This window comes from Oenanthe melanoleuca, chromosome 1, assembly GCF_029582105.1.
Source record: "Oenanthe melanoleuca isolate GR-GAL-2019-014 chromosome 1, OMel1.0, whole genome shotgun sequence".
Taxonomy (NCBI): Eukaryota; Metazoa; Chordata; class Aves; order Passeriformes; family Muscicapidae; genus Oenanthe; species Oenanthe melanoleuca.
The window spans coordinates 27,327,860-27,616,217 of NC_079333.1; the positions used below are offsets into that span (position 1 = coordinate 27,327,860).

Sequence of the window (288,358 nt, forward strand, 5' to 3'; positions counted from 1 at the left end):
GGTGGAGGTGCATTTCCTTCAATGAAGACATTCCTCAGTTGCCTTGATGAAGGTCAATATGATGACCATGGTACTTGGCCAAACACAATCTCCATGAAGGTCACTTGTGTTCAGGCTTCATCTGCAAATATACTTCTTCCCTGGGATTCTTGAGTCCCAGGTAATGTCTGTGACAGTGCTGGCTAAAGGTTGGGAGCAGCAAGTAGTGAAAGACGCCTAGAAACCAAGCCAGCAGAATCTCACCAAGTTGCTAATGAAAATAGGCTCAGGTTATGAGGAGAGCCCTACCAAACCATTTTCTGCAGAGTGACTGATGGTTGCAGAGACAGTGTTAGACTTGCAGCTGCCAAAGGAAATGAACAGGATGTTTACAAAGCTATTTCAGTGTTGCTTTTCCTGGGCTTCCCACCAACAGCTTTCTTTCCAACACCTTGGTACATGGTGTTCAATGCCATGAGGATTACTGAGTCCTACCAGCACTAATCCTTTTGCTTCCTGTTTATTTAGCCTTTGTGGCCATGCTTTCCATAAACTCTGTCCTCCCAAGGTGCTCATCATGCCTCTATCATTAAGAATACATATATATAAAAAAGAGATCTGGTAAAGAAGAGGGCTACTTTTGGTTTCAAAGTAAAAGAGAAAATATTGTGGATTTGTGTAAGAGTGTGTCAGATTTGAAACAGTGCAAGAGCCACACATTACATCCAGTCAGTGTACAGACAAGCACTGCAACCTCAGATATAACCCTGAAAGGGAAGGAGCTGCCTTAGTTCCACTTGTCACTTGCCTTGGACACATGGGACAGCCTGCATTTCTCCAATGCAGTACAACAGCTCCTATTTTCTCCTGATCCAAGTAAGAGGAAATCTGCAGAGAGGCCCAAATTTAAACGCACATATGGGATACTGTCTGTATCCACTCCCTCTGCAGTTTCAGAAGGAGGCATTCCACAGGGGCTAGACTACACAGTGAGTCTTCTTGAGGAAGGAGACTGGGAAAGGTAGAGGGTACAGTTCATCTGTGAAGAATATGATGAAGATCTGGTTCATTGACTCTAACTTCTTAGATGATATCACTGCAGACAAATATGAGCCCTTCGGTGCCAAAAGCCTAAATCCAACTTAATGACCTTAGCTTGCAGTCAGGATTAGAGGGACACTAAATTGTAGACTTTTTTACTCTTTAATGTTGCATATTCTCAGGCCCCTGGCTTGGTTTTGAGGCTGGAATGACTCCCTCATTAGATTCAGAATTCATTTTGTCTTTCAGTCTACACTGATGAGAAGCCTACAGTATGCTGCATACTGCTTTGCTGTCTTAGCAGATTATACCAGAGTCTCCACTTGTGTTTGCTTTTGACTCAGAAATTGTTGTTCTCCAAATCCCTGCACCTCCAAGCAAGGAATGGAATTTCAAGTTACATAGTTGGTGCCTGAAGAATTCCACTCTCCTAAACATAGCAATTATTTATGTGACTCCAGGGACCATGAGAGCAGAACTTTCCTCATCTACAACCATTTCAACTCTTTCTCCCAGCTAACAGTAAACCGAGGAAGAAGTGGTAAATATGAAAATATGATAAATATTATCCTACCCATTGTGGATTTAAACAAATTTTGGGGAGATAGAAAGGAAAAGCAGCCTTCTGTGAGAGCAGATAAAAGCTAAGAGACTTTTCCTTAGCCCAGTATTCATACCTAGCACCTGCACAGACTGTGGGTGAACAATAAACATTATTATTCCAAGATTTTCTAGTAGCCATCTCTTCAATTGCATTGGTGGATTTCTTCCAAGAATCAGTTATGATCCCAACAAGTCTGAGGATGGGGTGCTCTTTCCTGAGCTGCTTCTGATAGGTGATGCCTCCTAGCCAGAAGTGCCAGCAGGATGTCAAGTGTTGCTAGACAGTAAGAAGAAAAAGCAGACAGGCAGCCTCTTCTGAGACCCTGTTCCTCAAATTTCAGTGGGGACCACAGAAAGCAGCAAGGTCCAAATGTGCTTATCAAGGTGGTTGCCAGCAGGTAAAAACATTAGACCTCAGAAGACTTGTAAACAGATGGGAATGGAAAGGTCACCTCCAAATAAGCACAGAGGGAAGCATCCTGGATCCCACCATGTTCCTTATGGACTGCAGCACAGCAGAGCTGAGCAGGTAGATGTGTTCACATCTTCCAGAAACAGCAGCAGGCCTGACTTGATTCCAAAAATAGTTTGAGTCAATGTTGATTTGCCAGAGCCTACTCACAACAGCTGTGTGCTCTATGCTAGAGAGTAATTTCTGGAGATTTTTTTAAAATAGGAGGGCCATTCCGTCAGTGCATGAGTGAACACTTTAAGTCGGTATTTTGCTTCAGGATACATAATACTGTCATTATTCCAGACATTAAAATTTGGAAGTAAGGACAGAACCAGTAGCTTTTAAAATAAGAAGTACTTTTCTTTGTTCAGACTTGCTTTTAAGGTTTGGGGTATTTTTGTATGTTTTTATTAAGATCTCTAAAACTACAAAACCACACTGCAGAAAAAAACCCTTCCCACCTTATTTTTAAAACAGTTAGTATCCACAGTTTCTCTGAGCTTCTAGGCCCCCATCTCCAATATATCAAAGGGAGAGAGTGAGGAGATGACAACTGATATTTTGTAAGGCTAAAAATATTGTGCCTTTTTACATAACACTGGGAATTTAAAAAGCACATTAACTGCTTGCAGATTATTTTTAAAAATGCAGTTTGAGCAACACCACTAGTATAGATTCAACTGACATTTAGGAGAAGGAGCTGCTGTATGCTTCACTGCTGGGAAACGAGACATTCAGCAGAGGATGAAGTAAATGTTTAAAAAAAGGCAAAATAATTCAGACTGCACCAGAGATATTTTCACCCTAATATACAGCTCACATTTATATAACTGGGGATGTCTCTTTTTAAAATGCATATCAAGTAGCTTTTTTGACCTTCCAAAGCAATCTCCTCAGACCTCCCCTCTTGTCACTACCTACCTGATGATGAAGAACCTTCACATTCTCAGTTGTCACTGCCAGAGGTTCAACAAATTCCTTTTTTACACTCCTGGAACTTCTTTTCATTTATAACTCCTCACTCATTGGCATCTGCTGAGCCCTTCCCAGGAGGGAGGGAGTGGGAAAGTCCCTTATCTGAACTTACTGATCTTCCCATTTCACTTGCTGCTGAAAAAGCCCCAGGCCATGGCAGAAGAAACTGGAATTTCAGAGCATGGCCCAGCCTACCTCCAGGCTCAGACACAGGGTAAGGACACACGAGGATGCAGAATGGATTTATGAAAGATACTTGCCAGGAGGGTGTTGCTGAGTGGGTGAAGTTTGTGACAGAGGAGGCAGCCTAGACTTGCTAATTCTTTGGTGCTGAGCTGCACTTCCAGAGGGTGCTGGGTGTCCTGCTCAGGAGGCAGGTGATGCATGGTCACATGCAGTAGGTCACTGTGCTACAAAGGCATGGGGGAGATGCTACCAGAGCAAGCTGCACCACCACAGCTCCAGATGGCAGATTCCTTTCCTACGTCTTCTGTAAGGTCTTGAAATGGGAACGGTACAAAAATCAGATCTTAATATATCTAGAACTCAGCATGACACTTCTGCATGACTCTGGATAAAAACCAAACAGGGATGAAGATGCTGAGAGAATATTACACTTGCTAAAGTTCTGAAAAACCATGGAGCCATAAATTCTTAAGAAAAACTAAGGAAAGGCAAATATCAAGGTCAGATGAGAAAAGAATGGTGAACTCTTGACTGTTGAACATTTATTTCTGTACCAATACTTGCACTGGTGTCATACAGAAAGCTGATTGCATTTTAATAAAATACTGCCAAATCAAGCAAGGTCACACAACAGGGATCTTGCAGCAAAGCATGTGAGTCCTGTCTGTTGTTAAGTTACAGGTGACCCACTCCTTGCCAGGGCTTTATGTGTTGGGAAGACATACCTCCCCACTGTAGAAATTCTAATTTTTTTCAGAAAAAAAAAAAAAAATTAAAATTCATCTTGTGTTGAAATAAGTCTGTTTTTAAGGTATCTGGCAAACATTAAAGTATTTAATTCCTCTGAGTAAGATTGTCCTTAATTTGGGACACTCTTGCCAAATGTTCAGTTTCCAATAGATGATGCCAGGGTGTTCCAAGCATGTGTCTCTACTGTGGCAGCATAGGCCAATTTGAGAATTCACCATGAAGAGGTGAAAATATTTTGGTGCTTACCATCTTTTTAAAATTTTTTTATTGCTCTTCAGCAATATGGGACAAAATACCCTGGAGGAGTTTTTGACAAATGCACTACTGAGGGTGTGGATTGATTAGTTCTGTCTCAGTAATGAACTAATATGCTCCCCTAAAGTTTTTTTATGGTCTCTGGGTGCAGGAAGAACAAGATCAAGTTTGCTGAGGTGTGAGTGTAGGTAAGCATGAGCTTATATCATAATATGTAATGCAAACATATCCTACCTCTCTACACCTGTTGACCCTTCAATTGATTCACACCACCTCAAATATTTTCCCAGCTTGAAAGGACCCAGCCTTTCATTTTTGTGAGATAAGTTGCACCACTTTCAGGATCTGAACTACATTGGCACTGCTTTTTTTCATCCTTTAAGACATCATAAAAAACCCTTCTGTTTGTTTTCTGCAGCAAAGGAGCTCTGAAGAAAGAAGAACTGCATGAGTCATTTTGCTATCTCATTTCCTTTTTGGTCCACACGAAAATCCTATCAGTAGCTAATACAGCTTGATGTAGAATTAACTCTTATGGCATCTACTACATTACTTCTATGAAGCAATTACTGAGATCTCTGCCAGAAGTAGCTTTTACTGGGGAATCCAAACTGCCAGTGGCAGGAGGCCAGCAGTGGAGCAACCATCCCTGGAGGACAATTCCTGCCTCTATAGATCTGATACAGATACTATTTTTGTAAACATCTCCTACTCATGAACTTCATAGGCCTCTGCATATTTTCCACAGCTGAAGACACATCTTGCAAGAAGCATGTAGGAAGTTTCTCCATGTCTTCTGTGATACTAGCTGGTCACAAAATATTACATAGGGATTTTAAAAAGGATTGGAGAAGGTGGACATTCATTTTCCAGCCTTTCCTGGGACGATGGACATGGTTGCCAATGACACCTCTGAGGACAGAACAGACAAAAGGAAGATGATTTGCATTATTTGGTGCTTGGTGATGTTTATTTGAAAGTGGGACATTAGTTGGCAGGATTTATATTGTTTTTTCTTTTCATTTTAGCTGGTTTTAGTGGTAGCTAAGGAAGATGACAGGGGCACATTACCTACTGTGATATAATCTGCATCCATGATAATTAATTGATGAAAAGAATAAATTTACTCAGCAGGTAAGACAGTGACAATAGCTTTGTATTTTATAAGCAGTGTTTCGTTGGAAGATGCTGTTCCAGTATTTATAATTTATAAGATCTTTATATTTATATAGAGATACAGGGAACATATGGTAAAACAGGTTTAATAGATTCATCAATGGCTTATACAAAAGATGAACACTGTTGAACAGCTGTCTCTTAAAACACAAACAGTTAACAATTTACAGCATAAGCTGGTCTTTGGGGTTATGATGGAAGCCTCAGACTAGGTTTAGGACAAGTTGCTAAGGACTAGACTAGTTCTAAAACCACTTTACTCTGTGCTGTTATCAGCCCCTCTATCAGGCTCGTGACTCAGTCAGAAGGTGACTACCTTTAGATTTCCTGGAATTATGTTTTCCTCCCCCACCCGTCCCCGCCCAGACTTATAGTGACCACTCTGTGTGCAGGCCATGGGGGAAGAGACCATTTGAGGCATGAATCCTTGTCTGTTCCCAATTCACCTTGGCATACAACCCCAGAAATAGGTGGTGCTCACCTAGGAACACATGCTTATTGATTATGGTATCTCAGTTTCTCTGTTGCATTCATGGCAAAACTGCAGGAATGGAGGAAGAAGAAAATCAAGGGATCTTTATGCTGCACTTCCTCCAGCAGCATCCTTGACCTAGTTTGGGCAGCACTGAAGCTCTGCTTTGCAAACAGAAGTTACTAATGGCAGCGACCTACAGAACACAACAGGTCAAACATTCCTTCCCTTTTGCCAGCACACCCCTCACAACAGGGGCTGTGGAAAGGGAGGTTTTCAGATCTGCAATAAACAGAGGGGCACATCATTTCACCCATCATACAAATAAATTAGGAGGTTGCAAGGGGTTGCTTCCTACTGCTTCTTCCTTCTGAGATGTAAAAGATCTATCCATGTTTCTCTCTTGATATTTAAATACCTCCCTCTCCCAAACCTGCAGTACAACTGACATTTACAAAGATCTTTCAGACCAGCATTTAAATCAGTACTTATCAAACAAATTCTGTACACAATTTGTTACATGAAATTGTACTCTTGTTGTTTAAGAAACTACCTGCAATGCTCAGAGAAAATATCCAGATCCTGTCAGAAAGGACATGTTAAAGAAAACAAAACCATTTATATTCTGTCATTTACCTCAAGTAAATTACTCTCAGAAACTGGGGGACAGTTAGATTTATTCTGTTTCAGTCCCTTGTTCAGAGATGGAGTCCTGTCACATCCCTCCTACTAGATAATTCTTATGAAATCATATTCTTATTAAACCATTTATTTCTTCATAATGTAAAATACCTACTTTTCTTACGGTAATATATGATAAACATTTTAACTGATTTTAGAAAGTTTGTTATTGGCTTGATAAAAACTAGAAACTGTTCACTGAAGACGAATTCCCTATTGCATAGAACCTACTGTACAGAAGAGCTGAGCAACTGGGTGAAAGCTGTCTTAACAAAATCTTCTCAACTTCTAATAAGAATGAGATTGACTTTAAATATGGAGATTTATGTAAATATAAATAGCACATAATATTATGTAAACATAATAAATAAAGGTGTGATTAAGAACCAAGAGATGGTGAAGAGTCTATCCTTTCATTAAACTGACTATATTAGAAATGAGAGATGAAGCATAGCTTTAGGTGCCAAGACAGGTATTGCTTCCAGCAGCTAAGTGGTATTGATTTCAAATTAAAAAAATGAGGGAGCTGGTGGCATCAGGACATGTGAGACAGCCACAAGACAGACCAATAGTTCTATGGAGTGAATGAATGGACACTTGGGTATAATTCTTCTTCCCAGTTCTTTTTTTCTGCTGTGCATGTCTGGCAGCAGCATGGGTGCTTGCCAGATCCTGTGTAAATTACCACCTCACTAAAGCAGCTGCAGACAAAGCCATAAAGAACTGGAAAGCAGCTTTTCAGGCAGGGTAAGTGCTAGGACTTGCTCACCTGCCTGTGGAATCACACCCTGAGGCAGAAGTCAGAGCAGGTTGATGTAGATGATATTGTAGCTTAATGAAAGGGAAGCCAAATGTGCATTTGCTAGGACTTTGGATATGACTTTGAGCTTGAGATAAAGTGATAGACAAGCTCAGGGGAATAATGAAAGAAGAGTCAATGTGACTTGTCTGAAATCTTCACTGAAAAGGAAACCACAGCAGAGTTCACTCAGTGCAGAAGGAAGGTTCACAGAGGAACAGATTTAGATTTGGTGGGTGGGTAAGAGGGAGAAGGGGATTAAAATGTAACCAGACTCTCTGAACAGAGGAAAACACTGCCCACAGCTGTGTCAGTAATACATCTTCTCAGGCCAGGGTGAGGTGCAAATGTTGTTTGGTGGGGTTTGGTGAAACTGCTGAGGACAGCTGTCCTGATCGGTCACTCCACAGGACACTGTGGGTGACAACAGTTGGCTGGGCAGACACCAACTTACAAAACATTTACCCAAAACAGGACTTGTCTCTTAATATACCAATCTTCCCATTGCAAACTGCTTTTGTTTCCCTTTTCCTTGCATTTTTAGCCCTAGAGATCTGTTTTTTAGAGATGGTGAAACACCTCTGGTTAACATATTGCCAGACCTATTGTTTCCCAGTATTTTTACAACCTATGTTAGAAGAGCGCAGACATGGTGGGGAAAGTATCTTTAGTAAGTCATTCAGAAAAATGAGATGAAAACTGATAGGTTTGGAAATATCTGGGGGAGGTGGAAGGAGTGAAATAGGGGAAGAATTCTAAGTGTGGAAAAACTTAATCCTCAGCAGAGATCTAATGCCTTGTACCCAGTGATAAGCATTGGTAGCAGCAGAGCAGACTGGCCTCGGGCACCACAGGAGGGGACTGTGATCTCTCACACTTCAGCAGTGTTGTGTTCACCATACATAGTAATACCTTCAATATCATGAAGAAGGAAAAAGATAAAATAGCTGCATATATTCAGACAGTGTTTTGGGGATGTTTTCCTGCCTTTTTCTTTCCTATGTAGATTTCATTTTGTAAATTGACTTTATCTGAGTAGACTTCCTGCTTATTGTTTCAGAAGGTCAGGCAAAGTATATCCTGTCTGAAGTCCTTCTTTCCCTTCCTTTTTTCCTTAGGCTGACTGTAGGTTGCGAATGGAAAAATGAATGAACTTACCTATTCTTTGGTACTGCTGTCTTGATTGACTTCTCATTAATGCTGACAAAAACTGAATTTTCCAAGCACGAGGATGAGATCAAAATGGCTCATATGGGATCAGCAAAATTCAATTTGCCATTACTAGAGATGAGTGGAAGGATGCTGGCGAGATCAGAGAGACTTTTTGGGCGAAGGAGACACAGAGAGCCAGGGAGAAACTGTGAGCATTTCAGAGAGTGGAGGTGGAAGGACGAGACTCGAGAGAGTCCGCGGTGCTGGGGAAGCGGGCCAGGAGGACACTGCCTGTTGCTGGTGCCATCAGGTGAGAATTTGGGCTGTGACGGGAGCTGACCTAACCACACCTTCTCCATCTGCAGAGATCCCTCCTCACTGCCGTGTTAGCGGGGAGGACGTGGGAAAGGCGACCATCCTCAAGGCTGGACTCGCTTCCTCCACGGCTCTGCGGGGCAGGGGCCGCACGCCGGAGCCCCGCAGCCCCGGGGGCAGATCGCACCGCGGGGAAGCGCCGTCCCCCCGCCGGATGGCAGCTGGGGCGGCTCCGCCTGCCCCGGCAGCTCCGCAGTCCCCGCGGGCAGGGCTGCGGCGGGACCGCACGGGCACCGACACCGGCACCGCGCCGGTACCGCACCGCGCCGGTACCGCGCCGCGCCGGGCCGGCTCAGCCGCGCGGGAGCGCGCCGGGCGCGCCCCGGGGGAGGCGCGGCGCGGCCGCTGGGGGGCTGCCGGTAACTGAGTCGGTCCGCAAGTGTAGTTACCGGGAAACCGCGCCCGCCCCGCCTCCATCCATCCATCCATCCATCCATCCATCCATCCATCCATCCATCCATCCATCCATCCATCCATCCATCCATCCATCCATCCATCCATCCCCAGCGCCCCTCGCTGCTACTGCTTCTCCTCATGGAGGCGCGCCCGCCGCTCACCCACCTCCCCGTGTCCCCCCTCGCTTTACTCTCATGGGGACGCGCCCGCTGCCCACCGCCTCCCCCTCCGCTCCGGCCTGCGGCACCGCCCGCCGCTCACCTGTGTCCGCCCCGCCCCGCCCCGCTCCCCGGCGGCCGGAGGGGCCCCGCCGGTGCCGCCGCGCTCCGTGCGCACCCCGCACCTGTCCCGTCCCGCCCGCCGGGCTCCCTCGCCTCGCCCCGCCGCCGGCCCGTCCCGGCTCCCGCGGCCCGAGGGGCGGCCCGGCCCGCCCGGCGCTGCCTCCCCTCCCCGGGCCGCGGAGGGCGGCAGCCAATCGGCGCGGCGCTGCCGGGCCGAGCTGTTTACCCAATCTCAGCCCGCCCCCCGTCGGGGAGCCGGAGCGGGGGGCGGGCGGGCGGCGGGGGCTCGGCGGCGGCACCGGCGGGGACGCGGCGGCGGCCGGGAGCGGCGCGGGGCGCGGAAGAAGCGCGGGGCGCGGCGGGGGCAGATGCCAGCCTGGCCCGCGGGCTCCGCGCCCGCCCGCCCGCCTCGCCCCGGCGGGGGCACGCCGCGCTCCTACCTGGCCATGACCCCGCGCCGCTCCCCGCTGGGCCACCCCGGCGCTTCCCGCTGAAGGGACCGGCTCCTTGCCGACCTCCGCCGCTCCCTGCCTTCTCCGCCTACTCGCTGCTGAGGCTGCCGCCTCTCCCCGGAGCCCCGCCGGAGTGATGGGCTGCATCGGATCCCGCACCGTGGGTAAGGCGTTGGCGGGGACGGCGCCAGAGGATGCTCGGGCAGCCGCGGCCCCCGCCCGGGCACCGGCACGGCAGCCCCGGCACGGCAGCCCCGGTACGGCTGGTGGCGGGTCCCCCCCGCAGCCGCTCCCGCCGCCCGTGCAGCGCCATTAGCTGCGTGCGACCCCTGCCCGGCTCGGTCTCCCGGCGCCCGGGGCTCCGCGGAGCCGCTGGCCTAGGTGCTGGCGGCGGGGCGGCGGGGAGAGCCCGGGGCCGGGGGTCGTCTGCCCGTGTCACCCGTGACGAAAGGTCGCCGCACATGTGGGTCAGTGCGGCGCCTCCGGAGAAGGGGGTGGGTGCGGGGCGTGCCGTGCCGTGCCGTGCCGTGCCTCCCGAACCGGGATCGGGCGGCCGCTGCCTCCTTTGCTCGGGAAGGGTTTATTGTTATCCGAGGATGCATAACGTTGCGTGATCTGCACGTCTTCTTGCCTCCCCCTTCCCCCTGCGTAGACTTCAATGGAGAAGAGCAAAGAGAGCTGAATCCCTTCGCTCTCGCAGAGCCATTGCGAGGGGACACGGGGCGGGATCGCATCCTTCCACTGGGCCACGCCATGCACATTTTTAACCAAAAGATCCCAAGCCTTCGGACTGTGTAACCCATCTCTCCCCTCCTACACACATGCAGAGACCAAGAGGTCCCTTGATTTTTAAGCACAGGTGTCTACAGGTAAACACAGCATTCTGGGCACACTTTCTTCCCTTCAGGAATTTTTTTTTTTCTGTGCAAAGCACAGGTACAGCTCTGTCAGTTACATGGAGATATATAATTCAATATGCTAAAAGAATCTCTGACAGCAAAACAGAGTTCATTTGGCAGTACATCTGTCTCCCAAGCCGGGCCACTCTGTCCCTCCCAAGAGGGACATCTGTGGGAAAAGGAGACCTCTGAAGACATCAGAATTACACCACTGCCCCGGATGCTGGGGGACTGTGTCACCCCAGGGTAAATCTGAGGTACTGTGTCAAAGCCTGGTGCTGTGACACTTCTTGTCTCAGTGGGAAAGCCCCATGTGAGTACTAGCAGGGAACCATCTACTCCTGCAGCAGCAAACTTTAAACTACAGAATCCAGTTTCTGCCTTGGGAATTAATTCCCCTATCTAGCCTATGCCTCTTAGCAGTCTCGAATGTCCTTGTGACCTAGAGAAATCTACATGGCAAAGGTCACTGCAATATTTCCCTTGAGATTCCTCAAGCTCACCTGGATCACTGTCCCTACAGCAGGACATGTGTTGCCTCCATCTCCTGCCTTGCCCCTATCCTCTGCACACCCACACTGCCGAGGACATCATTATCCTGTTAGCTGGGGAATTATTGATACGCCTTTTATCGATGTGTGTCTGAACTGGCAGTGTTAATTCTTGGTCTCTCTTCCCACAGTGCTGTTGAAATAAAGAACAAACATGCATTTAGTAACATCCACTCTCCACTCCAAAATGTGGTTAAGCTGTAATACAAACTACAGGTGTTTCTTCCTGTGCATGGCAGCGTTTTTATGATCTGTGACTTGGAATTTGTGTTACAAAAAAACTCCCTGGTATAACTGAGTTGTTGCAAGTGTCATTCTCAGATAAGATTATATATATGTTCGTATATGTATATATATTTATAAATGTCATACAGTTGTGTGGGCATAGACAAACACAGAAAATAGTATCTATGCTATGTCAATGGGATAATGACAGCTGAAAATTCACTTTGCCTGCAAATTGCAGTCCTTCAACACAGACTCTAATGGTACAGATGTTTGGCTTCTCGTACAGTAGTGATTTTTGGTTGGTGTGATGTACGATCATTCTTGATGGTGATAGCTCAGTGGACTTTAGGGACCTATTTATACAGTTAACTGAGGAGTTTTTCTTGTGCTTTTCTTGCACAAAGGCTTGTGCTAAGGGGGATTGCACAGCTATGATTCTGGTCTCTGTGGGAGTCAGATATGGATGTAGTAATACTGCCTGATGCCTGCTTCTTGTGAAACTTTTACACTGCTTTGCTTTAGGAGGGGCCTATTCTCTTGTCAGTCCTAGAGGGTGGATTAAGTGAAGGTGGGGTCCTTGAGTTTTATTTGGACTACTCCACCTCAGGAATTCTGTTCAGAGCAATTCTTCCTTGGCAGCCTAGATTTTTGGCTTCAGCCTTCCTGGAGTTACTGAGAGGATTTTTCAGACATATTTTGGGAAATCAGTGCTTTGAAGTACTAGTCTGAGCTCTAGGATGTGGTTGGAAACTAACATCCCAGCATGAGCAGAGCTTTGTGTTCTCTCTTCCAAATGTATCTGGTTAGATTTTTGTAGAATTAGTTCAGTATGCATGCTCTGTGTTGCCTTTCCAAGACCAGGTAGGTCCTAGAGAAAGGAGTGCTATGCTTGTGTTGGTTTTACCTTGGAATTTGCATGGAGCAGATTTGGAACGCAGAATTCGAGAGGTTTCAATTAGTGATAGAAAGCTCATAATCAGTCACATTTAGTTTATTCACCACACAAGGGCCAGTGCAGGATTGTGCCCTGAGCTTGCTCCAGGCCTTTTTCCATTCCAATTTTAAGCAAGCCACATGATTTCTTCATCTCCCGCAGGGATGTTTTACTATGATCTAGTTAGATGTCATAGTTTGCACATGTTTAGTGATGTGCAACTTTTCATTTTCTTTCCTAAATATGAGTTTTCTGGTTATTTCTCCTTGGGGAAAAGTAATTGAGAGGATCATAACAGAACAGCTCCATATGTGATAATTTGAAATAGAGTCATAAAGCATCTTTAAATTTTACAGAGGCCACCAGAATGGCAATGATCACATTATGATTTCCTAAGGTATGAAAAAAGCTGAGAAGTGATCTTAAAAGGCTAATCTGATATCCAATCACCTTCTCCACAGTCACATCTCAATGTCATACATATGCTTTGTGTAACATGGCATATAGCAAGTTACACAATGAGAACTGGAGGTGGCTTCTTCCTCTGGTCATGGCTACAAGCCATGTCTGTGTGTTGGTGATACCCCATCAGTTCCTAGAGAGCTGCCTAGCAACTCTCATCATAGCTGGGTCTCAGATTCAGGGAATGTACAGGAGAATTTTCACTGAGGTTGCTGGACAGTTAAGGCTGTAAAATCCAGCTAGGAACTTGTAGATATTTGAGTGCCAACCAGCTAAATGCCAAAGATCAGCTGGATTGTTGACAGTAACAGAGTTAGCAAAGTTTAGGGTTTTAGGTCTGCATGGATGTCTGAATGCATTGCAAGTGTACCTTTGACTGCAGCTTAGACATCTCCTAACACTGGCTGTTCTGATTAGTGTGGCAAGGTTTCTCTTAGTTCCTTGAATGGATTTAAATTAGTAGAAAGCTCAAGCCTGTTAAGCTCAAGATTGCTGTCTCTTTTTTTTCCAGTGATTTTTCTGATTTCTGGCACGTCTTTGCACATAAGCCTGCAGCAAACATGTTTTGTAAATGTGATGTAAAATGGTGGGAAAATATTTCAAGGCATTACAAACTAATAGTACTTTTGGAGTGTGAGAGAAGAGAAACTAGAGTTGCTAACACTGAGTGTCAGGAAAACTTTTTGACTGTGAGAAGTGTCAAGCACTGTAAGGGATTTCCCAGAGAGGTTGTTCAGTGTAAATTCTTTGAGGTTTTCAGGACCAGACTGGATAAAGCCCTGAGTAATCTGGTCTAACCTCATAGCTGACTCTGCTTTGGACTGGAGTTTGCACCTCAGGAGGCACTTTCCAACCCAGTTATCCTGTGATCCTGTGCTTAGGATCTAAACCCTGCAGTGGTTGTCTCTCTGATCAGGTTAGACCCACTGCTTTAGGCTTGCTCTGCCAGAGGACCCCAGGTCTTCTACATGTCATTAGTACACTCCTATGTGTTTCCCACATCTCTACTGTCCTTTAACTGCTGAGAGTGCCATGTGTGAGAACTCACCATGATAACCCCAGCTGCCAGCTGAGTCCCCTCCATGTGGTTTTGGTCTGGCAGTTTTTTAGGAAACAGCCCGAGCGGCAGCTGGGCTGGTGCACCGAGCATCAGTCACTGGCCATGCAGACTGGGAAAGGCAGTGCTCTTCATTCTGCAGTCTCTGGGTCAGATGTGATCTGCCAAAGCCAGGTACCTGGCTTGCTGGGTTCCCCTTCACAGGGGATGGTTAGTGTCCTGCCAGAGGCAGGAGTATGTACTTCATATGTTGCGTTCCCCCTGGATGATCTATGCTAAGTGCAAATGCTCATTAGCACCCGCAGCAGGAGAGATGGAGCCAAAGACCACCCACTCCTAATCCAGCCACTTTAGATTCAGCAGAGTGGGAGCAGGGTAGGAGGCTGACAGGAGAGAGAGGGGTAAAGCAGCTGGAGCAAGCAGTGAACATCCTCTGCATTTTGCTCTTTACTTATCCCCCCCGCAGGGCTGGAGGTGTGTGAAGTGAGATCTGGAATGGCAAGTGTGGTCTACACACTTGGAGCCTGAAAAAAGTGAGACATCCACCCTCTCCATACCTCACACATATCAAGTATGTAGTAAGGTGTCCAGCTCCTCCCTCCTTCACCTTCAACATCTGAGTGAGTCGGTGAAAAGGAATAGAGAGGGGGAGAAGCCTCAGAAAGGAAATGGTAATGCAGAAGAAAACTGAGTCATCAAAGTGGGGATATTTTGATTCCACACAGGTGGAAGGGAAAGGAGCACAGAGCTCTGTGTAGAAGTTGTAAGTAAAAGAGTGGAAATACATGAAAGGGGGCATCTGGGTATCTTGTTCCTCACTGACTTGAGATAGAGACAAACAGGACAGAGGGACAAAGGGACACCTTCCAATCAGATTGCTTTGTGGTTGGTCTCACTTCACTGCTTGTATTTCTTTTCAGTCTGGCTTTTCCTCTTTCGAGCAGTTCTCAATCTGATCACTTTTAGAAACTCAAGTAAAGAGCTCAGGGATGAGAGCTTGTTTCTGCCAGTAGGATTCTGACAGAGACCATCTCCCAGACCTAGCAGCCAGCTGTCCTGAAGGGTGTACAAACAGGTGATCTCTGAGACCTCCCTCTCTCCTCAGGGTTTCTGAAATAAGGGGGTGGTTTCAAAGTTGTGGTGGGGAGAAGCTGGCAAAAAGCATGATTGCATAAGCCTGGCATTATAAGGAAACAATCCTTAAAAAATGTGCACAAGGTAAGTGTGTCAGTAACAGAAAACAGTCTTTGGCATGTTGCTGATGGACGTAAGACTTCTTGTGTGTGTACAATGCAACAGATGTGATTTGAGGAGTAGAACTGAGGAGGAGCATACTGACTTTGTGAACTCTTATGGACAGTATTATTGAAAGAATTAGGAGAGAAGTTACAAAGGAGTTGATGAAAAAATGGAAGTAATGAATTCATTGGCATGATAGAGCTGGGAGTCTTAATTCTATAGACTGATGTGTATTGAAGTAGAAGAAGTGAGCTAATCAATAAATGTTTTAGGCCTGTCTTCTTGAGGGAAAGTAGAAAAAGTAGTTTTTAGCTCATTTAATAAGGTTATGCTCTCCAGCAGCAAACAACCAAGATTTTAGACTGATACTTAAAACAACCAATTCAACATAATTCACACTCATGAGTTTTTAAGTGCTTGGATAAAAAGTCAAAGCTTTGTTTTATAAGGTCTTGAAATAGTGAAGAGGGTCTCAAGTGAAAAGCTGAGGTGTTAGCACAACTTGAAAGGTATTGTGAGATAACCTCTATATTTAATTTTATCAAATTGTTAAAATTTCCAATAAAATATTAGAAGGCCAGTATATTGGTAAGAATGGGCTTACACGAAGCAGAGCCTGTCAAGCTAACTTAATTTCATGACTTTATGAGACTCCCTGCAGCCAAGTACTTCTCTGATAGAAGTACATTTACCTACAATCGTGGTAATGGAAGAAAAATATGAGATTGGTAAAAGATACAACCTCTAATCAGCTAGCAATCAGCTTAGCACCACATGATTCTTAGTTAGTCAGTATATGACTACAGTACATTTTAAGTGCATCTAAATTCAATAGACAGCAAAATAGTAACAAGGAAAGAATCGTTGTTGAAAAACCTGTGGCTCTAATTTTGCCAAGTACTGTGTGATTTTAACCTACTGCTCAAAATCCTCAGGGAGATCTAAAATACTGATAAACTTGGTAATATCTGGAATGACTGGAAGAACTGCTGAAAATGAAAGTAACAAATGACAGGGATAAATCACTGATACAGAACAGTTTGATTGATTTTAAGGACTGACAGACAGTTTGTGCTTCAGTCTAACCAAATATGAATTCATATATCTGATAGTAGAATGTGAATCATATTTATGGGACCAGAACTCTATGTTAGAAAGCAGTCACGCTAAATAAGCTTGTAGATACTGGAACTGGTAATCAGTAGATCAACAGCTACTACTGAGATTATGCAGCCAAGGAAGCTGATGTGGTTCTTTGATCTTGAATATTGAATAGGAGGAGAGAAAAACAAAAATTTTATGTGCATTTGGCACTTGTGAAAAATTATTTTTCATCTACTTTGTCTAATTCTATTATTATCACTTTGAGAAATACTGCAGAACTGAAATATGACAAGAAAATAAACACAGAAGCGTGAATAAAAAACTTACAGAAGTGACTTGATGACAGTCTTTAAGTGTTTGACTGAAGAAAAAAACCACCTCAAAGTCATCTGACTCTTCAACCTAGTAGAAAACTGTTAAGATGTGATAGAAGGCTGGCAGATACATTCAGTTTGGAAATGAGATAAAAATCAAACAGTAAAAATACAGAACTATTGGGGTGATTTGCTGAGAGTTATACTGAGTCCTCTGTCACATGAACACAATGAAATCAAGATTTTAAAAAATGCTCTAGTTCAAGCACAGCAACAAAAAGTATAATTAACAAAGGGAGTACATTTAGCCTCTCTTATTTTAAGGAGGTCAGATTAGATGGTCAGGATGTTTCCCTGAGTTTAAGCTACATGTTCCCAAGTCTATGAGTATACCATACTTTTAAATGAAACATGATTTTTACATCCTGGAATGAGTGTGATTGCATTTGCAGATGCTGATCAGACATGGCTCATGGGGAAAGTTTCAGTTCAAAATTTCTAAAATGCACTGGAGAAAATAGTTTGGTGACCCAAGTGGTGAGCACATGGATTGACAATCCACATGGGAAAAAGAGTTTTAGGGTTTATAGTACTGTCCAGGATGGTGACAGAAAGCTGTGACAGCCAGAGGAAGATCAAAGGGGCTGTGAAGGCAGGCTGCAGATTAAATGTTTACTTCAGGAGTATTCAAAGAGCCTGTACAAGGCAAATAACTTGCCTTTTGCAATGATTAGGAGGACTTAGTGCATGGTGTTACTACTAAAGAGGCATCAGGTGACTCAGAGAGATTCAGACCGTAGCAGAAAATCACCACCCTCTGCCCCCAGCCTCAAGAGCCCAGCAATTTTGTATCTGTTCATTGTGGAAGAAGTTGTGCAATTTTATCCTGTGGAACTTTCCCTTCTTGGGGATGCATCAGATCAGCTTCAAATCAAAGCCTCAGTGAGGCTGTGGAGCAAGTAGACAAAAAAATGGTCAGCTGATATTCATGCAAGACTTCTGGAGAAGTTTGGGGCTGAAAGAGCTGAACTGCAGATTGTTATCTGTAATGCTTTCCAGTTGCTTTGGTACAAGATTGGAAGGTAGATGATGATGCCAGCTTTTAAAATGATTTTGAGATCTGGAAAACTACAGGCTGGTAAACAAGATATGCCTAGGAGGCAAGCTAATAAACATTACTCTGAAGAACAGAATTAGTGCATGCATGGACAGATAAGATGTACTGAGAAAGAGTTAACCCTACTGTTGTTAGTGGATATCACAATTTATAAGTCTTGGAAGGGATCAACAAGCAATACTGACAAAGGAGGTCCAGTGGCAATAGTCTGCTTGGATTTGCAAAGCACTTTTGTAAAGGTCACTCACCCCAGGCTGTTAAAAGACATTAATCTGCTGTTGAATCAGAGAAGTTCCTTAAGTGGCTGGGTAAAGATAGGAAAAAAGGATTAGCATGAAATGTCAGTTTTTCACAGGGATATTTTTTTCAGATTTGTGCATATCCATAAATGACATGAAGAAGTGGGAGGGGTACATAATGAGGTAACAAAGTATGATAATAAAGTAATTGTTTGGGGGAGCAGGCAAAAAACTGCATGGAGTGATTTGAAAAAGGATTTCACAATATTGAATTACTAGGTCATTTGATTTCACAATATCAAATGATGTAAATTATGGGTGAAATTTGATGTGGATAAAAGTAAAACGAAGCACACAGGCAAAGCAATTCTAGAGTTACATTTGCAATGATGGAGGTTCTGAGTTTACTATTACCATGCAGGAATGAGATCTTGCAGTTATAATGTGTGGCTTAATGTTTAGTACCACTAAAAATGCCAATGAAATGTTAGCAATTAGGAAAAGAATAAGAGAATAAAATGAGAAACAGCAGCATACTGTGCATCTGTCCAAATGGTTCCCTTATTTTGATATTTTATAGTATGTTGACCCTAATGGTCTATTCCCATTTCAGAAAGGCCATAATCAAACTGGAAAAGATTCAGAAAAGAGCAGCAAAGACAATCAAAGGTATCGTGTGGCTAATATGAAAGGAGCCATTTAAACAGGGATTTCTCAGGTATGGAAATTAGATGGTTAAGGATATGATAGATACCCATAAAATCATGAATTTTCTCTAGGATAGGAGCAGCATGGAGAAAATGAGGAGGGAAGACTGTTCCATTATCAATTTTAAAACAGAGTCTAAACATCAAATGAAACTAGCAAATGGCAAGTTTAAAGCAAATAAAAGTCAGCACTTCCTCATGTGACACAGAATTCAATTGTGGAAGTATTTGACATAGGATGCTACGGGTACTAAATTTTTTTTTTTAATTTTAGAAGTGAACAGATGAATCCTTTAAAGATGACTAAATACAGAGGCAATGCCTGTCTTGGGAACTTCTTGAGGTGTAAATTGTGACAGGTTAGAACAAATGTTCTGGGAAAATATTGCTGCTGTTTCCCCTGTTTGAATTGTTCCCTGTCTTTCTTACACATTTATTCCCACTTTAAGGACAAGCTGATACCCATCCCAAACAAATACTAAATACCTCCTTTCCCACCACTTCCCAAAAGAAGAAGAGGATGAAGAAACGAAACCAGAGAGGAAAAAAACCCCAACCACTGAGGAGTGGGGGGTGGGAAAAAGAAAGCAATAAGAAAAGAGAACAGGCTAACAGGCTAAAACCTGAGGGAAACCAAGAGGGAACCAAGGGGGAGCAGTGAGTAGAGCACCCCTGTATTTCCATGATATCCAGGAACTGGTAGATGCTGCCTAGTGATGCCCTGCCCAGAGCACAGGAATAGAAATAGCACTGTTAGTTGCTGGGATCTTGGGATTTCCTCCTCCTGGAGGTGGGCATATCCAGCTTGGTGAGAAACAGGATAGTTGATAAAGAGGACCCAGAATTTAGTGGATCTTGGGATAGAAACTGTACAAGTAAAGATATGGGAAGTGCAGCCAGAATCAAAGCAATAAGTTCAGGAGGAGACAGAAGGTTGGCATGTGTGGTGTGCCTTTTTCAGTCTCCCTGTGACTGCAGAAAAGGCATGACTTGGGGAGTCCTCTGAAGAAACTTGTGCCTTCTGCTTGAGGAAGGATTTTTCCAGCTGATGTTCCCAACGGTCCATTGAATTAGCTCAAAGTAGAAACTGGCCACCAGGGTTCTTCATTCTTTTCTGACAATGAGTGGTCCTACAACCATGTGTCATGGGTCTAAGGGGATGTTAATCCTGTGCTTGGGTTTGAGGTGGAGGCTGAACAAATGATGTGTATGCCTGGCAAAGAGTGATGACTGTTCCCTTGAGGTGGGGCAGCCCTTGGAGATCAGAGGGGCCTCTTGAACAGCAAGTACCCCCTGTGTAGGTGTGGATGCCCTCAGGGACAGAGGGGAAAACCGTGGGGTGGGGTTAGGGGTCGGTGTGATGGTGTTTGTGAAGGTGAGGTGTGGCCTTACCTGAGCAGGTGCAGGGCTGGGCATTCAGTGCCTGCAGCTCTGCCTGCTGAGCTCAGCCCCTGCAGTCTCTGCACCAGCAGCTCTTTGTCATTTTCCCCACTTGCTTAGGGAGCTGTGGAGCTCTGTCTGGTGAGGACACATGAAGCCCTGGTGGCTGCTTTTTTTCTTACCAGATATCTGCTGGAAATACAATACAGCAGAGAGGAAGCAGACCAGGATTTTCCTGGAGTGTGTGTGTAAGAATTTCCTGACACAGCTGGTAGGTGAGCCAGCCAGGGAAGGCACCTGCTGGACCTGTTGTTTGTGAACAGAGAAGGACTTGTGGGTGATGTGGTGGTTGGAGGCTGTCTTGGGCATGGCCATCACAAAACAAGAGAGTTTTTGATTCTCAGAGCATTACAAGGGGGGTCAGCAGAGCTGCCACCTTGGGCTTAGAGAGGTCAGACTTTGGGTTGTTCAGGGGACTGTTTCACAGAGTCCCTTGAGAGGCAGTCCTGAAGGGCAGAGGAGTCCAGGAGGGCTGGACATGCCTCCAGAGCTTATTCTGAAGGTGAAGAAGCAGGCACTCCCCATGTGCTGAAAGATGAGCTAGTGGGGAAAAAGACCAGCCTGGATGAACAGAGAGCTTAGTCTGAAACTCAGGGAATTAAGAGAGTGTTTCACCTTTGGAAGAAGGGGCAGCCATTCAGGAAGACTACAAGGATGTTGTGAGGTTGTGCAGAGAGAAAATTACAAAGGCCAAAGACCAACCAGAATTTAGCCTGGCCACTGCCATAAAAGGCAATAAAAATGTTTCTAAAAATGTTTCTATAAATGCATAAGCAGCCAAAGGAAGGCTAAGGAGAATCTTTATCCTTTGCTGGATGTGGAGGAAAATATAGTGACAAAGGATGAGGAGAAGACAGAGGTATGCATGTTGTTTCTTGGAGGGGAGTGGTGACAGGGAGTCAGCAGCCTCAGTGCCTCCTGTCTGGCTCTGGCCACTGCTGCTGTCCCCAAACCAGATGCTTTGTGACCAAATGTGTGATGGCTGTGGTGGAGAAGGTGCAGCCACTGGTTGTAAACCCTGGGGCTGCCAGGGTGATACCCCACAGCTGAGGCAGGGCAGGTGAGGAGAAATTGTGTGCTGGTGTTTGGAGCAGGCTCTTGTTTTGCCCATTCCACGGAGGGGACCAGGAGCATCCCCGAGGTGAGAAAGGTGCATTGTGATCTGCTGGTTGACCCTTGAGGAGCACTGGGGCTGGCTCTTCTTCCCCACTGCTAAGGGTGAAACCACAGCACGAGGGTGGCACATCCAGCAGCGTTGCTGTGCTCCAGGACAGCGCCCACGTGACGTGCTGGCTACGGAGGGATTAAAATTTAAACAGGTATGGAGAGCAGTGCATGAGATTGCCTGCTGGCATCACTTGATGATCTTTTACTTAAAGAGATGCAGTAGCCTTTAGTATTGGTTTGACAGTGTTTCCAGTCAAGAAGAAAAATGTAGGTGTTAGGGCTTTGTGCATTAATTCTATCTCCTAACCAGCTCTGAAAAGGGACCCACATGCAGGGAGAGGCCTGGAAAAGTACTCAAATTATCCAAATTCAAAGCAAGGATCCTGAGAACTGCCCGTCTGATTCCTAATCTTACAGACATGTCAGAGCTGTAGGTGTTTCCAATTTTGTCAGAAATTTGAAAGACATCTGTTTGTGGAGACTAAGACATTTCTGTGCCTTGATGAGCACCAAACTGTTCTGCTCTGTCTCCACAAAAAACAGAGGGTTTTTTTCTGTTTCTCTTCCACAATTGACCCTGTTGGTAGCTGCCATCAGCAGATAACTAATTTTTATGCCTCCTTATGCAGTACAAGCTGGAATTCTTACAGAGTTAGGTGAATAACTTGGGTTGATGGATTTCTCAGCTTCACTTGAGAGGATTTGAGTGCTTCCTTCAGGGGTTCACCTCAGGGACAGCTTGGTGACAGAGGTTTATTCCTTTCCTCGGTGACCTTTAGGATAGCTTTGATTGGCTTTGTGTAAAGCAGGCAGGGAGGGAGAAGGTTTCTATGGTTATTCTAGCCACCCATCTGTCAGTCCTTCCCAGCAGCTTTAGCTGCTTTAATTTCCACCACGTTTGACAAGACATGATGATGTTGTGTTTGACAAAGATACACACTCCCACGAGTATCATGAAAATTGGTATCAGGGAAAGAACAATTTGAAGACTGATCATAATTACTGCAATTACATTTGTTGTTTTCTTAGTTGTTCGGGGGAGAAAAAGGGAATGGAAAAGAATAATTGAACCATTTACTCTAAATATTAGTCTTTACCAACATTAACGTTGGCTACCAATATCAAATGACAAGGTTTCTACTCTCTGCTGGAAAGTAACATTTGAGAAACAGAAGAAAGTGTGCTGACAGGGGATAATAGCAGTGCTGGAAAGTCACTGCTTTATTAAAATGTTTCTTGTGTTAATTGGCGTGACACATCAGAAAGCAAATAACACAAATGCTTATTTGGTATATGGTGTGGATCTTCACCAGCATGATGTTTGGAAGGGAAAAACGAAATTTAAGACTCTCAAACTCTGTTCCTCTGTTTGGTGCAGCACAAAATAGAGAAGACAAATTGGAGATGATGTTTAACATCCAGCACAGAAGTTGCAAAACAATAGATTATTAAAGGCTGTAGATGCAGATTAAAGTCATAGATGCAGAAGCCTGATTCAAGCATGGACCTTGGTAAATGAACAAAATGCAGGCACAGGTACCAAATATGGAATCAATTAGTGCACAGTGGAAACAGCAATTGAGAAAATGTCAAGAAGAGACCCGAGGAGAAGGGTCTTGTTTAGATTAAGTTTTGAGTAATTCAAAACAAGGTGAATTTTTTATGGTAACAGAAATGCAAAGAAACTGAAAATATGTCCAACTAAAAAACTTAGTGTCTCTATGCTAAATCAAGGTATGTGGCAAAACAAGCTACAGAAACAGTAAAAAAGTAATAATAGGTCAGCAAGGTGAGGTGCAGTCATCCAGTTGTTGTTTTTTTATTTTTCCAGTGCATACATCAAAATGGTCATTTTGCTTGGGAATGCTTACTACACACATTCCCTAACTCCTGAGAGTCCAAAGTTATGATGCTCAAAGACCCAAAATAAAGCAAGAAGTGGGGAAAATTATATTTTCTTTCCCCCACATTTTTTCCTCTTTAAAAGTTTTTCTTATTTATTATTTAGAAAGGCTTGACTTAAAAATAAATCTTGACTTTTACCTTAGCAGTACTGTAAGAGAAGGAGGGATGATATTTTCCCCCAAAGGCTTAAATGACTTGAGTTGGAATGTTACATCAGTTGTAGTGGAGACATCGTTTTCTTGTGTTTTTGCAGACTTTGTTTTTATCTAATTTGTGTTAAAAAATACAAAGCAGCCATGATCTGAAATAATGTGGCTTAATGTATTTCGACAGCTTTCATTTTCCCTCACTGTTTCATGTAATCAGCTTCCTACTTTTTCTTCAGCCATCCACTGAATCTTCCAAAACAAGCATGAAATCTATGATGTTAAAAAGCCCCAAACCAAATAATAAATTTTTAAATAAAATGAAGATGCCTTTTAAAAGTTCAGTGAAAATGAATCCTTTATATATATATATATATATATGTATGTATATCCTTTCTATACACACCATACAGAAACAATGACAGGGAAATCAGAAACCCAGTGATCTTTTGACTTTCATCACCTCATTTCAGAACAGTGAAATGAGAAATTTGATGGCACGTTTGTAAAAATCCCACTTTGAAATTAGCTTTATGACCCACTCATTTAAAAATTCTTATCAGCTCTATATGGAGAAGAGCAAATGCTATTCTGTAAGAGGTGATTGATCATAGAATTACAAATGGAATAGTCATGATGATTAGCAGAAAGCTGTAATGGAAGATGGATAAGGGAAATTATATTGGAGAAGAAACATACCATTACAGAAGAAAAAAAACTCTGTACTCATTGCAGGGAGAAAGAGGTTGACAAGAGACTGGATAAAAAGAATACTAATTTACAAAGCACTGCTTTCAGTTTCTGTTTTCCCACTTCACTCTCCTTGCTTTTTTTTCTTCTGATTTTCCATGTTTCTTTCCTTCCATCTGTGAGAGCAGAACTTGTTTTTTTCATGTCTTGGTCTAACATGGGTTAATGTTGCTCTTGCTCTTTCTAGCAGGAGAGAAAAAAAGCCACTAACCTTTATCCAACTTTCAATAAGAGAAAGTAATGTTGCCCCAGGCCCAACATCAGTTAGAACACAGACATTTTCTTCTCATGCTTTTCAGTAGATATGACTGCATTTAAAACCGTTTAAGAGATGTTAGAGTTCTTTTCTCTCAATACATTTCTCTCTTAGTACCTGTGAAACTGTTCAGACCAAGAATTTATTTTCAAAAATCATTGTTTTTATAGAGCGTGCAATATCACATATTACTCATTCTTTTCCCCTGAACTAGGTAGATGAGCTGTTTCAACTGGAAAGAAACAGTAGTAAATAAATTCTGTAGGTCTTTAGTTCTGCTGTTACAGAACAGGTGTGGACTTTGAGACTAGTAATTGTTTGATGTTCTTTAACCATTTGATGCTACCATCTGCCAGAATAGTATTAATATTCAGTCTGGACAAGAGAAAGCTCCTGGGTGACCTTGTAGCACCTTCCAGTACTAAAATGGGGCCTGAAAGCTGGAGAGGGACATTTTCTGAGGGCATGGAGGGGTAGTGCCAGGGGAAGTGTCTTCAGAATGGAAGAGGGTTGGTTTAAATTCGATAATAAGAAGAAATTCTTTACTGTGAGGGTAATGAGGCACTGGCACAGGGTGCCCAGGGAAGCTGTGGGTGCCCCATCCCTGGCAGTGTTCAGGATCATCCCTGGTAGTGTTCAGGATCAGCCTGGATGAGCTCTGAGCAGCCTGCTCTAGTGGAAGGTGTCCTTGTCCATGGCAGGAAGGTGAAGCTAGATGATTTTTAAGGTCTCTTCCAACCCAAACCATTGTGTGGTTCTATGAATATTTTCCAGGCTCCTGCTCTGCTCTTTGCACCAGTTTCATCACTGACCTCTGCTGGACCCTCAGTTCACCCTGATCAGTCAACTCCTCCACTCCTTCCTCTCTAGATTTGCACTTCCTCATAGTGCTCCCTCCTTCTTCCCTGTTCTGGGGAACTGAGTACAAGTGTGTTTCATTCTAAGCCAGACCTTACAGCTGATGTGTCTGGGACTGTCAGCTGGGCTTTCACAGCTCCTGCTGGCACTTCCCTTTGCCAGAGGGACCTCTAGCCATAGAAGGTTTACTTGGACCCCAGATTTAAGAGGTACCCAGCCATGGTGGCAACAGGCAACTCACAAGTGGCCCATTAAGCCTTGCTCCTCTTGCTCAGTGAGACCCAATACATGCACGTGCTTGTCAGGAACAGCAGTTAAGAGGACCACAGCCCTGAAAGGTGATGTTTGTCATGCTCATCATAGCCATGTCCTGCCTCCTCCGGAGGTCTGGCTGTGTCTGACCTCTGTGCTCACCTTTGTGGCGTGCAGTACAGGAATCCTTTTTCTTTTCAGTTCCCTGAGTTGCAAGGAACTGCAACTCTGAGAACAGCAGCTTTACTCAGCCTAATTGGAAGCATATGGGGGATGCTATTAAAGCACTTGGTTCTAATGATCCTGAGGAACAGAAACGTACTTTGGATGTGAAAGAAAAAGTATCCCGTGGTTCTCTCAGAAATGGATCTTCCTGCACAGCAGAAATTTGAGATGTGAAGGTCTGGTGGACACCACAATATTCAAATAGCATTGTCTTTCTAATGTGTTTCATATTGCCATGTTTAGCCTTTTTAGGGGACAAAAATCAGTTTTTTTTGCATTTGGAATTCTAGCTGATGAATGCCTCAGGTTTCCCACCCTTAAGTGCCTCCATGGCTCCTACAGGCTTGTGTGGGGTGGGCTGCAGAGAGTGCAGCATCTCTCACCTGTCAGAAGATTTGTACTGGGGAAGTGCAGTGATGAGCACTCTACAAATGTGCCAGAGCTGCTAGAACGAGCAAGGGGATTTCTTTGCATATGTCTGTGGAGGAGAAATTTGCTATAAAGAGGAAAAAAAAAGGTAGAAGATCATGAAAGTAGAACCATTCACATTTAATCCAAACTGACTAGACCTTGCTGAATTGATCCCAGGAATAGATGATTATTTTGACAGCTATATTTCTTGACAGATTCTAGGAGGCTCAGGTTTAAGGACAGTACAATTGTTTCTCCATGACAAACTTTAACCAGAGTTTGAGGATGGCGCACAGGCTGAAGACACAGTAAATTGTTGACTGCACAGAGCAGTCCTGGTTACCTGGCTGACTACTTACATGTGCTTCTTAGCATTTAGTTTCACTTTTAAAATTTAATTATATTTATTTTTTTAATCTTAATAAAATTTTATCACTTGTATTTTATATTACTGGTATTTAAAATTTGAAAAGTAATGGCAGGTATTAAAAAGGTCTTTTTTCTTGCTGAGGATGGCAAAGCAAAGGCTCCAGCAGCTATAAGCTGATGTCCAACCAGTTCAAACCATAACGGTGGAATCCCTTTGTAAGGGATGATGGTTTAATACTGAAAGGGGATGTTAAAGGAATTGGCCCTTTCTCAGTCACACATCATGACTGGATGACTGAATGAATCTGTACTTTAGCCAAGCATACATCATGCTTGAGAAAAACACAAGTGACTAGTCTTCATATGGAGGTATGTGAGAAATACAGTAGTTGATGAGGTACAAGTGGTCTGATTAAAAATGGAATATCTGGTCTAAGTCTGTTGTGGCCTTAAACTCTGTGATTCTCCTGCTTGCTTAGCTGAGTTGGCTTAAGGCTGATAGAAGAAATTGTAGTGGCATTCAGAAGCCTGACCAGGTGTGTTCCCACAGGAAACGAGGTGATTGCAGTAGACTGGAAGGGACTGAAAGATGTGGACCAAATCAATATGGACAGCACGAGTTCACTGCATGGCAGCAGCTTCCATCGACCTTCCACTGAGGTGAGTGCCTGGCCCAGGGCTGCTTAGCCAAGGGGATGAGCAAGTTTGAATTCTGAGTTCAGAAATGGATGTTGTGAATCACTGAGACATCATCTGTGAGAGGACTGGAATGCCAGTGAGCTCCTGGGGATCATACCTGGGTGGTTTGGCTTGCTCTGAATAGAACTGAGTCACTCCCTTCACAAGATCCATAGTGAGTAAGAATTTACAGATGAAAGTGCTTTTTAACTAGTCATGGTGGGAGTGGAATGCAACATAAGGAAAACAGTGACAGTTCTGACAAGCCTGCATTCCTTGAAAAAGGGGTTCACATTGGAATGTCCAGCACTGTCTGTCACAGCTTCTGCAGCACAGCCATTAAATCTTTCAAAGAAACACGTTTGTCTGCATTTTGAATTTTAGAGATGCATTCACTAGTAACTCACAGACAATTGACTTACCATGCAGTATTTTAAGGGCTGGTTCATTGAATTATTGCAGCTTCTGCATTCTTAGATACCTGAATTTTCAGCTTTGTAAGGTTTTGAGTATGCAATAATGATTAATAGAAAGGTAAAATCTACTTTAAATGCATAACAGTTGAAGAAACACAAATAATGTTCACAAATAAGCTTAACAAATAACATACTGTCTGCAAAACCTTGAAAAATGTAAATAGGTCTATATATATAGGTATTTTTATTTTGTTTGTGTACCTTGCTGGCTTGGAAAGTAACTTCAAGACAATTAGAGTTTCGTGGAGTCCTGGCAGAAATTGTTAGGCCCAATCTTGTATGGAGAATTCAGTCAAATCAAAGCAGATCTAAAAGTCAGTGAGCATAAACCACACCTCAGGGGACATTTTGATTTATATGAATGGATACCATAGGTGTAATATGAGTCATCTAAATTTTCCTGAGAGTCTCCATCCCCAGACCCAAGATGTTGAGATGTGAGTCCTCCCAGCTGAAGGAAACACACTCTGAATTGGTTCTGTGATGGCTGATGTGGGAAATGTTTCTGGTGTGCAAGGGGTGAGTGAGTCAGAATGGACAAACCAAAACACTGAAGGAGAAAATAATTTCAGCAGAATTGAGTTGCTTGCTGTGGGACACTCAAAATACAAAGGTGGTGTAGCTCCTCCTGGTGTTAACCTCTAAGTGGTGCAACCCAAACTTAGGAGGAGAGCCTTGGGAAAAGCTGCTTTTCTCTTTGCTACTCCATCACCCCATTCCTATTTTACCTTCAAACACCATGACACCTACAGGCACCATACTCACCAGCAGGCACTGAAACCATCTCCAGAAAGACACAAGTTTTTTACAACATACTGGAGAAAGTAGTGCCTGTTGATTATGGCAACTACTGGAGTTGCATGGCTGCTTGCACTTTGTTACACTGATGTGGTGCCTTTCTTTGCTTTCTTTAGCAAACACGGACGGATTTCTCCTGGGATGGTATCAATGTGAGTATGCACTGCGTCACTTTTCAGATTTCTAGTCGTAGGAAGACCAGGATTTGTCTGACATTGGATGCAGTGGAGGCCAGAATGGGAGCATGACTGAAAATCCTTAGTGCTGCTGAAATTCAGGGAGTTGTGTACGATTCAGGGCATGGTGATAGATTTTTGTTTGCTTCTGAGTCTTTTGCTGTCTGGCAGGTGTTTTGATCTGTGGGTGGCTATTGAATTGCTTTCATCCTTTTGGGGATAAATGTGTTCCATTTCATATGTTCTGTTTCTGAGATTTCTGTGCACTGCTACATAAGAAAGGTGTCTGTCCAGCATATTTGATTAGAGCATCATTTGATCTTCTCCAGGAGTTTGGGAGAAAATTCCCTCTTTTTCAGTTGCACACAGAAGTAACAGAATTTTTTATGTATCCTAGGGTAGGTGGTGAGTACCAGTTAACTTCAGTTAAAAAGCAGATTAAAAAAAAGCAAACATTTTAATTACACATGCTTCTTTTGCTTTTAATACCTGTGCTGCGAAAAAAAATTCGTTTTCACTAATGCAGAAATAGCATCCTGAGAAAGGAATAATGCATATTTGTTCTACTGGACTTTTTTAAAGGGTATTTATAAAATATTTTCACATAAGTTAACATTATGGTTTTGTACATTTGGAAGGTGAGGATTAGCACCTCCATTTTGAGTATAAGTATTTTCAAATTCCAGATTATTTCAAAACTTTTAAAATACCTGTAGCTTTCTTCTTTACTGTGTTTTGAAAGCACCTGGCACATTGAATAAAATTTTTAACTAATTCTCACCATGTTGGTATGTCTTTCATTGTGGCACTTATGGCTTGGGATCTTTTGCCTAGGATCAATTGCAGAAACAAATTGTGTTGGAACATAATGGTGCATGAAGCCACTGTCTAGAAGAATTTTGTCATTTTTCTTTCCTCACTGCACCTATGTCTAGCTGAAAGCGAAGTACACAAGGTCATGTTTCCTTAAAGAAAGTAGAAGACAGTTTCCTTACTTGCAGTTTCCCATTTTCCAATCCATACAGAATCGAAGGAGCTCTTTCATGAGGCAGCTCTTACCCAGTGTAATTCCATAGATCTTCCTTGGTACCGAAGCTGGATCGCCAATTTCCTTCCCTTCCCATTCATTCCTGCCTTCATGTCACAGCTCTTCAACCTTGCAGTAGTAGGAGCCCTCTGCAATTTACTTTCTTTTTTGGATGGGTTCCATGAGGCAGCTCACAGCACAGCCCCCAGGCTGTCTTGGAATAAGTGGGTGGATACTGAACAGGAGCACCTAGGCAGGAATGACCAGTGGGGCATGGATGGACTTTCTCCAACAAGCATCATCACCAAAGGAAATGCATCATGGAACAAGGGCTGTGCTCTCACTTTTTGCTGTTCTTCCTCTGCTTTCTGATTTCTTCAGCTCATGTTACACATGGCACATTCCTGGCTCCACAGTTACAGCATGCCTTAGCTGCTGCATTTACCCTCAGTTTCCAGAAAAAGTCACCTCTCATATTTTGGCAACTGACTGGAATTATACACAGTGCAAGATCTTTACAGTGCCTTCCTTTGCCTCCAATAATTTCACTGCCCGGTTATTGTTCCACTCACTTTTTGTGAGGTTGATGCCTATGACAAAGTGTTTATTTTGTGTCAGGATTTAAAATTCCCAGTGTCATAGTCACTTCTTTTGAGTATCCTTGTGTTTGAAACATTCTGGCCCTGATTTTCAGAGAGGTTGAAATGAAGAGCAGAAGCAATGTTTATTTAGCCCTTGTGAAAAGTTAAACCTCATATGAAATGCCTGGCATCTCTGAAGAAGCCTGATGAATTCATCTTGAGAGATTATTTTTGTGATGGTGTTTGTGACGGCTGCCTGTCCCAATAGTGCCCTGTCCTTGTTATTCAGGGACTGAGGGTAAACATAGAAAAGACAGTAAAGAAAATTAAGCAGAGCTGTAGACCAAATTTCTTTACAGATGCAGGTGCTTGAAACACGACTCATCACTGATACAGTCATGATCATTTTATTAAGACCATATAAGAAGAAAAAAAAAAACCCCAAAGTGACAATAAAAAATTGGTAGTATGATGCATATATGATACATTACTATGGCTTGCCTATCACTGACAGCTCCCCACTGCAAGATCCCTGAATTGTCCATCAGCCACGTCTTGCATCTCTAACAGAGAGTTGGGAATGGTGCAGCATGTCTGTGGAGGACTGGCAGCTGCCAACAGGAGGCTTCTCACAGCCTCTCTCTGCCTCTCCCTCTGGCCTTGCCTCAGTCAGTCCCAGTGCTGTGCAATATCCAGTCCTGGTTAAATAGCCTCTAATTTTTCCTTTCCTTCTTTTGTTCTTACTGCTTGCTTCTGCTCCTCATCTTCCAACTCCTACTGTTTTCTCACTTCACTTCCTTTTCTCCTTCCTGTATATCATTTCTTCATATTCTCTCTCTTTTCAGCTCTCCATGGAAGATACGACCTCCATCCTCCCCAAGCTGAAACGCAACTCCAATGCTTATGGGATTGGGGCTTTGGCTAAGTCATCTTTCTCTGGTGAGGTCCTCAAAATTTGACTTTGTCCTTTGCAGCTTCTCTCCACAGGCCATTGTGCCTCTTCCCATATCTCTCTGTCGCTCGCACAACTGCTCCTTTCTGGCTTTTGCCTTTTCATGGCCTAAGAGGAGTATCTACCACTGTGGTTCTAAATAAAGAAATCTCACAGTTGTTGCCCTTTTAAAGAACAGATTTGTCTTACTCCTGTTGGCTTCTCACTGTGCACCCCTGCTCAGACATCTTCAATTGCTTCCCCTCAGTCTTGGGTTTAACCCCATTTTGTTCACTTCCAGGCTTCATCCTTCATGCCCAACTCTATCCTAAATGGATTCTAGGCAAGGAAGGAAATGGTCTTTCATATTTGGGGGTAAAAGGGGGTTCCCCCTTTTCCTCCTTCTGAGAGTTTGTCCAAGGAAAGTTGGAGAAACTCCCCTGGAGAGTGATGCAGTGAAGGGTGGGAGACACGCAGCCCTAGTCATGCATCCTGTCAGGAAAGGAGGGGAGAAGCTGCATTTCCCAGAGAGGTGAAAAGCGCGCTGAGAACGCTGGGGCTGTGTAATAGCCCTGCCTTGTTTCCCAATGTCTGGCCCCTTAGGGATATCCCGCAGCATGAAGGACCACGTGACGAAGCCGACGGCCATGGGGCAGGGCCGCGTGGCGCACATGATCGAGTGGCAGGGCTGGGGCAAGGCCCAGAGCCAGCAGCAGCAGCACACGCATGAGAGCGCGCGCAAGGACGCCGACGCCTACTCGGACCTCAGCGACGGCGAGAAGGAGGCGCGCTTCCTCGCAGGTGCCCTGCTTTGGCACCTGGGCTGGGCAGGGCAGGGTGCCCCAGGGCGGGATCCCCGAGAGACTGAAGAGCAGGGGCTGGAGAAGAGCACTCGGGAGAGGCTGTGTGTTTGGGTGGCTGAAGTAGAGGGAGACTTGATGGCTGGGATGTTGCCAGAGGAATGGGAGGTGGAGAGGGTGAGGGCCAGTTGTGGGTGATGGGTATTGCTGAGATAGGACCAGGGTGGGACAGTGTGACCAAAAGATAGGGTAAAGGATGATGGCGAGAAGTGGAGACTTGAACACATCTTTGCTTCCCTTCCCTGTCTCCTTCGGCACAGGGGTGATGGAGCAATTTGCTATTTCTGAAGCGACTCTCATGGCCTGGTCCTCCATGGATGGTGAGGATGTGAGTGTAAACTCAAATCAGGACAACCCAGCAGGCAACTACTCTGAGAACTATCAGGAGCTGATGGAGAGCCAAGGTGAGCTCCAGACAGCCCCTTTCTGCTCTGGTTGTCATGTTGGTCTCTTTTTGCTCTACCCTGTTTTATTCTGTAACCCCAGTCAGATCTGCTAGAGTCATCCCTGTTTGTGGAGCTGTCCAAAGAATCTAATCTTAACAGGGAGTCTCCAAAGCCCAGTTCCTTTTGCCTTTTTATAGAACAACTGTGGAAAGCTACCAGCTCTTAGAGTCAGTTGTGGGTATAATCAAGGTCACCTGCCGAGTGCCCAGAACTGTGTTTTCTCTTTGCCCTGCTTCCCTCTAAAGGATTCCCGCACCCTGTGCAGTACAGTTCCATGCCCAGGCACACAGGCTACCTGGCTGAGCCAGCTGGGTGTCTGACAGTGTGTTGTTTGCCTCCTTTGCCTGCAGAGCACATGGCCCAGACGCAGTACGATAGCTGGCCCCATTCCTACGTCTCGCAGGGCATGTACTGCTTGGGCTCGTCCGACGCCTGGGAGGCCAGCGACCAGTCCCTCATCGCCTCCCCAGCCACCGGCTCCTACCTGGGCCAGAATTTCGATGAGTCCCAGACAAACCTTCAGGAGAGCATTTTGCTTCAGAGCAGCTTTCTCCAGCAGCAGCAGCTGCAGCAGCAGCAGCGGCAGGAGCAGAACTTCATCCAGAGCACGGGGCTGGTCCACGTGTGGCCCCTGCAGACTGCTCAGGGTGGGGGTGGAGCTGAGTCCAGCACGTACATGGAGGACCACATTGAGGATGAAGGGAACCCACGGCTGGAGAAGGCTCCTCTCCTAAATAAGAAGCCCTCTCCAGAGGAGGATGATGCAGTGTGCCGGGACCTGGAATCTTTGTCTCCTCGAGAGGAGATGGAACATGCTGCACTGAGCCGCAAAGTCTCAGATGTCACCTCCTCTGGGGTGCAGTCCTTCGATGAGGAAGAGGGAGAAACAAACAACTGATGCTTTCTGTGAAGTTCTTATCACTGCTGAACAAAGAGAGGGGTGGCAAGGAATGCAATTACAGGGATTCTTCTCTCCAGTTCCCCATATTTCCAAGCAGACACACCTTCCATTCCTGACATTTAATTATTTTTTTAAACGAGGAAAATCTCAAAATGATTGACACATAAAAACCTCTTCTTCCCCTCCCCCACGGACATATATTTTGGATTTTCATTGCTCTGGGCAACATGTGGTGTGCTTGGAGAGATCTGGATTGGTAAATAATTTCTAAATCTTTTTAATACAAAGTCTTGGCTGTGGATACAAACTCTTCTGGTACTGGGGATGTGGCTGATGAGACAGGCTTGGTGTAGGGAGCAGCTTTGTGGCTATAATTCATCTTGGCAGAATGGATGTTGGTCTCTGGACTTGGGCCCCTTTGATAGAATACATGAGTATAAACTGGTTTAAAATGAAGGTGTGGCTTTGCAGATCTAGATTGCCCTAGTGTTGCAATTGTGGCTGATGCAGAGGATCAGGCTGTGTTCGATACAGACCATACTGAGATGAAATGGGCTGTGTGACCAGATCCTCCTCAGTAGCACCTTGATACAGAGCTGTAGGTTTGATGGATACAAACTGCACTCCATGGGCCCGGGCTGTGCTGCCAGTGTGGCTCTGTGGGCACAGCTCTGCTGTGGCTTGGGAGAATGGATACAGATACAAATCTAACCCTGCTCTCAGATATTCATGCTTTGGTCTCTTTCATTTATTTGTTTTTCTCTTTGACATTTCTGCCTTCCCAGGAGCTGGCAAGAGTGGTGTGTCCTCTTGGCAGTAGGCACTGGAAGCCAGTGGAGAGAACATTTTCAGCTACAGAGACAGTCACTAAAAGCTGACTCTTGCAGGGGGCTTGAGGACATGTCCATCTTGGTGCTTGCTGCTGTGTCCTTCTGTCTTTTCCTTGCCAGCAGAATGGGGAGACCCAGAGGGTAGGCAGCAGGTCCAGGAACAGTGTGTACAGATATGAGATCACTAGATACCTAGTTTACATCAGAGTTTTCAGGTTTTGTGCTTTTTTTTAGCCTTTTTTATATGCTGGATAAGTGTTCATAATGAAGCAGTTAGTAATGGGAAAGGCCTGTATTCCAGTCACGACTTAACAGAAATACCACACCTTTCCCATTTCTGCCACTACTGCAGTGCCAAATATAGCTGGAGGAAAAGGGGTGAGAGGAAATTTTCTCCTCCTATTTGTCTTCTTCCAGCATATGTTTTCTTCTCTTGATTTCCTACCCCCAAGCAGTGTAAATAATGCTCAGCACTTGATCTGTTTGTTTTTCCCTCCCATCTCTTTTTTAGGTATGGAGAAAGCTGATTTCAGGAGTTTTCCCTATTTGTACAGGTTATATATTTTTTGTTTAAAAAACATGATTCTCTGATTAGGGGGAATTTGGTCTCTTGCAGTTCCTTGACATTTTTTTACTGACCTTCTTTTGAGAGGGAGAGGTTTTGAAAGGAAATTGTTTCCTTTCAGCTCACCAGAAAAAAAACCAGGGACAAAAGCAAAAATTGTACAAGGTTATTGATTTTGCTGGAGGACTGAAGAGAACCAGCTGAGATTACCTAAGTGCTGAGTTTTAATTGCAGGACCTCTTGCAAGGAAGCATCAGCAGAGCATGGATGTAGATCAGATGCTCAATCTGATGAGCTAGTGAAAGGAATTTGCCTGGACACTGCCATACTGTTCCAGGAGCAACTCTTTCTCACTTACTCTGACTCATATTTGCTCTGTTTAATTCATGATACATTTGTCTCTTCTTTGCCTCCTCTTCAGGCTTGGTGTGTTTTTTGATGACAGGAGAGTGATACATGCTTCTTCCCTACTTGAGGTTTAGTTTCTGGAAATTTTCAGGGAAGAATGTAAGGTGAATAAAATGTGACTGAAGGAATATCACCGAGTCTCAGAGTTCAGACAGCTCCTGGCAAGCAAGACAAATGATGTCCAGGAATTGTGAAAAGTAGGAATGGGGCTCTCAGGAAGAACTTTACCCCACTCAGCTTTTTCCCACTGACACAGGCAGCTGCAGAAAGAGGGACTCCTTTTCCAAGACCCAGGTCTTTCCAGCCAAGTCTGCTTCAAGTAGATCTGTCTTCCCTCTCCACTGCACCTCTAAATGAAAGACCTCTGGGATATTTAAGTAAGACTGGTAATTTGGAATAGGCAAAAGAGAAAAGTTTTAGTGACCCATCTTTTTTTATGTGTATGTGTTTGCTTGGTCTTGCTTCTGTCTTTCTAAGGAGGTCACTCTTCTCCTGAATGATGACCTTTCAATATCTCTTCAAAGATGTTTACACATTCAGGTACTAACCTCCCCTGGACAGCAAGGCTTGATAAAAATCTGTATCTCCTATAGTTCTTGCAGGGCCAGTGGTAGTTCATTGTCCTGAACTGGCTTGGGCCAGTTGTGGAGCAGGGCCTGGGAAACCACACTAGCCAGAAAAGGGAGATGGGGCAAGTGCCAATAGCACCTCAGCAGATGAGTAAATAAGTTTCAAGCTATTTTTATTTCTATTTTAAGAGGTCTTAAGGGAAACAAAAATGGTTGAGTGCATATCTTTGTGGGGTATTTGGGTGGCTTGTTTCTTTCTCCAAACCATTTTGTTCCCGTGTGCCTCTCTAGGACCAATCTGGATGTTTATGGTAACTTTCAGAGTAGCTTCTAATGATCCCTCTCTGTTGTTTACAGGACTGGGACAAGTGGATCAACTTGCCCAGGGCTTCTTTAATATGGATATGTGGTACATGTACTAAGATGTCTGACTGATGTCTAAAAGGAATCTCCATGAAAGATAGTGACAGGGAGTTATCTACATAGGGAAAAGTATGAAAAAAATTACCTTACAGAAAATTCTGTGGAGTCTAATAGAAAGAGAAAATCTGAAGATTCTTCTAGCCTCTGAATTATATTCTGCTGTATAGTTCCATAACCTGCTAAAAACCTGTAGATAGCCTCATTCTTTGTGGATACAGACTGGTTTGAACACCACTCTCTGTAAAACCTTTCCAGCTTACTAAATTCTGTTTTGGTTTTTTTTTTTTTTCATAAATGTGTTAACATTCTGTGAATAATAAAATTTCAGCCTTTTCCTAAAAGAAAGAAAAAGGCTATTTTTCATACCTCTCCACAATCCAATAGAGCTAATTGCTAGGGGTTTGACTAGAGAGCAGGTCTTCCTGTCCACACTTGCCACCTGACTGAGCAGCCTGAGCTGAACTGGAAAGGCAGTTTGAATGTCTTTGAAAGTGGAAAATTGTTTGTATAATCTGGCCTTTTCTTATGTAACAGGCCTGCTGCCTGTGTATCCAATATCAGAGAGAGAGACCTGGAACCTACTGTACGTTTCCCAGAAAAGCTGTTATTATATAGATACACCTATTCAAGCATATGGGAGGCACAGGTGCTCTGTGAGTGGAATTTGGCCCGCAGTCTCCCTTTATCCTGGTGAAGAGGGATGAGTTGGAGAGAGTCCAGCCAAATAGTCAGAGCCCAATTTGTGTTTGTGAGGCTGTAAATAAGAAGGAAAGGTAATCTCAGTATCCCTGATCTGCAGTTACTGAGAAATTGAGCTCTGCTTCCACAAACCCATTATGAAGCAAAGCTACGCTACAGAAAATTTGGGATATTCTTGAAGTAGTGAAGGTGGAAGATTCCCATCTTTCCGCCAAGCCTGTCTACAGTAGGAACTTGTTGAAATTACTGTGCTAAACATGAAAGAAGGCTTAAACAGAAGTAACCCTAATTTTAAATCTTCTGCTGAAAGAAAATTCTGATTTGTTTCTTCTCCCATGATTGCTCATACCTGATTAGTTATACTATTTCATAGGTTTTTCTTTTATATAAATCTGAAGCTTTCTTTACAAGCCTTCTGTGTTCTGTTCAATTCCATTACCTCAGGCTCTGGGTCAGAGAAGTTAATCTGCTTCTTTCAGTTTTATGTGCCTCTAAATTATCATTTTCTTTTGGGAAGCTGCTGACAAGCCATCCGCTTGCTTTCCCCCTTAAAAAATGGCAACATCACATTTCAGGACAGGCCTGCTGCAGAGAACAGAGTTTAGCCACACTTCTAAACTCATCCAGTGGTGAGCTGCTTTGAAGGAGGAGGAACTCTGCTCACCTCCCCCAACCTGTGGGCAGCTGCTGATGCACAGCTGGCCCACACCAAGCCAGGGGCTTTCACCCTGCTATAAAAGTGAAGATGGAAGAGCTGTGAGCAGAGGGAGAGTGCTGTTCTCAGCAGCTGGCCTTCCTTTATATCAGGTTAGAAAAACTGGGAAAGTGCACTTAGAAATGGCATCTTTGTGATGAGTCTAAGCTGCTCAAAGGAGCTGTCCTGCCTCCTCTCTTCCATCACCACCAGCTCTGTACTTCTACTGCCTAAAAAACACCAGCACTAACACTCATTTGGCTGCTCAGGAACTGGCCCCATTGAAAACTAACCCAGTCCTCTACCTAAATAAAGGTTTCAGTGGGATGAACTCTTCATATTGCTTCTCTTGGTGAGACAGGCATCACTGAGGGCTGGTGAAACATGTAGATGGTCACGTGGAAGACTAGTTGCAGATGAAACTTAAATTGGCTTAAGCTGATTATTCCCCATTGTCTGCCTTAGTGTTTTCCTTGGAATTTTTAGTATGCTCTTATTCGATTTGGTCTTTGTTATTTATGCCCTGTTGTTTGCCTCACTGTTCCCTTCCACAGGCCCCTTTGAGTTAAACCCTGGAAACTGGGCAGGAGGACATGAGTAACTTGATATATGCATGAAATGAATAAAATTACCACGCACAAATCGTGTGTGCACTCAGTGATTACACTCTACGGCAGCTAAAGATACTGATAAGTCTTGTCCTGTAATTGCAAGAGGGGAGACTTGTTTAAGAGTGAAGCACAGCTGTTGGAAGGGATATTTTCCCCTATTTTCAGGCCAGTTCCAGTCTAGTGTGAGATGCAGAAGAGTACTTCACTCCTAGGCAGAACCTGCTGTACTGTGTACAGCAGCAATGAAAAATGTTAGTTTTAGCCTGAGAGAAGAGAACAGGAGAAGGAAAGTCATCTCTTTGTGTGACAGGCTTCTGCACCACTGTGTGTGGCAGAGGGGAAAAGACGTGGAGAGAAAGGCTTGGAAAAAGGTCAAGAAAAGCTTGATGTCCTTTGTTTACACAACACAGGTAAGAAGCTTCATGGCAGACTCCTGGTACAGAATTGCTATACAAGCTGTAGGTCCAGGATCATTCCAGCTTATGGTACTCCTTAGTCCAAGCCATGCCCTTTTTTTTTTTTTTTTTTTTTTTTTTTTTTTAAGGCAGTGATAGGAAAGTGACCTCCCTGAATCTGGGTACCTGCTAGCTTTCATTGTCTTAAAAACAGTTCACAGTGTGCTTAGTTCTTCAGGGAAATCGTATGAGAAATACACCAAATAAGAACTTATTCCTTGCCCAAATGAAGTTAGTGTGAGTTCTGATCTCACTGGAAACCCAAAATACCTAAATTCAGCTTAGTTTGCCTTAACTGTTGTATTGGAATTGCCTAGAAGGAGAAGCAAACTCAGATAACCTGCCTCTAAATGCTATAAAAAGCAGAGCAACATTGGCAAAGTCTAAGCTCTTCCTTCTAATTTCTCCCAGGTGGATTTAGCATTGTTCCTTGTTAAGACAACTCTGGCATATCTTTTTAACTAACTGTTTGACCTTTTCTGAAAGAAAAGTAGAAAAGAAAGGAAAGAAAAAAAATTAATTCATATACAGAGATTATCAGCAACTTACAACTGGAAAAATGTAGATAACGAATACTTTCATCTTTGATTTTCCTCCCCTGTAGCAATCTGACAGGGAAAGATTTCTATGCCATGGCTCAGGGAAAGGAAAAATAAACAGGGAAAATGTGAGTAAAATGGTGCCTATTAGAACTAAATGTATGTGTAGGACAGCCTACAGTCATTAAAGCACAGTTTCAAATATGATTGCAAGCTGTAAAGTCAATGTCAGGTGCCTCTTTTGTACCATGGGCTTTTCCCAGGCTAAGTAGTAGTGAACCTGTGCAGAAGCAGAAGAGCTGCACTGCTGTGCCAGATCAGTGTCTCTCTCTGTCTCAGACTATGCTCTCCCAGCAGCTCCATGGATTGACTGGGGTAAGGCATGAGGTTGTTATGTTAACAAATGGACATGGAGGATCTGCACTTGGAACATCAGGGTCTATATACATCCTTGCACTGACATTTTTCCCCAGCATAGGCAGATCGAAGTGTTATTTTTTCCTTGTAAATGAAGAGAAGCTCTATGATTGTCAGTGTTGGTCTGCACAAAATAAAAGAAATATGTGATATTTTCCGGTGCAGATACACATTGTTGGAAGAGGAAAAATTTAGTCAGGCTGTGATTCTGAGAAAGAGCATGTTTACTAAAACTGTAAAGACTTCTTTAAGAATGTTCTCAGTGCAGATACCACAGAATCACAGAATGATTAGAAGGGACCTTGAAGATCATCAAGCCCAACCCCTCTGACATGGGCAGGACTTACCTACTGATGTGTAGTAGCTGCCATTTTCTGGGAAGAGAGGGGTTGCAGTGTTCTGTGGAAAGAATGCTCCTATTAGGTTCTTCCTCATCTCCTTCAGCTGGGGACATTTTAAATGCCCTCTGAAATCTAGTATAGTTTTTGCTTTCCTGTAAGGGATCAAATGTCCATGCTTGCAAAAACATCTAAAATGGCTTTTCTCCATTATGGAAACAAGATTGTGCATCAAGATTTGCTTCTAATAAGATATAGGCATGTAGTCCAGATTCATTGGCCTTCTGGATTCATTTTCGTTAGGCATGGAAATCCAGTCATGATTGGATTGGAGGCCACAAGGTTAAGAACCCTCTTCCAGAGCTCTGCCATGTTCCCATGAGGCAAGTGTAGGTGGATTTTCCTTCTTTTTAGATACTGCATGCTTGAGCAACTTAGCAAGCAAAAAGCTCTTTTGCAGGTATATATTCTTGTTTGGCTTTAATTTTTCTCCTCTGATTTGTGGATGTTGTGCATGACTGGAGGTCTCTGGGAATCCCTACACTATAAAATTGGAACTCAAAAGTAATTTTACAGGGAACAAGATTTCTCCTGTTTCAGCTCTTTTCAGACGTGAGTGGGTACAGCAGAGGATTTGGGAGGTACGAGGGTGGTGGATGGGAGTCTCAGGGGTGGCATGCAGAATGGATTCCTGAAGCATGTGTAAAAATAACTAAAGGTTTACAACTAAATGTTGTATTCTCAGTATCTGAAACTACTTTGGCATAAGCGTATGGGACAATGGAGGTTGCTGCAAAGCAATTTTCAAGGGCTTCCCCCAAGCCTGTGCGTGTTTTCTGGAGCAGGGAGGCTGCGTGGTGACTATATGTATCCTTTCAAGCTAGTGTTTACAGAGGTGCATTGATGTTTGGGGAGAAAGTACTGAATGGAACTAAAACAAAAAGGGACCCACTACTGAAAGCTTTCCTCCTTACGTTGTCCCACAATGGCCCTTAATAACTAAAAAGAGTCTGATTCGCCTTTGGTCTTCCAGCTCCAAAACATGTTTGCCTGAAAAATTTTGTTGGATATACTTCGCATGTTTTGATAATGTGACTTACGAGATAAACACTTCTACAAAGCTATATATAAATACATCCATGTGCAACCACCTGCATACATGTGCACACATTACATATAGACTTAGAGAACTATATGGCACTGCACACCTCCATGCCTGTACGTGGCAGCAACCACAGTAGAGGAGGGGAGGTAGCTCAAAAATAGCATGTACAGTCCTTTATGGAGTTGTTATTAAACAGAATGTGGTCTTGCCCTCCTGGCTGGTGGAAGTGTTTTATTTCTGTGGGACTGGTACCAGGGGAGTTGCGTCTGAGGAAGGAGGATCCTGAGAAGAGGGGGTGGGTTTCAAGGAGATAGTCTCAGGGACCACATTTAAAAGGATCCATGGTGGCTTGGGGAAGCACCCCAGAGTGGGAAATACCTGATTTCTCATTAAGAAAGAACATCACATGTTTGTCTATACAGGGCTAAAATCTGATGTGTGTCTGTGACTACCAGGACATGAATCCTAGGCCAGATCTGAGGATAGAAAGCATCATATCAATAGAATCTTCTGATTTAGCACAGTGAGTTTTCCTGTTCTACTGAATAAGCATATTCCAGGTGATATTAAAAGTTTTGTCCCAATACTGGTGAGATGCAGACACATCTGACTCAGAGTTGGACAGAAATTCCACAACAGTCCATTAGGACAGGACACAGAAAGGTGTCTGATGCTTGGGTTGTAAAAGGAACTGACATTGGGTAGCATGACTCTGGGTTCACATTTCAGTTTTAAATGCTTCTTAGCTCACTGTCCTCATAGCAGATTGGGGAATTGGGTCGACCCAGAGGGAAAGAAACATCTCTGCACTTCCAACATTGTTGTGTCATTTGCTTCTGATACAGGACATTAGGCAGATCCAGTAGCTGTTTGTTTGCCATATAAGACTTCTAAATTCTAGCCACAAAAGGTATTCCCTTGTCAAGATACTTGTGCTTTTCAGACTCTGGTTCTTCCAGGAGCTAAGCAGTGTCTCTTGCCCTGCTGATCTTTGCTTTCTCTGTTCTGTTTGAATTTAATTTGCTTCTTTCCAGTTTACCTGCTTTTGCTACCGAATAGATTGCCACCCACCACTTGGTATGTATGTCTGCATAACTATGTCCATAGAATTAATTGTGACTTGCATAAGACACACTTACTTAACTGCTTTAGGTTTTTTTTCGTCTTTTTTTGAGGGTTTTAAAATAATTCTTTTTTTTGATCCTTGTAAGTCTTCCCTTACTCTCTCATGGTTTTGTGTGTGGTTTTTGTTTTTGGGTTCTTTGGTTGTCTGGTGTTTTTTGTTTATTTGGGCTTTTTTGGTGTGTGTGGGGTTTTTTGTTTTGTTTTTGGTTGGTTGGTTGGTTTTTGTTTGGGTTTTTTGTTTGTTTTGATTTTTTTTGTTGTTGATGTTGTGTTGTGGGGGTTTTATTTTTTTCCAAATGGCCTTTAAACTGCTTTCTTTTTGAAATGTAGCGTGTCAAATGAAATCAGTTATTCCATGTATGTTTAAGACTTGAGTCCCTGGGAAAACAAAATGTCTCTTGTCCTGGAAGTCATACCTCTGCATAGGAAAAATGTCTTTTTTACTTAATTTCACATTATGCTGCAAAGATGGTGTCCAGCTGCTGCAATGCTTCACCTAGAAGAACCCTTTTGTCATCATACTGGGTTAGACTTACCCCTGAGTTAAGTTCATCTTCTCTGGATTTAGCTGCTTAGTCCCAGCACAAACCTCATTCTGTGGGATCTGCCTGAGGCTCTCATCTCCACTTTCTGCTTATTTCTCTGTTTAGACTAGATGGCAAACCTGCCATATGTTTGTCTCATGTTGCTGTTTTACAACACCTCATATGTTACTTCTAAGTGACTAATGAAAAGGGTAACTAAAAAAGGCATACGAGCATTCTTGCTGTGCACCTCACCAGATCTCCACTTTGCCAGTTGCAAGGATACTTTCTACACGGTTCCTCAGAGAGATCCTATCTTCTGTGCCAGAGAAAATGCAAATTTGAGTTAGGCATAGGATTCTGTGGCATGCTTGGTCACAATCCAGCCATCTCAGTTCCCATTTCTTGTCACAGCCCATTTGCTTAAGTGCACTATAGAAGTTTGAGGGGGGAGAGAAAAGCAGATTTTTTTTCCTTTCAAATGTATTTCTCATAAACCTTCCATTACTGTCTTTTGCATTGTTTCTGTGGGAAAAACTGAAAAGCTTCTAGCTTGAGTTTATGTGACTTTAATTCTGAATATATCTCAGTATGCCTTGTAGCTTTACCTTCTGTTCTTCAAACTGAGTAGCCATTCAGTCACATGCTAGCAATACTTAGATTGTTGTTCCTCTAAAGCAGGCAATTCATATTTTCATTTCTCTGCATTCTGTTTTTTTTATGAATTTGCTCCTGGACTTTTCCTTAGCTGGACATTCTTCTCCATATCGGGTGCAATTCTTCAATTTGGCTAGAAATGTTCCTATGCCTGGTTTTACTACACAGCACAAGATGTTTGCACTAGCAGCACACTAAAAAGGCTGGGATGGGAGCAAATGCTCATTTGAAAGTCCAGTGCTTGAACTAGTAGTAGGTTTGGGTGAGACTCTACCTGCTTTAGCCATCTGGTCCCAGCAGTGTCCACAGCACTGCCTTGTTTGTCTTACAATGAGGCTGCACTGGGACTTGGTGACATCCAGCAGGCTGTGGGAAGGAGCTCAAGGCACGGGAAACTGATTTGGAGAGTTTTCTGTTACTGCACAGCTGTGATTTGACAGAGGTGATGTTTGTATGTGTGCCTGAGTGCAGGTGCACAGGGTTGTCTGTCCGGTGGCATGGGGGACACACAAGAACAGCCTGGGCTCACAGTCAGGACCAGTTTAAGCTTAGCTCCCACAAACACAGCATTAAAAAGTTTTGCTTCATGTCTTGAGACCCTAACCCTAATGCTCATGCATGGCTTTTATGTGTAAATTTTAATTACTGGTCTCCAGTGTTGATTAAGTTTTTATGAGAGCTGTGCCCACATATTTGCTTATGTGGCCATGAACATAAGTGAACATGAACATAGTGCTTGCTGTGGCTATATTTTTAATGGTTTGTTTTTAATTATGCCCTTTCTGGGTTTGGACTAATTTGGCAAAGAGGGATCTTCACTTGGTTTGCTGGTTATTGCTGGTCTTGTACTCTTTGGCCAAAAAACACACACTTCTATACAGTATTTGCATAACTGGGCAGAAGGGAGATGTTATTTGTATAGACTCTACCTGTCTCTCTGTTTCTGCCTGTACTAATTGTTTTTGTCCATAGGCTTAGAAAACTAGAATTGTTTTAGTCTCAAATAATTTGGCAACCAAGAATGTTACTTTGTTGAGGCAAATCTTTCTTATTGATCAGAAGTTTATCTCCATGTCTTTTCTCCTTTATTTGGCTCATGGCCAAGTCTTTTACGTAAAGTCCCACTTGTTGTCTTACCAACCTTAAGTTTTCCCTATTTTTTTCAATTCCTTATATTGAAGCATTTAAAAACAAGACTCTGCTTTCACCCTTAAGTGCCATGTGGAAGGAAGAGTTCAGTTTTTTGCTAGATGTGGATTTCTGTCTATATGGGGAGGCCTCACAGTTGATACAAATTCTGGGGATATTTTAGGTTGAGAAAAAAATTACTTTTCCCTGTAGCTAATCAAGTCTATGGTATTTGGATAGGATGGGAGATGCAGGTTTTAGAGTGATAGATCAGTGTGGCTTTGTTTGCTGGACAAAGGTTTCAAGTTTAAACTTTGAGGAGGTTTACTGGGATAGCTTAAAGTTCCCTTGACAAAGGTAGGCTTAGTATTATTTTACTGCACATTTTGCACCTATTAATGTACTTGGCATCAGGTCAGTGAAGATTTTACTGATAAGATGGAAGTGGAAACAACTTTAGCCTTTGCAAGCCATCTTGGCAGAGTGTTTTTTGTCCCCTCCTGGCTCCTTATGCATTTTGATGTATGAATCAAGGTGAGAAAATGGTGCAGATGAATGCTGCATCTGTTCCATGAGTGGAGGCAATACCTGGAATGGATCTTGAATAGTGTCTACAAAGAGCAGCAGTTACACCCACCTTTCACTCCCCCCCTTCCCAGAGAGCAATCCCTCCTCACAGTAACCCAGGGACAGCTAAAGGCAGCAGGAATGGAGAGGTACCTGTGTGTGCCTATGTGGGCACACAGGTGTTCTCTTGCAATCTCAAGTGATGAGCCTCAAGAAGCTTTCCAGGTTAGCCAGGGTTTCATTCCAAGCTCCCCAAGCCTCTCCATGTGCATCATTTTTGTTCCAGCTCACAATCTGTCTGTCATGACTCACACACTCACTGGCTTTGATTTAGACTCCCATCTGCTTTCTCAGCCAGTACATCCCAGTTCTTCTGTCACACACTGTAGGAGAAGTGTGGGACTGGAGCAGAGCATATATCTGTATTCAGGAGAGAGAAGGGGGAGGTGTACTGAAAAGTTTCTCCTTGTCTCATCTGTCTCAGTGGAAGCATGTGGTTAAGCTGTAAAATACAAGTCTGTGCAGTAAGGCTGGGGATGACTTGGAGAAACTCATCCTTCTGGAGTGTGCTTAGACCCTCAGAACAGGTTTGGTCTCAGTGTTGTCACTCACTCAATAGTTTTGCTTTCGTAAAAGGAGTGTCCTTTCTCCTCTGCTTATATAAGGGACTATCACAATTCCCTGAGAAAAAAAAAAAAAAAGAAGCAGTTGTTTTGCCTCTTCTCTGCAGGCAGTGGAAGGTGACACAAAGGTAGTGGGGAGGCTCTGCTGGTGCCTGGCAGACACAAACGTGCCCCTGTGGTGGATGCAAGCAGCTGCTGTGTGCAGGAGACTTGCCCTCAGATCACCACTGTCTCCTCACAAGGACAGGGTGGCTCCTGGAGGACAGATGATCATTAAGGCAGGGAAAGGCTGTCCCCAGTTAGCTTATAAAGAGTGATCTGGTGCCAAAAACAGAACAGATCTGGTGGGCTCTGAATTCCAGACGGCAAAAATTAATTTCTCTCTCTTCAAGAGACTAAATGGGGAAGATTTCCTTCTACTGTAAGCTTGTCACAGACTCTCCCACCATAAGCATCATCAGAGAGGAATTGGTGCAAGGTCAATCCTTGGAATTAAAGCCAGGAGGGAATTTTCCTTTGGTGACTGGGTTAGAGGTAATGATATTTTTGACTTGCTCCTGAGACAGCTTATGGAAAATCACGTGTTAAAGTAGAACTGGTCACTCTAAGTTAGATAATGCTTTACTAATATCAGTAAGGGGAATGAGAACACCCCTAAGAACGTATTTTCAGAGCCTCGATTTCTTCTCTGTTGCTAATAAGTGGAAACACATCTAATAGTCTGTTTGGGACTGCATCTAAGTGCTATGAGCCACCAAAAATATGGTAGAAAGAGATGTAGACTGTTAGAAGAAGCTGCAGAATACACAGAATTTGGTTTTGCCTGTTTACTGAGAAGACCTCACAAGAGCGGTGAATTAAAGCAGCATCTTACCTTTGGATGCCAAGGCTTTGCATGCATGACACGAACTGACAAGACGTGTTTTTGCAAGATGCAGATCTGCTCCAGATTTAGAACTGGAATCGAGAGGGATGCTGCAGACAAGGGTTGAGGTCTCTGCTGTTAGTCACAACAGAGACAAGCTGGCAAAAGTGAGAGCTGGAATTCTCAGATCTGAGGTATGCAGAAATATGTGGAAAGTAGGCAGGGTAGAATTACCAGGGAAGAGAACTGGAGTTTTCAGAAAGAAGCCTGTTTTCAAAGTGTAGAAAATGTAGCTTCCCTCTGCTGTATTTCTTGGCAGCCTGCTAACACTCCATTTTTTTTTTTTCTTGAGTTCTTATATTTTAAGACTGTAACTGTGGAAAATTGTGAACAGCGATTCAGAGAGACAAACACAATTATTTGAAATATAGGTACATATATGCTGTTTTACTCCTCTTCCCCCAGCACTGAGGATGCTCTTACTTAAGATTTTCCCATTCTGTTTTAAAATTCCAGAGATGATGGGAAAACAAAGAAGCTTTTCTCCCTTCCAGTGTTTTCTAAAGCCTTGGCTGAATTCAAGGCATGAGACATATACCAAATATTTTCCTCCCATCTGTTTCTAGAGCATGGCTCAGCTATAGGACAGAGGAGAAGCTCCTAACTGCATCCCCATCCAGGAAAATCCCAGAGTAATAATTGAGAAAGAATAAAAATGTTCTACATGGGAATGTTTGGCGGGGTGCAAGGTAAGAGCCAGTGAAAAGGAGCTGCAGTAACAAGGACAGGGTGGCAGTCAGAAGCAGCAGTATGCTTCCAGGCTGGAGGTCTGGCTGTGTTACTCTGCTGCGTGCAGGCCTGGTGTGACTGGAAGGATGGCACCCATGGTGAGTGAGAACTGATCCTCCACCTTCACATGGCAGATTGACCCAGAGCATCCTGACTGTGTCCAGCAGTATCCATGTCCTGTTAGAGTGTGCTCTGCCATGGCACAAGCCTGAGCACTGTAAGCCTGCAGTCAGGCACCTTGCAGTCCACATCTGTCGCCTGCACATGCCCGAATAGTGCAGCAGCCTAACAGTCTGCACGGAGGGAAGGCAGCAGAAGAAAGGGTCAGTCTGATGTCCCTCCTGCCAGCTGAATCATTCCTCTGTGGGGATTGCAAAGAACATCCAAAAGCTTCTCTTGGAGGAGCAAACACAAGAAGACTGGCTCACTGAAGAGTGTGATGGACTGCTACCCTCACACCAGCTATAAACGAACATCCTCATCCTCATCTTCATCTTCATCCAGGTCAGTGGTGCGTAGGTTTATGTCCTTGAGGATGTCTGAGATGTTTTCAGCAACTGGCCCTGACAGCTCCATCTCTTCCAGCTCAGTATCCGTGGCACAAGCGGAGCTGGGGGACTTCCCCCTCTTCCTGTGAGTGTGAGGGCTGGGGGGAGTGGGAGCAGGGGGGCAGAGGGCTCTCAGTGCCCGGGCTCTCGGCTGCTTGCTGTGCTGCCGCCGTGCCGTTGTCTTCCCGGCCCCACGCCTGAGCGCCCTGCCCCGCCTTAGCGCTGGCTGAAGCCCGGTTGATGTCACGGAAACTGGCCAGGGGCGGTCGGAGACGGACCCCAGAACGGGTGGAACCCTCTATTGCCTTCTGGAGCTAAAAAAAAAGAGAAAAATGTCAGGAAAAAAAACATGAAAGGGATGCTGGCGCAGGCCTACCCAGCGTAAAGGGATCACAAATAGAGTCACAGCTCTACCTCTGGGGCCTGTGGAGATAATCTTTCACACTGGTGATGTAATGAAAAATGTCATGGTAAACAACAAATTCCACACCTCTTTCAGAAACAGTGGTAGCCACTCAGTTAAGAGTGGCTATTAAGTCTCAGTTAAGAGCCCTACACTCATGAAAAAGATGAACCTTCTAACACCTCTGGAAGCAACATTTGCTGCCTCCTCTGAAATGCAGTCATCCATTCCTATACATACTTCCAAAGAGCTGACTCAGAATTCAACTCTGGACTGGAAATGTAGCATTTGCAGTTATATATATTCCCAGCTGGAGCTTGCAGCATCTGTGAGTTATTGCAGTGATCCACAGGACACTTGCAGTTATTTAAGAGGGTGGCAGAGGATTTGTACTCACCTCTTCCAAAGCCAACACTCCCCTCAGCTTTCCCATGCTGGTTACATAGGCATGGCTGAGGCCCAGCAGTGAGAACAACGTGTGTGTCTAGGAGAAAAACCACAAAACACCATTTCAGGAACTTTGGAAATGGGTAACACAGAAGTCGGTGCTAGAGCTGGGACTCAGGATTTAGAAATGGAAATCACAGAGACACAAAACTGTGCAGTTGTTCCAGTGAGAAATTGAATCTTCACTTCTTCCCCTTTTTTATCTGCCAAATACTACTCTGCTCCTTCTGCTGTGCAGCTGTAGTTGGGACTGTGCTGATGAAGGACAGCACATTCTCAAGGTCACTCTCATCCTGCATCTGGTGGAGATTCACACACAGCATCCTGGTTGTGCATTTGGGGACCTATGCAGGTCCTGTTTCATTTTGGTGCTGGAAACTGAACTACCATATAGTAATATGTAAAGTCAAAAACTGCTTAGGTTATTTATTCCAGTACTTTCCTTAACAATAGGGGATTTCTTTTTTCCTGTCCCAGAATATTTTCTGTGAAAGCTTAAGCTTGTTGCTTCTTATCCTGTGCAGTGAGAACAATGAGAACAAGTTATTCCCTTTCTCTTACAAAGTCTCCTTGAAAGGACAGATATCACACTGCTATCAGTCTTCTTTTCTTCAGCCTAAATATACCCCATTATTTTACTATTATTTGCAGATCTGGGTTTCTAAAACTTTCCACATTCTCAGTGCTCATCTCTGGTATATTTCCAGCCTCCAGGTTCTTGAAGCTGAATTCTAGCTGGACTTCACCTGTGGCCTTACATGAAATCATTCTGTCAGAGCTAGTGTTTGACCTTTTTTTTAGCATCATTTGAGATACTGAATGTTCAAGTATAAACTAGGAAAAGTCTGATTTCTCAAGAACAAGACATTTTACTCTTATGTAAAAGAAAACCATACTGGTTAAATACAATTTGGTCATGATAAACGGTGATATTCTTTTCATTGTCAACAGTCTCACATTTAGCTCTAGCTGTGCATACTTCATACAGTTTGATTATTTATTCCTGGGGTTTTTTGGGGGGATTTTTTTGCATCCAAGTTAAGTTGATTCATCTGTTATTTCAGAATTTCTCACTTGTTCTTTTGTATGACAGGTATGAAACTTTCCCCATGATCAGCCTTCAGGTATATTTGTAAGCCTATATTCTCAAAGATAAATGCTAGTGGTTTACTAGATTATTTCACCCACCCCTTCAGAAAACTCATCTGAACTATATGCTAGCCTATTCTTGTTTTGCTCAAGGCTGAGATCTTAACAGTAATTAATTAATTTAATACAAGACCTATGCTGACCATTCACATTAAATGAGTATTGATAAAAGCATGCACTGTGCACATTTGCTTCAGTAGACTGCTTTCCCTTTCCACTGAGTGAAAGCCCAGTCCTGTCTTCCTCCTGACATACAATGATTACTTTTATCCCCAGTCATCCTATGCTGGCTCTAGGTCTTGCATGATCCAGCTTCCTCTTTCCTTGTGCTTCAGTTCATTGAAGAACCTATGACACAGGCAGACTCTACACCCTGACAGAAACACCCTGAAAAATCCAGGAGTGCTGCACACTGGTGGATCGGAGTGTAAATCTCAGTGTAGTGCCCCAGCAGCAAGGCACACAATGCTCCTGTTAATGTAGCAGATTTTTTTTGTCAAAAGGTTTTTTAATAAATGGACTCAGACTTCTTATCACAAAGCTTTTTGTTTTGCAGGAGATTGGAGGTATATACAGAAGATTAGAGGAACAAGCTCACTTCTGTAGCTCAATGTGAAAGTGGCTGGTGATAGTAGTTGTAGGTGAAGACAAGGAGAAGAAATAACCCATAGACTGGACTTGGAATGAGTGGAGAAAAAGGACGCATGCCTCAGGGAGACATCTGCACTCACCTTGTGCAGGGAAGTTCTCTCCACCAGCTGGAAAGGGGAGGGATCTACGCGGCAGCTATCAAAGCACACGCTCTTGTCCAGCTCCTCCTGTTCCCAAGCATCTATCTGACACAGGAAAGAAGAGGAATCACTCTTTCAGCTACCTGCAGCATTGCTGTCTTGTGTACCCAAACTAGTCCCCTACTCCTGTTAATGCTTCTTCCTTCCTATGTTCATCTTGTCCATTATATCTCACCCCTCAGGTTTCCCATCCCTTTCTTGCCAGATGTCAAGTCTTGTGGAAGCAGGGCAATTGAAGATTTTCTGAGAATATGTTTTTTTTTATTCTTCCTTTTTAAAGAAGGAGTGAACATCTTTAGCTTTCCTTTCAGAGAGCATCCTCCCTTGTCATTGCAAGATAATTGATCCATTGTGTAAGAAATGAAGGAACAGCATGGGTCCACAGAAAGATTTAGATGAGGGAGCACCTTGGAGGCCTCTAGTCCAAATCCCTGATGCAGCAGGGCTGACTTCAAAGCTAGATCAGCTTAATTGGAGTCTTATCAGCACATCTAGCCAATCTCTTCTCTTATGGGCGAGACTTGCCCACTGTGCCACTCCAAGAAGAAAATTACTTTGACTATGGGTTTATGTGGCAATCACTGAGGTTCCTGGAGTATTGCATAGGAAATGGGTAAAAGAAGCACTCACATGACTTCACTCTGTTTTTGCACCTGGTCTTACCTCTTCTGGTGTCATTGTCTCAATGACTTCCCCTGGCTCCTGTAGGAGAAAACACTGTTCAGGACAGCCAAAGAACCCACAGTTTCACAGAGTACGGAAAGGGAAAATCTGCACAGCCTCCTCACCCCATGTGGTTCCCCTTTTTTGTTCCAAATAGTGCATTACCAAGTGCTTAGGTTTTCTTTATCCTCATCCATTATATGGAGTGCTCTGCCCTTGCTGTGCTTCTCTTGCCAATGACAATTCACCATGGAGTTCTGGTGGAGCAATTGAGGTGCCTAAACATGGCCATCTAATACTGATTTAGATGCTCTCAGGATATCCCACATGGGATCCAACCACTGCCCTGGAGTGGATGGGTCTCCCATAAGCTCTGTCTTTTATCCCCAAACTCTGTGCAGATGTGTCAGATAAACAAGGGCATTTGACATGGCAAGAGCCAAAAGCTCTTTTTTTTTTTTTTTTTTTTTTTCTCCATCTGTCCAAAACTGTTTGCCAAATGGAATAGAACTGCACTTTATTGCAGGTTAGCCAAAATATCATTAATTTTTTTTTCACTTAGAAAAGATGCCCAAACTCAATCATGATGGTAGCCTGACACCTGAGACTTTTCAGGAAGATGCACACTCCTTTACAGTAGTCACACCCTTTCTCCTTGGAGGGAGTTCCCCACTGATGCTGTCAGAGTTCAGGACAATAACTGTGTCCATGTTTTAGCCAAATGCTGAATGTCTTGAGTAATAGTTTCTAGTTCATTGCATTCCCTTCCTTCTTCAGGGTACTAGCAGGCTCTCTGTAGCCCTAACCTGGATGGTGCTCTCTGTTTCATGTGGACGGCTGCAATGGCACAAGAGCTGCTGGATCAGTTGCCTCAGACTCCTGAAACTGCCTGAAGAATGAAAACAAACACATGGATAAGAGAGAGTGAGAGACAAAACTACAAAGCCCCAGACCTATCACATCCTCTTACCCAAGGCAGGCTGGGAAATGCTATGAGGGACACAATACAGCTGAGCCAGGCACAATCTGGCATTCAGTTTGTGAGATGGTGTCTGGGACATTCCAGAATGAATATTCCAATACAACAAAACATATCAACAAACTGGATGTGACAGGTGCCAAGGGGTGAGAAGTCCATAGATTCTTCCAGCAGTGGAATGATGGGAATAGAAAAGACCAGAATTACACTTCCAGACAGGGAGTTAGCAAAGTGGAGGAGGCAGGGCCTGGTGCTCTTGTGAGCAAGGCTGTGGAGGAAGTTTGGTCAGAAACAATGATAGCTGTGAGCCAAACTATAAAAAGGAAAGGATGGTCTCATGAATTGATTCCTGTCCCACTTCCTCATGTCATTCCTGGGTCACTCAGTTCTAGCTTCACATAAAATGTTTCACACATGGTCCTTGTTTTCATTTGTGGTTTTTTTTTTCTGCTTTGGTAAGATAGGTGGATGGCTGCCCCACCACTCCACTGCTCTGGAAGCAGAAAGTGGATTTTTCTATGCCTTAGAGGTTTAGTCATATATGAGGGGTTCTAATGAACCAGAATGTGCTATATGCTCTATTACATGTGACGTTTGGGTGCCTAAAAGCACAAGCTAAAGCCCTCTGTACTCATTCCCAAGACTGAGCTACATCTCTGTGCTTACTCACTCTCTGCATATTTCAGGATGCATAGAGGATAAAAACAACCCACCATCCTGCATCAAATATACATGATAAATGAATCAGAAATGAGCTATGAGTACAGTCTTGAAAGCAAAGCTAATGCAGACTGGGGTGTGACACAAAAGAACACAATACATCTGTGTTTGTCCATCACATTAATGCAGCTGAATCAAAGAGATGTGTGCCCAAGGGAGGAGGCTTTCAGTTTTGGAGGTGGCTGAGCAACAGCTTAAACTAGCCAAAAACTTAGTGCAGATGTTTAGCTGTCAGGCTGCTTTACCCAGGGAGCTTCATCCACGTGGTGGAAGAGCCTAGAGACGGGACCATTCCATGCAGACTGTACTGAAAATGTCCAAGGAGTTGTTATTGCAAAGAATGAAGTGGGGAGACAGAGAGAGTCCATCCTTAGTGGGCCTACCTATGCTGTGCTCTCTGAGGGATCACAGCAGAAGGTATTTCCAGGTACATTACACTGATGTTGAGGTGCACTAACAAAGTGTCTTTCATTCAGGAACAGCAGAGAAAGCTCCTTCACTCAGTCTCTGGGAAATCAGCACCTCACACAGGCAGATACACACAGTTAGCATGAAAGCTTCCCCAAGCTGGCTAGGATGTGGTTGAGCCATGACAGAAGTTACCATACCTGAGTGTTGCTGGGGCTCCAAGGTTTCAGGCATTTGTTTAAGAGGACTTGTTGGGCCATTTGGCTCCTCTGGGTAACTGGGAGTGGGACTTGGAGGCCGAGGCAGCTGCTATGAAAAGGAGAGAAAATAAAATCCACCTTATGCCATTTACTTCTCAGCCTCCTCAAATGCCTAACTGCTTCTAAGCAGTCTCTATGATGCAGTCTGTCCGCTTCTCTCCCTCACCTCTCCCTTCTCCTCTGTATCCTCATCCTCATCGACATAAGCAAAAGATTCGTGCTTCAGCCTTGGCAGGTTTGCCCAGGGCCCATCATAGGGTGCCTCATTCAGCTTCTGCTGCCTTTCTCTGTTGAGGAGCCGTCGCCGCTCTGGGCTGATGTGTGTCTGCAGGAGAGCCTGCAGTTCCGACCGCTCCACAGAGCCCAGCAGGATCATGGTCTCTGCACAACACAGAGCAGGGAAACCATTAAGCCACCTCAGGGTTTTGTATGTTGCCTTGCACACATCAACCTTCCTCCTTCCAGCCTCTTCCAAGTGCTCAGGCTCGTCCTGTCTAGAGCTGTACAAGAGTCACTGATGAGCCCTGAGGTGGCTCCCAGGCTGTGGGCTGTGGAAAGGGACCTTGTCCTCCTGAACTGTGCCATACCTTGGCTCATGCAGGGTCCCAGGAGGGCCCTGTTGTCACAGTTCTACAAGGCTTCCCACACCTCCCTTGCATGCTAGATCTGCTCCACTGCCCACACTCCAGCTTACCTGTCTAGCCAGCTGAAACAGCTGCCTGCCATACGTCATGCACAGTGGGAGATTTTTAGGATTTTTTTTTTTATGTGGTAGGTCACACTGCTTGTTTCACAACATGTAATTTGAAAGCTAGTTTCTCCAAGCTGAGACAGTGTCCAGGAAGGACCAGTTTCTCCACATTGCTTACCTGAGGAGTCTACCAAAGGCAAAGATTTCACTGTGGTGCTTTGGAGTACCGCTTGCAAGTCTCGGTATTTACAGTTGGAGGAAACAAATTTCACATCTTGGACCATAATATCCTCAACAAAGATATTGTATTTGCTGTAAATTTGTGGATGGTAAGAGAAAGAGTTAGCATACTAAAAATGTCAAGCACATAAATTCCCTAAAGAAATACCTAAATGACCACTTTTTAAAGAGTGCTCAAAATAGCTGCCAAATGATCTTCTGTGAGTAACCAGAGGACTTTCCAAGAGGAAAAACACAGATTAACTGGATTTCCATTACAGTGGTATTCCACTCTGTTACCCCTGACCATAAGACACACATGTATACATATATGTATAGATGATTTTTATATACGTACCTATGTCTATGATATATACTAGAGAGAGAAAGATATTTATAGGAATAACTGAGTTTTGCTTTAAGCAAAATATCCAAATACAATATTTCAAACATTTGCTGGAGAAAAAATATCCAAACCCTACTGAATTTAGATAAATGAGACTCCTGATTTTTAGTTTTTTAAGCTGAGGCAATTTGGAAATATTAACACAAATTCAGTAACATTGCAGGTCATTTAAATTTGTGCTTTCAGTGAAAAAAAAGAAGGGGACTTTTCTCCATTTTTGTGTATGAAACCTAATTCTACTCCAACACTTGTTTTTTCTTACTGCAGGTCTATTCTGCCTTCTTAGTTCCTTTGCAGTACTGAACCCTTTTCATAACCTTTTATTCCCCTCTGGTCTTAACCCCCTCCTGCTTAATTTCTTTGCCATTCCCTGTTTCCACCTGTTTTGCTACTATACCTGATGTGATTCCAGCCCAGGTCTGGCAGGTAGGGCAACTTCTTCACCTGGATGATGCTGTCATAGAGGCTGGGCTGCAAACTCTGGGCCACCATGTTGGCAAGAATGACAGCCACCATCATGGGCAGGATGTGAGAGATCTGGCCCGTCAGTTCGAAGCAGATGACAGCAGTGGAGACAGTGTGGCTCACTGCTCCTGTCAAAGCTGCTGCACCTTTCCCAGGTAGGAAAGGAGTAGAGAGAGAGGACTGTCATATAGAAACACTATGTCATGCCAGCCAGGGAAATTACAGCAGTGGGACCAGGTGAGGAAAAAGGAAGACATGGAGGCTCACCAATGACAGCATACCCTCCAGGTAAGATTTGATAAAGAATGTCATCAAAGAGGATCCCGTTGGGAAAAAGCGATGCCATGATTTCCCCAATGAGACGTCCAAATGCAGCACCTGAAAAATATCACTGACAGTTATGGAATTAACATTCAAGGAACATGCAGTCTGTGCTTGCAGCTGTGCTGGGCAATCACTTGGGTGTTTTCTAACAGAAACGAAGCCAAAAGTTACATTAAAATGACACTGGGAATTAAAGAGTAGTTCTCAGTTACAAAATACAGAAGTTAGACTCCAAGTGGAAGAAAGGGTACTAAGACTGGTAAGTACCGTTGACTCCTCATTCATTCATTTGGGCACACCAGGCACAGCAGTAGCTGTGATTCCCAGGCTGCAGGACATATTTTCAGACTATACAGTGTCAGTCCAGATCACAGTTGAGGCCCTGTAGACGCTCGTTCTGTGAATGTCTGAACAGTACAATCACAGCTTACAGAAAAGTTTTTGTGGGATGGGACTTCTGGAGGTCTTGTTCTGACCTCTGCTCAGAAAAGGGGCTAATTTCAAAGTGAGATGGAGTCACCCGTGTCTTGTTCAGACAGGTTTTACAAGTCTGCAAGGATCTCTTGGATTGGTGGACACAAAATAGCACAGTGTTCCAGAATTGTATCCAAAATGCTGAATGCGTGGAAACACACAATTTCTTTGCATTGCTATCTAGGTCTTTTCCTAATACAGCCTTGATGTTGGTTAGCCTTCATCACTGCAAGGGCATGGTACTGCCTCATGTTCAGTTGCTGCCTGCCAGAACTCAGAGGTTCTTAGAGCATCCTATTTCATTTGAGAGTTGTGGGTACTTAATGCTGAATGTCATGAGCTCACATGCCTCTCTTTCTGAACATTAGCTTCTTTTTTTTTTTTTTTTTTTTTTTTTGTGATTGGAATTAAAACCAATTAAAAGTCAGTAAAGTTTTTATGTTATCACATTTTGGTCAGAAGAAAGGAATAAGTGGTAGATTACATTTCGGGTACTAGTTTTGAGGTTATCTCTTCTGGCTGGCTTCAAGGGGTGAAAGGAGCAACTACTATTAATTGCAGGATGGAAGTTTCTCTGTAAGTGAAGAGGCACAGAAATTAGAAGGCCATGGCTCAGCATGTCTCCCCAGGTGTGGCTTTCCTTATGTAAAAGGGATTAGCTACCTGGCATTTGGTTTTGGGGTTGAGGAAATGTCAAAAGCAGAGACCCAGAGGCTGGTCTATGGACTGCTAATCAGGTTGTCATAGACATCAAGTGATGACTCCACATACACCAGATGAACCCTGCTGGGTGTGTAGGCAGTGTCTCTCCTATTCTCTCCACCTGTCAGATGAATATGCTGCCAAATAAAATTGAAACTCACCTAATACGAAAACAGGCATGAAGCCTCCACAGGGGATTGGCATCGTGGTGGCAATAACAGCCATGCAGAACTAGAACAGAGGCAGAGGGTGCAGTTGTTACTGAGCAGCAGTAGCATTTTCTGCTGCCCCACTCTGTGCCCAGCTTGGCTACAGAGACCAGAAAGCTGCTGAGCTGTAGTACTGCTAACCAAGCTCTGTCTTTGCAGTGCCAAACACAGCTGAAAACTGACTATACTGCAGTGGAGAATCAGGCCAGGCCTTTTCCCAGAGTCAAAATAGCAGTTTCTTGTTTATGTGATCTACCCCAATGCTGAATATATCCAGAAGAAAACCAAGACCACTTTTCTAGAGAGTAGAGAAAGCCTTTAGTTAGTAGGATAATGCCAATGAATCTAGTGACTGAGAGTACAGCTCTTCCAAAGGCAAACGGATGGACTCGGGACAGACACACCCCTGTAGTCCCTCATCTTTTCTACTCCTCTTTTCTTCAACTAAGCAAGAACTCTTCTGCTTGGTACACTGTAATAAGAATTATCAGAGAAGGAGAACCCTTAACTGCCTGTCAGAAATTTGATAGTGTGTTTTACTTTAGATGGAAACAGTTGTGTCAATCAGTCATTGATCCTTGTTCTTGATCTACTGAAATTTTCAACTGACATTGCAAGGTGGCCTCAGGTCTTCTGCCCCTTTGCAATAAGTAAATAATAAAAGAATTAGCACCTATTTTATGACATTTTTATCCTTTCATATATACATACATACATACATACATTTATTTTTCATCTTAAGAAAACCTCCTTCTTGCTACTTTTATTTTGAGTACTGGAATATGATGCTTTCTTCTTTCAAATGTCCTTTTTTTTTTTTTTTTTTTTTTTTGGCTTTGTCCTGTGTCAATTACACAGGATCAGAGGCTGATCCTTTCAGAGGCTGAACAGTTGCAACTTCCACAGATCCTGTCGGCTCAGAATTTTTAATCTGCTGCTGCTTTCTGGGAAGGGAACAAAACAGTTTCCAGCTGCATTTCTCCATCAAGTTTTGATGGACTGCTAACAAATCCTTGAGCCTCACACAACTGTAGATTGTGCCTGCATATTCCTATTTGTCTCCTATCTGGTCAGGAATATCAAAGAGACTGTATGAGACTTCATTTAGATCAAACATTAATTATCTGAGAGCTTTTTAGTCAAGTATTTATTTTTGTGGAACTAGAGAAATCTTTCCTGATTTTGTCCTCTCTACAGCTACTATACAGTGGATACCAAAGATCATTCAGCAGGATGCATGAGGAGGATGGCCTAGGGACCAGAAAAAGGTCACTAAATTAAGGAGACTATTCCCTAATATTTTGGTCATTCAAGGTGGACAAATATCACATGCAAAGATGTAGGAATCCATTGCAGCTGTAGTGCTTCATTCAATACCCAGCAACTCCTCATTGGTACTTCTCAAACTGCTTTATAAAAGGGAAGAACATTCAGCCTGAGTGGAGAAGGGTGATGGTGAGCTGGGCTTCCTACCTTCACAAGGAAGAAGAGCAGGATGACGACGAAGACGCTGACTTTAGGATGGATCCAGGCAGCAGATTTCCCTAGGATCTGGGTGTCCCCAGAGTGTTTGATCCAGGTATAATTATCAAAGAGAGTGCTGATGGCTTCCCGTGGCATCAACTAAACAGCAAAAAACCAGGTATGAGTCATGAGATTAGATGGAATAAATATTCTATTTCTGTTACAAGGAAGTGGAGGAGATTTTTACTGTGGTGATTCATGACTATGAAACTTAATTCACATTTTTAATCTTCAGGAAGAGAGACAGAGCTTTACTCAAACAGATGAAAAGACCATTACTTTTACACATGGTAACATCTACCTTATTATTTGCTTAGAAAAGTGGGCCTTTTTCAAGTTTTCTATGAAGGAGGTAGCAGAGATGATATAGTGCTCCTCAGTCCAAACTCCTTTTTCCCTGACACAAGGTTATTGGGGCAGAGGATAAGGAGATAACGTTCCCAAGAACCACACAGAATTGGTAATACACTTTGCAGTCTCACCTCTCCTGCCATGAACTGCCCAAATCCATGAGGAAACGTCACAGATGCTATACAGAAGGTTATAACTGCAGGGTATATCAGTCGGCTGGAAAGAAAGGAAGTTATTACAACAGGACCTCACATTCTGCTCTTGTAGCACCATCACTTCAGGACTAGGAATGCTATTTCTGTGAAGCCTCTCTGTATTTGTATCCAAATTGCTTTGGAGTGCTGTTACCAGCAGTTTAATGCCCTGCTCCAACTGATCATCATAATTCATAGAGTTGATCTGTCAGCAAAACCCTTTTCCCCATCAAAATTAATATCATAGGAGGGATGGAGGAAGAGTGGGATGTACAACATGCACAAGCTTGAATATTTGGAGGAATGTGTGTTTGCAGTGATGTGTTGACCTGCTGTCAAAAGCCACTACTTTTGTCATTTGTCCTGATTATGACAGTCTTGCTTCTTCACCCCCGACAGTGTATCCTGTCCTAGTGGATTTAAATGTAGGGGTTTTTCATGCATCTCTGCAGGCACCCCCGGTGCATTAATTCTTGTGGGGAAACCTGCTTCTCTTTCCACTGAATTGCTGACTGTCCCAATTTTGGGGAAGGTGTCCTTGGCAGCCAGTGGGATCTAGCAGTGCCAGGCTGGTGGGACACAGTGGGACAGATGCCAAAGCCATCTGCGTTTTCCTACTGTGCAGTCCTGGAGTGGTGTCTGGGTAAACTGTGACACTTCACAAGCACTGAGACAACATCAGCCTAAACTGCTTCCACATGCTGGACTACTCCTGTCATGGGTCCCTTGGCTAGTTACTGTTTCCTACAGGAAGCATTGGCTGAGATTTAGGAAGACAAAATCTAACCTTTAATTTGTTTCAGTCTGAGGACTTAAAAAAATTCTGAGCAATCAGTGAAAAGTAGATTCCCACTTTTCTGGCTTTGCTCTACTTCTCTATTAACTTGATTTGATAGACCTGCTGCTGCTTGTGGGTAAGGCTACATTGATGAAGATAGACAATTTTTCTTCCACATAAGAAAGTAAGCTAATTTGAACTTCTGTTTATCTAGTGGTTTTCTTCTGGTCAGGCCTGCAACTTGATAAGAAATAAAGTCCTCCATGCCTCTCAACTTCAAAAATTCTCATAGTATCAGATCTTTTTCTGTAGAGAGACTGAAGATATTTACAGCTAGCCATAATTTCTTGTTCAAGTTATAAACTTTGGAGGTTAGGACTTTATTAGAGATGGGAAAACAGTATCTTCAAGTGTCCTGTAAAAACTTTATTGTCAAGACTTTTATTTTATTTTACATTTCTCTTCCATGCTGCATTTCACACCATTTGTTTACTATCAGTTTCAATTTTCAGTTCATAAGAATGAAGCACATTCCTTACATTTTTGCCAACAATTTGATTAAAAAACAAATATATATTTTAAAAATGTAGTTAGATTTCAGCCTTTTTTAATTTTCTTGAAGTATAAATAATGTTGAAAATTTCACTGATCCTAAAAAACCCAAACCAATCAGAAACAGCATGATTTTAAAAAGCATGATCATTGACTTTCTAATAAAATTTTTTTTCTGTCCAATGAATAGTTTGCTCCATCCTCTTAGCAAATATTATCCTCTTAACAAATATTGCAGAGTCTCCCTTCCAAATCAAGAAGCTATTTGAAACTATGGAGGCTGATCAAGAAGAAAATCCAGTGCAGGAAAAATTCTTTTGATGGTTGCAGAGATTTTACTCTCATATAGGAGCAGTTTCTCATATTTTCACTATCTTACACAAAAAACAGGTCTACTGTCTTCCAGAAAGCATTTGCTACTATCCAATACCAGTAGGGTGTAAGAATGTGGTCCCTAAAGAGAATATCTTCACAAACACTCACTATTTGGTGAGAAACTGGCTCAGAGCTTTATGGCGTCGGATGCCCAGGACCACTTGCCGGTTGAGATAAACAAAGAAGGCTCCAAGGAATCCAGAACATATGCTAAAATGGAGAAAAGAAAATCATGCCAAACAGCAGATAATACACATACCACCAACCAAGAAAATGAGTTTAAGTGGTTTAATCTTCAGCTGCTCGTGAAGTCTTTCGCTTGCCACTGAGAGGGTTACTCCTACAGCAGCTCATTTGAAGATATTGACTCTCTGATGAAAAGGGAGAAATTATTTTGGACCTCTTTGTCATCCACACTACCATTTTACCAATTTTCTCTTGCTGAGAGGGGAAAATCTAAAAAATAATCAATAAAAAGAGACTGACAGTTCTCAGTGGGGCCTTGTGAAAAGCAACTTGGCAAAGACCAGTATTATCAGAACTTAAACATCAGGCGGGAACAGAAAATAGTAAAAATGAAGGGAGTTTTAAGTCTGATTCAGTAAAATTATACGCCTACAACAGTTACTAACAGCAATAGGAACTCTTGTGCCTAAAGCAAAGTATATAATCTCTAAGATCCTAATCGCTTACGCTTATGCTCCTGATCTTAATAAAGAAAAAAAGTGTAGTTGTCTAAGAATTGGTGTGATCTTTAGGCTCTGTAGCTTAATGAAACTTGGATAATCAGGGCCTAATACTTGAACATGGGGAAAAAAAAAAGGAAGAGTGAAAAAAGACAGCATTTAGGATTGGCAAGGGGAAGCCTTATTTTATGTGGCAGGTAATTAACCCACATAATTCTGAGGATAAACACTTAATATTTTCATTCTATTAATTTCTAAAATCCATGAACTTTTGCTTTGTTATATATTATGCATGCTTTTGCAAAATCTCATTCAATGATTTAGTATACTTAAAACATTGCACATTGAAAATAATTCTACTTTATCATTTAAAAATTGCACAGAAACACATTTAAACTAAATATCGACCTTTTCACAGACAAACATGTTCCATTAATTACTCTTAAATATTTTAAGCCAGCACTGATTAGAACAGTGTTTAAAATAGACCAGTCCCCTAGGCAATATAAACCTAGACTGCACAGTCAACTGAATTTCTCTATAATACTTTATATTAAAATATAGATCTCTCCACTCATGTCTATTGATTTATCAATAAACTGGAAGTGCTCCTTCTGTATAGATTATGCAAATTAACATTTGCTGACACAGAAAAACAAGATCTACCCTTGATAGTGCTCGTCCTACCTGAAAGTGAAGAAATATGTTGGGTAGAAATAGAGTTCAATTTTGAGACTTAATGTTAAGAGAATTTGGAGCATTCCAAGTTGGTATCAGGATTTTATCCAAGACTATCCAAGGCTTTGGGGTTATTTTTTATTTTAAAGACACATTGAACACCCAGGCATTTGAAAGCATTTCACAGTTGTCATATATTTCTTTCTTAGCCTATGTGCAATGCTGAAAAAGCCAGCTCTGTCAACTCTGTCCAAAACATAGTGATAAGAAGTTTTGCATTTTAACAAACAGCTGTAAAATCACAAGGATTATGTTTTTCCTTGTCAATCTAAACCAGTAGATGCCCCTATTGGTTACTGCTCTGCAGTGAGCCTCCCTCAAGCTCTAACCAGAGATGTTTCCCACAGTAATTCCAAACTCATATTTTCTCTAGTATTTCCCTATTTTAATTTTTCTTAAGTTCATTCTTTCATTTCCTCCAAATTAACCAGAATTCTCACTGAATCCAATTACCATTGGTTACCCTTGTCACCATGTTGGGTATACCAACCTCTCTCAAAAAGGATAATCAATCTGAGCTTGTGAAAACAAAATTTCAGGTTAAACCTTTTGTTCTCTCTTTGTCATGTGAAAAGGCCATACTTGTTGGATCAGTTCATTTGGGGAAGATGTCAAAACAGATAAGGGTCATTCAGTAAATCTATTCCCAGAACTTTGACCAAGTTAGACTTACTTTTTTTTTTTTTTCTTTCCTCTGAGATAAATCTCTGAAAAAGATATATGGAAAGGAAATAACAAACACCTTAATAATAACCATATTTCTTTCCTTAGAAATTGTGATACATGGGCACCATTTCTGAAGTAAGAATTCCAACAAGTAGAAGCCTTATTTGTGTCAACCAAAGTGACTAAAAGTGATATATGTAACTTTTGGGCAGAATTCCTAACACAGATCATATTATAACCGTTATCAAGCAAGTTTCCTAGGGACTTACCCTATTATAGCAAATGCTGGCAGCTCTTGCAGATCAAAGGGGAAATCCATACGGAAGTTTGTTCTGAACAGGGCTGTGATGGTAACTGTGAGAGACGAAAGGTAGAGGAGGAAAGAGAATAATGAGGTGAGAAGCTAAATGCAATAAAAGCTAGGGGTAGGGACAAGGAAACTGTTTTATACATGCTCCTGTGTGATTCCCAAACATTATATACATTATTACAGTTTGGCAGACTGCTCTGATTTAGCAGGTTCTATTTCTGAGCACTTGCAACCCTAGCATTCTACAATCCCTGATTTCTTAAAGGGTTTCCTTTCTTTTCTTGTCTTCTACCATCCATTCACTATAAAAAAAAGCTCTTCCTGGTATCCTTACTGTCTGAGAGGTCTCTGCTGAGGCAGGCAGTGCCTGGATATCTGAAGAAGCTGTATCAGTTCTCACAGTTGTGATTGCCTTTCAGAAACAAGACTCAGGACTTCACTGAAGTTACAGCTTCAACATTTTTGACTGGTACCAAACCAATGAAAGGCTTAGAAATCAGAGTTGGAAAACATCAGCTAAGCCCCATCTTCAGCTCACCTCTCCTGGTAGTGCTGCTTTGCTACAATGAAATGTTGAAACCTGAGCTGCTTTTGTCTGGTGGTGCGTTTTTCTGTGGAAAACATCTGTATGCCAACAGGTGAAGGATAAATTAGCAATTTAATACAGAGTGAAAGTGTAGCTGAATGAGGATGGATATAAATCCCAACTTGACCTGGATGAAGGAATTATTTGTTCAATGAGGAAATAAAAGAAGCAGTGAAAATCTAGCATATGATAGTAACAGGAAGCATTAAGTACTTGTTATTTGGTCAGACAGAGCTAGGTTTAGAGTAGTAATTTAATGAGGTCTCAGTTGGTTACATTACCTAAGATAGCTAAGCCTAAAACTTCATTCTACTATCCAAATTGGGAAGATCTTGCTCCCTATCTCTTCCCCCTGCTCCTTCCCTCCTGGCTGTGCTATTGCTCTCCTCTCCCATTGGGCTCACTCTGACACATCACAGCCTTCTCTGAGCTCCTTTGCCTCGTTAAAACCTGCCAGAAAAGCTATCTGCTCTTTCCCTGGATTCCTGCTCTGCCAGGGAAGTGTGTTGAATTGAGGGTAACAACAAACACAGAGATGGCACCAGGGAGGGTTAGAATAACAGTCAGGGATGGAAGATGGTGAAAAGCAGGGTGTCCTCTTTTTTGTTAGATCAGCCCAAGAAAGGGATCATCCCGATTCAGTTTTAGGAAACAGTCTAAGAGCATTAAAAAGTATAGTGAACTCGTTTTCAAAGAGTTTTGCTACAGGGTGCAAAGATGACCAGAGGAAAGGAAAACAGTCACAGCATTTAGTCTGGGTCTCTCTTGGTTCTGTCTCTACTCCCACAGGACAGTAAGATTTCCACAGAGAGATTCACCCCACCTGTCTACAACCTCTTTCCTGAGTGACTAAGCCATTGTGAAGCTGAATGTCTAAGCACTTTTCTCTCCACTAGCCAGAAACTACAATTCCTACAAAGTTAGAAATAAAAAGGAATGGGAAAGTAGTTACTGTAAGTCTACTTTAAAAAAAGATTTGAACTTTAAGATAACACTGAGCCATGTGTAGGAACCAGAAGCAGCAGGAGGAAGGCAAGGCATGAAATCCTATGGCAAATAAGATGGAATTCTAGGACTTGGTAAAACAGATATCCTGTGAATTGTAGAACTCCAGCCTTCTATGACTGGCAAAGAGGGGCTTAAGCTGCAGCAGCCAGCCAGAGTGGTTGGCAAATAACCAGATGTTATTTGGAAAGTACAGATAAGGGTGTGTGTAAAGCCAGCCAACAAAGCTGTGATTATCAAGAAGCCAGCAAAGATTCTGTGGGTCTAAGAAATAAAGGAATTTTGGTGAGATGCTAGACAGCTTATTTGCATCTGTCATTCTGATGTGATCACTTCCCTACCTGCTTCTTCCTGGTATCAGGCATTATAGAAAAACCTTGCATGAACAGAGACTGGAAAGACCGGGTGTGTAACTTTTGAAGGGAAATAAATGAGCAAGAAAAGACATGAAAGACAAGTCAGAGCAGACATGATGAAAGATCATAAAACAATGAATGATTTAGGTAGATAGAAGTTCCTAGCTCCTAAATACAATGACAAGGAGCCTGACAACACAAAGAAAATACAGAACTGTGAAAAGGAATGATTTTTCATAGCCAGTTGAACCATAGAACTTTTTAACTTAAAAAAAGAAGAACTTTAGGAGCCATTAATATGGCTGTTAAAGCTGTCTGGATGATTTTGAAGAAAGGACAGGAGTCAAGATGTTTCAGGATTAAGCTAATTTCTAGTGATTTGAAATTAAACTAATTTCTGGTGATTTCTAGTGATTAGAGAGACCAACAGGGGAGTCGGAAAAGACAAAGTGAAGGACAGGAAATTATCTCCTGTTCTCTGTCTTTGAGTTTCTTATATTTTTCTCTGGAAAGAACAGAGAGATATGGGTTTGGGGGTTTTTGTGACAGACCGAATGGTTCAATACCCCTCACTTTTAGGCAGTGCTACACAAAGAAAGATGTAGTCACTTTCTACATTGAGGTAGAAAGTGTAGTCATTTTCTATATTCCAGAGAATATTCAAACCCCAAAAAAATCCAGCCCTCTGAAGTCCAGAGAGACATGTTATAGCAGTTTTAAATAAGTAAACTGCCTACATGGAGCTCAGTGAAATAGATATAATTGTAAGAATGAAATATCAAGGTATTATAAGGAAGAAGTTTACATAGAAATGGCAGCCTTATACACCAAAACTCTATTCCCACAGTGACTGAGATGCTCTGTTGAACAAGCCTGGCTTGTGCAATTTCTGTCTGCAACAAATGTCACTCTCATGCTTTTCAGTTACTTGAGACACTTTATTTTTTCAGGACCTTCAGTCAGATCCTACCAATCCTGTACTCACTCTCCTAATCATTTAATCATATCAAATTTGTTGACTATCTGTTTTTAGTCAAGAGATGACCAAAGCAGGCCATGTGTTTCCCAGCAAGGATTACATCCTCCGTGATGGGATATCTCTGTGTTTGCAGCCTGGACGCTATTCTGAGTCGAGGCAAAAAAATCCCACCTCAGGGGGACTTCTGCTTGCTGAGGACTCATATTCTGCCATTTATCAGTTGGATACATCCCAGGTCTCCTAGGAATAGGTTAGGCTAGGCAACTGACAAGATGACATTTCCCTTTCTCCATCCTTCTGTGCTGCTGGAAGTCATGTGTTGCAGCAGAAGTTTCAAATATCATAAAAGCATTGTGGTTTTGAGAAAGATGGAAGATAATGCATTAGCAGAGTAATTTTTGTACAAAGAGAGCAGGAATGGCTCTTAGCTTACCTGCATCCTTGTTCCAGACAGCAAGGACTCGGAACACAAAGGCACTAAAGGTAGCTGCAAAGAAGCCTCTCCAATAATTGCGCACAGCAAAGTAGGTGGAGGTGACCTCGATGCTGAAAAGAACCCCTAGAAAGAGTTGGAAAGGGAGCAAGGTTAAAATAACGAGTGCAATGGTAGAAACATGAGAGAGAATTCTAAACTTCCTAGCTTCCTAGAGCAGTGGTCTCCACACTTCTTTGATCATGCACCCCTACCAATAAAAGGGTTTTTGAGCATGTATCCTCCCCCTGTATGTGTATTTATTTAAAAATAACATGCATGTACTACTCTACTAAAATATCGTGTACAATATCAAACATGCACAAAAATATAAATTAAGGATGAGATAAAGAGGAAATAAACATAATTTTTAAAATAATTTGTTTTATTTATTAATGGAACAAAAACTTGTTCTCACTAAAATAGTAATATTCTTTATGTTTTTAAAATCTGGGTTTAATGCTTTGTGGTACAGGGATTCAAAGGTATGGTTCTATGTTCAATCATTTTGGTGCTTGGTCTAAAAAGAGTATCTCACAAAGACATTAGATCCAAATGCAAGAAATGTATCATTGGCTGTGCTGGCTAAATCATGATACTATTTTCTCAATCCCGCCCACCACCTATGCATAGATTTTTGTTAAAATCTGGATAGTAAATTTCCATCCTCCCTGATGTCAATCAGTTGTTCTTGCAAAATAATAAGATGATGTTGAATTTTTATATTTTTAACAAGAGGGTTCAAAACCCACTGAAAATCATAATCTTGAAGATTTTAAAAAAAAGGTAGAAATGTCTGTTTTCAAGTTTTTTATGTATATATATATAATGAGAGGTTTTGCAGCTAAGACACTTACATTGTGTTTGGCAACAGATTCACAAAGCCTCCACAAGTTTCTTTTAAAAAGCAGTTTCTCACCCACTGTTAGAACATCACTTTCACCTTGAAGTACATCAAATATGTTTACTTCTTCAAAAAATAACTGCTAGGTAACAAGCTACTGACAGACACTTGTCATCACAGAAAAGATCAGCAAATTCAGAACACTTGTCTTTTTGTAAAAGAAAAAGGTGCATCTGGACTTTAAATTCTATTATTCTTTAAAGTTGCTATCATATAGCCAGCAAACACCTGTAGGATTTTCATCCATCTCATTATGAAGTATTGTGAAGATTCTGCTCTTTCAGAGTCTTGTTTTTATGAAATGAACCACATCAACAACATCCTGTAGCACTTTGTGTATGTCTGGCTCCCATTTCTTTACTGCAATACTCATCTGTGAACACTGCAGTGCATGAATTGCAGGTGTAGTGATGTCTAGGTAACCTTACCCCCTAATTCTTCTCTTATTCTGCTCTACCAGTTGTCAGACTTGCAGAGCTCTTCCATAAAACATTTTTTATTAAAGAAATAATTTTGTTGAGAATACAGCTTCTGTGGTACAGCTTCCTTTCAGTGTCTCACAGAAAGAAATTCTGCATTTCACTATCAAAACAGAATCTGGAAAACACCATCATCTGAAGCATTTTAGAAACATCTCTACTCTAATCCAGCTGCACAGGAAACCTCTCCTACTGTATAATTTGTACAGACTCTTATTTCTAAAAACTTCAAGCTATGTCTGCTATGCATCTTTCAACAGTGTTTACTGATGAAGGAACACATTTTAGTTTGCTGCTCTGTTGCTTTCTGTGTATTATCACAACCAGTTTTACCTTTTATGGCAGGAAAAGCAAGTGTTTCCCCTATGGTATGTGGCATTTTCTCTTTTGCTGTGAAGCAAGAAACCTCAAACGAGGCTTCTCTAGACATTTGTCATTAGGTTCAGTGAAATTTTGTGAAGTATCGGATTGAATGTCACATGGTCTGAAACATCACTGAAAAAATGGTAGAGGTTTGTCTTCATGTTCTGGATGCCTATATTTAAATGCTTTGCTAACTCTGATGGCTTCATACCCTCATTAGTTGGGTATGAAACTTCTCAAAGCACAATACAAATGTAGGGTAAGGTTCATTGTTAATGATAACAGATGTAAATTCATATTTAAAATAACCTTTGATAATTTTAATCTTTTTTTGTCTGACTTCCTCTGAGATCCCATTAGCTGGCCATTGTTTGTACCTCATAATGGGACTGAATAAGGACCTGTACCAGAAGTGTCAGCCCTGCCACTTTCTTGTCATTTCTCTGTGCTCACATTATTAGTATTATCTTCAATCCATAGCCTCTTTGCAGGAATCTTTTAAAGCCACTTTTCCAATTTGTGAGGATTAGTTTAGTTAACACTAGATAATATAATCCACAAATCCACTTAATCCAGTGTGGGCACCATCGATTGCAATTCATTGCAATATGCTGAAAGAGAGTAAATGATTGAGGGCACCATAGTCAACTCTCCATGTTGGGAGCACTCTACACCTCATGCACTGTATATGACAAGTGGCCATGTGATATATTAGGGCACCACTGCCAATACAAATACTTAATATTAGTGAAGTTTAATCTATTTACTTTTTTATATTAAAAAATTAGAAATTCTGGTATTTCCTTTCTACCCTCAACAGATCATCTTGTGCACCCCCTGGGGTACGCACACCCCAATTTGGAGACCACTGCTCTAGAGAGCCTTCTCCTCTTGCCTCCAGAAAGTGGACAACATGGAAAAAAAGACTGTCAGAGATGCTGGGGAGGTTAAAAATGCTAAAGGTAAGTGTGTCTGTCCAAAGTAAATGTCACATCAAAAATGTGCAGGAGAGGGGAAGAGGACTAGGCCGGAGAGGATTTAGGTACCTGAGGAAAAGGAAACAGAACAGCCACTTGCCTCCAAGTGGTGTCCCAAAGCAGCAGCCAACACCCACAGCACACCCCACAGTCAGGACATCCGTGTAATAATAGGGCTGCTACTGGTGAAAGAGACAAAGAGAGACAGACAAACAGAAGAAAGAAGGAAAGAAAACAGAGAGTGAGTAACAAAATTGCAGGTAGCACTGCATGATGTCACCCAGCTCTGTCACCAGTCTCAGAGTTATAGCTATGTTTATCTTATTTCTCCCTTCTGGATGGCTTCAAAATATTGAAAAGACAACATCTGGATAGACATATACCTGGAATCACACATTCAAGAAATGTGAAGAAGGCAGAATCTCATTTTCCTTTGAAACATGCTCATTTCTGTCACTGTGGAAGAAATGTCTCATGGAAAATCCTCCAGAGGGTGGAAGGAACATAAGTAAGTTTCACTCCATCTCTTTTACTTTGGCAGGAAATCTCAGGATGCACATGTGCCACAGAATGCCTCTAAAAACCTACCCTGTGACTCAGTGTGCACAAGGCACACACATGTCCAGAGCAGACTGTGGACTGATGATAAAGGTTCTTCCATGCTGGGTGAGTTCTTTACAGATCACTCAGCAAAGCATTGTGCTGTCCTGATGAAAATAGTCATAATAATAAAAATTATAATTGGAAGGTATAAAAGGGAGAGTCTTTCTAAGAGACTGGGTACTGGGTGCTTGTCAAGGGCTAAACTAGCTTTTCAAATCCATCCTCCTTAATGCACAGGGTGGTATTTACCTGCAACAACAAGAAGTTACACACCAGGGCAATATGAAGTGAAACTGCAAGCTATGTCCTGGACCAAGGTCAGCTGAAGATTACATGATTCCCAGGTAATGGAAATCACATTTGCAATTTGGTGTAAATCCAAAAGAGGAACTAGGGCTACAGAAACTATGATAACTTTCTGTTTGGTCCCATACTACAATGTTATCACAGACTCACAGCAAGTTCTAGTTCTGTGTTTCTGAATGCTTCTCTATCTCTCTGTTGAGAACTGGGCTCACTGCAAGGTTAGATCAATAGGATCAAGGTGGACTGTTAGGGAAGCCCTGAACACTTTCAAGGGCAGTGATTCCCCAGCATCTCTTGACACCTGTGCCACCCTGAACAACCTTTGGGACAAGTAGATAGAATTTTCCTTGTTGCAAATTGTGCCTGTTGTCTCTTTGTCCTTTTACCGTCTTCTGAGAAGACTTTGGCTATTTTGTCTGACATGTCCTTTAGCTACCAAAGGCAGCAGTTAGATCAGTCCCTGTTTAGCCTTCTGTTTTCTCCTCTAGCATCTCCCAGTCATCTATGTATGATGCATCCTGAAGTCTCTGAGACTATGTTAATTCCAGGTACAGAGAAAGAAACAAGCAGCATAGACTTCTGCAGAGGCTTTTTTTTTTTTTTTATGGTTTGGGGTTTTTTGCTTTATTTTTTTTACCCTTAAGACAGATACCATTCTCCTGTGTGCTTCCAGTGGTTCCACCTGACTGTAGTCTGATCCTCGATTCTGAAACTGCTTTCTCTCAAGGCTTTTGGCAGACTGACAAATTTTGCCTTGAAGCCTCAGGCTTCAGCTCAGGCTGTCTACATCTTGCTAGACTGCCCACATATGCACAGCCTCTCTCTTGGTTAGCCTGATTTTCTTTCTGGCATCTTTTCTCAAGTTATCAACTGAAGAACCTCTAATCTGTAGCTGACAAACTATATTCCTTCCTTGATTATTTTTTTTTTATAGCCAACCAGAATAAAGATCGGTATTACTGTTGATGCAAGACCATGTTGCATTTGTCAGCTAACTCATCCATTTGAAGGCTAACAGGAAAGTGGAAGAACTAAAGCCAACTTAGAAAAAACCATAGCATTTAAAAACTCTTTGCACTTCTGGGCACACTAACCATGCAAAGAGGTACAGGGCAGCACATGGGGAGAGTGGGAAGCGAAATGAAAGACAAACTATTTATGGATATATTTCCACTGCTTTAGGAAGAAGTTATCATGTGCCTCTGTTTAAAGAAATTCAGTGAATCCAAAGACTAGTGTAAATGCATGGGGGAGACATAAACTTCCAAATTTCTTCTCCAAGTGGGATCATGGAAGAGAGCACTGGAGTTGTCTGCCTGCTCAGAGAGCTGTTAGTTCTGTTAATTCCAAAGCTAGATCAGGTTTTGTCCAGGTGAGTCTTGCACATTTCCAAGAGTGGAAATTCCCTGAACACCCTGAACACCTATGCCAGTGCTGGACCACCCTTGGGTATGGAAACATCATTTCCTTTGACAGAGTCAAGGTTTCCCTCATTGAAAGTTGTGCCCATTTCCTCTAACAAGTTTTTGTTGGTTTTTTTTTACTTCTGCTGTTACTTGATCTTTATTGACTTTCTGGACAGCCCTTGGTACTATCCAGGTGGAACAATGTCCATGGCTGGCAGAGACTGAACAAGCTGCATCATTAGAAATCAGCACTTAAATAGGAGTCACTTTTCCTGTAACCTTCCCTTCCTTTTACTGCCACCAGTTACACGCGAAAAGAAGGAACTCGTGTTGTGAAAGTGGGATTTGTGGAGAACCCTTCATGAGACCAGGAAGTCTCACAGCAAGAGGAACTGTACATGAAATGTCACATATAGGAAGACACTTGCCTCCGAGAGGAGTCTTGAAGCAACATCTGACTCCAACTGCGCAAGCCGGCACCGGGAGGTCGAGCTGCCTATGCGCACTCTGGAACAGGGAGTGCAGCCAGAGACGGGCATGCTGGGGTTAGAGGGAGCAGAGCCACGGCGTTAGCACCCAGAACAATGAAAGGAAGCAACAGCCAGCAGCACAGTCAGCCATGGCTATTACAAACAGCAGGCCCTACACACTTTAGTGCAGTCTTTAGTACTGTCAGCTGGTCTCCAGCAGTGACATCTGGTCCTTGTGCACAGACAGGATCTACTCAAGTAAAACAGCACCTCCAGTTGTATTACACAGTCATTTTCTGCTAAGAGCCTGCACATAAAGGAGTTCCTACATGTATCTATATGTGCAGTTAATTGATTTTTTTATACAACCAGTCAACACAGTGATCAGCCTGCAAAGGCTGTTCTGTGATAGCAAAAGCATAGGGACGGTGTCAGTGTCTATAATTAGCAGTGCTGTATAAATTTGGCTTAAAGACAAATTGATCTTTGTCTGCAGCTACTTTTTTATACAGTCAATGATCACAGTACAAAGGCATCACTCACAAGACACTTGTCAAACACATACTCCTAACCAGTCTCTGTGTAATATCTGGGTAACATTGGTGGTCCTGCACAGTTATTTGGACTGTATATTTGGCCTTGTACTACTTTTGTTCAGCTTGTATTTTACTGCTCTACAGCAGTACAGTAAACAGTGATCTGTGTGTTTCCTCTGTGTTCCATGGCCTACCCATACTATCCTGGGTGTCTCAGGAGCTCAGCCTGTGGAAGAGCTGTGTGCAGAGATATGTGCCTTACCTCATACACCCCACAGAAGATCGACATGAACTTGCTGAGTACCACAGCACAGATACTGGCAATATGCACAAAAGGACCCTGCAAGAGAAGAGGAGGAGAAAATCAGAGAGGGTTGCTCTCTGGTTACTGACAACCATTTAGCTACTGCAGGCCTCATAACTTCTCTTCAGCAATCTCAGCCAGTAATAGAACCATTAAGGTTGGAAAAGACCTCTGAGACCTTTAATACGGTGTCATTGTATTCACCACTAAACCATGCTCCCAGGTGCCACAACCACACACCTTTTGAATTCTTCCATTTCCCTGTTTTAATGCTGACCATCATCTCATTAAAGAAATTTTTCCTAAGAGTCTAAACCTTGCCTGGTGCAACTTGAAGCCGTTTCCTCTTTTCGTGGTTACCTGGGAGAATTGACTAATTCCCACCTGGCTACAACCTCCTGTCAGGTTGGGAGTGAGAAGGTCTCCCCTGAGCCTCCTTTTCTCCAGACTAAGCAACCCCATTTTCCTCAGCCACTCCTCATAAGATTTGTGCTCTAGACCCACCAATCTTCCTCAGTTCTCCATTTAATTTTTTCCCCTCTCAAAGACTACATGACTTCTTTGATGTTTCCTATATCATGTCTTTGAAAGTGGAAGGCAAATGGCCAGTGAAAGATAGGTATTGCTGGAACAAGCAGAGCTTTGAGAAGAGGAATGGTGGTGAAAGTAAGAAAACATTTATAGATTCCTCTTTCACAGACAACTCCCACCTTCCAGACCCTGGTCACTACTGCACATGGAATCAGCAATATTTACCTCTTTCCCCACAGGCATGCCACTTCCAAGCCCAGCTGTGAGGGCCACAACTTTGGCCACAAAAGCTTTGAGAGTGAGATACTCCTTGAGGACCACTCCCCTCATAATGGTCTTGAGCTCTGGGATCCCAGACCCTGTAAATGACAGCAGAGTCAGGGATGAACAAAACCCACAGGCAAACAGAACAAGGAAAACGAGACAGACAGGGACAGATCCTGCTGTGCCTTCTGCCCTCACCAACAGCCTGTGGAGAGATGAAGTGGCAGAAGCTGGCAGCAAACAGAATGAGGCCGAGTGGGAATGCCACCCACACCACGTACTGCAGAAGGATGTTCGGGTGCAGCGCTCCGTATGTCCACTTGTAGGCTGTGGAGACACAAACAGAGAACGTGTCAGTCACCACAGCTGCTCCAAACAGGCTGGCACACATCACAGAATCACACACTTGCTAAACGTGCCCATGATAAATCTCCTTCAGAAATGGTGCCCTCATGCTCCTTTTCTGAGACAAGCCTAATTGCAGTTTGAGTACGAGTTCCCCAATAAAGCAGGCATTCTGCAGGAATGGGTAGAAGACACTATTAATACCTGTGCACAAGTGTGGCATAAAAAGAGGTGTGTTACATGCAGCTGTGAGGACTAATCACTATGCTGTGTCATTTGGCAGTCTGAGGTCTTGTGTGGGTTCTGAAGGGCAATAAAGTGGTTCACCAATCATTCCTTCAAAAAAAACTAGTTTAAAATCTCTGGTTGTGATTCCCTTCTAGAGCAGCAGAATGGAAGCTGTTTAAAAGCCAGCAGCTATTAAAACAGCAGTGGTACCATTGCTCAGCCAGGTACAACAACATCAGCTGCTGAGAATCCAAACTGAACTGCAGCTCCTCTGAACTGCATCTTCCCTGCCTGAGCTGGCTCCCCACACAGCCTCAGCAGAGGCTGAGACTTGGCAGGAAAAAAGGAAAAAGTACACCAAAGGACTCAGCTGCAAGGAGTATAAAGGACAGGAACCCTCAGAGTGGATTATACCAGTCATCTGGTAGATGGGGAAGCTCTGGAGGGAAGAACACCAGACTGAAGGAATGTTGGGAACTTAGAGGAATTGTAGCAGCCAAGAGGAAAAGGTTGGCTCATGTGTGTGCCAATCAGGACTGAAACACTGAGGGTAAGGACAGAAGAACAGTGCAGTTAACAGGATATGGCAGTGGTGTGTTTGTGCACACTGAAATGGGGGCTGAAAGACCTTGTAATTTTTGTAGCTGGCAAGGGGAGACAGACCACAGGAAAAATGCAGGGAAGGGATATAAGGGAACAGGAGATCCTTGTGAAAAGGGCAAAAGGAGAGGGTAGTATATGCCCAGACGGCAGAAAAATTCAGGGCATTGTATAAGTAAAAATTGGAAAGAACAAAAATGAGGTAAATGCAGAAACAGTGTCAAGAGGGCATTTAAGAGCCCCTTTCCCCCAGTCACCCATGTTCTTAATATTCTTGGGGACAAAGGGAAGCAGTATAAGAGGAAAGGCCACAGTAACACTTCCCTGTGCTACTGCATATTCAAGGGAGCAGAAAGAAAAGGGATTAAAAATAATTGTTTGTCTTTGACACATCATACATATATCCCTTGTTTCTGCCCACTTACTTCCAAATTTTGTCCTGCCATCCCTTTAGCTAACCTTTACCATGTTGCCAGAACTTCAAACTTCCCAAGCAGCCAGGGTTGAGGATGGGAGAATGATGTTAAAGGAGGAGCAACACTGGTCACTGGGCTGTGTAAGACATTTGTATTTACTGGCTGTTTTTGCAACACCTGAATGGGACCCACCCTGTACGGTCTTTGCACTGGCATAATCCACTCCCCAGCTCACCAACGCCATGACCAGACCCAACAGAACCAAGAAAATCCAGTCCTCTCCCAGCTTCTTGGTGATATATTTCTGGATGCGTTTAGCACAGTCTGTGGAGAGAAGAGTGAACCAGAAAAACCGAGTGAACATAGATGAAGCTGTGTCTGTCTCTCCTGTGCTGAGAACTGACTAAATCAAGGATTTATTTGGATGAATCATGGGCTTCATGTTGAAGGGCTGATACCCATTCCTCTCTCACACAGTTCTGTGACATCTTATGTAGTTTAAAAAACATTTTAAAAAGGGGGAGTGGGGGTGTGCAAGACACACAGGGTGGAATTTAACATCTTGTACCCTACCAGCAAAAGTCTGATACAAAGAGGTCCCTTTCCTTATCATAGACCTCTGTTGTGGAAAAAAATATTTACATGGGATTTTTTTTTTGTTCCAAACATATATTTTCTCTTTCTAGGATGAAAGCTCATATAGAAAAGGTTTTTCAACCCAATGAGATTCGATTCCTTTTACTTTCCTCTCTGCTTCTCCCCAGTCACAATTGCTTAAATCCCATCTCTCTTGCTGGCCTACCCAGTATCTGGTAACAGGGTAATGAAACATGAATTTTCCCTACCTTGACATTTGGAATAGTGCTCTTCTTTGATCTGTACTTGACTGTCACGTTTCAGGGGTCTTCCATTGTTCCTTTGGGCCTGTTTCTTCAGCAGTTTTGCTGCTTCCTTGTCTGAAATGTTATCTGTCACCTGGTCTGTGTATCGGCCATAAAGCTAGAGGAGCAGAAAAAGCAGAGAACAAGAGGGATCACCAGGAAAAGGTAAAGCCAATGCTCCTTCACAGATAGCACTAAGGATGACAAGGCAGATCTACCAACAATCCGAGGTACAGACCCAGAGGCAGCAAGCAGGGAGACTGAGACTCAGAAACTCTCAGACAGATGCAGCCCATTTACTTTTTCTTTTTTCCTTTCTAGTTTCCTCTTTCCAATCTCTCCAAAACCTTTTCACCTCCTTTTCGGAGTACAAGATATGATCACAGAATATTCATTATTTTCTAATGCCCTTGGAAAAGAATGGCTGAGAGACTGAACATTAAGAGAGAGCATTTGAGCATTAAGAGACAGCTTCCTGGAGGTACAAAAGAAGGTCAAAGTAGTTCACATGAGGCCGCCATCCTCAGGGCTGTCTCATAGATTTCAGAAGCACTGTAAAACATCTCTGAAGGTTTTGAGAGGCATTACTCTCTCAAACAGGCTGCAGGAATGTCCTGCATCTGTTCCTCCTGCTGCCAAGGAATGCTTAACAGGGCACATAGCCACTGACGGTGCTCGTGGAGGAAAAGAAGCTGCATCATCTCAAAAATATCACAGGCTGCTGCACAGCTCCAACAATTATTTACCCAAGTCAGCATTTTAAGTCCTCCTGTATCTCTAATTCCTCTGAAATTCCTAATTTCTTAATCTAGTCTTTTTCTTCAGACACTGAACTTGAAATGCAGTTGGTTATATGCAATTCACAATCAGCTACATGTGGTTACCAAGGACATTTCTTACACTAGTTCTACAGTAAACTGGGCACTTGTGCTGTCTTGTCAACTTCTTAAGGGAGTTTGAAGAACCCTGACTGTGCCCCAGGTTTGTTTACCAGATTCCCTGAAGACCAGCTATGCCACCTCACTCTTCCAGAGTATAGGTGGGAAAGGTGTGCATTTGAAAAGCAGAGACTAAGCCTCTTCTCCTTGCATGCCCTTCAGTGACCCAGGTTTGGCTTTACTTCAGACCAGGTTATCACCTGATACACCTCCCACCTGTGACAAGGTGACCCTTTGCTCCCTCCCCAGCACAACATCTGCTTCTCTGAGATTTTCTGAGAGGCAGGAGGAGAACAGGCCACGTTTTGATCAGCAAAGTCAGACACTTAAGCTGGAGAATGACAGGATGTATGACAGAGATAAAGCACTACCACACACTTAGGAGACATTTCTGTTTGACAGTTCCTGCCTCCCCCTTTCAAGGCAACAAAAGAGATGTTCTTGCTCCTTGAAATAAAATAGATACAGAGACTCACAGAAAGATTTACACTGGAAGGCACCTCTGGAGGTTTCTAGTCCAATCCTCTGCCCACAGCCTGCAAACTCCAAAACCAGGTAAGACAGATTAGGCTGCTCAAGACCTTATCCAGGCAACTCCTAAACATCTCCAGGAGCAGAGATTACCCAGCTTCTCTGAGCATGTTTTAGTGCTCTGCCATTCACTATTTCAACATAACAAGTATGACTGAAGGTCCTAAGTGTTTTATTTATTTGCAGATATTCCTTAAGAGACACTTGAACCATGTGCCATAGCTCCCTTCAAAAATCCTAATGGATTTTTTTTCCTTCACAGAACCCACATTTATGCTTTTAAAAATCATCCTGTTCTAAAGATGGCTCACCTGCTGCCTCTTAAACAGATTGATCCTATCTGAACAGCTGAAAGTATTCTTCCATTGATCACCATATTGGGAGCTACAGAAATTTAATGCAATTAGTAACCACAAGATTACCAGCATATTCAAAGTAAATTAACCAGACTCTCTGCAGGGAATAATGGCCATGCTCTGACCCCCATAAAACTGACAGGACAGTGAAACCTCAGGCTGAAGAATTTCACCTACAGGGTATGTCACAGACAGAATGCAGTCCTACCCAGCAAAGTGCTCATTTTTTCTCTTACTGTGTCTTTCAGGCAGAAATGCCAAATACTGGCAGATTTTAGACAAATACATCTTCACATCACCTCAACCAGTGTTTTACTGCTTTTAAATGGTCATGAAAGATGGGTTTATGTCAAATACAACTTAAACCCGTGTCAAGTATGAGATTCAAATTAGAATCTTCCATCTGCCAGATAGAACAGTGTGACAGTATAATAGTATGAATGTTGAAAGTCCTCATATGCTATCCTAGTTCACTGCTTCTGCCTGGCTGTAAAATGGTGCACTCAGGATATGGGAAGAAAAGGAGTTAGTCCATAGACATAAAAAAGAAGTTGCTGTCCTGGCAAACCAGGTCATCTCAACACATTTAAAGAATGCTTCACACATGTGCTTTGCTTCTCCAGGATTCTGGAGGTATCTAAAATGGTAGAAGATTGTGGGACAGAGAAAGAATCCAGAAATCAGAGGATGACCTTACAGGAAAATTGGGTTAGGCAAGAAATATCCACTCCACTGGAAGATGTAAATCTAAAAATATAACACAGTACGACTCTAACTGTTCCTTCTTCTGTTGCTCCCTTTCTAACATAAGGAACACAGGGTTTCTGAGCACCAGAAAAAATGAAGACAATTTTATATATTCTCAACACCACCTAAGGGTTGAACCAGAAAAGGCACTATCATGCCCACTTGGCTAAATGCTGAGGAAGACCACTAAAATTGTGCAAAACCAGCTGAAGGTATAAATACCATCCAGAATAGATGGCAAGAACATACACCCCCCTCAAAAAAACCCAAAAAACCCCATACCAAACAAAAACAAACAAACAAACAAAAGCACAACAACCAAACCCCAACCAAACCCTCCAGGGAGAAAGCACAACAAAGTAAAGTTTATTTTCAGAGATGAAGCATTTATCTATGCAAATGATCTTTTCTAAAAACTGGGGGGAATTTCTTTGTTAGAGTAACAGAGGAAAAGCTGCACAGAATCGCAAGGGAAAAAACACATCACAATCTCAAGACTTTTCTGGGAGCTATTTTCTGAGGGGTCAACACATGTATGAAACTGCCCTCCTCTCACAGTCCAAAGCCCAAGGTATTTCCCATGCCATTCTGAACAATTCATTCCCCACAGAATACCCCAGTCCTGAAATCCCTTTCCCCAGCTCTGCCAGTGCATCCTGTTCAGGATCTGCTGCTTCCAGCCATAGGGGCAGCCTTAGCCTGTACTTCCCTTCCATCTCATTCCTGCCTTGTAGCCATCTTGCTATTCCTAAAATTATCTTCCTTAGGTGATTTTTTCCCCCTGATGCATCACCAAAGAGAAGCCATATCTGACCTCAAAGGTGAAATCTCCCCAAATGCACCACATACATAAATTTAAATGTCAGTAAGACATCTCAGTCAACTGCTTAGACACAGAGCTGATGAGGCACAGGTAAGGGACAGGGAACAGTAACAAAATAATAGCTGCTCCTGAAGAAAAGGTGGCAAGGGGGAAATCTAACAGTAATGCCACTACCTAAAGGGAGAGAGGGGTTGGAGGGAAACATCAGAGCAAGATATCTCAGAGGGACACAGTGATGGACAAAAGGGAAAAAGCACAACTTGCAAGAAAGGACAGCCCATGCAAAGGAACACGTCCCCATCCAGCCCCACTTGAGGGTAGGTCAGCACAGGAACAGGTGCCCTGTGGGGCTGGGGAATCTTCAGTCCTGCAGATGTTCAGAATGTGCCTGGAAAAGGCTCTGGACAATGTGACCTACCTTTGGAGTCAGCCCTGCTGTGAGTAGGGGCTTGGGCTGGAGAGCTCCAGAGGCCCTCCCACCTACATCTCAGAGTGAGCCTGTTACTCTGGATTACTGCATTGCATGATTTCTTACTGCACATCCCTCCCACTACACCCATCTGTGTATTGCTGAGTGAGCTCCCTGCCAGGAACACCCTTTCTACAGTCACAAATAGCACAGCTTTCAAATACTTCACCAGCTGTAACTGCTTTCTCATGCAGAAATAAAACAATACAAAATCCTACAGTGTAGGATAATGTATATTTTTATCAAGGTACATTACATTATCTGTCATATATCTACTGTATGTTATATTAATTGTCAAAAAAGTATTATTATTATTATTATTATTATTATTATTATTATTATTATTATTATTACTATTACTATTACTATTACTATTACTATTATTATTATTGTCATACTACTATTATGTTATCATCTATTAACCACTATACATTTTTTGACTGACAATTATCTGAAGATCCAAGGCCGAAGATCAAGATTTCACTGTTCTGGGGCCTGTGTAAACCAAACCAAATCATATGTCCAACAGAAGGTGACAGCTAGCAAAAAAAAAAACAACACAATATCAAAATATCTTTCAAACGTTTTTTCACATGACAATGGGGAAAAAAATCTTAATGATTACTCTGCATGGAAATGGATGCAAACATGTGCAACAGGTTGTTTTTTATGCTAACTACATAATAATTGTGTGCATATTTTTACAAAGTACACATGCATATTTATAATGTATTTGCATGTGCATGAATGACCAGCAAAATATACACATCCACAGCAAGCCTGGCTTAGCCAGAATGTTTGCATGCAAAGTTCCATGATAAATGTACATGCACATGTGTACATGACTGCTCATATAAAATATTTCTAGGACATATTTTTTGGTAAACTATAAATACAAGTGTCTGGTTTTTAGATTGCAAATTCCCTTCACAAATGCATGCCTGCTTGGGGATGTTTCTCCCTGAAGAATGGGAATGGGTTTGCTGGCCTTCTTGTTTGCATGTGAGACCATCTATCTACATGCACTGACCATCACGCCTCTGGAGCTGAGCACAGAGACACTCTGGTGTCAGGGAGCAAGAGCACAGAGCTGGTGGTGTTGCCTCACTGTGTTATCTGTGGCTACTGGAGAGTGGTTTGAGGTGTGTGGGACTGGCATCTCTGCTGCATATGTGTGAACTGGGATGTTTCTGTGCATGGATGTGCTTTACTGGAGAAAGGGTTTGCATCTCTTGCAGCTCCCCACAGCCCAGCTCACTCCTGGCTCCTGGCACACACACAGAGGTGCATCTCCCTCCCCCACCTCAGCTCTCCAGCCCCATTTGCACCTCATGGGGCAGGCATGACCCCAGTGGAGCTCAGCCTCAGGTGGCACACACACCTCTTCTCCCCATCCCATCCCTGTGCTCCCCCTCTCAGTGTGGCTGCTGCAGCCAAAGCACTGCCTTGTGTAGATGAAGTCTAAACTGCTCCAGTCCATCTGGGCTGGTGCCTCCAAACAAGCCAGTGGGGTGGTTTTGGAAGACTTCAGTGTAGGAGACACTCAAACTCTCAGGTGCTTTAGGCAGTTTCAGTACAGAAATGCCCGAATATGGCCATGGAACGGATTCTCTGATCTTTGGCAATGTGACACATAACTATCCTCACTGGGATCCTTATCTACTGGAAGGGATTTTCTTGGTGGCAAATGCACCAAATCACGTAAGTCTTTAGGAGACAATTAATACAATCTCCTTCATTCCCCAACCATTCACCATCCATGTAAGAGGAATTTGTATTCATTTAAGGAGAAACATCCACATTATGAATTTCACATTCACACGCTTCCTCATTCACTTTTCCTCATAATTTGACTGGATCCTTCATTGCACCAAAGCTCTCTTAGATCAGCTTAATCAAAACAGAGTTTTAGGAAATAAGACACCAGGACTCTGCTGTAAACTCTCCCCTTTGCAGGAGGGTGTCCCAGAAGAAGGGGTAAGGGAGATACAGAACATAATGGAGCAAAAAGCCATAACCAGAGTACATCTATGCCCCAGATATTTTCCTGAACTAGTGCTTGTACAAACCAGAGCAAGAGTCAGGTCAAGCTTAAAGGTTAGAAAATCCCTCACTTACAGCTCCACTAAGTTATCAAAAATACCAATATACACGTATGGGTCTACGACCATGAAGGGCTTTATGGTCAGAGAAAAGTCACAAGAGAGCTTCACTTCATCTACACAGCTGTGCAGACGGACCCATCTACAAACATCACTGCTCTCTTTGGTTTTACTCACTCTTGTGCTTTACTTAAAACCACTGTGCAGCTGAAGGCAGCTGCAGCTTCTCTTTGAAGTCACAAATGCATTCATGCTCTGGCTAATTTTCCCCATCCCAGCTTGCCCATTCCAAGTCTCGCTGCATCCACGGCAGGTGGCAATCCCCTCTGACTCGAACTCCTGGTAGGATCCTTGGTGCAAGCACAGCCATGAATGTCCAAGCCAGGCCTGGAGAGCTGCTGGGACTGGGGATGGGCAGGGATGTGTGCTCTGCCCCAGAGGTGTCCGTGTGTGATCCCAGGAGAGCTGTGCTGCCGCAGTGTCCCGGTGTCCAGCCCTACCTGTGGGTAGCTGAGGGAGCTCTCCGGGGAGCGCAGGCCGTCCCCCGCGGCCTCGTGTCCTGCCTCCGCAGGAATCCCGAGCCGGGAGCATTTCTCAAAGCAGACATAGTCGTACTGCGGTGGGCCCCCCCACAAGGCTGCCTTCGGCCTGGGCTCCTCTGTCCTGCTCTCTGGGCTCTGCATTCCTGCGCCGCTCCTCTAAGCTGCTGCTCTGGGCCTTGCCCAGAACCACCCCGAGCTCTGGCCCGGAGCGCGGCCTCCGCATTCTCTGCTCAGCCTTCCTTTCTCTCTCTCCTCGCCACTCCAACTTGTCCTGTTCTGCACTCACTTTCTCTCTGCCCCCCCTCCTCTTCCTTGTGCCTCTCTCACTTTCTTCCCTTCCTGCCCAAAGGGTTCAACTATATTTATAGCAACCTTCCTCTGCCACATGATTCCCCAGCGCCGTGTCTGATCTCAGCAAAAGGCAATAACTCCGCTGGGATTGAATATCAGGTGTGAGAGGAGGGGAACTCCTGAAGGAGAGGGAGGGGGCAGGGGGAAGGAGGTGGTGTGGCAGACAGAGCCACAAGCACAGAGACAGAAAGTGGGCAGGTGGAAGCAGAAATTATTATCCAGGATATCTCTTCTTTCACAGCTCCCCATCCCACGCACTCCCTGTTTGCAGTGAGAGCAAAGGTCAGTGGGCTTCCTCATCTTCTCCCCAGATACCAGGTGTCCTAAAGAGTGAGCCACAATCATAAGGATGCCAGCAGCTATGGTGAGATGGAATGAGATGGGTGTTCACTCAGTGTCCCAAGACAATTTTTCTAAGTCCACAGTTCACAGCAGCAAGCCCTAATGGAGAAGTCAGGCATGCCTGCAAACTGCTGAACATTACAGTCTAATCTCAGCCTCCCCAGGTGTTCTTATGGGGAATACTTTGCATTTCAAAGCACATCACCAAACTGCTCTGTGGGTATTCAATTACAGGTGTATGTAGAAATTTAATTCTTCTTGATGTTCACTTTTCCACAGACTAGAACATTCACCAGCTTCTCCTCTCCATTCTGCTGCTGGTTTCCCAGCTAGGGAGAACTCCTAGCTCAGCCAACGAGCTCAGCCAACACCAGTGAGCTACCAGCCAGCAACAGGAATGAGAAGCATGTTACAACAACTTGGCCTAGAGACACCTCTCAGTACTGTCAGTGTGCTGCCTGTAACCATATGTCTTCTGAGGACTATTAATTAAGGAGGAGCAGAGTGTTCAAGGTCCCAGAAACTGTATACAATAGAAAAAGACCTCACATGCCAAGCTAATCATTCTGAGTGAGAGATTTGCAGGAGGATGGGGTGGAGAGAAAGACAAAATATCCATTTTTGGGCCTAGCACAGTGGTCTCGTTATTTCATTTTGCAGACTCCTGTAAAACATTTCTTCTTTCGCTTTTTTTTAGTCTGCATGATCCTCGAGAGTAAGGTACAAAGAAAGTCTACATGAGGAAGACAATTTCTTGCACAAACCACCTTCCCCATGTTCTTGCTAAGCTATGGATATTTATTATCAGTAACATCCACATGGATAAGGTTAACATGTACAACCTACAATTGTATCAGGCCAGGCAAGCAACGAATATTTACGAAAGCAATATCAAAAGCTGCCCCAAAACTTACAGGTCTGTTTCATTCTCACCAGCACACACTTTACTGTCAACAAGCACTATTTTCTGGAGGAAGACTGTGTCCCATAGGTAGGACAGAACTTGAAATGAATCACCATAAAGAAGAATTTCTAAGTTACTGTGTCTAGGAAATCAGAGAAAAACATTTGGTTACCCTCACAGGTTAGCACCAAAAAGGCATTGGTTGCTCCCAACCTATTGAGATGCTTGTGGAAAACCATTGTTATTATAGCTTATATAAAAAAATTATGCATAACACATAAAATATAGTGTATAAATTATAAAAAGCTGTCTAAAATATAAGGTATAGGAAGCCTAAAAACTGAGTACAGTACGGCTCAGCAAACACCAAAGCTGTAATACAGCACCAGATCTTCAGTCACTATTATATGTACTGCAGGAAAACACTCATCAGAGCCACTGCAGAAAACTAATGGGAACCTTTAGCTGAAAGTCTACTCTTCTAGCTCTTGTTTTTCAAGAGGCACAAGAATGGCACATTAGAAATTGCTGCAGTATCAAAATGAACCCTCTACTGCCAGCTAATCAAACTCTACTGTCTGTTTTGCATGATACTGTTGTGGAATTTCCACAAGAAATAATGATATAATAAGAGGTTAAAATAGGATGATTCTACCCTGAAAGTCTTTCCCCAAGAACTATCCCTCTCAGCTTCCAAACTAGCTCCGGCCTCATTCACCTCATCCATAAGAGCATGAAGGACCCCAAGGCCAACCAAATAACTCCAGATGCTACTTGAACAAAAATCCTTTACTATCCTCATTAGGAAGATATCCTACAAACCCCCTGACCTCCCACTTATGCTTCCCACAGTGTAACACACCTCAGCCAGTGCACAGGATGGTAGAGTGATAACCACTCAGCTGGTCCTGAGCAATCACTGTGTGTGTGGTGGTACCTATGGAAAGATCCAGCTCACCTGCAGCTGAGGACCTCATATTCAGCTAATTCCCACCTCTCATCAGACAGTATATCTGCCTCTACTCTCTGCATCCTTGTCTAACAAGGAAACAACTGGGAACTGAAATTCAGCCTTTCAGTGCATGACAAAATATATGTAATCAGTAGAGATACTGGATTTATGTCATACTTATTTCCTGTGTCCTGAACACTACTGAGCTTATAAATCAACCATCTCCCTTTTTCCCCTAGGAGGTAAAAGTGCTTTGTCAGCTCTCTGAAAATTATTAACAATCCTTGCTATTTCCCAAGGTACCAATAATCTCTGTCACAGCCTCCAGCCTTGCTGACACTACCCCAGTTAAATTCAAAGCAGCTAATCTCAACTTGTATTTGCTCTGAGATCTGCTGCTTCTATTTCACACTGTCAGAAGAACTTGTAGACCCAACAGCTTGTCCACTTTTTCCAGCTGGCACAGCTGACCTAATAAAAAGTAAAGTTCTGGCCTTACTCATCATCTTTTCCATGTTTTCAGATCTGCAGATATAAACATAAACACTGAATAGAGAGAACACCCTGAAAAATAATCTGCCTTTCTGCACGGCTGCTGCCGAGCAACTGCTGTCAAATCTCCCCTCACTCTTCCTGTAATCTCTTGCCACAGCTTTTCTTTCTATGTTTTCTTTATTGCCTTTCTGTCTTGCTTTCTCTCTCCCAGGTCTTGCTCTGCACTTCCACCAGGACTCACCAATGGAGTGCTGCTGTTGCTTCAGAGGTTACCAGCAGACTCAGGAGATTAGCAGAGAGCTGTAGGAAGGTTTAAAAATGAGTTGAAGGTGTTATAACCATCTTGCACTAGCCACAAACAAAGATGACCAGTACACATGGCTTGACTCCTCAGGTGCACCTAAGTCTCTTGAAAAGGCTTACAAAAGTTTCTAGACTTCCCCATGGCATGCGAAAAGAAAGTTACACAACCTGCTCACATGCCTTTTTTTTTCCCCCTTTGCATGTTACAGGCCCTAGAGGGACTACAAAGTGTGTTTCAAGAAGGACATGCTTGTGATAGACAAAATTACAGCTACAGTCCAAATTAGGATATTAAGTGACAATAAAGGGAGAACAGAAAAGTGACAATAAAGGGAGAACAGAAGTTGGAAGAGTCTTCAGCCAAGATGGATCTCTTGTCCACTCAGGCTTCCATTTTTCTCCCTCCTCTTCTCAGTTTTCTCTCAGGTCTCCCTTTCTCTGCGTTTATTTATTTCTCCTGAATGTTTTTCAGGATGCAGAAATACAACTCCTAGCCATCCCATCCTACTGCCTTGATAGTAAAAGCTCTGAGAGGCTGGTGGGGAAGGGGAGTAAGGATGACTGAAGACTCACACTTCTCCCATGATCTGAGAGATTTATAACCTGAAATAATCCAACTACTATTTATCAACAGTGACAATCTTAACAACCTTAACCCTATGCCCTGCCCACACAATTATCAGACATCCTACTAACTTCTGAGACTTCTGCTTATGCCAGAGCTTTTTTTTGGTTTGTTCTGTACCAGGTAGGTTCATCCTGAAAGATCTAGACCACTTCATGACCTCACTGTGCACAAGCCCACCAGCAGACTGCAGCCTCCTCTGGAGCAGAAAACCATGTCTATTTTCCAGCTGCCACCAACACTGCATAAACACACATTATAGCAGATGGTGATGCAGAGTCCTCTGCCACTCCAGACTGACAGGAGTGGAATTTGCTGAGGCAGAGTTATTGTTACTTGGAACCCTGCATTCAGAATAGAGAAACAGTCATTTAAACACAAAGCAAAAATAAATTTCTGTGCTTGAGAAAGCCCAGCCCAAGAGGTCCACAAGTCTGTAAAGAAGATAATATAAAGGATAGTCTATGGGACAAAAGAAACTGTAAAAGTGAAAAAGGGAGTTTTAAAGGAGGAAGAGGAGAAAGGTGACAAAAGGATGACTACTTAACACTGTCTCTAAGAGAGAAACACAGAGGCCATAAGAGACAAAGCACCAAAGGGCGTGAGGGGATGAGAATCTGGACAGGAAGATACAGCAAGCATATTTTGCTTCAAGCAATACCTTTAGATGGATCAAAAATGAGTGAAAAGGCAGGAAAAAAATTTCAGTAGATGTCAGCTAAAGCAGCAGCTTCTAGAAGAGAACAAAGCTCTTGACTAGGACATTGTATTAGACAAGATACCCATGGAGGTTTCAAAGAGCTACAGGAGGCAATTAGAGCTTTGGGAGAGAAAGAATGCTGTGAAAAGGGCTAGGGGGAGGGAGGGAGACTGGAAGAAAAGACAGCTTTTATAGTAAAAGAAAGAAATAGATCATGGACTGAGGCTTGAACAGTAGCAAAAGATAGAAATTTAAGCTGTGCAGGGGCACATAGTAAGCCAGGCTGGATACAGAGAGACAATGACAGAGAGCTCTCAGAGGACACTTGAAAGAAGGGTTGAGTTCACAGCAAAAAGTAAAAAGAAAAAGGCCAGAAAGTTTAAGGGCTTTCATCATGGAGAAATAACAAGATAATATGATGATATTCAAGTGGACATGTACTGACTAATACTAGACTGATTAGAGTAGAATTGACAGAAACAGGACAGATTTTGAGAATAATCAGCTTTTGATAACTCAAGGAGAAAGAGGCAGAATGGGGAAAAAAATCTCACAACTAGCATCAGATAAATACTTACGGGAACATAAGGACATGAAGGAGCCATTGAAATAGCTGTTGGAATAGAGGAATTTTGAAGGAAACTTGAACAGATCAGGATAGGGGCAGGATGGCAGTGCAGTCTGACATGATATGACAATATGATATGCCATGACTTGGCAAAAACCAAATGAGCTTTAAAGGGGCAGGGTTATGTCCCAGTTTCAGAAACAACTCTACTGTGACAGTCTGCACAGAGCACCATATCCATGTTGATGATGCCATCTGATGTAAATTACTTGTTAATTCAAGGTTGTCTTATCCTACATCACAATGTGGCCACAGGTTTGAATTAAGAGCAAAAATAGCATGCAGAAAGACTTAAGCAAACCCAGCAACAAGGGCAGGATGCAGAAAAGCAGCAAAATTAGGCTTTATGAATGGATCCAAACTCATTCAGAGCTTTGAAGTGAATCTGACTGTCCTGGTGAGCTTTCAGGTAAGACCATCAGGCTTCAAAACTCAAAACAGAACAGCCTTTAGTAGAATAGAAATAAGGTTATTTGATTATTTTAAAGAGAGAAAACTTCAAACATGGAAATCAGGAAGCACAGAAATAAATATATAGTCTATACACAATTCTCGCTCACCCACTGTGACCTTGGTTGCAATTAAGTTGATGACCTGAGCTGCTAAAATTTTGTGCTTACACTCTATTGCCTAGGAGATTGTTTTCATACCTCCACAGCTTGGATGCCTCCTCCCTTACAGCTGCCCCCTTCTTAAATTGCAGTCCTCAATTCCCTTGGTGATTATCTACCCTACAGCACCTCATAGTTTCTATTAAATAATTTTTTCTTTTTATCTGCTGAAAGGCTTTCCAAATGAAGAGGTGTATTACTGGAAGGGTAGAAAAGTGAATGTCTTGTCTTATAATAAACCAAGAACAAATCAAATAGGCACAGTGTGTGTACAACTACCAAAAGAAGAAAAATAAAGGTAATATTACTGCTGAAAAAGAGAAAACTTTTCTAACTGGATTGTGCATCCAAAAGCAGCTAAAGTCAGTGAGAACTGGTAAACAATTAACTGATTGAAGTAGACTCAGTGGATTTTTAATTTTGGATTTCTTATTTTCTAGGAGAGTAATTTTGCATCACAAACATTCTCTGATGTAGTCAGCTTGAAGACATTTTTAGCAGAAAATGATCAAGGAACATTTAGGAAATGCAAACTTACCTCTAATGATCAAAACTTATTAAGGATATCTTTAAGCTAGAGAATTTGTTATTATTCCAGCCCACAGAATCTGCAGCTTGTCCTTTTCTTCCCCTTCTCTCTGTAGATTGCTTGTTGTACAGGTAAAATTAATAATTGCCCATTCAATCTGTCAATACACACAGCCTGACCGACACCACCAGGGTGGAAAGAAAGTGCAGTGATGAGCTGTGCAGAGCTGGCCTGCCACAGGCTCCTGGGTTTGAATTGGATTTGGCTAATTTCAAGTGGAGAATGATGATTCTTATGTAAAATGTGGCCAACTGTGAGGATATGTGGTCATAGTTGAAAAGTTTAGGAGTAGGAACTGGCTTGTAAATGGAAAATTTTGGGGAAAGTTTCAAGGACATGTTTGTGGTGTGCATGAGCTGGGGTTGGTCAAGAAGAAGAAGGAACCATGAGTATGGACAGAGTACCTCCAAGAGGCCATGGCTAGGATTAGAGATATACAAGAAAAAAAATTTCATTTTCCTGATATACATTCCACATTCAAATGCCTGGAAAGTAATTTCGCTGAAGCCCTGTGATCTGTAGATCTCTATGAGAGTGATCACATTACCTAATTTAGGACACTTGAGGAACAGACTGGTTGAAAAGGACAGTCCTAATATTTTTATGTACTAGAACTAGTGATCAAGAAGCTTGATGCAAGGAAAAAAATTAATTTTCAGTCAGCTCAGGTCTTCATTCCTGCTGATGCATGGCCATGTGAATGTCAGTAAAGAAGTGATCAGGAACATACCTAAAAATGAGAAAAGGGACTGTCTTTTCTGATTGCAACAGAACCCCAATCCACCATAAAATTTTTCTCAGTAACACTTGGCTCTTGCTTACATTTCAGACTCTTGACATGTTTGGAGCAAATGCTATTAACTACTTGCATGAACCATAGTTGCTAAGTACTGGTTGTTGGCAGTGTTTGTCCTGTCCCATCTCAGATAACCGAGATACAGGATGTCAATAGAAGGGTTGTAGCACAGATGTGTTATCACTACCATTGAAGATATTTTTAATATACCTGATTTACTAGGACAGTTTTAAATCCTGCAAAGTTTTGAGTAATTAATCCTCTTTTCCTTCTCCTTCCCACATCTAAATGCAGAAACCCATACAAAAATACCTAACCCTCCAACACAGCAGGGGTCTTGCCTGTTTTCCATAAAACAGTCCCTGGTGGTAATATGAGATAAAGACTAAGGTAAACAGAGGGAAGATAGTATTTCTCTTGGCAGCCTGAATAATAAATCCATTGCAAATGAGGGCAAAGAAATTCCCCTGCAGCAATAACCTTTGCTGTTATCACTGGCTGCTGATACAGGGATGATAGTGAGAGACACCATGACATTCCATGGCCTCCCTCCCTCTTCTATCAGCCCCTTGCTTTGACTTGTATGAAGGTGCTGGGGGAAGGGAAGAAGAACTGCATCAAGCACATGCATCCAGGTTGAAGTACTGGGCCCCTCTTTGCCATGAAGTCTGCAAAAAGTCTTTTTTCTGTCAAGCTTTTTAAACTAGAGCTGCTGCACACCTATTAGCAAGAGCCAATTTAGATTGTCATAAGGGGAAAAAAAGTGCAAGACGTACACCAGGGCCATGAGGAATACAATCTCCAGATGCCAAGGAGACAGGTAGCTTAGTATATTAAGCCCAGAACAAGATAAATCAGCAGAAGAAATTGCAGGAAGTTCCCCATAAATGGCATTGTGTCCCAGGACTGTCATTTAATGTCTATGCCTCCTAAAAATATTAAACCTGGAACAGGAGTCCAGGAAGGGGCTGTAGGTTGGCACTGGAAACTATTGACCAAGGTCAGGAGTGGTGGAGAGATAATGGGCTAAAGAAGAAGAAGGTGATGAGAATAAAAGGTGGAAACTATTCTGACTTTCACTTATGTTGGGAGCTGATATTAGTTCTATGAGCTGCTAAACTCAGATCATAGTGTTTATGAGAAATTACAGATTTTTGGATTTTGTGTTTGCTCGAGACCATTGCTCACAGTCCTGCTCTTGCATCATTAGGTGTTCAGAATCAGCAGTGCCTAAGAGTACTTGTGGTAACTTGTTCAAGCACTGCCCTTAGTCTAGGGTGTATATCAACTTTTTCTGCCCATATCAGAGCCAGATTCTATTCCACATTATGTCTATAGCATGTTTTGAAAAGAATGAGCCAGTAAAGAAAACATACAAATACAAAAAAGTAGAGATGGACTTTGTGAAATGTTTCAAATCCCACTTGCTCTCCTGGGTTTTCATGCATCAGGAAGAGAGCTGTTGCTCTCTGGCAGGTGCACTGGCTGGGTTGGAGACAGTTATTTAGGAGGAGAAGGGCAGAAATGCCCCAGACCATTGGTTTATGGGCCCCATCAGGATCATGAGCTCACACAAGTCTGCAGGCTTCTCAGACCCTTCATTGCTCTGGGAAGAAGATACAGCTGACCCTTGCCATGGCATATTTCATCTTCATCAAAGAGGAAAGGGATGCAGAGGGTATTGCTGTGGTGCTTCCCTGTACCACAGGGATCACAGTTCTGGCTATACAACTTGCTGGTAGAAAGCACAGCTGGTACCAGTGGCACCACCACTGCCAGCCAACAGATTTCTTACCCCTCTTCCTTCTCCCTCCAAATAAAACTGCTCCAAATACCATAATTAAATCCCATGGGATGGAGGTGAGGCCTCTGTAGGGGTAGGGTATTCTCCTTGCTTTGGGCAGGAGGGTTGTCCATTGTCTTCCTGCAGGAGATCTTCACCAATCTAAGTGTACTTTGTGGTAGGACCACTTGAACAGATGTGTCTGCCTATATAATTTCAAATTGAGTTTTGTCACACTGGTCATTACAGTCCTGTTCTCTCTTGACCTATAGTCTTGTATGCTGGGGAACATGATCATTGCCCTGAATCAGCTGCTGAGCATTCAGATCTGCTTAGGAGTGCATTTACATCTTTAATATCTGTGTTCTAATACCAGGTCTGAAATGTCATTTTTATCAAGATGCTTTCCTCTGCAGTCCACAGTCCATCCACAGGAGGGTCTGGACTCTGATTAGAATTTTTCTTACAGACCTGCATTGGAAATAAGAGGCAGATACCACTGTGAAGGCAGGAGGTCAGTATTCCCCAAAGGATTCCTAATACACCCTCCAACCAGATAATAAGCATATCACCTGCATCCTGGCACTGATGTTAAGGATCTGAAGCAGACTAAAGAAGGACTGAGGCCTTTTTGTGGGATGTGTTCTCTTTAGATACCAATCTGGTGTCCTTCAGTAACCTTCATGTCTTCTGGAAATGTTTAACTTTTTTGAACACTTCTCTTAAGAGATTAAAAAGCTTCTTTATTTTTATGTGGGTTTCAGTTTGATCCATTCCAGTTAATGTTTTGACCCTTGTTGTTTCCACAGGGGTATTGACTCCAAGCACATTGTGGTCACCATGAAGTAGTGATTTCAGCTAAGAAGCTGAATCCTTTACCATGGTATATCAGGTTCAGCTGAAATACTGTTATGGAACCAGTTGTGTCAGTCCTCCATATTCAGTAGTAAAACATCATCAGCTGATGATTGCTCATTCTTTTTAGAGAAGAGCCAAACTGATCTGGAAAAGTGGAAAGAAGAAGAGAGAAGCCTACACATAAAAAAGAGTTGGGTTGGAAGTGGAAACCACTAGAGGTTCTGAAAGTGAAAAGTCTTTGTGGAAGGATTTGGAAAGGGTGCTCCAGAGTATCTTAGCATATTCTGTCAATCCACCACACTATTATTACACTGCTTATTTGCTACATAGCATTTGAGTGGTTTCCCCCAGTGATGGAACAGTAAAAGAGAATAAAGGTAACATATGGCAGCTCAGGGCTAGAACTAATGGGGAGTGAGAAGTCCCAAGGGGAAGGACTACTTGTAGATATTCTGACTCTTTCTGAGGCCTTGCATTGAGGAGCTACTAGTCAGGGTGGAACAAGATGCTGTACCTAGGCTGCCTGTCACATTGTGAACCTGCCTAATCAAAAGCCAGTGATGCATCAGGCTCTGACCCTCTTAGTCTCCCTTGTTTCACATTTCCAGACAAAGTGTCAAGTCTAGTCTTTTATCTTTTGGTATAAGGAAAAAAAAAAAAGAAAAATAAGTGTTCTAGGGTCATGACACAAGAGTAGTTTGTACTGCTTTTGAAATACAGCTGGGCTAAAGATGAGAGAACACACAGAAATTTAAGATTTTTCAGTGTTTTCTTGAACCATTACAGCCGTCCCAAAACTGTGAGTGGCATAAAGGAAGGATGGTCATATTCCCTTCCTTGCACCAGCTCTGGTATGTCTGTCTGAGCACTGTGAGAGCTAAACTGATGGAAAACATTCACATCTTCATGCAGTTAACTGCTCAGAGTCGTGCTGTGAGTGAGTTCACCACAGGTCAGGGAAGCAGCATTTCAGAACAAAGCTGTTCGTGTGGCTGTGAATAGATCATGTCAGCCACAATGTGCATGCTCACATGCAGCACTGAAACACAAGTGAAGGCAAGAGAACTTTGCTTAGCCCCTGCTCCATCTTCCCAAGAGTAAGATTTCCATGTACCTCTGGAAAAAGTTCCTACACCATGCTGACTGTTTCTTCTGTCACTCCCCTGTTGCATAGCTGTGGTGTGTTTAATCCTGCTTTTGCCTTTACCATTCCTGGAAAGCATAGGTGAACCAGCAGCTCTTTTGCCCTTTGAGCCTGGAGCATTATGGACTTCAAACTAATGGAAATTAGGTTTCCAACATGCCCTATTTCTATATGGAATTGGAACTAAAAGCAGCCTGCCCTCAGTACCTACGGTTGGTTGATAACAAACTTGATGCCAAGCAGAATTAATATCAAATACCTCTCTGGTCCAGATAAGGGCTCACAGGGTGCTAGTAAGTTATTCAGAGGAATATAAACAGACTGACTGAAGAATTGTACAGGGCTTTAACAGGATGATTGAGCAATAAAATTACAGATGAAAAGTCACAATAAATCTGAAGTGATTAAAGAGGAACAGACATTCTAGCTTTGCATGCACAAGAATTGTTCAACTATGTGAGTTCACAATATGTAAGATATTGGGGCTACACAGAACAACCATAATGACCTCTTTAGCATTTATTTAGAGCTGTGGTTAAGAAGTAGAAAAATAATATCTAATTACATACAACGTGCAAGTACATCTGAGTAATGTTTGCTTTCTGTTTCCCCTAGTCTCAAAAATAATATAGTAGAACTGGGAGAGTTTCAGAGGATGGTCAAATTGTGGAATAGCTGCTGCATGAGCAACAGTGAAGTGGACTGGAACCCCCCAGGCTAGAAAGGACAATGAGGTGTAGAAAATGTTGAGTGGTATGAAGAAAATTAATTGAGAAGGTTAATTTGTCTGTATCACAGGGGATAGGGTCTTGTTCTATTGAAGTCACAACTCCTTGGAATTTAGATGCAGGCAAACAGTTTTAATTTGCTTTTCTGTAATAGAAGTGAATGACAGGTTTGTGTGAGTCATTTACCAACAAGGGTAGATAAGACAGTTCATTACAGACAAAGAATTAAAAATACATTCTGTGTCTTATTTAGAAGACAATAATCTTGTAGACCAGTAGGCAATTTGAACTGTTGTTCCTCTGAGTACTTAAGTTAATTACAGAATTACAGAATATTTGAGCATTGGATGGGACACCTGCTGTCTTGTCCAATACCATATTCAAGCAGTGTCAGCAGGAGAAAGTTGCCTTGGGCTGTGTCCAGGCAGCTTTTGGATGTCTCCAAGGATGCAACAATCACTCCAGGTAAACCTGTGAGAATGCTCAGTCATGCAAAAGCCTCTTTCTTTATGTTCAGGCAGAAATTCCTGTGTTTCAATTTGTGCCCATTACATCTTGTCCTGTGAGTGGGCTCTACTGAGAAGAGAATGACTCCACCATTTTCAGCTTTCCATCAGATAATAAGACCACCTCCGAGCCTTTGCTGAACAATCTCAGCTCTTTCAGCCTTTCATGTGTGTCCTTTCATCACATTTGTGGCCTTTTGCAGAACCCTGTCCAGTAGCTCCATAGGTTTTATAAACTGGGGAGCTCAGACCTGGACACAGGACTCCAGGTTTAGCCTCATTGCAGTGTGTTGGGTTGATGTGGCCAGAAATGTGTATTCTATCCCCATCTGTGGCACATACCATCTGCTAATGGTCCATCTTTAAAACCAGGTGGGGCAATCATCTTTATCTTTTCCACAACCCAGCCTCCCTCCAGGATTGTATCATCTGCTGCTGGGCCATTGAGTCCCACTGTACGACTGATAAAATTACATCATCCCACTGGGAGATGCTCCGGCCAGGGGGAGGAGCCAAGCCTTTCCTACCTAGATAAAAACTGAGATTTTGGACAGCAAGTTATCCATCTTTCCACTGGATTCCAGAGGAACACCAGACCTTCCCACATCATCTCTGGACCTTCAGAGGAAAACTGCACCTTTCTACAGGACCACTGCTTCATCTGAACCACATCTGCCACTGCTGGAGGACTGTAGCCACCATTTAATCTGACTGCTACCAACACCCTGACTGACAGGGTGTCAGGTTGTATTCTGACTCTGTCAGGGTTGTGACTGTTCTTTGTAATACTCTATTTCTATTTTAATTTTCCTAGTAAAGAATTGTTATTCCTAATTCCCATATCCTTGCATGAGAGCCCCTTAATTTCAAAATTATAATAATTTGGAGGAAGGGGGTTTACATTCTCCATTTCAAAGAGAAGCTTCTGCCTTTATTGGCAGACACCTGTCCTTCAAATCAAGACACACAGCCATGCAGGAGGGTGTGCTGCTGATCAAAACCTTTGGAGCCCTGCAGTTTTCAGCCAGTTTTCAGCCTGGTCCACTTGTCCAGCCTGTGCTTAATCAGCCTACTATGAGGATGTGGTTGAAGAAAAAAGCATTGCTAAAGTAATGATAAACATAATCCACTGCTCTTCCTTCATCCACCAGGCTGTCTCATCTGATCACTGAACTGTATGTTGGTTAAGTGTGATTTTCTCTTCACAAGTCTATATTGGCCACTCCCAATCATCTTTCTGTCCTTCGTGTGTCTGGAAATGGTTCCAAAGATGAGTTGCTCTATCACCTTTATGGGGATTGGGCTGAAGTGGGTCAGGCTGCAGTTTGCTGGACTTCTGCTCCTTTTGTAGGTAGGAATGATATTTGTTTTCTTTCTGTCCTCAGTTGCCACTCTGAAACCCTATGGTCTTTGAAAGATTAAACAGAGAGTGGCCTTGTAATGAGGTTGATCAAGTCCCTCAGGCTGGTGGGTGTGTCCCATCAGGTCCCATGGATTTGTGCATGCTCAGTTTGTTTAAGTGTTCTCTGACCTCATCCTCCTCCAATAAGGGTGCTTGCTCTTCATCATCTTCCTTAGAATCAATTTGCCTTGATTCTTTAGAAGAGGGCCCACATTTTCCATTGCCTTAATTTTGCTGCTGATACACGTGTAGAAGCCTCTCCTGTTGCCCTTCATGTCCCTCAACAGATTAAACCTCAGATGAGCTTCAGTTTTTTTAACCTCATCCTATAACACCTGGCTGGTGTCCCTAGATTCCTCCCAGATCACCTGTCTGAGTTTAATCAGGACCTCCTTCCTAATTCATGCAGGCCTCCTGCTGCCTTTGCTTGATTCTCTGCTCATAAGGATGGATCATTCCTGAGCTTGGAGGAGATGATTCCTGTACAACAACCAGATCTCTTGGTCCCCTCTTCCCTTCAGGGCCATATCCCATGGGATTCTTCCAAGGAGATCCCTGAAGAGTCAAAGACTTCTCTCCTGAACTCAAGAACTGAGACCTTATTTTGAGCCCTTCTCCCTCCTCAGACCCAGAAGCTGTCCTGGATGCTCACATCCCTAACCCATCCTTCCTCTTTGTAAGTAGTCCAGCAGAGCACCTCCTCTTGATGTCTCTTTGATTATGTTGTTATGAACTTGTTGGCAATGCACTCCAGAGACCTCCTGGATTGCTTGTACTCTTCCCTTACTGCTGCAGCAGGTTGCTTCCAGGAACCATGAATATGACCTCTTCCAGTGGTCTGAAGAAAGCATCATCTAATACTGAAATCTGCTTGCAGGACTGTGGTCAGTCCTGGGCTGACTGCATACTCAAAAATGGATAGTTATTTTTCTGTAGCTGTTAAAAGCAGTGTGTTCCTCCTCACAGTTAAATATGTTGTCAGCCTCTCTGACTGGTCTTCAGGCAAATTCTCTTCTCTTCAGTGTGCCAGCAGAGATGTGGGTAACTCCAAGTCTCCAGATATAGACATCCATAGTCACTATAGTAGTTTACATGTAATCAAAGGATGTGTTTGCTAGTCTATGCACAAACTTCCATCTGAAATGAACTTGGGGGTGCACAAAGCACTCACAGCACCAATTCAGAATACTGCATGTAATTTGTCAGAGTTTTTAGAGCTACAGGTATCTGACTTTCTTTGAAAAAGTGTAGGTGCCAATCACACTCCCAATAGCATTGCACAACAGATGAAGGTGCTCTGCATTTTTATGTGCTTCTAGAATCCACTCTCAGTGCTGATAGATGATAGGCAAATATTCCTGATCCATGACCTTTTACAAATATGTTGTGGAAATGGATAAATGTCAATCCCAATAGCCATTTGGTTCCCTTAAGAACAAATAAGAAGCAATTTCTTCAACAAGAGGCAGGCATTTGTTATAGAGATAAATGGCTGAGTTTTAAAATGATGAGCAAATCCTTTAACCCTGACTATGTCCTTACTGAGGCTCAAAGACTGAAGTGTTTGTTGGAGTCACAACTTGTGGGGGATCTCTTTGCTGCCTCTATGTTCAATGATGAGAACTGTGTGATTAACAAATACAAATATATTATATGCCTTCCCATGCAAAGAAACAGCAATGAAATCTGGTTCTGCCAAGTTTTATGTCACTTAATTAAAAATACGAACACTTAAAATAAGCAGGTTCCAGTAAGATAGTGACCAGCATTATCAAACTTATGTCTGTCCTGCCTCTGCCTTAACCAGTTAACAGTGATCACTGTATCATACAGGCACATGGAAGCTGTTCCATCAATAGTGGCAGAAGCAACTTCCTGCTACTTTGCTAATGTAAACATTGACAAAATAACTTATTTTTATGTCATGTTTACTGTCAGCTTCTCTTCTGCATGCCCAGGCTCTCTGCTGTGATTTTGTGGAGATTCACAACAGTAGTCTACTTTACCCTGAGGATTTTGATGTGCTGTACATTTCTATACTGATGAATTATTTCTCATCTGCCATACTTTGTATGCCACCTGCTGTACAGCTGGGGCAGTAATCTCTGTATTCCAGCTGCACCTCTACTGCCATTGTTGAGAATTATACTAGCAATAAGATCTGCCTTTTTCTGGTATCAGGAATTCTAGTACATAGTCTTTCTACACATATTCCCCAAACTTGCCTGAAATAATTTAATCTGCTGTATTGCCAAAGTAGCACACACCAGATGTCAAAGCAATCATGTATTTTCTTTGTCCATATAAAAAAGCTTATGGCATGCAGCTACCCTATTAGGTTTCACACAAATGTGGGTGATACCCCCATATGCCATTTACACATGAATAAATTTTTCTGCCTTTTACAGCACAAGATCAATGGCAAAGTTCAGAGTGATTAGCATACTGCCAGCCCTTGGAATTTATTTATTTGGGCAGGAGGCCTGTACAATTAATGGAATTGTAATTCTGGACACCTTCACACCAGAGCTCAGTACCTGAATGGAAATGGGTTTAAAAACATACTTTTCTGCAAGTAGCAGAAAAGGCCCCTTGCACTCCCTGCAAGGATGATGCTCTCCAGGGTGTAGTGTCTGCAGGCAGCCTGCTCCTGGGGGCTGTAACTGCTCCCATAGCTCAGAACAAGGACAATGTGGGTAACAGCCAGGCAAGGTAAATAATTTGGTACCATTTCTGGCATGTGGTACTGTTAAACCAAACTTTCTCCAAGGGAAAGGTGTTTAAGTCAGGAATATACAGCACAGGTGTGCAGCTGTGGGTGTCACCTCAGGAAGTCTTGCTGGATGGTTGAATGAAGAGCTGAAGGAGCTGGGGTGAATAAACCCTCCCTCTGGGTTTATTCACCCCAGAGAAGAGGCTGATTTACAAACAGCAAATGCAAATACACACAGAGGGAGGGTATAGACAAGACAGCACCAGGCTCTCCTCAGAGGGGCACAAGGAAGATGCAAGAGGCAGCAGCCATGAGTTGAAACATGAGAAATTCATAACCAAGCAGGGGGCTGGACTGGATACTGCCAATATTCCCTTCCATTCTACATCCTGCTGTGATTCTTGGGTTTTTTGCTTTGATAGCGACAAAACCAAAATACTGGCAGCAAACTTCAGTTATTAATAGAATGATGGAGACCAGGCCCACTGGCAATACAAACTGGAAATGAGAAAATTTTCTCAAGATGCTGCTAGTTCTCACAGCAGAGCTTAAGACCACAGCAAAATATAGCAAAAATTCTTATCCCTATCCTTTAAACAGGGTAGGATTGCCCTGAACATCTCTGCCATGCAGAGATGGACTGAAGAAATAATTCCTTTCTTTCTTTTCCATTGTCATTGTCAGAAGCCTACATCTTGCCATGTACAACTTGGCCCCATGTTCATCTGCATCTTTTGTCCTCTCCAGCTTTGGAATTGGCAATACAAATCTGCACAAATTATCTTTCTCATGACCTCAGTTCCCCAGGTCTCTTCTGCCTTCTAACATTACTTTCTGTATGATTGACAACACTTTCAAAAATAAAAAGAGGAGAGGAGAGCTGGGGAGAATCCCCCCTGTGGCATGGGACAGCACAGGGAAAGGGTCACATGGGATATTTTTAGAACAGAATCCAATGGCAGTGATGTGAGGAAGGCACAGAGAAAAACACAGCTGTGAAACCTAACACTTGGCCTCATGCATACTGAGAGCAAGAACAGCAGAGAAACAAACTGAGGAGATGCAGCAGAGCATAAGAGTGAGGAGAAGGTGTGTGAGAGTAAGAAGGGAATGGTAAAAGAGTAAGTGACAAAGAGGCAATGAACACCTGGGAAACAAATAGCTAAAAGAGATTATTGGAAATGGCGGGGAAAAAACCAACCAAAAAAAACCCCACTAGCAGAAAAAATCAATAAAGTGGCCACAGTATATAAACAAACACAGATACTTCAATCACAGAAGGGACTTAAGGACAATAAATGGTCAGTTGACTCATCAGCACTCTGATGTAAATGGTGTGTGATCTCTGAAGGCTGAGCAGCAGCTACCTCATCTACCATCTCTCCTCATCCCAAGACATACAGGCTTCATAAGTGACTTCACCCATGGATTGTGACACTGCAATAGATGTCCTAAATCAGAGTAAAATAGCAGTCATTCCTACAGGCTTTGGAGGCAGGCAATGACCTGTTGTCTGTCTTTTATGACCAACCAGCATGACCAGAGAGCAGTGGCTGCTTTATGTCTGAAAACTGCTGTGTGCAGCATTAGCTCAGAAGTGCTCTCTGCTTCTGTTCACTCACTAAACAAGAACGAACTAACACGACTGAGGACATGGAGTGAACAGATGTAATGCTGATACTTGAGAGGGGCCTGCTCCTAAAGATAGCATTTTAAGGTGTAAATTGCTAAGATACTCAAGTCCTGAGAGTGTCTGGCAACAACACTTGAGGCAACAACATCCAGAATTACAGTCCTTTTTTCACTTGCTACATAATCCTTATGAATGTTCTTAATTTTGTTTGTTTTGAGAAATAACTTACCTTCAATTGAGATTAGTGATTCACTGCCTTCTTAGCACTAATGCCTAGATTAGATCCAGCAAATAGCTGCTCCAGTAACTAGCTGCTACTCTGCCTATGATCCCTAGGCACTTGAGTATATATGGTCATTCTCAAAGAATTCCTAACTTGAGAGTCAACCTTAATGAAAAGAGCCATAGCATGGCTGCCTCCTTATCATAAAGCTTATCAGGGATGGGCATGACTTGAATTCAACAAAGAACTTGTCATTTGGGGTTTACCTATGCAGGTACTCAAAGAATCAAACAGACATAATTTATTACAAAATCCTATCCTGTCCAGAAGCCTAGAAGAGCGCTCAGGAAAATATTTGGGATAAATATATGAATGAACTAATATAATGCAATACATTGGATTTCTTTCTCTCACAAATAGCTGTTTAGTAATGGGCAAATAATTTGTCAAAGATTTGCCTTAGCTCAAGTTATACAAATCATGCTCTTTGAACTCAAGGGAGCTGATGCTAGTTGTGTTTTCCCACAATCATTCAAGAAAACTCTCATTAGTCTATTTACTCTGACTAGTCTAGTTCTACACTAACAACCTGAAATTAAAAACTGTAGAGATCTATGATTTTGTTATAGTTGCAGAATAAATATAGTCACTTTATCCAAGTAGTATACTCACTACTTCTGCATGTTGTGCTGGTTCATGGTCTCTTCCTTTCCATCACTTTTGTTCAGGTTTGTAGTATTTCCTTACAGTTCAGTACCTCGTGCAATCATTGCTTGTTTGTTTATAGTGCAAACAGGCCATGGCAATTCCTTTATGTCCTATATTAGGCTCAGTCTTCATGCTTTACTGTTGATGCTACTCACTTCTGACACTGGGGATGCTTCTTTTTATATTTGAATGCAGAAAGTCAGGCCAAGAGAGATGAAATACATCCTAATCCTTCCAGCGTACTGATTGTCTCCTTTGGCAGTGTTAATACTTGATATGTGATAAATGTCATTCTTAATAAACCACTGTTGGGTTGAGGGTGTGTGCTTGTGATGTGCCTACGTGGATCATTAAGAAATTTACATTCATTGTATGGATTTGAAACTAAAATTTCAGTCATAAAGGGCTGTATGGCCACACTGAAGATCACACAGTCTTCATTCATCTGTAAGGTACACACCAGCAGTGTGCAGCAGCAGAATATTTTTGACTGAAAACCACTCCCCAGTTCTCCACCTCAGCCTACTGCTCCCAAAGAGAACCATAGCAACCACACCTTCTCCTTACTAAACCAGGTGCTCCAGAAACAGAAAGTGTGGGAACAGCCTGCATCCAAGTGCCTATAACACAAAGCAGTGTAAGACCCTACTCGGATGTGCTCAAGAGATGCCAAAGAGCAACATGTAAAAAAGTCTCCATCTTTCTTTGCTCAAAGAAGATGAGATTTCATTTTTCCTCAGCCCCAACAGAGTCTTATTTCTCTCTGAAGACTGCTACCAAAACTTTGCATGCTCGGGTACAAACAGGCCACTACTAATTTTGAAAGGGTGGGATTTCATTCATGCTGTTCCTTAGGCAATCTGGACTGTATGATGCTAATTCTCACTTCAGGGGCCAAAGCAAGAGGCTTTTTAGGCACAGGACAAAGTGCTACCTCCACTTGTCCAGTAAAGTGTGAGGACTCATAACCATGCAATGAATCTCATTTTTGCTACTTGGCAGTAACTCTTTAAATCAGATAAAGCAGAAAGAGGCTCAACAGTCTGCATCCAAATGCCTGTAAAACAAAGCAGTGCAAGACCCCACTGGGATGTTTCCACAGGATGCTATAGAGCAACATGCTCCATGTTCTCACACCACTACAGCAGGATCCCAGCCACTTCTTGTGGGTGCTGTAACAAAGGGCAGGGAATGGTTTCAGTGCCTTCTCTGTGGTTGTCTTGAAAAGGGAAACCCATTCACAACCAGCAGTTGCATTTCTGTGTAGCTCTACTCAGCTCTGACTCGTGCCAGCATTTTTCAACTGGCCTGGTGATGCAAATTTTTCACCCACAGGGATTAGGAATTCAAGGAGAACATGGCCATGTTCACCCTTGAAGGAGCTATTGGAGCACGTGCTGGGGCAGATCTCTCATGGAGTTTGTCTAATGCAAACAGGGAAGGGCATTGGCAGGCAAAGGAGGTGTTCAGCCCCCTGAGCAGAGGAGGGAAGGCAGCTCTCAGGCAGGAAGCACTCTGTGCTGCTGCAGGTCTCGTACTCACCAGGGTTTCTTGGTACCGGAACGCTTTGGTTGGAGAGGCATCCCCACTCATATCCCCGGAGACAACGTCCTGTGGAGCAGGGGCTGCTCAGGGCTCCGTCCTCCTGTCTGCCCTCCCCGGCAAAATCATGGAGTGAAACAGGCACAAGGCTTCGGGTAAAAGCCCCCAGAGCACCCTGAGAGAGAAGGTTACTGGTGAGGGAAAGACACAGAGGGAGAGTGTAACCAGAGACTCCCTGCCCCCTCCTGTTCTGTCTGCTTCCCTGCTTTAATCTCTCTCTGCTGTCCTGGCAGTGGGACAGCTCAGTAAATTAACAGGAGGTAACATTTCCTCCTCCTCTCTCAGGCAGTGTCATTCTTCACTCCATTTGGAAAGGGTGGGGAACCACAGGGAGAATGGGTACTGATGGCAGAGAGGGACCAAGGAAGAAACAGGATGGAAATGACAGATTACCAAAATTAGAGACAAAAGAACCATCCTGAAACTTGAAAAGGAATATTCCCATAACCTGCTTCAGTGACAATTTTGTGAAGTGTCAGCACTGAGAGGGGAAGTTCTCTAGCAGGCCTTGGAAGACTATTCCTCATATGAATTACTGTTATGCTGTGCTCACATTTAACACAATTTTTCTTCAAGCACACCCATTATTGCTGGTTACCTCACCACAAATAAACAGCCTTCCATGCAGTCTTCATACCTTCATGAACCTTCATCCACTGGCATAACTAACATTCAGTATCTTTTATATCCAGAATGGCTGATGTTGGAAGGGAGCTCTGGCCCAATTTCCCTGCTCAGCCAGGACTTTCTAGAGCCAGTTTCTTAGGACCATATTCATGGCTTTTGAGTATCTCCAAGCATGGAGACTACAGCCTCTGGGCAACTTCCTCCAGTTTTCAAGCACCCTCATGGTAAAAAAAGTGTTTCCTGATGTTCAGATGGAGCCTCCCAGGTTTCCAAATTTCTTATACAGGAAAGCAATTAACAGCATAGTTAGGAAGGGTTTGTGGCCTCTTGAGGATCTTGGAGCATCTGTGGGGATGCAAAGTCAAGGTCCTGCCCCCTGCCCTTCTGTGTCCTGGGCCTCTGTCACAAGAAAAGCAAGGACAAACTGATAGTGTAGAAAGAACAAAATCAGGGTGCTGCAGTGGGTTAGTGCCTTGAGAAACAGAGCACTGAGCAGCTGTGGCAACAGCTACATCCTCAGCTGAGTCACAGCTACTGCCTGCTGTACCCTGAGGCAGCAGCAAGCACAGAAGTTGGTGGGGAATGGAGCAGATAATATAGGCCACAGTTCTTTTCACAGACAGCTGCTCTTTTTTCCCCCCTATCATCTGCTATCTGTAAAGCTTTTCATTGAGGGAAAAAGAAAAATTCTGTGTCTAGGAAAGCAGTTACCTAGAGCAACATCATCACTTCCTAAGCTGTTTCTCCCACTAACAATGACTTATGTAGAGCACGTGAAAGATGAAAGTGTCACCTTTATTAAGATTATCCTTAAGCCAAGGAGCTTTTCAATGCAGAAAATTGGAAGCCAGAAATAAAACTACCCAGAGAACTCAGAGACAGTGGGGAGCAGAGATCATGCAAAAACCAAATATCCAAAGTCACTATTTAACAGGCCATTAAGAAAGTACATTCACAGCTTTGGAGAGGGTCAGCTGGGAGTTTGTAACTATTACAAAGTGGGAACATAAGGATTTGAACTAGGTCTGTGGAACTATGCAAAACAGGGGGGGGTTGGCTTCCTGGTCTTAAAAAAGGAGTGGGGAGTGTCTGCTTCCAGCCTCTAGGATGGGACCAGCACATGTCTTGGGTGCAGCTGCTAAGGCATGAAGCCCAAGATTTCTGGGCTGGGCAGGAGGAGTAACCAAGCCAGACTTGCAAGAGGCAGTGGTAGTTTATAAAAATCCTAAAGTCTTTATTTCTGTGTGAATCCATTTAGAAAATTTAAGTCTATGCTCAGTGTGACCTTTTCCTCTCATCCTTTAAGTCACTTTACAAGTCACTGAATACCAACAGCTATTAAGTTTGTGTTTTTCTTTACCACCTGTACATAACAAATCCAAATCCAAGTATTTTATCAATACAGTGTGAACTTTACCTTTGTCAAAGCATAGTTTCTATGGCAGGCATTACTGTTGCTCCTTTTTGTTGCAGCTGCAAATAAAAACTTTTAGGAGTGCCAAAGGAAAATTAAAATTAAAAAAAAAAAAAAAATCAGCCTAAACCACCGCAGTTCCAGCTATTTTCTAAGTCAGAGAAATCTGAGTCCAACTCTGAGCTCTTTGAAAGATGCAGCAAATTACACAGATGTCATCTTAAGAATTTGTGCATGCAGGCAAAACAGTTTGTGCAAAAACACAGTCTGAAGACCAAGTTATACATAGCAGCTCCCATAAACAAGTAACAAACGCAGATGAATGGAAACAAAAGAATATCAAACTTCAACAGAAAATAATTATTTGAGAAGTGGCAAAATCAGCAACAGCAGGCCAAATTGCACTGAGTAGGACACAGCACTCATTCCTAGTGAAACAGACTCACCAAGGCTGCTGATCCTGTGACAACAGTTGATTGTAACTTCTCTGGAGATTTCCATTTCATTCCCTTCCTTTTAAAGAAACTGTTCTCTGTATGCATACGCTGATGACATAATCTATTCCATAACAGTACCTTGCATTTCCTTCTCCTAACTTAATAATTTACTGTTGTGATATAGTGAAGAATTCTCATACCCTGAGGGGTAAGAACAAACTTATAATTATACAATGCAGGTACAGTGCATGTTAGGAATCTCATCTTGGCATAAATAAGAAGTTTTATAGATATTTAGCCAAACCTTTTGATGTTTTGAAAGCATATGGTCTCTTTCAATACCATTCTGTACATCCTAATTTTGAAGGGGACCAGTGACTATTTTTACAAAAGCAAACCCTTTAACTATCTATTAGTAATCACAAATAGAGAAGAAAAATTGGTTTAGAATTAATATTATATTAATTTACTGAATTGTTCTGTTCATAAATGTAGTTCTCATACAACTCAAGATTTTTAAAATACATTGTCTACATTGGGTTCACTGTTTTCACTCCCAACATCAAATAAAACCCTTGACCTTATTCTTCTGGTTTCCAGACAAAATGTGAACCTGTTAACATTGGCCTGCTATCCCAGCTATTAAAATTCCTTAAACTATGCTAGTAGCTCAAAACTTACCTATGAAAATGCAAACATCTTGTTTACTTCATCTTCTGGCCTACTAGAATCACTTTCTGCACAGGCAGCTGTTGGTAATTCCAATGCTAACATCAGTACTAGATTTCTTGAATCAGAATTCGGTGTTTTTAATAAACCAATGTACTCTTTGACTAAAAAGAGATCATGGAAGACAGGAAACAACTCTTCAAGGTGTCATGGATGAAACAGGGTAAATGGCAACCTCTGGTGGATCTGGAGGCTGGGGATTATTTTTAGAACTTAAAAGAACAGAACTTCTATCTTATTTCACACTAGTTGACATTCTCCCAGGTGCATTACTTTGATCTCAGCCTCCCTGCCCAGCAGTAAGATCATGGCTCATTTGCCAAGGTGGAACAGAAAGTTCTATGTTGTACAGCTGCTCCCAGTTACAAGTCTTGGGCTTTATGCATCAAGCCTCTAAGCATTCCTTCCCATGCAGCTCTCTGATCCCTGGACCTTCCTCTGCTTCCAGAATCTCTCAGATAGAATTGTCACTTTTTTTTCAGCCTCTTCCTCCTTCCACGACTCCTTTTTTCCAGGAACCCTTCATTTTGACACCAACTTTTCCTTCAAAGACACCAAGCCCCAAATTTTCCCAACATTAGTAATTTATGTGCTGAAGCACAACATAAGCCTCCTACTTGGTCCTTATGCCTCATATCTCTTTATTAATGTATCAGTCTTTGTTTGGCCCAGCTGTTACCAAAATTTACAAGCAGCTCATAGTTTTGCAGCTGTAAGTAGCAGGCTTCTGCCCAAGAGTCCAAAATACCCTCTGGGATGTGCTATCTCAAGAAATTACACAAAATTCTCTTTATGTAGAACCTCCATTTCTGCAGAGGTCTAACTCTCTAAATGGAAGACACTTCAGAGATTAATCAAACAAAAATTCTTTATTTTGACACCTCAAGGCAGTAAAATACAAGTATACAAAAGATATACAAATGTGGCAGTGATAATGCAACTTGATGCAATTCTACAGAAACTTAATCCATCAGAATGGACTGCTTAATCAGTAAAACTATCTGTAAAATATTGCACCATTTCATAGAGGGAGCACTCAGGAAGACAGTGTTTATACTCCAGGGAGGTACAGGAGTCCCTAAAGTGGTATATTAGACTTCAGAGTAAGGCACCAATTGGCAAATATGATTCTTGTTCTGTTCATCACATTGTGTGTAGGATAAATGCAAGATAATGCTGCACCTTTGTCAGCTGGAGGAAACACAGCCTTCATTTTCTAGGCAGAATAATAAAAAAAGAGCACATGCCCAGTTTTCCAGCCTCCCTCCATATACCTTTGTGCTTCCCATTCATAATTCTATCCTGAAAAATATATTTTAAAAGCCATACTTACACTTAAAAAAGCCAGGAATAATGCCAACTTAGTGCTACAAAATGGAGAGACTGAGAGTGAAGTGAGCCACCTGTAGTCCATATGTAATCCAGTATCTCAGGATTTAGGCTCTACTACAAAAAGAGAACAATGCCCATTTCCCACGTCACATGAACTGGGAGTAACTGCAGTTGGACACAGCAAGACATGAATTACAGCATGAAGAGACTGTGGAAGGAATTTCCAAAAGAAGTGATAGATTATGCTTTTAAATGATCATGGATTAAGAAAAAACTCACAGAACAGGATAATGATGTAACACTCTTCCCTCTCATTTACAAGAGAAAAAAAACTGCAGTGAAAAATAATCCAAGCAACATGCTTAGCCTGTAAAAAAGCTGCCTTGAATATTTTTGTAAATTAAAAAGACTAAAGATCCTCTTGTACAAGGGTGTAGAGTTTCAGGGCTTCAGTTGTACAGTGCAATTTATAGACTCCTGAGAAGCTGGTGGACTGAATGTCTGTTGTGACACAAGTACTATGCAAACAAATTCCTCAAAAGGAATATTCCATGCAGTTGCTGACTCTTGGGACTAAGGGGAGTTAATCTAGAATTTCTAGATTCAAAACTATTTCTGGGGCATTTTAAGCAGGCATATTTGTCTGGGTCTCTATGTTTTGCTGAAAATCTGGGATATCTTGTTCTCTTGGCTATAGAAGGAATGTAGAAAAATAGACTTTTAAGTGATCAAAATGGAAAGTGTTGAGTACTGAGAACAATAACCTTCGATTTTAGAGAGGGGGAGGATTCTCCTTTATAAGGAGCTCTTTTCTAATGTGCACAGGAGTCGACTGTCCTGTATGAAGAACCACACAGAAAGTATTTAGAATTGTTAAAGTACAAGCATAAGACAAGTAGCATCTTTTGACTGTTTTTCCTTTCAGAAAGCCTTAAGTTAAAAACTGTACTAGTAGTCCATTTCCATTTTCACATTTACTTTGTTTACAAATGTCCTTACATCTCCTTCCAAAGGACGTTCCCACTTCTTTCCAGTTCCAGTGCTGATCCTGTTTCCATCACTTTCAATACATACAGAGCCAATTGGGATATCAGAATTTTAAACCCTGAATGGAGTCAGGTTACCAGGAGAGTTGCCAGTTTATTTTAGAAAAAGACAAAGAATTTGACTGGCATTCCTTGCCTCCCATCTGATGTCACAGTTCCTAAGAGTGAAAACATATCCACATTCGAAGTCCAGCTTTGGCAGTATCTCTCTTCAAACAGAGCTGGCAAGGTTATTTTCCTGGTAGATAGCCAGGAAACAGGTAAAGGTCCTGACAGAGTGTGCTACAATATTCTGACATTTCCTTGCAGCGGTGGAATTCAGTGCCTGGGGCATAACCTTCTCGTTGCTTGATTTGCCTATTCACCTAGATGTGAGATTAAAAAAAAAAATTAAGTAACTGGAAGGTTTCAAAAGAAGAAAGAAAAATGCCATTTCTTTCTGCACTCACAGGTTATTCTGTTTAATGCATTAATTAGTCCCCTGGTTATAAGAAGGATAAAGAACTAGGGTGCAGTTCCACAGCAGCTCAAGTTGCTGTGGTCACTGCTTTTTTCACTCCTTCCTCCACTTTCTCAGTTTTTACCTTATATGAGTACTGGTGCTTTTGCACCTGTGTTGTGCATGTTCAGGGAATGAATTCACCTAAAAAAAAGCTATTTCTATAGAAGAAAAGTAACTCTTGGCAGGCAGCATTAACTCTACTCCCACACAAATGGAACAGAAGGAGTCAAAGAAACAGCATCTTTACTTGGGTTAAACTGCTATGGAACTGTATATAAATAAGTAAATAAGAACGAGGAAAGAACGAGGAAACAAGGCAAGAATAAGTGCTTTGATAGCACTAGATTAATCCCAGCATTTTGAAGCAATGGAAGGCCCTTCAGAACCCAGGCAGGAGTGGGAGAGCAAATGCCCCTGTGCTTTACCTTCACCAGCATGTCAGCCACGTGCGTGTGCCGCGAGTCCTCTGCGAACACCGAGGTGAGAGCCTCGACGTACCAGGAGCCACGCCTGGTGTTCCGCATGGCCGCAGTGCCTGGGGAGAGCGCCCACATGAAGGATTTGGGGAACAGACACACAGCACCTCCTCATGGCCAAACAGCCAGGGGCCATACCTCTCAGACAGGCGTACCCACAGATCATATCCGAGCGCGTCGGCAGCCGCAGCCTCAGGCTCTCCTCCCTGTTCGCGTCGCTCTCCTCGCAGCCTGGAGAGTCCGACCGCTCTTTGCCGTCTCTCTGATCCACGCCCCGGTCCAACTCATCTGCAGTGGCAATAAACAAGGAGAGGGAGAAGGGGAGAAGAAATTATCCTGAATTGCTGGATGGAGCTTTCCTGTACTTGCTTAGTTTTGTGGTCAGCAATGCCACAGCTACTGTCAAGCAGAAAGTTTTTGCATTAACTTTAGGCTTTCTCAGCTGTTTTAAACTCATCTGAAAGTTCTTCTGCACCAACTGCTGCACCTGCTTAACCTAACCTGACTTGATCTGTGTGCTGACTTCTGCTCCCACCTCTTCCTGCGCAGAACATGGGATAACCACAATAGCAGGGAAGTTTTTGGTAGTTTTCCACCATTAATGGAAGGGTTCGATGCCTAGCCTTGAAGTTTTTATGTTCCACTCATAGCTACCTCAAAAATATCCAAAAATGTCTAGTGCACTTTGCAATGTTAACTATCTATTTACTGCAGTACTCAAACAAGATCTGTAATTTTGGATGCTAAGATTTACACCCAGGACATGTATGTAGAAAACCAAGTATTTCACCTAGTTTTGATTACAATACTGCTTGTTTCAATTAAAAGCATTAATTGTGCAGCAGAAAAATGCAAAATAATCTGACCTCAACATAAGAGAGAACTCCAGTCCATGGAGAATAGTTTAAAACCTGGAGTGCATTTAATGCCCTTTCCAGGATTCATTAGTATGTATTATGCAAGTGTAGATATTCTCAACTGGTTTTCTACGTGATCCAGAATTTCCATTATAATCTCAAGTAATTGCTTAGTGGTGGTAACTTTGATAGTCCAGCTGTGTTGCAAGAAAATTAAAATTACATTTTACAGATTTTCCATATAATTTTGCCTTTTTGTTTTCTTTTGTTCTAAGATGAGAATCTACTATTCTTACTTCCTACCAGCAGAATCTGAGTCTAGTGTTATGAGGCTTAAGTGTCCACTTTAGAGGCCTTCCTCCTAAGATGTTTCTCAATTTTTATTGCTAGCTCATACCTAAATAATACATTTGGATTTCTAACCCTTTAACAAGCAGTGGCACAGGTGGCATCTCATAATTATGCTCAGAAAGTGGCCAGTTCATAAGTCAGCAATATTGTTCTTTTCCTCTAAAAAGCATGCAGCAGTGGGAGGGGTGTGATTGTCTGAATTATCTCCATAGCTCAAAATTTCATAATGGCTTCAATTAAGTTCCTTTCTCATCTCTTTAGGGTAGAAACACAATTTCTTTTCATTTTTAAACACATTTTTTTCTTGTCTTTTATCACACTTCTCAAAATCCTTCCAGTTCTCTATCTTTTAAAAAAATTAGTGTACTGTTCACTGTAAATTTTATTTCAGAAGACTCAGGCAATTTTACTGTCAAACTCTGTCATCACCTCATCATGTATAAAATCAAAACTTTTTTTGATAAAAGCTTCAGAATTACACATCTTCCTCATGCATGTCTTCAAACACCACTTCAATCAATTTAACTAAAACGTGTAAAGCACTAATCCTTTGCATACTTAACCTCTAATTCATGGAGCCACTGTCAAAGATTCATCTAGTGTGTTTAAATTGTATTGAAGCTCCCAGATAGCTGTCCTGCCAATTAATTTAAATAACTGATAACTACCCAGTTATTAGCATAATTTTTCACTCCTTTGAATCTACTGCATTAAACACAAATACTACACAATTTCATAGATTCATTTTATGCCACATTGAAACTCTTCCTACTGTTTTCTGTTGCCACTGCTTTGATCCATGACTGTAGGTGGATTACTTAACTTCTTTAGTAGACTCCTGCCAAAAGCTCTTTGGGAATTAAGACTGTACCAATATTTCTTTATCTACATTTTAAAAAAGTGTCATTAATAGAAGATAGAGCAGGCCTACAATGTAAGGTTAAACAAGAAGAATAACTTATGCACTTCTCATCTTGTTTCAACTAGTTTCAGCTAACTTGCATGGCACAGATAGACTGACTACTATTTCAAAGTTGACAGTACTATTTATACAGTCCTTTGAATGCTGTTTAAAGGATACACATTTTTGTTGACAGTTCAATTACTTTGTAACTGGCTTTTCCCTACAATTATTAATCAAGGTTCAAAAGAGGTTAGACAAGGGATGTTTTTGCTTTCTTGTTGTTTTTTTATTAAATTGACTTTTTCCTTCCAGTTTTTCAAGTATCTTAATCATTTGTCTATTGCAATATCCTAGTTCTAAACATTGTGTGTACTAAGCTCTACCACTCTTCCTTAACTGCAACTTTTTTGGGAATATGAAGGCCAAGCTTGATTTCCTAGCCTTAACAGACCCATTATTGTAGCATTACAGTCAAATAAACATAATTACCTAATGAGGTCAGCTGAAAACTCTGGCTTATTACACTTATTTCCACCCTGAGTCTGCAGATTCACATTGTTCAAAAGTATCTAAATCTTCATTCACATAAGGAAAGCAATCAGATTCAATTCATAATCTAAACATGCAAGTTACAATATTCCCAAACATTTAAAAGGACCAAATATTTCTGATCACCTAAATACTTCATGCAGACTTTGGGCTTTTCCATGTGTTGGGATTAAACAAGAGTAGAGACTAGAGGATAAACTGTAAAGCTTGCTAAAAATGAGAAAGAAGGGAGACAACTGCAATAAACAAGGGAAAAGCAGGGGGAAAAGCATACACGCTAGGAAAACTCCTCTATCACAATGGCAAAAAAGAAACTGTAAGACAGAGGTTCACTTTGGAATATCTGCAATTTCACAGAGTCCAAATACTTGAGGGAAAAATTTGGTCATCAGAGGATCTGAAAGGCAGTTAGTTACAGATGTGTTTGTTTAGTTATAAAAGGAAGGAAAAGGAACAGCAGAATTTAAAAAAAAGGTACAGAAAGCACAGAAGAAAAACAAGTCTATAAGAATCATGAAAAGAGTTCTGTATAACAGCATTATGTGGAAAAGGGTGGAAGGAAAGTTTATTTGAGGCTGAAAACAAGCTAAAGTAAAGGAAAGAGACAAAACCCCAAAAATAAGTGGAACCAACTCCAAGAGACAACCACAAGAGACACAGCACATGGAGGATCAAGAGAAAGACAGGACCTCAGCAAGACTCTGGTGCTAGTGTACTGCTCCATGCTGTGCTGCTATTTGTGCATCATGTGCCCCACTCCCCCTACTGCAAAGCACAGCACGAGGAAGCCTCCAGGAATGAGTGGGATACAGCAGAGCTTTATGTCACTGAGGTGCTCTGGGGTCTGCAAGGCAATGCACACACCTCATGCAGAGCTAAAGACACTTACAGAGCAACAGATGCAGTGGCAGCAGCAGGGCAGAGGGAGGTGAATATGGGTCCCACTTACACCTGAGAGAAGCAAAGAGGAAAGTTGACAGCAAGTTGAATGTGAGGGTGTGCATGTGTGCAAAATGAGCCTTAATGGCATGCCAAGTGCATGGCTTATAGTGCTTGGGCACTCACCTCCCCTGCAGGCCTGAATAAAGAACATTTTGGGCTTATTCTGGAGATTTGGGCAGTTTGCATTGTCAAAGAGCCGGAAAGCCTCCTGCAACTGAGAGAAGAGGAAATTTCTTCACTGTAGCCTTCTGTTAGCCAAACCCAGTCTCACCTTGCTTCCCTGTATTTTGCTTATTATCTCACCAGCCTTGGTATCCTCCCCTTTATATGTGACAAACATATCCCTTTTCCACCCTCTCCCAGGTTCATGCACTCTACCTAGTATTTATACAGAGAGATGATTTCTCCTACTTGCCATTTTTAACTTCCAGAGTTCTCACAGTCCCATGCCCTTCTCTTCCCTCCAGCCCTTGTTTTTTTCTATTTAAAAAAAGTGAATCCAGTCCTGCATAATTCCTTTCCTTTTTTTTTTTTTTTTAAACATTGTTACTTTCCTAGAGATAACCTACAACAAGAGATGAGGACTCAGCAACATACCTCTAGGAGTTTGCCATCACTGCCATAAACCCCACCTTCCACACCATGGGAAAGCAGAGCTATAATGCAGGAATCCACATCTCGATGATCCCGCAGCTTGGAGAATCTCTCCAAAGCATTCTGCATCTCCTAGAACAGGGAAAAAATAAAATAGTTCAATGCTTTCTAGACTTACACAGGGAAAGTGAATCAATTTTCTGGGAAGAACACAAATGGCCCTCCTGTTACAAAGAAAACCCCTACAGACATCAAATTTACATAAAAAAGATGTGTTCTATTAGAAAAGAAAAAAGGCAAAATAGTCTTGTTCCTTTATACAATATTCAGTCCTAAGTATAACACTGTGAAGCAGGAATCACTTAGGCCAACAGAGGAAAACAAGTGATATTTTGCAGAAGTTTTACACTGACACTGGAATCTGGCTGGGAGCAACTTAACAGATACATGTGACTGTGACTTCAGGCATTCAGACACTAGTGGTCAATTCAAAATTTAAACTGGAAAACTTCAGGAGCTCTAACAACATGGCAGGTGCAAATATCTTGTTTCAATATTGCAAAAGTTCTGTTCTTGAATAAAATACTCTTTAACAAGTCCTGTATCACTTGAATTCATAGGGATTTAAAAGGACTAAGATCAAATGATGCTGGAGAAGACAGCCACTGCCCTAGGGGGAGTAGCTTGATTAAGTTAGTCATGGAACACAACCAATTTTCCTAAGTGAAGCACATACACGGTTTTAGTGAACACTGAAAGAGTGGAACTGAACTGCATGGGTATTGGAAGACTGATAAATAGGATGCTAATTTACTTCATCAGTGAAAGGACTTGAAAACATCACAATAGCAAAGGCTACATCAAATATTTGCAAAGTTTAACTTCTAGGAGAGCAGGACACTGGAAAAGTCTATCTAGAGTAAACTAGAGACTTTATTCATTTGTGCTTTTAACACACATGCCAGGTGTGGTCTCAAAATTCTTGCCCCTTGCACTAGGGTCAGATTGGAGTAGTACCTCTTGTAGTCCTTCGTGACACTACTATCCATAGAAGAACTCAGCCTTCCAAGCTTTCTCATGTTGATCAGTATGAGAGCAGATATCATCACGTTTAGCCTTATTTCCTATTCTTAAGTGATAATTCACGCCTTCAAAGCTTAGCAAGTATCAAAAGGAACCTCTTGAGACAATAATGAGACACTCTCACCCACACCAGTGTGAAGAGTGGGGTCACCCCCGTACCTGTGCAGTTTGATCACACAGGACAGTGACCCGATAGCCGAGATGCCTGAACAGCACCTCCAGGGAAGCGCAGTCCACGGCTCCCCCCGCGCGATATTCCAGGTCGCTGCCGCTGCTGAATCGGACATTGCTGAGGATCAGCGCTAAGCCTCGGGGCTCTGATGTCAGCTTGTATGCCTGAAAGGAAGATTAAAAACAGGTAAATTTAGACTACACAAGGAAATAATGATGTGTTAGAATAGAACAGCAGTCATTCCACACCAACTTGATATGCCTGCGCCTGCCAGCCTCCACAACTGACAGTGCTACAATACTATCATTAATAAGTTAGACTGGCTTGCCCTATTCCTCATTTTAAAAGAAACACATCTTATCCATTTCAAGCAGTGAATTATATATTGCTAACATTTTCTCCTTTCCTCACCCCAGCAGGGCCCCACATATTTGTATCACCTCCATCAAAGGACAACACTATGTAAAATTTAGTTAATATTTCTTAATTGCTGTTGGGAGCAGACAGAGATGTAAAATAACAATGAGTGTAATTGTAATAGCAAGGAACTGTCAGTCATTGACTTTTAAAATTATGCAACTGGCAATAGAGGTTAACAAGATAAGAACTAATTTAAAAGGGGTGTCTTCAGATTAAGTTCCCTCTCTGTCCCTACCACTCTAACAACAACAAATCAATAGTAATTCACTTACTAACACTCCTGTAAATTGGAAGTAAAATTTAATACCAAAGGAGAATATCAAGTAAGGTGTATCCAGGCACAGATGTTAAACGGAGCCTAGTCAAGCTCACACTGGCACTGCTTATTAATCAAGTCACCCCCATAAACAGTTCCAAAAAACCCCACTAAAAACCCCCCAAAACCCAAACTCAACCCAAACAAAAATCAACACACTAACAACTGTTCTGTTACACACAGAGCTTCAGACATTGTATAAGCCTAATGAAGTGCTTATCCCACAACAGAAAGTAATTTTTCCTTATGCCCACCCCACCACAATCTGCTTGACAGACAGAATCAACAAAAAGTAGTTAGGTTACATATATAACTTCAAACACTGCAGCAGAAGATCAGAAATTCAGATTGCTCTACCCACAGGTAGAATTCTGGCACACAATCCTGATCTGGTTCTTAAGCCTAAGGACTCTATTGGGTACAGCCGGCAATTGAAACAGCCAACTTACTACTGAAAGCACAGTTCTATGACCTCACAGTCATTTACAGGGTTTGTTGTCTTCCAGAAGATGAGGACACAGACAAACTTGAGGCAATAATACTGACAGCTCACACAGAGCAATAGCAGAGAAGTCATTTCACAAAGCTCTTCATGACCAAAAAAACAGAGGCAGAGATTTGTTCAGAGTTACAGAACTTCTCAGGATTTCTTGACGCTTGCAAATGAGAACCACATCAAATGGAGCATGACTGGTGGTGACACCCTTCAGTTACACAAATTGCACAACCCTGATCTGCATCCCAGTGAAGCATTTCAACTCAAATTGAAGTGGTACATGTTCAGCTGAGAGATCCTAACATCTCACATCTCTCACATCTCAAGATTTTCTCTGCCAACAACTTACCAAGTGCTGATGACTGCGATAAAATTCAGGACTGCAAAACTTCACTGGAGGAACTGAGGGACCATCTCCATTATCCAAGGAGTGTTCTACTGGTTCTGTGCAAAACCAAATATATCAATAAAATAAAAATCAATTCAGACACAAAGCCTCTGCATTAAGGTAGAAACTTGCAAATTCTGAATGATATTCATTTATGCATATTTCACACCTCCAAGAATTCTGTTTGATCAAGGACTACTGACACAAAATGAAACACAGAAGAGAAAAAAACTACTGTAACAGTATACTTATTTGTTTTAACTGACAGCTTTTATTTTTGCTTGTATGTGGGTTAGCCTTATCTAAGGCCTAGAATACATAATATGAAAACAGAATTCTCATCTAATTTAAGATCCTTGTGCTTTCTGCTGTTTTGTACAGTATGTTCTTACTTTCAGAGTTTGGCTGACAAAATGTTGCTAGAAAATTTCAAACAGAATAGCTCCTTCCTTTCATAAAAGGCCTCCCATGCTGAACACATGCATAAGTGATCAAATGAGACAATTTTAACTTTCATATAGTGCAAAGCCTTTTTCTTTTTTTATCTGCCTCTGAACACTTTCCTCTGGATAACACAGATGAGGGGAATGATGATCACTATTTGCCATTTACAGACAAACACTCACTCCTCTGTACTGAAGAAACTGAGCTAATGACATTCACGATCTCTTCTGAAATCCTCTTTCAGCCTTTTGAGGCATGGCTCTCCTGGTTGGAGGAACATATGCTCTAAAAAAATCAAAACAACCCAACCTAAAACCCTTGCAACATAAATAAAAAAAGTTTCCAAAAAATTAGACACTTGTTCTTTAACACCAGAGAGAGCTCTTAGTAACCAGCATAAAGATAAACCTGTGGTTTGGGAAAAAGTACTCCAGGCATTACCAGAGGCAACATGAAAACTAGCAAAGAGATTCATCCCAACGATTGTTTATTAGACCAGTCCCCTGGTCTAAGTTGTAAATGCATGTTAATGAAAAGCTGATTTTCTGCACTTGACAGAAGCTACAGAAAACTGTTGGACCCACATATAAGGCCTTAAACCAATTTTTTAAGAAGGAAGTCTTGGTTAAGGAATACTGCCTGAAGTCAGTATCTTATCAGAGTGCTAGCTCAATGAAATTCTATTACAAATCTTAGAGAAAATCTTAGCAAAATCTAGAATTTTACTGACACATACTGTTTTAAGCAACAAAGTGTCCTGTAAGAACAAATGAAGCTAACATGAAACAAGTGTTGGTTGTCTCTTCCCATATGCTATAGACTACCCTCTTCAATCATAATATAGTCAGTTTACAGTCAAGTTTATATTCCTGGGATGAGCAAAGTAGTGGCAAGCTTATTTCTACACCTGAAGAAATTGGCAGGAGCCAACCAGGTAGCAAATCATGAGCAACTCACCAAGCCAACGGGGTCTCTTTGAATTACAGGACTCACTGACAGGGTATGGAAGATCTGACTCATGACAGTGTTCAAGCTACAAGACATTAATAAATCCATGAAAAAGAGTAGCATAAAATAGCTATTTTTTTTTTCTCTATAGTACAAAGCTGAAGGTATCATGGAAGAAAAGATACACGCATTTATATACACATAAAAATGACTGAAATATACTATTATGGTCCACTTCCAAAGGAAACATGACAAGACAGCAGCAGCACTTTCATTCAATGCAAGACTTCTCCCCTTCTATGATTATCTCTACTTCTACCTAAATCCTCAGTTTAGAATCTTCACACTGGGGTCATCTTAGCTTCCTAGGTTTCAACAATAACTTGGTTTGTCTGGTGATTCCTATATTTTTGTTTGCTGACAAGATTTCATTGTTTGTAGAGTAAAGCAAACTTGAAAATAAAAAATTAGAAGGGTAGTCTGATAAGTTTTACATTTTAATAAGGTAACATTTGTTCAGAAGTATTAGCTCTCCCTTCCTTTATATAAAATATGTTTACTGAGAGTTTCCATCCTTGCCAGTGCACTAAGAACATGGAATCGTTGCAAGATTCTTCCTTTAGTACAGCACTAACTACACATAGTGAAAAGGTGAAAAAAATAGCAAAAGAAAGAAAAAAAAAATACTTGCTTCCTTAAGAGTCTATTCAGACAATCACTGAATATTAAACCAAAAAAGTTCAGAGGAATAAAATACTTCCCTTTCAATTTTTGGATTATTGATACACATCAATTAAGAACTCGTTGCATGCAAGAAAACTGCAAGAACCTTGTACAGGTGAATAAGAAGTGCAAAGTCCTGTGCCTGGGGTGGGTCACTCCCAGGCACCAATATATCCTGGGGGACACCCAGCTAGGAAGCAGTTGGGCAGAAAAGGACTTGGTGCTGCCAAGCCAAGCAGGAGCCAGCAGTGCACCCTTGGCACAAAGGCAAGTGGCACCCTGGGCTGCATAGGAGGAGTGATGCCAGAATTCACCCCTGTGTATGAATACCTGAAAGGGCACAAAGAGCACAGAGCCAGGCTCCTCTCAGTGGTGCCCACTGACAGACCCAGAGGCCACGGGCACAAACTGAAACACAGGAGACTCCCTCTCAAACACCAGGAAACTCTTTTTTGTTGTGAGGTGCCAGAGCAGTGGAGGAGGTTGCCCAGAGAGGCTGCAGTCTCCATCCCTGCAGATATTCAGAAACTGCCTGGATGTGACCCTGGAAGCCTGCTGAAGGTAATACTTGAGCAGGGAAGTTGGAAGAGATATCTTTCTGGAGGCCCTTTCAACCTCTACCACCTTGTCACTCTTCATGAAAATTCTCTTCTACCCAAGTTTCCTCCTCTGCTTTTACTAAGGCTGCTACAAGTTTCAACCATTCTATCCTTTGTAAGCAATTGAATTTTTCCCCCATTTGATGAAGTTCCTTTTGTGCCCAAACCCAATCTGAAATGCAAGCCAAGCATCTTATTTTTTTAAGAACTGCTGTACCCTTGCAATCTCCTGGCTCAGGCTGGACATTGTCCTCAGGATCACTGCCTCCAGGTGCTGCTGCTGGGTCTCTCGCAGAGCTTCGCAGAAGGCTGAGAAGGCGTTGGGGCCTCGCTTGGGCAGCAAGTTCAGGAACTCCACATTTCGGTCAAAGCTCCCAGACTTGGCCTGAACCCAGGGGGAAAAACCAAAATCCATACTCAAGTAACATCCAACATAATTAACTTTCGATGAATCATCATAACAATTTTTTTTTTAATTATTTCAGACAAACATTCCACCACTATGCTCAGCTGTGCTAGAACCATTATCATACTCTTCCTAGTTGATTTCCCTCACACTCCCCTGTTCCCTGTTTGCTCAAGAGTGGGAGTACATGACAACACAAGCCAACAATTCATACATAACCACACACAGTAATACACTGTATTCTCTCTAAAATTTTACTTCCAGTTACTGTTGGAATAGTATCTACTTCTCCTCACTGAATACACAAAGTTGAAAACATGCTTCTACTACTTTCTAATAGTTTATGGTCTCATGCAGATAGTCCATTAAGTAGAATAATTATTATATGCAGTCAATTCTAGAATGGTATTTCCTATGTACAGACAAATATTTAAACCAATGAAGCAATACATATTAGTATATGTGGAAAAATAACCAACAAAAAATGATACAGTGTCAAGAAGTTCTAATTTTTTTAAGATTAACAAGTATCTGCCAACAAAATGTACAATTTACACAATTATACCCTGCCCTGTGAAATCTAAACCACACAAAAAAAAAAAAAAATCACATACCAAAATACTGGGTAACAGAAATAAATTTTGTTTATTTAGAATTAATCCTGTTTTTTTTAATTATCACTTAGATCCAAGATTTCTCCTTTCGGTGGACAATTGGGAATAGCTGATGAGTTGCACAGAATTAAGGCCTAACAATACAGCAATCACATGAAAATCAGAAAAAAAAATAGATGCCTTGAGGAACATGTGTAAATCTTCTGCTACAGAAGATATCACACCATCTGGTTTCATTCATAATTATCAACCTGGGTGTCAAAAATAATTTGGTTTTTGCCCCAACACACTGAGAGGATATTGCAAAATCTTGTTGATCCAATATTTATGAACCTATTTAGAATTTTAGACCTATTCATTCATGACTAAGAGCATTTATCTTTATCAACCTCAGACCTCAGTGGTCTGTCCTTTCCCTTATTTATCAAACTTTTTTCTATAAATTGGTCTTGATTTGCTACAGGAAACAATTTTCTTTCATAAATGGCCTCTTTCCCTTAACAGTGTAACATTTCCTGTTCCCACAGGACCCTGAATTTTCAGAGTGCTATTGACTAGAAGTACCAATAATAATGTCTTACTTGTGTCTTCCCAGAAGTATGAAGGTACCTTTCTCCTGGTAACACTGCTCCATTAGTCCATCAAAAATTACCAGCTCCATGTATTTGTATCTTGCTATAAGCTCACTAAATTTCATTGTAACTAATAAAGTAAATTGAGACTTGATTTCTAAAGTAACTAATGAATTTTTCTTCCTTTCTAGTACACCTGCAGCTGTTTTGAGACAAGCTGAAGGTCATTCATCTTTTTTACAGTCTGTGACTCTAAGGCATAAATGACAGTTAAGAACACAAGCTGGCCTCAAGAACCAGAACGTTAGTTTTACTGAAAAGTTAAGAAATTTCCATAATGTTCATGCTCTGCCCTTTGCATGCACAGAAGTCAGCTTTTGGCAGACTTCTTCCTTAATGCTTCCTTAAACACTCTAAGGGCTGTGCCTCCTGATATGACTTCATCTTCAACATCACATTTAGGTTATGATAAATAATGTTCAGCAAACATTCAGAAGTTAATAAGACATTTCTTTCATTTTACTTCCCAATACATCCTTAATTTATTTCTTTCCCCTCACAGATGAGTTTGATCATCTGCACAGCAGAAACTAGCTGTAAATGAATTCTGAATTCCTGTCAAAATTTCATATTAGTTGTATTATACACCTGCAGAATTTGTAGAAAAATGATGTATAATCAAAACATAATCAAACTTATGTCATTTGTCAAACCCAGTGATCCCTTCATTATTGTCTAGTGATCAACAATTTAAATCTCTGTATCTATACAATCTCAGCCTCTAATTACAGCACAGAGTACTCAACTTGTTTAAAAAGCAAGAAAGCTCTTGCTACCATATCTGCAATTTTAAAAGTCATCCCAGAGGTCTGGAAGAACATGTGATGCTCCAGCAAGGAGGCATTTATGCAAGCAGATGTTGGAGCTTGCCTTAAAAACAGCCATTTCCACTGTCCCACTTTATTTCCACCATAATTTTTTCTCCTGTGTTTGAAACCTTCCTCTGCTGGGTTTTCACCTAAATAATTAAACATCATTTTCACTACAAAGTAAACACAGTGTTTTTCTTTACTCTTTATTGAAAGTGTGTACAGTGGAAAAAAACGCACATGGCTCAGTATCTTTCTGAATGACCCAATTTAAATTCAATACTGTCAGATCCTACTATCTCCCCACATTTCAGACATCAGAGGAAGCAGCTTCTATTTACTGTTTCTTCTCCAATGTTGTACACCTATAAACTCTTTACTTACTCTTCACAGTCCTTGTGAGCTCCTCAAACAGTTCAACCACCTTTGTTTTCAGTGCTCTTCCTGCAACACACTCCCCTCTCCCATCTTTTTCTTACTTGTGCTGCTAAAGTTTCAGTACTGGTTTGACACCTTACATGTGGAAAAAATGTCATGCTTCACCTCCTTGAGCTCCTTGATTTATCTCACTTTCTTTGCAGAAATTTCTTTAAGTGCTTTATTTCCAAAACCATTTTCTTCTTTTGTTTAGCTTAAATCAAGCCAACAGGACCAGTGTAGCTGTTGTGTTTTCAAAAAAAGATTATTTAGAATGTAACCATTTATCAAGATCTTGATTTCCTGAATACTGAGGGAGCAGGAGGTTATATATAGAAGCAGTCAGTTATAATATCCAGGAGAATCCATTCTCTTTCATCAGACAATGGCATTTGGCTCCTCCTGTTTCCATTAAGGTACCTGACAATCAGCATCACAATGCATTTTCAATAACAGGCTACTTAACAGCACTTCCAAGACTGTGCTCACATTTGACAGAGACAGGAAGAATATTAAAAATTCACAGACCTGCTACAGGAAACTGAAAGGTAAGACAAAGTGTTTTCCACTTGATTTTTTTTTATAAATGCACTTTACTTTTTCTCCATAGCACTGTTATTATGCCTAGGACTATTCAGTAAACATTCCCTTAATTTCTATCCTTCTAGTACAATGCGTATTTTGCAGTTCCAGCTTTCCTTCTACCTCTGCCATATTTCTATTTTTGTTGCAATTTCCAGATCAATAGCCTGCAACAGCAGTTCAAGTCACTGTGTTCTCTTGCTTAGGCTGCTGCTGCTATTTATATACATTTAAGCTCTTAGTTAGGTGTGTGGAGTGTATTAGGCTTATTTTTTCCACTAAGCTATGATTCTTTACCTGACTTACCTATTATAACACCTTTCTCCTTACTGATAAATCATTACTAAGTATTGCTGCATTCCCCTTTACTCAATTACATCTGGAGGGGAAGACTCCTTTAGGCTTCTACCCTTCAGTCTCAGTTTAATACTTTTTAACTATAACAGTACCTTGCCAAGAAGGGTACTTTCTCTGGCATTACCTTGAGAGGATTTTTTCCTCCTCTTTTTTTTCCATTTTCCCTGCTCCTCCTTAGGTGACAAACTGCAGGCCACCAAAAGCCCACCCCTACTCACCATCCACACTTCAGCAATGCTGTTGCTTAACCCCTGTGGGCTGCTAAGCATCAGAGACTCAGCCACTTCCTCCCCAGGTGGAATGGTGGGGAGAATCCAAAGAATGAAAGTGAGAAAAGTTGAGATAAAGATGGTTTAATAAAAGGTAAAGCAAAAGGCACACACACAAAGCAAAACAAAGAATTCATCCACTGCTTCCTGTTGGCAGGCAGGTATCCGGCCATTCCAAGGACAGCAGGGCTCCATCACTCACAATGGTGACTTAGAATCACAGAATGTCCTGAGTGGGAAGGATCCACAAGGATCATTCAGTCCAACTCTTAAGTGAATGGCCCATACAGACCTTGGCATCATTAACACCATGCTCTGTCACTCCATTTCCCCTTCCTCCTTCTTCCCTGACCTTTACATGCTGACCATGACACCAAACTGAGTGGGAAAGCCCTGGGGTCAGCTCTCTTGGATGTGCCCGCTCCCAATTTCTCGTGCACCTCCAGCATTGCTGGTGGGATGAGAAGACAAGGCCTTGGCTCTGGGTCAGCACTGCTCAGCAATAATTAAAACACCTCTACAATAACAACACTGCTTCCAGCACAAATCCAAAACACACTCCCATACCAGCTACTATGAAGAAATTAACTTCTCCAGCCCAAACTCAGGGAAGTCCTTGATTCATTCTCTGGCTTTCACTGTTTCAAGGTATCTTTGTTCTCTTCCATAGGGAATTGGAACTATTTCAGACTGCCTGCAGCTCCCACAATTCAGCACTGATATCCTTGACAGGCCCCAAGAGGCATCTAATAGTATCTTTGACACTGCATCAAAGTATGCAAAGTGATTCACGTTATCTTTGACAATGACTCAAAATTCATCAGGAAGTTATTTCTCCACTGCTATCAAAACCTTATCAGTCTCAGGTTTACACTTTCTACACTCATGCCCAAAAATAGTTCATAATCCTATTTGTCAACATCCGGTCTTTATTATAAGGCCCTGAACTTTGCTGAGGTACTAAAAACTCTCTCAGTTCCTTACTTGAGCCCTGACTTCACTTGACGTGCAGCTTCAACACCTCCTTCCCACTCTGCTTTCTCTGAAGACCTGTGTGTCCATCCTGCACAGTGTCCTGTCCATTACCATCCCTCTGGGAGAAATCCCAAGCTATTCCCAATGACTTCTCTCCACAGTATGCACTGCACAGGGGAAGAAACACAAGCCTAAAAACAAACAGCATTTGTTATTTCACAGCGAGCCTTGAACCTTGCAAAGTGCTTCACGCAATTTACAAAAACAGACACAAAACACAAATTCTTCCTATGGAGGGTGTTTCACAAAATGGTATACAGCATATTCACTGTTTTGGAAATACGTGTTATTCCTGCTTCTACAAGCGGAAGAAAGAAAGATAAGCACAAAATCACAGTAAAGGACTGGAAGCTGCGACCCGATCCACTAAGCGCAGCCTGCTGCACCTGCACACCAGAACAGAGGCAATCCTAGAGGAAATGCGCTTTTTCTTGCTACAAAAGCACCTTTCCGTTCTCCTGCGCGCTGCAGCCGAACCCCTGCAGGCCCTCTGAGCGCAATCCCACCGAAACGTGCAGGTAACAGGAGTTTTTCCACGCTGCCACTGCCAGGAACGACGCCGAGCTCAGCCGGAGACAAAGCTCTCGGCGCAGGCGACAACCCGCGTACCTGTATCATTTCCACCATCTCGGCGGTGATGATGTCCTTCTCCACCATGTGCTCCACCAGAACATTCAACACCAGCTGCTTGGCCAGCATCACCCGGTTCTTCCTCAGCGCTTCCTGGTGGCACCGCTGCATGCCGCACGCCGCCAGCATCCCGGCGGGAGCGGGCACGGCAGGGCCGAGCGCCGCCCAAGGAGCCTCCCGTGTCCCCGCCCGACTCCGGGCCCGGGGGAAAGCGGCGGGACCCCGCGGGCCGCAGCCGCCGCCTGAGGACGGGCGGGCGGAAAGGAGCCCGTCCCGCCTTTTCCCGGCGGGCGGAAGGGAGCCCGTCCCGCCTTTTCCCGGCGGCCCCCGCGATTCAAACGGCGGGACGCGCTTCCCGCCTCTTCCTGCCCGGGCTGGGGCGCGGCCCCTCAGGGTGCGGCGGGGCCGGGCCGGGGCTCGGGGAGGAGCGGCCGCGCTGCCGCTTTCTTAGGGAGAGAGGGAAAGGAGAGTGCCGGCTGTGGGCCTTTTTTTTTTTTTTTTTTTTTTTTTTTTTTTTTTTAACACCTATCTTAGTTTCTTTACCCCTGCCGAGATGGGTTTCTGCGGAGATGAGCTGCGATCAGAAATGAAAGCTTGTTGTAATTAAGAGGGAGGGAGAAATGGAGCACGCGGGATTGCAGACAAATACAAAGGGAAATATAAAGGGAGAATCAAGTGAGCGTCCTAGTGGAAGCAGATTCACAGCTCTTATTACAGAATCGCTGAATCAAGTGGAAAAATTAGTTGGAAAAGACCTCTGAGATCCAACCTTTGACCGAACACCACCATGGCAACTAGACCACGGCACCGAGTGCCACATCCAGCCTTTCCTTAAACAGCTCCGGGATGGCGACTCCACCATTTCCCTGTCAGCCCATTCCAATGCTCAACAACCCTCCTGAGAAGAAATTCCTCCTGATTCCAGCCTGACCTGCCCTGGCACAGCTTGAGGCCAATTCCTCTGGTCCTGTCTCTGGCTGCCTGGGAGAAGAGACCAAACCCCACCTGGCTACAGTCTCCTTTCAGGGAGTTGTAGAGAGCGATAAGGTCTCCCCTGAGCCTTCTCCTGGCTAAACAACCCCAGCTCCCACAGCTGCTCCTCAAACAACTTACAAAAAAAGTCGCATAAAGCTTCAGATGGCTTCTGCACATTATTCTTTAGCACACAGATTTCCTATGTCCCTCTGCACAGGAATTCCATCTGCTGAAGCTTAACATACGTCCAAAGACTTGACAGTCTTTACAAACATTGAATACAAAATAACTGGTGACATTTTTGGTCTTTTGTTTTGGCTAGCTTTTTGTCTGTGCTGGTCACCTGAATTTCTTCCTGACTCTTGGCAATTTGGTGCACTCAGGCAGGTCCTGAGTTGCCCAGTTTGAGTCAGAGTTTCCATGCCTGTGTCACATACCTGTGACACCTTTTGGTGAGGTTTTTTTCCTTCTCTGTTGGCAGATATAGGAGGGAAATGCAAGTATTTGACATGAAAGAGATCACATTGCCTTGATCAGCAAGTTTGTCTCTCCTAATACGTCTGTGATAGAGGTATCTTAATTGCTTCATCAATAATGATAATAAAGTGATTAAGCTGTCGATTCAGAAATGGAACTCCTCTCTCCTTTCTAAGCCAAGATTAACAAATAAGCAGAATGCAAGCAAAAGCATGGCTTTGTGGAGTGTTTCTTTTGGGAGGAAAAATTACCATTGCCACCAGGAATTTTTAAATCAATCCTGTTTATTTATAAACAACATAAAAGGTATTTTTTTCTGCTTTGAACTATAAAGAATCAAACAATAAGAAATAATTTATTTGCTTCTAGCCTATGGTTTGATGGTTCCTCATATTAATTAAAGATGCAGCCATGAACCAGGCTGTGATGATTGCTGCTCTCCTTCACAGGAGATTCAGACAACCATTTTATTTTTTTTAATTTGGACATTCACCAGATGCAAATGCATCTCTTTGCATACTGCAGACCACTTTGACACTGCAGAGACAATCAGTTTAGCTGGCCCATTTAAAAAGGCACAGCATCACTGATCAGTGAGAGCTAGAAGCTGCCTACAGCCCAGACCCATCATGATGAAGGCCAAATGTGTCTTGGGACTGTTGTCCTCAGGGGCTCCGCTGCCTTGGCAGACAGACTGGACCTTTCCAGAGCCCACAGGGACCTGGAGGAGCATTGGCCTTTCTGTGCATGATGACAGTAAAGTGTCTCAGGCCATCTGTGAGTACACCTGTAATACAGCAGCCATACATCCTATTGTAGAGCCATGAAGTCCAAGCACAGTATGCTTACACATGTGTGTGTATCCCATCACTGGCCTCTCTTGCAGGGGAAAACTCATCTCCCTCTTGTCCTCCACTGGCCATGTGGGATGAGCACTTTGTGAACAACAGAAGTCATTTGATGCATACTATCAGCTTTTCAACCCTAAGTGACAGCTATCAGGTGGTACCAGCTTCCAGATGGAGTCAGACACTCCCACCTCAGTCACACTGCCTTGTAGCACAGTTGAGGATGTGGAGCAGGTGTGGCAGAGGGACAGTAACAAACAGCTCATACCATAAATTTGTGATGCTGCAGAACAGCAACATGGGGAGTGCAGGCTTGTTCTCTCTGTAGGAATTTTGGGATGGCTGATGACCACACAGCACTCAGCAATATTGCTGTTTGCAATGCACAGACAGAACATGCTTAACGTTTGTTGTTTCTATTCCTTCCCTTTTCCAGGCAGGTTCTTCTGGCTGCATCCTTCAGTTCTTATTCAGAGGTCTTTTGGCAACGTTGTCTCTTCTCAGGATTTACTTCTCTCCCATAAAGGTGTATCTCCAGTTTGAGAACGTTGCCATACATAACACAACTTTCCTCACTGTGGTTTTATGTATCTGCCGAGACAAAGCAGTGTGGTATTGCATTGATTTCTATTTTGTGCAAAAAGATTCTAGTAACATCAGAAGCTGTGGCTGTAGTTCAATTCTGGTTCAAAGAATGGTGAGACCAATGTTTAGGCAAAACATTATCAGCTGTTTTACCATCCCTCTAGGAGCATCCTGCATTGGGATGAGGGTTTGGTTCTGTATTCATGGGAGGTGAAATCAGTCCTAACACAGAGGGCTGGTGAGCATCTTCAAACACCTCATCACTGATGGCAGTCTCGTAAGCAGGTGGGGGAGTGAGTGGCTCCAGTGGCTCCAACCTGTCTTCAACATCTTTCTCCTCATGGATGTCCGAAACAAACCGCTGCAGTCTTGGGGGCAGCACCAGCTGCAGCTGCGTCCTGGAGCCCGTGTCTGCCTCAGAGATGTGCATTGTGTCTGCCGGCACTGGCCCCCAGAGAGCCTCCACCATCATCTCCTGCTGGGCAGAGGATTCAATAACGACGCTGTACGGGGGAGGCTCGCTCAGCGGCGAGGGCACGGAGCCTGGGTTGGATGTAATTGTCCATATTGGCGGAGCTGACATGGTCATCACCTCCTCATAGGTGGGTGCTTCATAGGCAGCATTCACCCTGTGCCAGAGAGCAACACTCGTTATTTTACTGTGGAGTTGATGTTTATAGCACAGATCGTGGACTGTAGGGACAGATCATGGACTGCAGGGACCATGCTACAATCAATAAATGGGACAGAGACAGGTGTCTCATGGGGTATTGCTGTGTGGGATATTCTGCCCCTGGATCAGCTCACCTCTCCAGCCAACTGAATGTCTTCCTTAGTGGTATAGAAAATAGCTCACCTGACCATTTTCCCACACTCCTCAGAGTTAGTGAAGCTACCCTCACTGTTCAGTTCAGTGTCCTAGGCTTAACCTGGTGTCCTCCTACACTTAAAATTTATCACTAACTACTAGTTATCTCATGGAATAAAACAGGACCTGTTTTTTTAATATATTAGCTCAATGTCCATCCATTTTTAAGAAGTGGAGACAATTAAGCACTTTAGTTTAAATAAGGACTAGTTATTCCATGTTTAATAGGATTATCTGCAAAGAAAAGAAATGTTACTTTGGAGATATTTTTGTTTTCAGAAATATTTTTAAATAAAAGGATACTAGTTTTCTTCAAGTATGCCCCCAAACTAGTAGGGCCCAATATAGACTTCTTTTTTATATAGCCTTTCCAAAAATAAACATTTTATTTGGGAACATCAAGTCATGCACGTAGATAATGATTATCTGGATTATACAAGGAAGCAAATAAAGTTAACCTCTTCAATGACAGCAGGAAAACTGGGGTTAAATTAGGTTATGCTGAGAACCTGCAAATGAACATGAGGCCAAAAAGAGGTGGGGTAGTATTCAGAGACTCTAAAACTCAGGGGTTTTATTAGTGTCAAGCAGAAATTTTTAAGAGTGGAAACACACCCAGTTACAGGTTTCTCTTAAAGTTTGCCAAGAAACAGTTGCTCTAGAGATAAGGTTTATAGAGCTAAACCCAAATAAGATTTGGTATTACTTCAATAATTTTTCTTTTTCCTTGTCTGACTCATTGTTTGGCAAGCCTTGATTACTCAAAGAAAAATAAAATGGGCCTGGATCAGTTTAACATTGGCAAGTTTGAGTGGATCAGTTCCCAAGGGGAAGAAAATATATATTACAAAGGTACAGAACATGCATGGCATTGACTTTTCAACCTCCACGTCAATAGTGAGGGAAAGAGACCTGAAAAGATCTTTTGTCTTGGGAACGGAGTCTGCATTTGGTGCCTCGGGGCAAGGGCAGCAGAAGAGTGTTTAAAATGGCCATGAGCGAGGTGAGAGAGGTAAAGAGGAGTAACCGGGTTGCTGCTTACCCTGCGTGGCTCTGCCTGCTTGGAGGCACTTCGTTTGCGTCATGCCGGTGCTGATTCCTCAGGTAACACTCGACAAACACGCTCAGCAAATAGCCAACGAGGCACACTCCCCCTACCCCGAGGAAGAAGTAGCCTACTGGGTTGATGTTAGAGGAGATGGCCAGCATGGTGACCCCGATGAGAAGAGCAGCGGTGAAGAGAAGCAGCAAGGTTTGGCGGATGTTCTTCCAGCGTGTCTCTAGCCACATGGCAGAGGGGGTGTTGGCAGCAGGCTCTTGAGAACAGATGGGCACTTAAAGGGACAGACATCTGTGGAAGATGGAACAGTTTTTTCAACGTGAAACATGGGCATATAAACACATTTCCAAGTATTGTGGCCGCAGTGAAAACATACACACTCGAGTACATGCACGTACATCATAAGCCTGTGCACACCAAGGTAAACGTATTAGAATTTCCTGTGTGCGTGTATATTGAATAGTTGGAATACTTGGACACAGTTGCAAAACATAAAATGCATAAGGAGACCAATTGGCACTTATTACCAGACATATCTAAAAAGGTCTGGCTTAACAGCAATGTGGAATGAGGTTACTGCAAAAGCAAGACATGGAATAAATATAAGGGTTAATTCTAGGACATTTGTGCCTTGCATAATCAACATTCAAATACTCATTCAAATCCGGAAGAAAAGCAGCATTATTTAATAGGCCTGTAGGCCTGTCTGCCCTGGTAAAACGAGCATCTTACTTCAGTGTAGCCCTAGAGCAGTAATGTAACTTTAGGTTCTGGATGTAGCTAGGGTATGTGTGTTTCTGTAAAATGTAGGCGCTTATTTCTGTATTTGCCTTTATTCTCAGTTCTTTCTCTGTTGGTGAGCTTTTTTTTTTCTTCTTTGTTCTCAGGAGAGCCTTTCCTGTCCCCCATTCCAAACTCCATTTCTGTGAAAGAGACAGCAGTTGTCCCTGTGTGTGGTCAATATGGAATGAATACCAGGGATCTGTGGCATTCAAGAATACCATAATTAAGGAGCTGTCTTGTTATACTAACCTCCATCTATCCCACTGTTTTGGTGAAGACCTCTTTGAAGGAAAAAAGCATGGCACAATGGGCATATTTTTAATGAATATGCATCTCCAAACAAATAAACAGCTTTATATAGCTCCACGTTATATTGTGTGCTTTCCCCTTATTACAGCAAAAATAGTTAAATGCATATAAGCAAAAGGAACACATGTTTTTTAGCATCTACTTACCAGAAAGAGGTTTTGGTAGGTACGAGCAGTCATGTTTTAGCGTCTCTCTTCATCACAAGGAAAAATGTGCACTGCTGCTTCCCGAGGATAGAACACCAGTTAAAACTCTCCCTTCCTCCTTTCGAGTTTTTTGGTAGGGAAACTATGAGGATTTTTTTTTAAAAATAAAAGTCAGAAACTAGTGAGGATGAGAAGATACTAACTGATGGGAAGATCCCATTGTACAAGTTTTGCGTGGCAAAGTAGAATCACTGTTTTCCAGGTTCTGAATCCAAAGCAGTTTCTAGACGATCACACACCTTCTACTCTTTGGCAGCTCTTCTCGGTCTGTCCCACAAAAGCAGGAAACTCATTAGGAAAGAGGGCGGAGTGAGCTGTGGGGGAGTGCTTACCTGTGTCGTATCTCTTTGGTCTGTTTCACTTCAATGAGAGAAACTGCCCTGAAAATTCTGGGTTTTTCCCCACGTAGCAAAGGAATCTCGATCTCTGCCTCACTAAGCAGGAACAACTGCCTGCCCAGCCCACGTCACGTGGCCCACATATAAATCTATTTATGACTTCTGTAAAATGTGAATTCATACATTTGTCCTGATCAAATCCTGTTTGTCAAATGTTTTATACCCTTTTTGATTTTACAAACAAAAGGGGAAAAAAAGAGGTTTTTATTTCACAGAGAGCTGAGTTAGAAACATTTTTACTCCCTGATGTATCTGGGAATGGAATGAGAGGTAATGATAAGCAACAGAATTGAATTAGGTACTGAATTACTTCTGTTATCTGAACCTTTAGTGTGTGTCTGAAAACTAGAACGGAATGGCATGGAATAACATGGAGTGGAATGGAATGGAATGGAATGGAATGGGAATAGAATAGAATGAGAATAGAATAGAATGAGAATAGAATAGAATGAGAATAGAATAGAATAGAATAGAATAGAATAGAATAGAATAGAATAGAATAGAATAGAATAGAATAGAATAGAATAGAATAGAATAGAATAGAATAGAATAGAATAGAATAGAATAGAATAATTTCAATTGGCAGGGATCTGCACCTTCTCCAACTCCCCACCTGCTTCAGGGCTGACCAGAAGCTAAAGCATTAAGGGCATTGTCCAAATGCCTCTTAAACACTGACAGGCTTGGGGTATTGACCACCTCTCTAGGAAGCCTGTTCCAGTGCCTGATCACCCTCTAGGTAAAGGAATGCTTCCTGATGTCCCTTGACACAGCTTTGAACCATCTTCACTTGTCCTATCACTGGATTCCTGGGAGAAGGGATCAGAACCTCCCTCTCCCCTTCCCCTCCTCAGAGAGCTGCAGAGAGCAAGGAGGTCATCTCCCAGCCTCCCTTTTTCCCAGAGCCCTCAGCTGCTCCTCCCAGGAGACACCTTCCAGCCCCTTCACCAGCTTTGTGCCTTCCTCTGCACACATTCAAAGACTTTCCCACCCCACCGAAATGGTGCCAGCACTCTGGGTGAGGACTCATGCACCAACACCCCCACGAGTCCTTCTCTATTCACAGACAGCAAGTCGAGGAGGGCATCTTTCGTAGTTGTCTCACTGAGTACATGTGACAAGAAGCTATCTCCTACAAACTTCAGGAATTCCCTAGATGTGCTCATCTAAGCAATTTGTTATTCCCAGGTGATACCTGGGAAGTTGGAATCTTCCATAAGGGTAAGGGCTGCTGATTCAGAGATTTCTCTTAAATGCCTATAGATGAACTCATCAGTGCTTACCTCACTGTAAGTTCTTGAATACTATAGGATGAATTCTCTCCAGGAGCAGCGTCCAGCCCATGGTGGTGTGTAACAGGAAGATGCCCTAGTGCTAAATGTTTATTAATAGTACTTAGTTTGGAAGTTTAGGACAGCAAGAATTGCATGAGGTTCAACAAAGATAAATGTAAAGTCCTGCAGGGATGGAATAATCCCAAGCAGCAGTACAGGCTGGGGCCAGATGACTGGGATGCAGCTCTGCTGAAATAAACTTGGTGGACGTGATGGAAGGGCAACTCAACAGGAGTCAGCAGTGTGCCCTTGAAACAGTGAAGGGAAGCTGTGTCCTGGGCTGCATCAGTAAGAGGGTAGTGAACAGATCAGGGGGTGGGATTATTCTGAGCAGCACTTGTTAGGACATGCGTGAAATATTGTGTACAGTTTTGGTCCCCCCAGTTTGGATGTGGTCTGAAAAATTGGATATGGTCTGATGAATGCCTTGAGGGCTGGTGAACTTTGATGGCTTAAGAGGCTGGATTTGTACAGCTGAAAGGAGAGAGGGCTGGGGCAGGTGGTGAATGTCTACTCACAGTTCACCAATAGTAGTAGGCATTTACAGAGAGGAGGGAGGGATTTTTCATGGGGGTACATGGTGACAGGATAAGAGGCAACAGGAAAAAGGGAACTGCCTCTAGATATAAGAAAAACAGTCTTAATTGTGAAAACAACAAAATGCTATTACTTGCCCAGAGAAATGGAGGAATTCTCTTGGCTGGAAATACTCAAAATACAGCTGAGTTCAGGGCCCAGCTTCCAGTAAGGGGTTGGACCAGATTATCTACCCTTCCAGCCTAGACTTGTCAATGTTTCTGTGTTTTGAATATTTTCTCCTTATAATTGCCTTTCTGGCTGCTGACAGATAAAGGAGCTTTAGCTTCGATTGTTATCCATTATTTGCTTTCAAGAGAATTATTTTGAATATGGCAGACTTTAAAGGGGAAAAAGTCAGGATTCTGGTGTGTAGACTGCCATTTTGCAAGGCTGTTATTTAGATGGAAAATATGATTTCCATTTTGGGGTTGCCTGGTGTTGAGAACACCTTAACTGCTAAGGAAGGTTTGAGAAAACTGTTTTGACAGCCTCTGTACACAGGCATTATGACTGACCGGTGGTGGCATTTGCATGTGTCAATTCAAACAGCAACTACTTTCTAACCAGTGTAGCTGGTGGTTTATAGAACCGTTCCTCAGAGATAAAAGTTTTACATCCTACTGATTTGAGGAGATAATTAAAATTATCCTCCTGCCTGTTCTCAATTTCCTCCTGTCTTCTTGCAGTGACTCAGTGCTCAAGTGATCTCTGACCGAACCAGCCCAGCTGTCTCAGTGGGAAAGTATTTACATTTTTCCAAAGTGAATTTAGTGGGCTTAATCTAGTCCCTAAAGTATAATCTAACCATTAGCTCCCCATTAAAAGGAAGCAGGAATGCATAGCCAGAGTGGTGGAGGAGATGGAAGAGTGGGAATAATTTTCATCGCTGCAGTGGCTGTCATTTGATTGACTTGGCCCAAACCATTGGAGCAGAAGGAAAATCTTCCTTCTTTGTTGGACTAAGCCCCACAGAAAGTTGTAGAAAGAATCTAAGACCCTTTTTTTACTCAGCAAAACCTGTTAGATAGATCATGGATTACCAGCTCAGCCTGATGACTTGAGACAACTCCCAGCTCTGGTATGTACACTGACTACTGTCCAAAAACATCAGCAATTTGACCATTGTTGAATCCCCCTTGTAAGTTCCTACAGAAGGCACTATGCCTGTGTGGAGGGAGCTGAGGCACTTTGCTTATCTGCACATTCTCCTGTAGGGAGTAGGCACTGCTTTGGGGTTAGATCTTTTTGCTAAGTTAGTAGAAAGTCAGAAAGGTGAAAAAATTCTTCATTATTTGCTGGAGAACTACTTCTGTGATTTGAAATGCTGTATTTGATTTGTGGATAGATAGATAGATAGATAGATAGATAGATAGATAGATAGATAGATAGATGGATGGATGTTGGTTTTGTTGAAAATCTGTATAGTAGCTTTGATTGATGCACCATTTTTAAAAATAGTCTTGGACATAGTTATGAAATATTGGGATGAAAAAGCTAAAAATGGTAGGTCTATGTTGAATTGGTTGTTGCTTGTATTGATTGCATCAGTTTATTTGTGTTGAAGTTCAGAGTTCAGTAACCCCTGTAGATTTTGCCTATGCTGTTCGTGTATGACTGTGCTGAATCTTGAGCAAGTTTTTAGTCATTTACAAGCTTGCATAAAACAATACCTTATGATGCAGCTATGAGTGCACTAGTTGAACATGTTTATGAATGTGATACATACTGCTTTGTGAGTCTAAGGTTACAAAGCAGGATGAATTTCTATGAACTAACCTTTGCAGTGTGTTTTCTAGCAGAAAAGTGTTTCCACATGAGGTCTTTTAGCATTTCTGAAGGACTTGTGAAATTTTTGTCTGTCTGCTGTTTTGGTTCTCTTCACAGTCAGAGGTTCAGACTTTCACTGGGATCCATAACAGAGAAAAATCGATCACACAGCTGCATCAAGGAGTTTTTGGTGATCAAAAGGGGCAGAAAATGCAGTAGGGTAAGGCCTGAGAGAGATCACTCTGCAGGGTTTGTTAAACAAGGTGTTGAAGCCTGGGAGAGTAAACAAGGACATTTATCCTGCCGTGCTAAACTGTCTCCCTTTCATGTGCAGTAGAGAATTTTTTCTTTTTTACAGAAAGCTTTCTGTTCTCTGTTGTTTGGTCATACTGTGGAAACCTTCATTCAACAGTATATTTCTTTAGTTAGGGCTGTGAATTTCCTTTTTTTTTTTAATAATTCTTTCTTTGCTTCTTCCCATATCTCGTTGTCAGCCTCTAGGAAGCATTTCACCTTTCCCCTGTTCCATCTCACTATCTACTCAACCTTCTGCCCCGACTGCTACTAATTAACTTAGTACCTGCAGTGAGCTCAGTTATCAGCTCGGTATGCAGAGAAGCTTGCTTTATTCCCAAGGGCTTGTGACGTGCACACCACAGCACGATTAATCTGACCGTAATAGCCAAGTCCATTCTTCCCCATAACCTCATCCTGAAGCAATTTCTGAGAACCTGAGCAAGTGCAGGGGACAAAGTGTCACTGAATCACCTTTTCCAGTCTTGTCTGCCTCTCCTTTTGTCCCCCAGGTAGCGCATAGTCACTTCTGTGACTAAGCAAATTGCATCACTGCATTTTATCTAGAGATCGTGGGGCAGTCATGAGCCCTGGTTGATGTTTCTGGTCAGTATAATGTTTTAGGCTGGAGAAGGCAAAACCCCAAGGAAAGCAGAATGCTTATGCTTGGATATTCAAATTATGTGTGTAACTTTGGGAAAACTATCTGTGTTTGCCCTGCCAGAGCTTAATGGTCATACATTTCTTGGGAACTGGCAATCTCTGTTTCCTTCCAGCTTATTCCAGTTCTTACAGGACAATGGTTGGAGGTTACATGTGTAGTTACTGTGGGGTGGGTTTTTTCTGGGACAGCTGTCTTCTACCTGCAGTGGCTTTTCTCTGTAGATCAAGGCTGAGATATGGTTACAGAAGGACTGATACACAAAGAGGTTCTGCTGCTACTATTAATTCCTCCACTGTCTGAAGGATGCCTGAAAAGCATAAACGTAAAGAGATTGAGTCAAAGACAATTGTTATGTTGTGCAAAACTAAAGGATTTCTCTTTTCTGAAAGTGGGGAGTCACATTCAAGATGTGAAGTGTTTTCAGAGCTGTCTGCACACCTAAAGTTTCTAAGTATTTAAAATTAACAAAGCAGTACCTCCTTTTCATGCCAGGAGAAGAACATAAAAATAGCAAGCATTTGCCAAGATGATATGAGGGGTTTTATATCCTCTTAGAGACTTTTAAATTCACATACATCATGTTTTGCTTTTTGTCTGGGGAAAAAAAAAAAAAAGAAGGCTAGAAGCTTCCTCATCTTTTTATTCTGAGTTTTCCTTAGGGCAAGTACTTTAAATTTGTGAGGTTTCATTAGCATTGGTAAAATTTTTGCAGCTGATTTAGTTTAATGATAGAGCCCAGCTTGGTCTAAATTATTTGCTTTTTGCTGGAAGACTTTCTTTGCTTATGTAGAATCTCTGCACACTGCAGTACTTCTGCTGAGATATTACTGTATGTGAGATGTAAATTAACAGTATGCTCTTCTCTGAAGGAATCCACCCTGGTGACTGAAATGCTACTAAATGGGTCACTACTGTGACCTCTCCTCTTCTGCTAATTTAGAGCTCCTAATGTGGATTAGACAGAGAGGAGACAGCCATGACTAAATGTAAAGAAGGAGGGCAGTTAAGATCCTACTGCCAGAATATGGTGAAAGAATCACGTGGAATACTGTGGAAATTTCCAACAGTGTGGAAAGAGCAAATGAGCAGAAAGAAACAGTTGTAAGATGAAACTAAGGACTTAATTGAGAATAGTTAAAAGAAGAACACGGAAAGATAATTTCTGTCATTCTAGACTGTACTAGGTCTCTGTAAAGAAGAGAAAATCAGAACTGTGTATGGTGAGCAGCTTTACTATGAAACATTTATTTTCTCCAGATGTAACTTCACCATTCTAAAATAGGAAACTTTTCAGCCAAAGGACATGAGATGCAGTGAGAAAAGTTAATGTGTAATTGCCACAGAGTTTCTGTTCCTTATCTTCCTCCCTGGTCCTAGCGACATATTCTTGCTGCTTATGTTGCCAAACCTGTTATACACTGGAGCCCTCCCTGACATGTTCTGAATGGTTAACAGGGCATAAACAAGTAAAAAGGAAAAAAAGTGCTATTTTCTCTTGTGTTAATACACCAACAGTCACAGAAACATGCAGGAAGCACCAATGTGGCCAGAGAAGAGGAGAAAGGACATCATAGCTATTTCTGTGTTGAAGAAAGGGGGATGCCCTTTTCCTTTCAACAGCACTGGATGGTTTTGCTAGGGAACCACACCTGAAATATTTGGGAATTACCACCCAACAGTAAAATACAGCCTACTTTTGTTGGAATTCAGCAACTGTGCAACTCGCTGCGGACTAAAACATAATAGATGTGAGAAGATGGGAAAGAGGTTGCCTGTTGCAGAATGTGGATTCCTGAGCAGGAATCTGGCATCATTTCCTGTCAGTGGTGGGACCCACAGTGTCTCTCCGTAAGGTGCTCCTACATTCCTATTGTATAACACTGCACTTTCTTAAAATTCTTTCATTAAATAGTGGGGTGGGAGAATGGGGAAAGTGTTGCCAGGCAGAGAAATCACTTAACTGTTTTACTGATGAGTTGGGCTCTGGAGAGGAAGAGGACACTGCTGTTATTGGTACTGGTCCCTCTGAGCCCTGTGCTTCGTAGCAAGCGAAGCACAGAATCTCACATACTCCTTGATGCCTGTTCTCAGCCTAAGGTGCTCATAGTCTAAAGCAAGTGTGACAAAGCCACAGAATAATTTAGCTATGGAACACCAGAGATAGGTAACTTAGTATGGAAAGAAGCTCTAAGAAAGGAAAAGAAAGGAAAAGGAAAAGGAAAAGGAAAAGGAAAAGGAAAAGGAAAAGGAAAAGGAAAAGGAAAAGGAAAAGGAAAAGGAAAAGGAAAAGGAAAAGGAAAAGGAAAAGGAAAAGGAAAAGGAAAAGGAAAAGGAAAAGGAAAAGGAAAAAAAAGAAAAGAAAAAAAAGAAAAGGAAAGAAAAGAAAAGGAAAGAAAAGAAAAGAAAAGAAAAGAAAAGAAAAGAAAAGAAAAGAAAAGAAAAGAAAAGAAAAGAAAAGAAAAGAAAAGAAAAGAAAAGAAAAGAAAAGAAAAGAAAAGAAAAGAAAAGAAAAGAAAAGAAAAGAAAAGAAAAGAAAAGAAAAAAGAAAAATGAGTAAAATCTATTTCAGTAAAGATACGTTTTGCCTGAAAACTAGATCGGTAACTGGAATCCTTTTTTTTTTCTTCATTAGATATTCTCCATTCAAAGGCAACACTGCTTCAGCCTAGTTTTACTACTAGTTTTTGCTCCAGCCATGTGCCATGAAGGCAGCACACCTTGGAGTGAGGAAACTCAATCAGGCTCTTTTTTCTGCCTCAGGAAAAATGGGTGTTATATTTCAGCTACATCCCTGCAAACAGGCATTCACAGGGGTCAGTGAAAGAGCAAATATGTTATTTTATGAAAGCAAATAGTCACATGAGCTGAAAAGAACGTAGTTTTTATCTTGGCACGGTTCCTCAGTCTGAGCTATCAGTTTATTTAGTGATACAGGCAGGTTTTGTCCAGTTCTGGCATGGATTTGCATTCCTAATGGACACTGCCAAATTAGCAAGAGCATATCATAATGCATTTCTGGTATGTGCCATCCTCATGCCTTGTAGTGTTGCAGTTTGTAAGGCATCTGCATTGTCATTCTGCTACTCTCCAGAATGTCATTGTGACGATGTTTCGGATGTTTGTTCCTGGGAGAACAAACGACTGTTTCCAAGGTCAGCCATCAGCTGCAGGGACAGTCTCAGAAAAGCACCACACCACATCACTGCCAGTCCAGCCTGCTCCCTGTCAATGAGCACTGTGGAAGCAGTACACCACCTTTTTCTTTCTCCTGAGGCGGCAGCAGTAGTGATACTGCAACTCCTATTGTTTGTGAAGGGGAACTCTGCATTATCAGGGCTTCTGCTGCTGAGAGATGGCTTCCTTGCTCACTGTAGGCAACAAAAAGCCAGGACACTCAATATGTGGAATTAACTCTATATCTGGTTGAACTGATGGCTTTGAGAATTTATTAATGGTGACGACTGTGCAAGTTTGCTTGTTCCACATTGTAGCTGTTCCATGAGAAAGCGTTGACTGGTTATAAAGGGTCTTTCTGTGAAAATGAGAAGATTGTCATTGAAGGGAGAATTTCAGGGTAGAGTGGTCATAGTTTGTGGACATTTGTGTTGAAATGAAGTAATATTTGATGCTGAAGATGATCCTTGTGATAGTGCCTCTGTTTCTTGAGAAGAGTTGTTATGTTTACTGGCTGTTAGCAACTTCTGATTCATAGAATTGTTCTGTGAAATCCCTTGCAGATGATGAAAGATGCCAGAGTGATTCATGAGAAGGTGTTAACTATTTGAGGGCATTGACACTTGGGGCATGAGAGATCATAGTCTTGAAGAGATTTCTTTGACCATATTGGAAGTATTGATGAGGCATATATTCTTGTCCACTGCCTCCTCTGTTCCTCCCTGCTTCCTCCAAATATTGCCTTGCTTGATTTAAAAAAGGAAAGAATAGTCTTTTGTCAGAATAACCATTATATGACCCTTTACTTCTCACACCTGAGTGTGTGGCAGTATGCAACACCCAGAGCTCTCACAAGTTTCCAGTCTACACCTGCTTGAGATCCATTGATTTTGACGAAGTCCCTGGTCCCATTATTATTGATGAAGTTTCCAAGTCTCTGATACATGGTGGTGCTCCTTTTAGCCAGATTCTCCTGCTCATGAAGCTACTCAGCAACAACTTTGACCATCACCAGGACTTCCTAAATTTGTACTTCAGGCACTGTTATGGCATGAACATTTGGCCATATGAAGAAAAGATAAAGGGCCTCCATGATGAGAGCTGACTCCTTCCTTGGCAATATTATATTCACCTGCTGTTTTTAATTGATATTTGCAAAATAGGGGTCAGGGCAGAATGATGGATGGATACAAACTGATTTTCAATTTCCTATGAGCGCTGTAATGGCCAGATGATTTTTATTTACGCGAAATCCCTGACAATTGTTTGCTTGTATTGAGGACTACAGCTTTCTGCATGTCATACTCCTACTTGCTGCTTTCCTCTTGAAATCCTGCCCTGAAGTGTCATTCCATGGCTGCCCAGCTATGGTGAACTTTGTTAAGCCTGTCTTGCAATTTCTGAAATTCTGAACCTCAGGTACACAAAACTGGCAATACAGTATCTACCCTGTCAACACACTTCATCACAGGGTTGGAGAAGGCAGAGATATGTTCATTTCCATGCAAAGGCTTGTTTCAGAGATTATTTTTATGCTCTGTTTGGTTTATTTTTTCTTACAAGCTGTGTTGAAACTGATAGGTCAAACAAACACTGTGGCATTTGGCTGTAAACATGTTTCCAAACAAAAAATAGACAAAATCAAGGCTTCTTGTGAATTGTGGCTCTCTGAATGGAGAAGTTTTGGCTAGAAATTGCCATAGTAGGAGTCTTTTGTGGTAGGTCAGTCAGAGACAATGGAAGTGGTACAGCTGGAAGAACATACACAAAATAGTGAAAAAAATCAAACCTAACATTCTCCAGATTAATACTGATGTATGCTCTTGAATGAGTCAAAGGAAAAAGAAATTACTGTTTTGGGGTCATAGATGAGATACTGGTATTATAAATAACAAGGCTGTGCTTAGGTGATTCCCCACATTTTAAATGCTTATGCAAAACTCTTCAGGATGAGAGAGTTATTTTTGCTGATCCCAAACATTCTGGTTTAGCTGTTGACCCTTCTGAGTTATCTCCATAGCATTCACACCAAGCCAGCTGGGCTGGTTAGTTGAGCACTAACAAAATGTAAATATTTACTGCCTAACAAATCTAACATCTCTCATTTTGGTAGAGTCCCATGATTGATTATAGCTCTGCCTTTCATTCCACAAATATATTTACATCAGTTATACAAATACATTTATCAATTCTTAATATTCTTTGAGAAGGAAGTAAACATCTTGCCCTCCTTTCATTACATTTTAGTTTGTGCAGCTCTACTTGCTGTTAAAAGATTGCTGGATTTTCCCTGTTCCCAGTTTTATGTCACCAAAGCATTGCTGGCATTCTTTATTTCAGGTCTACAACTTATTTAAGAGCACTTGCTTCCTGAGAATGCCTGGATGCTTTTTTATCCCATGGTTTGCTGGTTTTGGCTGTGGTGGAGTTAATTTTCTTCAAAGTTAACCCTGACACATGATGGAGCCCTGCTGTTCTGGGAATGGTTGAACACCTGTTTGCCCATGGAAAGTGGTGAATGATTCCTTGTTTTGCTTTGCTTGTGTATGCAGACTCTTCTTTACCTATTAACTGTATCTCAACCCATGTGTTTTCTCACTCTTAACCTTTTGATTCTCTCCCCTGTTCTACCATAGGGAAGTAAGCGAGCCAATTTCACTGCAATTGAAAATAATTTTTTCTTTTACTGTAGCAGTTCAGCTCCCTGCAGTCTGGGAATTATACTGGATTCTTACTAACCAAAGTGCAGGCTGATTTTCCAGTGATGCTTGTCCTCTTAGTGCTATCCAGGCAACTGAGGTGCTTAACAAACTGGACATACAATAATATTTTTTTTATCATTTAAGTCTGATGTGGAAACACTGTTTTGTGAGACATACTGTTTGATAGTACTCCAAAATGTTTAGGGGGCACTTCTCTGTAACAAGTAAACTTGAAACCATAGATTCCATTTTTACTACATGTCTGATACACAGAATGTATGTATTTGATAAATGTATGTGTACCTATAATGCACAGCCCACACATGCCACGTTAAACTGTATGTAGTGTGTAATGTGCAAGCACATTAGGACATACATTTAGCCATTCAAAGAAGTAAAATGTTCTCCACATTCTTCATTAATAGATTTTCTAGATATTTAGGCTTAGTGTATGGTTCTTAAGTGGCAGACACTCTCTTACCAAATGTAATGAATTGATTATTTTTAAGTTTTTATACATGCCAAGTATTTGTCGAAGCAAGTATCAGCTGTTCTCTGATGTTGTGCATGCTTACACTACTGAACCCTGCTTATTCTCTGTGTGTCCTTATTGATTAACAAATAAATGATCCATTGTTTTGTCTCCTAATGCTCTGCATAAACCACCCTTACCACTTTCCAGGTGGCCTGTTGATGTGGAATAATTTCTAGGTGCTTTCCAAGGAAATTCTATTGAGTAATTAATTGTAAACAGTCTTCGCGTTGTTTGTTTACTGTCCTGATTCCTGTAAGTAACAATGTCCTTCTCTTGCCCTGACTGGAGAAAGGTGTATCACAGGTGGGAAGGAAGAGGAAAACAAGGAGACTGTTCCTGTAACTGGCACTGACTTCTGATTCTGGTAATCTCAGATCAAATTCCAGTTACTACTAAGCCTTCAGCTGTGACTTTAACCAAATCCTTTCGTTCACTGCAGGTCTCTCAGAGAACGTACTCTTTTAGGATGGGCACTGACTCTTATTTTGTGCCTTGGAAACAGGGCCGAGATTTTCCTGAGCTAGCTTGCATCCTCCTTCGACGAAAAGAAAAAAAAAAAAAAAAAGAAAAGAAAAAAAAAGTTTCACTGAAATGCAAATGTTTCACTGAAACAGATAATTTCACGGTATTCCAGGTGTTGATCATGTCTAAGAAATTGTCAGCACAGCCTCCTGGGGGTCGTAATTGATGCGCCGGGGTGTAAGCCCAGTTGAGCATCCCTGGCACGCTCCGGGTACAGAGGCCAGATCCCGCTCCCTGCTCCCTTCTCTTGCTCCCTGCTCCCTTCTCCTGCTCCCTGCTCCTGCTCCCTTCTCCTGCTCCCTTCTGCTCCCTTCTCCCGCTCCCTTCTCCCGCTCCCGCTCCGCAGTGGATCGTGCCGTCCACACTAATCAGCGCCGGCTCCCGATGTTAAAGGCGCCGCCGCAGCGTTCCCTTTTCCCAGAGGTCGGGCCCGGTGTCCCTCCCGTCCCGGGGATTCTTCAGCTCGACGCGGTCTGACGGGGCAGCTCCGCCGCCCTTTGTGCTGCAGGCTGCTTTAACCCCTTCAGAGCTGCAGGAGATGTCTGTGGGGAATAATCCCAGCTGGTCCACATTATCTGGACAGAAGGAAATTGCAAGCAACTTTATCCCTAATTCTGCCAAAGAAATTTACTTGTCCGATTGCCTTTTCATCCACACGTTCCCCTGTTGCCCTGCATCCAGTTCTGACCTCCCTTCCTGCTCATCCCATATATCTTTCTAGCAGCCACAAAAAATCTTTGCTTGTGCTTCCTGTCCTTTTGTTTGGTTTAAGCAGCTATTATTCCCCTTGTTTGAATATAATTTCATTAGTGCAAACTTGTTGATCCAACCTAGGCAAGGCCCATATCTTCACCCTTGTACTCTTCAGCCTTTCCTCATTCCAATGACTTGCATCTCTGCTGTCCATCCATCTGCTTTAGCCTGACCCTGGCAATTCTTTCACTTCTCTGCCTTGATTTCACATGTAATTCACAGATGCAAACTGGCTTTTTATATTCATATATCACTGCTTTTGAAAGATTATGCTGAGAGTGTAGAGAGCTTTCCTTTGTTAAAATTGTTAGTTAAAGCCTATTATGAAGTCATGGTGCAGTAAAACCTACAAATAAAGTCCTTTCTCTTAAGCATGACTATTATATAGATAATGCAGTACTGTTTGCAAAATATGCTCTTTAATTAGGGGCCCTTCTTCTGCTAGAGCTGTCTTCACATCTTGTATTTTCCATCTCCCTGAATCATCCTCTTGTTGAGCCCCTATTATACATACCCAGGGCAAGACTTGCTGGATGATACAATCTCTGATTTTCCAAGTACTTTCACATATGCCAAGAAAAATTTACCTGCTGAATGATTACAGAACTTGAATTCTGGGTGGAAACCATCAGTGAAGAATTTCGACTTGGTTATGATCTGATTCACTCAGAATTTGAAGCTCTTACATAATATGCTGAAATGATGAACTTTGAGCTTTTGGACATTTCATGCCATGGATTTTCTAACATGCAGCGAATAAAACCATAGAATAAACTAATATGACAAGGTCTCATTTAGGTCAACTACTGTGCACTAAATGGTCAACTTCAAAGCTAGAAGGTCCTTGTATATATATCTTCTGAAGATCTCCAAGAATGATATTACTCAATATCTCTTGGCACTTTTCAGTACTGATTCACCCTCATAGGAAGAACAACTTTTTCCTTGAAGGTAGCTGAAATTTTCATTGGTGCAACCTGAATGTTGTCACTTGTCCTTTTTTCTGTGCCTATAGTGATGAACCTAGATGTCACTTCTGTGGAGGAGCTGCTTCATCTTTTCTGAATTGTCATTCCAGTCATCTCTGAAATTAGCAAGCAATCCCATCATTTCCTTCCTAATGAATTTTCCCTATTTACAAATATCCAGAGTTATACTGTCAAAACCTCCCCAATTCCCCAATTCATATAGTACTGACAGACAGACAGATTGATAAATAGTTGTCATATAATTAAGTTTTACTAGCAGGCAACTTTGCTCAAAGCTTGAAAGTAAACTGAGTTATTATCTAAGGGCCTTGCTGAGAGATTGATGCTGCACTCTCATGGGCCAGTTTAAAATTCAGTTGCTTGCAGAGGAGTCCTGCCATATCCCTTTTCCATCACTGGCCACTTGTTCCAGTCCCCCACCTGGACCCACTGGCTGATCTGAGTGGGACTCTCCTGTGTCAGCATGGAATGGAGGCATCTCAAGTTGTTTGTACAACTGATGGACTCAGAGCTCTGTTTCCTTTTTGTGGGCCTGGGTGATAGTATCTCTGTGACAGTTTATCCTTATGTGCAGCAGTGGTAATAACAGGAACCAATATCAGTAATGCACTGTGAGATATTCAGATAAAGTTGGCAAGGAAATGGGAAGTGTTAGTATTTATATGGAAACGATTTCTTCTACAGTCTTTACAGACATATGGGAAGACCCAGTCAGTTTATAATCTAAGAGTGATTTAAAAACTTGTATAAATAGCAGGATGTTATAATTGCATTGATTGGGTTATGAATAATACTAATTTTAGTATGTAATACTAATAACACTAAATTGTATACTAAATTGTAAGGTACCAAAATAGACATACAATTAATCCAGTATGAGTCTAATATTAAAAAAAAAAAGCATAAATCTATGCTCCTATATCTGTAGGTAGATGCATAGGTATCAATGTTTGCTATTACTGAAAAGCCAAAAATGACTGCTTTTCCAATATTTACAATGCTGATTTTCTTACTTTTATTGAGATTTACCATGTCTTGTTCTTAGTCTACTTTTCTAGAAATAAAACTTACTTTACAGAGTCTGTCTGTGCGTGTGTATCACTATCCCTTTGAAACCTCTGGAAGAGTTATCTTTTACCAAAATTAGGGTATCAAGGTCTCAAAGATAATTTGTTGATTTGATAATTTTCTTAAAATAATGTTCTGATAACTTGATAATTATCCCTTTGATAATTATCTGAAAGAGACGTTTTCTCTGTTATCTCAGAGAAAAAGTTCCTTTAAATTTAACTAAAACTGGCTACCAAGAAAAAAGGTTCAAAGGATGGGAAGGTTTCAAAGTGAAACCCATCAAAGATCCTGCACAAGAGAAAGGTCTTGTAAGTGCTCCAGCAGACTCAATTAGAGTTCTTGGACCTGGAACAACTGCACAAAACAAATCTTTGAGAAATTTGTTGTTGTTCCATCTATAGAACTTGGTGGTTCCAATGCTCACATGAAAACAAAAAGGTGATGACTTTTTCTTTATTTAAAGTAAAACATTTCCAGCCTGCAGAATTCTGGAGAAATGCTTGACAAAGCTTGATCTGTAAAGTTTTGAAAAAAAGAAGATAATTTAAAACAACCACAGTGTCCTCTTACAAAGAGTTGCTGGTTTTCAGGAGTTTTTACTCAAATTGTAGTTGCGATACCAATGCCTTCTATGAGGCTTTTTTTTTTTTTTTTCCTTTTTTTTTTAAATGTAATTTCAGGAAACTTTGCTACTTCTGGGAAAAATCCTGCAAACATTTTTTTCAAAAGATGGGAAAAGTTAAATAGGGCAGAAAAGCAATGATGACCTACTGTTTGACCACTCTAATATGGTGGGGTTTTTCATTTTCCTGTGGTGACTCTGCCACAGCTATGGTCCTGTAGTAGGGAAGAATTAACAGAACAAATTACTGTGATGTTTGAGATGGCACAGCAGGAGGGTCCCCAGCTGTGGCAGTTATTGTTCATCCTTCCCAACACTCAGCAAACTAATGGGACTGGGATGATTCAGGGTAAGTTACTCCAGTACAAAACTGGGCAGTTAATTTGCCCTGGGATTTCAATCTGGTTGTGCTGTGAGCCAGATCTAGAACACTCATCCAGTTGTGGGTGGTAGCTCTCTACAAAGACAAAATGCTTTAAACATCTTGACCTAGGTCTGTCAGAACTCATTTTACCTTTGCCTAAGACTGGTACCACATAAGAATTCTTTAATTATCTACAAAACTTGTGACTGAAGAATCATTCCAACCCACAGGTCAGTTTCATGACTCATGATTACCTAAAGCATTTACAGAAAGTACCATGTCATCCTGTCCCCTTAAATTATCCTCTCCCAGTGCCTTTGCTATGGGACTAAATCAGTACTATGTAATCATGTTTCAGATTTTTCCAGTCTTTTACTTTCCCTTCCTACTATGATCTATACACATGAATTCGCATGACCCGGTTTACTGTCACCAAATCACTGTCATTATAATTGAGAGGACTAGAAAAATGTGCTTTTCTGCGGTAACCCCCCCCACCCCCACAAAAAAAAAAAAAAACAAAAACAAAAAAACAAACCAAACAAAAACCAAAACCAAAACAAACCAACCAAAAATCCCTCTTTCATCTTTAAAGGTCATCCCTGGATTAGAAGCGCAGGGAGCAGGATGTGGATATACAGAGCTGCCTGTCTTCCCTCTCTGGAGCTGCCAGTCTGTCCCCTTCTGCCAGGGCAAATCTTCTCTGTTTAAGAGCACAGCTGCTCCACAGGCTGGCTGTTCAATCGACAATGATCTCTAGTTTCAAGTGTGACAGCACCGACCTGCTCGATCTCCATTCAGCTGCAGGTGGGGGCAGCGGAAGAGAAAGGGAGGGAGGGAGAGGGAGGACACTGCAACCTACGTGAATAATTGATAGTGCAAGGAAAGGAGAGCAGCTGGGTTCCGTCTCCATCTGCTCACCAGCTGGGGATGAGAGATCCTTGCTCAGGTAGGGGATGAAGAGCTTAGCTGCTTTTATTCTTGTCTTGCTTGCAATGCCAATTAAAAATATTTTGCATCTAGAAGGAACGGGAGCAAAGATAGGTGGGGGAGGGTTGATCCAGATCTTCTCTGCTGCTTGCATGGCGTTGTGTAATGGATGGAGTTTGGGGCAGTTTCAGCCTCATCAGGGAAAGTGTATGTGCTTTTTAAAAGACATTGTGCTATTCTGCATTGTGTAGTGAAGCAGTTGCAGAGAGAGAAAGGGAGAGTGGAGGTGGGGACAGCGGATGTCTGTGTAGGAAATGAAACAAACTAAAGGGATGGAGGGGCATAAGAGAGGGTCTGTCCAGACTCAAAGGAATCCCACCCTGATAATGTCAGTCCTGGACATAAAATGAGGAGTTCAAGTGCGCTGCGGGAGGTGCTGTCTGTGCACACCCGGTGCTATATTTAGAAGCTGCGTGCATAGATCTGTGGAAACAGCTGATGTGAAAACATGTGTGTTTCTGTCTGTGAATGCAGCTATGAGTTTGTGTAATATTGAATAAAACTTTAAAAAAATACAGGTTTTGTCCTGAAGAGTTTACCCTTGAAGAATATCCTGCTGTGTTTATGTTGGTACTGCGCAGCTTCCGTGGAGCTGCTGATGTTCTTACAATGACTCAATTAACAGAATTGCAGGGACCAGTTTCTGTGTTACAGCTAATACAGACTTTTCCTATGTGAGCAAGATAAAATGCTAATGAAATGAAACACATGAAAAAAAATCTGCTAACAAAAGCTGGGAAAATACATAGGAAAAGGTATAGACACCAATTACTGTAATACATGTATTAACATGTCTACAAGGATACCTGAAAGAACAAAAACTTATATGCCAGTCCCTAAAACACACAATAACTATAAAATGCATAATGATCCATGCAAGTATAGACACATAAAGGGATTAAAATTTGAGACTGTAAGTACATTGAATTAGTCATATAAGAACACAAATATCAATAGGAGCTGAATCTACTTACTACAACTGAAGGCTTATGATAGGTAATATTTTTGCATCAGCAGGATAAATAGTAACAATCATTAGTTTTGATTGTAAGTTTAGGAACAGAAAGGCATCCTGTGATTTGCTTACATGTGCTTTATTCATATTGCTATTGCTAAAGGAGGCTAATTAGAACAGTAATTAGAGTGTTTAATAATTGTTTGCTGTTTTGCTAATGCATGTTGAGGACTTTGTAGACAACTGGAGTTGCACAGAAGGTTAGGTAAAGCTGTGAGACAGTTAAATGAAAGCTGAGCTCAGTGAACAAAGTTGGCTCTTGTCTGTAGTGGCAAGCTGCCGAAGAACAAGAATGGCAGAAAGACCTGAGCCTCTCTGTATGCTTTGCTTTCACCATGGCCAGGCTCGATAGTGCTGCTGCTAATGACCCTGAGATGGGGGAAGGCAGTAGTTACTGCTGGCAGCCCTCTCTAACAGCAAAAAATAATGTCTCTTCCTCCTTCCTAGATGCAGCAGAAATGGCAAGCTTGGCTCTTTGCCTTGGTCCAGTCACATCTCTACTCAGAGATTCAGGTGAATGAGTAAGATGTGCAGAGCAGCTGGGCCCATTTGGGAGGCATTTGAATTGGAGTGAGGATGTATGAATCGGCTCAATCTCCAGCATCAGATCTTCTGGGGAATTACAGGAGGTAGAGAAGACAAAATGAGTCACCTGGGCTCCATGCAAGTTGCTAAAACCAGCAAGTGGACCCTTTCTTTGTCCATTCAAAGTTGGCACCTGTCTTGATTCCTTCCTCCTACAGTCTCTTTGCCCTTGAAAGAGAGAGACCCTTGAAGCCACCATAATAATTTTTATCCAGGTCTTTCAAGAGTAGAATTTATAGAAAGCATTCGGATGAAAATGCATTCATCCCCCAGACTTTGATGTAACTCCTTGCTCTCTGCATTTTTCTTTTTTCCCCATCTCTATCTGCTAGCTCGTATTTTCTGTTGCATATTGTTTGCATTCTATGTCTTCTTTTAGCTCTCTGGCAAATTCTGCCTCTTGTTCTGTGTTTCCTGACGTCCCTTTCATTAGTTAGAATAAATCTGGTGTGAGGCTGACACTTGGCATAAGGTTGTAGCTGCTGCTTTTATAGATCTTGATGTAAAGAGAAAACATGACATCATCCTGTGGAATGAAACTGAGAAGCACAGGAAAAAATATGTGTCCAGAAGAACTCAGTGTTCTCATTTAAACACAGGTATATGCATATTGCTGCTATAGCAGACCATGTTCTCATGCTCAGTTTTTTATCAGGAATGACAATCTGTTGATGAGTGAATGGAAATACATGTGGTTAAGGCATCTGTGACCCCTGAACATTTGAGCTTCCCTAGTTTACACATTGCATCAATGAGCTATTTCATAAGGAGTGCAGAGCCAAATCTCTGTGGTACTTGAGGTATGTCAGGTCCAAATGACAAGGATTTGGATTTAGTGGATTTAGTATCTTTCTAGCCTTCCCTTTAAAAGAATGGGAATTTGTGGAGAACTGCTTTGATGCTCACTTTCCTCTCTGCATACCGAGAGCCCGGAGACGCGATTTTGTTCCACAGAGGAGCTGAGTGAGTGAAGCCCCTGCGCTGTCCCTGTCTAGCGCTGTGCCCGTGTTACCCGCAGGAACAGCCCGGAGAGCAGCGGCCCCGGCGCGGCGGTCCCGCAGCTGCTCCATCCACAGCGGGGCTCCAGGGGGAACCGCTCTTCCAGCGGAGGAGGGGCCGAAACCATCACCCCATCCGCCCTTGTCTCCTCGTCCTCCATCCCTCCTCGTCCTCGCCCCGTCCTCTCCGGGGCCGCTGTCCGCCGGGCCCGGTCCCGGCCGTGCGGGTCCTGCCCTGTCTATCCGGTGAATCCCGGCCCGAGAGGAAGAGGAGGGGTGGGGGCGGGAGCCGCGGCTTCGCGGGGGGCCGGGAGGGAGCCTGAGCTCTGCTTCATGGCGAGGCCGGGGGAGAGCAGGCTCCCGAGGAGGGAACCCGGCAGCTGACTCAGCGCAGCAGTCCAGCATGTTTTCCCGGGAGCACGGCTTCCCTGCCGGAGCCAGCGGAGGGTAGGTACCGCCGCCGGGAGCGGTGCCGGCGGCCGCGGGGCCTGGGGCCCTGCCTCTCCCGGGCAGCGGCTGCCGGCGTTGGGATCGCAGTGCTGGAGCAGCAAAGAGCCCCGGCGGGCTGGCTGGAAGGGCGGAGAACCGGGAGGGGAAGGCGATGGCCGTGCCCAGCCCGGCAGGTTCGGCTCTGGCTGTGGGCCCGGCCCTCACTCCCTCCGTCCGTCCGTCCGTCCGTCCGTCCGTCCCGGCCCCGCTCCGGCCCCTGGTGCCCCTCTCCCTGAGGAGACACAGAGACGCTCGGCGGGCTTTCTCCTGCCGGCCTGGGAGCGGGGCACCTCTCCTATTGGGACTTCTCAGGGGGTGGGAGTGCGGCTTGGATGGCAGGATTCATTTCCCCCGGGAGTTTTCCTTTCTCCTGCCCCCAAGGAGAGCTGCCGGGGTTCTCCGGGCCCTCCCGGTTCCTGCCCGCCTCTTCGTGGGTGCACGGAGTCCTGCCCACGGGCTGCCACGGGTGGGAGCGGGCCCTCCACGGGAGCTGCCCACAGCCAGGCTCCTTGCTGCAAGTTAGAGTCTGCGGGCAGAAAGTTTGTGACCAGCTGAGAGCAAACCACCTGTCATCTGTAGTGGTTGCTTCCTTTTCCTAGTTCTGCTTCAGTAATTCCTTCTCTTGAGCTCCAGGAATCTATGTGTAAGCAAGTTTCAAAGCTGTGCAGGTGTTCTGAGCAGGGCTATTCGTGCCGTGTTTTCAGCTCCACCGAATAGCTAATGATGCTATTTGGTAAAGCAAATGCATCTCTCTAAGGTAGAAACAAGGGATGAAATGGCAGAAGTTGTTGCTCAGGGAAAGTGGTTGCCCAGAATTTTCTTTATGAGCATTTCAGGCCTGTTCTTGTCTCACATTACCTGAAGTTCTTCTGAATTGCCTATCCCTTTAATAAGGAATTTAAAAAACATATTAGTGTCTCCCTGCAAGAAACTCTTATCAGGCTGGGACGCCAGTTTTACTTTCTGTTGTTCTGTAGATAGCTACAAATCATGCTGTGGTGTTTCTCCTACTGGAAGGCTTCCAGATTAGCAGAAGTATTTACAACAGCTATACACCTGCTTCCCTGTGAACTTTCAGGAAAATAGTTTTCTGAGGATTTGAGACACTTGCCTTTTAGAGTGCAACAAATCCCCCTCTACTCTGGAATATTTATGAAAGGCTGTATGAAATTCTGTCCAATTTGTTTTTTTCCTGGAGCAAGTACATTGACTTGGTTATTGAACTGGCTCAGCAGCATCACATAGCCATGATTTTGAAAGCTGGGTAGAGAGATCCCATGACTGAAATAGCAAGACAGGAATACAAGGCATGAGCAGAGTTGTAGTGGCTTAGAGATCTTCAAAGGTTCTTCTTGTTCAGACTTGAGAGTGGAATTTATCAGTGGATCAGCAGTACCTATGTTTAGTTTGCCTGCTTGAAATTAATGCACTGGTTACTGTCACTAGCAAAATCCAGATTTAGCCTTCAGCATTTTCTAGGCCCTATGCTTCTTCCCCTTATTGCCATTTCCTAAGAATAAAGCTTCAGCAAGTATACATTTGCACATTCCTCTCCCAGTCTGCAGAATTGCTTTCCTTTTTCAGAAGGATGATGATCTTCTTTTCTGTGGTCAAAGAATTTGAAGTTCCAATTTGAAAAGAAGTATGTTCCCTTTTTGTAATACATTCTAGTGCTTTTCATTCCAGAAGTTCAAAGTTCCAGAAATTGAATGTGGACTTCAAAGCGATAATTATAATAGCCCCAAATTTTTGTGAATTTTATAAAAGATAACGTAAAATCTAAGGCATTCTCTTGGATTTTCAAAGGCCCATGGTGTATTCCTAATTTGGGATAATTACAGAATTGTGAACATTTACAAATGTACAGCGAGACTGATGATTTTGGTATCTTCTCCACTCATTTGGGCATTGGAACTGTACTAGGATTCAATGGTAAAGAACAGTTTCTGCCCAAAGTTTTCCAGTCAGTCTGAAGTGCTGAGCTGAATTAATGGTGAGAGGACTGGGGCAGGACTGGCCACACTGACCTCATGTGGGAGCTGCCAGATTTCCATGATGCAGGTATGTATTTAGCTCCTCTGATTGATTCAGCACTCACCTCAGTGATATGCCAAAGAAAACACTAGCATGCACCAAGGCCCCAGGACATCCAGTTGCACAAAAGGTTCTATTGTTACACTTTCTGAAAATGAGAATTTATCAAATTAAGCTCTTGCCTTTTTAGGGCTCACAGAACAGAAACTTCAGATTTTTAAGAGGCAGAGAAAATGTTTCATGTACTGCTTGGATGTAAATTTTGCTCATTCCCAAACATTCTTTAAGTAAATGAATAAGATGATAAATACAGCATGTATTAGTATAGTATAGTATTAATATTAATTTAAAATACATTTGCCATCAAACTATTTCAATATTTATTTGAGGTTGTCAAGACTAACTCCTACGTCTTCCCTCCCAGACATGTTATGGCATTAATTTCTGGATGCATTATACAGATGTCTCTCATTTGAATTTCAGAAGAAAATTGTGGGATGGAAGCATTGTGTTACTTTGTATAGATGAGCCTATATGCAAGTTAAATGATGCCATTGGGCCACTAAAATGAACTATGAATGGTCAGAGAACTGGTGGGCATTATGATTCTTGGAGCTTGTGACAGAGTAGTTTCAATATTACAGATATGTTGTACCTCCATAAAAGAGGGAATTTAGCCACTGCTTTCAAAGCAAGGGTCTGCATGACCTCTCTTTTAGCATGGAAGCAGCAGCAGCAGTCATGTATCTAATAGCTGCAGGACAGCAATTCTTAATTGCCTTTTAGGATTATTATATGCATTTTATGATGATTGTATGGCCAGTGACGAGTGGTGTCTCTAGGGCTCTGTCTTGGGGCTCCTCATCTTTAATATGTTTATCAATGACATAGGCAGTGGGGCTGAGTGCACCCTCAGCAGGTTTGCAGATGACACAGAGCTGAGGGATGTGGTTGACACAAGAGAAGAAGGGACCATCCAGAGAGACCTGGACAAGCTGGACTAGTGGTGGTCCCGTGAGAATCTTGTGAAGTTCAACAAGTCCATGTGCAATGTGCTGCACCTGGTTTGGGACAATCCCACACATGGACACAGACTGGGAGATGAACTCATTGAGAACAGCCCTGTGGAGAAGGAACTGGGGGTTCTGGTAGAGGAAAAGCTGGACATGAGCCTGCAGTGTGTAGGCTTACAGTGGGCTTACCGCCCAGAGAGCCAAATATGTGCTGGGTTGGGTCACGAGAGGAGCGGCCAGCAGGTTGAGAGGTGATTTTCCCTCTCTGCTCTGCTCTTGTGAGACCCCATGTGGAGTACTGCATCCAGCTCTGGTATCCCCAGCACAAGAGAGATGTGAACCTGCTAGAGTAGGTCTAGAGGAGGCCACAGAGATGTTCTGAGGGCTGGAGCTCCTCTCCTGCAAATGCAGGCTGAGAGAGCTGGGGTTGTTCAGCATGGAGAAAAGAATGACCGGGGGAGGGAGACATTATTGAAGCCATGTAATACTTAGAAGGGGCTTATTAGAAAGGGAGAGTGACTTTTTATAGGGCAGGTAGTGACAGGACGATGGGGAATGGTTTTAAACCAAAAGAGAGGAGATTTATATTAAACGTTAGGAAGAAATTCTTTACTCAGAGGATAGCGAGGCACTGGAACAAGTTGCCCAGAGAAGCTGTGGATGGCCCATCCTTGGAAGTGTTCAAGGCCAGGTTGGATGGGGCCCTGAGCAATCTGATGTAGTAGGTGGCATCTGGCAGAGGGGTTTGGTCTAAATGATCTTTAAGGTCCCTTCCAACCCAAATCCTTCTGCGATCCTATGACCAGCTAACACTCATGTTCATGATTTCATTACAAAGTGGGTGAGTCCTGTCTCCTGTAAACCTGTGCTTAGTTCCCAACCCCACCTATGTGTCCTTCACTGTGACTTAACTCCAGTTGTGACTGCTAGTAAAAACTGTGAGAGATGTGGAATGTTTATAAAGTAACAGTAGGAGAGGTGGCATTGAGACATTCTGTAGTGCTGTGGGCAATGTCTTCTAAACTACAGTGTAGTGTTTGTGTTGCTTTTTATTTTCTCTTCTGTGAAATCAAATAAAGTCCTGCCGCTGTTTGTACATACTGCTGCTCCAGCAGGGACCATAGTAATAATATATTTTCCATAGCAGATGTGTAGACAAAAGCTCACCTAATCTCCATGCTGGCTGTACCAGCAGTGGTAACACAAAACTGTGCCTGCATCTCTGCAGGGTGTTATCAGTTCTGTTCTAGTGCCATCTCTGTTATGCTCCTGTCTTTGAGATTAATACCCAGGCTGAGGCAGCTGGAACTGTCCTTTCGGTGCTCTTTTCAGTGGTGGTTCAGAACTACTTTCATCCTCTTTAATACGGTTCTGTTTTGAGATCTGATTACAAAGCTTCTCATGAGACGTGTCTTAATTCTGCTCCAAATCCATGATGGAAGAGGAACTTGGCAAAGAAAAATCATTCAGCACTTCCATGACAGTTGTGAGGAAAATATTGTATGTGAGCAGAGACAGAACAGTCAGAAGCCAGAAAATTTTTGCTGTTAGATCCAGGATGTTTGCAAGTGGCACTTGAACTTGGTAAGTTCATCCACCTCAGGGATTCTCACAGGGAGTGACAGCTTCCTTATAGGCAAGAAATGGCCTGGGGAGAGGAATAGTAGAAGGCAAAGGAGACACTGCAGGCAAGCACTGACATCTTGAATTGTCTTAAGAGTTAACTTTTTTTTTTTTTTCTGCCTCTGTTCCAGGAGGTCTGAGGCGGTGGTGCAGGGTTTTAGTGATGTTATAGACTCTCCCACTGAAGGCTTTCCATGTGTCCTCACTCCTGCTGTCCCCAACAAGGTAAAAGCAGTCCATGTTTGGCTCAGGGTTGGTGTATGCCTTGAGTTATGTGTGCAGAAGAATTGACTGAAATCAAGCTCATGTACATGTATGTCTTGCATGTAAAGTTACCTTCTTCTGTGAGAGTCCTAAACTTGCTAATTTGCCCAGTTCTTATGCCATACTGTCTCAAGTCAATCTGACCCATTGAAAGAGAGAAATTCCTGATAATCTGACTGACTAGGTTTCAGGTCAAACTTTTGCAACACAAGCTGAAGACAATTTGGCCAGTTGTTTTGTCCATGCTACTAATTAAGGAGGAACAATTCCATCATATATTCAGCAAGCAAGTAGTTTTTTTGCCAAAATGTGGAAGGAGCTGTTGGCTCCTTCATATCTGGGTTGTCATAGAAGATAATGTTAGCTTCTGCAAATGTCAAATTATTTTTTGTTGTTGTCTTTTCCTTTTCACAGACTGTGGACTTGTTTGAGATGATTGAAAAAATGCAGGTAAGGAGAAATAATTCTGTCAAATTTTGGGATCTCTTAATTTTTTGTAGCAAACAAATAATCAGCTACTATTTGTCCTGTTGCTTCACTCACAATATCCTTTAATGCGGGCTTACAGAATTTTTAGGTCTGCTAGGCTCAAACTCTTACTCTTCAGTGGGATTTCAGAAGCATTTTTCTGTGTTCAGTTTTCTAGTCAGCATAATGGCAGCAATAGACACAGGTTATTATAATTCTGTCTGTTCTTTGCAGAAGTGTGATTCTAGGAGAAAAGCAGAGTTGCAATAAGTTATCTCTGGCATCTTCTTCAGGAAACTCTGTTCTGCTGGGTAGCAGGTATAATGGCAGGTGATTAATGGGATGTTAACCTAAAAGCATTTAGCAAGGTCAAACAGTTTAATAAATAACTTCTGTAGGTCCTGTCTTTAACTTGTACAAGAAAGAAGGACTCTGGCTTAATTCTCACACAGAAATACATTCATTGAGCTGCATATATTATGTTACAAACTTAAAATAGGACAGAGTTGGGTATTTTCCCCTTTTACCGTACAAGATAAAGAAATAGTAATGTTTTATGTGTTAAATATCTAACAATGAAGTTGGATTATATTTTCAGATTATGTGTTCTTAGGGCATCCTTGCAGGTTACCAATATTTTCCCTGAGTGGTTCACCTTTTTAAAATGCTGTGGTTAGCCTTGACCTAACATAACATATAGCATAGCACATAACTCCTGCCTTTTATTATGTGCAGGAATTAGACTTTCTAAAACCAATTAACTTATTTTCTGGAATTTGGCTGATCAAATTATGAATATGAGGAAAATTACTTTAGTGAGGTTACAGAGGTGAGGAGGTGGAAGGTAGCAGCAAAATGCTGAGTTTAGAGTTATGAGGCTGAAGTACTTTTTGGCAGACTAGAGAGGAGGAGCATGAGAGGGAGGGGCTGAAGGTGTATCTGCCTTGTATTCATGTACAGACAGACACAGACCTTGAAACCACTGTACTGACGTCCAAACTCTGTTTGGGATGTGTTCTCAGTGCTTGAGAGTAGCAAACTCTGTAAGTGCACCTAGCTCTTTCACCTCTGTGCAGGAAAGTAAGGTTGAGCATGCAGTGCTGCTTCAGTTCAAGCACATGTTCAAAGGTTGTGACAGTCCTTCCCACACCTTTTGAAATATGGATAAGGAAGATAAGGAATAAGGTGTCCCTCAGTGGAAGACTGGTGCTTAAGATTGTCAGTGTTTCTCAGCTCCCAGTTTACCATGTGGAAAGTCTGTCTGGATTTGCACCTCTTTAGTTAGAGAGATAACAGGGAGCTGATGGGAATTTCTAAGGTGTGCAGACTGCCTAATTTTGCATCTATGATGTTTTCTTAGCTGCCCATTATTAAGATTTTATAGCTTTTTTTTTTTTTAGTTAAGCTTGTTTTACCACCTGACATGCACTAGGAGAATCAATAACTGCTGTTTAAATATAACAGATTTTTTTGAAAGTGTTTTCCAAAAGAAAAAAAAAAAAATTTCTAATACTTTTTATGATCTTTGTTTAGATCTTTCCTAATTCTTTGTTTTCTTTTGCTTGTTTTTGCCTTTCCTTCCATTTGACTGTGACTATCCTTTAGATTTGTTGAATCATTCTTGAAAACAAAATCTAGGATTTTCATTAGCAATCAAAGTAAGTGAAAACCAAAGCAAGTGACTTGAATATTTCTCCTGTAAAATAACAACAAAAAAGCCTCAGCATAGAATTGATTTTTGAGTACTTTAACAATTGGATTGGGATATAATTGCTGAATTGAAAATTTGGATAGCCATTTCACATTCTGTGATGAATTAACAGGTAAAGTTGTACTCTCTTTTGACACTGAAACTAATCCTAAGATCTGGGAAAGAAGTTTATCTATTTTTTTCCTTTCCTTTTTTTAAATTTTTTTTCTTTTCAATTTTATTAATCATTTCTTGGAAATAAATGGGCTACTGGCCACCTTGTTCTGTGCTTACAGATCTAGTGAAGTCACAGTATATACTCTGTTAAGGACATTTAGTAATATGTTGTTCCTGGATTGCTTTGCAGTACAGGCAATTGAAAAACTAGGAAATTTTATTTCATGCAGTAAGCTCAGATGTTTCAGGTCTTCATATGTTTGCTTAGTCAGTCCCTCTTTACTTGATTGCTTTTGTTCACTCCCTCTGTTCTGCATTCCTACAGTTTCTGCATATTCTTCAGTCTTATTTTCTCACAACTGCTTTCATGGCTTTTTTCCTGTATCCCCTTTTGTATCCAAGTTGACTGTTTTGAACAAAACCCCTCCAGGCACTGCTCTTTCCCCATAAAGTATGTGTATTATCATAGCATTGTTATGCCATGTTGGACCCTGACTTTGGGTCTGGACACCTTTTTCTCTGTCATTTGTTCTTTCATCCTGCTCAGGTCAGGTGTTTCCCCTGTACAAGACCTAGGGAATATGAGATTCCCAGACTGATGCTGTCTCCAGTGAGCTACCCAGGGAAACTGGCAGTGCTGCAAGCCAAACCAGATCAAGCTAGAAGGATGTCTCAAGGTCTGGCTGAGACTGCTGCAGTTCATTCCTCTCTCTTTTGAGGAATGACAGTGACCATCAAGCAGTTGTTCTGCCCATGCTTTCACGCTTCAACAAGTTATGCTGTAAGCTTCCTGTGGTCCTGGTTACCCTGTAAAATAAAACTTTGGACTGTACAGCCCAGGGCTGCATTATTCTTATCTTAAGCTTCCCTCTAGAGGAGAGGTTGGTAGATTTAAACTTGTCTTCTGTTTCCAGGAGCTTCCTGGTACAGTGCAGAGTAATGGAATGTGCTGGTACATTCCTTCGCTCTCTGTAGAGGCTCTGATACAGAGCTCCTTTACAGCAGCCCAGAAAGTTTTCCCTCAGGCCTTGCTGAAATACTGGTCTCCTACCAGGATCTCCTTTGAAACTGGAAAATTCTTGCACTTTTCAGATCTGCCAAAAATGCCAGGGAAGGAAAGAGAAATATTAGAAGATTGCAGTTTCCCAATCTCCATTCTGTCCCAATACTTCCCACCGTTTGTTGCAGAAGGCTGTGGCTGTGCCACCTATGTGGCTATCCTGCCTTAGTTCTGTTTTGACAGTGCACAGGACTTTCTGGTAGTAACAGGACTTTCTGTCTCTTTTCCAAATCCCTGTTTCAGAACCTGGTCTTCCTTGTGAACCTCAGCTCAGTAGGTTTACAACTGAAATTCGAGACCACATCAACAAAACACTTTTAGCGCTTACATTCCATGAACTCGACTTTTTCGCCTTTACAACTTCCCTAAATGCAAAATGGTTACTGCAAAAGATAAAGATCACTTGTCAGCCTGTGTTCCATCTTCATTTCACAACTCACCACATCCTCATAATTGGTTGTTCATTTTGTCAATGCTGTGTACTGATATCACAATTCAAAACATATGTGCTAATGTTTTCCTATAAAGAATATTTCCAGGGTGGTATTTCTATAGTCTCTATTGTTGAAAATGCAAAAGGAAAACAATTTTTTTGTGGAGCATGCAACTGTCTTGAAGCTCAGCTTTTCTAGTTTGATCTTGTGTCACCCTGGAGATCACATGTGAAGCTTCTTTCTCCTAGTGGAGCTAAGGAAAATAATTTGTTTTTTTGTTATTTGCTCATTATTCCTCACTTGCTTTACTGTGTTTCTATATTTAACCAATTAAATTTGTTGTTACTGCTACTTTTTGTGATTGAACTCAACTTCAGACTTCTGAAGAATGACCTCATGCATCTACTGCTAGTCTCCCTTACCTTGACGTGTGGCCATACTTGTTTTACTTCTCTTGTTTCTAAGAGTTTTTTAAAGGTGTTAAGCATTTGTTGCATACTCAAGGTCTAGCTCCTCATGATTTCATGAAGGTTTCAGTTTTTTTTATGGCTCCTTCTTAGGTTCTTTTAATAATCTTTCTCATTTTCCCAAAACTTTGGTTTTATGTGTTGGATTTTTTCCTTTCCTGTTTTTTTTTTCTTTTTTCTTTTGTTGCTCCTGCAAAGAGCATCCTGGTTATTATGAATCCTCAGTGGTAAGGTTGCTGTTGCTCAAAGTTAGTGGTACTATGCTAGCAGTTTTTGCATCCTGTACAGCTGGAGCATTGTCCAAAACTTTTGTTTCTGAGTCTTCTAAGTCTCCAGTGCAGAGCTTCTCTGAGATTTACCTATTTCTATCAGAACCCAGTTGACAAGCTAGTTTCACTGTAGAATATGTGCATAGGCATGGCTGTTACAAATCCAATCCTGCTTATTTTCACAACAAAGTCAAGAGCTGCTTATCCTGTCTGGAATCCTGATTAGCCATGCCATTAGACAGTCACTGATGGTATATAAAAATGTAGTCTCAGCATCATGTTCCAGTATGAGAATTACAACGTTTAGGTGACAGTAGTTGAATACTCATGTACTGTGTGTAATAGAAAACCACGTTTTAAATCCTGGTCCTCATCTTCCTATCTGATGATGCAAGTTCTGCTTCTTACCCTTTTTGTCTGTGATGCCCACTTGGGCCATAACCTGTTGACCCTCATATCTTCTGGTCTGGGCCTCTGCTCAGTCTGTGTTGAGGCTCTCCTCACTAAAATTGTCCTATTCTTGTGTGCTTCTGCTGCAGAGGTGTGGTGGAGGTGAGCTACTTTGCTGTGATGAGAGGGCAAAGGATGGAATAGCTTTAAGAAGGAGATGGAAGCTTGGATGCCAGCTCCTGATTCAGGAAGAAACTAGGCAGCCAGTAGCCTTTTGCCCTGTTATTCCAACTCACCTTGTAGTCATTCCATTTTTTTTTAAATTTTTATTGCTGAGGATAAGGAGGAAGGTAACTAGAAGAGATTAGAGTATCAAATAAGAGAATCAGTTTGGGAGATTGTTTTTAAAATGTGCCTGTTGTCTTCTTTTAGAGATGTGTAAGTTTGGGGGTAGCTTTGCAGGTTTAATGCCAGATTAGGTGACTGGCCAAGTTCTAGCTTCACTTTTCCTTTTTATTCCAATCTTCCAAACTTCCTTAAAATGGAAGATTTTATTGCGGGACAGAATACACATATTGAGGGTATGAAGAAGGACACAGAAGGTAAGTGAGACAGACATGCTAAAGTACAGGATTCACTATCTGTGAATTTATGTTTCCAGGGGAGTCGTCTGGATGAACAGAGATGTTCCCTTCCAGCTCCTCTCAAGGTCAGGCCAAGTTGTTGCCTCCTGAATTGCTGAGAATGGCAGATAATTACTGACCTGGCTTGCAGTGTACTTTCATACTGGAATCAACAGGGAGTCTACAAACATCCCAAGAACACTTACATGCTTGTCTTTTTTTTTCCTTTTTTTTTCCTAGTTGGTGCACAATAGGGTGAAACTGTGTAGCTGAAATAGAATTAACATTTCCCTTTTTCTAATTTAAGTGGTTCTAATATGAGTTTATTATTATTAAAAGTGTTAGTTTTGACTAAATAATTTGTTAAATTTGTTCAATTTAAAAGCTGTAATAATATTTATGAAACCACATAGCATTTATTTCAGTAGTCTGTTTGATGACTCATAGAGATGCTACTGGAAGGTTGATCTGTGTTGCCCAATAGTAAGGCAGTAAGAGCAGATTCATATCTTTAAATCCTCAAATTGAGGATTAAATTCCATTTCTCCAGTCTCAGCTCAGGCCTACTAACCTTAAAATCAAACTTGACCTTGACTTTTATCTTGGGATGACCTATAAAAAAGCCACATTGAGAACTGACAAAGCTTTATTCTGACAGAGATAGTGCTCTGTGGTGATGGAGGGGGCATCCAACCGGCATAAATTGGCTCAGATACTGCTTCTGTTCTCTGAGTCACACCTTGGCATTGCTCAGATACATACCTCAGATCAGTGGAGATGACAGCCTCAATCTCACTGTAAATAACAGCACTTTTTCTACCATTCCTACTGTCATCCCTGTCAGCAGGACAGCAGCTGTCTAACACTGTGTGGAAGGAAAGGAGAGAGGCTGCTGCTCCTAACCACACCAAATTTGCCTATAGTTTGGCTACTTCCTCATTTTGCGTGCCTGTATTCCCTGTAGTTTGGAGGAGGAGGATGGGTAGAATCTGACTTCTAAGTTTATTGTTCTCAAAGTTCTTTATTATGGTACTGAGACCTTGGAAATGGTGTCTAACCTCAAGTCCTGAAGTAAAACTCTGAGGATAACCTTGGGCAGAATAGAAGCTGAGGGCGCAGCTTGCACAGGCATGAGAGCATAATCCTCTAAAAGATGTCACATGTTTTTGCTAATGGCCTGTTCTGATTTCAGACAGAAGAGGAGTATATTCCTTATCCCAGCATCCATGAGGTGAGTTAGTACTCTTGTCTTCTCTCTGTTTGTCCTTGGACTTCATTGGTTTTTCAGCTTATTGGCCTTCCAGCTTACAGACCTGTCAGCTTTAATGCTCTCTGTCCTTCTGAATAGGTATTACAGAAAGGCTGGCCATATCCTCTCATTATCCTACCCCAGTTTGGGGGCTACTGGATTGAAGGCACCAGCCACAACCTCTCTAGCTTGAGTCCAACTCTGTCTGATGTGCCCTTTTCCTGGAGTGGTAAAGTGAAACTGGAAAGTGACCCTACAGCCAAGCTGTACCGCAAACATTTTCTGGGAAAGGTAAGGGTGACCTTCAGAGCCTTCTTTGCTCACCCAGCCACAAGGCTAAAATGTTTCTCAGGCTTTTTCTGATTCTCAAAAATGTCTGCACTGCTGTTGCATTTCAGTTCCTTATGACGCCTTGAACTGATGTAAATGAGGTACATACTACAATATGGTCTGTGGTGTCCCCTTGTGAAATGTGCATCATCCTGTGCATTAATAGAAAGATTTGCACAGGAGATGCTTTTATTTAATTAAGGAGGTCTTTTGAGGCTCTTATACAGATACCAACGTTGGGATAACAAGTGGATGAAAATGTAATAGTATTGAAAGTGGAAATGGCATTATTTTCAGAGGGCACTTCAGCACTGACAGTGCAAGCCCTCAGTAGGAAGCAGAGCAGTCCATTTCCCTCAGTGTATGGTCATTACAGAATGTATATGATGAAACCAGACCATGTGTTTTGTAGTTGTTGATTTAAGTATGTTTGGTGCTAAATGTTCCATGAATTAAAAATTCCAGTTTGACATATTTTGGGAAACAGAGCTAGGCCTCATAAAGTGAGTGTTTGGTGGCCAGCCATTAAGGTCTGTCTGGGTGCGCCTGTTTAGGGAATTGGCTGATTACCAGACTGAATCTCAGGATGATATCAGCCATTAAGAACAAGTGAGAAAAACCCATGATCTTTTCTGAAATTCGGTTCATGGCATAAGGAGATAAAGCCTGACCAAGTATGCTCACACTGCATCTTATTCAGTGATCTTCCTCAGTGACTGCTGAGTAAGTTCAAAACCAGGAATAGGTGGTGCTTTTCATGTTGCTGGGAACCTGTTTTGCAGTAGCTGGGCTTGTCAGAGTGATCTTCTGTAGTGAATCTTGTTCCACAACCCTGGAAAATTATATTAATATGATTTATAAATAATTAGGAAAAAAAAGGAAGCCAAGGAGGCCTTCCTGGAGGCTTCCCCTCAAGACTAACAGATCTGCCGTGCAATCTGTTAATGGACATTTATCCTGTAACCTTCTGAAAGCTTTCAGTATGCCAACTGTAATTATTTTTCTGTCATGGTAAATTTTAGGGTTGTGTTTGAAGGCTTCCAGAGCCAGATAGGACGAGAGGCAAATTTGGATATGATTTTTTCAGTCCAGTTGTAGGATTCACTGCTGATCTGATATTAAAACAGTTGAGGTTGGAAGGGACCTCTAGGGCTCACCTTGTCCATACTCCTGCTCAAGCAAGGCCATATCATTGTTCTTTCCAAGTGAGATCCAGGACCTCTCTGTCATGGAGCTTCACATCTGCAAAGCGCTCAACCATCAGTGCTTCAGTACTATGGAAAAACTCTCTCCTATATTTTTCCTTTTCTGGTGTCCAGTGTTTTATTCTTTGCCTTAACTGACATGAATGTGTGTCCATGTTCAGTTAAACATGCAAGTTTTTGAGTAGGCCACGGGCAGAAAAGAACAAAGGGAGCAGGACTCTTGTCACAGAAAACTCTACCCTTGGCTAGATAGCTTTCCCCATGATTGAAAGCTTAGTTAAGGAGAGAGCTCAGAGCTTTTTTAATAGAAGATTATTTCTTCAGTGCAAAGTTAGTGATACCAATGATTTCAGTTCTGTCTGTGTTGAGTCTTTTTTTTGTTGGTTACATAGGAAAGTTATTTCAGACATGTCAGGAAAGGTCTCTTTCATGCTTTGAATAATGACAAATGGTTCTTAGCTGAAGAAGAGTCTTAAAGCATCACATGGCGGGAGAGGCATAGCCAGTGGTTTAGGGAATATCCTTTAACCAAGACGGGAGATCAAAGTATTGTGTGGTTCTGCAAACATAGTATGCATGTCTGTGTCATGGATGTGTGTATGTAGATTGCTCAAACTCAAACAATTCTGTGCTACTTTTTACAGAACATCTTACAGCAGACCCTGTAAAACAACCACCACAAAAAGCTCTAGAACATTCAAGCCATAGCTCAGTTCCTTTTCCTTGCCTCATGATCTGTATTTTATATGACGATTACACAGTAAGATTTATTTAGCCTTTAGGATGAAGGCTGTAAAACCTTATGTCTTATACTGTGGGAATTATTCAATGTCTATGTTGTTTTTCAAGGCTGTAATAAAGAGAAGTGGCCTGAAGCCAGGAAGGATCTAATAAAGGTATATTGTAACTGCCAGTCAAATAAGCTTAGGGTCCAGCTTCTCAAGAACTTGAAACTCTTAGTTCTGAGGAAGAAGCTTTCTTGCTATGCATTCTTATGTGATCATGTATTTCTCCTTTATACTGTCCTTTCTTTGTGCTGGTTAAAGTTGCTGCAGATGGCAGATGTCTTAGTAGCTTTATAACTTCTTAGGCAAACTGTCAGCATTCCTTGTGTGTTCTGTTAGTCTTTTCCCTTGGCCCATGGAAGATACATAATTGTTTTTACAGACATCTATTTGAGATCCAGAACTGCCTTTCAAACTATATTAAATGTTACAGAAACTACTTCTGTGGCTGAACAAATTTGTACTTAATACATAGGTCGTCTCAGCTCCAGGGTATCTTGTCATCACTGACTTGCAGTCTTCAGTATTGACTGTAAAGCCTTTTGATGGTTCATCTCTAACTTCAGGGCAGCTAACAACAAATGCTGCTGTCCATTGAAGGAATATGAGTTTGACGTATGTTGCCTATGTGATTTTACAAAGAAAGAAAATCATAAGGAGTAAATTACAGGTTTATTCATACATATGATTGCTCAGATCTCAGTTTAAATGCCAGGCTTAAATTCAGGATCAAGCTACATAGCCAGAGTGGTTTGACAAAAATTCAGTTAAGACCTTCACTAATTCTAGTACCCATTCCCCTGTGAGGATTGCACCCATTTGTGCAGCTCTGCCTGCTACATCAGCATCAGAGCTGATAGCCCAGTCTCCAAAGCAATTGAGATCCCCCTGTATTGGATCTGCTGGGGTCTGGCTTAGAAATCTCATCAAAAGGCAACCCAGTGTTGCTTTTAGCTGCAGCTAATCTCAGGCTTTGTCTCCTTTTGCTTTGCCTTCTAGTTCTGATTTTTGTTGGCATTATGACATCTTTTTCCTTAGCACCCTGTCTGGGGCATCCAGCCTGGTGTTTGACTTCTTAGGTTTAAGGATTTTGATTCTAGACTTCAACTGACCATGCAATATGGTCTTGCTTTGCTCCTTGAATCTGTCTGTTCCTCAGCTACTCTTTTTACGCTTGGTCACAGTGACTTACTGCACCTGATTCTTGTTCACATCCCAAAAATCCAGTAGTATACTGAAAGTCATGGTCATGAGAAATGAAGTGCCCTTTGTGGCTTCCTTTGATTTCAGCTTTTTTTCCCATGTACTATCACAGACCAGTGTGACAGATCACACTGGTCTTCTGTGATTTGAGCACTGCAGCTAGAGACCATATTACTTTGTTTGCTTCTTGGCTGCTCTTAGGCCTTACCTTTTTCAGACTGCCTCGTTTGATCAGCCTTGCAACCTTTTCCCCATAAGTCAGTATCACAGCAGTTCTGGGTGTTGGGTGTTTTCTGTCTCAAAGAGGAGGTAAGGACAAGAACATCTTCAATGCTTAAAAAACATAGATAGCTACATCTTCGTATTTTGGTTTAGGGTAGTGACTGTAGTCTTTTTGTTTCAAAGAGAGGATTTATGTCTGTTAACTTCTAGTTGGCTGTGTCCACATAGATATCAGAGTATTTCACTATATGTATCTCTATTTCTGACAGTGCGTCAGAACTATGACTAATACAGAAGATTTAGACAGCAAAAGACAACCTTACCAGTGTTTTGAGAGAGGTTGCAATCCATCAGAGCCAGAGGAGACCTTCTAGCCATATATATATTCTATATGTTCTAGGCAGAAACTAAGGAAGGAACTGACAGACTAGCAACCATTTTTTATCAAATAACACTTCGATCCCACTGAATTCTTCGCTAATTTATTGTGCCTGGAATTTTCCTTTCAGAGAATATATTCCAAATCATTCAAGTTTTGACTGTACAACTGAATACAACTTGCTGTCCCAATTCTGTATCATGCATGAGGGTGCTCTTCCACTAGGATGATGGGAGTGAACAAGGCACGATTTCACCTAAATAGTATTTTCATTGTGCTGGAGGTTTCCATTCATGTCCTGTGTCAAAAGGCTTTAACCTTTTGAGGTTAGAGATTATATAGCAATATATATAATATAGCAATATACAAAATATACATTGCTATACCTAGGCCACAAAACACGGCTGTATACCCAGGAGAAATGTATGGCCACAGCCACTTACGTATAGAGACTGTGAACAAGTTTGCAGTATCTTTTACATTACTCTGTTACAGGCACACTCCACTAAAGCTCAGGCAGTGTTAGTGGCACTGCTGAGACCACACTTAACCTGCAAAATCTCTTTGCTTACTGACTGTATCCTTCTGGACATGTGAGCACTCTTGGAGTTCAGCCATTTACCATAAATCCTGCCATTGCTCTTTAGATAGAAAATTCCCTCAACCACATCCAGTTGAATGGCTGGAAGACACTGTGTCATGGTGTGACTTGGGTTTGCCAGTTTTAATATATTTAATTTCTTTTAGTGATAGGATTTAGGAGCAGAGACAAGCAGACTTAAAACTTAAAAAGGTATAAGAAGAAATTTATTAATAACACAAAAAGAATTCAGAATAAGATTTCTAGATTATTCTCTCCTTCCCCTTCCTTCATTCCACATTTCTGAACAACAACATACAGAAAACACTTCAGTCAGTTATCTATTTAAATAATCATTTCAGTTCACTTTAGAGAGAAAAGTTCCTTTTTTGGTTTAGGCTTAGGGGGTGTCTCACTTTCATAATCTACGTCTGCCCAGGAAATATTGCAGATTATGACTTTCTCCCATTTCCACAGTCCTTCTAGAGCTGTGCTATGGGTTATGTTACACACTCGGGGTACTTCTTTTAAAGGCAGGCTGCTGAAAACAAAATTCTCTTCATCTCTTTTTCTCTTAAATGTCTCTGTCCATATTTCCAGTCCCAAAACAGAGAGCCCCATTTCCTTTTCAAGCACCCAAACCTCCCCAAGTATATTTCACAGTTTAAAGGAATTTTAGTGTAGTCACAGTCCTCTTATAGCCCACAAAAAAGGGTTTCAGCTACTTAACAGTAGCAACTCTTCAATCTCTTCCCATCTGGAAACTTAGCTTCCAGTTCACTGACTTCAGTAGAAATTCCGCTTCATTCCTCTCTTTCCGGGGAGCTCAGGAGATCCAGAGTCTCATTCAGGCACGCTTCATGGTCAGCTGAGGGCCTCTCCTTCAAAATGTGTTGCTGGGTGTTCTAATAATATTGCTTCTCAGGAGCCCTTCTGATGTTGGACAGGTGAGGAGGAACTGGACTGACTGGATGCACTTTGACTGATATGCTCATGCACTGATGACCAAGTGGGCTGGAAGACAACATACACACATCTGGAAGCATGCTACTCCTAATTAAATTAAAAATTTGTTAATCCTGAGTGACAGTCTGTATGCAGAAAAAACAACCTGGTAAACTTCTCCAGGAAGTGTCTTGGGGGTAATGCATTTTGGTTTCCTGTTTGCAGGAGCACCAGAACTTTTACTCCAGTGACATGTCCTTGGGCTACCTAGTACTTTCTGTGAAATATGAACAGATTGAGAAGCAGGAAAATCTACGCCTGTTGCTGAGGTAACAGTGCCTGTTATGGAAGTGTATGCTACTGTGCTTTGTCTCTTGTCTTACCTTGCACTCCCTCTGCATAGATGTGGGTGTGAGTTTCATGTCTTTCTTCTGGAGAGAAAAGAAACTGCCAATAAACCTTTGAGCGTTTTTTCTCTTGTCTTCTGCGCTTGAGTTGCTCTCAGCAGTTTCCTTAAAGATGGTGGTGTGGTGTTTACAGGTGCATCTTTGTAGTACCTGTGTGGAAAATATCTGTTCTTCCCTCAAATAGGAAGTTTTTCTGTTTATTCTGTCCACTTGGAGACATGTGACTACTCTTTAGGTGAATATGGATTCCATAATGGAGGACAGCCTAGCCCAGGCTTTGTACTTGAGACTAAGGCTCCTTTGAAGGTGATCTAGAGCATTCCCTAGATTCCCAGGGCAGTCTGTGAAACCATAACCCTTAGAGAGGGTTATGAAGAGAGATATTACCTGGAGAGAGCTGCTGATTGAAGGATCTTGTGTATGTGAGAGGCCACTGCAGAGAAGCTTTTTACCGTACTGTGGGTGGGTGCACTCCCAGTAGGCAGTGCTACTGGAACCAAGTGATGTACAGTTGCTGCTGACAAGTATTTATCTGGGACTGAGGGAAAAAAATGGTTGCATAGGAATTAGCTACAAAAAAATTACTGGTGGGTTTCCTCCAGTGTTTGGAGGGAATGCTTCAGACTTCTAGCAATAATGTGGGAATAAAGAGAGAGCCTGTTTGTGAGCTGTGCCTGAAATGTTTATCTTCCTATGTGGAAGAGACCAGGGAAGAACAAAAGGGTAGTTATTCCTCTATTAAGATATTTTATTATATGCCAGTACTTTTTGCTCAATAGCTTGTTTATAATGGTTTGAAGATGCTTTTGGCAGCCCAATATTTCTTCTTCATTAGGAAGATATCTCTCCTTAAATACACATACAAAGAGGAAGGCAGCTTTCCTCGTCAGCTTTCTGGAACAATGCTACACTAGCTTCTACCTCCTTTACTTTGCATAGATCTGCTTTCCTAGGCTGTTTCTAACAGACCTTTTAACAATCTTTCAAGCCCTCATTGATCGTGGGAATCCCTTACTATTCTGTGTTCATGAATTGTATTTTTGACATTTAGATTTCTGTGAAAGAAAACTGTGTGGAGGGAAGCAAAATACTTCTCAAGGCAGACAAGAGTGCAAAGGAGTGAAGACACTAAGGGCTCCTGTTTTGTCTTCCTCTGCTTACCACATGAAGTGATGGGCAGTAAGAAGTGAAAAAACCTTGCTTTTCCAGTGATTCTGTGCACTACAGTTTAAATAACCCACCAGAATTAACTGCTTTAACAATACTCTGAAGAAATGGCTACTCTTTCTTTAAAGAGCCAGTGTTGCTTTTGTCTCCCTTCAGCCATGTCTCTCCCTTCAGCCATGTCTCTAATGCCTTTTTTATTTTTTTTGTGTCAGGACTCGTACTGGCACCAAACATGATCTAATTCCTATTTCCTGTCTGAATGAGTTTCCCAATGCTGTTCAGATGGCAAAGGTGAGATTCATGCTGGTCTGTTTGTCTTAAGGCCTCATTCTTCAAGTTATTTTCACCTCTGTCCACCTGTTTCCCTCTTTTTCTACTATTTCCCAGTAGAACTGTCACTTCACCTTTCCATTTGCCTTCTCTTCTTTCTCTTCTAATTTTACCTCAGAATTTTTGCCTGAAGGGGCTCCTGTCAGATAATTATAAACAGTGCCTACACTCTCATGCCTGGAGCAAGCCAGGGCACATGATAATCACACTTCTGTTTCCCTGTCTCTCTCACTCAACAGCTACTGTGTGAGGATGTGAATGTTGAACGCTTCTTTCCTGTCCTCTATCCCAAGGTACAGTGTTCTGATATGTCTGTATATCACTTTTGCATCAAGGTCTGGCTAATGACATCCAGTTGATAATTTCTGTTTTCATTACCTCAGGCCTCGCAGCTTATTGTTGCATTTGATGAACACGTCATAAGCAATAACTTCAAATTTGGGGTCATCTACCAAAAACCTGGACAGGTAAGACCCATCAGACCCCATGGTACTTGGGGCAAAATGCATAGAGTCAGTTTTCTTAGGTTAAAGGATGTAATAGCAAGGTCTGCACTGTCCAGAAGCAGTGGCATTGAGGCAGCAGTGTTTGTGCAGTGCTGTGGTTCCTTTGGCTTGCCTCTTCCACCTGCAGTATCTCTGGCAGTATAGGCTTTGTGGATCTCTGAACCCTAACTCTAACCCTCATGGCAGCTTGGGGCTGAGGCACAGGACCCCAGCACCATGGGGGGCTCAGATCAGAAATTCAAGCAGAGATGTTTGTTGGTTCAACTGTCTATGGAAATTACTGCCTGTTCTTTGTACTCATTGTGCTTCTTACTACTTCTGCTTTCCTTCTGTAGACAACTGAAGAAGAAGTCTTCAGTAACACAGTAGAGAGTCAGGGTTTCCTGGAGTTCCTGGATTTTCTTGGTGACAAGATTCAGCTGCAGGATTTCCGTGGGTGCGTATGCAGTGCAGCTGGAAAGCCAGATTAAGTTAGGGAGCATCACGTGTTCAGAGGCTGAGACTGTTACTGCCCAGCTGCTGGAGAAGTGCTGTGTCTTCTGAATCCCAGTGCACGTGAAGAAGGCCTGCATGTCAGCCATCATGTTTGGGAACTAATTGGAGCTTAGGTCTTAGCTGGTATTTTGATTTAAAGGTCTCCTGGTATCTCAATCTGACCTGCACTATCAGCAAATAATAGTTTTATTTGGCGGCGCAAATACAAGTTTGTTTCACAGTGGTATGGGGCAGTATTGTTTCAGGCTCTTTCTGAGGCATCCCATCCCTTCTGTAGTTCTAACATATGGAGTGTTTCTCAGAAGACTGCCAAAGAAGGTAGTTTTGAGGATCCCTGGTTTAACTTCATACCTTTTAGCAAGCTGGTATGTTCACCAGCACAAACATGGTGCAGGTTTGGGGAAGATTTGGTGTCTCACTATCAATGATTTCCTAAAAATTACCTTTGTAATTTACTTTAGTAACTACTATTACTGATACTATCTGTGTTCTCTCTGTCTCTTATTTCTATACTGCCTGGCCTATGGTGTGGCGTGGATTTGCTCAGGTTCCGGGGAGGCTTGGATGTTACCAGAGGTCAAACAGGCACTGAGTCAGTCTATACAAATTTCCGGGGGAAGGAGATCATGTTTCATGTGTCCACAAAGCTGCCCTTCACAGAGGGAGATTCCCAGCAGGTATCAGAAGGAGGAGTAAGGATTACAGCAGCGTGGCTGGGAGAGGAGGGATATTTGAAGACAATGGGAGAATGCATAGAGGGGAGAATGACTGACTGTATAATGTTGGAAATTATGGCTGGAGTAATAGCAAAAGTGGTGATGAGGGGTTTGGTGAACAGATGGGTTTGAGATGTTTGGCAGACTGATGTTTGAGGTCCCATCATGCTGTTCTGCTCTTTTTCACCTGCCTTCTCTCTTCATTATTTCTTTCCTCTCCAGCTTCAGCGGAAGCGTCACATTGGGAATGATATTGTAGCCATCATTTTCCAGGATGAAAGCACACCTTTTGTCCCTGATATGATCGCTTCTAATTTCCTACATGCTTATGTGGTAGTTCAGCTCACTCTTAGTACCACTGGGGACACTCTCTACAAGGTAACCAGGAGCAATAGATTAACTTCTTCTGATTTTGATCCTTGAAGTGGTTCTTGGTTCTTTTGGAGAGGTGCAGATTCAGCCAGATGTCGTCCTGATTTCTTGAGTATATATACCTGAGAGCAGAGTTAAGTTGTATGCTTTTCAAAGTAGCTGATGAATTTCTGAAGCTTAAAGGTTTGGAACTGAAGCAGAAGGAGTTCAGGTAAAAGATTTTGTTTTCATCAAAGACCATGTGCCACAATTGATCCCGCTTTGGAGGCTGTCTCACATTGTATAGGTCAGATAAAATTCATGTCTGCATTGCCCATGCTGCACAGCACAGTGCTTGCAGCTTGCACTGCCTGAGGCTGCAGGTCAGATACAGCTGGTTGACCTAACTACGGAATCCCAACCAGCTACACCTGCTTCTGGGGATTCCAGAACTGATGGCAATCTGGCAGGACAGTGTTATCTTTTAGGGCCCTCTAGCTGAAAGAAGCCCTGCTAAAGCCCAGATTAATTATCAGCAGCCTATGGACACAGCTCATTCTCTCTCTGCCATGACTCTGTATGGATATCTGTATTACTTTATGTTCAACTTTCAGTGATGCTGAGAGAGCAGAAAATATAAAGAAACTTGGATTTGTGATGGATTTTCCATTTTAATCCAAGTTCCATGGGTTGTGTTATGTAGGGATTTTGATATGGTGATGATGAGTGTCCTTATGCCTTGGAGGCCTACAGAACACCAAGAACATCAAAATTAGGACAGGGTCCCCATCATCTCTTCCACCAAGAAGGGTGTTGGAGATGGAGGAATCACTTTCCATTGTTTATTCTCTATGTTTTGGGCAACTGATTTGTAGTGAAAGCCTTGTGTTTATCAGGGCATGGGGTTCCAGTTCTTCTCTTGCTCTCTGTTTTGTAGGGCACAAAATTTCACTGGACTTTTTAATGACAAGGAAAGAGGTGGGAAAGCTTGCTATTTATTGTGTGTCTTCCTGACATTGTTTTCATCTTCACCTGTTTGCAGTACCACTTTTCTTCTGTTAGTGTAGTAGGGCTGCTTCATTCCTTGAAGAAGAAATCATCCCAATAATCACCCTAGAGCCAATGCAGAGTTTTCTGTAAAGGCTTTTCTAAAGGGCCTTTAACTGATGCTGCTTTGAGAGCATTGTAGTACACAGAAGACTGCAATTCGGAAGATTTCTTTGCCATTCCTTGTTCCATTTACTTAAGCTTTAGTGCCTACTATTAAATTGGAATATTAATGGAATTTATTTCACAGAATCAATTTTTGCAATCAGAAAACTGAAAATGCAAATAATTTTTAAGCAGAATTTTATCTGGTAGATATCTGTTAGGGGAGAGACGGAGGCTTTTTAACTAGGGAAGGTGGCCTGAAATGTGAAAAATCTGAATTAAATCAAGAGCCCGTTTCCTTCTTCCTCTCATTAAACTCACACCTTTCAGTGGCTCTGTGACATTTATTTGTTATTGTTTTGAGGCAGTTGTGGTTGTTATGAAATTGTTCCTTCTTGTATGAAAGTACAAATAATGGTCTTGTTTAATCTCAAACATGACAAAAAACCTCTGTGAAATATTGTGAAGTACTGTATGTATTTGGTAAGATAGCTACATATAATTATGTGTAAGTGCTGTGAGGAAACAAGTGACCATGTAAAAACTGGACTGCATTACAGTTACTTCTTTAGACATTGATATGTCAGGTAGGAGCATGCTAAAAATAAAACAAATGAAACCTATCTCTTACTGGGAAAATGCATTTGCATGTTTACCACCTGTGACTCACAGATGATGTGGCGCTGAGATACTCCCCTCAGTGTGCAGTGGATTCTCTGTAAAAATAAATAGGTCAGTACAACCACAGGGACAAAGGTTCTTTAGTGGAGGTTAATCTTGCAGGCTGAATAGGAGCATTTTTTTTGTTCCTAAATATACTGGCTTTATTAGTTATTATTTAAAATATTTTTTAAAAAAGCAGTCAGTTAAGCTTTTTTTATTACTCTTACTGTGTGCACATCTAGCTGACTGAGTTTCTGGGAGATAAATGAGCACATCCATCCACTGAGTTCAGGAACAGAGGGATGCACAGGACACTATATTACATCTCTTTCGTATAGGTAAATTATTTAGGAGGAATCAGATCCATCATAGTAGTTTGATGCTGTCACTTGTGTCCTGATACTCATTTTTTCCCCTTATATTATTTCAGGTTTCAGTCACAGCCCGAGATGATGTCCCCTTCTTTGGACCTCCCCTGCCAAATCCAGCCATATTTAAAAAGGTTTGTTTCTCTGGTCCAGTGTTAGTTGGCAGAGGACGTGGCACACACTTGTGTTCTGAGTTGGTATGGTCATTCTGGCTAGAGCCCTTGGAGGTCCAAAGAGTAGTCAGCAGAGCTTTTATAATGTGATGTTTTTACTAGTGTTTTCTTCTCCAGTTTAGTCTAGTCTTCATCTTGTCTTGTAGAGCGCAGAGTTTCGTGAATTCCTTCTGGTCAAGCTCATCAACGCCGAGTACAGCTGCTATCGAGCTGAGAAATTTGCTAAATTAGAGGTGGGTCTGTTACCTGGCTGCTTCAATTAAAAATTATAATTATATATATAATAAATATATTATTATCAGATAAAGAAAATCAAGTAAAATTTCTGACTTCTAATTTTGTGTTGCTTAAGAAAAGAAGATGAAATGAGATTTTATACTCAGCTATGGAATATGTCCTTCATACTTCTTAGAAGGTGTGATGGAATATGAACAGGTACATTTAAATACAAGGATCTAATCCTCAAGTAAAGATGGGAATATGATGCATATATTCTGCTGGAGGAAATTCTGTATTAGCTGAAATTCAGTATTATGCTACAGGATGCGTGCTGATATCCCTGACTTTTGGTTCAAGATACCAAAATTCTGTTCTAGACTTTGCCATTGCATAATATAGAAAAAAAAAACATGTCTCTGTTTCATCAGCTGTGAAGAAGTGTCCTTTATGACTTGCTTTAGGAAGAGCTTAAAAAGGGCTGGGTGTTATTGTAATATATTCTGTAACTATGCAGTTAAAACCATTTCATACTGTTTAAAGTAATTTTCATGGGGTTTTGTTGTTGTCATTGTTGGTTGTTGGTCTTTTGGGGATTTTTGTATGTTTGTTGGGCCTTTTTTTAAGAAGGATGTGAGACATTGAAGAAATGGGAACAAAAGTCTCTCCTCTCCCAGTAAAAGCTGTTCTCATTCCCAATGTTGGTGCAGGAAAGAACACGGAGTGCCCTCTTGGAGAGCCTTTTTGAGGAGCTGCAGCTGCGCAGCCGCAGCATGATGGGATTACCTGTAGGGGAGGATGACAAGATAGAGAATGGCAGTGGGGGCTTCCTCGAGAACTTCAAGGTGAGCCTTTCTACAAACCTACAGTGTGGTCTAGAATTCCATACTGGCCCTTAGAAGTCAAAGTCTTTATGCTTTGTGCTGGTGTCAAGTGTCAGATGTGGTTTTACTCCATGTTTGCAAGAGGAATTGTAATAACTGGGAGCAAGGGACTTTCAGTTCCTACAGCAGTTCTCTTTCAATTCATTTTCATTATAGCTGAAAGAATTGCAGGAGCCACTGCAAGAGTTTGTAACTTACCTCTTGAGTGTACTGTCTAGAAAAACTGTGATGCTTTACTTACCCTTTAAAAGCCAGAGTTAATTTACCTTGTTCAGTGTAAATGGCATGTTAGGGGGTTTTTATTGCTGATTTTTATTTTTTTTTTTAATTAACCAGGTGACAGAACGTTCTTTTAGAAGAGATAAAGATGATTGATATAAGAAAGCAAGGATTTTGTATGACTGGGCAAACTGAGTTTTGAGCTGGTTATATAGAGAGAATCTTCATTGCTTTCCTATTCTGTCTACTAGCCCTTTCCCACTTATGTGGGAAGTGCCTTGCCACTTCTTTTATATAATAAGTTATCTCTCTGAAAGAGAGATGTGTTATAAATAGCATTTGTTCAGAGTACTTTAGGTCTTCATATGGTGGGTCAAGTAGAGTTATTAAGGTCTGTAAAACTAACCTGTTAGCAAATAGGTTTGGTAGCTGTGTGTGTAGCTTTGGTCAGGTCTGGGATACTTTGGTGAGGTGTACTTTTACATACAAACTGCCTTTGCTGCTAACCATGAATTTTAACTCATCCATGTCTTACACTAATTCTCCCAAAATGTCCTTTTATGACTCCTGGCAGATGCTGTGATTTGCATGTCATGTACACAGATGACATTTGTAAAAGACTGGAAAAGGCTGAGTTAAGTCAGAAAATGGCTTTTTCAGATGCTACAGATTTTGATATGGCTGCTTTCCCACTGAAACCAGACTCAAGTTCATATGAGACTGAACCTTACAGCCTTGAAGGAGTTTGATTTTGTGTTTTATAGCCTGTACTGGATAGGACTGCTCTAGGTGATGCTGTTTAAACCCAGTGTGCTGGGATACCGGAAGGAAACCTCTATTCGTTGCTATAAGAGAAGGGAAGTGAAACTAGAGAATATACTTGAGGAAGAGCTCTTCCCAGAGCTCCATGAATCAGCTAGGACCAAAACAGGGCAGTATCCAAGGTGCTGCCTTCTCGGAGTCAGGATCTGTGTGGCTCTGGTGTCAGTCGGTCGTAACTTCCCACTCAATCTGTGGTGCTTCTCACACTACCCTACCGTGTGCATGTCTATATGTGTATATCTGTGTTTGTCTGTTTCCCTGCCTCCCTCCTGTTCAGCGGGTGATCAGAGGCCGCAGCCAGAGCCTGGATACCATGGGGATATCCATGAGAAAGCAGCAGCCAGCCACGCTGCCCAGCCGCCCCGCCACGGCGGGCCTTGCCCTCAGCCAGAGTGTCGCCGAGGGCCCTAAGGCCATTGCTGCGGTAAGGTATTCGGGTGGGCTGTAGGAAGAGAACCCGGCATACCTTTGTGACCACCCATACATTTCCTTTAGTTTGTCCTCTTGTCCCACTGTGAATCTTTTTGTTGTACCATCCCATTTCACAAGTGGTGACAGCATGTGTTACAGTCTCATTTGTCTGTGCCCATCTCTAGCCCCAGTTCATGTGTGTCTAGAGCTGAGATTGATGCAGACTGGGAGAAGAAAGCCAAACATGGTTCTGCTTTAGACATCTATCTCTGCTATCCTGGATTAGATCCTTTACGGTGCCATGTGTTAAAAAATGCATGCACTGTGGTTTGACTGGAATGGTACTGTATTGTCATAGGGCAAGACCTGAGAACATAAGGACACTAAAACTATTTAGTTTTCTTTGATTTCACCCATCAGATTATTTTCTGTAATATAAACAGGTGCACAAGGTATTCAAGATGCTGTTTTGCTGTAAATAGAATTCGCATGTTGGGAACAAACAGCAGAATTAATAAAGTTTGGGGTGAGGAAAAGAATGGGTATTTCTAGTCACTATCAAAGCCTTTCTTATTTGATAGGGATACTAAACATATGTGACCAATTAATTAAAAAATCTATCACAAATCTTTCCAGAAAAGGATCCATGTTTCTGATACTGAAAATATGGTTACCTTGGCCAAAGTGCATCCAGCTGGTTGTGGTCTCTGCACTAGTGATGTCAATACAGGCAAACTACAAAAAAACCATCTCTGAGTAAGCCAAGAAGGTGCCCTTCAGTGTGAAGATTTCTTGGTGACAGTTTCCTTGGTTGTATGCATTCTTTATGTCAATACAACAAAGTCACAGCGTACTAATGACTTGGGTTTGCTGCCTCCTTTGCTCCTTTAACTTCTGGTTTTCTTTGCCTTTCTGGTTCTGCCTCTCCTCTCACCATATGGGGATACCTCCCTTCCCAAGCCTGTTTCTCTGTATACTGGCTGTGTTCTGCCTTTGTTTCTTTATATCTCTGTCCCTTTCTCTCACCACCTTTGTAAGTCCTGGCTGCTCTTGCTTGCTGACAAAAAGTACTCCGTGCACAGGTGGAGCTGAGCTCTTGGATTGCAGTAAAGGAGAAAATCTGGATCCACACTGCAAACTCTTCTATGCTTTGAGCTCTCCACAGCTTTTGCTGTCTTGTTTCTGTCCTCTCTGTCATGCTTTCCTTTTTTCTAGTCTTTTGCCTTGCCTGGTAGGAGCCCATCACGTACTCGAGCCAGCCGCTTCCACGGGCGACGGAGTAGTGCCATTGGCATTGAAAACATACAGGAGGAAAAGAGGTATGAGGTGTGGGGAGACAAGACAAAGAGAGCAAAAAAAACAAGAGGAGTTGAGAAAAGGAACATGGAAAGGCACATATAGGTGGAGGGGGAACCATCAGGAATGAGAATTAAAATGGAAATGGTTGGAATGGGAATAAAAGGGACTGATTATCGACTGATAGAGAAATGGACAAATAACAGAAACAGGCAAAATTAAAAGAGGGCATTTGGAATTGGAGAGAATCAATATATGGAGGAAGGATGGAGGAAATGGGTGGAGGAACATTATAAGATCACTTAAGTACTGTGCAGTATGATCCAGGACTCTTGAGTTTCCTGTTCTTCACTCACCACTTTTAGAAGAAAGTCAGATGAAAGGCTGGTATTTGGGAAGGGGATGCTTGATTGGTTGTTTGTTTTCATGTTAGAATATTCAAATAGGCAAAACTTCTGGTAACTTAAAAGATTTATTTAAAAAAGCTATAAGTCCAAATGACTAGTGTTTAAGTTAGATTGTGTGAGAAAGAATTATAATTAACAGATAATTATACTGCTTCAAGGACTGATTTGGCATATTTGGCAGAATTATAACCAGTCAAAAGTTGTCTAGTGATCACAAGAGATTATTTAGTTAAATTATTAATTTCTCTCATCTCTAGCTGAGACACCTTTATACAGAGTCTCAAAAGTCACATGAATGCCCTGCATCTAACATGCGATTTTCCCAGTTGCAAGAATTCCAGGAAACAGCTTAAAGACTGGGTGCAAAAGGGGAAAAGTCATCTCTAATGTGGAAACTACTTTTTTCAGGAGGAAATTACTGCATTTTCCCTTCTTTCTTGATGAGGTGCCTATGAATAAAAATAGAACTTCTTTTGAGAAAAATTAAACCTTCAGGAACAACTGCCCTGTAACAGTCTAAGCTATCACAGTAGACACAGGTCCTCAGTACTTTAAATACTTTTGTATCTTAGGTAGCTGTGTCCTTCAATCCATTACTTTGTGTACAGCAACTGGTCTATCCCCTTGAAGGATCTGTAAAACTTTCCTACTACAGAAAATCCGGGAAAAGCCCTGGATTTATTTTCTTTTTTTCCCATGCTCATTGCTTGGAGGGATCTGGTGAACTAATTGGCTCATTTAGCTTTCCTTTAGCTAACTTGTAGACTTAGATATGAGGAACAGGGAACCTTAGCTTGTATTTTCTGAAAGGCTTTTTGGGTCACTCTTGAAGGTGTAGTTTCACTAGCAACTGCTCTAACAGTTCATTGTTATTGAAAGCAGATGTGATACTTTCCCTCTGTCCCTTTCATCTACCCAGTCCTGACTATTCCTTGTGATGATTGCTCAGATCCCTAGTGGGCCTTTCATGGAACTGATTCAGCCCATTAATCAAATAGAAAAAGTATCAACTTCCTTTCACTGGATTAATTGTCTGCCAGGTTCTGCCATGAACTGGCTCATGGAGAAGTCTGATGGGTACCAGGACTGGTGGAAAGTGCACTCAGCAAGAATGAAAGAGGCTGGAGCATGCTCCCTTTCTGGGAAACAGGGAGCTCAAAGTGTCACGTGTTGACTTCACCCTGAAGCTGTAATTTAATGATATGGAGGCTTTGCTGACAGAGCTGACCCAGGTCATCCCACTTGTTAGTGTGTTGTAGGAGTTTCAGAGTTGTTTTAATTTTAGAATTCCTTTTTATCAGGGTAATTTCAAGTCTCACAGACAATTGTATTAACATAAGTGAGGGTATCAGAAATTCTGATGTGAGTGGCACAGGTAGGGTCAACTGGCCAAGAGAGCAGGGAAGAACTTTGTGACAAACTCCATCACTGAAGCTCTAAAGAACACCCCAAAATCACTTAGTTTTCCTTTCTTAATTAAATTAATCTCTCATATCAGTTACTCACACAGGCAACTTTCTTCAGAGGTATCTTGACAAGTCCTAATAGCAATAATAGGTTTTGTAAGAATCTTATTTACACTCTCTGTTAAATCCTACAGCTTCTTAAGACCAGTGGAATGGGGAGTATAGAGGAGAAATTTAAAAAATTAAAGGTGAATACTGAAATTAATTCAGTCTTTTATATAAATTCAAAAAGAGCTTTAAGTTAGCCATTTCCAGATGTCACATGACACATATAAGGGGTCTGCCCCTTTCAGCACAGCTATGTTTGCTTCCCTTTTATGTGCATACAGGAGATAGAGCTTAGTACTGTGTCTTGTAAGGGAGTTTGAGAATAGGTGGTAGTTAACTCTGGCTCTAGGGTATAGCTGGTTTCTCTTTTCTCCCAGCAGAGATACCACAGAGAGGATACAGAGGGTGTTTGACAGTCCAGGAACTTTCTTTGACCTGAAGTCTGATGGATCATCCAGTCCCAGCTCTCCAGAGTTCCCCAGCAGGAAGAGCAAGTGAGTTGAAAACAAATTTTAGTATTTGAAAGATGCTGTCTCTGGTATTGGCTTAAGTGTGGTGCATGTCTTGCTCTGTTGGAGGCTTTACTGAAATTGTCCACATCAGGCATTGTAGCATCTCAAAAGTTGGATGTCTGGCTGTGGCACAGTAATTCAGAACCTGACAGGAACTTGGCTTTCTTTAACAGACCATGATGAAAGATTGGACCACTTGATTTTGATTATATCTTTACTGTAATGTGAGCTTGCATCCAACAGGATACGCAAAATCCTAGCTGTCCAATTATCCATGTTTACTCATGTGTATGTTTCCTCTATAGTTTGCTCTGGAGTGATTTTGGAGCTTCATGGAGAAGCTTGGACAAGGGTATGTTGGGATGTTGGGTTGTACTCGAGTTCTGCCCCTTTAAGCAGGATTCATGCCTCTGCTCCCAACCAGCGTGAACTAACCTGTCTCCAGTCTCCCCAAAGTGTTACAGCAGGATTCCAGCACGGTCCCATGTGTTGCACCTATGTTTCATTGCTAAAGCACGCCATACCACACCCTGTGGTATGTGCAAAACACTTCATGCAGTAGTCTGCAAGTTAATTCTCCAGTTTCTGATGGTCAAAAACTGGAAAAAGGCAATTTCTTGGTAATGGAGCTCTGCTGCTGCTAAGCTGTATTATACAGGGATGTGATCCAACCTAGAACAGTTCAGGGAAACCATCCATTTACATTTCCAAGACTCTGGAACAGCCTGTCTCTAAGTCAAGGGCTGCAGCTGACTTTCTTCTGGAACATTTTGCCACACCTAATTTTTTTCAAGAGAACTTGAATGAGACCTGTGGCAAGAAAGGTAGCAAGTACTTTGTATTGGGGCATTTCCCTTTCTGTGGGAATGTGGAGATTCTTAAGAAAATGTCAGGGGGTGCCCTAGAACCAGGTGTTTATGGTTATAGTCGCTTCAGGTGCCAGATTTGACACCAGCTACACACCCAATGCTCCCTAAGAATTGCAAGCTGGTGACTATCTGCAGTAGTTCAGCTACCCCCTTGTATGCTGTAGGACTGCTCAGAATTTTGTCACAGCCAAGGTGCAGTGTTCTGGCATGTTTTTGTGTGTGTACTAGTTTCTGGGTTGGATGAGTTTTTTTGATGAGAATTTTGTTGTGGAGGAGGATGGGAGCAATCTAGGAGATACAGACCATTTACGGTGCTAGCTCTGGCAGCTAAGGACTAGAAGGAATGCAGGACATTGCTGATTGGTCGGCACCCCCATCTTCCAGCATTACCACATCATTCCACCTTCCTTTCCTCATCCAGCCTGGGACCTTGTTAGTGAACTAGAAGTTCCTGACAGGCATGTGTAAAGGACTCTTGCACTGATTAGATAGCTGATTGCCTTGCATAATCACCAAGAATTCTGCTTTCCCCACTTCCCACCCCCCATTCTCCATCACCTCCATCAGAGGAGGTGAGCCAGCTGCAGTGGATGTTTACAGTTGGTATCCACATGCTTTCAGAGAGCAAACAGCATGGGATTTTACTAACAATACTTGCATGAATATTGTTTATGCACATTAGGCATGACCTGTATGATTTTTCAGTCTAGTTCTATTCCCAGGATTCTTTTACCAGTCATGGACTCAAAACCACTTAGGATCACCAGAAAAAAATAAGTATTTTCATATCTGCGGTGGTTTAGTCCATTCCTGGACAGTTCATTTATGAGGTGGGATGCAGCATGGAGTTTAATTAATTGATTAGTCAGAGTTAGAGTTATGATCTCAGAGTTAGGGACTAGGCCATGTGCAGCCATACTTTTTGCATGACATCTGGCACAGGGAATTAAGAACATGTAATTCCACCATGTAAAGCACACCATTTTCAGCAAGACAGTCCTAGCAGAATGGTGCAGGAAAAGGCTGGGAATGTAAAGTATGTCTTGGAGTCAGCTTACTGGCATTCTGCTGAAATAGCCTGCCTGTTGTTCATCAGCTGTGAAACCAGGATCAAGATGTAGGCATACTTCCAGTGCAAGAGTTCTGCCTCGTTCTAGAATAATTTATGCAGTCCCTATTAGATAATAGAATGGGCTATTCCTGGTAGTATGTCTTCAGTCCATTCCTGATTCTCTCCTTAGAGTCACAAGAAATTTCTGTTTCCTCAGAAATGTCCAGCATGATGCTACTGGTCTTATACAATCATTTCAGATTCAAAACTTGGAACGATCAACCTCTTCACCTGTGTTCTGCTAAAATAGTAGAACCTGGAAATAAATACAAAAGGAACACATAAGTAACAGATTAATTATTTTGCAGTAGAGACAAAGGAGCACTTACTTTCTGTCCTCACATGCTGAGTTTAACACACATTTATGCAGTGATCAGCCAGCAATCCATGAAACTGCATTGTTCACTCGAGCTAATGGTGTCTTCTCTCCCACATACAGGGACAATTATCCTTAGTTTTTCTGCTTTACTGTCCAGGTAGCCTTCCAAATAATCCTTCTTCCCAAGGGACAGGCTCAAAAGAATGAACACAGCCTATGTAACCAAGTGGTAGAACTCCTGAGGCTCAGACGACTCTCTGGGTTGCATCTGAAAAATCAAGCACTGTACTGTGTATGTCCATATCCTAGGAAAAGTACATAGGTTTTTTGTATGTGTGTTTTCCCTCCTCAGACACATCTGAGTGGGGACATCAAGCCAATCAGGAGTGGACCGGATGCTACTCAGTCATTGGGTACCTCCCTGAAGACACTGGCAAGACTTTTGGGGTGAAATCAGAGTCCTGGCTAAGAGGAGCATGAACGTACTTAGAGGACCTCAAGGACTGTGGAGAGACTGAGTGGCACCAAGTAACGCTCCACTGGCAGTTCCTGGAGCAGGAATTCTGTGAGAGGGAGATGGACAGATAGCTCCTGTTGGAGCATTTTGGCTCTGTGCCCTTCCCATTGCCAAATCAGCAGCCACTGAACCAGCCTCTACTAATGATGGGGAACAGAGGCCACCTTGAGTGCAACCTCTTCTCTTCCCTTCCTCTCCCCTCAGATGAGTGAGAATAGTTTGGCCTGCAGAAGGCAAGAGCAGAAGAACACAACTCCACCTCTGTCTCTAGTGCCTCGACACAGGTCAAGAAATGCAGTGCAGAGAACAAGGATGGAGAAACCTGCTGAGGAAGGGTGCTGAGAAGGAAATGCTTTGTGGAAATCTAGATCCCACTTCACGTAGATTCATGTTATTGATTTGCTCTGCTAAGGGAGAAGCATGTTGGCCTTCATTTCCTTCAAAATATGTTTCCTAATCTCTTGAGGGAATATCTTTGGCCTTTATTGGCCCTGTCTTTACTGTTCTCCCTGTTGCATGCTGGCATGTAATATGCCTGGGACTTCAGGTTTCATTACTGCTTGTAGGTCAAGACTGGCCACATTTTGCAGTGTTTCTGAAGGAATAAATATATTTAGTATGTTAAAGGTGTCTTATCTTTCTTGCCTCTCTTAAGTTTTTTTTTTTTTTTTTTTTTTTGTTCCTTAACATTTTTAAGCACTTCATCTCTCTTTACTAGCTGGTCTCTTACGCAGACTATGAGTACTTCACTATACTTTTGGGGCTTACATGCACAGTTCACCTTTTACTATGTAAACATGTCAGCCTCAGGGACTGCTGTATCTCCTGAAAGACTAGGCAGTGGATCCCAAATTCTCATCTGGGAAGAGCTGACCTTAAGGGTCTTCTTTGATAGATCTGAAATATGCACCAGGCTATCTCAATGCCTGTTCCATTCGATAGAGTGGTGGTAAAGGGATCCAATACAGTTTGCTTGAATGTCCCCTTTGAATGGCCTTGTGGGAGCTGAATTTTAGTAGGATGGGCCTACAGAAGTCAGTCTATTGGCAACTGAGCACATGGAAAATCACCAGGATGGGAATCCTGGCCTAGGTGTGTTCCTGTTTGTAAGCAGGAGGAAGGCTCTGACATGTCTTTGCAAGAGCTTGGCACTTGATCCTTCATAGTTTGACACTGAGACATCCTGCAATCCTGAGACATCTCAATAATGTGATACCTCCCTATTGCTTCCTTAAACTTTCTTAGTTAACGGTTCTGTAATACTGGTTAATGTCTATCTGCTTTCCTGCCTTCTCCTGTTACACCTGTACAGAAAAAAAGCAGTAACAATTTATAAGCTCTATGACATAGAAAGTATGCATTTTATGGTCCCTTTGTTCTGCCTGGAATTTCACATAAGACAAAACACAATAGCCTGAAAGTGGCTGTGGGAATGGATGGCCTAGACTGGGTTGCACCTGCCCTTTATACTCAGTTTAACACCTCTTCATACTGTATTAGGTTCTTAAAATCTCTAATCTCCAAAATAGCGCATCTATTGATTTTAATGAATGTTTAGATGTATTTAATACTTAAATGCAGGTGGTGTGAGTCACTCTGTTTTAGGTCTGTGACTTAAAAATTCCTTCAGACTTGTTCTTTTGTACAGTTATCCAGAGTGAAGACAGAGAATTGGTGTTTCTCCTAAATGATATAGCAACTAGAAATTAAGGTATGGATGCCAGTTCACCTGAATTCTGTTCCTAGGTGGAAAAACTAGCTGTCATTGAATACATTCTTCCTATTTTTGACTGCTACATAATAAAGCTATGCCTCAAAAAGTTAAGCCTGTGTGTAGCAATAAGCATGATGATGTTGAATGCTTGCATTTCACAGACTGCTCAGGAGTCAGACTTCAGGATACTGTGTGATGCAGCCACTCTCACGTTCATCATCCAGTGTAAGCAGTTGTTGTAGTGGATTGAGGGAAAATGGAACATCTGAGGAAGAAGAGAATGACAGGGTGGGTGTGTGATCTCTAACAAACAGAGGCTACCCTCCCTGATTTTCCCAGGTGCATTATTAAAACACATCTTCTCTGCCCTCTCCAGGAGCTGACGTGCTCACTAAAGGGCCCTCCAAAACGGGATTCAATGGTTCAGAGTATGTGGCTGGATGACAGTGACTGCACACCCAGTACTTCTAGCTCACCAGGTAAAAAGAAAGAAAAATAGAAAAAACCCTCTACTTACACTTCTAGAAGTGTATGAGAGGTTGAGCCAAATCTTTTGTATGCTGTACTTAATATTTTAGAAGTGCAGATAGATGATAGTCCAGGAAAATGGGGAGAAAAGTTGCAAAAGTTTAATGGGGAAAGAATGCTTCAGTAGCATGAATAAATAGTGCTGAAAACACACTGCAAAAGGAGTTACAATAGACTGCAAAGAATTAAAGTGTTTATGTGTTTTCTGTGAAGAACTATGGATGCATTTCTGAATGCAGTCCCCATATAAACTAGATTGTTTAGATACGGGATTATAGGAACTGCTTTCTGAACAAAGCAGTATGATCCTGAGAAAGTGGGTAATCAGGAAACTAACCTGCACTGAGAGTTTTTTGCCAAGGTTGGGCTCTTAGTCTAGTACTTGATTAAAGCTGACATAGTTGATTAAAAACAGCGTGGATCCATTCACAGTGCAGAGATGATTATAGTCCTTAGCAATTCTCTTCAGTCCTGCAGCAGGGGCAACTCTTGCATTTCCTGCTGTGGAGCTGGATCACCTGCCCTGATCTCAGTCCCTGTTTGCAGCTGTGTTTCACTTCTTTAAAATGAAATGGTTTGGATTGAAGCATTTGTTTAGCATCAGCCTTAAGCTAAAATTAGGGAAAGTTTTAATCAGTTTCAGTCTGTTTCTGAGAATGAGGCTGTGTAGGATTTTGGGAAAGTATGATTGAAAAGTCTAAGCTTTTGAGTTTGAGAAGTCATTAGAAACTGTGAAAGGCAAAACATTTAACATTTAACATTTGTTGCTGGAAGACTGGAATAGGAAAATGTTGAGGTGGTAAAAGACACTAGGAATTATGTGTATGGCAAGGAAGATAGTTAGTTGGAAGGAACCATGAAATCTTTATAGGAATTGTGTGAAAAAGGATTGTTTGTAAAGATTACAAGTGTTAGAAAGTGGAGCCAACTTACTTTCAGTCTCAGTCTCCACAGCTGCCATATATGAGATATCAAGAGTGGCTATCAGATAGATCCCTGCTTAATATGGTCTGTATCTTAGCAACACCATTGAAGATGTGATACTATCAGGTCATCTGCAGAGACTTCTGTTGTGAGATGTTGCTCTTTTGTTGTGGATGCTGGAGGTGGGGATGCTTTCCATTGGCTTCTGCTGCTCTTCACAGATAATTTCTGTCTGCTGACTCTATCATCTCACAGTATATAAATCATTAATATGCATCACTGAGAATAATCATTATAGAGAATGCAATGTAAAGTTCAATGTAACTTTTAGGTTTTACAACCTTGGGGACAGAGAGTAGTATCCTGGTGGTTTAGTTTTGCCCTTTATTGAGTTATCCAGTAAGTATTCAGCTTTAGTTAATGCCCTGATAAAATCAGTGCAAACTGTTTTGATTTTTTTTAAGTGGAGAAACGTAAGACAAGCCCAGTGTGAATCTAGATCCTACACTGAATAAATTCAGCATTCCTAACCCATGTACACATTCTTGGCTTCTCTAATTTGCATTTCAGATTGAGAGAGCAAAGTTAGAGGAAAAAAAAATGTCAGCAGTCTGTGGTCATTATGCTGCCAGATCATGACACAGAGGACTGGCATTGCCAAAATATTTTCTGAGTTGACTTTAAAGCACCACCATGTCTCATGTGCTAGTGTATGTCACATGAGGCAGAGGTGACTTTCCCCCTAGCCTCAAGGGCAGGATAAAAATTCAGCGATAACTCTTCTTAACACATACACTACCACTTGTGTTAGATATATTTTTATGTAGTTACTTGGCCTGTTAGTCACTTCCTACAAAAAACATACATTATAATTAAATTCCAGCATAGTGGAACTGGGATATACAAAATAGAGAAGAACCCTCTTATTGTAAATTCATGTTGTTTAAAACCACAGTTTAGCAGCATTTGGCAGTGATTTACCAGTGATTTTGTTTTTAAATCTCAGTTTTAAATTACATAATGACACTGGGAAAGGGGATAGTCTACCTTGGAAAAAACGCTGAAAAAATAGTTGCATCTCATCTGTTTCCTAGAAAATAACTGGTGTGATCATGTAAAAGTGAAAAAAAAAAAAAAAAAAAAAAAAAAAAAAAAGGAAAATAAAAAAAGTGTTCCTGGGAAAAACATCTCAGCTTACCATCTTACTTCAGGAATCCCTCATTAGCTTTCTTCACTTTCCTGAGTGAATGGTGGGTAGATATGCCATCAGAGGTATTCACCTGCCCATTCTACCCCTTAGCACATTCCACACTAATAACAACTCTTTAATTCAAACTCATTTCATTTTCCTCTGATTTAAAGGAGTTATAATACAGATTTATCTTGTGATGCTGCTATATATAAACTCCCACAAACTATACTGGGTATGAAATTACCATACTTAGTAATTTAAATCATAGAATGGGTAGAATGGATGACCAGCTGAGAATAAATGTAGAATGGTTTAAGAAGGCTGTTATGTTAAAGACATCTTACTCATTTCTTAAGAAATGTATATGGTGAATATAAGCTGATTACAGAAAGCAAAATAATGCTTTTAATTTATGAATTCTGCAAGTATTTAATCCCTGGTTTTGCCATGATATGTGATGAGAGACAAATTCCTTAAACCCTGAGATTGGATGTGGGAATCTCAAGGGAGGGGTCAGAGGGAGAAGGAAGAGAAACACTGTGAGAGTATAAGATTAGAGGCTGCTTCACAGATGTGTATCCTTGGGAATAAGGTATTCAGATTGTGTGGAACCAGTGGCTGATGATTTTTTTTTTAAATTAAATGAAAGCAGTCACTTTCCCCATGTTCTGAGTTGGAATGAGAAACAGGTGAAGGTAACACTGGTCAATTTGGGCATAGGTACACTCCTTCCACTGCTACCTATGGATGAGCCACAGGTCTGTGAAAACTTTGGGGTAAAACCAGCTATGTGTGCAGCTCCTGGGATACCTTCTTGATTATTTCTGTATTGTTCTGTGCTTGGTTCCCTTCTAGGAAGCAGATTGCTTCCTTCCAGCAGTGTTGCTGGCTCCAGTGGAAAAGGGAAAGGCAGCAAAACAGAGGCTCAGCACCACAATCCAGTAAGTGCTTTATTAAAATACTTCCTTCTCACTTGCACAGAGATAAGGATGGGAGAGAAGAGAGAGGCTTGTTTTGGAGGCATTGCTGGTGAGGGTTGAAAGGGCAGCAGGAGGGCGCTGGCAGGGGAGGTTAAAGCGGTGCCTTGTTCTGCAGGCCTCCATTTTGTGCTGTGTGTGATGTCAGCGCTGGAGCACTGTCTGCAGGGTGAGGAGCACAGGTAATGCACAGGGGGGAGGAGAGCCACGGGCCCCTGCCCATCCCTGCCTCCCTGAGAGTGCAGCCACTGCTGTACAGCTTCTCAGCAGAGTCCTTTACCTTTCTCCCCAAGTGATCTTCCATGGCCAACAGCTCTGGCCTGATTTACCCAAGCACTCCCTTTCTGGTTGCCTCCTCCCTCTCAGGGAACAGCATTTCCTATTGAGATTCTGCACTCTGCCCTAATCATGGCACAATTTCTTTCTCTTCTTTGTCTTTGATTGTTCAGTTTCCTTTGCTCAGATGCAACCTACATTTTTCTGTGCCTAACCTCTGCTTTTTGTAGTTTCATTACTTTACAGAACCCCTTTCTGTTTCTCATTTTCTGGTGTTGTGCCTGTCTGTACACTTGCTTATTTGCTTTCAGCCTAGAAATGGTGGGACCTACTTGTTCATGCCAGTTTCACAGCTTTTCCAGACATGGGAAGTGGGACTTGGTTTCCTGGTGAGGTCTATAGTAGAGCAAAGGGGAGCACAACTTCAGATTTGTTCCCTAGAATTCATAGTCCTGTTTTGCTTGTGTTGTTCAGTCTCTCTTTTTGCTCAATGTCCCTTTCCTTGCTTGGTATCTTCTCTGGCCTGACAGCTAAACAGCTGCCTTGAAAGTGGTGGGGATGTGAGGCTCTCAGGAACTAGTTTAGTATATAGCTGAGTAGATGTATCATCTTTATGGAAGAAAATTCTTCCAGCTATTCCTAAATATTCCTAAAGAGCTGGTCGTTTTTATTATTGCTGTTTAGACCATCAGTGCTCAAGTTTTAGCTGCCCTGCCACCTAGTGGCATTCAGAGCAGTCAGGTGAACAGTTCAGCTCCATGTGGTGGTGGTCACTGGTGCCACAGCAGATCAGAGAGGGGAGCTGGCACTCACCACCGAGAACTGAGCATGCCAGTGCAGGTGCCAGCCACTGATCACTGGGGTCATCCCCAGAGTGTCTGCCAAGAGCTTGTGCTCACATCACAGCTCTGTAACACAGGAGCAAGGTTGTCGAAATGAGAGGCAGAACTCCCTAAAGGTTCTGCTCCTAAACAGGCAAATTGTGCTCAAAACAGGTACAGAGTCAGAATTGCAACAATCTGCAAACTCACGGATACAAATGCAAAGGCTGTGGTTCTACATTCACTGGTGGCTATTAGAGGCAATAAGCAATGTATCTCAATAGTGCTTAAGTATGGTTTTAGTATCTAAGGTTTTGAGCATTTAATTTCCACTGATTTGAAGCAGCTCAGCATTTAAGATAATTTTGTGAAATATTTGCAGTCTGTAAGATCCATGTCTTTTGGTCCATCTGCCAAATCAACAACATTCTGCAACAAGCTGGTTATTTTTTCAATTGATCTGGTTCAAAGAACAAAGTTTCATGAGACTGCTTTTCACTGTGAGATTATTTCCAGATGTTCTTTGAATTCTCACCAGCTCCTTACTAGAGTTCATTATTTCCACAAAAGGGCATTTTACCCACTCCTGGGACAGTACTACAGTCTTAAAGTGATTTTTTAATAATTCCATTTTAGCACAACCTCTGAATCAGTTTGATAGCACGTATCGGAGACTAGCAAGTTTCAGAGGAGAAATGGTAAAAAATTTCTTTAATATGGCTTCAAGGGACTCAAAGAAACCTATGGCACCTACACACATGGTTACTTTCTTGTCATTCTAACTCCTCATATCTCTCACAAAGATTTCTTTAAGTTCCAGGCTGGATTTGCCCAAAGACTAATGGGTGCACTGGTAGAAAGGAGGAAGGACTCCTCTAATCCTAGGGTATTTCCTGAAGAGCTGAAAAAGTAAACATTGTGGATGGGAGAGCAAATGATACTCCCACATCACTTACAGCTGTAACAACATGAAGGATACAGATTTTTTTTTCTGGTGCTTTGTTCCAGGATTGCTGTTCAAGTGAAAATACATCAATATGCTTTACCTTTAAGTTCAGAAAAAGACAAAAAGGGAATTCCAGCTGCTGCCGTTTTATTCAGTGATGCATCAGAAAGCGTGGAATCATTGAAAAATCAGATTTCATATAAATCAAATTTCCATATGTTACTCCAATTTACCTGATACAGGATCAGGCTCAAACTGTTTCCATATGAAATGTCTTAATTTTATTGTTTGCAACCTTTCCCACTGCAGACTACATGAGTGGAACTCCCTCACAGCCATATCCAAATGACCTTTGGATAGACAGCAATTAGGGCATCCTTGAGGAAGCAAAACAGTTTTCTTCAGTTTCCAGCTGAACCTACAATGGTGTTCACCACCGTCCTCCAAAGACATTACTGTAAAACTTGCATTAAAAACCTCTGTAAGGTTTGGGCTTGGTGCCCAAGAATGCATGTGTGTGGTGGTTTTCTCAAATATCAGTCACTGCAGAGCAAGGTGTATCAAATATTGTCCAGGATAGGGTTCCTTTTAAAATACTTTATTGGTTCCTTAGTCTCTTTTTTGGGCTTGAATGGTGTTCTTTCCAGCAGCCATGATGCAAAGTAAAAGGAAGCATTAATATCTTAGCCTGTGCTTCTTATGTCTACGTAGCACACTGGACTTAAAATAAAAGGACAATATGACCAGCTTCTCTTAGGCTCTGTGTGTGTGTGTGTTTGTGTGTGTGTGTGTGTGTGTATGTGTGTCTGTGTATTCATAAAGGACAAGCAGGAAGACATGAAAAACCCGGAGATTGCAGTCCAGTAGCTATGTAATCCTCATGTTTTTAGGGTAAAGGAAAGAAAACTGTGGTGGTTTGTTCGAAAAAAGAATGTTCACTCCGCAAGAAGTTAAATCTTTAATGTTAATCTTTGAGCTGTTGAAAGAAAGGAAGCACATTTGTATTTAGTAAACACCTCACCAGGCTGGTGTTACTGGCAAACCTTGAAATTCTTCAAAATTAGAGATGCAATAAAGTGTTAAGGTTGAGAAAGCCATCTCTCCATAGAATTGAACACTTTCAGATAATCACTGAAGATTGACATATATATTTTCCTGCCTATGTATTTCCCTGGGACTTTTCACAGCTTGGGGCTTGGAACTGGTCCCAGCCATTTTTCACCTGCAAGACAAACCAGCACAAAAGAGACAGTTAAAATGTAATCCATATAAGTGATTGGCTGGTCATTTTTCTGCAGCAGGATTACTGTTCCTGCTCTTGTGAAGGGTAGCTACTGGTGATGGAATACAGATTTATATCTGTATTTTTTGGTATGCTTCAGCCAGCTCCTTAAATCTTTCACTGTCTAGTCACAAATGAAACTGTACAGAAGAATTATTTTCCTCTATTACAGATAAGACATTCTGCAGGTCAGGGGTACTCCACATGAGGAAGAAATCAGTTCTTTTTAGGACTGGTTTTTGGGGGGCTGGGAGTTAAAAAAATGCAAAAAAAGGGTGCAAGGCTGTGGAGTCAGAGAACCAAAATGAAAATCTGATTAAGTCCTTGGAGCTGAGACTATAAACCAGGCCAGAGCATTCCAGTCAGTATTAGTGACTACTGTAGAGAGTGTTGGGTACTCTTCCTCACTCTCATGCTCATGAAGAATACTTTATAGAATCAGAAACTCATCCAGAAGGCTAAAAAAAACTCTCAACAATTTCCCTTCTGCTTAAGCCTATGACTGATACTAATTTGCATTAATTAATACTTTCTTCTGACTGTTTTCCACAAATGCATGAGCTAATTATGTGCATAACTCTTTCTAGAAACGCTCTCTCAAGCACCAAATCTAAGAGATGAATAGTCAAATGCTCTCTAACTCATAAAAACAGTTGACTTTAGTTTTATTATTTATCATAGTCTGCTTCAATCTTCTAAAGAATTTAAAGTGTGTATTCTGTTAATAGAAAAATGAAAAGAAGGATGGTCAATATATGAACAGCTTTTAAACAGCTGTGTAGATAGACACAAGTTATGGATTGGGGACCTGTAATAATATGTTTTTACTAAGAAGGAACAGATATAAAATGAAAATGTTAGAATGACCAAGAAAGAAAAGAAAAAAGGCAGTATCAGCCATGGCCATAATCTTAGCCAAGGCCACTGTGCAATACCAAAAGGTTACATATGAATATTTTGAGAACTAAAGAGCTTCAGTAGTATTTTGAGAATGGCACATGGAGCACAAAGCCTTGAAACATTCCAAGAGAGGATGGAGAACTCAAGTTACTTCTCTTTGGAAAAGGATCATTTGGTCATTTTAAGTGTACTGAGACAGATTTCAGTCAGCAGTTTCATTCCAGGAGAAGGATAACCAACATTATTTAACATTTGAAAGCCCTTTTAACTCAGCTGCATTACATATTTCATTCCAAGAGGATGAAAGCATGAAACCAAAGTGATGTAATGAGGTAGACTCACCTATAAAGTTGCCTAGCAGCTCTAAACGATCCGAGCCAAAAAACAGGTGAGGTTCCCCATCATAATGTGCCACAACAGCAGGCATCCCAAATGCCTATTGACACCATGGAGATGAAACAGAGAATGTTATAATGGAAGAATATCCTGCAGACATATCATCATCTTCAGGAATAAATCCCAACAACTTTTACTTTTTTCTTCCCCTTCTTTTTACCTTCTTCATTCTTAAAGATAAGCCTAACGAAGCCATCTTAAAGTAGGTGACTCTCTAGAGCCTGTGTGCCCCTTTTGAAGGAGCATAAAAAACAACCTGATTAATCCACAGTTCTGTTTCAAGTAGCAGTAAATGGTATCTCTTAGTACTGGTCCTGTCCTTGCTGTCCAGCTGGAATGAGCTGAGTAGGCCAGCCTTGTTTTCCCCCCAGATGACAGAGAGATAAACTACCAACAACAGGGAGCTGGCTCTCACACAATGGAAAACAAGGAGTCTATACAGTGCTTTCCTATCATCACCCTCACTGTTCCTTGCTTCCCTGTATTCTTAAGAAGGCAGGAATGCATAGCTGTGAAGCCCAGTGCCACTGGGAGCATCTCACCCCGTATTTCAGCGCTTCAGCTGTTGTCTCTTTCAGTCGCTCCTTCACTGTAGCAGATGAAATCATTTCAAGCGCCTTCTGGGAGAGCTCTCCTGATAGCCCAGCCTGTCGGGCAATCTGTGAAAAGATGATATAATTAAGAATACTCTAAAAGTAAATATTCTAATGCTTACCCTGCTCTAATTAATTTAATCTTCAGTATTGTCACCTAAGGTCTATTGGCAAAAAAAAAAAAATCAAAATACTCTTGAAGCACTTCTTGCACAACTGTCTTGCTGTATTCCAACCTATTCATCATTTAACAACTCTCAGATACAAAGTAGAAGAGACATTTTAAATCTTCCAAGCTCCAAATCTGCACTTTTTTTTTCCCCAGGAGTTCCTAAACTGAAGAAGAAAAAAGGAAGAACCTTTGATACGACTCATCAGATAACTTACAAAAAAGCCTCAAACTGGTGTTACGAAAAATAAAATCTCACTGTACAAGCCTACCAAGACAGAAACAGTTTGTGTGACAAATGTGGCCACATGGCGATCTGTAAGTGACTGCATGAAAAACAGTGTCAATGTTTTTCATCACTAAATCACAGAGGTTAAACTGTTGCTGGTGTTAACTGCTGTATCTTTTTCACTTCCCCTCAGCCTCTACTACACAGGAATAAAACAAAGTAGCCAAATTTAAAGGTCCAGTGTTTATCTCATAACAACCTATAACAAGTGCCCTTTGAATAAAGTATTTAACATAAAAAAAAAATTTTAAAAAGCAAAAATCAAAAAAGAAAGAAGAATCCAATATTGCATATGGACAAGTAGTCCTGCACATGCAGGTATTAATGACTCTTTCTTTCAATTACTTTTTTGTTTAGCATCCACATTTTCATGTACCTTCTCCTACTTACACATAAGGGAGTTTTGAGGAGCTGTTTTTGACTGTGCTTGAACAGGAGGTTAAACAAGTGTACCACTGGACTAGAACAAAATGCTTGGTGTTTAGACTGCAATATTTACACAGTACCTGGTCCTCACCATTTCAGGGAAGAAAAAGGATTTAATTTAAGAACTCAGACCATACATTGCTGCTATAGCAATTTATGTGAAGCTACTGCTGACTAAATAAAGAAGTAAAAAAAATACTAAGGAATTATTATCAAGTTAAAAAGTTCCATTTTTCTGACTGATGTGCAAAATAAGTTCACTTATAAAGACTCAGATGATTGGTTGAGACCTCTCACCCAACTTTGGATGAAAGATGTCCAGAAGAAAGTCTAGTACTTGTTGCAGGAGTGAATGAAGACAGACACAAGCAGACAAGGGGACACCTCCCTCTCTGCCTTGCTGAACAGAGGGGATACTCATCGACTGCCAAAATGTGACTAGATCAGAGATCATTCTGAGTGTGAAGTTTGTGGCCCTGAAGTTCTGATTGTCCTTGCTTTATTTAAATAATGATGGATGCAGAGACTATGTAACAATGTTCTGTATATATTTGTGTACTGGGTCTGGCTGGAATGGAGTTACTTTTCTTCACAGCAGCTCCTATGGTTTTGTGTTTTGAGATCTGTGACCAAAACAATGTTGATAACATCCTAATTATTGTAGCTATTGATGAATGGTGTTTGCACAGTGTTGAGACAGTCTCTGGTTCTCACTCTCCCCCACACAGTGAATAAACTGGGGCTTGAGATGATGAGAGGTGACCTGAACTAACCCAAGAGACAGCCATATGCCATGCTTAGCAGTAATTGGTGAGGAGGGGTTTTCAGCAGGTTAACCTTTTTCTTGGGAACTGGCTGAGCATCAGTCTATGTGTAGATGGTTCTTTGTTTTCTTTCAGTCTGCTTCCACTTCTCTTTTGCTTATTAAGTAATTTTATCTCAACCCACAAGTTTTCTGGCTTTTATTCTTCTTTTCTCTTCCTCTGTCCTCCTGGGTAGTGGGGAGAAAGCCAGTGAACACCTTTGTGGTGCTTGGCTGCCTACCAGGGTGAAAGTACCACACTTTAATGATATCCTTCAAATCTCGCTTCTTACAAAGGCAAAATTCAAACCTTTGCTGAAATTTTGGTAAAAAAGCTACACTAAGGTGAAGCTGAAGGGCAAGGACTAGACTTGGCGGGGGACAGCAAGACTGCAAGTTTCAGATTTCAACTAGGATGTTGAACAGGAGAGACTAGTCATGTACAACTCCTCTCTTTTCTTCATATTCCAAGAACTGAAGGAAGGAGAGACCTTCAAGAGGATCTCCTGGTATACTACCTTACATGCTATTACAGCTTTTACTATAATTTAAAAAAAAATCAAAATAGCAAAAGAAAATACATCAAGAGTATAATTTACAGGTATATAAAAGGGCAATATAGCACTGAGCTTAATAGAAGACCTGACTTCATCACTCTAAGGAAAGTCACCTTCCCTACGTGTTGCATTTCACCTGAACATTTCATATAGCAGCAATACCTCAATGCATTCTGGAGAAACTATTTATACTTTCATGACTGTTAATAAAACAGCATCAACAGATAACTCACTGTCCAGCCTGGGTATCTTGCCACATGAATTAACAAAAAAAAGTGTATTCTGATTCTGAGTGTTAATGTAAAACATGACAAAAAAAAAAAAAAAAAAAAAAAAAGGGCTGCAAAGGAATTTAAATCCATTTTTTTCTATCTGAAATTTTTCAATTCTTCAAGTGTTCATTTGACAAACATATCTTTATGTCTATTACTGATCAAAGTCATCAATAAAAATCTCTATCAGAAATGCAAAAGCACCAAGAAAAAAAAGATACTTACAGCCAATATGTTCTCTGGCTGAGTGATATCTTCATGCTGGTAAAATAATAAAATAAGTAAATCAGTATTTAAGAAACAAAAGCTCAGTTCTGGATTTAAAAGCAAGTTTTCTGAGATAACAAAAATGAACCCAATACTGGTTGCTGGATAAATTACCTCAGAAAAGGTACCTGATCACCTGATCTAGGAATGTATTAATGTGTTTTCTGTTATGAACCCCTGATCCTCTGGTGCAGCCTGTTGGACACACCATATATACCTGAACAAAAGCAAATTAAGCTGATTATAAGCTAGTGGCTTGTGAACCACTGTGACCTTAAACTCCTGCTATGACTTTTAATGAAAAGACATTTTATTCCTCTTGCTGGAATGCCACATTTGAATGATGTGGGACAGGAAGGGTGATAGAAAGGGTCAAGAAGCTGCCTGCATAAAATACTGACCTTTGACCAAAACTGCATCCAGAACTCCCTAGACAAGGGCTCCAGGTACTGAGGGTTTGTCATGTCAATGGCTGTGATAAAGCGCATGGCCGTCAGACTGTCTGGATTCGTAGGAGACAGAGAAACACTCAGACAAGGCATGAGGAGCAGGTGTGCTCTGCACGACTGCCACCTAAGAACAGTGTGATCTCCCCTGTAACAGTGCTGAGAAACCCACAGTATGTACAGTAAAGCTCATGTTGGTCCACAGTTACCTCCCATGCTCCCAGCACCATTCACAGCCATATTTCTCCAGAAATTTCTTTCATGGCTATGAACAGACTTCATACTGTTCACAGCTTCAGGAAAAGGCTGCACACAGAGAATTCATCTTCACCTTTACTGGCAGGGAGGAATGGAACCAGAAGTGCTAGGGTTGAGATGTACCAGCTAAGACTCTTACTTGTGCCCATGATATGCTGGAAGGCATCTGCAGACATGCGGAGAGGCACCTGGTAGTATTTTGCCATCCTTTTCATATCCTTCAGCAGATATTCACCTCGCTTTGGTAACATTGCTGGTGGCTTGTTACCTTGTAGGAAAAAGTTCTCTTGAGATTTCCAGCTGTATTATAATGACACTGAACAAACCAACAGTTGACAAATTATGCTTCATACATACATATACCTAAGGAAGAGTATAATTTCATAATATAATTTCATATTGGCCTACTGAAACATACTTGGCTTTTCCAAAGATACTGATTTAATCATGGTTTATTTCAGTTTTGCACAAAACAAACCTTTAAGATGGCTGAATCAGTTTTAAACCATGGCACAAATGTCCTAGCAGGGATTTATGTTTATTCAGACAGATGACTTTTAAGCTAGACAACTCCTAATGCATGGGTAAACTGATGTAAAGACTTATTAATTCATGATTTATGAGTTCTGAGTCTTGGTGTTCTAATTAAGGCCATGAGTACTGTTTCAGAACATACTTGTATCCTTCCTGCTTATTACAAAGTGCAAGTGTTCTGCAAATTAATTCTGGTTTAAAATCTAACTCTAGGAAAACACTCCATGTCAGGAAGTTATTATTAATTTTATTGTGTTTTAGAACTGATGAACTTTGGCACAGACTGTCTGTGCAGTTGCAACAGTGTGAAATTCCTTATGACTAATTTCTCAATCCCTTTGGAGCTCCACAGTGCTGCAGTTAATCTGTTACTGGTGCCACAGTTTATTTCAGAGCTGGCTCTGCACACACCAAGGGCTCTGCTAGTGAAGAATGGATCTCCCTGCACGGCTCCTCTCCCTGTGCTCCATACCAGTTTGTTGCATTATTCCCCCAAGGAAAGCTGGACGGAAGCGCAGGTCAATGTTCCAGACGTGCCGGTAGCGGCAGAGAGCCTGCAACGTGAAAAAGTAGTGAGGGATTCACAGTCAGGGATGTCTGTGTGCAGCTAAGGCACTAAACAGTGCAGAAAAATCCTTTCCTCCTGTATTCGGGCTAGTTCTAAAGCCTTTCCTGGCTGCTGCCAGAGAACTGTGATCTCAGAAAAACTGGGGGGTATGTATTCGTGTCACGGCTATCCAAGTCTAAGCAGAGGTAAGTAAGGGAAAGGTCAGGCTTATGCACTTGTTAAACATGAAAACTATCCCCGCAGCAAAATGTTCAGCGCTAACTCCTGCACTGGCGTTTAGCTCGGACGCGCTTCCCTGGTGTCCCTGGATTTCAACACGCGAGGGAGAAGCCCAGGCACCCCTCAGAGGTGAGAAAAGAAGTAACTTCGGGGTGCAAAGGGCGCTGCCTGCAGCCAGCGGCCGCGCTGCCCTTGAGCCACCCTTCCGAGGGGGGCGGCGGGACCGGGCAGGGCGTCCCTCCCTCTGCCGACCCCTCACCTCAAACGCCAGCCAGGAGTACGGCGAGATGACATCGTAGAACAGCTCCACGACCGTGCGGCCCATCCCGGCGCCGTGCCGTGCCCCGGCTCCGGCGGGCGCAGCAGCGCAGTCCCGGGCGGGGGCGGCCCTTCCGCCGCTGCGGGACCGAGCCGAGCCTGCCTCCCTCCCTCCCTCCCTCCCTCCCCGCCGGGCCCGGCCCCGCCCCGCCCGTGCCCGTGTCCCCGGTGAGCCCGGGGCAGAGCAGGCTCCCGAGCACGGAGCCCGGCCGCCGGCTCCGCGGAGCGCTCCACCGTGTTTTCCCGGGAGCACGGCTCCCCTGCCGGATCCACAAGCGATTTACGTGCCACTGGCCCTCTGGTCCGCCTACCCTCCATTTTCCCCACATTGTTCCTCCTCCATTCACCTAAGCCCTTCCCTTTCCCCATCTTTGGTTCCTCCCCTGCCCATGCCGCTGGAAGTCATGTGCAATCCCAAAACGCTCTGGTTTTCCTCGGCTCCCTCCGCAGTGCAGCTTTGGTTTTTAGTGAACTGGAACGTGCTCTTGGATCCCTCCTTTGGCCGTAATCTCTATTTTTTAGCAAAGCAGCTGAATGAATTAAGAATAACTTTAACTCAAGAATGGAAAACCTGATGTGCCAGCAACAGTTTGTGACCCCTCACTAAAGTCTTCCTAAACACCTGAGTGCCAGGCAGTGAGCCAATCGTTAGGAAAAGATTCGGGAGATATCTGGGAAACAAACTTAATTGTGAAGTCTTTACCAAGCATATTGGTGGCAAAAATGAATGAAAATTTTATTTAGGGCTTCTCCAAAGGGAAATTCTGTCTTACATTTCTCTCGAGGGATCAGAAGTACTGCAGAGTGTGACCGCAGAGAGTTGCTGTAAGTCACTGCCTCAGGCATCCTCTGGGGTCTGTGGGTTCCCTCTTCAGGCCACTGCAGCCTATGGATGTGACTGCTGCTCTCCCAAGTGCTGGTTCAGCCGGTAGTGAGGCTGAGTGTGTGTCCCACAGAGATAAATATTGCACACAGAGGTGACTCCAACACAGCTGGCTACACAGACTGCAACAAGCACCGCTGCCTGGAACCCCACTCACGAACAACTTCCTTTTGTTCCTGTATTTTTCAAAAGTTTGAAGGATGGCTTTATGATGAGCTCAGCTGTAGCCCAATTCTCTTGAGTTTCATCCTGTATGCATCTGTTTTCATCCCTTAGGAGAGAAACTTTTTACCTGATAGATCCCACAGTTAAGCCATTTTACATCTTTTATTAATTTTTTGTTGTTAATATGCTTTTAATCCCATTACCAATCCGGGTGCCATTCATGTGCAGGCAGAATGCTGTAAGAGTTTGACTACAAATTTTAACACAGTATCAGTGCACGTAGTCACATTGAGGACTGTATACCCCAGTCACTTGGGAGCACTCAGCTCGACTGGCTCATGCCTATGACATCAGTTGTTGCCATCTCTGAGTCCCCAGGGATTCCTTCTTCCTGATCACTGCCTGGTGCACTGGAGAGTAGAAGTTCTGTCCTGTATAGATAGTTCTGACAGGGATAAATAGGTTGCTACACCTTTTTCTGGCATAGAGTTGGTTGCCTCCATCAGTTTCTTCTGCCTTTTCCTATTCCTTGCAAAAACTTTCTACTTTCCCAGTTTTTCTGTTAGTAAGCCAGGAAAAGTAGATTTCATGGTGCAGTTAAATCCCATGGGGGCATGTGTTTCCCTCTTTCTGTGCCTCACAAAATGCCTGCAGCACACCTGTCAGATCTTGTTGATGTTGCTGCAGAAGCAATCAGCAAGAATTCCCTTCTCAAAGACTTGGCTAAAACAGTATTTTGATGATTTTCTTGCAGTTCAGTCTCCATTCCAAATAATTCCCAGAAGCTGTCCCCATATATCTGGGAGGAAAAGCATAAATTTGACATCTTTGGACAGTTTCTAATAAGAAAATACAATAATTTTAACAATTAACTCAGTAAAAGAAATAAAATTAAGGTATTTTAAAATAAAAGCAAAAAGTATCCACTAAATCTTAGCAACAAGAAATTAGAAGAGAAATTTGAAAGATTATCTTAACAGCCAGGCTTGTTTATCTTTTTCAAATGTAATCTCTTCTCTGGAAATAACCCAAACTTATGCAAACTAATCCTAAATGTTGTTCTGGTTCTGCTCGTACAGGATCAGCATTTTATGAGCAGTGGTGTATTTCCAGAAGAAGTCAGCACAGCTCAGCAGTCCCTGTCAGTGCCCCAGCTCTTCAATGTCATCATAGCCTGTATCTTCGAGAGCAGGGGGCGAGGGTCTCTCAGACTCAGAGGTCCTGTTTCTAGGAGTCCAGTCTGAAAACATGAAGGGAAGAACACTGAGATAGAGAAATGCACATCCTGTATTACCTCTGTGTGGTTGTGCAGTGCCAGTTGTCTCCTCCAGATATTAGAACCTTAGATAGGAGTGACTGTGAAAGACCTGAAAAATGCTTATGTCACTCTGCTTTCTGCTGTGAGCATATATATCCAGGGATCAAGCTTTATACACCATGTTAAAAGGAATATATTTATGGTCTGTTAAAAAATCTCTAATGTCTCTCTCTAGTAACTTTGAGTCCTATATTTTGATTATTTTTCCATGTCTCCAATAGGCCAGAAATATTTATCACTACCCTAAAAAGTAGAGTTCAGGTCAGAAGGCGTTCCACAGTTACATTAAATGCTCTGATCTAAAAAAAGAGAAAAAAAAATCTGTCTTAAATATTTGTTTTTAATTATTTATTTAAATGTTTATATTGTTAATTCTTACTGATTTATATGGGCCTAACAAAATTTAATGCCAGGTTAAAAACCTAGTTGAATCCATCCTCCATGGATGTGGAATATGATCTAATAAGGGCTGTTAAGAGATGAGGGCAGAAATGTGGGGAGAAACAGTCAATTGCATAATTTGAAAAATCCATGTCTAATGATATGTAGTATTTTACAGAGCACCATTTGAAGCTGCATCAGACATTGAGCCCTCTCAAGCCTGTCATATTGTTGGAAAAAAGGGAAGTATCACACTAGCATCCATAAACAGAAGGATATGCTGTAAGAAATAAGATCTGGTCCTTCTGCTCTGACACTGGTAAGATCTCAGTACCATGTTGTAAAGAAATACTGTAAAGTTTTGGATTTGAAACAATTTTTGGAAGGTATGGACCTACTGACACAGAGTGAGTGGAGACATGTCATGAGCAGAGTGTAGTCTACAAGGCCTAAGTAAAAAAAGAACTGGGGACAGGTATGTGAACAAACTGCTATCAGTCTTCAAGTACTTAAAAGGTGATTGCAGCCCTCTGTCCCCGTGTCATTCTAATAAGAAGTAACAATTTTAATTTGTGGCAGTGGAAACTTAGGTTGGGTTGGCCACAGGCAGGAATTTTATGAATGTAAGGAAAGCAAAGCACAGGTATAGATTAGCTGGCTGTAAGAACAGAACAGCACTGCTCTTCTAGCCTCACCTGTCCATGAATCCTTGTTTCTGTCACTTTCTCCAGGGATCCCAATGATTTCCTGTTCATTCTGCCCAGAAAGAGAAGCATCTCTAGGTCCAGGAGCTTCTGTTGCATCATCATAACCATCTTCCAGGGCATTTTCAGGCAGTGGAGAGATCTCTGGAACAAGACAGTGTATTAACATCCACTAGGGAAAGCAGTAGCTGATGATCCAGCAACACAGAGCTGTAATAGTGACGTGTCTGTACTTAACTGGAATCCATCCCTCAGAGAATGTTAGTGTGCACGCTTTTGTTGTATATACATATCCTTACCAATAATATATGTATAAACATAAAGGTAAATCAAAGCAGTCCTGTTTCATTTTTTACCTAGAAATCAATATTCAATCTGAATAAGAGAAAATATTTAGAGTAATTGTCTTTTCTATAAGGACTTCAAAGCAAGGAAAAGCTTTTAGTTTGTTTTTTAACAAAAATAAAAAATCCTTAATATAAGTAAAGCAGTATAAAGTAAAGACATAGTGCAGCAGAGTCTGGGATATGGGCAACTGAGGTCCAAAACTGCTTGTGCCTTTGGCAGTTGATCTCTTGGACACCAGGCAATAGTTGACAGAACTTTTTGATTAGCTCGTTCTTCTCCGAACACTTGTTCTCCCTCACCTATTTCAAGTAATTAAAAAAACCTCCAAAACAGCCAACAAAACAAATGTACCCCCAAGGCAAACCCCACAGCTAGGAATCTGTATTTTCTTCAGATCACTTGGATTAAGATTCCTTGATCAGCTCAAATTGTACACTAGTGCTCCTATTTGGAATATGTCTTTCCTCTGTTTTAATTCTCCCCATTTGTATCAGAAATAAGGCAACAGTTTACAAGCTATTACAGTTGCAATGTCTGGGAGACATGTTGGATTCATGTGACTTGATCCAGTCAAGTGTGTGCAGAACTACCAGCAAACATTTATTTTGGATTTCTTGTATAGAAGAATAAACTAGTACTTGTATATGAGATTGTATGACACAAGAGTTACACCGAAGATTTTGGATCACGAGGAAACATCACTAGGACATGAAATGAATGTCTTAATCACTCATAATGCTTTGGATATTAACAGTTACACTGATTTGGGCTCTCTTTATATGAATCCTTTCTCACATTACCTTGAGTTGTTCCAGGACCATTTTCTTCATCACTGTCTGCTCTATGAAACTGTTCCTTCTGTTTTATGCTCTCTGAATAAGAATCTATACAAATGAGAAAGAGCATGATACCAGATTGAACTCTCCTTAAGTGCAGTAATAGCATCCAAGTCCAGCACACTCTTCAGCAGTCAGTATTACTTCTGCACTGCTTACAGTGGAATAGCCAAGAATCCCTCAGGAGCCCCACAGTGCCTCTCATGGATCATGGGGAAGGCAAACCACAAAGAGAGAAAAGCAGTCCATGGGAGGAAACCTACAGGGATCCAGCTGCTGTGAGGGAATTACAAATTATTCCTTCATTTGTCCCTATTTTACATAATTGCAGCAAAAGGCTTTTGTTTGTTTGTTTGTTTGTTTGACCTATACTGATCTATGATCTGTGACTGCACAAAACAAATTGTCCCTAGGAGAGGAATTGACAGAGTCCACTGGGCAGGAAACTCCTCTCTTCAAATCCAGGAATTTTAAATTTCCCGGCAGCTGCAAAGTGTCAGATTTGGATCAGAAAGGAGGAGCTTTCCCTTGAGAAAAGCAAGGCACAGACACAGACCTGAGAGGAAAGTCACACCCTGCTTTTCCCTCATCAGGTTATAATCAATCTCTTCATAGACAGCCTCGGAGAAGGGGTCGTAGGATAGTCTGGAGCCTGAAAGTAAAAGGTAATGATCACTTTCACAGCCTGTGCTCATACTCAGGCTGGGGTCATGGAAAGGAGAAGTGCCTTTCAGGGGTCTACATGACCTGTTTGGTACCTAGAAAGGCACCAAGAGGTGCTGACTGAGGATAAACACCTCTGGGCTCTCTTATGCCAAAAAGTAAGTAAAAAATCTGAGTGTGGCTACAGATTCAGTTCATCTGTCACCCATCCCCACTGCCTCCCCAGCCAACTAAACATCTGCGGCCATGTAAAGGAGGCATTTCCTACCAGTCCTGAGAGACCCACCTTTCTGCTGTGCCCTGGCACGTCGGATCTGCCCAGCTAGGATGGCAAGGACCAGGCAGAGAAGGGTCCCCAGGATAATGCAGAGGATGACAGGCACTGAAAGTCTCGCAGTGCCTGCGGCAGGGCGGCGGGGGCGATCTGAATGGAAACAAAGAGGGAAGAGGTGGAGAATCACGTGTCCCAAAGGGCTGCTCCTCTGCAGCCCCTCGCTGTGCCCATGCTAGCAGGGTGAGGCAGGGCTCCTGCTCTGCTATGGGTCCTGCCCGAGCAGATAAAATTTGGCAGCAGGGGGGCCGTGCCACTCAGTGTTCCTTTAAGAAAGGCTGTGTGAAGTGCTTTCTGGTGAGCTGAAATAAGCAGCCGTTTTATCTGCTAAGTATCAGGGGCATTGAATTGTCATTTGATGGGATAAAGAAAACAGAGAGAAAGAATTTACCTGCTCTCGTAGGTGATGCTGTTGTTTCTGTCACACCTGCAAAAGGAAGGTGAATCCAGATTAAGGAAGAGGCAAGTGTGAAAAACAGGCAGAACATCTTCATACAATTTGTGATGTTTTTGCAGTGAAAATTATGGAAAGGAATAGTCACTGGGAAGTACAGCTGGCATAATGCTCCCCTACCCACCTCCTTCCCAGATCTGTGTAATAAAGGACCAGTCACTAACCAGAGCAATTCACAGCAGCATCTTCCTTATGATCACAGTTTTTGCCAAACAAAGGCTTGGCAGGACAGTCCCAAAGAGACAGCTCTGTTCCTTTACAGTGCACCTTCTCCAGCCAGATGGGACCAGCCCCTTCCCCGAAGGCAGCTTCACTCAGAGCAGACACAGCAGATCCACAGCCCAGCTGCCTGCATACAACATTGGCATCTGCCACGTCCCAGGCATCATCACAGATTGTTCCCCAGGAGCCTTGGTGCCACATCTCCACTCTGCCTGAACATTCATCTTCTCCTCCCACGACTCGTAACTTCTCCCTGTCTGCAAAACACAGAAACCTTCTGTTTTACTGGAACAGCAGGAAGGTCTAGAGTGACGAATAAGGAAAAACAAAGAGGTGGAGGTACCTGAACAACTTGTAGAGTTTGGACACTCAGCAAATGGAGCTGGGGATGTTGCCTCCTTTCTTCCTGCAGAATTTAAATAATGAAGTAAATAATTTAATTATTCTCTGGAAAAAAAAAAAAAAATCGAGGGAGTGTAAAATACCTAAAAATTTACCATCAGGTTAATTATTTCCTGAAATATGTGTATGGCCTGTTTAGTTCTTGGTAGATGGCTGTTTGGCTGTTGCTGTGAGTAATAATATTTGTGATGGTTATGCTTTCCTTTTTTCTCATGAGGCATCTGTAATCCCTTTCAGAATATCTGAATGTCATGTAGAAATCATTTTTATTATAGTGAATATATATATGAATACAGATATTGATATCCACAGGTGTGAAGTACTGTCATAAGAGCAGGCATTAGAAATGGACCTTTAGAACCAAACTGATTTGTACACTTGTCCATGGCTGTGTTTATATACTGATATGTCTCCTTCATATAGAAACATGGAGTTGGCTCCAGACCTCCTGGGAAGTCTCATCCTAACTCAGATCTCACAGACTGACTGTGTGTCATAGATTTTTGCATTGAAAAAATATGGCACCATCCTATTAGGGAATTCCCTAGGATTTCACTGGGCCACAGCACTCTGTGATAATCTTGTGCTTTTAATTCACTCATTTAAGTCAATGATATAGAGAAAAAACCAGTTGCTGCCATTTCCATGAAACTAGAAATAATATACACCAGATAACAAGTGAACTCAAAGGAATCACTGTGGTGTCCATAGGTTAATGCACGTGTCTGGCCATATACAAATGGATTTCTGATTACCAGTGCAAGTAATGTGTGTCTCTTCAGCTCGGTTATCGCAGGACTGAGGGTCCCAGGGGTCTGACTGACACTGCCAGAGAGAGCTGTGCTGCTCAGTGCACTCAATGTGGTCCAGCCACGTGGGCCCCGACCCTCTGCCGTATTTGAAGTCCGTTGCTATTCCTCCTCCATCTCCACAGCCCAGGTGTTTGCACATGGTGGCTGCGGTGAGCTGGGACATGCGATTGGAACAAACGCTGCCCCACGTCCCGTTGTAGAAAACTTCCACACGCCCAGCACAGCCATTGCCATTCACCAGCCTCAGAGCCAGGAAATCTGGAAGAGAAGGCAGGAAAATGGAATTAGTGACACAAACTTCTTGTGATATGTTGCTTCCCTGCCTGTGTAATAACACTTTCTTTACAGTGCTAACTGCCTGTATTGGTTCTACCTGTGTTGTGGAGCATGGGTACTCCAGAGGCTGTAGTCCTTTCAGGGTTTGTATTGGCTCCAACATGGGCCCTCACAGGCTGCACTCCCTTCAGAGGTCATCAGAACACTGATGACCCCTCTTTCATTTCTCTTATTTCTCCTCTCTCTTGCTGCTGCCATTGTCTTAAATATGTGTGAACAGAGCCACCATATGCTACTTGGATTGTCTGATGCTGTGGTGCACAATGGATTGTTTCCATTGGTTTCAGAGCCAACTGTAACTGTAATGAGCACACAACCCCTTGCAATCTTTACAAACTTTACAAATCTTTACAAACTCCTCAAATTTATCCCCCAAATATCCTACCACACCACAGACTTTTGCATGTCTGTGTGTGTGTGTGTGTGTGTGTGTGTGTGTGTGTGTGTGTTTGTGTGTTGGTGCATAATATGGGCTTCTGTAGATCCTTTGCATCTTGATAGGACCAAGATGTGCTGACCAACTGTGCTTGTCAAGACAGGAAGAGGCTGTCCAAGCAAGTCCCTACTATTCTTGACTTCCCTTTATACAACCCTGTTTGAACCCACAGGCTGAGAAGAGGGTTTTCCAAGCGCACCTGAGCACAGGACTCCAGCATCCTCTTTGTGTTGGCAGTTGTGCTGGCCCCACACCCTAGAGGGGCATGCCCAGAGATCAGATTCAGCCCCAGTGCAATTCACGTCATCCAGCCAGATCTGCCCCGACCCTTGGCCATAATGAGCAGAGACAAATGCCTCGATGGCATGCCCACATCCAAGCTGTTTGCAAACAACATTGGCATCTGGTAGATCCCAGTTATCATCACAGACGGTGCCCCAGATGCCATGAAGATAAAGCTCTACTCTCCCAGCACAGCGGTTTGTTCCATTCACCAGCCTCATCTGTCTGCTGCCTGTAGGAAGAAAATCCAGCTGTCAACATGCAACACAATTATGATGCACAGGTCAGCATAGTGACAATATTTTTAAAGCACTTCTAAGACATCATGTTCTTATTATATCCCAATTCTCCTGCTATGGTTGCTTGGGCAGAAGTCCTGTGAGGTTAAAACTGCACAAAGAGAAAGGCCTCCTCCTGCACCATGTGAATGTTTGAATAATTCCTGTGAGATATTGCAAGCAAGAAGTGTCTAGTCATACTAAGTATGTGCAGAGGTCATCTTATCTTAGAAAGCCAGATAACCTGTTTTCTATCTATACTAATTTAGTTAGAGGCAGATACTGATCCTGTTACAGATGGGTTACAAAATCAGAGAAGAGTAGAAACAGTTCTAATATTCTGTAGAACGGCTGCAAGTATCTATAAATATAGAAATGTCACAAAAGAAAAGCTACTTAATGCTCAAGTGGCAGTAAGAATGCTTGGTAATCATAGCCAAGTTAGTGTTCTTATGGCTTCTGTGTTCTAATAGTTCTTTTTGACTCTGTAAGATAATTCTGTAAGAAATTCAGATGAAGAAAGTATTACGTAAATTACACTTGCTTCCTTAACTATCATCAGGCTCAGATTTATGCCAGCTGAAGACCTGTGACACCACAGCACAATGTGGGCTGGAGAAACCCTAGGAAACATTCTGTACCTTTCACACAGTGACTCACCTGAACAAATCACAGCAACATCTTCAGAAACTCCCGTTGGCACTGTCTGATAATGGGAGGTGTTGCAGAGCATCAGCTGAGTCTCCTTTCCAGTACACTGGACACTCCTTAGGCCAACAAGACCCTTGCCTCGCTCAGACTTTGGAAGGTAATAGGCTTTCTCAGCAGTTCCACACTGGAGCTGTCTGCACACCACATGGGCATCCTTAATGTCCCAGTCATCATCCAGGACTCTGCTCCACACACCATGGAGGGAGATCTCAACTCGCCCGTCACAGCGGCTCTCACCCCCTGAGAGCCTGAGTGATTCAGCAAGACCTGGGCTCAAGACAGTTGGGAAATATACTGAGTAACATCTACTTACCTCACTGCAGTAGAAATAACTTGCAGGAAAGCTGTGGAAGACAAATTTCTGTGCTGGTAAAATATTAATTCTCACCACTGGTTAAGGAGGCTGCCCCTCTTAAGGCTTTGTTTGCTTTCATGCACACAATGAGAAGCATGAAAGGCTTCCCAGCCTCTAAGACTAGATCCTGTCAGCGAGATCACCAGCACTGCTTCTGAAGTTGCACCACCCATAAAAGGCCACTCCTGACTTACCTGAGCAAATTACAGTGGCTACTTCTTTGGCTGAACAGGTTGGATTGCCCAAAGTCACTTGAGCACAATCCCACAGGCAGGACTCTGTCCCTCCACAGTGAAAAGCATCTCTCCATATAGGCCCATTTCCATCCACAAAACCGTCTTCCATCTGGATTGATTTTGCATAGCCACAGTTCAGCTGATGGCAGAGAGCACTGGCAGCTTGCAAATTCCAGTGGGAGTGGCAGAGTCTTCCCCATGTGTCTCCATGGCGGATCTCAACTATGCCAGAGCATGTGGTGCCATTCACCAGCCTGCCCCCTGGACACCCTGAATGTAAGAGAAAGGGAATATTGGAGTGTTACATTTGCAACTGCTCATGGACAGGACCTGGAAGTGACTGGGAAATGGGAATGAGTTTTCCTTATCATTCAGTAATAAAAATTACTTAACTGGGCCATACTCAACTAGAAACCTTCATACTCCTAACTAGACTTCAGTCCAGCCTATTTTACTGAGAAGAATGACCAGAACTCAGGATCGGGTCCCATTTGCAATTTTTAAAATCAGGGCACTAGGTTTTTGGGGCTTTGGGTCAATCAAGAGACTTTAATTTTCCAGACCAATATCACCAAGGGCCAACAGCTCTAGATCCTTCAACTGCTGGTCCAAATCCCCACTTAAACCTGGACCAGGAATTCAGTCCCTGCCTCAAGTATGACAGGTATAACTGTCTCCAGTCTTGTCTCATGCTATGCCTGCCTGTTCTCTCCAGCCAGACCCTACATCTCTCTGTTTGCTTTGACTTGTCTGGGACTGCTCATAGACCTTATTACCAGTACTTTCCTCTGTTGTCTGTGCAGATGCTTTGGATTGTGCCTTGGTGGCAAGGACTCTGCCTATGCTGTGCTCAGCCTCTGTGCCCAGCTCGTCCTGGCTTGTGCAGCAGCCCTGCTCTTGCTGTCACCTGACACTAGGAGCATTTCAGAGAGAGCAGCCTTGTGGCACAGCTGAAGTACAGCCTTGACTCCTGTTGCAGCTGTCAAAAGACAGAGCCTGATTCCACATATGCCCTCTGAATTTTGAGTCCATATTTTCCCCAAGGAAGGAGTTTTTCAGCTCTCTTCCTAGACCTTTCCACTGCTCACCTGAGCATACCACACGAGCCTCTTTTCCAGCAGGGCATTCATCATGACCTAGAGCACGCACGGGACAGTCTCTCAGGAGTGAGCCATTCTTCTGGCAGCTGAATGTGCCATTCCAGACAGATCCATTTCCTTCCCCAAACCACTGTCCACTTGGTATCTGTACTGCAACTCCACAGTCCAGGTGCTGGCAGAGGATATTGGCAGCTGGTAAATCCCACAGGTAGTCACACAGGGTTCCCCATGTGCCTCCATGAAGAAGCTCTACTCTCCCTGAACATGTGGTACTGCCATTTGCCAGCCTGTACCCGCCGTAGCCTGCAGAAAGGATAAAGGAGCTTAGCAGTTACTTTTGGGTTTTTGTGGTATAAGAGTAGTGTACTGTAAGAGAGCTCTCTCTATCTGCAAGAAACTAGCACTTATTATGTTACTGGAAAGCATCTTAGAACAGGACGCTGATAAGCCAGCTCTGAAAAAAACTCTCTTGTTCATGTTGTAGCCTGCACTGTATGACTAAAAGTCTTTTGACTCTTTAAGTTCAGTGTTTCCTCTTTGTTCTGCTCTCTCCTCCCCTCACAATACTGCTGCTACCTTGCAACATCTTCTCTTGCAGAGGCAGTTTCAGCACTGCCTTGCATGTGAGGAACTCCAAGCAGGAGCAACTGGTATCACTCTCCCGGTAGTTGGTCATGTCACATTTCCTGGTGAGCAGAAACTGCAGTGGGGAATTCTCAGCTTTCCTCCATGCCCCAGAGCAAGGGTTTGAACTCCATGGGCCATAACCATCGGCATATTCCCAATAAATTAAGGGTGGCATGGATGGCACCATGGTGTCCTGCTGCCAGCCCCATGCAATCCCTCTGTCTTCTCACACTGCTACCTTCTACTCTTACCTTGTCCTTGCATTGTACCCTTATTGAGCCCAGGATTTCAGCTCTGAGCTAAGACTCTTGCAAGACAGAGGCAGGAGCCAAGGTCTGTTAGATGCCTTAACTGAGGTATTTGGCTGCCACTGGTCACAGTGCCCAAGGCAGTCTTGAAACAGACTGAAGCCCTTTGGGCAGGAAGTGGACATGAACTCCAGCCCTTTTCCAGGCTTGGTGTCAGACTGTTGCCAGCAGCTCTGCCCTAGGTTTAATAGTGAAGTGATTAGAACAGCCCATGTTAGATGCAGACTCTGAGTAGAGTGAATGGGACATTGTGGGGCTTCTCTCTATTATTTTTTGCTCCCCTTGAATGGCTCAAGGCATGGTAGGGAAAGCATTCAAGGATCCTGAGGATCATAGAAGTGTACAGATGTTCTGAACTGTGGGTTAACAGGAAGAAGGCATATAGGACATGGGTGACTTTTGTCCATCAGCCCAAAGTCTCACCTGAACACACAACAGAGGCATCATGAGAGCACGTGTTAGTATGGTGTATGCTCCTGGGACAGTCTGCAAGGTGAGTCTCATTCCCTGCACAGTGAAACTCTTCTTGCCAGATCAGTGCATGTGTGTCTCCAAAGTGAGTTCCTCTCAAGGTGTCCACAGCCTGGCCACACTCTAACTCATTACATATAACAGAGGCAGTTTTGAAATCAATGTGTGAGAAACAGACAGTCGCCCAAGTTTCCTCTTGCTGTACTTCCAGATGTCCTGAGCAGGCAGTGTCCCCTCCAGTCAGACGCAGATCAGAGAAACCTGGAAAAAACCCAAAAAACAGGAAATCCAGCATCAAGGGTTGGTTGTACTGACCTGTTTTCATAACTCCTGTATCTTAATGGGCAAGACACATTTCACGTCTATGAGGACCACTGATACTTTTTTATTTTGACTGTGGCAATTCCTATACAGCACTGATAAAAAAGAAAGTGGTGTATGACATTGCTTATTTCTCAGGATGTGAAAATACTAAGTCCTTGGGAAAGAAGGAAGGAAGCTTTGAACATCTGCCAATGACTGAGAAGTAGCAATCCCCAAACAGATTAATAGCCTTTTACTAGTGTCTGCCCTTGAGACTTCATTATTTCAATGAATAGGAAGCTGAAGCACCCTAGGAAGAGGAAACAGGAAATGCTGCACCCAGTTTCAGAAATTGCTAAAAAGACAGTTTGCAGATCTACAGTCTGACCAGCCCTACTTTGATACTTGGAAAACATGGAGTGAGACTTCTAGGAAATCATTTGTGGGCACAAGAAGGTGAATGGGAAGAGCTAACATGGTTTTATCAAGCCTGTATCATGCCTGGGGGACTGTATTGCTTTCTCTGATTAAAATGGATTTATGTATGAGGAGACAGCAGCACATCATTTACCTCACATTTAGCACTGCCATTAACACTGTCTTGCACTATGTCCTTGTGTTCAAAAACTAGGATGTTACTGTCTGGGTGGAAGGACAACATGGTTAGGCAGCTGATAGAATGGTCAGGCTCAGTCATTAGTGAGTCTCACCCTACCTAAAGACTGTCAGCAAGTGGAATATCACTTTTTTGGGTCTTTCCAGGGGCCTATTCTGCTCAGAGTCTACTCTTCATGGAGGTGGTGATGGAGTACACTCTTATAATTTTGGGGGGGTGGGGAGAAAACCACGAGGGCTGAGCTGCCATTCAGACATCTGGACAGGCTAGACTAATGGGCTGACAGGTCCTTTACAAAAATCAAAAAAGGACAAATGTAAAGTCCTGAAGCTGTGAAGGAAAAACCTCTCACAGTGGTTCTTTTTCCAAAGAGTAAAACAATGCTCATCTTGCACAGGAAGCAGCCAAACAGATATTGGACTTTTTTTGCCTTTGCTGACTGTCATGTCTCAGCTTACTGAAGATCTGGAGAGGAAGGGCAGTTGTAGGATGTAACATTGCATTTTCTTGCTTCTCTACCTACAGCTGCTTTTTTAGTCTCCATTCCCAATCAAACACAAGTTCAGTACTGCTCTCCTGTTGCCTGCAAGAACTGTGGTAGAAACAAATAGTACTTCTTTTCTGTTCTATGTCATTTAATCTGCTCATTCTATGCCATTGCTGCGCCCAGGTAAAGTCAGCTTGCTCATAATCAGCAGAAGACTTAATGCTGGAGCAACTTGATTTGGATGAGTAGAGGGAGTACTTGGCTTTATCCAACTAGGACAAAGTTTGATCCCAGGCTCGTATCTTTTTTCTGTTATACAAGGCTGGATCACTTCTTACCTGAGCAGATCACTCCAATATCAAAATAATGAGGGCAGGTAAAAGCACCCCATCCTGTATGTGTGCAGTTCCAGAGAGCAGATTCATCACCTCGGCAATCAACTCGGTACAACCACGTTGGTCCAGTTCCTTCTCCAAAAGGAGCTCGATTTAGGGCCTTCACAGCAAACCCACATTGCAGTTGCTTACAGACAACCTCAGCATCCTTTATGGTCCAGTCACCATCACACACAGTTCCCCACTGCTCCTCATGTTTTACTTCCACTCTCCCAGAGCAAGGGCCGGTTCCGTTTGACAGCCTCAGTTCATCAGCGCCTTCAGACAGAGCAAGGTTATAGAAGGGACAGAGCTTAATCATGATTATCTATTGCAGATGTTAATGAGATCATTATTGCTCTTAATTTACTCTTACATCAGACTTATTTGGTCCACCTTTCTAAATAGTTCCAACTTAAAGAGCAGTTTTTTGCAAGAGTTATGTCTGTATTTACAAGTTTGAGCTGACTGTGCTGCTAAAATGTAAATTATTTCTAATAGCAGGCACACTTTCTCTTTTACTGACTTATCAGGGCTGGGAGATGCTGAGTAATGTCTCTGCTTTGTGATTCACAAAGCCTGCCACAATAAACACTGGCAGCTGGAGTGGGTGAGGGGACTGCCTGTTGGTGTGTGATTGATACAGTGGATCAAGATTCATTATCCTGTGAGTTAATTGGCCAAGTCTGTGTGTGTGTCTTTGGGAGGAGCTGGCTACCAGAGGGACCAGAGGGGCCAGGCCAGCTACTGGAGAGGTGGTAAGGTCAGGGGATCTACTTGAAGACTCAGCTCAAAGTTGGCTTTCTGGGCTGCAAGGGCACATTGCCAGCTCATGCCCAATTTGTCCCCACCAGTATCCCCAAGTCCTTCTCCATGGGGTTGCTTTCAAGCCATGCATCCTCCAGTTTGTGCTGATCCTGATGGTTGTCCTAAGCCAGCTACAGCGCCTTGCACTTGGCCTTGTTGAACTTCATGGGATGAGGCTTATTTTTCAAGACTATCAAGATTCCTCTGGATAGCCTTCCTTCCCTCAATGGCTACACCACTGAGCTTGGTGTCCTCTGGAAACTTGCCAAGGCTGAGCTCAGTCCCACTACCAATGTCAATAATAAGGATTTTGAACGGTTCCCATCCCCTAAAGGACACCACTTGTTATTGATCTCTCTTATCCATTGAATAGCCTATCCATCAAACCCACATATGCCCAATTTATTGACTAGACTGTTGTGTGGGACCATGTCAAAGGCCTTACAGAAGTTAAGATAGATCATTGTAAGGCCACTGGTGCTGTTTATGTTTGTGTCACATGTGTCACATGTTGCACATTTCTGTCTGTGTGGGCAGCTGTGGTATGTGTGAGTAGATATTTGTATGTGAGTATTAAGTATGTTTTGGACTAAAAGTTAGCCTCACTAGCAGCTGGATCTAAGTCACTGCTGTTTAAAGCGTGGAAGAGGATACTCGTGAAATGGGTGGAAAATCAAGTGGTAGAAAACTGCCTGCAGGACTGTTGCCCTCCCAGGTTAAGGACAAATTGCAAGCTAAATGTGCAAAGAAAACTGGAAGAAGTTGGCCACTGTGCCTGATTTTTGTCTTCAGTTTGATCAGGGATTCAGCATATTATGTAACAGGTAAATCTCTGAAGAGTGTTGAAAACTTCTTTTGGGCCTGGGGGATTATTCAGATTGACCACATAGCTGTCCTATTTACAGGACAGTCACATAAGAAGCCTAATAACTTTGGTCACAAACTTTTAAGTTTCAAGACCTGATACACAATTGAATATTAAAGCAGACATTTACAGGACAGATTTGATCCAATTGTCAATGTCCTGAGTGCACTAAGAATCCTTAATGGCTTTGGCTTTCCCCACCTGGGTTTTCCACCCACATGCTCTGCCCAAGGGCCATTCAAGCACAGACCTGGGCCTTCTCTCAGTGCCTGTGCTATGTGAGAGGTGCATCTGTGCTCCAGTCTGGCACAGCCATGCCTGGCCATGGGCCCTGTTGATCTGCACTCACAGCCACAGTGACCAGGTGCCAAAAGAAACCTGCAGTACTCATCCAACACTGGGCACTGATGTGAATGAAAAGCAGTGCAGCTGTGCAAATCTTGCAAATAGCCCAGGAAGATCATTTCCTGTTGATGATGGCATTTGAGAAGTGACAAAAGATATAATTTGCACTATGAGCTTTGGGTTTTCCTGTGAGATTTTTTAAAAAAACATTGTTTATGTAAAATATCACCTTCCCTCTCTTCCTCAAGAGAGAGGGGTTTCTACATATCACACATCTTGCTGTCATCTGACATTGTGAAATAAGATTATTTAATTTTTCTTCACATTTGGAAGCAAATCTAATTCTTCTCTCTACTCACTGCAAGTGTGTCAATATTAACCCATGAGCTGGTGCTAATGCAGCCATTTCTTTCCAAAACTAACCATTGTTTCATCTCTTTTTGCAGAGTAAACTGCTAACAGTAGTCAGCTGGAAGGCAATTTTGCCTCAATCTTCATGTGGTCTGTAACTGCTTCATCAGACACAGACAATGTGGCTTTGATACCTGATCACCTCTCATACACAGGCAAAGGCTTTACCTCTTTGCTGACACTGCTGGATTTCCCCACAATTTCCTGCCTATCACTTAAATTTGGAAACAAGCAAACAAACAAAAAAAGGTGGTTATTCAAGTGACTGACAACTGGTAACTTCCAAATCCTATTTTTTCTTCAAAATATCGTCTCTCTTCAAGTCTCCTGAATAAGAAAGTCACACACATAGCACAGTCCTAAGGTAACTACAAAACCACTTTGTGCCTGCAGCATGTTGTATCAGAGGGAGCATAATCTTTCTGTGATAAGTCTTATAAGTCTTTACAAAGACATTCTGGAGAATACTCCCCAGGCTGTTTGAAGAACATATTTCCAAAAAAAAAAGTGTTTTCTCAGCTATAACATTTATACATTTAAAAGATAAATTAATTCTAAGAAAAGTTGATTTCCTAATACATTTTAAAAGATATATAGCCTTTAAAACCATTAAACCATATTAAAACCTTTAATATAACCATATAACCAGTTTCTATTAGCCATATCCAGGAGCAAAACAAACTATTCACTCAACTGTATGACCTCTGTGCACCTGAATTTTTAAATAATTGTACATCTGACATTTTCAACAAGTAACAGCATGCAAGACTGGATGTAGAGGTTGGCATAACCCAATAGACAGATTTAAATATTTCCTAATAAAAGCTATCATTTGCTGTAATCACTTTTCTGTGATTTTTTTATGATACGTACAGGTGCAATTTTGTATTTCCTCACACTCCACAGCATGTCCCACAAGTACCTTCATTGAATTCAGTGGTTTGATGTTCTGCTTGGCTGAGAAGGCATGAGATTTTTGCTTGCTCCAGCTGAAAACCCAATTCTTCTCATAGGCAAAGGATGAGAGTGCCCCATGCATTCCTGTCCCCAGATCCTAGGAGGAGGTTTCCAGCCCTGCTGCCTCAGGGGCAGATTGCCAGCTCACTGCCTGGGGGTTGTGACTCCTGCACTGCTCTGCACAGTGCTCTGTGCCTGGGGAGCATCAGAACTCCTGGAGCAGCATGGGGAGTGCAAGTGCTGCCAGAGCAGAGATGAGGGTGGGAGGTGCTGATGATGGTGTCATTGTAAAGCTATTCTTGCCTGCATCTTCAAGTCAGTTTGTTGTTGTTCCCTGATGCCACAAGGAGGTGGCAAAAAACTCACTTTCATTTCTGCAGTACAGCTCAGTTTACACTAAAGTACTACAAAGGTGTCTAAATAAAAAATATTTCATATTACAAAAATGTATGTCAAGAGTGCCTCCTGTTCCCTGCCATGTGAACTCTGATTGCATTCACACAACTTGTGAGAAACTTCAAGACTGGGACTGTGCTATAGCAAAACATCAACCATGAAGTCTTGTTCTCATCATATGGGGATGTGACCACCATCACAATGCCATAATGTCACCTCCAAGTGTAGAGGAAAAAAAAAAGAGGTTTCCAAAATCTGTTTCTCATCCCCAGCATCAAGCAGGTACACATAGCTCCAGAAGAGCAGAGACACAAATAGTGATAAGCTTCAGGTATACAGGAACAACTGAGGAGATGTTGTGTTACCCAAACTCCACTGTATACACAGAGTAGAGCTGCATCATTTTAACTCGTGTTGAACAAAGACCTGGAATTATTACTTCTGTCTACAAAGAGCTCAGCAGGAGAGATAAGACAGTAGGTATTCTTACTACTGGTTTTTAGTACAGCTAAACTGTCTACAAAATTTGGACTTGAATTCTTATGAGAATGGCCAGTCACCGCTATCTAAGTAAAATACAAAACTTTTACAAAAGGCTTACCCTTCCTTATCTCAGGATTATCAAGGAGATTGAATCAAATACAGATACATACTTAAACAACTTTTTTGTCATTTTGCTTTAGAGGCTTGTATTTATATTAAATATATAAATTTGTATTTATATTAGTATATATTTAGATTTAGATTTAGATTTAGATTTAGATTTAGATTTAGATTTAGATTTAGATTAAATTTGCATGCTTTTTTTTTATCTCACTGCCTTATGCAAAATAAAGTATGCACTTACCCAGGGAGACCTGAATGGAGAGGAGAATCAACCACAGCACTGGAGCAGAAGTATGTCCTTCTGTTGCCATCCTGACCACAGATGGATGAAACTTCACTCTCCAGGCAGTGCCCAGGTAAAATTCTGTGTGGGCATCCTTGTATCTCACAAATGACTACAAAGGAGGAAATATATCGATTCACGTGCTAGCATGAGCTACCTGAAGGAACCAATAGAAATATCGTTCACCTTTTTAGACATTATCAGCAGACTAATCTCCAATCTGAAGGAGTCTAAACCTCCAATAAAATTCAAAAATTGTACTTGTGACCTTATATGAAGGATGATTGTGTATCTGATGTCATCATCGGAATTGTTTTACTGTGGGACCAACACTGGTGGCACAGGCAGAGCAGCGCGCAAAGTGATTATTTCTGACCTGACAAAGGAATGTGAAAGTGCAGAACACTGGCCACTGATGAATCACTTCAGAAGAAAAAAAAGACAAAGAAAATCCCTTTAATTTGTAGCTTATCTGCCCCATTGGGAGAAATTGCACTCCAATCAACAGACATGATGTTTATCACTAGAGGTGGTTCGGTGAGTAAAAAATTATACCCTCTCTGTCTTTGGGGCAGGCTTAAGGCTTCTTTATTTGGTCAAAACTTTTTGAACAGATGCTCTTAAAAAATAAAATCTTCCTTAGGATTTGAATTACAGACCTTCCTGTTTCCTCTGCTGCGTTTCTTTTTGTTTCAGGTGACCACTGTTGGTAGTTCCACCCTCTCTCATTCACTCTAGAATGGCAACTTCAGGGAAATAAAAGCTGCTGTTAATTAAACAGGCTACTTGACTCATTCTGACAACTGGCACAAGTTGCAGAATGCTGTTTACACCAGTCTAAACACACATTCCTCTTATGACACTGACAGCATCCTGTTTTTGTCTGATGGCATCTATATGCCCTTTATCCAGATGCCCAAGTTCAGTAACATCCATGCTGTTGGGTCCTTAGAACACCAGTCTTCGCAACCTGTTCCCCTTCTCATTGGGCTTTGCTTGTTCAAGTTCTGTGTAACTTTGCAGGAGGATAGCCTTGGGTCAGACTGCTGCAGAAAGAGCTGAGAGGAAGAGCAGACAGTCTGCCTGGAGGCTGCCTGTTCTTTGCTCAGGAGCTTTGACACTTGCTGTGGTCTCTGCTAGAGCTACAGGACAGCCAGGCTGGGGTCTGGCCATGAACTTTGCTGATACCTGACCTTGATCTGCTGACTTGACTTCATGGCTTGATCTTGGCTTTGTCTGGATTGCCTGGACCACTGGCTTAACATTGCTGCTGTTGCTGACCTATTCTGGAGCTTGTTTTTGTTCAGGTACTATGGGATTACAACCCTTGTGAGGATCTTTCTTCGTGCCTGGTTTGCTGTCAGCTTCAGTTCCTTGCTGACCTTCCCTTGCAGAGCATCCTGCTTCTGCTACCTCTGAAAACCAAAAAGTCACTGCCAGTTCATTGGAAATGTGGTCAGGGTGGGGAAAAATCCCACTACAGATGTGCTAATGAGAGGTAGGAAAAGTATCCATTATCATGTCAGTTCCTATACTGAGGTTCAGTGGTTTCCCTTAGCACTATTCTTTGCTGATTGATGTCCACCAGCTGGATTATCACTGACATTTTAAACTAACTCCAGGAATCCTTTAGAGTAAGATCTGTTTCCCAGTGTACAGGTACTTGATGACCAGACTCTCTTTTATGGGAGATATGTCCATGTAGCCAAGTACATGCCAGTGCCCATGGATGTTAGAATAGACAGCATGAAAGAAAATTACCCCACATTGTGCTAGAGGAGGCTCAGGTGAGATACTGGGAAAAAATTCTTCACTGTCAGGGTTGTCAAGCACTGGGCTAGACTCCCCAGGGTTGATGGCTGAGTTGCCATCCACAGATTTATTACAAAGATATGTAGATGAGGCACTTAGGGCCACAGGCCCTTAGGTTTAGTGCTAGGTTTGTGGTTGGACTTGATAATATTATCATCTTTGCTTAGTAAAATGGTGCTATGATTCTGGGAAAATCAAGCAGGAAACAGCAGAACAACTCAAAGATCTTTTGCTTAAGAAACTGAACACAATACTTTGCTTACCAAAATGACGAGCTAGACTTGTAACAGTACAAAGAATGCCTTCAGGGATGATCAGATGAATACAAAGTCCATTTTACAATCAGAAGGTAATAAAGAGACTTTAAAAAGTTGTCAGCCTAACAAAACAGACTTTTGCTTCTAAGTATTTTGAGATAGGTTAACACTAACTGGAACAAGGACTATATAATGTAAAGAAAAGCAGAAAGTTGTTATGAAGACATTTAAGATTGAATGTCACCAGGAGGTTTCTAACAATGAGAAGAATAAGGTCCTCTGAGTAAAAATGGTGACAGAAAACTTCTACAGTAATGATCAAGGTCATAATCACTGAAAGGAACTATTGGGCATATTTCATTCAGCACAAGTGTAGGTTTGATGGCTCCAATGGTTCCTTTAAATCTCTTCTCCATTGTTCAGAAATCACCACAACAGACCCTCTGAATAAATGATCCTTTTACTGAAGATACAAGAGAAGATTGCTGTAGAGCAGACAGAAAGGCTTTATTCCATAGAGACAACATAGCATTTTAATCTGGTACTTGACAACAAACTCTGCTCTGAGAATATGCAACATCTTAGACTTCCCTATAGTATGATCAACACAATGCAAAGTAGGCAGGTCAGTGAAGGGACAATGAACAGGATTAGTGGAATATTTATTGGTCAGTGAGGTACAGATGGGGCTCAGGCAGGCAACCATTAATGAGCCTGTACTAGTCCTAGAGAGTCAAGCAAGGACACAGTGATTTCATGAATAAATTGGGAAATTTTCCTGGCTGGTATTTAAGTCAGGAGAGAAAAAGATCACAATTAACCTCTATTAGATCACTTCTTGTGAGTTAGACTATGAGTAGAATCAAGCTGTTATTATTAATAGCAGATAACAATTCACACATTATGCTCAGTCATTGTCTCACACTCAGGCACTTACTGATCATTACCTGCTATCACGACGTGCTTGTGGCCTTGAGAGTTGAGAATCTTGATGTTCTGAGTTTTTCTGTTCTTGTGAATCCGCAGGACTGAGTCTCCTGACCTTATGTATTCTTAGCAGAGTTTCACTTGCCTCTCAGCACCTACCCACTCTTTCTTTGATCTGGTTTCTGGTATCACATGCACAGGCCCTGCTCATTCATTCAAATTCACCCCATGTGGGCTTTTAGGACAGAAATGCAGAGCCAGAGTTGATCCAAAAGCCATCATGTGTCCCAAAGGACCCTGTCCTGCCCCATGATTTCAGCTTGCAGCAGTAATCTTTACGTCCAATCCCTCTGAACACAGTTCTTTTGTATCTATGGGAAATTTATACCTTTACTCCTGCAGACTATAACATAGAATTCCAAAGTACATCACTCACTGCAAAGATAACTAATAGACAAACCACTCTTGCCTAATTGTTTTAACTCAGAGCATGAACCCTTTTGTGCAGAAGGCTGTACACATTTCTGAAGGCTTCCTCCAGGTCTTACGACTGTCAGTCCCATACGCCTGAGAAAGTGAGAAAGACAAGCAAACCAAATGCATGTCTTGTGGTCTGAAGTTAATACAGGCTGCTCCAGAAGTTGTTTTGGGGCTGTGTAAGTACATGTGCCTTTGAACTGCCATTATCTTTAAACAAAACATAGATGGAGTTAAGAGATGAAGGCAATAGGCCAAGTGCTGAGGTAAAGACGGGGCTGCCTAAGGAAAACAAGCAGTTAGGAAGGAAACCACTTTCTTCCTTACTCAGGCTGTGCTGGAGGGATGTGGAGTTTTAGAGAAATGAGATGTAGCCTGTGGTTAAGATAAACCTGAGCTTTGAGATGGATTAATCTCTGTATCTCAAACTGACAATGGTTTAAACAGACATCTGAAATGAAGTTATCTGGACTGGTATTTTACCTTGTGTTGTCTTTATGAATGTATTTGTCAAAACTTCCCAAAAGATAGTTATATGTTTACTGTCTCGTGAACCCAAATGCTTTTGGAAAGGTGTCTGTCAGAAATTTTTCAGTAAAAGTATCACTTGAAGAAAGTGGACTCTAAAGAAATATTAATATTTGACAAAATTTGGTTTCAGGGAGACTTCAAGTGTGCGCCAATATGATTTTTATTGTAAGAAAAGATCAGATGTTATTCAGTTTCAGAATAAGCTGTATTTTGATCTTATGACCCATTGAATGAAGAGTTAAACAAATTGAAAGGAAAGTTTTAATGACTTCTTTCAATTGTGGTCTAAGGAAGATGTTTTCAGTGCACTTCCTCTGAGACATCTTAATTTATACATACATTTATATGGGGGGGTTTTTTGTGACTGTTGTTCCTTTCTGTACCATTTTTTCTTAATAATTAAAAAAATCTTTTTATATGATTCTCTGTTACTTTTTTTCCCCTCAAGTTTGTTAATTCCAAGTAATCATGAAATCACTATTTATTCAAACCATGTGTATTAAAATTAATTTAAGGTCACTGTCTAGGACTTCATGGTGAGTGTACAGTCAGCTAACAATTGAGCGACTGATCCAATGGCCACTGAAAATTTGCATAAATTATGGCAGATTATGCTTTGACCTTTGCTTGAGAGAATTGTGAAGACACATCTAGTTTTTAATTAAATGTGAGCATCTCAGGTCTCCAGATCAAAATTATTCAAGTTTCAATAGGAATCAGGTGACATGTGCATCTGTGCTTATCCCTTTTTGTAAAATGAGGTTTATAAACTTTTCCTCTGAATATTTAAATCTTTCAGCCCTAAATTTGAAGGCACAAATTAAAAACAGTGGACCAGGCTTCTCTGGTATCTGGTCTCCAGATCCACAATTTCTCCAGACCAAACCAGTATAACATCACAGTTCTAGCTTAAGAAAGGGATTTCAGATGTGATCTGAGGGATGCAAATCACTCATTAATCAACATTCTACTGCTGCTCGTAATGTTTGCATATTTGCTTCCTTCAGCACAGGTGATTATTTATTGCTAATAATTTAAATCTGTTTTCCTTTCTAATTTAAATTACAGGTTACTATGGGTGTGTGTATGTGCATGTGAGACAGAAAGACAGAGGAAACAATGCAAGCTAAGTGTATTTGCTTTGTGAATAGCTATTAATTTAAAATGTGTGGTAAAAAAATAGCCTCTTAATAAAAGATATTGAAGTAAATACGTTTTGTGCTCCTTCTGCATGGCAGAATCTTCTGTCAAGGAAAATGGAATTTGCAGGAAACATTATATCTCATGTCTTGATACATAAAGGAGAAAATCAGGTCAAGAGTTGCCAGATCTGCTATTACGTATGGCTGATTGAATCCTTAAGTTTTCATATTTGTAATGTAGAAGAATGACTATATTTTTACAAGGTAATAATTTCAGTACTGAAAATTTAGGCATCAGATGTGATTAGTCACTTTTTACTAGTGTTTGGTGGGTTTTATAATTTTTTTCTTATATAAAAATGTATTAGGCATCTTTTCAAGATGGTATGTTAAAGTTATTTGTCACATTTCACAAGTATCATCTGTGTATAGACATAAATCAAACTAAAAACAGGATGATAGTGTTGCTCTTAAGGTATATACTCAGAAAAAGACAAAGTTGTGGGTGTCCAGGAAAGCCTCTAAAATGCAATAGGATTTTCCATTTCCCTTCGCTGAGGATAGAATCTTTTGATTGTAAAAGCCCAATCAGTAATCACAAGAATGCAAACTTCAGTGAATAGCTGTTTGCATATTGTTAGTTGCTGCATTTAACTCTTTCTATGTTAAATGAATAGAAACTGTGGATCATCCTCCTTTACATTTCCATATTGTGCCCAGAAAGAACAGGCAATAAAAAGCCACATGAGTTCAGTGCAAGTTGTGTCAATCAAACTGCTTCAGCTTTGTGACCACTGTCTGAAGAGATTTCAAAAGAAAAATTGAGCATCATACACATAGAATAGAGTCAGCCTAGGTATTACCAATAACCAAGGCTATGGAGGTCATATGAAATTGATTTGGTAAAGCAAAGTGATTGCATCCCCTTAGAGATACATAATTTGTCCTTATGCTCCTGCCTCTTATTGGAAGGAATGTGTCAAATACTGAAGACTCTGATGATCTCGCTTGTCAGGAGTTGAAAATTGTGGTGACGTCCAGCATAATTGATGAAGAAACATGTAGCTGGATGCTGATAATTAAGGAAAGCCACACCAATTAATTAGTTAATTAATTCCCTTTGCATTACTGGTCTCTTGCACTTGTACCCAGTTATACAATAGTCCACCTTGTTCCCTTCATTTTTCTCTGACCCTTTTGTTCCCTTGGTTCTTTACCAAGAGTGTGTGTCACGTTCATCTATCTGCCCTTTCAACTCTCTTCCCACTTTTGAGACTGCGAGTTTTTTCATGCAGTGGGATCTTCTTAGCGTCTTTTCAGACAAGGCAGGAAAAGGATTTGGTAGCTCTTTCCTCTTAGGCCATTTAGGCTGATGTCTGCCACCAGCTTTTTACTGGCTGTGGTGGTTTATCCACCAGTCCCTCCCTTTTCAGGCAAGGCTGTGATCTGAGAAATGCTCTTTAGGCCTCGGCCTTGCTGAGCGGCACCTGGGCCCGGCTCCCCTTGAGCTCGCCAGAAACTCCGTCCGCTCCCAGGAACCTGCGCTGCCTAACGAGCTCCTGGTTTGCATGAGCAGCCTCGGAAACTGTTTCTCTTCCTTATCCTCACACTTTCAAAGAAAGGGTGCTGACCTGAAGTGTGGCAGGTTGGAGCATTGTTATGATTAAGGCCCATTCACTTGCGGCCCATAAACAGCGGCCCAAAAGGAGACGCCTGGAGCTGTCCTGGGCCGAAGCGGCTGGGACCAGAAACCTCCCTCAGGGCCAGCAAACTTCCCTTCGCTGCACTCGGACATCACCCAACCACGATGGATCCTGGGCTGATGCCCCTGCTCCTCGAGGCCTCTTTGCCCATCGAGGAGATGCAAAGGCATCCAAAGTGAGGATTTTGTTACCTTTGAGGGGAATTTTTCACAGGTACCTTGCACTTTATGTCTGTGTGCAAAGAAGTGTGTGTATGCTATGGCAAGACGGGAGAAATGCTGCTCTCTTAGGTGTTTATCTCTCAGACATCTAAGCAAGTTAGGCCCATAACTTTAAGTTATAAGCTAATTAAATGCTGTTGAGTGTTAATCCTTCACTAAATTTTAAATTAAAGTATAATTAAAGTTATGTTAAATGCTGTTTAGTGTTGTTCCATTGCTAAATTGTCAAGTGTAAGTGTTCTGGTTTGGAGGATTGGTAGGAGCTTCTCTTTGAAATAGAGGATGTAAACCCCGTCCCTCCAAACTATTATAATTTTTAAATTAAGGGGCTCTCAGGCAAAGATATGGGATTTACGAATAACAGTTCTTTACTAGGAAAATTAAAATTAAAATTACAAAGAACAGTCCCAAAATGCTGACAGTCAGAATACAACCTGACACCCCATCAGTCAGGGTGTTGGTAGCAGTACAATTAAATGATGGCTACAGTGCTCCTGCAGTGATAGAGGTGGTTCAGATGAAGCAGTGCTCCTGTAGAAGGGTGCTCCTTTCCTCTGAAGGTCCAGGGATGATGTGGAAAGGTCCAGTTTTCCTCTGGAATCCAGTGGAAAGAAGGTACGCTGGTGTTCCAAATCTCCATTTTTATCTAGGTAAGAAAGGCTTGGCTCCTCCCCTTGGCTGGAGCATCTCCCAGTGGGACGATGTAATTTTATCAGTCATACAGTGGGACTAAATGACCCAGCAGCAGATGATATCTTCCTGGAGGGAGGATGGGTTGTGGAAAAGATAAAGATGATTGCCCCATCTTATCTTAAAGATGGCCCATTAGCAGATGGTATGTGCCACGGAGCTAAGGATCACTGCCCCACCCGGCTTCAACAGATGGGGATAGAATACACATTTCTGGCTGCATCCTGTATTGCAACCCAAGACATTAAGGTATGTTCTGGGTTCGTGTTATGTCTGCTCCTCTCCCGCTCCCACACCTCGCTGTCTGCATGGAGCTGCCGCCAGTGCCCTTTTCTTCCCCCCCCCGGGGGGGTGGTGCCCTGGGGGCTGGGCTTGCTTGGCTTGCCCTGCGGCCCCGGCTGCTGCTGCTGCTTGCTGCGCTAGCTACCCCGGCCGCTGCTTCTGCCCCGCTGCTTTTGCCCTATTGTTTCTGCCCCGCTGCTGCTGCTGCTGCCCTGGCTCTGCCCTGGCTGCTGCTGCCTTCCCCTCCCCCTTTCTCTCCTTCAGCTCCAAGATCTGTACCGGCTCCAGACGGGACCTGAGCATCAGAGACTGCCTCCGGAGCCTGCCCAAGAAGCTTCTCGCCCTTCCCAGCAGCGACCGTCTCTCACTTCGGTGAAAACAGTTCTTTTATCATCTGGGATTGTACTTTCCTGTTGCTGGGAAGTGTTTTTTCTTGTGTTTGTTAATAAACAAGTTTTTTCCACTTTTCCCCCCGAGTAAAATTCTCTCCGAGCCCAGTGGGGGGGAGGAATTGTGAGGGGGGTTTATTTTGGGGGGCTCCTTTGGAGGCTTTCCCCCAGTTTTGTCCTAAACTTGGACAAGGTACAAGGAAAGTTTAAGTACTGCTAAGTTTGAGAGCTATTGAGCTTTTAGGCCATATTCCTTTCTATCCTTGCCCTTTCTATTCTTCTATCACACACAGCTAAACACACACCTAAACACATACACACATAGGTAGTTCTTGCTTCATCTCTGTTTTGATTGAGTGGGATTTGTTTGTTGCTTCTTTACCCTTGGTGTGCCTTAACTACCTAGTGAGTAGTAGAGTCAACCTTGCCAATGAACTTGTCATGCTGATGCTTAGTATTGTCTAATTTTTACTGATACTCTTTCTGGTGATTTTTTTAGCAATCTCAAACTTTCATTACATTGAATAATGAGGTTTTCTATTCAGGTCTCTTTTTTTCCCTGTAAAATAAGTAATCTGGGAATCCATGAGTGTAAGATACACTTGTAAATACATGCTTACTATGACTGTGGTAAAAACAAGCAGTGATTTGCTGACAACTCCCTTAAGCAGAAATTTCCTTCACTTTTTGAGCAACTGATGTTAACTGCTCCTGGGCTTTCACAAACACACATATGCTGTCATATCTGAACTTTCCACCCATCTTGCATTTTAGATTAATTCAACAATTTACATATGTGTCGAAGTACTTGAAGATAGTTGAATTTTCATTTTTCAACTCTGAGCTTAGTGTAGTGTTCCATTCTATTTCATAGGATAGATGAAAATAATTCAAAAGCTAAATCCAGGTATCATAATTTTAATGTCCCTTCATAAAAGAAAGATACTCTTCTAAGAGATTTAATTGCATAAGTGAAAGGTGCAAAAAGAGCTCAGTGAATTGGCCTGAATAAACAACAAAATTTAGCATGTGTAAGACTCTTGGAAACCTGAAGGCACGAGCAACACTGGCGATTTCCATGCATTTCTCAACAAACTAAGCCCCTCTGAGAGAGAAAATAGGAATTTTGGTGAAGAAACTGTTTAATAAATGTGTATTTCGGTGTAAGACGCTGTTCAGTTAAATGTTCCTTTCCTGCCTTTCATTTCAATATGTACATGCAAAGCTAATAAAGGACCTTCATATAATGTGCCCAGTTGCCAGTTGTACATTTGCTCCCAAATCTGAAATCATGTTCTGATGGGCATTGAAAGCAGAATCCATCAGATGTCGTTCAGAATCTCAATGATGAAAATTCCAGGCATGCTTATGGGAATGCAAATCAGAGAAGGATCCTGTAGGAATTTCTCATATAAATATTTGCATTTCTTGCTTTGAGCTAAGGACTCTAATCAAATTACTGTTTTTTCACTTGGAAAAGGCTGGGATTTAGAAAATAAATGGGCACTACTGTCTTTCTTTGAATTGCTCACTGGTGACATTTTTCGTCATTAAATTTCAGTAATACATTAAAGTGCTTTTAATGGAAAGGGCGTTGTTTCAAATACTGGCCTTATTGTTTTATGTTACATGTGAGCAGTTTCCTAGAAAATCTTGTGAGCTTTTTCCTGGATGCTCAATGGAAAGAGGTACAAAGCAACACGATTTGCATGATGTTCTGGCAATGTTAGCGCAGGATGAACTTTGAATATTCTTTTTTTTCTGATTTGGTTCACTGTACCAGACTTTAATCGAACTGCAATTGCAGTTCTGTGGCATTGGTGTGTGTGGAAATTATTCAGATGTATTGGAAGGGTCTGATTCTATGACATCAAACCTTCTTCAGATTGCAAACTGGGAGGTTAAAGGTGGGGGGAACCAAAAGACCTTTGGATTACAAACAGAAGGGAGTAAGAGAAATTGCCTACTCTCAGACAAGATGCATGTCTTCAGAGGATTCTACTCCCAGTAACTGTCATTTTCCTACAAATACAGGGGTTGTTATTTTCTTTCCCAGAACAAATCCTTATCAAACTAATCTTATAATTTATCCAATATAATACAGGGATTTAGTTGATGGTGTATATGATGCATGTTGAAGATGGTTTTATTCATATGACAATAGTTGATTAGGTGGTCATTTACAGACAGAAAGGTCGTCCAGATGACTGACCCTGTGAAGTGTTTTCCAATATTTCTGTCAGCTTAACCACTTAGACCCCAAAATTCATGTTAATGAACTGGTAATGATTTGATATCATTCTATGGAAAGGGAGCTTTGGAGGGAAGATGTACTTACAGAGGCAGGAAAACAGCACAGGAGTGGGTTTTGGATCTCATGTGCATGAGGAATGTGGAATAATGGAATGTAATCAAACAGTGTGAGAGCAGCTGTTCAGGGTGTCCCTGCTGAGCAGCCGTGTGCCCCAGAGCTCAGCCAGGAGCAGGACAGCACAGAGGGATTGTGGTTTGAGCACAGCCCACGTGTTGTGCTTGTTGGTGTGGTCAGAGAGCTCTGAGGTTTGCTCCTGGAGGCCGGTGAGGGGAGAGCAGGGAAGGGCAGAGGATGGACCGAGCCTCCCAGCACGGGTGTTTCGTGGTGCTGAGCTGGGAACCAGCATGTGTCACTGGTGCTGACAGTGGCATGCCAGGGTGTCATTGCCATGTGCAGATCTCCCTGCATGTCTGTTCAATGGCATTAAAAATGTTCCTGCAAGCCACTGCTGCCACATGTGAAACAGTTTCTGTCATGAGGGGAAAGAAGACTCCAACACAAGTTATCATTTGACTTGGCATTCTTTGAAGTTTAAAACAAAACAATTCCAGCACAGACTCAGATCAATTACAGGTACATTGCTTCAAACAGATTGACAGCATCCAAATCAGATACATTGAATCAGGATGGGCTTAGAGAACACAAGGCTTACATCATGAATGTTTCTGTGACAGATGCTTTAAAAGAATGTAAAATCCCACTGTGACTCAAAATGATTCTGAAGCTGCAGGCCTAATGTACCAAGAATGGAGTGACACTTTTCCTATTAGCTCTAATCACAGGATTTTGGCGAGTCCTCCAATGCACCATTTCACTGGGCACACAGACACTGTTCACTGGTTGAACAAGGGCAAGGAAGCTTAAAAGTTTATGTCTTTTTTTACTGAACCATACTGTAATTTTATAGACACCTTCAGAGTCAACAAATATTTTTTCTACAATTCGAATGTAGTTAAAAATTTTCAGTAAGATATTTCCATATCATTGGGAATTCCTAAGCATCCTCATTAGGAGCTTCTAGTAACTTGACACAGCATTCAAGCATAATATTCCCAATTAAACATGAACATGCTTGTGATCAAGCAGGTCTGATCTCTTTGTCTCATGAATAAGTATCTTTAAGCAATTCCAGAGATTCTGGTCTGGCCTAATTTTCCTTCTGTCTTAGAGACACTGTGATTTTCAAGGAAAGAGTAAATAGGAGACCATTTCCACCTTCTTCATAATTCCAGATCAGTGATCTAATCTACCTATTTCAGCTTCTAATATTTTACAACTCTCATGGCTTCAAATTAGTTCATCTGGAACTAAACTAGAAAGTCCAGGATAAATGATGATGTTTTACATGGACCTAGTTTCGACAGGACACTTTGTGTAGTGCCAAATCCTAGCTGTCAGCTCTCGAAATTTTGGATTGCTCCAAATTACAACTATGGAGTGTCCTGTAGGACTGGCAGCCATTATAGCTATACATATGGATTTTGGGGTGCTAAAACGTAAAAATAAGTCATATAAAAGAAAAGCAAAACCTATAAAATATATAATATAAAGGATAAGGAGGGAACAGACTGACTTGATGGCTTTCATATGGGCTTCTAAACTGGGATCCCTGAAGCCACTTGCATTATTTTGCATCCTTCTGGTGTGTATCCACAGAGACCAAATCAGCAGAACACTTGAAACAACAGACAGTATTAAAGGCATACCTACACCAGCATTAGAGAGAAGAATTAATAAATCCAAATTGTCTTTCCTTGTGGTTCTCATTGCTGAAGAATTGGTCACGGGTAGAGGAGCAGTGAAGTTGTTGTGCACACTGTAGACCTCCCAGGCAAAGGGAATTGCAGCTGTGAAGGAGCAGAGCCATGATGTGAACAGCATCCAGGGCATCCCCCTGGCAATTCTCTGCTTCAGCCAGATGAAGAAAGAGTGTGTGAAGCTGGCAACCTTGATACAATAGAAGACACTAAGCCAGGCTCCAAACCATAGGTTGGCGTAGTTCAAAAACATATAGACTGTCTTGATAATACCAAATAGATTTTCTTCAAAATAGGAGGGTTCACAAAATATAGTTAAGAATAAATCCAGTATAATCCAACATTGCAATGTAATTCTCGATAAACTCAGAGAGATCATGATCATATCATATGAGGGCCATGTTTTTCTCCCAGTGCAGCTTGATGAGCTGGCAGCCAAGATGATTCCATTTCCTAGAATTCCTGCCATGGATTCCATTATAGCAATTGATAGAAAAAGGACAGCAAATGATGTCATCATTGGAAGCCAAGAGCTCAGAGTTATTACTCAGCTTCACCTGGGCCCCTGAAAGCCTCAGATCTGTCAGGCACTGGCAATCCCAAGGAGCTGTTGTGGGCAATGCTCACCTATTTATCTCAGGGCAGCAGTATCCTAGTGTCATTTAATATTTTTGCTATTTTGCATGTTGTTTTGGGGGTTGATGTCTCAGCTGATTTGTCTAATCATGCAAATTGGATCAAGATTCAATTACATAGTTCCCATTTTGGTGAAAGGCTTTGCATTGGAATGGTGAAGGGATTTGAACTGGAAGGGTTATGGAGCAGGTGAATTGTGCTGTTTACAAGTGCCTGATGTCCTGCTTTACATGTTTAGATTTGTTTCTCCTATCTGATGCCTTAATGTCTCCCTTTCTTGCACTATTATGGCTTCCAAGTATATGATAAATACTTGCCATAGCATCTTCTTATCTAGGGACAGCTCCTTTGCTTTATCAGGTGTATTCAAATTGCTGCTGCAAGGAGGATTTTTAGACTTTTTTCTTTGTGTATGGATATTTTTAAGCCTTGTATTTATCATTGCATGCTTGCTCAGAGTGTCCCAAAAGAGGACAAGAAAAATCTGTGGGAAGATAAACACAGAGAAAAGGAATATAATTTTACCAGAGTACTTCACTTGTCTATTTTTCACAAGCTTCCTGAAAAAATGCTGGGATTACCTAACAAATTTATGATCTTGCAATGTACAACATTACATACAGGAGCAATGGCACAACTATCAATCAAGGCAGTTTTGCTTCCCATATGGAATAATACCTTTAAAATTCTGCTATACTTGCTAAAAGAACTGAATTCAAACATTTTCCACATCCAAAAAGAAAAAGGTGAGTCGAGAAGCTTAGTTCATTGAAACATTTTGGGACTCACATTCTTTTCTGCAGTCTAGACCACAGAAGGAAAAACACAAAGGCTCTTATAAATGCAGTGATACAAGTAGCTGTCACTAGTACAGTAAGAAGTGGGCGGCAGTGATCAGATGAGAAATTTTTAGATGTTTTCAAGGGGTTTTTTTTAGTAGTCTGCATTTAACAATGCTTAATGTAATCTATGATTGCAAAGGGAAGTGGTCAAACCATTTTAATTATGCACCTGTAGGAGTAAAAATTTGTGACCATTACACCTCAGATATATATATATATTTGTTCATATATTTCATACATATACCATTGTATGTGCTATGTGCATGTTATGTACAGATACTGATTACAATAAATCATATAAAAATAAAAAAATAAATAATTAAAAACCAAATAAAAAACAATTTAAAAAATATTTTACTTTAGTATTGGTACAAACTATTTTTCTGTTCTTATTAAAAATTTTATTAAGAGTTATTCTTAGTGGGAGCAACATGATTGCATATGCTTTTTCTCTTTTTTAATCTGGCCTTATCACATCGTGACACAGTGATCCTTAGGCTTGACTCTATGATCATTTTGTTTAATATATGCTCTAAATGGCTTTCCCACTATCACATCTGCAAAGTTCTTTATGGGAATCCAGTTGAAATTGCTAATTTCCCCCTTGTCAAAACTTGGAAACCACTCAAGTATTCTTCTGGATTAAGATGTTTAACAAATGGGTTCAAAACTCACAGAAGCTCTTCCTTTGGAAGATTTTAAACAATTTAGAACATTCTGCTTCCAAATTTTGCAAGTGTACCTGTATGAAAACTATTGGAGTTGTAACACTTACATAATTTTTGGCATGAAAATCTTTTGAAAAACAATTGACATTATCACCACACTTAGATTTCACTTCCACCTTGAAGAAATATAAAAAAGTGTGTTTGGTTTTTTGACAGGAACTGCTTTGTACCGTACTGTTGACAGCCACTTCCAACAGAAAAATGTCAGTGAATACAGAGCATTTGCCTTTTAGTAAAAGATAAATGTGTAGCTGCACCTTGAATTCAACAGCTCCTTTAAGCTCATTCACAGAATCACAGAATCACAGAATCACAGAATCACAGAATCACAGAATGGTTTGGGTTGAAAGGGACCTTAGGACCGTCCAGTTCCAACCCCCTGCCACAGGCAGGGACACTTTCCTGTAGAGGAGGCAACTCAGAGCCCCATTCAGTGTTGAGCCTGAGCCCCTTGCCACCAGATAACCAGCAAATGTCTGTGTGATGTGTGTGGGGTTTATGGGCAAGGCTTTGGCAGTGGGGAGGCTGCAGGGGTGGTTTGTGTGAGAAGGGACCAGGAGTTGCCCCTGTGTCACACTGAACCAGTCCCAGTCACCCCCAAAAGGGACCCACCATTGGCCAAGGCTCTGCCCACCAGAGATGTGGTGACATGTCTGTGACAACTCATTTAAGGCAGGGGAAAGAGCAGTGCACAGCTGCTGTGAGAGAGAGGACAGAGAGAGAATATGTGAGAGCATGAGCCTTGCAGAGAGGCAGGGCAGTGAAGAAGGGGGGCACAAGAAGCTGCAGGCACCAGAGCAGACATTCCCATGCTCTCCCTGGGGAGGATCATGGTGATGTAGACTGTGACCCTGCAAGCCCTGGCAGATCACACTGCAGCAGATACCCACACTGCAGCCTGAGCAGAGCCCCCTGGCAGCAGGTAGGTGGTTGTGCCCTGAAGGAAGCTGCATCCTGTGGAGATCCCAGCATGGAGAAGGCTCCTGGCAAAGGCTGCAGCCCGTGGGGATCCCATGCTGAAGCAGTTTGTTCCTGGCAGATTGCACCCAGTGGAGAGGATCCCCTCTGCAGTTCCCATTCCCTCCTCAGGGAGGAGGTGGAAGAGTAAAGAGGAGTGGATGGGGGAAAAAGGTTTCTGCATCTGTTCTTTCTTTCTCATGTCCCTAGTCTGTTTTTGATTGGCAATAAATTAAATTATTTTGTCCATATTGAAGGAATCCCCACCAGGCAAGGCAAAGACAGTGAGGGCTCTGCCAGGCCTGCAGTGCACCCCCATATGGGCAAGGATAGCAGAGAAGCTCTGTAAGGACAATTAGGGACAGCCACAAGGCCAGGGATTGCCAGACATATCCAGAGTGAAAAGACGTGTCAGGGATCAAGGCAGTAATTCCAGGCTGCATGCCAGGATCAGTATCCAGGTGAGCTAGGCAGGTGGAAAGGCCCAGGCAAAGCTGCAGCACAGCTCAGGGAGGACTCCAGGGTGAGCACCCAGCTCAGCAGCAGCTCCTGGACATAGCGGGGGCTAAGCCCCACTGAGGCTTGTCCCAGCAATGAGCTAAAAGGTCAGGCATTGGCGCTGTGGAAGTTGGCTCTGAATTGAGGCAGTGAAAGCCCCAAAAGCAAGGGCTTAATTTCAGCAGAAAGCCCATTCATAGCTTTTTGTCTTGCCCTGTCCCAACACACACAGAAAAGCAGTACAACCTGGCACACAGGATTTCTCTTTCTTAAAATCACGTTTGATTGGCACTGAAAATTAAGTCCGTCACACATAGTCCAGAATGTCAATGATGAAATTTCCAGCTGTGTTTATGGAAATGCTAATAGAGAAGGATCCTGTAGGGATCTCACATGTAGATATTTGCATTTCTTGCCTTGAGTTAATGACTCACTCTTGGTTTGGGGGTCAATAGCACAGCTGATTTGTCTAAGGAATCAAACTGGGTGAAGATTCAATTACCTTGTTTTCATTTTGGTGAAGGGATTTGCATTGGAAGGGTTATAGAGCAACTCTTCCGGGATTTATAGAACTGTTGGTTTCCACTTGATTTCCTGGTTTGTTTTACATGCTTAGATTTTTTTTTTAAATGGAATGCCTTAATCTCTCCCCATCTTGCACTGCCATGTCTTCTTAGTTTATGAGAGTTATCTCTGTGGCCTCTTCTAATACCAGGGCAGGTCCTTGTCTTTAACAGAGGTATTCAAATAACTGCTAATAGGCTTTGTGGGCATGTTACAGCCAATCAATGTCAACCCACCACAGGTATAAAGGATTTTCATGGTTTCTCCCTTGTCATTGCACAGTAATGTAAAGGTTCTAGTGTTCAAAGGTCTTGTTTTTATGAAATGAACCGAACTGGTGACATCCTGTATCACCATTTGCAGGTCTGGCTCTGGTTTCTTTGCTGTAAAAACTCATTTATGAACATTGCAGTAAATGAATTCCAATTCAATGAATGAATTGGTGGTAACTTTACCACCCAATCCTTCTGTTATGCCAGTCAAAGCACTAGTCTTTACCCTTGCACAGCTCTTCCAGAAAACATTTTATTAAAGAAATAATTTACTGTTGAGAATTCAGCTTCTGTGGTAAATCTTCTCTTCAGTGGCTTACAGAAGGTAGCTCTTCATTTATTTCAGTATTGAAACAGAATTTGCCAAATACCTTAATCTGAGGTATTTTAGAAATATTTGTACTTTAACCCATCTACTCAGGAATCCTCTTCCACTGTGTAATTTGTGGTGATGCTTGTCTCTTCAAACCTTCAGCAGTATTTTCTATGTGTCTTCTAACAGTGTTTGCTGACAAAGGAATGCATTTTAGTTTGTTGCTCTATTGCTTTCTGTGTATTATCACAGCAAGTTTTACCTTTTATGACAGGAAGAGCAAGTGTTTCCCTGTTGCTGTGTGACATTTTCTCTTTTCCTGTGAAGCAAGAGACCTCAAAGAGGCTTCTCTACACATTTATCATTAGGTTTGGTGAAATTTTGTTAAGTACTGAATTGAGCGTCACCTGGCTTGGAACATCGCTAAAAAAATTGTAGAGGTTTGTCTTCATGCTCTGGATGCTTAGATTTAAATGTCTTGCTAATTCTGATGGCTTCATAGTAATATTAGCAAAATTTTCAAAGCATTCTCAAAGTAAAATTTTCAAGTACTTCCTGTCCATGTGATCTGCACGGCCAACTGTGTGTTTGAGTAGTTTGTATGTGCTTGTGTGTGTTTCTACAAATCACAGGATGATACAATCAGAGAATGATTTGGATTGGAAGGGACCTTGCAGATCATCTAGTTCCAGCCTCCTCACCATGGGCAGGGATACCTGCCCAAGGACTCTGTGCTCAGTCTCACTCCCTAGCTTGGCTTCAAGAAAACAGAGCCATAGCATCCATGCATCATCAGGATTCATCCACTTGCAGCCATACAGCCCACACATGACAGAATCTAATTAAGTAGAATAGTAAGTATAGAGACTGCTCTAAACAAATATCATAAATACCATCTCGCTGGAGATGTTTCAACAGGATAGGTTAGACATTTAATGAAATTATGTAATAATGAAACAACATCTGTTAGGAGTTATTAACATACTACAGTACCCTCCTAATGTTGCAATACCCTACAATTAGAGAATAGGACACAGTTTGCAGTCAGCAAACTGCTTACAGAAATAATTCTAAATTTAGACTTGATTGGCAATTAGTAAATTGCAATTCATCCCATATGCAACAAACTACAGAACTTGCAGTCGTTTCATGCACCTTCATATTACCCTGGTAACCCACACCAGGGAATGACCTTTGTTTCCATGGCTAAGAGACACAGGTGACTCATACACCTCTACTCACTGCAGACCTCAAAAGCCTTCTCTGTCTGGCAGTGAGCTGACAAACTGAGTGACACTGTTGCCATCCCAGCTGCTGGATTTGATTCTGCTGCTGTATTTGCGATTATGCTCATGCTCAGGAATTATCTGGAAAGTACTGGACGAATCTTTTTCTTCACTAAGGGTCAAAAGAAACTTCTGATGGGGAGATAATTCCTTCACCCTGCGGAAAGTGACTCTCCAGTTCCTGGGATCATATTGTGCTGTGCACTTCAGTGGAACAGCAGGAAGTAACACATTTTGACCTGAGAAGGGTCAGTTTGAGGTTCTATGTAGTGATCTCATGCCAGCCACTGTCACCATATCACATTCTGGTTGCCTGCACCTCAGAAGAAGGTGCTCCACTGCCTTTTGCAGCCTCTCTCCCTCGAAGCTGGATGCCAGGCACCCAGTGTGAGCCACGGTGCAGATGGAGACAAAGGTCTCTCATGCCATCCTCCAGAATGTCTACCCATTAGTCAAAATCAGCATCAGAGAACAGATGGGTGCTAGCCAAACCTGAACACCCCACCCTCATGTAGTCAACTAACAAAGTGCATATACATCCCCATACACAGTTTATAGAAAGGCCTAGTAGCCAACTAGAAGCCTGTACATAGAAGCCTAGTAGTCAACTATTTCAAAAGCTGCTCAATATCCTGTAAGCCCACAGGAGAATTGTGGTTGAAGCATAGGTAACAATGGCCATGTTAAGGAGCAGCAGGAGGAGCTGTTCCATAAGGAAAGGATATCCAAAAAAGTCAGCATCACCACCAGGCAGGCAAGAACAGGATGTCAAGCATGCAATCCCACCTCCTGTGGGCAAGGATAGCAGAGAAGCTCTGTGATGGGTCAGCCAGCAGTCCAGTCATACCAGATGTGTCCATAGTGATAAGACATGTCCAACATCAAGCCAGTAATTCCAGTTTGTAGGCTAGGATCACTATCCAGGTGAGCTAGGCAGGTGGAAAGACCCAGGCAAAGTTGCAGCACAGCTCAGGGAGACAGCAAGGGTGAGCACCCAGCTTAGCAGCAGGTCCTGAATGTAGGGGAGGCTGAGACCTACTGAGGCTTGTCCCAGCAATTTGTTTTAAGGTCAGTCAGCTGTGCTGTGGAAGCTGGCTCTGAAACTCAGCAGCCAAAACCCCAAAAGCAGTGCAGAGCCCCTGACCATATTTACCATAGCATACCTGGGAACTTTATAAATGAATCCTTTCCAGCACAACCTTTTTAGTGCCTGGTGGTAAAATGAATTATATCAGCAGTATTCAACACAAGTAAATTCCAAGGGCTTAACAAAGAAATCAGAATTAACTACCACAGTAGATGGGTAGTTAAGTACATAAAGTAGTTCAGTAAATGTCTAGAGAATAAGTATGCAGTGTACAGCACTGTAATCTGGTTTACCAGGAGCACAGCCAGTAGATTAAGGAAAGTGATTATGTTCCCTCCACTCTTTTTAATATGTTATCTGGAATACTGCATCCGGTATTTGGGAGAGAATTTTATTTTTCTGGGTGACTGGACACTACTAAATTTACACATAACACCAGGCTTAGGCTGACCACAAAGTTTTGGAAGACGGATTCAGAATTCAAAATAATTTTGGCATCCTGGAATCTGATAAAATATGGACAAATGTCTATAGATTTGAATAAAGACATGCATATATAAATTTGTAAAGAAAACTGTAATAATAATAATAAATGCCATGCTAGGAGATGGAATAAAAAAATTATGTTTGTTGTATAAATTAAGACATTGTACTGTTGTATGTCACTCTAATACAGTTGTGTTGCAGAACTGTAAGAATTGGAAGCAACAGCCTTTTTTAGTTTAGACAGAAGAAATGTGCAAAAGGGCTAACAAACATGCAAAAATAACTCTGAAGGTACAGGAATAAACTTTTCTTAAATTGCATTATGGAGAGGACAAGGGGGCATGGTTTCATAATTACAAAGCCATGTCCTTTTTACCATTAGGGTTAAAACTTAGAGAAAAAAAAAGTCATATAATTTTCATTGCAAACTTTTTAGAAGTGTTTGAACAAGAAGCTGCGGGAGTGTTACAAGGAAAGCTGACCCTGTCTTGGAGAAGAGAAGTGAATGAAAGCAAAGCTCATTCATCTAACTATATAGAAATCTACTGAAATGACTTTTTTTTTCCATTTAATCAGTCTAGGAGAAAATCTTTCCCAGCTAATTTGGCTGTTCAGTGAACCAAAGTACTTAATAATACCTCATAGTCACACAGGAAATCATTTAGTTCAGTTCAAAATATGCCATGTTGCCAGGCAAATGCAAACAACTCCAATTTACAGCTGCACTGGCAAGTTACCTGATGACTCAAAATCACATATTACAACAGAATAGAAGATACAAACGGAATTTGAAATCTCCAGAATCCTGAGTTTGAGCCTTAACTTCTGAAAAACACTGCAATAACTGGAGATACTGAGGAGGATGAAAAGGGCAAGATGAGGAGACATAAAATGAAATTGTGGTGGAAATACAGAAGAAAGAACTTGAGGCTTCTGCTCAGGAGAGATGAGGTAACTTAAATTTGTTTTTTCTTTAAATTTTTAAAATGTTTTAAAATATGTCAGCCTTTGATTTCATAAGCATTATTTTGTGATATTGCAAAGTATATGAAGAGCTTTAGTATCTAAGTGGGATCTGAAACACAAAGGAGATTTAGGGGTGTGTTGGTTTCACGTGCTTGGGGGGAGGGGTGGATTCACCTCAGGGCAAGCTCCATGAGGCTGGAGAGTGGGAGGGGCTCTCCCGTATCTGGGAGCTTCCCCTGTGGGTTGCTGCCACCAATCAGAGATCTGATTTGGTGATGGACAGCTCGGGAAACCAATGAAAAGTTATTTCGCTTTCTCAAATCACAGTGGATCAGCTTTGCTCGCTCTCTTTCGGCTTCCGGTCTCTGGGGGTGGTGGTCCCTGGCCGGGGGCTCTGGCCCGGCTCTGGGCTCGGCCTGGAGTCCAGCCCGGTGCCCTGGCTCTGTGGGGAACCCAGCTCTGCACCCTGGCTCTGGCTTGGTGGGGGGCCTGGCCCGGCACATGGTCCCGGCCCCCCCTCCCTGACCGCATGGCCCCGTGCGGCCCGGAGCTCCCCTCTCCACGTGGCATGGCCGAGCAGGGGGGATCGGGGAGCCACCAAAGGCTCTCCCTTCCCCCCTTCCCTCCTAGTTCTGAGAGAAGAGGCCTCCAGCTGCCCATGTTGTTCTTCACGATCTGGATACAATTGTAACTTCTTTATGCCTGGATAAGATCCTCGATCTCCTGAGCTCCCCCGAATGAGAAGAAATGAAGCATGGAGACTACAGAGGTCAGCAGAATGAAGATAAAGTTCCTGGTGGAAAGAGATTGAAAAGATGCGATTGATAAGTAGCTGAAAACCTTTTTTGTGGGCTGAGGGGATTGTGACTTCACTAAAATTCCTTTAAACTGTGAAATATACTTGGGGAGGTTTGGAGTGCTTGAGAAGAAGACATTTTGCCTCGGGGAAAATGGAGCTTTCTCTGTTCTGGGACTGGAATAAGGACAGAGACATTTGATAGTGAAGAAGATGAAGAGAAATTTTGTTTTTCAGCAGCCTGCCTTTAAAAGTAATATCCCAAGTGTGTAACATAACCCATACCACAGCTCTGGAAGAACTGTGAAAGAATGAGAGGAGAGTCATAATCTGCAATATTTTCCCGGGCAGATGTGGATTGTGAGGGTGAAGACACCCCCTAAGCCATTTCTAAAAAGGGACTTTTCTCTCTTAAGTAAACTGAACTGACTATCTGGATGTATAACTGACTGAAGTGTTCTTTGTATGTTTGTTGGTAAGAAATGTGGAATGAAGGGGAGGAGGGAACAATCTAGGGATCTTATTCTGAATATTTTTTTTGTGTTTTTAATAAATTTCTCTTGTACCTTTCTAAGTTTTAAGCCTGCCTTGTCTCTACTCCTGGGTCCTGTCTCTAAAAGAAATTAAATATATTAAGGTTGGCAAACCCAAGTCACACCGTGACAAGGGGCTGAACTGAAGAGAATTTTTGTGACTGCTGACATTTCACTGTCTGGTCCACAGATGTAACTAATGGTAGATATTATGGATTTAAGTTTTTTTTCTAAAAACAACAAAAAAAAAACCTTAAAAACAATGGCTTGCTGATGCCTTCTATAGTATTTTGAATGGCTGTGAAGTTAATATACTTTTGAGTTTAGCTGCAAATGCTTTGCTTCCATATAGTTTCTTGTTGCAGCATTACAGTTAAAATACACATTTTGAGACATAAATCTGAATTGTGGTCAAGGGCATTGTAGCATTCACAATTCAGGTGATTCTGCACCAGAAGAAAATTATCTACACGTGAAATATAAACAATTCTGCTTGACAGGCCTATAATCTCTGAAATTCAATGCCATTTTCACCTAACACCTTGGCACACATCATTTAGGTTGTAAGGCTTTGTTCTATTTTGCTGTCACCAAGCATAACAATTAGCCTGAGTTTTTCATAAGTAGCTACAATATCACGTTTCACACAAGATTCTCTTTCATTTGAATTATCTCTGTAGGGCTTATGTAGTAAAGCACAGGACATAGCTTTTATATTATGAAATTCATCACTTTTGATTATGCTGCATACAAAAGGGTATTTTTGTTATAGTCATTTTTTCAGAATCAAAATGTAGTTTTACAGGAAGTATCCCTTTAAGTCAGCCTGTAAGCAATTGTAAAAAACAAAGCAGATAGCAAGCACTTTAAAGAGCTATGGAAAATGGTTTTCTAGGATGTGTTTTGGAAGGTGGTGCACTGTGAAGAAGCAAGAACAGAGCTGATACACACTCAATTCTAAGAGAAGCCCTCTGGCAGTCTGTTGGACTCAGATATTTCATTTGCCTTAGCATGCCTCTTCAGTAGAAGGCTGTGTGGCTGCTTATTCAGGGATTATGCTTTTATTCTTTTTTTGCTCTTCTTGTTGTTAGATAAATGCTTCAGAGGACTTGCTTTTCTGAATGGAAAACTACGCCTCATGGGTGTTTTGGAATGGTTTTACAGTGAATGTCTGAATGAGTAAAAAGATATACAACCACAAAAATATTTTTTAATAATAGTCTTTACCCTGTTGCAGAGAAAAAAAATAAAATCAAGTTCTCACTGGTATAGGAACTATAAAAAAACTACAAAATCTTTAACAATAGCCTGAAGTGATATTCTAATTATGCTATTTATTCTTAGAGGTTGTGCCCAATGAGGGTACAAATGAGATATTAAAGTAACACAGAAAATAATAGAAGACATTAATGTCATCAAGGATACCCTTCCTATCTACCTCCAAGTTCACATATCTTGTATTCATTCTATCCACTTGGATCCCAGGTCTGAGTATAGTTTTCCTTATGGATGGAGAGATGAATCTCCCGTTTGAGAGGCTCACTCAGGTCAGGCTATTCCCTGTTGTCTTTAACAAATTCATCCACTCATCCATTCATTAACTGAATTGCCACACATTGAGCTAATCTGTGGTTACAAACTTTAATCTCTCCTTCCTGCCTCCTCTGAACCTAAAGTCTATTAACTAGTGTTTGTGATTAGAAATATCAATGACTTTTTTTTCCTGAATAAAGATGTCCCAGAGAGCTGGGAGGACAGATTGCCCAGGGAAGGGGTGGGTACCCCCTCACTAGAAATGTTCAAGGCCTGGACAGAGATTAAACAACCTGACCATGGTGGGATGGTTGAACTGAATGAATGCCTTCCAGCCAAGGCATTCTGTGAGTCTTTGAGTTTGTGTACTGATGGACTGATGCTAAATGAGAGAGCAAGTTTTTGGTGGATAAAAGGGTGAAAAGCTGCCATCTGCATATATGACTGAGAGTCTGAGAGCACTTTTGCCCCAGAAGGGATCCCTCTCTGTCACCTGTGGGGCAGTTAGAGCACTCTGCCAGATCCCTGACTGACAGCTCCAATTCTGGGCTATTTAAATTGAATTTATTCTGTTATCAGTCCTCCAATCTACAATAGAATATTATGGCTCTCAAGCTATCCTGTCTCCAGTTTTCTGAACTTCTTTAGCAAAGGAACAAGTGTTACAGTGTTCTGATGTCTTCAGACCAAAGTTGTGCTTTTCATGGTTACCAAAATTATTACTAACCTTTAGCAGACAGTCTTTCATATAAAGGAGATTTTCTTTCATGTTGTTTTAATCCACATATCACACTGCTCAGTGGTAGTACCACCAGGGGCCATTTTAGGTAGAAGAGCTTGAGTTAAACAAGTGGGTTTTTTAAACCTAAGTCTCTTTGTAAGTGATAGCCTTTTCACAAGAGTTTTCAAGATGTCCAGTGACATTAACATTGCCTGACCATGTTTTTCTAATGCTCTTTTTAAAAGAGCTATCTTTTGTGCAGTCTGTGATACATATATATTTTGGAAGATTGAAGATGGAATATCAATCCATGAAGCAAAACTTCACTCTACTGAACTGTTTCAGTGGAATTTACTATTCACATGATGTAGAAGATCAAGGTTCCAATTCAATTTCACTTCAGGAAAATAATTTGCTGAAATCTACTTTTGATTCCAAACCATTTGAAACACTAACCATTTAAAATTACCATTAGAAATACTTGCAACAACATCTGTAAAATGCACGTCAACACACTTAATACGTTCATATTTCTTTGAATCATACATCTATTTAATTCTGAGAGGTTTCTAAAAGATAATTGCTGTTGCACATTTTTATGTGTAACAGCTGGAAAGCATGTTGAACATTGTTTTTTTCAATATGCTGATCAGTGTTAGATTTGGAACAAGCTAATGCACTGTATAGAGAAGAGAAAGTGTGTGTCACAGAGAAGAAAGTTGGACGTTCTTTTACTAATTTGTGGACTCAAGGGAGCAGAGCTGTCATATGTGCCTTAAAGATAAGAAAGGAATGAGTTGATAAGGATTACTTGTGACGTCTTCTCCCTCCCTGCCTCCCTCCCTCCCCTAAGCCCCTCTTCCTGCTTCTGTAATTAGAAAAATTTTACAGGGTAGCTTTTTGTCTTTGCTTTCCATGTGTGATAAAAGTGTCTTCAAAGAAACCTACGTGCTAGCAGGAAAGACAACAGCACCATTTTCATGTATACATGAATTTTCATGTATACTTCATGCATTCAGCTCTCAAGACGCCCAAACGTCTACAGGTTGTATATTCAAAACCCCATCAGGATGCCAACATGCCATCATGCAATCCCCTCCAAGGCAGAGCTTTTTCAAGGCTTAAATATATATACAGACTGTCACTTTCAGACAGAAAGTGCCACTGTCTTGGGGCACATGATTTCCATATCCAGTTGGTGATGTGGAGAATGTAAGATATGCTTCACAGCCTTATTGCCACCAGATGCAAATATGCTCTGTCCTTATCCTGACAAATGCAAGAAATTCTGCTTGAGAACATACATAACTACAGTGTCTGAATTACTTTGCAACAACTAATAACCACAGCCAAACAGATTTTTCTGAATTGGGGATCATATAATTTCAGACAAAATATGTCTTATTCCAGGGTATCTCAGACCACAGTCACAGAGGCAGCATCTACGTGAAATAAATCCATGTTCTTTCCAAAGATTTGAATAAATAGAAGTTTTAACAACTTCATTCACTCCATACAGCTCAACTTTACTGAATTACCTAGCAAACTCAAAGCCCAGTGTCCACTAGAGCAGAATGCTACTCAGGAGTATGTATTTCCAACAGTATCCAGAATTCAACAATAATGCATATTAGACCCAACATATAATGTTATTATGGTATGTAATGCCTCTGGAGAAGAAATATCACCACCACACTAGATCTTCCAAGGCAGCTTTCTCAGCATCACAGCACCATTGAAACATGTACTAACTCAAAGAGCCATGCTCTTCATTTAGAAAGAGAGGTGTTTCTCAGCTTTCCTTTCCTGAAACATCCCCTGCACTCTTGGGATGAAGTTCTGATCCATCTAATTTTCAGGATGTGTCCTGATTAGTTTACAAGCTCTGGTAAAAATTGTCCATACATACACATTCAAAGTATTTCTAGGTAGCATGTGTGGGACAATCCATGTGTTGTGGCAATATCAATGTAATGTTTGACCAAATTATGTGGTAAAATTTCATTTAATCAGGAGGAGATGAGAGTACTTGTTTAAAAGATACTGGTGTATGAAACCATGTTAACCCCAATCACATTGTACCAGCATTTTTACCAAAGGCTTTTTTTGTCTTCTCAAGCATCATTTAAAAAGTGAATACTTTTATTGCTTGCTTTAATTTTAACTACATTGTGTTCAAAATTATCATAACCATTTTATAATCAAAAAAGGCAATAGATTCCTCGCCCAGTTAAATTTTAAAACTTAGTGTTCACAGAGAAAAGAGAAGTAAAATTTACTTCATTACATATAACTTGGGATCTGTTAGATGCAGTAATTATGAAGGTGGGAGAGTTCAGATACAGATAAGACAGATAAAAAAACTGCATATTGTCATGAACAAATTTGTTAAGATAGTTTACAAAGATATCTTCATTGTAAGATCTCAATTGTGGCTAACAAAAACTCTTTTGTCACTTTCATTAAGTCAAATGTCAATCAATTTATGCAAGAAGTATTTGCAAAATGGATTCTGATGTTAAAGTGAAGGCAAGTGACACACTGCAAGGAAAGAAAGGTCAGTGGGGACCTTTTTGTCAGTATGCAAGAACTTTTTTTACTGCATTTATAGCTGTTTAGTAAATAGAGAAACATACAGCTACCAGTAATCTGAATGCTACAAAGAACTGGGAATAAGTAGCTGGTTTCAGCTCAATAAGAAATCTGTTGTGATAGTAGAGTGTTAAATTATGCAAGCACTACAGAACTAGGGGGAAATCAGGTTGATAGGAGCTCTGAACAACTGAGCAGATACCAAATTATCTTCAGACTAGTGAACCAAGATATCACATTCCCCTCTGAGACTTGCACTTTGCCGAGGCAAACAGTCCTATCCTGGTATTCTGCTTGTTTCAAGCACTTTGGAAGCTGACACCAAGCTGGTCCCCACTACCTCTCTCAGCTCACAGCTGCCACTGGAGAAGATCTCAAATCCCAATGTTTCACTCTCCTACTCAGTTTTTAATGTCTCAGAGAAGTAATCCAGACTCCCAGTCCTCAAAGCAGAAAAATCTCCCTCTCAAATCTTCCATTATGCCTCCTCAAATAAGCAAAGACACACAGGCTGGCCATCTCCTGAGAAGCAATGCACAACTGTAAATTAGTAATTAATGATTCTTTTTTTTCTATGCCTCTTAATGGGAAAGAGTCAGATGTGTTCACCCCTTGAATAGACACTAGGGTGCAGATGAGAGAGAGAGAGAGCCAGAATCAAGTCAGCACCCTGGCCTTTCCTCTTGGAGGAGGAGCCCTGGGATCTGTAGCCCACACTATCTAGCAATAGGCAGAAGCCTGCGGGCCCCAAGGCAGCAGCAGGTTGAAACAGGCTAGTGGCAGGGAGAATATCAGACCAAAACAGGCTTGTTGGGTGGGCAGGATAGTGAGGCTGCTGAGGAGAAAAGAAACAGCAAATAGCTGAGAAGAGGCTGAGAGAGATAGAGAATCACATACTTCTGTTCAAAAAGATTTCAGTGGAGCTCCAAGAGGCAAGAAAGGCAGGTGGGTCACAGAGACACAGAAGGGAAAAAAAATGTCCTTTTATGAGAAGTAGAGGTGTTAGGGAAGGTGGGTGGGGAGCTGCAGAAACACCTTTTCCCTCCCTCCCGTTTTCTTTAGGGTGTTTGTCTCTGAGCTTTTCCTCTCACCTCTCCCCACAGCAAACAGCCAAGCTGGGAAGAAGAGATTGTCTCCAAACTTAGACTGATAGCAACCAAGTAAACAGAGCTCACAACGGTGGTAGCTGCACGAGCAAAGCCTGCTCGGTGACAAGCATGAGCACTGTTCCACAGGTAAGGAAATGGGTCTGCCTTGCAATCTGCTGAGATACCTTCACTGCACACCTCTCTTTTCCTTCCCCTGTTGTAGCTACACTGCTTATTGCCTTGGGGGACGGGGTAGTTGAGTTTTTGACAGTTTGTATCCAGAAAGGTCTTGTCCGGGTCTCAGCACTAATGGTTTGGGACGTGGTGTGATGATTTAGGGGTTCTTGCCCTTCCTGTTAGTCACCCTCGTAGCTGTTCTGAGAAACGTTTGAAGCACCGACCAACAACTCATAATAGTAATAGCAAAACTATTAGTAGTAGTAGTAATGATAACAACAACAACAAAAAACAGTAATGACATCTTTTATTCTATATCCATTTCTTCAACAAGGTATTATAAGAAACATGCAGTTTCCCCCCCCCCCCCCCCCCCCCCAAATAGTTGTGGATGAGCAAGGCACAGTTCTTGGAATGTGAGAATGACGTGGTGAGCCTAATTGCTTCCCATGTAGCATGGTGTCCTTTTTCTGCTTTGATGTCTTATATAAATAGCTAGCAAAGTCTTAATTGCATATTTACAGACAAATTGCACTGAACTGAACTCTTAGCTCAAGGTTGCTAAAAAGTACAAAACATTCAAGGGCAACAGAGATAAGTGTAGTGTTCTGTGTTACTAAATAATGCTAACACTGAAATGTGTGTATGTTCTTACACTGAGATCTGTTCAGTGTGACTGTGGCTGTAATGCAAACTGTCCCTTATCTTTGTCTTGTCTGCATTTTTATAGTTGAAGAATTTGCAGAAATGTTTGTTTTGTATATCCATTCCAAAATTTCTGTTTAATGAAGATCAAACCATAATCATAATTTTAGTTGTTGGCCATGGTTTTGCTTTACAATTTTAATAGTCCAGAATATAATTCAGCAACCTTTCTGTTTCATATTTCATGTGAGCAGGTACTCTATTTCAAACACAGGCCAAAATGTGTCTCAAATGGCTTTTAATGGGCTCAATTTATGTGCTTAAATAATTTGCTGACAAAAGATAAATTTAAGAAAATGAAGGTTTTTTGTGATATTGGGGCATTAGTCTGAAAATATGCCATCCATGTGAGTAATGTGATAAACACGATTTGGGTAACAGCCAAAGTCAGTAATTCATGAATAATCTACTGGCTGAAAAATAATACTTCTAAATTATCTGGTAAATAGTTATGAAAAATAACTTCAGTTCTCTGTTCCTTTGATCTCTTTATTTTAATTTACTTTATTTTCATGAAAACTAAATGTTTCTTTTTCTGTAATAGCACTAGACACTGTGAAAATGCAAGGTGAGTAAGAATTAGGCAGAGTAACTTCAACTTCCCTTTAGAACTCAGGAATGGCTCACAAACAGAAAGAAGGAGATGCTGAAGGAAAATCAAATTCTTTGGCTGATTTAGTTGTATCAAACATTTCTTGCTTTAGTGATAACAGTACTTGCCATGATTCTGCTATCCTAAGTCATGCTTGCATTTGAATCAGATGATACATATAGTACACTAATTTGAAGTTATGAATTTTTATAATTTACAACTATTAGAATTCATCTTTTAATGATTTTGCAGCCATGTGTTCTCACTTAGATGTAGTGAAGCCATTTAAATTTGAGCATTTGCACATGCTCAAAAACATGAAAGAACTAAAACTGTACTGGAAATTGCATTCATCTTTATTCTAATACTGATTATTCTTCTCACCCATAAGTGAGACCTATAAGGAAAAACCCTGTCAGAGGTTGAAGTCTTTTTATCCTTTTCCACTGGCTTGTTCAAACCATTCTCTTGTATCTTTATATGGAGCATGCTGGATGAAGCAACCAGGTCTCAAATCATACCACAATGAAGTGCTGCTGCTATGTAATGTTCCTGCATCCTGTGCCCTGGAAGTGTTGGAATGCCACCTCTGGGTCCATCTGGTTAAATCCACACTTCTGCCTTGGCCAAGAATCACTGCCTTAGGAAGGGGTCTGTATTTTAGTGCCTGAGAACCACTTAATCCATGGTGGCATAAAAGTGAAGTTTGTTCTAGATCAAGAGTCTGGCAGGGATTTTGCCCTGGTCAGTATCTTTGTAAGAGAATTGAAAAAGCAGGTATTTGTCTGTCTGGATTTGTTTAAGCTGTTGTCATGAAAAAGACATAAAGGAGTACTAAATATGACTATCCTTCTCTTTTTTATCTGTTTTTGTAGTTCCACAATTCCTCTCAAATCCCACCCCAGTTACAGAGGCAAGATTAGAAAAGCATTTATTATGGAAGGTGAAGTGTTTGAAGAATAATTTTATGTTTATGGTTCAAATAACACAGACCATAATCTGCTTTCGATATAGAGGTCCACAAGCAATTTCCAATCCCCTGTCATTTCTTTTTTGCTAGGTTATTATTTTGTGCATGCTGCTGTCAGCCAAGTACTTCTCTAGTTGTTTCACAATGGAGACTTGAGGGGGGCAGTGCTGTTTCTCTTAGAGATTTTTAAAAATATTCTAATATTTGATGCATTTTGCATCTCAAAATAAACATCATGCATAGCCTGAAATAAGCTGACTGTTAACCAAAAATTCATAAAAAATTGCACCAACAGTCATGGAATACCAGTTTCATGTTAGTATCTCACAGTCATGCCATTTATTACTCAAAAGAGAGAAACAGAGGTCTTCTGATAACATGAAACCAAATAATTGCAAAATTGTTATTATTTTGTGGTAGAAATAGGCCAGATTTTCCATGTGAAAAACAAGAAGTTTATTGCATTAGAGAAATCAGGAGAATTGTGAATGTAAATCATTCACTCTTACCTAAATGGTGAGAGATGAAGGCTTGCATGCCAAAGATCAGTTTTTCTATTTCCTTTATCAGCTAAGCTGATTTTCTTTCACTCACTTCCCTGTCATACTGTTGTGACACTTTTACTCCAGAAGCAAAACAAGTGTTTTGCTACAGGGACTTATGAAAGGAATTTGGATCTCCTCCTATGTAGTTTGTACACTACTTTGCCAGTATGATCATGTTCTGTATCTAGTAACTTCTAATGTCACTTGCACATAGTTGCTCTCCATTTGGTTATCCTGTATCCTGAAGAAGTTAGGAGAATAGGATTTTAAAGGAGGAAAGTGTTAGGCACTCAACTCCTGTGAGTAATTTCCAGGAGTTGAGTAAGCCTTTCAGAGGTTTTTATTCAAGATTAAATAAAATGCACATTTGAAAGATTATGAGGTCTGGTTTTGTATTGCTTATTTTTGTTTTCTCGTCTATTAATGTTTTTGTGCAGAAGTTGTACATAGTATATTAGTCCAGATGATTAACAGCAGACTCATTCATTTCCTTAATGTTCTCTTAGGTGAAGGGACATATACTGGGACATAATTCCTGTAAGATTTCACTCCATTTCTCATGATTTTTGTCAAGATCCATGTTTCTTAGTTTTGTGGGAAAGAACATAGATACTGAGTGTATTTTCCATTACTTTCTGGGTTTTTCCCCCTTCTTCCTCCCTTTTCCCACTGTATACTCTTATTCAGTCATTCCACTTTTCATTTTTTCCAATTATTTCTTTTCCTTATATATTACCAGTATGCATTTCCGGGTCTGTTCTTTCAGAAATTGCTGCTCTCCAGTCTTATGTACATCAAAGTATTCAGAAGGAGAAAAAAGATCATTTTATCTAACTATATCCTGGTAGATGTAAAGGGTGTATCCTCTATGGTGGTCATCCAGCTTCCTCTGCAGCCAACAGAGAAAAGGACAAATAACTCCAGAGTATGCTCCAGCTCATCCTAAGGCAGATGTCTAAAATGGAAGGTGTACTCATTAGGTCCCTAGCCTACTCCATGAACTAAAAAGACACACCTAGATTGTGAGAAAAACTAAATTTAAGTGAGATAAAATCTGTCTGTACATAAGATCTACTCAGCAATTTACACCTTACTCCAGCTGGTAGAACAGAACAAATCTTTTCTCTCACTTGGACTAGAGAGCTTAGGATGCAGTACTTCATTTCTTGAGGAGAGATCTGAAATTAGTGCTCAGATTGCCAGACTGTGGCAGAATAAAGAACCACCAGTCCTAGCCATCTTGTGATTAGCTTTGTAGATTCAAAAAGGCATTGATATCTTCAGGAATTATATGCAAGGTGATTCCATAAACCAGAATGAGCCATAGAAGTTTCCTCATAGCAAGCTGGATTTTCAGTGAGTAATTCATAACACTGTGCAACAGTTACAGCTTGAAAAAACAGGGAAATTAAGAAAGTGAGAAAACCTGTGGGAGTACAGTCATGTAGATGATTTGGATGATTATTGGTGTTTTGGCACTAGTCCTGTGAATGATTTTCTAGTAGATTAGGTGGGAGATGGAGTATGTTATTAGTGCTAACCTTAAAATGAAATTTTCTTTCTTTATTTTTTCTGTCTCTTTAGACCTGTGACCAGGAGCTGAGAGCAGATGCAAAGAAAGAACGATGCCTTCAGGGGAAAAGCCTCCTTCTGTGTGCACTTCTTTTCAGTACTCTCCTTGGCTTTACATTGCTTATCACCTACCTCGTCATGACTTGTGCTCTAGGTATAATATGAGATATTCTTTTCCATTCTTCCTCATCCACCCCATTTTTAAGATCCCTTTCTCTCTTACCTGCCTCCACTGATCAGTATTAAGAACCAGACTTTCAGAATCTCCAGGAATCATAACATCTTTTGTCAAAAAGGTACATTTTTCTGCCTCTTCCTTGAGTCACAGTGGGGAGAGATCCTCCACATCTGTCCTCCTCTGCCTGGTATTAAATATGCCTGAGCCTAGTTTTGGGGATGAGCAAGAAACTGAACTGAATCTGAGACTTGGAGCTCCTCCTTTGCCTTTCTATCTCTGACTTAAGTCTAGTCCTAGTTTTCTAGCACAGATCAGTGCAGTCATAGAGTAAAAGCAAAAGTTAGTTTCTTGCTAATGGAGAAACTGTGAGTACAGACCAGAAATATTAATTTGCCTTCCAAATTTGCTGAAGAACTATCTGCAGAATGGTCCATGTGAATGTCTGTGCATATAGAAAGCTCAATACAGAAGGTGCATTTATATTGGTGGATACAGACATTCCCTGATCCAAAATAAGCACTCTTGAACCTTTACCTAGCTATTTTCTTTAGGTCTTGTTATATATTGGAGATGGTTCACTGCAGAGAGCAAGGAAAAACTGTTTAGATCTAGTCCATTTCCACTCTGCCTCCCTTCTCCCATGCCAACTTTTAAACCATAGCTTGGGAAGCCTTACAATGATTTACAGGTGGATTATTTCAGTAAATAATTTATCTGATCTTATGCTGATATAAGATACTGAAATAAAATTACAATTTATACCCAGTGATTTGAAGCAGTTTAGAAAAAGAAAATTATAGATCAAAGCAAAATATTTTACAAAGTCTTTGTCCTCTTTTGACAAATGTCATTGCTGAGAAATGTTTCCCATGCTTGGAAAAAAACATGTTTTAATTTTATCCCATTATTTCCTCTGTGCTATGTCCTTCTCTTGCATCATGTATTGACACCATCAGTTGCTTCTTGTTTATCATGTGGCCAAATTTGGCTGATTCACAGGAAAGACACTGAGAAGGCAGAATAATCCAACCTGTGGCTGCCTAGGTAGTACAAACAGAGGACAATCTTCCTAGGATGTGAAAGAGAAAATACACTTCCTCCATATTCAGCAATACCTTACAAGGAATTCAACATTGTATGCAAAGGAGCTTGTACCAAAAATAAGTCCTTTGGGATAAATGTCCCCTAAAAGATTTTTGTTTGGAATAGTTCTCACTCTCCACTGTCATATCTCAGTTCTCTCTTTTTTGCTTCCTCTTCAGGATCCTGTGATGCTGAATCAGACCTTGCTCTATTGGAAAGTCTTCTGAATTCTAGGAATGACACTGTAAACCCTTGTGAGAACTTCTACAAATATGCCTGTAGCAGATGGGAAGGCAAACAGTCAAGCAGAGCCAGAGAAGAATCACTAAATGTATTTGATGTGTTGCTGGAAGAAAACCTGTTGATCCTGAAAAGGCTTTTAGGTAGGGACAGATGATTGGTGTGTTACCTTCGGCATCTGCCTCGATCAGAGCTGACAGTAGTAGTAACTGAGAGCACAATCATTCCTAACAGGGACTGAGTCCCCTCTCCTCGTTCTTCTATCATTACAGGTACAGATTTACTTTCTGAGCATGTCATGTTACAGTAGCTGCATTTAAACATTTTAGTTCCTCTTGCCAAGTGTAACAGATGGAAGTCATGCTTTAAAATTCTGACAGCAACCCAAACCAATTTCCTTGTTACCTTGTTGAAGTAGGCCATTGTTGCTGTGCTAGTCTGAATGTGCACTCTGTGATGTCTCCTGTCTCCCTGGGGGACTGAAGCCTAGATATGCACCAACTTCCTATTGTGCTCCTGTTTCCATGCAAAGAAACTCACATATTTGACCTCAGGAAGAGTCATGGCACTAGAAAGCCCCTTGCTTTGGGTCACTGTGGAAAGTGTGGATGTATTTGGTAAAAAGTATTTTCTTAGAACTGTTCTTTGCTCTAATACTGTCCCAGCTTATTTTTTATTTGCTTTTTAAAATTTTAAATCTACTTATTTCCTCAGAAAGTTCACAGTTTGGGATAAGAGGCTCAGCCAAGGAGAAAGCAATACAATTTTATCGTTCCTGCATGGATATTGAACGAATAGAATCCCAAGGAGCTCAGCCATTGAAGGACCTCCTATATCAGGTGAATATTTGTGTTGTTTCCTCTCCCTCAGGAAGAGAATTCCTGCAGGGAGAAGGAAAGTGGGCAGGTGGGGTCATATTGACCCCTACATGATGTAACTTTTCTAGAATCTGACCCTAGTCATGATTCACAGCACAACTTCTAAGTCAAAAATTTTCTAGCTTTAAATGCTATTTCAAGAACTGATTTTTTGACATCAGGTACCTGAATTTCTCCTCATAACCTTATGTATTACTTAAGGATGGTAAAAAACCCAAGTCTACAAAGGGATCATGTTTAATCTCTAAAGTTTGATTCAATAGGATCTGCCTCACACATTGGGGAACATCTTGCAGATGGATGAAATTTTTGTGTCTAAAACCAGATGATCATTCAGTAGTCAAGGCTTCCAGGAGAGATTGTTTAAAGGAGAAAATCCTTCTCTTTCCATTCTGGGAGACTCCTTTTGGTGCCAGGGAGGGCTGGACATCTTCCTTCCAGCAAAGAGCATTTGTCCTGTGTCAAAAGAGGATGCAGAATCTTCCAGCAAAAGGAACAGTGACTACAGGCCCACCTGTGAATCTGCTTGTCAGGGAGGTGGGACCTGTGATCACTGATCCCTGTTTGTCCTTTTGGATGGCTTTAGAAAAATGAGACCTATTTCCTGTCTCCTGCTTATTCAGCATTTTTTCCTGCACACTGTACTCTGTTGTTAGTTACAATTCCTCTTCCTTGTGTCATTTTGCAGTTCATTGCTTTCTTTAAGGGAAAGTGTCAGGTCATTTTAAAGCCAGGAGGGTATATAGAGCACTTCCTGAGTTTCCCTTCGTGCTCTTTGCTCTGTTGCTCCTCAGTTATCAGAATGACTGAGCTTATAGGTGTAAAAGAAAAAAGAAATTGTAAATACAAATCCAACCAGTTTTTCTCACTTGCAGCACTTCCATCTTTCTCTAGGTTGGTGGATGGCATAACACAGGTGTGAGGGAAACAAAAGATTTTAATGAAACTCTTCAGATTCTCATGAGCAGATACAGCACCTTTCCATTTTTTAGAATCCACGTGGGACCTAGTCCTTTTGACCCCAAGACCAATATTATTCAGGTGAGTGTGCTAAAGAAAGAACATTATCAAGGAAGCATTGTGAGTAAAGAGTCAGACCAAGGCTTGCAGAAGTTAAGCCTATATCCTTCTCTGAAGAATTTATCAACCATTTTCCAAAGATAAAAACAAGTTAATAGCATTTCAAATTCTGTGATACAGGAATTACCAAAATATCCTCACATTTGCATTATTTCTGAAAATAATAAGTTTTTGCTTTACTCCTTTTTGCAGATTGACCATCCTGAGTTTGATATTCCACTTGAGAGTGAATTCAAAGAGAAAAATTATCTTGAGGTAACATATCAGAGGCTGAAGAAAGGTAAAAATAGCTATTTGATGCAGGGATCTCCTTGAATTGCCTCCTGGTTCAGAGTGGTCTGTTTCCATGGGTTACGGTCAGTGACCTCTAAAAATGCCTCCAGAAGGAATTCTTTATGAAACTCAACTTTTCCAAAGGATAGATTGTAAAATGTAACCCATTTTAGATGCCAGGTTTAAAACTTCTAGTATAGAAACAGGATTTTATAATTATAATTTTAATTTGTATTTGCTAAGTAGTCTGAAACTGGGCTTCCTTTTAGCTTTTGGCTTGACTTAATTTTTTTTAAAAAATGTTTTTGTCCAAATTAAGTCTTTATAACAAAATTTGTGTATTGTAGGGAGGGATAGCTAGCATTTTAAAACTTACTTTAAAGTGTTTCAACATATGTTGGAGGAACAAGTTCTTTGACCTTGGGACATTGTAACAAAATTAACTTTGTCATTTCTGAACTTCATAAAAACTGAGTTATGTCAGTCTCTCAGTCTGAGAAACTTTTAGAAAAGTCCTCAAAAAACCCCCTGAGCCATCACAAGCATTTCTCTGAAACCTCATGAAGACAGAAACAAGAAGTTGACATTTTCTCTTCATTAAAATAGTGGGTCATTATATCACTGAATTTGTCTCCTCTGACTCCAGAGATGGCAGGCCTACATCTCTAAAGTTATTCTAGTACTTGAAGTAATTGTGAACTGTGAGAAAAATAATCTTTTGGGAATTCAGTGCTCTTAACTGAGAGAGGAACTGTACATGGAAAAGTGTATTCCACATGAATAATTACATAAGGATGTTGCAGCAAGAGCAAAGTTTTAGGGATGGGGTGGATCTGCAGCAGTTTTGAAAGATTGACATTTATATGGTCAAGGTGGATGGGTGGAGGGATGGATGGATGGATGGATGGATGGATGGATGGATGGATGGAATGACTAATTTTCGGTCATATGCTCTGTATTGCAGGTTCTCCGTGTGTATCTTTCATATCTGAAGAAACTGGGAGTCCTACTTGGATGGACAGAGGATGGTCCCCCTGATTCCTTTTCCCTGACCTTGTCCTTCATCTCTAACCTCCAGCGATTTGTCACTCCACTGCAGAAAAGGCAGCAGAGGGGGATGCTGTTCTTTCGCACCACCATTAGGGAGCTGCAGGTATCTGTGCCTTAGAGCCTGGGCAGCACAGTCACATGTGACCTTCATGTCACATGCAGAAGATCTGCAGATCCAGATCAAAAGAGATACAAGACACTGTGCTTAAATGCCATTGTCTTGCAAATTACACTTGGAGCCTCTTGTGCTTTAATCAACTCAGTAACTTACGGTCTTTAACTGACAGAGTTTTTTTCAGGCCACAACTCTCTTCCCTCCCCAGTGCTAATTCCCTTTAAAAAAAGTCAATTTTCCTCTTCAAGATGCACATTATGCAAACAATTTAACTTCTTGAAAGTATCTCTTAAACACTGTTAGGAAGACTATCCTGGTTTCTCTATTGTTTCTTGTGAGCCAGTTTAGATTCATAATTCAGCATGTGAGCTTTGTTTTACTTGCAGGAAAAGGCACCTGCTATTGACTGGCTGGGATGTCTCAAGGCTGTCTTCCATCCTGTGCCAATGAACCTCTCTCAGCCAATTGCAGTGCATGACATGGATTACTTAAGCAACATGTCACAGCTCATTGAGGAATGGCACAAGGAAAGGTAGGAGTCAATATCTATGGTTGCAGTTGTTCATGCCCCAAGAAATATTTTCTTCAAATACAGTAAGTTTAGTAGCTTAGCTGTGTTAGGGTCTGCTGAATTCAGTAGTTTAACAATTGCAAGGCTGCTTGTGGCTTTATAGCCACAGGTTTGGCCAGAACTATGGCTTAGCATATATTCCCAAGAGGTTTGCATATGCATGCACCATGTATGAACACACACATAAAACAAAGTAATAAATTTATGTGTGTCACACAGAGAGGGAGCACAGTGTCTTGACTGGCACCCATCCACCCACAGCACTCATACCAATATGAACCCAGACTGATCCTATTCCTCAGCTCCAGCTGACCAGGACTGGTCTGTACTATGAAACTACATATACTATGAAACATGTGCACATGCATGATATGGCTCATTCCAATAACTGGTCCTGGATACTCAGTCTGTCAGGAAGCTGGCCAAGATCTCCTGGTGTCCACTTGGATATATCACATCAATGTCTGAGCCCCTGAGTCTTGCAGCCCTTCTTTGGTTGCTGGTACTCTGGTGTCTTCCTGTACCTATACTATCAGGTCTCTTCAGCAGCTGCTCCCAACCACTAGTATTTCCAATGGCCAGCTCTCAGACTGCTGCTCTCTCCAGAAGCTAGCTGCGTCCAAAGTCCCTCCAGTAGTCAACTCTCAGGCTTGTCATCTCCCCAGCATTCAGTTCCATCTTCACACACAGTGAGTAGAATGTTACTTAACAATAATAAGATAGGAGGACCTATCCTGGTTACCATGTGCAGGGCTCAGTCAGGCAGACACTCTGGCAAGCACAAGTTTACATTCAACCATTCCCTCTTACCGGCTTTCCGCTCCATTTTCCCACATATATTCTCCCATTCCACTATGATCCTTCCCTTTCCCTGCCTTTGGTCCTTGCCATGCCAATAAACATGACATAAACATGTCATCATAAATCTTACATAATCCCACAGACCTCTCATAATAATCTATATGTTTCACCCAGTCCTAAAAAGTATCCTTCTCCAACTTCCAATAAAGAGTACTGTGCCCCAGCAGGGAGTTATCCCTTAAGTCTCCACAGTGTTTTGGGGAGTTTCTTTAGTTGGCTCATCCCCCTTTAATAGCCCCAGGTGTATTCCATTCAGAGTACTTGGTTGTTGTTGTTCAGGTTCCTAGGATTTCTCTGCCTCAAGTTATTCCTCACTTCTGTGTTTATGGTTACCAGCCTTCAATCTTCTGTCTGCAGGGTCCTTCACATTTATATGATTGTTTGTCTGGTTGGGAATCTCTCCCCAGCCCTGGACAGTCAATTCCAAGATGCACGCCTGGACCTGTATAAGATCCTCTATGGAAAAATGGGATCTAGAATGGTGAGTTAGCTTTTTATCAGCTTCTTCAGCCTCCCCAACAAATGAGCACTGTAGGTCGTGCCTTCTGAATGTTCTCAAGTTTCTTAGATTTGGGGGGAAAACTACTCTCCCATTGTCATTAAGTGCTCCTTTTTTCTCAAAAGAAATGTGTGAGTAGATGTGACACTCAAAAGTTTGCAGAGCTGAGTGTACTGAATCATGGAGTAACGAGAAATATATAGATGGTCACCTTTCTTCTATGGCTTTTTCTCTGCTAACACACAAATTTGCATCTTGAGGAAAAATAAATGGAGTAAATCATAAGGAAATAAATGTTTTATTAGAAACTTTTACTAAGTGGTAGCTAAAATTGAGCTACATTTCTCATTCACTGCTGTCATTTTTAGACAGTGCTACTGTCCACACATCTACATATCACTTTACTGATTTCCTAGTTCTTTGTCCTCACTGTCATGTGTCTCTACTTCTTTGTTCCTCCAGATCCCACCTGAGCGATGGAGGAAGTGCTTGACTGATACCAGCTCTTTCTTTGAGCCAGTTCTAGGGAAGATGATTGTGCAAGAAATTTTCCCTGAGCAGACCAAGAAATTTGTAGGTATTCATCATCTTAAACCCCCAAGTAGAATTCAGCTTCACCTCTTCCTTTTTTTGACATGCCACCTTAAGAACACATCAAGGCAGCAAAATCATCTCTAGGTTTCCTACCTTTTGTTTTCTGCTTATGCACTTCCCCTCCTTTTTTAGGATTATGTCAGAACAAGGCATTGGTGTCATTCTAGAATAATCAGTGCTAAATACCAGCTATTATCTTTATTTCAACTGTTAGAAAAGTCATATATGCAGCACGAATAGCTATGACAGCCTTACAAATGCATGCAATGTATGTGTGCTCCCTGGAATAACAGCTAGTGTTAACAGTGTTAATTACCAGTGTGACATACCTCAATAAGATTTTCAATTGCAAAGACATTAAACAATCATATGAAAACATTTTGAGGGGATCCACAGTAAAAAGAGCATCTGCCTGCAGTGTGGAAAAGGTTTTTTTTTCATCCTGTGATGGTCAGAGTTCCTTTTTCTTTTGAAGAAAGTTCGTGTAGCACCAGGTTTAGAGAAGAGTTTGAAGTCTATAAGGTGGCAACACTGCTTATAGTGAAACGTCAATTTTAATGCATAAAGCATAATTTTGAGAAGGTTTGACTCAGATTGCCATCATTTTGGAAAGGAAGACACCAGCAAGAAATACTTGAGGATACTGAATTTTCATTTTGCTCAAGAAGGAGGTCAGTTATTAATTATTGAATGAGAAGGAATTGTCTCCCTCTTAATTACTGTGAGAGGCCAGATGAAAAGGTGTGTGGGAGAGAACGGCAAGCCCTGTGAGGAAAAACTGGATGCCAAATAACTGAAGAATAAATCACTGTAGAAACTGAAACCTTCTCTTTCACCACACACACAAGAAAAGGAATTTTGCCCCAGTTATTCTGTGGTTGAATTGCTAGAACATGAGAAGATGGCAGCTAAGAGTGAGCAATATTTTTGTGCAGTTGTGACCATGCCTTCTTTTCTCCATGGCAGGCTGAGCAGATGTTCTCTGTGGTCCAAGATACCCTCTGTGACCGCCTCGACCAGGTGGAGTGGATGGATGAACAGAGTCGCCGAAACGCTAAAGCCTTGGTGCGTGCAGGGGGCAGAAAGTACTGAGGCCTTCCTTTCCCTGAAGCCTTTGGAGAAGGAATGGAAGAGACCTGCACCTTTACGTATTCCTACCTGCTTCTACAGGCACACAGTCTTAAAGAGATGTATTATTCATACTAAAAATCAGAGGTGGTTTCCTAAGTGCCAGCATGTGTGGGTACATACACTGATGTGTAGGCGTAGAGAGGCTCAGTTTTTGTCTGTCCATGAATACTCTGAATTAATTTTATGGAGATAAAATTCAATTTTATACATCTAGAAAGGTTAAAAGCTAAAAAGCTGAATGGCAGAAGACAATGCAAAGAAAAATAATAGAACAACATTAGGCCTCAGGCCATAGAGATGAGAAGGCAGAGCAGCAGGGCAAGATGTCTTACTGAAAGAGTGTAGCTGTCCTTTTGAAGGGCTGACTCACAGATCATGCTTACATTGGTTAGAAATAGCCTTTAGACTTCCAGAATGTAAAGCCTCCTATTGATCAAGTTTCTTTATGTTTGTTTGTTTGTTTGTTATTATTTTAGGTATCCAAACTACAAGTGGAGATTGGTTATCCAGCTCACATACTCCAGACTGACAAAGTGAACCTGGAATACCAGAATGTGAGCTATATAATGTAAACATGCCTGCCTCATTATTGGCAGTTTACCTGTATCAACTGCTATCTTTTCTGCTTACAAAAGAGGCTATGACCTCTGGAGCACATTTCCTACTGTTAATTTTTTGGGAACATACGGGACCAGAGAACCTTTATCTGTTGCTTCTGTATTGTTGCCCATACTGTTTCCTATTAAGAATGGCTGGCCTGACAGAAGTAATTTTTTACCTGCTTGTATGTTCTGTTTGGCCTTCAGATAACATTCCTGTCATATCTTACACTGAAGGTCTTTAGAACAGGGAGTGAAAAAAACTACAAATATCCCATTGGTTTCTCTTTTGATTAACTTTTTTGGATCCACGGGACTTTTTTTTCCTCTTTTTTTCCTTTTCTCAATTGTTCAATTCAGTCCTCGCTTATGCCCTATGACAGTCACACTTTCTGTCTCTTCCTTCAGCTGGAGATAAATGGAGACACTTTTTTCCTCAATGTGGTGGCTTGCTTGAAAGTACAGAGAGAAAATTCCTACCTGAAGCTCCTTCAGCATTACCCACAGCAAAAGTAAGTTGGACAGTAATCTGAAAAATGTAACAGAATCATATACTTGTGAACCAGCTGAGGTTGGAAGGGAAATCACCTAGTCCAATCCTCCTTCTTAAAGCAGGATTAGTTAGAGCAGGTCACACAGAACTGTGATAACTATATCTCTTTTTTGCTGCGGAAGAAGAGGAAGGGCAGGTAGGGACCAGTGGGCAGAATTGGATTCAGTACCTCTGAATGTGGTTTCACCAGTTCTGAATGCAGCTGCAAGGCTGCATCACTGCATCCTGCATTAAAGAAACTTTGAATCTGGCAGCCTGTCCTGCATTGAGCCTGAACCATGCTACCAAAGTACCCCATCATTGTGAAGAGAGCACCAGAACCCCTGGAAAAAACCCACTTTTTTGACCATTAATTAAGGGGGAATAGCTGATTCTCCTGGACTTCCTAACAAAGCCAACAGCAAAGCACTGTGATGACAGGAATGCTAGTGCAGTCACCTCAAAGGCAAGACATAGGATGCACTGACAGATGGACTTAGGGCTTTACACCTCCTGCAGAGTATTCTGTGCAGGACTTCACAGGAGGTTACTCATCTACATTTATTTGACAGAGAAATTGTGAGGGAGAACTCCTTCATGTCTATGAAAACTAAGTTATTAGTTCTGACCACCCTAAACAATCGAAGATTTATTTCAAACACCTGTAACTCTAGATAATGTGAATTTCATCATTTGCTGGTGCTGTGTGAACAGCTGAACTATTTTTGCAAGCTCAGTGAAGGAAAGGATCAAAGTGTAAGATAAGGAGGTAATACATTCTCTAATTTCTCTTTTTATTTTGCTTCTAGCTGGCATGTGCATCCCTGGAGTGTGCATTCATACTATTCAATCAGAGACCACATGGTGGTCTTTCCAGCTGGAATGTTCCGCAGACCTTTTTTCCACATGGAATTTCCCAGGTATGGAGGAGCTTCAGAGGTGCAAGCTGAATGTAGTCCCTGGGCTGCACTGTGCTTCCAGGAGGAATCTTAGCAGGAAGTTTGTTGATGATTTCTTTTTCTTAATGCATCCTAGAAAGACACAGGAAAGAGGGGAGACCCAGCTTTTTCTAAAGCCAGATTGATGCTGCTTGGTGCAGTCTGAGAGAGTGTAGTCATGGACTCTGCTGAAGCAAATCTAGGTGAAACTGAACTAACACAAAGATATTACTCCAGAGCAAAGAGGCAGAAGTCACGTGTAGGTTAACTGCAAAGAAGGCATTTCACCTTTGCCTCTCATTTTCTAAATTCCAAAGATTCTAACCCAGAGAAAATAGGAGTCTCACAGAGCAACTTGTTGTCAGAAGTCTTTTTCAATTGTATCATAGTTCTTCTCTCATTTTTTTAAGAAACCCTTTCTACTAAGCAAATAAATTTTTAACTCTGTCTTTCCCTACAATAACAATACCTCTCTAGACCAAACTCCTCTGGTTCTATTCTTTCATCATATGGAACAGATCTCTTAAGCAATAGTTTTTCTGATAATAAAAGAACTCCAAACAGTTGACAGTAAACATGCATTTCTATGTCCTTTTTTCCTATAGTGGATATATACTTATCCTAATGCCATTGTACTGAAAAACAGTACTGTCACATTTTGACAAGAGGCTTAAGTTTGAAAGAAGCATGTTTCAGTTAAAAGTAATTATTTTCTTAATGGTGATCTTCTAGTGCTTGCAGTATTTAATTAATTTATTATAGTATGAAGGAAAGGACATCTCAAAAGAATAGTAGAAAAGATTTTTTTCCCAGTGGTATGAGGTGTCACTATATTCTTTCTCTGTGAAAAAATGTCCATGCCTTCTTATTCTTTTTGTATTCAGTTCTAGTAAAGTACATTTTTCTTACTGTCGCCTCACCTGGGTAGACTGATAAATAAAACTTGATCAGCTTTTGGTGAGTTGGTGCAAATGCTAGACCAGACTAATTGCAGTCAAAACATCATGATTTTAAATTTATCTTGCCAATTTTATGTATCCTTTCTTACTAGACAAGAGTTGCAAGATTGCTTCTCCAAACATCCTGGTTTTGAAGGGTTGCCATTGTAGTTGCTGTTTGTGCAGTAGTCAGACAGTAGAGGTTCCATGGGGACATATATCAACAACAACAATACCTGTCATTACAGCTAATGAAGGCAGAATCTTATTCATAGACTCTTCATTGTTATGATGGCTTATTAGTGACAGATAATTTAAAATAAGCTCACAGTACAATTTTAAGCATTGGCAGGACAATTTGCACTTATATTTGCGTTTTTACACACCTGAGTGACAATACATAGAAAGTGCTTCCATGTAGTCCCAGAGTAGAACACTCCTATGAAGCACACAGTTGTGGTCACTGTCTATAAAGAATGCTCCTTTGTCCTCTTTTTCTTTCCAAAAGCACTCTTTTCATCTTTATTTTTCAGCGCTGTGAATTTTGGAGCCATCGGGGTCTTCATGGCACATGAAATTCTTCACTCATTCTATGGTTATGGTGGGTACTGGCTGTGGTGTCTTCATTCACTCTTCTAGGTCCCACTGGTACTTCCCCTTAGAAGATCTGAAATCCTAGTCCTTACATGAATATATACATATATCATTAAGGTAGATGAACTTAAGGAAAGCATATTTCAGTCCATGCTGGCTACTAGGAACAATCAGTGATTAATGTGAGGAACGCAGGTGAATGCCATGAATAGCTTTACTTCTAGGACTCTTTTCCCTCACAGTGTTGCCTGAGGGCTGTCTTGAATGCAACAGGAGTGCACTACAAAGATCCATAGACTGCTTGGTTGAGCAGTATGAAAGTTACAGCCTTAATGTCAATGGCACCTTCACACTGTTGGAGAACACAGCTGACACTGGAGGGCTCGCCGTCGCTTACCAGGTATTGTGATTTACTTACTTCTGCAGCCTCACAGTCTCACTGCTCCCCTCTCCCACATCCTGCTCCAGCTCCAGATTTCTTGCACACCTGTGCCAGTGAAGCATGAGTCCAGCATGTCCTCTGTTAGTGCAGAGAGGTTCCTCACAAGGCTTTGCTCATAGCCTCAATATGTCTATGTAAGACAACTTCTCCCTTTCACCACCTTTACTTCCCTGTTCATGTCATGCATAAAAGAACATGCTATTGTATATATACTTATGTTATACTTGAGGAAGTATGCTGAGACATGAAACAGAATTTTGTGTGGTGGTAAAATGACTCCATAACAACATTTTCAGTACTTTAGAGAGAATTTTTTGTTTCCTCATGCAATCCTCCTGTTCAGCTGCTGAGGGTGGTGTGGATGCCTAGGTCTAATATGGTACTTGTTACATTCTTTCATGAAGAACACAGGGAGGCAGAAAGTCTTTAATTTATAGTCAAATATTTGTGATTTGTTTTGAAAATAGTTTTCATTCTTTCATAGTATAATTACCACATCCTGTGACAAAGTGTGTGGTAGTATCTGTGTAGTAGCATCTGAAATGGTAAGGAAAGTAATTATGTTGTATTCTCCCACTTTAGATTTATTAAGGTCATGGCCAGCAGCAGAAAGCCTCAGAATGAGGCTCAGATGTCTAAGGAAGATTTATAATTATCCATTTTATCTCTCCACAGGCCTATAAGAACTGGCTGAAAAAGCACAAAGAGAAGGATTTACCTGAGATTGGACTTTCACATGATCAACTTTTCTACCTCAGTTTTGCTCATGTAATGAAAGTGTCTTTTTCACTCTCCATTTCTTCCACACTGTTACAGTTTGTCTTTCTCAATATTCAGTCACCTTCTTCCCATTCACAGAACTGAGAATGACCAATGTTTCTGTGAGATCCAGAGTCTTAGAAGCTAAAATTCATATTCACAGCTCCTAACCTATTATGGATCTCAAAGCTAACAAAAGGCCTGTCTGCAAATATATATTTTACAAAGCACTGAAATCCACCAAAATTAAGTCAGCAGACCAACTACTACAGTGTCAGGGGAAGCAGGCTGCATTGCCAGTCTCTGAGTACTTTTTCTGCCATTGTGAGTAATCTTATATATGGAAAGTGAAATCTAACTGTAAAAGTCATGGATCTGTCTCTCCCTTCATTCACTTCTCTGTCATGGTGGATAGCTGGATGTCATGTCACTCTGAGTGACTGATAGTGAGAAAAAGAGTTTCAAATGTTATTTAGAGATCAAGAACTGGAAGTAAATGCACCCATAGTTTGCTGTTTTTGTGGGAAGCTGCAGTAAATTGTGCAGCTATGCATAGCTGTTCTGCCAAGTTCCTCATGATAGATAGTTGAATTTCTGTGCTGAAAAAATCACATCCTTATAAACCACTGTAATTGTGCAAAGGAAGAAGTTTTGTGTGTTTGTTAAGTCAGAGCAGTGCATGAAAAAATAGCTTATTGGATCTTGGTGGCAAGATTTGCATTTTAGAGGCTAAATGGCAGCTGCTGCATCATTTGTTGATAAAAAAAAAGACTGAAATAATGAGCATGAAGACTTGGATTGCCAGTTTAACATCACTAAAGTCATGTAATCCTCCCCTGAGTCTCTAGACTAGTAATGGGATTTTGCATAAGTGCTCTACTTTGTTGATGATCACTGGTTGATTTCACTTAAGAAACTGAATCCATGCACTGAGACATCTTTATCACTTTTCTATTTAAAGTCCAAGGTTGCATGAGCCTAGCCAGGGTGGACTAAATTTTCTGTGTTCCGGACTATGCAGTATAGAAGAAGTGCAGATGACTTGTCAGGGACTGAAACGGGGACAGAGAAGTTTAAGGGAAGGGAAAACAATCTAAAGAAAATCTGACCTTTGTCAGCCATGTATGCCCATTTCTTTGTTTACTCCAGCACCCTCTGGCATGTGCAGAGGCACAAGGAGCCCTAAGCCTTGTTCATGTGAGGACTTTCAGCCAAACTGACTTTTCTACTTTGCTTCCCTTCAGGCAATGTGTGGACACCAGGATCCAGAGAAGCTCCAGTCTTCCCTGGACACAGATCCACATAGTCCCTTGCCACTTCGTGTCTGTGGGCCTGTCAGCAACAGCCAGGACTTTTCCAAGAGCTTCCAATGTCCCAGGGGATCCCCAATGAACCCAGAAAACAAATGCCGCATCTGGTAATGCGCATGGAAGAGGAGGAAGAGAGATATGATCCCAGGGAGAGGAGGGCCTGACACATGGAAATATGACCATCTTCTCAGGGCCTCTAGGGTGACATGGTGCTCTTATTCACTCCTTCGCCTTCCTTTTCTTGTTATCTTTTCCTCAGCATTTGATGGCAGGGAAATTCTTAAACTGATCTCGTAAGGAGTGGATCTTCTCCAAGGCTCTCAGCGCTCTGTCCCAGATGTGTGACAAGTCCCAGGGCAGCAAGGTGACTGGCCAGTTTCTAGTAGGCAACAGCTTGTGAGGAGTTGTGAACACAGGGACTGTTACATTATTAGTCCCTCTGTTCCTATCTGCTCCAGAAGCCTCACAGTCCTGCTGAAAGGGCAAGTCAATAAACGGGAGCTGTAAGACTTGTTCCTGTCTTACAAAAGCTCCTGGGGGAATCTGGGTTACTGTGCAAACCATGCATAACTTGTGAGAGAGGGAAGAATCCCATTCTTTTCTTTTGCTAATAGATTGAGACAGGTGCTAGGAAAGACTCAGTGGCTACAATTTGTAGGCTGAAAGGTGAGTTAATAATGAAGTTTACTGAAGGTCTTCTCTGCTCTGTTTTTCTTCATCCAACATAAGAGCAAAGAGGAACACATCCCCATGACTTGGAGGTAACTGGGGAGCTGGGAACAGAATCACTTTTTTTTCCTACAAGATCCTCTTGTTTTTAGTGTCTAGAGTTGAGGACATGGTAGAGGATGCAGTATGGGAGAGTCACAAAGGTTTCTAGAAGTTTCTGAAGGTAGAACAACTAGAATTCCAAGAGCTTCTCTGGATTCTGAACCTGGTTCTCTCCCTACATTTGTAAATATTTACCATCCAAGCAGAGGACTAGAGCTGTTATAGGACAGTACTTTCTACTTGAAATTGATTTTTAGGTATTCATTTTGCTTTAGAGCAAAAGCAGAGTTAGAAGCAACATGGGTTAGCAGAAGTACCTAAAGTACATTCTTAAGAGCAATGTAACAATTATATCTATTTCAGGTTCTCATAATTAGAAAATGTATACCAATTTTCTAAAATTTACTGACATTAATAAGTATACAAAATATGTATACCTTTTGCATACTCTTCAAACTGTTCTTGTTTATGGGAACATTTTTATTTTACTTATCATATTGGCTGCCTGGGTATTGTTTATGGAATAGATGATGGCAAGTGGAAACATCCTTTATCAACACAAGCGTTTTAAAAATAACTGTGCTAATCCTTTTCAAGGACTGACAAATACAGCAAAATGTTTTCCAAGAATGGACTGTTCTGAGATTTTGTTTTCATTAATTAACAAATATATTAATAAAGTGTTTACTTCTGAAAAAAAAATTACTTTGATTGCAAACACTTTATCATCAGGCCTGTATCTTTTTTTTATATTTATACTGTTTACAACTTGTCTGGCATTTTTAGCTGAACTTCACAAATAATAAATAATAATACCTCAAAATAGTTTGATTCATTTACCATCATAAAAAAACCCAAAATTTGGCTGTTTCATTACCATTCAAACAGTGTATACTCTTTCTTCCCTTCGCTTATTCAATTGATTTTCTCTTAGCAGCATGTCCAGACAGCTTTTTTAAAAGATGCTAATAGCAAATAACATTGCTAACACCTAGTGTTTAGACATTATTTCAGTGTTCTGAGACTACTTGGCTTCTGTGTTTGTTTTATTTAGAAAAAGCAGAAGGTACTGACAATATACATTTTGAGGACACATAACTTTTCTTGTATCTATCTTGTTAAGTGTACGGGTAGACACTGTTCCCTGAAATACGCTTTTCTTTTTCTTGTTCTTTCAATATATACTGAATTTAATAATACTCTGTTTAAAAGACAGGACCACTGGTGAAATTGGACTAGTTGAATTAATTCTTGTTGTGAGCTATGATGTTTTAACATGAAGAACATATGGGATGTGCAAGAAGGGAATTCTGGCTTAGAAAAAATTATTGAGAATTTATTGTGTTTCTCGAGAAGAAAGAAAAACACTTTCAATATGTGCACAGGATCCTTGTCCTTGTCTTCAGCATTCTAGTTCAGTTCTCTGGGTTGGTGAAGACAACCTCTATTGTCTGTATTGTCCAGTAGGTGATCATGAAGCACAGGTAGATGTTCAAATTGTTATCATTCATGATCACAGAAATTATTTCTAGCTCTATGTCATGCATTAATAAAAACAAAGCAATCTTGAGAAGAGTCAGATCTGAGAGCAAATCCTTCACTGCTGAATTGCTCAGTGCGTCTGAGCCCTCAGGCTCCACCATATCGATCAACTCCATTCCTTCCCCTGTTGAGGCGGCCACAAATGACTCCTCCATTTCCTCCCAGCCTGTAAATGAGGGGGAAAGGGAACAACATAAGCTTTCTTCTTCTTCACTTCTTTCATACTTGAAGCCTTTTTACCTCTGCATCCCTCCTGTTTTATTCTCACTACTTTCTAAACTTTCAAGAGGGTCACCTTCACTTAATGTCCATTTCCTCCTCATCCCAAGCAGCTTTTCATTCATACCTCTTCCCTCTTTCTGCTTCTCTTGTTCTTTTCTTGTTTCTGGGATTCTGATTTTGAAATATTTTCTTTTCGTAATTGCTTTTTCCTCACCCCACTTTACATCTTCATGTTTTTCTCCTTTCCTGTACTTTTCCATTACAAAAGTCACCCCAGATACATTCTTTTATCTTTTCAGGGCCATGACTATAGCAGTAGACTGTAATAGCCCTTAAAAGCCATGACTGGAGCCTTTACCTGAATTCCATGGGTCCAAGAGCTGCATTTAAGCTCTGGGTCTCAGATCTCTGTTTGTGGTCTGGTGCAAATATACTTACCTCTAGCTCCATCTCTATCACAGCTGTGCCTGGACCCTGCTATTCTGGATCCTGATGTGCAAATTGTCCTCCTGGTTTGACCTTGAATGTGCCTTATCACTATGGAGCTGCTTGGAAGTCACAGGACTGTGTCTGACTCTATTTTCTTTCATTATTCCACCCTGTTCCCCAGGGGTGTCCTGGACCTTTCCTTTCAGATCTCTGTAGGGTGTGAGGGGACAGCTGAGACAGGAGGCTGCAGTCAGGGCTGTGGGTGACCTTAACATCCATGACCTGCCTGGATTTGTGTGTGCCCATGTCCTCTGCCCCAGTGAGTGTGGGGTGGGGCTGTCACTGGGCTGGGTCACCATCACTGGCTTTGGTCCTGACACTGACTGGTGTTCCTCCTTGAACTTGGACTTGTCTCAGCATCGTGGGCTTCCCTGGTGACCCTTGTCCGACCCTGACTGCCATCCCAGGCCTGTCCTGCTCGGGTCTGTGGCGTGGCCTTGCTGTCTCACTCCTTTGCAGGCTCCCAGCTCCTTCGGGATCATCTGACCTCCACTTCCCCTGGACATATACCTTGTCATTCCTCCTCTGATTTTCTTTTTACAAAACCAAGCTTCTGTGTCCATACCTTATCTCATTTCCTGCCTTTAGCTGCTCTCCAAGCCCTTTATTTCTCATCCTCTCACTTCAGCCCCTCCTCTCACCTCTCAGACTGCTTTCCTCTTCCTGTTCATTGTCAGCAGAGCGAGTCATGCTCTGGATTTTCACTGGTACTGAGCAGTAAGTGGCTGGGAACAAACTCATCAGATAGAAGGCAAGTCCCAGGAAAATTATCAGGGTTGCATGATCCCCCATCCTGTTTTGCTGTCTGGCACAAGACACTTTTGCTCCTCACTGCTTTTCAGGCAATGGATTCTGGACGTAACTACCATCATGGTCTTGTTTGGGGCACATTGTGACATCATGACATCATCTGACACAAAAGGTGTTGCATGCTGTTAGGCAGAAACACTGTGGACTTTCACCACTGTGTAGCTAAGAAGACCCCAAAGCAAGGAAAGAGTGTGAAAGCTTTTGGGAATAATTTTTAAAAAGCATGACTCTGCTGAAAGGTGAAAAAGAGGATGAAGGGGATAGGATCATAACAATAGGACACTATATAATGTGAAAAAAATCACACTTAATCCTGAATATTTCTGTAGCTGACAACTGACTGAAACTGAACAAAAAGTGTTTTATAAAACTGGTACAAGTGGAGTGGAAAATGTAATGAATTTCCTGCTTCAACTCTTAAGCAATTATTCGTAATTTGTGTTGTTTGGCTCAAACAGCCTCAGTAAATAGAAATTTTTTTTTTAAAACAAAATCCAGTTGAACGACACGCATGTGTTTTAAATGACCTCTAGATGGTGATCTAACAACATCAGTGTAGAAACAGCTCATCTTGAAATGCACTTCTACGGAGAAAAAACCCATCTCATTAACCCTTGCCATTGACTTGCCAGACCAAATTGCCCACTCTAATTAAATCTCTGCCCAGAGACTGCATTTTAGAGCTCTGATGATGACTTTTCACCATGTAGCATAGAAAACAATTTTCTATTTAAAAAACTCACATTTAAACCCAACTATTATTTGCTGTATCAAATTTCTTTCACATTCCTGAAATTTATGTACAGATTTATGTTAAGATCCTTGGATTTTACTTTCATTTTGTTTGTTTTTGGTTTTTGCATTGATTTTCATTTGTGTTGGCTTTGTTTAGAGGTTTTTTTGTGGTATTGAGGAGTGTTTGCCATTTATTATTTGTGGGTTTTTTTTCCTTTTCTACTATTAACAATGGTCTATCCATTCAAGCTCTTCACACTTCTTTTCTAGATGCCCAAAAGCCAGGTCAGGGAATTTGCTAATCAAATTAAGATAATATTTATCCTGGGCCTCTGATGGTTACTACAGACTTAAGCTCAAGGATACATATATTCTGATTTATAGGCATTGAGATTTCTACACCAGTCTCAGGTCAGCTTCAGCTTGCTGTCCAAGACATTCAGCAATGTTTTTTCCTGCTTGCCTTGAAAAGATTTGGCATTCAGAAAGTGCTCATTAGAAATATATTTCAGGGGTTTGAAGATCGATTTTTCAGAAATACTCATTGAGTGAAATTGTTGAATATTACGTTCGGCAAATACATAATGTGTTCAGCTGTAAAATAAATTTCTTCTCCACTGCCTCCTACTGAATGGTGTAATAACGAGTTCAATACCCTGAGTATCAGTAGGTATATACTCTAACACTGGAGTAGGACAAAGCTTCAACAGATCTGCATCAGAAAGGGTAAGAGGGAGTGGGACTGGAGCGTGGAATTTTCAGTCCTGCAGAGCAGTTAGTAAAGCAACTTCAAGGGGCATGTTCCCTACAGAGATTTCTGCATCTAAAGTAATCTGTACCCAAATCAGCACAAGATTGTATTTCAAAGGTGTTCTGCATTCCTCACAGGGAGTGTGGGATTCTTTCAGGTCCTCACCTGCACCTCTGAAATTCTTTGTTTCACTGAAGTAGGCAAGTAAATAGATGCTAGATGTGAAAACTCTTGCTGTGACTGAGGTCATGATGACATATTCCTTCTGGCATAAGCTCACACTCCTGCCTCAGCAAGGGTTCCTGCTACTGGATGGTTGTTGCTGCACCTTTTCCTTTGCTGACACTAGTGTTGGTGTGGCTCAGTTAATAGGTGACAAAACCATTTTAAACATGGGTTTTATAGGGTCACTTTTCTATTGGGTGGGTTTTCGATGCAGTTAACTGTGCAGTGACACAAAGGCTACTCTGCAGTGAGCCAGCAGAAACAAATGATTGGGGTGGGACAGAGGATGGCTGGATTACCCTTTGCTGAGTGACAGACACTCCAAAACAAACCATGGCCTTGAAAAGAAACAGTGACTATGCAGTCCTTGGTCGAGTACAGAGAGTTCTGACCTGTGTTTTGCTTTGTGGTTATGCATGTTCCCTAACAAAGTATATGCAATTAAAACAGGAAAAGGATGAAACGTGAAATGAGAAGATTTAAGCTTTAAAAAGAAAGATTTAAGCACTACTCTTTAAACAGTGCTCCATCTCTGAAGAGTTCTTAAAATCAAACTGTAAAATTTTTAAAAGGAAAAATAAACATGGAGAACCAGACCGTCTGACTAATGTTTTTTTCCTCAGTGTGGCTGACAGTAATAGAATATTTATCTGACCATCTCAGACTTTGTATACATATTTCTCTGGCAGTTCTTTGTTTTGTGTCTGTGAATGCAAGTATGTGTGAAAATTTAAATTTGTATGCATCCTGCACAATAGGGAAAAGAAGGTTGAAAGAATTAAATTAATAATTATTTTCCCCCCACTTCATCTCTGCTCCCATAATTAAATCACCCTTTGCCAGCACTGCCACCCCACTGATTGTACTACATTTATAAAAATTATCCTTAATGAACGGTTTTGTTTTAAAAGTTGTTGGATATCGGGCCTAAGTTGGACATATTTTAAACCTTTTTTTTTTTTTTTTTTTTTGCTTTGGCTATCCTGGCCTGCACATTAGTAGGCTAACCTCACTTCTTACTTCTGAAGAGGAATGACCCCCATTCAAAAACCTCACTTCACATGGCCTGGTCTTCCCTGGAATAATCATGGTCCTTTCTGTTTATTGTGACACTCATGCAGTGGAAAACACATTTCTGCCTAAGGCTGTGCTTTTCTAGCCAGACTGAGATACAGGTTCATTTCTGCAGGCAACAGAGTGGATTCTTAGTGTAGTCCCAAGGACTGCCCTGGGACTCCTTTGAAGCTGAGGCTCCAAGGCAAAAAAGAACAGTGGATACGGATTCCTCTGTCTATACAATGGCAGAGAATGAGCAGGATGTGAGAAAGATGAATACACTGAAACAGTTGGATAAACCAGTCAGAGCAATAATTTCTCTTTCTAGGGATTGTGACTCAGTATTTCACGTATTCCTTCCTTAGCAAATTTTGAACATGACTCAGTGTGGTGCAAAGATGATGAAAATACCCAGATATAAGGCAGAACAGCACATGGGCCACTGCTCTGAGGCTGGGCTGGGGGAGGGGGACAAAGCAGAGTAGTTAATGTATGCTTTCTCCCTCATCATGTTGAAAGAGCTGGTGCATGAAATCCAGTAAAAGCAGCTCTCCGGTCCAGTGAAGCACAGGACAATTGGCAGCACCAGGAAGGTTATCACTGTCTGCATCAGATGACTCCCCTATGTGAGGTCAAAACCCCATTGGATTTGTAATGAGGAGGTGGATGAGGCTGTAAAGTCATTCCCAAGATGGAGCAGTGAGGGCCTTGAGGCAAGAAGGAGCCAATGAAGGGAAGAAAGGAAATGGACCGAAAGATCATAATCAGTGAATTTCTGCATCCTACCCCAAGGCTGTATTCCTCAGAGGACAGGATAGTGCCAGGAAACTGAAGGCACACCTACTGGCTGATTCTGATGCCGGGATCAGAAACCGATGGAGAATTTGGAGATACTGCAGTCTGTAATGGGGAACTCCAGAACATGGCTGGAGGCAGATTCCCTTGGGAGAGCCCAGGCATGCAAGGCCCAGGCAACAGTGGGGAATGGTGCAAGCAGGACTTTGTGAGGATTCCAGAACAGAAATAAGTGGGGAGATGTGGGACAGGGCAGAGGGAAGTGGCAGAGGGTTTTGTGACTATAGTCTGGGAATGACTGGGCAGCTGCAAGACAGGAATGATGGGTGTTGTTTTTGAGATGAATCAACAGCTGCAGCTCAGGTCATGGCTGGCAGTAGAGGTCTGAGGTGAAGGGATTGCAGGCAGCTCTGTATTATGGCTACTGATCTGATATTGCAGGGAGTCATAAAGTGCACTTCAAATTCCGAGAAACTTGTCCCCTTCTGGCAAACCAGGCTTTTTATTTACCTGCCATGCATTATCATCAGAGTGCTGACTAATGTGTTGAGTCACTTGCCCATGACTATCCCAAAGCAGGTACTCTCCCTCTCTGCTTTCTGATGCAGAATTCACAGCTTCTAAGAAAACTTAGAAGGAGGGGTCAAAAAGAGCAGAAGGGTTTTGAAATGTGGCCGTTTTCCACCACTAATACAGGATTCAGGAAATGGAAATATCTTGCTTCTTCTAAGAGGAGGTAGCAGCAGCCAGGTTGTGTCAACCCATGCAAGAGATGGGGAAAACATCCTTCCCCCAAAGGTTTTGTCTATCTCATCACCACACAGAAACAACAAATGAAAAGCTCCTGAGCTAGGAGTGATGGATGATTATTTCAAAAAACAGTGCAAATAGGATTTTCACTGAAGCATGGTTTGTACAAACACTTTCTCTTCTCATTCTCTTCTTGTGCCATTTCAATTTTCATTTTCTCTTATTTTGACTGCTATTAATTATTTAAAATATTAACAGTAGAATCATATGCAAGATACACAGTATGAATTAAACCTGTATTAGATCTAGTATTCTTTAAGAGCAAAAGAGTCACCTCCACAAGACAGTCCTTACCAAACAGCTCAAAGAGCTGCTACTTTTTACACTTTCTCAGACTTACCAAATTTTTAACAAAGATATAGATTGAAGCGAGATAAACAGCCCTGCCTGTAATTTTGAGAAAAGTGAATTCAGATAAAGGAGAAAGTTCAGCTGGAAGCTTCTACATCAGAACAACTCCACTGATTGCTGGGCTGTTTCTTTCAAATACATAAAGAACCTGATTGCTTCATCATCAAAGGAGGGGTCTGAAGCAGCTTTAATTGTTGAGACACTGCTCTGTGTTTCCTGTTAAGCCTCACATCATTTATCCAAATATCTTTATGTCTGTCAACAATCAACTCCATATGCATTTAATAAATATTGAAATACCTTTTACAACAGCCATACTATACTTGTTTTAAAACACTTTTATATTTTTTTCTGTAATTTATTTTACTACCCTGACAAAATTTAGACACTATACAAGACATTAATTACTTGAAAAGAATTTCAGCTACTAATTATTTCAGAAACTCCCATTTATTAAAGCAAGTTCTTAAGAAAATTATTAAATTATCTAAGATTATAAGAAACACAATATGGCAATATTTTGTTCTTTCTGTTCTGAATATAATTGCTTACTATTTTCTGGATTCTTTGTTTAGCAATGAAATCTAGGAACTGACTTTTACAAAGCTCAGAAATCCAGGGACTCAGTCCAACATGCACTGTAGGCTTTCTCCAAAGGCATTGCAGTGCTTGTACAATGCAAGTTATGTTCATGTCCTGTGGAATCTGCATATATCCATACCTCTCTTTTTAATTCAGCTTTTATGATGCAGATGCTATTTTTTTCATCAGTTAAATGATCCAAGGCCTATTCGGAAATAGATACATTTTAATGACTATTCAATTAAATTAATAACTATAATTAGTAGTTATAATTTAATGAATTAATGTATATATAATTATGGCAATAGAATGGGGCCTCCAAGTGGGTGGAGTCTACATATACCCAGGGCTCTTGAAAATGAGAATGTGAGGCAACTCTGCATTTGCTTATTGAAAATACAAAGAAGAGGAATAGTACAACAACCGTGGGAATGCAAAAGTCATCAGGTGCATTGTCAGGGCCTTGGATCCCTTTCTCCCCAGGCAAAACATCAGTGACATTGTTCTGACATGCTTTCTTTATGAATGGGCAATTATACAAGGTTCTGTCTTAATTTCTCTTGAACCCTTTCCAGAGCTGACCACATGATGTAACTGTTCATCAGATAAAGTGCACAAATCACTGCTGCAGTCTCCTTCCAGGCTGCAATTTGGTTTGGGGTAAATGAGGGCAGTACAGTGATAAGATGGAGATCCAAGATAATTAGGTAGTTGGTAAGAAAGTCTGTGATAGTTCACTGCTGTCAGAGGTGTTGCTCTGAACTGCCCCTGAAGCTGCACAGTCTGTGTCATGCAATATATCCCAGTCACTGGCAAGAAAAAAATATATAGTGCTAAAATAACTAAATAAATCATTCCATGTTTAAATAATTCCATGTTTAAATAATTAAATGCAATTATGAAGGAAATTTCTCTACTTTCATTCTTATTATTCTATTCATGTTTTCTAAATAGCCATTGAACATTGCTTGGGAACCTTGGCGACTTTCACTTCTGAATTTCCCATGGGATAGATATCATTCCAGTTTCTCTCTTTCTCCAGCTCAGAGAAGTTTTACTCTTCCAGTCTCACTGTTTCTTCTCCCCTATAAGCTGGGGTCTGTAATATTGACTTGCTGCAATGGAATAGAATGATATAGGAGATTGCATTGTCCCCTTAAATGTAAATGTATTTGGATTTTGAAAAGAAGTCTCAATTGCAAAACTGCAATGTCTTCATTGGAGCCACGATTTCACTCAAGTAGTACCTGCATGATTGCTAGCTAAGTGGGAATAATACAAATTGTCTTCAAGGTGTCTGACATAGGCAGTTACACAATAAACACTCTAAAATTTTAGAGTGTCTAGGGTTTTTTTGCTTTCAGTTCACCAAAACAAAACCAGTCAACCCAAAATTGAATGTTTCAATGCAATTTCCTGGTAAATTATTTGAATTGTGTAAATAGAACTGTCTGGAGAGGGAGAGAGAAGTGTTTGTGTACCACTGTGAAGCATTTGGACTGAGAACTGTGTCACAGGACAGACTGGACAGGTAATAGCAGCAGATGCAGAGATATCTTAGATGCACCACATTATCTATACCTTCTGTAATGTGCTTGACCTTCTCTTCATCTATTGGATATGGCTCTTTTAAACCTGTGGCTCTCCCTTTTACAGATATTCCTTCCAAAATGGGAATACATCAATACTGCCAACAAAAGAGTTTTCCTGTTTCTAATGCAGGTGAACATGTTCTGAAAGCAGGACTATCCCCTAGTATGATAATACTATCATGATTTCTTGGAATTGCAACAGAGGGCAGAAGTTGCCAGACTCTGCATTCTTCCCATCATGATCTTGATAATGTGATGCCCAATCTGCAACGTGATCTGTAATTTTTGGAATGTGAACCGTGCCCACTACTGCAGCACCCGAGCTCAGGTTCTTCCTGGGTTTCTTTGTACATGTCTGGCAGTCTGGCCCTAGGAAACAAATAGCAGAAGTTGTTTTGAAGATTTTTATGTTGGTGTTCCTCCTTCTTTCCAAATATAGCAGATTCTTGGGGTTTATGTGAAGAGGAACACCAAAGGTAGAGAAGTTCAAATGACCTATATTTAGTAGCTTGTGTGACTGCCTTTGAGATTTTTTCATGTGAAATATCAGTTAACCCCGAAAGTATACTCCTGGGGTTTTCTCCCTATGACTTCTAGTCATGGCTTGGAATGTTTGCTATTTCTATATAACATAAACAATATGCTACTAGAAGAAGAAATAGTAGAAGAAATATTTCCTACTTTCATAGGAAAGGATAATACTATACAGTGCATAGGCAATATTAGAAAACTGACACTAAAGATAAACTGCTATAAAATACATTTGTTTTCTAATAGTGAGAATTATCCTTAAAATTGCAAAATGATCTTTCATTAGCCCTGTGATTAGTTCCTCTGTCTTTTAAAGTCATCTGTTCACTTGGGTATGATTTCAATGTATACCACTCACATAAGGTAGACGCCTGTGGTAAAACTGATCATTTAAATTATTCACTGTTAAATTACCTTATGATTTATTATCAGCTTATCATTGCTCTGTTTACTACTACAAAGTTTATCTCCCACAGGTAATGCAAGAAAATAAGAGAAGCTGAATGATTGCCCTGGTTTAAAGTCATCACCATTCATTGTATGGCACTGTGTGAACTAAAAATGCAGCCAAGAGTTTGTGTTCATCATACCATGGCAAAGAAATCACGATAGGTAGTGTCAGGCATAGCTGCCATACCTGGAGGAATTACCAGTTCTGAGAAGAAATTTAGGAATACGGTTTAAATTTCTATTGTCAGTAGGTTTTTTTAAATTCAAATTTATTATTTCTAAATTCTCCTTGACAAAAATGTAACCTTTTCAAAGTCTCTTTTAACCAGAAATATTTTGGAGTTAAAAGTATCCATAACATAATTGCACAGCTGCAGAGCACTCATGGGTCTGCAGGCTGGCAGAGTTTTGTGAACTGCAGATATGGGTTGGCAAAGTAAGTCTGGCAGGTTTTGTAAGCATTAGGGTATTGATGTGGGTGCTTCCCATATTCCAAGTTCTGAGCACAATATTCCTGAAAAAGTAACAGATATCAGAGTTTTGTTACTGAATGGTGGAAATGAAAATGTCTCAAAAGAGTTAGGAAAAGGAAATTTCCAAATGAGGAATGATTTAAAACACCACATAACCTAAACAAGAAAAGAGCAAGAGGTGACATGCCACTTTTTGAAAACTTGAACAAAAACACTAAACTTAAGATCTGGTCTGTGATAGGGATAATCAGTCCTCAACTGAAGTTTGTATATGGCATTCCATGAAAATAGATTGGGAGTCAATGTTTATAGTTGACGTCAGAAAAAACTTAAGGTGCAAAGAAGGCTTTAAGGCATAACTATTTTCCTTGGTAATTCAAAACAAGAGAAGCCAAATGGAATAAGTGTATTCAGTTACCTTTTCTTTTTCAATAAACTTGATGACTCCAAAGGGCAAATTATGGAAAAATGCCGTGGGTGCACTGGAGATGTTCAGGCGGAAAAATACTTTGTGGTCTTTTCCCCAGGGTTTGGATGAAGGTCACCTGGATACAGTGTTCTTACAGCAGTTCTAAAGACATGACCTCTGATCTTGCAGGCTTCAAATTAGAAGATGGGCAAGGACTTGAGCACTAATGCTTTTTACTCTCCTGTATGAATAGGAAATGGCTCTCTTAAGGGCTTCAGTCCATCTGACTTAATGTTTGTGAAAGTCCCACTCCAAGTGATGCTCCATTTCATTTATTTAGAGATTGATTGCCTTGAACATCCAGGAACTTGACTTTGAAATCAGGAGGGGCAGATGGGACGTAAATTCTTCCTAACTATAAGCACAAGGATTGTAGAGGTTTCAAGAGAAGTCAGGTCAAGAAACAAGCTGGTTCACAGAGGACTCTGGTGTGCAGAGCTAGTTCACACAAAAAACCCTGCAGGACACATTTTTTGGATAGTTGGTCACCTGCAGTAACTGCTTTGGCTAATGTTTGTAGGAGATGACAACATTGCAATTTTGATGGCTGTACAGCTCCAGCGTGCACTAACGTCAGTGAATAGTAATGATCAGAGACAGAACATTCATATCTTAATAAAGTACATATTAAAGAGTTGCCAAATTTTTAGTTTTTAGAAGCACTTCTGTACATTCATGGTATTTCATAGATTCATAGAGATCTGTAGTCTCTCCTTGCTCAATGCAATGCTGACATGAAAACCGGATCAACTTGCTCAGAGTCTTGTTCAACTGAGTTTTGAAAAGCTCAAAGAGCAGAGATGTCACAGTCTCTCTTGACAACCTATTGTATTGCTGGATGACCCTCACTGCAGTGTTTGAAAGTAGTTGCTGTTTTCCCTTGGTACCTCTTAGAAGAGTCTGGTTCTGTCACCTCTGTGACCCTGCTGGACACAGCAATTAGTCCTGTGCCTTCCCTTCTCTCCCTCCCTTCCCCTCCCCTTCAGCAATCTCCATGGCAAGCAAAAGCAGCCCCTCAGTCTCCCCTTGAACAGTGCTGTCCATCTTAGTGACCCTCTGTTTGATGTGCTCCCGTTTGCCAGTGTGGGGACCCCAAGCCTGGATTCAGTCTCTTATTAAAAGCAGCTTAACCCCTCTGAAATGGAGGGGAAAAATAATTTCTCTTGACGTACTGCCTACAGTATTGCTAATGCACTCTAGCATGTGGTTGACCTTCATTGCTGCAAGGACACCCTGCTGGCTTATGTGCAACTTGCAGACTCTTTTCTGCAGAGATGGTCCCCAGCCAATCTTTCCCTATCCTGTGGTTTTCCTACCCCAAATCCAGGACAGAGTTTTTGTCTTTATTGAGCCCCATGAGATCTCTCTTGGTGCCCTCTGTACTTTGAATGTATTTGTGATACCATCAACAATGTGAATGAATCTGATCAATCAATACTCTGATCAATCCAGCAGAGGTCAGTCAGTCTCTCCTAATTAACACACAGGGCACAGAGACATGTCAAAGCTTCCATACCACCAGCTCTTGTTGTGTTTCACAGATAAACAGGTTAAAAACCAGGGAACTCACTATGGAGACTGCTGGGAATAACTAAGGTAAAATATGCATTCACATTTGCTATCCAGTTGTTACACTGAGATTTGAGCTTGTGTTTGGTGATAGTGGATGCACACTGAGCACATTTCCACGCTGGGACAGAAGGGCTGAATCAAGGAGAAATGGTGTTACCACTGAGTCTTCTCCTGATGCTGTTTTATGATACCAAATTTGTGGTGTCTTGCTGTGATCTTTGTGTCACATCACCTATACTCCCTTCAGCAGCACAAGTGATATTTTTGTTGGTTGATCAAGGGAAAGGTGTCATTTTGGATCATCAAAATAATTTTAAAAATTAATCCTTGGTTACGATGTAGTTTAAGGAGTATTTAAAACATATTTAATGGCTTGGTCCATGGCCAATGATAGTAAGAGACCTTAGGGAGGCTATAAATGAGCCTCTGCCTGGGAGAAGTCATGAATCATACTTGCAAAGGAAATGGTAACTTTCTGTTTCAAATTCTATTCTCAGATTCTCTCATGAAGATAGAAAACTTGCTCTAATAGTTTGTTTTCTAAAGGTCAGTCCTATTCAGGGTTATGGAAGTCAATGCAACCTCTTTCCACTTATTAAAGTTGTCACTGCAAACATGCACTTGAAAATCTTCAGGACTATCTTCTGAACAGAAAATTCAGCTGTGCCTGGAGTATGTACAAGTGGCCAAAGACCTGACTTCTCAGGATAATTTTGTTCTGTACTCAGTTTTAATCAGTGCACTTCTGTTTCAGGGGACAGCTTTCTGGTACATTCAACATTCTCAGGGGGAAGGATGTGATCATTCATTTTGATCATTCATCTGTCTTTAATTGTGTGGTTAGAACATATCTCTCTCTGTGGTAGAATAAAGTTTGTCTCAATTTCTTGGAGGGGATGAGGGTAAAATTCACTAATGCAGCTCTTGTAGCCCTTTGGATGTCCTGTTACATCAGGCTCAAAATGCATTAACTGATAAAGTTTAATCAGATAACATGAATCTGAAGAAGAATCCTGCATTATTCAACAGGGTGAATGCAACAAAATCTGAGGAAAAACAACAATTCAAGCAAAGAGATCCCAGCCATCAGATTTTCCAGCACAAGTAAAGGGGAGCATAACTAATTACTAATAAGTAAACAAATAAACAAATAAATTATTTTAGTTCTAATAGTTACTTTAATAAATGCATTAAATAAAAGCCAGCTAATTCCAGCTTACAGGAGATTGGCTATTTCCTTTCTCAGGGCTTATAAAATTTTATTTTAAGTTTAGCTCACTGCCATCTCCCTGGATCAGTTTTCCTTTGCGTACAACACTCCCGTTTCTGCCATAAAATTTTCCATGAGGTGTATAACAGTCCCTTTCCCAGAAGCTCAGGGCAATGAGTTCTGCAGCCCCTGAGTATCTTTCTTAACTATTGCAATACCATCTGCACACCAAGAGCAGAATTACACAGTAACCTGAACCTTGCCTGGCTTAGCTAACCAAAGCTGATTAATAGACAAATACTTCTGAACAGGCCATTACCTAGCATTAAGTGTTCCTTCCAGCAACAACTATATTGAAGAATATCCTCCAGGATATTCCCTCTGAGAGGAACATATCTAGCTTCTGTGCTTTGTCTCAGAGGAGACCATTTTAAACTCTCTTGGCTTGGGGTCTAGCTCTGATAAACTCACCTAATCAAAGGTCTTCCACTAATGCAATAAACCACTGTCTTCCTTGACACTTCTCTACCAGAAAAATTCTGTAAGCAGCTCTTCAGATACCATAAGTGGAATCTACTGTTTTCAGTGATTATTAGTTTTCTGGTGTTGAAAGCAACAAGTTCATGTAGGCAGAGATATTTGTTTCTAATTTAGGACTAATGGATCCTCTAAGTTAATTTTGCAGAGCAGCCAGTCAGATCTGACATCTGCCCATGACTTTCTGCTACTGCCAACACTTTCAGAGCTGGTCAGGATTTCACTGGGACTATCTTCAAGACAGCAATTCAAGGAATAATAAATGCAGAGGTATTCATAGGACCTCTGAAATTGTGAAGGAAGTGTCAGGAAGCAGGAAGGGCTGGGTGCACCCCAAAGATGGGCAGAGCCTGACTTACACCAGACAGGGCAGGGGCCTCACATCTGGCACAGTCCCATGCTATTTGAGCAAGGTGAGTAGGCAGACCTGGAGATGGTCTCTCAAGCAAGAGCCTAGATCTTCAGGCAATTCTGTGGTGGTGAGGCACATCTAAGATCAAGCCAGGAAATTAGTCCATTGATCAGAATGGTGTCCAGTGATGGTGACAAGGCCTGCTGATCACAAAGCATATATCCATGTTGACAAGGAAAGTGTGAAGTCAAGCTAGAAGTCAGCCAGCAAGTCAGGGCTCAGATCACTGGAGCCCATGACCAAACACAAGCACAGCTGCAGGCAGGAACTGAGGACACAAGACAGACCTTAAGCAGAGCTGCTAGGACTGTAAGCAGGGTGGATTAGCTGTTGTGGGTTTCCATAGGACAATTTCAGGGGACACACAGCCAGGACAGACTATTGAGAAGAAAGCATGGGAAAATTTGGGATGTGTAGCAGAGTTCAGAGTGCCCACAAGGTTCCTAAAGGCTAAGCAGGCTTGAGAGACAGCAGGGGATGAGTGGGGCAGAAATTCACTCAACCCTTGACAAGATTTGGGGATGTGGCAAGGCAGAGGAGGCAGAGGGAAGGAAACCCCAGGAAACATGGGAGGAAACCTGGAAACCTAGGCTATGTGGGAGACCACACAGATTTAAGGGTGATGAGGAGGAGGCTGGAGGTACCAGATGAGGCTTATCAGATGAGGTCAGGATTGTTAAAGCCTTTTATTACACTCAGGGACCTGACCAAGGTGGGGCATAGAAATAAAACCAAGGATTTTTAGTCTGCTCTGAGGTTTCACAGGATATTTGTAGCAAGCCCTGTAATCTGAGAGGTACAGTTGAATGGCTTTACCAGGAATTGCTCTCAGGATGCAATATTGTTAAAGACAAACATTTAACAGGGCCCAGATTTCCCCTGTTTGTCAGGACCAAAGTTTAACATGTGTCATCAGCAGTTACCTTCAAAATTCTTCCTCTTACACCAAAGCATATATCTGGGAGTTCCCCTAATGGTGCTTTGGCCAACTCAGAGCTGTGCATTCCAAGTACTAAGTGCCACAAAAAATCCCAGTGGAAATCCAAGTTTGATTTCCTGTCTGCTATTCTGACTTAGTAGGACAGCTGCTATGGGCTACGACCCAAGAAAACTCAGAATAAAATCAGGATTTATTCATCCTTCAGAGGTTTCAGAGAATCTTTTAAGCCTGATGCTAGCTACAAAATTGGGAGTCAATTTACCCAATTTCAAATCAATGCTATAAGGAATGAAAACCAAGCAGCTGTTACACCAACTTCTTCCTTTCTCCAAACTCAAAAATGTTTCTGGCAGCAGATTGGGGGTCAGCATTGTCATAGATGTATCCCAGAGCTATATTTCCATGTTTTTGTGTATCTTTAGGAGCAAGGGGAGTCTTTACTGAAAAAGCAGATTCTACCCACTCATACACAAATTTTACAATTGTTCAATGAAAGACTTAATTATTCTAGTGGGATTCCAGGCCACAAAATAAAACTAATTAGTGAGGGGTTCTTTTTTGCTAATGGTTTTTCCCACTCTGTTACAGGCTGGTTTGGAGATTTCTGGTAACACCCTTGAATCCCAGAACACCTTTGAATCCCAAACCTCCTTTGAGAATATCTGAATGAGAAGGTTCTTGTGACTTGATTTCAGTATCTTACAACCTTACTGTTGATGCCTTATGTTTTAGCTTCCATATTTTACAGATTCTGTACTGCGTTAGTATATAACTCTGATCTTCACAAAAAGTGCTAGCAAGTTCTCTTCACAGTTTATTTAGACAAAACAATCCTTTTCCAGCCTGAGAACCAAGGGCACTATTGCAGCTTCAGGCCCAAAAAGTGTAAACAGCAAACTGAGGAGAGCAATCTGAGAGGATGGGACTTCATAACCTGAAGCTGTAATTGGACAATTAACCCCAGTATGTAAATGGACTAAAACTTATAAAAGTGTGAAAGGTGTGATCTGTCATCTATCTTGGGTGCAGCCTTGGCCAGGCTCTTGTATGCCCAAGGTGTATTCTTTGAAGGCCTTTTAATAAATACATACTTTATTCCTACTTTATTCCTTTAACACTGTCTAGCCTCTGTTCTAGGCAGCCTCTCAAGGTATCATTGTCACAATTTTAATGTCAGTCTACAGTCCAGGTGGAGATCTAAGCCCTCTTTTTGCTTTTTCTTTATTACCTATTTTTGTGTTAGACTCACTACCAGTTCCCTATCTGCAGGAGTAGAGTATTGGTTTCACATTTACTCAGTCCACCTTTTATAAAGGAATATGCTTCTGCTTCTATTGAGTACATGAGTCCCTGGGACATACTCCCTTGACAGGATCTGGGGGATTGGTCTCTATGTAAACCACCATTAAATCAGCTTCCCTACTCACTAACAGAATGATTTCTGACTTGAGTTTCTACCTTAAATCATAACAGTAGAAAACCATCCAGGATCCTTGCCTGGGCTTCCCATGTGAGGTACAATCCCATTGACTCCCTCAGACAAGGTTTTTTATGAAGTCATAATACTCTTGGTGATCCTATTACACTAAGAGATCTCCTTCACATTGCCAATATGACTGCAGTTATCAGAGGTCTTAAATTCTCTTTTGGCCTTTCCTGAATATGTTACAAAGCAAATGTTGAGGGGGGGGCAGGTTTTACAAAATCTAGTGATCTTTGCCCTGCTTTTCTGTAATAGTCAATGGCATTATCACTGAGCCCTCATTCAAATGACCGGGACTTAAGGAATGCATCTTTCAAGGGAGTCTGTACCTCTGCTGCTGTTCATCACCATGAGCAGCTGTCCTTGCTTCTGCTAATCTGGGTCAAGAAGTAGAGACCACTGTCCTCTAACTCTCTTAACCAGGCTTACTGCACACACACTCCCACACAACAAGGCCACCCTATTAATTTGAGGAATGCAGTGTAATATTTCATTACAACCAGCTTCCCTCCAGCATTTTGCACTCCTCCAGGCCAGGAGATGGATTCATGGAGTTACACATGAGGATTAGTTGCATAATATAGAGTAGATCCTTCAAGGACACTTATGCCCTGACACAGTTTATAACACACTGTTAAGTCACATCTGTTGCTGAGTTACCTGTGATTTACTGGTGGTGAAGTAATTCATATTTACACAGCAGATGAGATCTTGTGAAGACAAGAGTTTCTCAAGACTGGTGGAGATAACACCACTAGTATTCTGCTTCTGGAATATCTAGTTATTTTCCTCTGTTACTTTGTTTTGGGTTTTGATAGGAATCACCTCTCAGCTGTGTGATATCAAGGTGTACATAACGCTGTGCATTTCCATACAATCATCTGCAGCTTTGTTTTGCTATGCTACACAAGCAAGATATATAACTTGAACAACTGGAAATATCACAGTCCAACAGGATTCCCTGACATATCTGTAATACATCAATCAGCTGCTGCCTAGTTATTATTGCAATCTTCTCAGATGGAAGATCATCCACTGTCGACATGGAGAAACTACATCACTGTTTACTGCTGACTTGGTGCATTCTTGACTTTCTGTTCTGAGCTCTCTCTGTACTTAGAAACTGTTATTTGTCATTGATTTTTCCTGTATTCTGCTGCTCTCATTCTTTCCTCTCACAAGTTACATCTTTAGAGTTTTCATTAGACATGGAGATTTCAGACAAAGAATTGCAGTTCAACCAGAAATGTACTGGGGAAGTGCTGAAAGACTCATCTGGTTGTAGGTTGCACTTCCAGTCTTGCTCTTAAGATGGTAGTGTAAACTTGGGAATACAATCCATGCACTTCGTTTCGCTGTTGCTGGAATAACAGAATTTCTCTTGTGATTTCCAAACTGGGAGCTTCTAAGAGCTAATTTTTACAGTGAAATTCTTTTGTGAATTTGAGAAAAAAATAGGAAATGTGGTTTTATTTTTAAGGTTTGAGCATATATGTGATTCAGAGAGATTATGTGCAAAAAAGAAATGGAAGAATAAGAGTTTCTGAATTGACTTGGGAGTCTGTGGCTCTGGAAAAACAGGCAAATCTTTCTGTTGAAATTTCTCCAGGCAGGTTGGGAACAATACTTATCCCTGACAGATAAAACTTTTCTGTACCCTAGCCAAGATAACTTGGCTACTCAGTGGCTTTGAATGTGTTAGGCATCTAATTATGCTGCTTTATTTGTCTACCAGATGCTTAACATGGATATGAGGGGCAAATTTGGAAGGTAAATGAAGAAGAGGATTTCAGTTCATCATGATAAATGAGTTGACTTCCCTTTCTTTCCTTTCTCTTAAAAAGCCACTTTGTGTAAGTTCTCCTGATACCACTTGTTACCTTAAAAACCTTTCAGAAGATCAAAATGGGGGATATCTACCATGTCTAGCTAATTTGGTTTCTCCTTTAGGTTCAGTAGGTTTCCTTGCTTTTACAATGTCTTTTATCTTTTCCATTTCCTGCTGCTCAGAGTTTGCATTCCTGTGGATTTTGTGAAACACCAGGATTATACTTACATCTTTGTAGTAACTTTAAAATATCATGCAGCTCTTGCAATTCCCTCTCCCCCTAAAAACCCTATAACATAAAACCAGAAATATTAAAAAAAAAAAAGCACTCCAATCCTGATTTGTCACTAGATAAGCACATTGGATTTATTCTTACATACCTCCAGCACTCAAAATTTCCAGGAAGGTTAACAGGAGTTTTGTAAGAACATGGAATGCAGGGGTCAGGAACATTCAGAAGGAAAGGAATCCATGTACTGTGTAAATTACATCTGTCTCTACATTAGCACTGAAATTACTTTTATAGTAGACCAGGTAATCACTGTGTTGATTTAATTTTGAAAAGAAAGAAGGGACTGAAAAGGTGGCTGGGATGAAAACAAAACTGGAGATTGTTTGAAAAATCCTCCTGTAGTGCTTTTCTCTAATTCTCCTGTTATAATTTTTCCTTTTCAAGTATGTTGCTGGCAAATGCTAGCTTGAATTTCAGGTTCACTGAAGGTCACCTCATTCACACTGAATGATTCAGTTGCTTTTTTTAATAAAAAATTAAAAATTCAAGGCTGACCTAAGAAGAATGCATTGTACTATTAA

General features: G+C 41.7%; 9 protein-coding genes across 24 annotated transcripts; 3 read left to right on the forward strand and 6 right to left on the reverse strand.

The window, feature by feature from the left end:
* Positions 1-9,900: 9,900 nt before the first annotated feature.
* Positions 9,901-41,394, forward strand: FAM131B (family with sequence similarity 131 member B). Of its 2 annotated transcripts, XM_056504689.1 has the most exons (7): positions 9,901-10,191; positions 27,208-27,317; positions 28,726-28,761; positions 31,239-31,332; positions 31,928-32,125; positions 32,445-32,588; positions 32,981-41,394. In XM_056504689.1, exons 1-7 carry the CDS (start codon positions 10,164-10,166, stop codon positions 33,526-33,528), a joined length of 1,158 nt encoding a protein of 385 aa, XP_056360664.1. In that variant the 5' UTR covers positions 9,901-10,163; the 3' UTR covers positions 33,529-41,394. The 2 variants fall into 2 exon arrangements, with proteins under 2 accessions (XP_056360664.1, XP_056360673.1); XM_056504698.1 differs by lacking the exons at positions 9,901-10,191; positions 31,239-31,332 and having other exon boundaries at positions 27,272-27,317.
* A 4,835-nt stretch (positions 41,395-46,229) lies between these two features.
* CLCN1 (chloride voltage-gated channel 1) lies at positions 46,230-83,204 on the reverse strand. Its single transcript, XM_056504325.1, is given in 24 exon segments — positions 46,230-48,080; positions 48,082-48,324; positions 48,811-48,897; positions 50,741-50,845; positions 51,464-51,502; positions 52,270-52,352; positions 53,771-53,876; positions 53,997-54,211; positions 54,700-54,833; positions 55,544-55,757; positions 55,879-55,989; positions 57,273-57,342; positions 58,794-58,943; positions 59,327-59,411; positions 61,203-61,304; positions 63,454-63,538; positions 66,854-66,979; positions 69,716-69,794; positions 73,199-73,276; positions 73,997-74,130; positions 74,234-74,362; positions 75,817-75,948; positions 76,470-76,623; positions 82,972-83,204. Coding segments are annotated over 24 exon segments (3,000 nt in total). The 5' UTR covers positions 83,155-83,204; the 3' UTR covers positions 46,230-47,924.
* A 24,466-nt stretch (positions 83,205-107,670) lies between these two features.
* Positions 107,671-126,040, reverse strand: CASP2 (caspase 2). 2 transcript variants are annotated; one of them, XM_056504670.1, is made up of 10 exons: positions 125,689-126,040; positions 120,176-120,343; positions 118,646-118,721; positions 117,206-117,300; positions 115,612-115,788; positions 114,373-114,501; positions 113,899-113,989; positions 110,311-110,460; positions 110,122-110,231; positions 107,671-109,559 (listed from the first exon to the last, which is right to left on the reverse strand). In XM_056504670.1, the coding sequence occupies exons 1-10, from the start codon at positions 125,836-125,838 to the stop codon at positions 109,425-109,427; spliced, it is 1,281 nt and encodes a 426-aa protein (XP_056360645.1). In that variant the 5' UTR covers positions 125,839-126,040; the 3' UTR covers positions 107,671-109,424. The 2 variants fall into 2 exon arrangements, with proteins under 2 accessions (XP_056360645.1, XP_056360652.1); XM_056504677.1 differs by having other exon boundaries at positions 109,472-109,559; positions 110,328-110,460; positions 125,689-126,031.
* Positions 126,041-127,421: 1,381 nt separating this feature from the next.
* On the reverse strand, positions 127,422-132,274 carry TMEM139 (transmembrane protein 139). 2 transcript variants are annotated; one of them, XM_056504786.1, is made up of 4 exons: positions 132,153-132,274; positions 131,761-131,902; positions 130,505-130,813; positions 127,422-129,223 (listed from the first exon to the last, which is right to left on the reverse strand). In XM_056504786.1, the coding sequence occupies exons 3-4, from the start codon at positions 130,750-130,752 to the stop codon at positions 128,755-128,757; spliced, it is 717 nt and encodes a 238-aa protein (XP_056360761.1). In that variant the 5' UTR covers positions 130,753-130,813; positions 131,761-131,902; positions 132,153-132,274; the 3' UTR covers positions 127,422-128,754. The 2 variants fall into 2 exon arrangements, with proteins under 2 accessions (XP_056360761.1, XP_056360758.1); XM_056504783.1 differs by lacking the exon at positions 132,153-132,274 and having other exon boundaries at positions 131,761-132,146.
* A 16,185-nt stretch (positions 132,275-148,459) lies between these two features.
* On the forward strand, positions 148,460-197,613 carry LOC130259742 (rap1 GTPase-activating protein 1-like). 13 transcript variants are annotated; one of them, XM_056504443.1, is made up of 24 exons: positions 148,467-148,537; positions 156,467-156,560; positions 157,014-157,049; positions 162,216-162,263; positions 163,370-163,408; positions 163,526-163,717; positions 169,301-169,404; positions 170,862-170,940; positions 171,219-171,272; positions 171,363-171,446; positions 171,821-171,921; positions 172,528-172,657; positions 172,919-173,074; positions 175,293-175,364; positions 175,550-175,636; positions 176,330-176,464; positions 177,822-177,968; positions 179,171-179,274; positions 181,553-181,666; positions 186,376-186,502; positions 186,591-186,693; positions 189,714-189,799; positions 189,954-190,017; positions 191,941-192,629. In XM_056504443.1, exons 3-23 carry the CDS (start codon positions 157,032-157,034, stop codon positions 189,975-189,977), a joined length of 2,004 nt encoding a protein of 667 aa, XP_056360418.1. In that variant the 5' UTR covers positions 148,467-148,537; positions 156,467-156,560; positions 157,014-157,031; the 3' UTR covers positions 189,978-190,017; positions 191,941-192,629. The 13 variants fall into 13 exon arrangements, with proteins under 13 accessions (XP_056360428.1, XP_056360418.1, XP_056360358.1 ...); XM_056504383.1 differs by lacking the exons at positions 148,467-148,537; positions 191,941-192,629 and adding exons at positions 149,659-151,623; positions 195,375-197,613 and having other exon boundaries at positions 181,550-181,666; XM_056504392.1 differs by lacking the exons at positions 148,467-148,537; positions 191,941-192,629 and adding exons at positions 149,659-151,623; positions 195,375-197,613.
* On the reverse strand, positions 192,818-200,285 carry GSTK1 (glutathione S-transferase kappa 1). Its single transcript, XM_056504796.1, has 8 exons — positions 200,116-200,285; positions 199,542-199,623; positions 198,675-198,803; positions 198,233-198,333; positions 197,790-197,825; positions 194,999-195,115; positions 194,403-194,496; positions 192,818-193,100 (listed from the first exon to the last, which is right to left on the reverse strand). The coding sequence occupies exons 1-8, from the start codon at positions 200,179-200,181 to the stop codon at positions 193,060-193,062; spliced, it is 666 nt and encodes a 221-aa protein (XP_056360771.1). The 5' UTR covers positions 200,182-200,285; the 3' UTR covers positions 192,818-193,059.
* Positions 200,286-201,854: 1,569 nt separating this feature from the next.
* LOC130259671 (antigen WC1.1-like) lies at positions 201,855-219,311 on the reverse strand. The gene is made up of 16 exons (XM_056504247.1): positions 219,242-219,311; positions 214,578-214,892; positions 212,786-213,094; positions 211,416-211,730; positions 210,286-210,597; positions 209,686-210,003; positions 208,665-208,979; positions 207,637-207,951; positions 206,823-206,885; positions 206,422-206,736; positions 206,195-206,230; positions 205,755-205,896; positions 205,356-205,454; positions 204,774-204,841; positions 203,617-203,769; positions 201,855-202,462 (listed from the first exon to the last, which is right to left on the reverse strand). The coding sequence occupies exons 1-16, from the start codon at positions 219,309-219,311 to the stop codon at positions 202,365-202,367; spliced, it is 3,243 nt and encodes a 1,080-aa protein (XP_056360222.1). The 3' UTR covers positions 201,855-202,364.
* Positions 219,312-231,369: 12,058 nt separating this feature from the next.
* On the reverse strand, positions 231,370-232,305 carry LOC130259920 (taste receptor type 2 member 40-like). The gene has a single exon (XM_056504738.1). The coding sequence runs from the start codon at positions 232,303-232,305 to the stop codon at positions 231,370-231,372; it is 936 nt and encodes a 311-aa protein (XP_056360713.1).
* A 15,042-nt stretch (positions 232,306-247,347) lies between these two features.
* KEL (Kell metallo-endopeptidase (Kell blood group)) lies at positions 247,348-268,503 on the forward strand. The gene is made up of 19 exons (XM_056504491.1): positions 247,348-247,540; positions 247,699-247,830; positions 252,257-252,398; positions 253,685-253,888; positions 254,460-254,584; positions 255,518-255,664; positions 255,896-255,958; positions 256,941-257,129; positions 257,528-257,673; positions 258,931-259,054; positions 259,535-259,645; positions 260,633-260,731; positions 261,274-261,351; positions 261,805-261,908; positions 262,738-262,848; positions 264,338-264,405; positions 264,641-264,798; positions 265,516-265,608; positions 266,844-268,503. The coding sequence occupies exons 2-19, from the start codon at positions 247,813-247,815 to the stop codon at positions 267,018-267,020; spliced, it is 2,157 nt and encodes a 718-aa protein (XP_056360466.1). The 5' UTR covers positions 247,348-247,540; positions 247,699-247,812; the 3' UTR covers positions 267,021-268,503.
* The last annotated feature ends 19,855 nt before the right edge of the window (positions 268,504-288,358 follow it).

Bases quoted from the DNA above. Each gene is read 5' to 3' on its own strand.
- GSTK1 (XM_056504796.1), bottom strand. From the start codon at position 200,181: ATGGGCCGCACGGTCGTGGAGCTGTTCTACGATGTCATCTCGCCGTAC. The intron at 197,826-198,232 runs GTCAGTATTTTA...TTATTTTACCAG, and splicing joins GGATGCAGTTTTGGTCAAAG to CATGAAGATATCACTCAGCC. The intron at 193,101-194,402 runs GTGAGTCTACCT...TTTGTCTTGCAG, and splicing joins GCTGCTAGGCAACTTTATAG to GTGAAAAATGGCTGGGACCA.
- CASP2 (XM_056504670.1), bottom strand. From the start codon at position 125,838: ATGCTGGCGGCGTGCGGCATGCAGCGGTGCCACCAGGAAGCGCTGAGG. The intron at 117,301-118,645 runs GTGAGTTGCTCA...GGTTTTGCACAG, and splicing joins AAAGAGACCCCGTTGGCTTG to AACCAGTAGAACACTCCTTG. The intron at 114,502-115,611 runs GTACGGGGGTGA...TCCCTGTTCTAG, and splicing joins TGTGTGATCAAACTGCACAG to GAGATGCAGAATGCTTTGGA.
- LOC130259742 (XM_056504383.1), top strand. From the start codon at position 151,580: ATGTTTTCCCGGGAGCACGGCTTCCCTGCCGGAGCCAGCGGAGG. The intron at 171,447-171,820 runs GTAAGACCCATC...TTCCTTCTGTAG, and splicing joins TCTACCAAAAACCTGGACAG to ACAACTGAAGAAGAAGTCTT. The intron at 172,658-172,918 runs GTATCAGAAGGA...TTTCCTCTCCAG, and splicing joins CAGAGGGAGATTCCCAGCAG to CTTCAGCGGAAGCGTCACAT.
- LOC130259671 (XM_056504247.1), bottom strand. From the start codon at position 219,311: ATGGCAACAGAAGGACATACTTCTGCTCCAGTGCTGTGGTTGATTCTC. The intron at 214,893-219,241 runs GTAAGTGCATAC...CTCTGTCTGAAG, and splicing joins CTCCATTCAGGTCTCCCTGG to GCGCTGATGAACTGAGGCTG. The intron at 210,004-210,285 runs GTAAGTCAGGAG...TCTTGAGCCCAG, and splicing joins AGCCACTGTAATTTGCTCAG to GTCTTGCTGAATCACTCAGG.
- KEL (XM_056504491.1), top strand. The intron at 254,585-255,517 runs GTGAATATTTGT...ATCTTTCTCTAG, and splicing joins TGAAGGACCTCCTATATCAG to GTTGGTGGATGGCATAACAC. The intron at 255,959-256,940 runs GTAACATATCAG...TCTGTATTGCAG, and splicing joins AAGAGAAAAATTATCTTGAG to GTTCTCCGTGTGTATCTTTC.
- FAM131B (XM_056504689.1), top strand. From the start codon at position 10,164: ATGGGCTGCATCGGATCCCGCACCGTGG. The intron at 27,318-28,725 runs GTGAGTGCCTGG...TGCTTTCTTTAG, and splicing joins TCCATCGACCTTCCACTGAG to CAAACACGGACGGATTTCTC. The intron at 28,762-31,238 runs GTGAGTATGCAC...CTCTCTTTTCAG, and splicing joins TCTCCTGGGATGGTATCAAT to CTCTCCATGGAAGATACGAC.
- LOC130259920 (XM_056504738.1), bottom strand. From the start codon at position 232,305: ATGATGACATCATTTGCTGTCCTTTTTCTATCAATTGCTATAATGGAA.
- TMEM139 (XM_056504786.1), bottom strand. From the start codon at position 130,752: ATGTGGCTAGAGACACGCTGGAAGAACATCCGCCAAACCTTGCTGCTT. The intron at 129,224-130,504 runs GTAAGCAGCAAC...TCTCTGGCACAG, and splicing joins AGCAGGCAGAGCCACGCAGG to GGTGAATGCTGCCTATGAAG.